The following is a 270,321-nucleotide window of genomic DNA, read 5'->3' as shown; positions in this document are numbered from 1 at the left end:
CAAACAGAATCCAACAGCACATTAAAAGGATCATACACCATGATGAAGTGGGGATTATTCCAGGAATGCAAGGATTCTTCAATATACACAAATCAATCAACGTGATACACCATATTAACAAACTGAAGGAGAAAAACCATATGATCATCTCAATAGATGCAGAGAAAGCTTTTGACAAAATTCAACACCCATTTATGATCAAAGCCCTGCAGAAAGTAGGCATACAGGGAACTTTCCTCAACATAATAAAGGCCATATATGACAAACCCACAGCCAACATCGTCCTCAATGGTGAAAAACTAAAACCATTTCCACTAAGATCAGGAACAAAACAAGGTTGCCCACTCTCACCACTATTATTCAACATAGTTTTGGAAGTTTTAGCCACGGCAATCAGAGAAGAAAAAGAAATAAAAGGAATCCAAATCGGAAAAGAAGAAGTAAAGCTGTCACTGTTTGCAGATGACATGATACTATACATAGAGAATCCTAAAGATGCTACCAGAAAACTCCTAGAGCTAATCAATGAATTTGGTAAAGTAGCAGAATACAAAATTAATGCACAGAAATCTCTTGCATTCCTATACACTAATGATGAAAAATCTGAAAGTGAAGTTAAGAAAACACTCCCATTTACCATTGCAACAAAAAGAATAAAATATCTAGGAATAAACCTACCTAAGGAGACAAAAGACCTGTATGCAGAAAATTATAAGACACTGATGAAAGAAATTAAAGATGATACAAATAGATGGAGAGATATACCATGTTCTTGGATTGGAAGAATCAACATTGTGAAAATGACTATACTACCCAAAGCAATCTACAGATTCAATGCAATCCCTACCAAACTACCACTGGCATTTTTCACAGAACTAGAACAAAAAAATTCACAATTTGTATGGAAACACAAAAGACCCCTAATAGCCAAAGCAATCTTGAGAATGAAAAATGGAGCTGGAGGAATCAGACTCCCTGACTTCAGACTATACCACAAAGCTACAGTAATCAAGACAGTATGGTACTGGCACAAAAACAGAAACATAGATCAATGGAACAAGATAGAAAGCCCAGAGATAAACCCACACACATATGGTCACCTTATCTTTGATAAAGGAGGCAAGCATATACAGTGGAGAAAAGATAGCCTCTTCAATAAGTGGTGCTGGGAAAACTGGACAGCTACATGTAAAAGTATGAAATTAGAACACTCCCTAACACCATACACAAAAATAAACTCAAAATGGATTAAAGACCTAAATGTAAGGCCAGACACTATCAAACTCTTAGAGGAAAACATAGAAAGAACACTCTATGACATAAATCACAGCAAGATCCTTTTTGACCCACCTCCTACAGAAATGGAAATAAAAACAAAAATAAACAAATGGGACCTAATAAAACTTAAAAGCTTTTACACAGCAAAGGAAACCATAAACAAGACCAAAAGACAACCCTCAGAATGGGAGAAAATATTTGCAAATGAAGCAACAGACAAAGGATTAATCTCCAAGATTTACAAGGAGCTCATGCAGCTCAATAACAAAAAAACAAACAACCCAATCCAAAAATGGGTAGAAGATCCAAATAGACATTTCTCCAAAGAAGATATACAGATTGCCAACAGACACATGAAAGAATGCTCAACATCATTAATCATTAGAGAAATGCAAATCAAAACTACAATGAGATATCATCTCACACCGGTCAGAATGGCCATCATCAAAAAATCTAGAAACAATAAATGCTGGAGAGGGTGTGGAGAAAAGGGAACACTCTTGCACTGTTGGTGGGAATGTAAATTGATACAGCCACTATGGAGAACAGTATGGAGGTTCCTTAAAAAACTAAAAATAGAACTACCATACAACACAGCAATCCTACTACTGGGCATATACCCTGAGAAAACCATAATTCAAAAAGAGTCATGTACCAAAATGTTCATTGCAGCTCTGTTTACAATAGCCAGGACATGGAAGTAACCTAAGTGTCCATCACTGGATGAATGGATAAAGAAGATGTGGCACATATATACAATGGAATATTACTCAGCCATAAAAAGAAACGAAATGGAGTTATTTGTAGTGAGGTGGATGGAGTTAGAGTCTGTCATACAGAGTGAAGTAAGTCAGAAAGAGAAAAACAAATACAGTATGCTAAGACATATGTATGGAATCTAAGGGGAAAAAAAAGGTCATGAAGAACCTAGGGGCAAGACGGGAGTAAAGACACTAGAGAATGGACTTGAGGATATGGGGAGGGGGAAGGGTAAGATGTGACAAAGTGAGAGAGTGGCATGGACATATATACACTAACAAACGTAAAATAGATAGCTAGTGGGAAGCAACCGCATAGCACAGGGAGATCAGCTCTGTGCTTTGTGACCACCTAGAGGGGTGGGATAGGGAGGGTGGGAGGGAGGGAGATGCAAGAGGTAAGAGATATGGGAACATATGTATATGTGTAACTGATTCACTTTGTTATAAAGCAGAAACTAACAACAACAACAAAAAAAACCTCATGGTAATCGCAAACCAAAAATTGATAATAGATACACATACAAAAAAGAAAAAGGAATTCAAACACAACACTAAAGATAGTCATCAAATCACAAGAGTAGAGAACAAAAGAGGAAGGGAGGAAAAATGACTTACAAAAACAAATCCAAAACAATTAAGAAAATGGCAATAAGAATGTACATATCGGTAATTACCTTAAATATAAATGGATTAAATGCTCCAACCAAAAGACATAGACTGGCTGAATGGATACAAAAATAAGACCCGTATGTATGCTGTCTATAAGAGACCCACTTCAGACCTAGGGACACATACAGACTGAAAGTGAGGGGATGGGAAAAGGTATTCCATGCAAATGAAAATCAAAAGAAAGCTGGAGTAGCAATGCTCATATCAGACAAAATAGACTAAAATAAAGACTGTTACAAGAGACAAAGGACACTACATAAGGATCACGGCATCAATCCAAGAAGAAGATATAACAATTGTAAATATACAGGAGCACCCTATATAGGAGCACCTCAATATATAATGCAAATGCTAACAACCATAAAAGGAGAAGTCAATGGTAACACAGTAATAGTGGGGGACTTTAACACTCCACTTACATCACTGGACAGAACATCCAGACAGAAAATCAATAAGGAAACACAGGCCTTAAATGACACATTAGACCAGATGATCTTAATTGATATTTATAAAGCATTCCATCCAAAAACAGCAGAATACACATTCTTTTCAAGTGCACATGGAACACTCTCCAGGAGAGATCACATACTGGGCCATAATGCAAGCCACAGTAAGTTTAAGAAAACTGAAATCATATCAAGCATCTATTCCGACCACAATGCTATAAGATTAGAAATCAACTACAAGAAAAAAAAATGTAAAAAGCACAACCACGTGGAGGCTAAACAATATGCTACTAACTAACCAATGGGTCACTAAAGAAATCAAAGAGGAAATTTTAAAAATACCTATAGATAGGGCTTCCCTGGTGGCACAGTGGTTAAGAATCCATCTGCCAATGCAGGGGACATGGGTTCGAGCCCTGGTCTGGGAAGATCCCACATGCCATGGAGCAACAAAGCCCATGCGCCACAACTACTGAGCCTACGTTCTACAGCCCGTGAGCCACAACTACTGAGCCCACGTGCCATAAATACTGAAGCCCACGCACCTAGTGCCCGTGCTCCGCAACAAGAGAAGCCACCGCAATGAGAAGCCTGCGCACTGCAATGAAGAGTAGCCCCTGCTCGCTGCAACTAGAGAAAGCCGTGCACAGCAATGAAGAACCAAAGTGGCCAAAAATAAATAAATTAAATAAATAAATTTTTAAAAATACTTACAGACAAATGAAAATGAAAACAGGAAAATCCAAAACCTATGGGACACAGCAAAAGCAGTTCTAAGAGGGAAGTTTATAGCAATATAATCTTACCTCAGGAAATAAGAAAAATCACAAATAAACAACCTAATCTTACACCTAAAGCAACTAGAGAAAGAAAAACAAACAGAACCCAAAGTTAGTAGAAGGAAGGAAAACAAAGATCAGAGCAGAAATAAATGAAATAGAAACGAAGAAAACAATAGAAAACATCAATGAATCTAAAAGCTGGTTCTTTGAAAAGATAAGCAAAATTGATAATCCTTTAGTCAGACTCATCAAGAAAAAAGGGAGAGGGCTCAAATCAATAAAATTAGAAACGAAGAAGAAGTTACAACTGACACCAAGAAATACAAAGGATCATAAGAGACTACTACAAACAACTATATGCCAATAAAATGGATAACCTAGAGGAAGTGGACAAATTCTTAGAATGGTACAACCTCCCAAGAGTAAACCAGGAAGAAAAAGAAAATATGACCAGACCAATCACAAGTACTGAAATTGAAACTGTGATTAAAAAATTCCCAACAAACAAAAATCCAGGACCAAAAGGCTTCACAGGCAAATTCTTTCAAACATTTAGAGAAGAGTTAACACCCATCCTTCTTAAATTATTTCAAAAAATTGCAAAGGAAGAACACTCCCAAACTCATTCTATGAGGTTACCATCACACTGATACCAAAACCAGACAAAGATACCACATACACAAAAAAGAAAATTACAGGTCAATATCACTGATGAACATTAGACTCAAAAATCCTCAACAAAATACTAGCAATTGAATCCAACAATACATTAAAAGGATCATACACCACGATCAAGTGGGATTTATCCCAGCAATGCAAGGATTTTTCAATAGCCACAAGTCAATCAGTGTGATACACCACATTAACAAATTGAAGATTAAAAACCATATGATCATCTCAGAGATGCAGAAAAAGCTTCTGACAAAATTCAACACCCATTTATAATAAAAACTCTCCAGAAAGTTGGCATGGAGGGAACCTACCTCAACATAATAAAGGCCATATATGACAAACCCACAGCTAACATCATATTCAACAGTGAAAAACTGAAAGCATTTCCTCTAAGATCAGGAACAAGACAAGAATGTCCACTCTTGCCACTTTTATTCAACATAGTTTTGGAAGTCCTAGCCATGGCAATCAGAGAAGAAAAGAAATAAAAGGAATTCAAATTGGAAAAGAAGAAGTAAAACTGTCTTTGTTTGCAGATGACTTGACACTATACATAGAAAATCCTAAAGATGCTACCAGAAAACTACTAGAGCTCATCAATGAATTCAGTAAAGTTACAGGATACAAAATTAATACACAGAAATCTCTTGCATTTCTATACACTAACAAAGATCAGAAAGAGAAATTAAGAAAACAACCCCATTTACCATCGCATCAAAAAGAATAAAATACCTAGGAATAAACCTACCTAAGGAGGCAAAAGACTGTACTCCAAAATCTATAAGATGCTGATGAAAGAATTCAAAGATGACACAGATGGAAAGATATACCATGCTCTTGGACTGGAAGAATCAATATAGTCAAAATGACTATACTACCCAAGGCAATCTACAGATTCAAAGCAACCCCTATCAAATTACCAATGTCATTTTTCACAGAACTAGAACAAAAAATCTATTTTTGTATACCTTTTTCTAAAATTAATTTTTATTGGGGTATAGTTGCTTTACAATGTTGTGTTAGTTTCTACTGTACAGCAAAGTGAATCAGCTATTTGTATATATATATCCCCTCTTTTTTGGATTTCCTTCCCATTTAGGTCACTAATGGAGCACTGAGTTCCCTGAGCTATACAGTAGGTTCTCATTAGTTATCTACTTTACACATAGTATCAATAGTGTATATATGTCAATCCCCATCTCCCAATTTCTCCCACCCCCCTCTTTCCTCCCTTGGTGTCCATAGGTTTGTTCTCCATGTCTGTGTCTCTTTCTGCTTTGCAAATAAGATCTATACCTTAGATGATTTTTTAAGAACAAAAAATCTTAAAATATGTCTGAAAACACAAAAGACCCCAAATAGCCAAAGCAATCTTGAGAAAGAAAAACAGAGCTGGAGGAATCAGGCTCCCTGACTTCAGACTATATTATAAAGCTACAGTCATCAAAACAGTATGGTACTGGCACAAAGACTTATAGATTAATGGAACAGGTTAGAAAGCCCAGAAAAAACCTCATGCACCTATGGTTAATTAATCTACGACAAAGGAGACAAAAATATACAATGGGGAAAAGACAGTCTCTTCAATGAGTGATGCTGGGAAAACTCAACAGCCACATGTAAATAAAAGAATGAAATTAGAACATTCCCTAACACCACACACAAAAATAAACTCAAAATGGATTAAAGATCTAAATGTAAGACCGGATACTATAAAACTCTTAGAGGGAAACAAAGACAGAACACCCTTTGACATAAATCGCAGCAACATCTTTTTGAATACACCTCCTAGAGTAATGAAAATAAAAAATAAACAAATGGTACCTAATTAAACTTAAAAGTTTTTGCACACAAAGGAAATCATAAACAAAACTAAAAGACAACTCACAGAGCGGGAGAAAATATCTACAAACAATGCAACTGAATAGGGATTAATCTCCAAAATATACAAGCAGTTCATGCAGCTCAGTATCAAAAAACAAACAACCCAATCAAAAATTGGGCAGAAGATCTATATAGACATTTCTCCAAAGAAGACATCAGATGGCCAAAAAGCACATGAAAAGATGTTCAACATCACTAATTATGAGAGAAATGCAAATCAAATCTACAATGAGGTATCACCTCACATCAATCAGAATGGGCATCATCAAAAAGTCTACAAACAATAAATGCTAGAGAGGGTTTGGAGAAAAAGGAACCCTCCTACACTGTTGGTGGGAATGTAAATTGGTACAGCCACTATGGAGAACAATATGGAGGTTCCTTAAGAAACTAAAAATAGAGCTACCATATGATCCAGCAATCCCACTCTTGGGCATATTTCTGAAGAAAACCATAATTTGAAAAGATACATGCACCCCAATGTTCACAGCAGCTGTATTTACAATAGCCAAGACATGGAAGTAACCTAAATGTCCACCAACAGATGAACAGATAAAGAAGATATGGCTCATATATACAATGGAATATTACTCAGCCATAAAAAGGAACAAAATTGGGTTGTTTGTAGAGAAGTGGATGAATCTAGAGACTGTCATACAAAGTGAAGTAAGTCAGAAAGAGAAAAACAAATATCATATATTAATGCATATATGTGGAACCTAGAAAAATAGTACAGATGAACCGGTTTGCAGGGCAGAAATTGAGACACAGATGTAGAGAACAAACATATGGATACCAAGTGGGGAAAGTGGCGGGGGGGTGGGTGGTGGTGTGATGAATTGGGAGATTGGGATTGACATATATACACTAATATGTATAAAGTGGATAACTAGTAAGAACCTGCTGTATAAAATATAAATAAAATAAAAAGAATAGATACATGTATTGATATAATTAAATCACTTTACTGAACACCTGAAACCAACACAACATTGTAAATCAACTGTACTCCAATATAAAATTCAAAAAAAAGTTTAATTAGGGGATATCTGCCCTTTTCTTTGAATTATTCAAAAATTAAAATAGACTGACGGATGGGTAAGAGATAGATGGCATGGATAGATTAGCAGTAAAACAAGAGTAAAATGTTAGTGGTAGAATCTAGGTAGTGGGTCTATGTGTTTTCATTGTAAAATCTTTTTGTTGTATGTTTGAAATTTTTTGAAATAAATTGTTGGAGGAAAAACTCAGTGAGGGCAAAGGTCCTCTATTACTAAAAAAGAAATTAAAAACGGATATTGGAGACATTTAACAGCATGCCTCAGTGGCTAATGTTTACTTGCTGACTGAGGTGGCCTATTCCCTTCCATCCCACCTTCCTTTAAGTTAAAGGAGTGACTCTCTAAGGATGAAGTTTAACTCCCATCCTTAGAGAGTCACTCCTTTAACTTAAATTTGACCCTTGTTGAAATTCAAATAGCTTGACTGTTCCTTTTTGCCTCCTTTGGCTTTGTTTACTGCATGCTCCCTACCCCTAAAGCTCAGTGTTATTCTGTTCTCTCCTAAGTGATGGAATTCATTCCATGACACTCATTACCAACATGCAATTGCCTCCCAAACCCAGCACTGACCTCTGTCTTAAAGCTCCATCCACACATAGGCAGCTGATTTACACCTAGGTGCTGCGATTATACTGCTGCCACCTCAAAGCAAGATTTTTCAAAACCAAAACTATCTTCCTTCCTAAGCCCATTTCACTTCCTGTCTGTATTTCTGTTATTAGCATTACCATTCTTCCCAGGACACAGACTTACCTCATCACTCATTCATTCATTTATTCAGCAAATAGTTTTTAAGGTTGACTTTGAAATGTTTTTGCTAGGTGTTGAACAAGACAGACATGATCACTGCTTTTATAAGGCTTGTAGTGTATTACCATCTAGTTAATTGTTTCTTCTCTCTTCTTCCCCTTTTTAATGAATAGATGAGTAATACTCATTTTATCTTGATGACTTCTAGGCTGACTCCCTTCCCCCAGCATCACCCTAAACTGTGCCAGGGTTCCAGAGGGCTTAGGCAGTGCAAAGGCCATAGAGGGAGGGGAGGACACCATCAATTAATTGTCACCCAAGTGACCACTGGAACTGCATGCATCACTCCTATTTGCCAGGCCCCTTCAGACCCAGTGGCTTGATGCTTCCCTGCCCTGCTTAGGGCACTCACTTCTTTTCTTTTTATTATTTTATTTTTTTTAAAACATCTTTATTGGAGTATAATTGCTTTACAATGGTATGTTAGTTTCTGCTTTATAACAAATTGAATCAGTTATACATATACATATGTCCCCATATCTCTTCCCTCTTGCGTCTCCCTCCCTCCCACCCTCCCTATACACTCAATTCTTTTCTGAGGCAGCCTCTGTTCCCAGTTGATACATCCCAGTTTACTTGGGCCAGTTCTGGTTTATGCTTATTGCCCCAATGTCATTATCAATAGTGCCCCCTTCACTGTCAAATGTCCTAATTGGATCAATAAACTAGAAGAGGGTGGTTACTCTCTCCTAACAGACACAGCAATTTCTAATCTGAGCACTTACTACTTCTTAGCACAAGCCAGCAGAACCATTCTGTTTCCAGAATCTCTTTCTAATCCGAGGGGTTAGGAAGTAAGACTCCTCCTCTGCTTCTAAGGATGACTGTCTGTTCTAGGGCATTTCCTTTTTCTAAGAGTCTGGACTTTTTGACATAAAAGCCAAAACGAGCTGCAGCCTCCTCCTAGTTCCCCCATTAGGCCACATGCCCTGCCTTGGAATGGGGGGAGGGGGCGGGGGCGGGGGGAAGAACATAGAGAAAGGGGAAAAAACCTGACTTATGATCTCAAAATATTATCCAAGAGTTAGAACCCAGTTTTTTGTATATGTGCTTTATCTCCTTTAATGACTAAAAGTTCTTTGGGGACAAAGATCTGTCATTTCTTTCCTTACCAGTATCCCCTCCTCCCCCTTTCCCATATAGTAATCAAGGCCTTGTAAGTTTCTGAAGTTACAACAAAAAATAAAGAATTTTTACAGTGAAGACACATATGCTCCCTACCTGGATTCTCCTACTAACATTTTACTATTCTTGTTTTATCACTAATCTACCCATTCCATCTCTCCATCTACCTATCTTTCAGGGTAGGCTCATTAAATGCTCGCTGAAGATTAAATGCTATTAACTATTTGCACCTTAGTATGAATGAGTTGCAGTTCTGTTTCCAAGTACAGATCTAGACAGCGGGGAAGAAAGCAGTTAGGTACGGAAGAGATTAGAAAGATCTAGCGGGGAAATGCAGACGACTCAGGGGGGCAAAAACAAACTCCACTCGGTTCTCACTTGTCCAGCTGAATGTGGCCTCACCTCTTCGTTTCACCCAGAATATCATTCTGCACAAAGATACTAGAACTTAGTTTTCCCGTTTTTATTCACCCGCTGCCTCTCTGCACCATAAGCCACCTGCTCCAGAATTCAGGCAGGCAGGCAACTGGCCCAGCTCCCGCTAAACTGCGAATCCAAAACATGAAGGAGACGTTTAGGGTGCCCTACTCTCAACTGCCTGAAGAGCAGAAATGTGAAAATAAAAGCAAAGATCCTTCATCCTAAGAAAAACTCTCCTGGGTCCTGAATCAAACGCCCCCCAATCTCTGAGGGGTCGACTCTCCCCGGTAAATCAATCCCTCATTTCAAAGTACCTCATTTCAAAATATTTCTCATCTATTTACAGCACTATGACTTAAAGCATAGGTTTTGTAGCCAGACAGCCTATATTCAAACCCAGATTCACTATGTGACCTTGTGCAAGCTACTCCATTACCCGATGCCTTAGTTTGATTATTTGTAAAATGGGGTCAATACCTCATACGATTATGCTGAGGATCAGACGACTTCATATATATAAAGTATATATACACACACTTTACATATATATCATACATACGTACATTATATATCTCATAGGCACTTAGTCAATGAACGCTCTCATTCTATTAATATTTCCCAGCAGTTATTCTAGGTGGGAGAGATAGAGCAGTGAGCAAAACAGACACAGTTGGCCCCTGCCCTCCTCCAGGTGCTTACAGCCTTCCAAAACCATCATCATCATCATTAAATAAATAATTGTAGCAACACTGACTTAAACTCCTCTGCGCTCTGACTGCCCTCTGTAAATAGGTCTAGAACGTCTACATTAGCACCCAGCACTCCTGGTGCGATTCTCTTCCCACAGCCCATCTCGTCCCAGGCCCGCGGGCCCCTGGGCACCGAGACCCCGCGTTCCCTACCTTTGCGTCCCCGCCCCTAGAGCAGTGCCAGCACTGGGCCGCCCGCAGGCCCTCGGGACTGCCCCCCCGTGACCGCAGGAGGGACGCTGGGGCGGCGGCACTGACACGGGAAGGAGGCGCCCCCCCCCTCCCCTCCGCAGGCTTCAGTCTCCCGGTGGCGTCCCCCCCACCGTCAGTAGCCAATCGTCCGCTCCCGCCCTGACCCCTTCCCCTCTCCCCTCGGCCTGCTCTCAGGCATCCGAAAGATGAAAAGCCGCTAATCAAGGTCTCCAGCCTCGTTTTCCTCTTTAACTTGCCCGCATTTCCTCCCGGCGGCTGTGGTCAGGGTCGCCAGCGCCGTCTCCGTCTAACCCCCTCTGTGACTCCCCCAGCCACGCTGGGCACCTCCCCCCGGGCGTGGGCATTATCTCAAAGGGGAAACAGCCGTGGTTAATCACGTTTGATTTTAACAAGGAAAGTCTGCTGTGCGGCTCTCCTTGAAGGAGGAGAGCAGAGGGAGGAAACAGCGCGCCGGCGTGAGAGGGCGCTGGGCGCGGGGAGGATGCAGCCTGGGTGGGGTTAAGGGCGGAAGCAGCTGCGACTTTCTGCGTCTGCGCCGCCTCCGCACCGAACCCACAGACTCCGCTGGCAGCTCCGGAGAAAGCTGTGAAAACTGGCAAAAAAAAAAAAAAAAAATCTTCCTGGAGACCAAGGGTGCCCCTACGATGTAGACTCTGTCATCTTCCCCTTGGCTTCTTAGTGGGGCGACCACATCAGGCGGAGAATTTTTACCCTCCATTTCATCAAGGATGATCCTGTAGGCAGGAAAGATTACTCTCTGCTTGTGTGCGTTTGCTAACAGTGCACTCAAGTCTTCTCAGAGGGTGAAAGAGGCCTCGGTTACTTCAGTTGAACATCTTTTTGAAATGAAAACATGCCAGAACAGTTACAAAAATTTTAATTGTGGTGTATTTGAAAGATCCTTTAATAAATCGATGCTCTTGCATGCACTAATATAATGACCGTATGTGTAAGCTCATCTGGAGATAATGCCAAAAGGCCATATGTGAGGCCCTTGATGACCACGAGGCCAGAAGCAAGTGGTCCTTCTCCTTGCCCACCCTGAGATGGGCTCCGTGCCTGCAAGTGCCCAGGAATGGGAGAGGAAGTAGCCTGCGGGGGTTAGGGTGGGGGGGTGCAAATTAAACCTGTGCCAGAGGTAGTCAGGGCTAAAGAAATTCTCCTTGAAACCAGGTTCATATTGGGACCCAGTCTGAATACTTCACCTTCTTCATGCCTCATCACCCATGTGTAAGCTGAAAAATGTTGAAAGAAGCTATAAAGAGAACAGAGATAAAAATAGAGTTCTAAGGAAGAAAGACGCCCGCCCGTGGGCGTGGAAAGCAGGAATGCATTACAACATGCCCCCTAAAGAGGTTTCCTTCCTGCCTCTCTCTCTCCCTCCCTTCCTTCCCTCCTTCCTGAGCTGGAATCAAAATGCTTTAACAGGCAGTCAGTCGGCAAAGAACATAATTCCTCCCAAACAAGTAGTTTAGTTTTTCATGTTTGGTATTTATTAAAATCTTGGAATGCCATGCCTCGTCCACATATCCATGTGGCTTCTCTTAATGCATAAACATAAAAAAGGATGCAGCTTGTTGTATATACTTGTTAGCCTGCAAATCCTAGCATTCTGTTTTCTCCCTATATTGGGGGGATGGGGGGAAACCCCCAAGAACATATGTTCATTCACTACCAAGAGCCCTGCCCAGTTTATAATCAAGCAAATTAATTAGGTGCAAGTCAAAAATAGTTTTGAAATATTAAGAATTAAATGTGACACTTTATGTTTAGATTTCCGAGAAATGCATTTCTGATTTGCCACTGCTCCTGTTCTCCCCACTTGCTACTGGAAAAGAAAGGAAAATAAAACAAAAAAGGCATTCTCTTTCTTTTAGTCTATCCTCCCGCCCTCCCCTGCACACCCTCCACTATGAATCACGTGCAGAGGAAACCATCACGGTTGCGTGTTGTTTGGCTCTCTAACCTTCAGCTGTGAGAACTGCTTCTCGGGCGACACAGTTGCCCGTTATTTAACCTACCTGGATGGATGAGCTCATTAGCGAGCCGCCCCAGGGACCTTCTCTATTGGCGGGTCTCCCAGACGCTCGTTCTTTTTCTCCGCCCAACAGCCTTCACTGCCGAGGTCAATAGGCCTTCCCTGTCTGGTGGAGCGAGCCCTCCCATTGTACATCCCCCTTCCTGGAGGAGAACCTAGAAAGGGCGGTGGGAGCAGTATTCCAAGTATCCAGCTGACCTTGCACTTTTCACAAAGGCCAGCCTATCTCCAGGACACCACCAACTCACCAGAGCCTTCCCCCGTTCCTAGGGAGGGAGGGTCAACCTACCAGCAATTCTTACAGCTCGCTTTGCCAAGGGGCTGCTTCCTCTCGCGGCTCAGCGCACCTACCAGGAAACACTGAATTCCTCTCCTTGTTCCCCTGACCGTGAAGCTGGGCAGCGCTCGAAGGGATCTGAGACGGCTCTGTTCAGAGCTGCTTGCCGGGGTTGAAGGGCGGAGGGGGAGACGGAAGCCTCAGGGCGTTCCTTTTTTCCTAAGACAAGGGAATTCAGGCTCTCCCTCAGCATCCGTCTAGGGCAGGCGTCCTGGGATTTGCTTTTAAGTTAAAAAAGAATTCCGTAAGACCGTGGCTTTTTCGTGCCCTGGTTTCTCCTTTCTAAGAAAGGCAAAAACATTTGGATTAAAGAAAAATCCAGATTTCCTGTCGTGCACCCGGAGACCATGGTACGCCTCCTCTTCCTCACAAGTCTGGTCTTAGAATGTCCACCCCATCTCTCTCCTCTTATGTTTTCCTTGCTGTCTCTCCAACCAAATGTCTTGTGCCTCCTTACTCAATGGTTTCTTGGTCTTTTTTCCTTTTTTGCCACTCTTGGACCCAGTTCTAACTTTGGCACTAGTTCCATCAGCTTCAGACAGGAGCCACTTGTGAAGGAAACCTGGGGCAGCACTAAAGAGAGCAACGTTTTCTGGATCCTTCTAACCACCAAAGTCTTGCAGAGGTCAAGAGCATCCCAGGCCTCTTCCTTTTGTTGAGGCTCCCAGAATTTTTTTTTAAAATTTGATAAATGCCAATAAAGCCACAGATTGTAGAATATTTTAAATGTTTACATTAAACAAATGAATCCTTAACACACTCACAAAACAATATAATTGGACAATTTTCAAAAGACATCATCTGGAATCTAAACATAAGACTCATTGTGAATTTGTCAAAACCCAGTCAAAACCTTTGATATTCATTTCCCTTCAGAGAAACTTCGAACCCAATTATCATCGCTCTTCTTATCTAGCTTTCAACCAGCCACTAACGATATTGAGCAGAAAAGCAAAGAGTGTTTGATTCCCCCAGCTGTCAGCCCAGCCCCCAGGCCAGGGCAGCCTGAGACCCCCCTCTTGACTCCTCCCCAACAGATGCTTAGAGTGGTAAACTGTTGATTCCTGAGTTTAGGTGTTCACCACTGATGACTAGATGATAGCTGTTAATGTCATTCTTTTCAAACCATGGCTGGTTTTGCAATATCACACACAAGGGTATTTTTAAATTAACCTAATTGCTTTTAGCTCTCTCTTTTTGAATTAATAGAAGTGTTTTAGAATAGGCATCATCTGAAAGAACAGCAGAATGTTGATAATTGTTGGAGCTGGGTGATAGGTAATCAGTGTGCTGGTCTCTAGTTTTGTGTATATTTCAATTTTCTATAATTAAAATTAAAAAAAGTAAATATTCTTGAATCTATATTTACTCTAAATACTAGCATTTAGAATAAATTATTCTGAATTTCCCTTTATAAGTTGAGAAAACAACTTTTTACCCCATCCTATTTCCTGTGTTTTTTTAAGTGTCTTTGTGGCTGTATGTTTTTTTGTGTTTTTTTTTGTTTGTTTCTTTTAGTATAATCTGAGATATAAGACCTAGTGTCTTACTAAGGTATGATTTTTACATTAGAACCATTATTGTTTTAAAGCATTTGACTTTACTGAAAAACATTTATTAAGACTTACTAAGGTACAAACTTTTGGTTATAAAATAAAAAAGTTACGGGATGCAATGTACAGGATGGTGACTATAGTCAATAATACCGTATTGCATATTTGAAAGTTGCTAACAGAGTATATCTTAAAAGTACTTATCACAAGAAAAAAAGTTTTTTTTTGTAACTGTGTGGAGAAGATGTTAACTAGACTTATTGTGGTGATCTTTTCACAATGAATACAAATATCAAATCATTATGTTGTACACCTGAACCTAATGTGTTATATATCAATTATATCTAAAAGAAAAAATAAAAACTTATTAAATGCCCCACTGAGGTCACAGCAAGTGAGACGTGAGAAAAGTGATAATAATAAAGATGTGAGAAAAAGAAATTAACAGACTTATTGATAAGTGTGGTGTAGAGCTAACTGTGAAATACCAAGAAAAGCTCAGAAGAAGCACCATCCATTTGGTGGAAGAGACAATGGGAAAAGTTTCTCAGAGAAGCTGCCTTTTAAACTGAGCCTCAAAGGATAAAAGGAATTTCAGCAGACTGCATAAGTGGGAAGAAATGCAAGTGAAGTTATTCCAAGAAGGAATTGTGTAAGTGCAGGTGCCAAGGGTGAGAAACCAGCATATTGAACTATGTTGAGTACTTCTGTGTGTATCTGCAGTGTGTGCATCCATGCGCGGGCACTAGGGGGCAGTGGAGAGGACCAAGCCAAGATGAAAATAGGAAGGCAAAGGCCAAATTATGAAGAACCTATTAAACCATGCAAACAAGTTCAAGCTTTAAAAGCTTTTGCATAGCAAAGGAAACCATAAACAAAATGAAAAGACAACCTGTGGAATGGGAGAAAATATTTGCAAATGATACCACCAAAAAGGGATTAAGTTCCAAAATATACCAACAGCTCACACAGCTCAATATCAAAAAAACAAACAACCCAATCAAAACTTGGGCAGAAGATCTGAATAGCCATTTCTCCAAAGAAGACATACAGATGGCCAACAGGCACATGTAAAGATGCTAAACATCACTAATTATTAGAGAAACGCAAATCAAAACTACTATGAGGTATCACCTGATACCAGTCAGAATGGCCACCATCAAAAAGTCTACAAACAATAAATGCTAGAGAGGGTGTGGAGAAAAAGGAACCCTCCTACACTGTTGGTTAGAATGTAAATTGGTACAGCCACTATGGAGAACAGTATGGAGTTTCCTTAAGAAACTAAAAATAGAGCTACCATATGATCCAGCAATCCCACTGCTGGACATATATCCAGAGAAAACCATAATTCGAAAAGACACATGCACCCCAGTGTTCATAGCAGCACTATTTACAATAGCCAAGACATGGAAGCAACCTAAATGTCCATCAACAGATGAATGGATAAAGAAGATGTGGTACATATATACAATGGAATGTTACTCAGCCATAAAAAAGAATGAAATAATGCCATTTGCAGCAACATGGATGAACCTAGAGATTATCATACTAGGTGAAGTAAGTCAGACAGAGAAAGACAAATATCATGTGATATTGCTTATATGTGGAATCCAAAAAAATGGTACAAATGAACTTATTTACAAAACAGAAATAGACTCACAGACATAGAAAACAAACTTATGGTTACTAAAGGGGAAAGGGGGGAGGGATAAATTAGGAGTTTGGGATTAACATATACACACTACTATATATAAAATAGATAACCAACAAGCACCTCCTGTATAGCACAAGGAACTATACTCAATATCTTGTAATAACCTATAATGGAAAAGAATCTAAAAAAGAATATTATATATGTATATATACATATATATGTTTAACTGAATCACTTTGCTGTACACCTGAAACTAACACAGCATTGTAAATCAACTATCTCTCAATAAAATTTTTTTATTAAATTTTTTTATTAAAAAAAAGTTCAAGCTTTAGTAAGTCTGGCATGGGGCCCAGGACTCTGCATTTTAACAAGTACCTTAGATGATTTTGATGAAGGTGGTCCAGAGAGCTTACTGTGAGAAAAACTATTCAGAGGATGCCCAACATGTACTTTGGAGGCAAATAGAACTGAGTTCCAGTTTTACTTTGTCATGTACTAGCTGTGTGATTTGTGGCAGGTTACATAATATGTCTAAATCTTCTCACCTATAAAATGGGACTAATAAAGATGCTTGTTTCCTGAAGTTATTATGAGTATTAAATGAGATACTTAGCACAGTGCCTGGAACATTAGAAGGGCTCAAAATATGTTAGCTGCTATTGTTATTTTGCTTAACAAGTTAACTCTGGCAGCTCTGTGGTAGGCAAATGGAATTTGGAGAAAGTGACAGAAGACATGTATTCATAAAATGTCAGGCATGGTATTAGGTTTGAAGCACCAAAGACACATAAAGCTTGACCCTAACCCTCACACACAATCAAAGTGGGCTAATAAGACTTATTAGGGCCATTAGGTATGGTTGTGCAGGTTGTGCACTGCACCATGATGCCACATCTAAAAGGGTACCATTCACATTTTAGACATCACAAATTTGCACATTTACTACAATAATTGTTTTAAGCAGATGACAGTCAAGTGTCTTGTTCTAATAAAATGAGTATACTATAACAATTTTCCAACAGATGGAAATAAAATGTCTTGAGGAAGGGAATGGTAGATTGTTATATTAATGGCTCCAATGAATCGTGTTTCCTGGTATCCACACTCTTGTGTAGTTCTCTGCCATATTGACTCTGAACTTGGCTTTAGCCACTGGGACATCAGCAAATGTGACATGAGTAGAGCTTGCAGAACTCCCAATTATCAGAGCCAGTATCTCTGATTTTCTAGGACTTTCCCTCACCATCAAAATATGGCTGCTGCTGATCCAAAACAGCTATAGGCATCACATCTTCATTCAAAGCAGGAAAGAGAGGTGTAGGCAATGGCAACTAGAGCTTCACTTATTAGAAAAGCAAAAAAGCTTTCCAGCAATATTTGAGCAGACTTTCATTTATATCTCATTGACCAGATCACATGGCCATCCTTAGCTGCAAGGGAGTCTGGAGAGTTGAATACTCAGCTTTTCCAGGCTCTGTAGTAAAATATGGCAAGCAAATAAGAGTCTGGGAAAGGTTGTTGGGTTGGCTAAACAGCAACGTCTGCTGTAGAACTTTTAATCATGGATCTCACATGCAGCCATTCTCCCATTAATACCACAAAGGCATGCAACATGGAGATGGTAAGACACTAACCAATTTCCAAGTATACATGAAAACTTTTTAAGGTGGGAAGGTTGGTTATTCATCTTTGAGCCAGGCTCAATTCATTTCTATTGAACCTTCATAATAGTGCCTCTACAAAGAGATCAGAAAGCTTCTTGTAAATCAAAGGTACCTGCTGTTAGCAAAATAAAAAGCCTGAGTTATGCATCACCAATCCTAAGCCAGGGACTGTAAAAATGTATGGACTGAGACTCATTAGTAAGAATTTTATTTTATATCATAATCTAGAATACATGTACCCACATACATATTTCATAAAACAATACCTATCCTTACTATATGGTATATTTTCTATTATATTTAATATATCAAATACATTTTCTACTATATTTAAATTTTTTTAAGTTGGTTATGACCCACTGAATTAATTTCGCCACCCACTAATAGGTCATAACCTGTAGTTTGAAAAGTACTCTCATAAGCAGAGGCCAGGAACAACATTTTTCTAGGCAAAGGGAATAGCAGATGCAAAGGCCCTGAATTTGGAGTTCTCAGAACCTAAGAAGACCAGGAGGGTTGGAGCCTGTTGGGTGGGAAATGAAGTGGGAAAGTTCAGCAGAGACCTATCATGAAGTCTACAGGCCACAGCAGGAAGTTTGGGATTTACTTTTATTCTAATGGAAGCTCCCAGTGGCTTTAAGCAGGGAAATGACATGATATAATCTGCTTTCTAAAATAGTTTCTCCTGACCTCATGCACAGACCAAGGATGATTCCAGACTGACCTAATTTTCTCTAAATTTAAACAAGCCTGGAAGGACTTTAAGATCCTCCACAGAGGATTCTCTCACTCACCGCGCATTCATTCCATCAAACTCATTTCCTGGTTCCTTCCCTTGCGTATGGGCTCCTACCCTCTGCTGGGCTCCTCTGGAGACCAGAGTCTTGCAGAAATACTGCAGTTTTAGAATTCTCCCTCCATCAAGATGAGTACCTTTATTGTCCTCCCATCACTAAAGATCCATAAATTTGCCGGCCACACTGCCCTGCTGACTGGAGTCCTGCACACCCAGAGATTTTTTTTATTTGCTGATTTGCAACGTTGACACGTGGAAGGACATCTCTTTGTTTTGGCAGGGGGCTCCTTGCAGCTTGGAAGCACGTCTCCTCTACGAGTGGGGGTCTCCACGTCTGCCGGGACATCTGCAGCGTCTTCTGTTGGGAGATGCCACCAGGGGGCTAAGTCCTGGTGTCACACAGACCGCGGAGGAAGCTGGCGGGGTAGGGGGCTGCATAACAGCAGACGAGCAGATTTCCCAGGGCCTGGGCCTCCTTCTTGGCCAGTCCCCAGGAGATGAGTTCCAGCTGCTTTTCTTTTCTTAATCTTCCTCCTCTCCCCATCCCCCTTTCCAGCTGGGCCCCCAAACCCTCCCTCCTCTGGCCAATCCCCAAGCCATACAAGATTTTGGGTGGAAAGCATGACTGCCAAAAGGGAGGAGTCCAGAGACTGGGCAGCTGAAAGGCAGAGGGGGATCCTCTCCTCTTCTGGAGACCTGTTCCACGGCTCTAGCGTCTCCTGTCTGGGTAAAGACCATGAGGTGCAGCAAACACAGCAAATGTGTTTTCCTTCGGCCAGGTAACCCCCTCACGTCCCTCTGGCCCTGAGCCTGTGGAGAACATCCCAACCAGATTTCTTTTATTTACCTGTAGTTTCCAAAATAGGCATTTTCAAGGCCTGGAAGTAAAGATATTTTAGGAAAGAGATAGAGGCAGGCAGAGGAGGAAGAAGGAAAGAAGAGGTTGCTTTGAAAAGAGAGACCTAAGTGAGTCAGTAAATTGTAATGGTTAAGGGCAGAGGTCCAGAGTCACATCAAACCTGGTTTACAAGCCTGTCTTTGCCACGTGTTCACCGTGTGAAATAGGGTTGGCTATTTGCACCTTGCTGAGCCTCTGTTTCCTTACCTGTGAAATGGACATATTTATACCTGCTTTCAAGACTGAGAAGTAAATGGGGATTCTTAATGCAATTATTATCTACCCTGGTAGGAATTTGATAAATGGTAACTTTATTATAGTTAATATTATTCACGTAAAAAGAGCATTGGAAAAGGAGCTGCCAGGTACTTTTGATGGAAAGAAAACCAGGAGAGCAGCTGCTGAGGAGTTTCAGAAACATGAGCTGTAAGTTTAATATTGTGTATATTTTTAAATCAGATTTGGTAGCTTCCCACAGACTCTGTATCTCTTATCAGTCATGATCTTTACAAGTGCTGTGATGTATGAAAGATGAGTAGATATATTTATCCCCATTTCACAGATGAAGAAATTGAGGCCCAGGAGGTGATGATACGATAATGAACATAAAAGTACCTGGTATATTGCAACATAGTACACAACAAGATTATTTCTTGTTTTTTGTTGTCACACAAACTGACAAGCAGTGGGACAGTGTCCAAAACCCAAATGTCCTAAGTCTGTCTTCAGTGTTCTCCTCACTGGGTCTCGAAAGAGGAAGGAAAACTAGGCTTACATGAGAAGAGAAACTGTCCCAAGTTTAGGCAGATGGAGGAAGGCCTCAGGTATGAGCTTGATGATTTATGGGGTTGTATCTTCAAGCCTCCGAGGGCTGAGAGAAAGCAGGGCCAGGCAGGAAAGGCCAAGGCCAATCAGTGTTCCCAGAAGTAATGTCTGAAGTTTGCAGCCATAGTGATAATAGATGTAAAATGGGAGGTAAACATAATCTAAAAACAAAGCATATTAAATAGAAATATCTCCCCAGTGAAAATCCTTTTGAAGGCAAGTCAAGCTTAGAAACAAAGAAACCAATCCCAATGACATAAAATTAGGGGGTTGCATTTTATAATACCGAAAAACTAAAGGGTCTTATTCTTTCCTTTCAAGCCCTGGAAATCATGGCTTGGATTTCAACCAGGAAGACCACAGAACTGGTTCTGGATCCCAATCAGTGATTTCACTAATGAGAACCAAGAGAAGCAAACTGAGTGTGGGTTACTTGCTGAAAATAAACATAAATCAGAAATCAGACTTGCACTGGCAGATGCCAAACTTATTATACAAGATGCACATCTGGTCCTGTATTCTCTTTGGAAGGTTTCTGAACACTACTTTTTTTCTTTACATATTTTTTCATCTCAATTTGCTCTCCTAATGGATCCTTCTGAGTCTTCTTTGTATGAAATTAAAACTGATATTTCCTTTAGGGTAACTGGCTACCTGGATATCTTGCAAGCCCCTTAAACTCAGGATGTCCAAAAATAGGAAATAGACATCATTATTTCCCCCAACAAACACGTTCGTCCCCCTGTATTCCACCTCTTGGGAGCAGCGCTCCCATTCACCCTGTCACTCAAACCAGAAACCTGGGTGCCCTCCTTGAGTGCCCTTTCTCCTCATGCTGTTCTCCCTATCCGCCACTAAGCTCTCTCAGACTTCCTCAGATCTCTACACTTCCCTCCATCTCTTCTCACCCACATCTGATACAGGCGCCCATCTTCACTTATGTGGATTGTTAAGTGACAGCCATAAAGGCTTCAAGCCTCAGCCACCAGGCCCTGGACTCCCTGCGGTTCGCCCCCGTCCAGACCTCAGCAACCTGCACAGCAGTTGCAGGGTCCCTACAGCACAGAGCTGCAAGCAGCTACTCTACCAGGCTGCTCCCAGCCCCTCTAACGGTCCCCGCAGGCCAGCGCTGAGGGCCGAGAGAAAGGAATGCTTCCAGACCAGCCAAGGAAAAGGAGCTGAGGAGACAGACAAAGGTATCGGTGACCCGACAGATGAGCAGACAGTTGCTCAGGTCATGTGCCGCTACTCTGTGGCCTCTAAGCAATTACAGCCATTTTTTAAGTGTACAGTTCAGTGACCTTAATACATTCATATACCTGTGCCACCATCACCACCATCCATCTCCAGAACTTTTCGATCTTCCCAAATTGAACCTACATGCCTGTGAAATACTAGCTCCCCATTCTCCCTTCCCCCAGCCCCTAGCAACCACCATTGCATTCTGTCTCTATGACTCTGACTACTCTATGTACCTCATATGACTGGAATCATATAGTATTTATCCTCTTCTTTTTGGCTTATTTCACTAAGAATAATGCCTTCAAGATTCATCCATGTTGTAGCATGTGTCAATATCAGAATTTCGTCCCTTTTTAAGGTTGCATAGTATTTCATTGTATGTATATACCACATTTTGTTTATCCACTCATCCATCAATGGACACTTGGGTTGTTTACACACTTTGGCTATTGTGAATAATGCTGCTATGAACATGTGCTAATATCTGTTCAAGTCTGTGCTTTCAAGTCTTTTGGGTATATACTCAGAAGTCCAATTGCTGAATCATATGGTTTAATTGTCTTTTAATTTCTTACCTCCTCCAAAAGACTAAACTCTTAAGAGACAAAGACTGATTCTTGACACAAATATTTGTTGAATAACTGATCATTAACCCAAGTAAAAAGGATTTTGTAAGAGACTGAAAGTTATGAAGATAAAGGATGGAAAGGGCAGGAGGGGTTTGGGGCCTTCCAAAGGTTCAGATCCTGGTGAAATTTACAAATCTTTGATCAAGATCTTAAACAGATGACAGGATGGGTGGGAGGCTCCCAGGGAGGCCTTATCACTCATGGCTAAGCTCACAGGCTTTGGAGCCAGACCACCGGTCCCTTACTCTGCCACCCAGGGGGAGAAAAGAGCATAAAGTCAATTTCCAAAAGTGCTTCTTGGCCTTGTGTATCTTTCATCATCTTCTTTTAGACATAGGTTAGTAGCCAAAGGACTAACAACTTTATTAGTCTGTCTACTTAGCAGAAAAAGAAAACATTGTTTCGCAGGTGCCTATTAGGAAAGAAGCCAACTCTATAAACCCAATCATTGTAGCTCTGCTGATTGAACAGTGATATAAATGAAATATTATTCCTAAAACTGAAAAAATGTTAATAAATGAGTACCACCCTTTTAGCTCTCATCGATACCTGATTTTCCCCTTGGAAAATAAATGTAATTTTTTTGAGGAGACTATTGTGATAGCCCACCCTGTAACCACTTGTTTGTTAATGTATTCGTTATTCATTCAAAATATAGTAATTCATTCTTTCATTCAACAACTCTTGTTAGTATTTCAAAGTAAAATTTAAAAAAAGAAACAAACAAAAAACACATATAACTCCTTTGGCCATCATGCTAGACACTTGAGAAATAAAAAAGCAGAAACCTCAGCCCCTGACAGTCCAGAGAAAGGTTTGTCAAGAAGAGAAAAATAATACACAGGAAGGAACCAGAGCTTATGGTCCAGACAGGGCTGAGACTTTCCTGCTAAGAGCTGTTCAAATACAGGGCAGAGTTTACATATGTAAATGTGAAGGCTCCATTAAAATAAACTAAGTAGCGGGCTTCCCTGGTGGCGCAGTGGTTAAGAATCTGCCTGCCAATGCAGGGGACATGGGTTCGAGCCCTGGTCCGGGAAGATCCCACATGCCACGGAGCAACTAAGCCTGTACGCCACAACTACTGAGCCTGCGCGTCTGGAGCCTGTGCTCCGCAACAAGAGAGGCCACGATAGTGAGAGGCCCGTGCACTGCGATGAAGAGTAGCCCCCACTCACTGCAACTAAAGAAAGCCCACACACAGCAACGAGGACCCAACGCAGCCAAAAATAAATAAATAAAATAAATTTATAAAAAAAAATAAATAAAAAAATAAAATAAACTAAACTAAGTAGCTGCCCACAGGTAGAAAAAAAGGAGGGGCAGTGGGCTAGGCTAGAGGAACAGGCCTCCTCAAACTCACCTCCAAACTCACCTCCTGTCTCCCCCCCTGGAAGCCTGCTCCTACCTCCTTCACCCAGACAGTAAGCCACTTAGTATTTTGATTATAAAGCATAAAGTTAGGTGTACAGGGGGAGGGTTGATTAAATAACTTCTAAAATCCCCAAAGGTTTAATGATCTAAAATTCACAAGAGGGAATTCCCTGGTGGTCCAGTGGTTAAGACTCTGCACGTTCACTGCCAGAGCCCGGTTCAATCCCTGGTCAGGGAACTAAGATCCCACAAGCCATGAGGCATGGCCAAAAAAAAAAAAAAAAATTCACAAGAATAACTATCATTTATTTGAGCACTTACTAATATGCCAGATATGTTACACTCATTGTCTCACTTGATTCTTACAACAACTGTAAGAGAGACATACGTTTTTTTACGTCTATTGTACAGATGAAGAAATGCAGCCATGGAGAGTTCAATATCATGGCCAGGTTCACAGAGAAGTGGCAGAACCCAGGACTGTCAGACTGTAAAGCCCATCTTCTAAATGCTTAAGAGTTAAGTACAGATGCCACTCTCTAAATAACTTCTTCCACTGTCTCATAGCATCGGTAGCCCCTAAACCACACTTATCTATCCTCCCTGTTGTACATTTACATAAATGTCTTTCCAAAATATGAGTTCCTTGAGAGAGGGAACATGTAGTGACCATCGTTGTAACACTCTCTGCTCAGAACACAGGACCTGGCACACAGTAGGTGCTTCAATGTTTAGTTAATTAATGATATCAGTCACCAGAAACTTAACAACCATAAGCACACTGCATACTCACCAAGTGTGCATGAAGATTTTGCACCTTTCTTCTGCTCTGCGTGTTATTATTGGAGACTATGTCTCTGAATATAACATTAGTTATTTTTTCATATTTACTGAGCACTTCCTTTAAAAAAAAAAATTTACTTATCTATGGCTGCACCAGGTCTTAGTTGTGGCACAGGGGATCTTCATTGCAGCATGCAGGCTCTAGTTCCCCAACCAGAGATTGAACCCAGGCCCCCTGCACTGGGAGTGTGGAGTCTTACCCACTGGACCACCAGGGAAGTCTGTACTGCGCACTTCCTGAAAGCCAAATGCTGTGCTAGCTCCTTTAAGGGATACAAAGATAATTAAGACATAGCTGCTATCCTCCTGAAGCCTACAGTTTATGAGTCAAGATAGACACATAAACAAGTGAGTTGGCTGCAAAGCAGATTGTGACAGGCAGTAAGGCAGAGACATAAATGTAACATTGAATTTGATGCCCTTGATTGGAAGATGCATCCTTATTTTAGGTATTACTAAGAGAGAAAAGCTGCTGATAATTAACCCACACACAACAGAGATTTGAAGATGCATCCTTATTTCAGAGATGTTAAAATGTTTTAAAAATGTGTCTCTTGAATGAAGTACTGCTGATACAAGTAATAATGTGGATGAACCTTGAAAACACTATTCTAATTAAAAGAAGCCAGTCACAAAAGATCACATACAGTATGTTTCCATTTATATGAAATGTCCTGAATAGGCAACTCTATAGAGACAGAAAGTAGATTAGTGGTTGATTAGGGCTGGAGAAGATTTGGGAAGGGGGTAGGGGTGTGGATTGGTGAGTGATAGCTACAGAGTATGGAATGGGGGGATGGAAATATTCTAGAATTGATTGTGAGGATGGTCACCCAATTCTGTGACTATGCTCAAAGCCATTGAATTGTATACTTTAAATGGATGCATGTATGGTGTGTGAATTATATCTCAATATAGCTACAGCTCAAAATAGCACAATGGGAGGGCAGTGGCTGGCGGGGAGAGATTAAGTCAGATGGGAAGGGATTGAGGGAAGCTTTTAGGCATGGGCATTGACGCTTAGAATATAGGTAGGAATCGTGTCATACAGAAATAGAAAATGGAGTCAGGGAAGCTGATCCAGGCAGAGGTAACAGCTTAAGCAAAGTCCAGGAAGCCAGGGTACTGGATAAAGCGCAAGTATTAGCTGAAGGAAAGGAGCCGTGGGTGGAGGAAAGGCTCTCAGGCAGACTGGCCCCTCCTGGGGGAAGGCATCGAATGTTGGGCTACAGACTGTGGTTTTTTTTTGTTTTTTTTTTAACATCTTTATTGGAGTATAATTGCTTTACAATGGTATGTTAGTTTCTGCTTTATAACAAAGTGAATCAGTTATACATATACATATGTTCCCATATCTCTTCCCCCTTGCATCTCCCTCTCTCCCACCCTCCGGTTTTTTTTCAACTTGTGAAAAGGAGCCTTGAAATTTTCCCCAAGTGCCAACCTTTAAAATTTTGGCAACCCCATACTCAAAGAGAACGTACTTGGGCTTTTCTTCTAGCCACAGGGCACGGTCACTGACCTGACAGGCAGTAAAATCCCCTTTGGAATTTGGAGTCAGATGACACAAAGGTCAGAAAGGCAAAGAGCATTGCCACTGGAAGAGCGGAACTTAAACAGATGCTGGGAAGAACCGGGGTTTGTGGCAGGGAGCCATGAAATTCCAAAGGTCACTTCAGCAGAGCCAGGAAGCTGAAAGCAAGAAGTTATCAGTGTGCTAGGACTCACACGGGAAGAATTAGAATCGGACTCCTCTTCCAAAGAGAGTGAAAACTGAGAACAAAATGAAATGGGGGGGAGGAAGTCTGCAGAGTTAGGGGAAAGAAAACAACTGGCATCTCAGGCTGAGGAGAGCCAGCGAATTGAAGCAGGAGCTCCTGGGCCCAAATACTGTTGTCTGGGAGCCGAAGCCTGAATTTGCCTGCTCTGAGCTAAGTGACAAGAGCCTGGGGTCACGGAGGACACCAGGGTACAGAGGAGGCACAGATCAGGGATTGAAAGGCCCCCTCGCTGGGCGATTCCCCTGAGCCCTGCAGGCAGGAAGCAGTCCTGGGTGCCCCCTTACTGCCCCTGTTCCTGGGAAGGGGATTCCAGGCAGCTCTCCTAACTCAGTCCAGCTCCAAAGAGGGAGGTAAAGGAGTGTGGAGAGGAGTGTGGAGAGGTGGGAGGACTGCAGAAGGCAGAGCAGCTGGGAACCCAGGTAGGGGAGCACCGTACTAATAAACAGAGAAGAAAATCGCGAGGCCCACCTGGGTCTGTCTGCCCTTTGGCTCATCTCTTCTGTTTCCAGGAGAGCTTGTGTAAGTTTTAAGGGAGTCAATTACTCAATTTAAATAATATAAACAGCACAGTCCACTTTTTTTTTTTTTTTTTTTTTTGGCCACGCCGAGCAGCTTGCAGGACCTTTATTCCCCGACCAGGTGTCCAGCCCGGCCCCGTCAGTGAAAGCACCGAATTCCAACCACTGGACCACCAGGGAATTCCCCACAGTCCACTCTTATTCTTCCCCCAAATGCTGACACAGTTCCCAAGATGGACACAGGAGCAGGAACTCAGAAAAGCTGCTATGGAGGGCCACAAGCATGCCCAGGCCTACTTCCTCAGAGGAAACAGCCTTTGATTTAGAATGATTGTGCCCAGGCTACTCAGGCAGGCAAAAAATGTTAGCTCTTGGCAATGTGTGCTAAATGGAAGTGTTTATTTACCTGGAGTGTAAACCCGCCCACTACTACAAAGGGTTGGAGGCCCCGGAACTGCAATTTGTGCCTGTCAGTACTCCTGCCCTCAGAGATTAACTGCTGACAGACGTCATGCAGTCTGGGTCTTTCCAAACAAAATCTGAAACCTTCTCTTCTTGGTCTATACCCATGTCCCCAGAAACAGCGGTCACAGGAAGAAACTCTTGGCCAATTCTGTAGATCTGATAAGGCTCTGGCTTTCTTCCTTAAGGTCAAGAGAGGTCTGTACCCTGTCCCCTTTCTGGATCTAGCTCAGCCCTGCTCTTCAGCCCAGAGGTTGTGACACCTGAGCTCTGGTTCCAGTCAAAGCCACAAAGGTAGGGCAGGGCAGGGCAGAGGAATTCTCGTCTGGATGGGCTATGGGTTTTAAAGTGTAACTGGAAGTGGGTATTCCTGTCAAAATGGTAAGTACAGCTGAATGTGGGCTTGGAGGAGGTCCTGAAACCCACTTGGGCTCAGCCCCAGGCAAAAAGCATAAGGATCTACTCCCTCAGAGACTCCGATTCTGTGAGGTCTGGGATCAGTGCAGAAATCGGCAACTTGAAAAAGCATCCTGGACCACACTTCCAGAAACATTGAAACAGAAGCTATGGGACACCTTCACAACTCCTGAAACTCACCCACCTGCAGAGGGCATTTCTCCTGATGGGCTGCCCACACCTACCAGGTACACACTGTTCAACCTGACAGAGCACAGACCTTTCCTACACAATCTGGAGCAATTCTGGTAGACCCCAAAACAGGGACCCTTTCTCTTCTCCCCAATCGCAGCGTGTTTGCTTGTGCAGTTCCCTCCCCCTGCAGCATCAGCCCCTCTATCAAAACCCTACCTTTACTCAGGGTTCAAGTGCCACCTCTTCCAAGAAGCCTTCCTTTATCTTGTCAAACCACAGTAATTCCTCTTTCCTCTAAATGTACACAGTTCCCATTCTCCTTCTGATACCTTGTTTGTTGGCTCATCTTGGTCATTTGTGCACATACCTATTCTCCCTGTTAGGCTGAGTTCCTGGGTATTAGGCAGAGGCTATACATTATACCATCGATACTACCTGTTTTCTTGGACATACATGGCACAAAGGAAAGTAATCCCCTCGAACTTGGAGATAAGAGAAATCAGGTTGCCTCTTCAGTGGATATCTGTTGGTTTTGCCTTCCTGGAACTCATCCACCTCCTTCTGGTAACAGTATTCGTCATTTTACATTCACTCCCAATCCGTGCAGAAACCAGATCTCAGGAGCAGTCGTGTCACCAAGGTCTAGACAATCCATTTAGTCTATCTCCAGATACCATGATTGGTTCAGTGATGGGCACATAACCCAAGCTAGGCCAATGAGATTTAACTGTAGGGGTTTTTATTGATCTACTGAGAAAAAGAGAAGCTCTTTTTCAACCGAACGTAAAAGTCTGAGGATGGGGACTTCCCTGGTGGTCCAGTAGTTAAGACTCCACACTCCCAATGCAGGGGAGGGAACTAGATCCCTGGTCAGGGAACTAGATCCCGCATGCCTCAAACTAAGAGCCCGCGTGCCGCAAGTAAAGATCCCGCACGCAGCAACGAAGATCCCGCACGAGTGCCGCAACTAAGACCTGGTGCAGCCAAAGAAATAAATAAATATTTTTTAAAAACCAGAAACGGGGAGGATGTGTGCCTGCGGTTGCTAGGGACCACTACCTGGCAAGAGCCTCCTTGAAGGTGAAACCAACACGGAGTAGAGTAGAGCAAATGGACTGGGTTGATGACATCGTTTGAACGCTTGGATCCAGAAGTGCCAGAAACTTTGAAATTACATAAACAAACAAATTCTGAATTGGGTTTTCCATTCCTTATAATTAAAAGAACACAGCCTAATGCACCATTTGAAATTTCAATCAGTATAAGCCACACACTCCAGGTGAATGTGATTAGACATCTTCCTGTCGAAAGATGGTGGAAGAATTTGACTCTAGTCCCAACTTCAACGAAGGAAACGTGCATATTTCTACCGAGTTGAGACTAGAGTGTCATGGTGATTTAGTAAGAGGTAGAAACATAATGAGTTATAGAGTGGCCTGAACTGTACCCTGTCGTGTGAACAGAAGCAAGGCAGCAGCCTGGAGCACGGGGTCCAGAAGTCAGAAATCCGCATTGCCCATCTAAGCTCAGATAAGGAGAAAACGTGCCCTGGCTTACAGACTCAAGTGCTTCTGGCAGACCTATACCTGTTGTGGATGAGCCAACCACAGCCTCTAGTTCAAATTTCAATATTCAGCAAACAACTTTGTGATGATAACTTCCCCTTGAAACAGTGCCCAGGGAGAAAATATGTTTATCCCATCAATACCAAAGCTGCACATGGTTTGAGATCTCACTGTAAACAAATACACTGACTTTCTGGTTTCATACCCCAGGCTCCCTAAGCTTGGTTAATTTGAGCTTTCCTCTTGTGCTGTGAGGACAAAAATTTCTGGCCCAGGAAACTGTTGGTCAGATCTCAGATAATGTTGAGTTCATCCTGTGAGTTCTCTTTGTACACAGGTTCTAGCGCCTGCAATTTATTTTAAAACATATGAGCATTTACAACGTGATATTACATGTGTGTTTCTTAGGTTAAGCCAAAACCCTGGGACTAATCAAGAAAGCACAGTGAAGCAGAAGGCAGCTAGCATTTCATCAGAAAGTGTCATGTTCTAGAGCCAGTCTCTGCATTATCACACCTCAACCAACAACCGATAGGTTTCCAATAAGTATACTTAATGTCAGAGGTGGGTTTTTATTGGGAAGGTAGTGACATTTTCATGCATATGACTGATGTTAGAAATGGGCCTTCAGTTGTGAAATTAAAGGAATTCAAGGTAGGTAGAGTGGTTAGAAAATACTGTAAAGGTAATCCCTATCCTTACACAAACAAGGTGTAAAAATCTGGTGAGGCCTGAGCCCAAATCTTTAGTGATAGTGCCTGAGGCTTGCCAGCTAACCAGTTCCATGACAAGCCATTGATTTATAAGAATTTCTGATTGTCTGATGCCCACTAGAAGCCATAGAAGCCTTCCTGGAACAAACCTTTCTTGTGGAGCTGGTGGAAGCACCTCAAAGGGCTGAGATCTCAGACTTAAGCTCCCAGAACAGTTGTATGAACTATGTTGTGCCTGCTGACTAGTAAATATTTATCTAATAATGTCTGTATATGTGGCAGGACTTGGTCTGAAACTTGCTTTCATTATAATCTGCTAGTGAAGTATGGGGAAATAGCCAATTTTTACCTTCCTTAAAACTTCTTTGGGTGCTACCATTCTCTACCAACAAGAACCTAAAAGTTTTCTTGACCTAAGTGTCTCATTTCAGATCTCACTACCAAGCTAAAATATCCACTCCGCACCATGATGACAATACCCGAGTCCTTTCACATTGCAAGTTAATGGCTGGTACATAGAAAGGCCCTTAGCAAAAACTGACTAATACATTTGATGAGTAAATAAATGAATAGATGATGTAAGTGAATGAATGGATGGAATTGGAAAGCAGTACAATGATCATTGCAGGTTCTGAGGCCCTACTGTCCAACTTCCTTTGTAAAACTTTCCCCTCCTAATTGGCTTCCCACCATTATAAACTAATGAATATTACCCTTTGGGTTAGATCATCTTAAATCTCCTAGGATATAAATTCTTTGAAGGCAGAAATTATGTATTTTTATATTCTGTAAAAAATCCAATGTGCCATTTTTATATTCTATTATAGAATATTTCTGAATATTTCTGTAATGTTATGTACAGTTATCCCTTGATATCCATGGAGAATTGGTTCCAGAACCCCGCCTCGGATCCAAATCTACAGATGCTTAAGTCTCCTATATAAAATAGTGTAGTATTTGCATATAGCACACATCCTCTATACTTTCAATCATCCCTAGATTACTTGTAATACCTAATACAATGTAAATGCTATGTAAATAGTTCTAAATACAATGTAAATATTATGTAAATAGTTGCCAACTCATGTAAATTTAAGTTTGCTTTTTGGAACTTTCTGGAATTTTTCTTCTAGTATTTTTGATCTGCCATGAGTTTCGCAGAGGGCTGACTCTATCAAAGAATATTTCTATAGTATTCTATAAAACCCAATGTGCCAAACAGGATGTGTTTCATGAGGATTAACTGCTGATGATGTAAACCTAATAATGATAATAATAAAACTAGCTAATAATATTAAGCATCTACTCAACGCCAGGCTATCCAAGTGCTTTGTAAGTGCTAGGTCAATGTTTCACACAATATCCCCATAAAAGTGGCATTATTATTTCCATTTGACCATTGAAAATTCCAAGAAGTTATATTACTTGCCCAAGGTCACATGGCTCGTACATTCCAGGGCCTGTGTAACCACAAGCCTGTGCCCTGGTCATTATGATTATGGAATCTCTGGCTATGGGATGGTCACCAGAACAGCTGGTCCAGACTCTAGATCAACTGCCGTACTCTGTCTTAAGGAGTTACTCAGTCCCTGCCCCAATTCTCTGAGGATTTAAAGTTCCTGCCTATTCCTCTCCCTTCCTTAGAGAGTTCAGATTTCTCATGAAGAGCAGCATTCATAGATTCTACCAGGACTCCTGTCTGCGTGATCTTTAAGTGTTGACAATTTTGGGATCCCTCAGGACCCCAAGGTTCAAAGAGAAGGTCTGTTGTCCTCTCGTAAAAGAGCCAGCCTTACCTCAAAGACTAATGGCTTTTTTTTTTTTTCTCCTGGATTGCTGGGAACTGGTTTGGAGAGCAAACAATGCCATGCTTTCTGAAGAGCGTTCCATAGGAAACAGATGTTCAAATTCAGCTTGGGTTCGTGTTCTTTTGTGGTGGATAATTTCTTGGCTCACCTCTCTGCCTGAGGCACTGCTACCCAGCTGATGGTTGGTGGGGACTGAGTCCCCACAAAGCAAAGGAGGACAACAGCCTTCTGAGCAGGGCGTGTGAGGAAACCACCTCTGGCTTCCCCAGGCAGCGGGCAGAGGTCCTCGGGAGAAGCCGGCCTCGACCATCGGGGTGCCATTGGCTGCCAGGCGTGCTGGTGGAGAGCCCCGAGCCTCGCACCAGGACTTTCAGCAGCAGGCTGGCAGGCCCACTGCACAGCCGTGACCTGAGACTGTGCGCAACCCGGCTCAGACTCTGGGGCCTCTAGGAGGAAGGAAATTGGATGGGCAAGACACTCCCAGTGTTTCAGAACTGGGATGAGAAGCTCTCTTCCTAATTGATTGGAAACTGTAGAAGATAAGCTGCATTTCCTCCCATCTGCCAGCTGACCCAGGAAGCCCTCCTGTTTCCAGCAGCCACTTTTAGCTGCACTTTGACTGACGAACACACATCTCTCTCCCAACTTACCACGAGGTCAACCTTTTTAACTCTCGTTCAGAATTATGTGGAGAAGGGAATAATGTCAGGGGCTGGGAGGGTCATGGCAAAGGGGACTATGTTTCATCAGGGTTTGTTTCTTTGCTTTTTTTTCTTTTTTGAAGTTGATTGATTTCCTACGTTGCATTTAAACAAACTGCCAATAGACTTTTGAACTCCATATATGAACTTTCTAGCTATATCCATTAACTGTCCATCTTATTGAACAAAAAAAACCTTTGGCACTACCCTCAAATCTCCAACTCTCATTTGAACTATCAGAACCAATTATAAGTCTCAATCCAGAAAAATCCTTTAAGACTTAAGAAATGATCAAAGCTTAACACTTATATAGTGCTAGGCACAGAAATTTACAAAATAACTCATTTAATCTTTACAAAAACCCTATTGTCCTGATTTTACAGAAGAAACAGAGGCACAGAGAAGTTAAGGGATTTGCCCAAATTCACACAGCTGATAAGTGAAAGAGCGGAGTTTCAAACCCTAGCAGCCAGGCTGCAGAATCCAGGCTCTAAAATATCAATACTATACTCCATTTCTTGTTATGCTTCAGTTATTTGTGTTTTAAAGAATTTCTCAGTTTTGTCTAAGTTGTCAAATGTGTTGGCATAAATGCTCTAAGTTTGAAGTGATATCCCCTCTTTCATTTCTAATACTGGTCACTTGTGTTCTCTCCTCAGTCCAGCTAGAGGTTTATCAACTGTATTGATCCTTCAAATAAACCAGCATTTGTCTGGGCCTTCCCTGGGGGTGCAGTGGTTAAGAATCCACCTGCCAATGCAGGGGACACAGGTTCAAGCCCTGGTTCAGGAAGATCCCACATACTGCGGAACAACTAAGCCCGTGCGCCACAACTACTGAGCCCGCACTCCACAACTACTGAAGCCCGTGCGCCTAGAGCCCGTGCTCTGCAGCAAGAGAAGCCACCACAATGAGAAGCCCATGCACCGCAACAAAGAGTAGCCCCCGCTCGCTGCAACTAGAGGAAACCCATGCACAGCAACAAAGACCCAACACAGCCAAAAAAAAAAAAAAACAAAACAGCATTTGTTTTACTTGATTTTTCTATTTTTGCCCAATTTTTGTGTCATTGATTTCTGCTCTTTATTATTTCCTACCTTCTACTTAACTTTGAGTTTAATTTAATCTTCTTTTTTATCTTAAGTGGAATTCTTAGATGTTGATTTTAGAATTTTTCTTTGTGTCTAATAATATCAGCATTATAAATTTCCCTCTAAGCACTGCTTTAACTGAATCCCACAAATTCTAATATTTTGTACTTTCATAATCATTCAACTAGAGAGATTTCCTAACTTCTCTTATAATTTCTTCTTTGTCCCATGGGTTGCTTAGCAATGTCTTCTTTAATTTCCAAATATTTGGAGATTTTACAGATATACTTCTCTCATTTATCATCAAAAAACATACTCATTTTTAACTTATTGAGACATTTTACAACCTAGCATATGGTTTCTCGGTGAATATTCTATGTGTACTTAAAAAGAATATGTATTCTGCCACTGTTGGGTATAGTGTTTCATCTATGCCAATTAGGTCATGTTGATAGTGTTTTCAAGTCTATATCATTACCCATTGTTTATCTACTTATTTTATCAATTATTGAGAGAGGAGTATTAAAATCTCTAACTATAATTGTGTTTGTCTATTTCTCGTTTTAATCCTGTCAGTTTTTACTTCATATATTTTGAAGCTCTTGTTACTAAGTGCATAAACATTTAGGACTGTTATGGCTTCATAATGAAGTCGCCTTTTATAATTATGAAATGTCCCTCTGTCTTTGATAATGGTCCTTGTCCTGAAGTTCAAATATAACCTTAATATAGCCTTATTTTGATTAATATTTGCATGGTATATTTTATTTCATTCTTTTATTTTTAAACTTCGTCCTTATATTTAGAGTGTATTTCTTTTAGACAGCCTATATGAATCTTGTCCTCTTCCAGTATAACAATGTCTGCTTTTAGTTGATGTGTTTAGTTCATTTATATTTAATGCAGTTGTTGATATTGTTGGATTATTTACATCAACCATCTTGCTATTTGTTTCCAATTAATCCCATCTCTTCTTTGTTCATTTTTTTCAAGTTTCCTGCCTTCTTTTAAATTGAGTATTTTTAGCATGTCATTTAATCTTCTCTTTTAGTTTATACTCACTTCTTTAATAATGATTGCTATAGGGTTTACAGTATGCATCTTTACCTTATCACAGTTTACCTTCAAATAAAATTGTACTGCTGCATAAAGTTAGACCTTATAACAGTCTCCTTCCATTCCCCCTTCTCTTGTTAAAACTTTTACTTGTATATGTTATTGATCCCAAATATATTGATATTACTTTTGTTTTAAATACTCAATTATTTTTGAAAAAAATTTTACTGAAAAAATTTTACCCGCATATTTACGATTTTCAATGATCTTTATTCCTTTGTGTAGAGCTGGTATTTTTTCCTCATAAACTAAAGAAATTCCTTTTCTATTTCCTGTAGTGTAGGCAATAATTACTTTCTAATAATTAGCTGTTGTTTATTTTAATCATTAGATCAAAATCATTAAATTTAATCATTAAATTAAAATCATTAATTTAATTTAATGATTAAATTATTCAATCATTAAATTAAAATCATTATTTTAATCATATTATAATGCAAGCAAGAATTATTTTCTAGTAATTAGCCTTTATTTGTCTAAAAAACCTTTGTTTCATCTGCATTTTAAAAGGTTATGTTTATTGCATATTAGAGTTCTAAGATAATATATTCTTTCTTTCTATGCTCCTCTGTGTCTTCTAGCTTAACATTATTTCTGATGTGAAATCAGTGGAAAATCTTATCTTTGTTCCCCTGAATGTAATGTGACTTTCTTTCTCTGGCTGTTTTAACACATGCACTTTATCACTGGTTTTCAGAAAATTGATTAAAATAAATCTTGATTTGGTTCTTTGTATTTATCCCGTTTGGGGTTTGCTAAGCTTATTGCATCTCTTGGTAAATATATATTTTTAAAATCAAATCTGGAATTTCAGCCATTATTTCTTCAAATATCTCTTCCACACTCAATTTACATGTGTTAGATTGCTTGATATTTACCCACAGGCCACTGGGGCTCTATGTATGTATGTATGTATTTTCTCTCTCTTTTTCTTTCCGAGCTTCAGTTTGAACTTTTTTTTTTTTTTTTGGCTATATCTTCAACTCCTTTTTTTTCTTCTGTTGTGTGCAACCATCTGCTAAGCCCATCCAGTGAATTATGCATTTCTGATTTTTAGGTCTAGAAGTTACATTTGGTTCTTTCATTATAATTTTCCACATTTCTCATTGTGTTCATTGAGTTTTTCTTTAAATCCTTAAGCATATTTACAATAGCTCTCTCAAAGTCCTTGTCTGCTAATTTCATCATTTCTGTCATTTATGTATCTGTTTCTACTGACTTTTTTTTCCTGGCTAAGGATCATATTTTCATGTTTTCCCACATGCCTGGTAATCTTTTTACCAGAGTCTGGACATTGTGAGTGTCATGTTGCTGAGTGTCTGGATTTTTGTTGTTTTCCCTTGAAAGGTGCTGGCTGAGCTTTTTTCTTGTAAGCAGTTAATTTAGTTGGGGATCAGCTTGGTCTTTTTGAAGTTTATTTTCAAGCTTTTCTTGGGAGGGTCTAAAGTATCCTTTATTTTAGAACTACTTTAGCCTTACTCCTAAGGTGTGGCATTTCTGGAGCCTACTGAATTCTGGCTAATTGGAAATAGAATGTCTCTCAAACCTCTGCAAGCTCTAGTTATTGTTCAGTTTGCAAGCTTGGTAGATTTTCTTTCTCTGGTAATAGTTCTATGTGCCCAGCTTATGGAGTCTCACCTTACACATATACAGCCTAATATTTGGCCAAAGACTTAAGGGGATCCTATGAACACTTATACAGCCCTTTTTCTGTAAACCTTCTTTTGGTTTGGGAACTTGCCCCACAAATTCCAGTTGCCTCAACTGCCACAAACTCTGATCTGTATCTGTCTCCTCATTTCAGTGAGGCTGCCATGTTCTGCTTGCAACTTCTCTCCCTACTATAGAAAGACTGGGAAATTAGAGGGCTCACCAAATTTGTTTTCTTTCTCTCAGGAATCAAAGTTCTGTGTACCTGTTGTTCAAAGTCTGAAGATGGTTGTTTTATATATTTTGTCCAGTTTTCTAGTTACATATTTATTGCAGGGAAACTAACCAACTACCAGTTATGCTATTGTGACCACAGCAGAAGTCAAACTTAGGTTTTATGAAAATAACATTTACTGAAGCTCACTCTCCATTAGATATCATGTGAGAATCTTTATCTGCACTGTTTTATTTAATCTTCACGTAAACCCCATAAAGTAGGTAAATTTTTTTCTTATTACAGACATAAAACTGAGGCTTAGGAAGGCAAAGAAACTTGCCCCAGGTCATGTAGCCAGTAAGTTACAAACCAGTACTAAGACCTGCCGGGCTCTCTGCCCTTCTTTTAAAAGTCTCTCCTCCCTTTTAACATTGAATTATTACTTTTGCCAATTATAAAAGTATTACAGGCTTATTAAATGGATGTTTGAAAATATAAAGAAATATAAAAGGAAAAATCTACAGTTTCTATATTTGCACCATCCAGTGACAGCCACCGTTAACATTACATAAATATTTTTTCAATATATAAAATGAACAGAAAGGTTAGTTTTTTTTTTTACAAAACTAGAATCCTATGGAATCCTACCATACATCAATACATACATCCTACCATACATCAATACATACATCCTACCATACATCAATAAATTGCCTTTTCCATTTAATAATACCTTATAAGCATTTTCCATTAGATGTAAACATTCTTTGAGAACAAGAGTTTTTAGTTTCTATTATCACAAATTTCAATCGTAATCCAAGGTATAGAGAATACCATAATTAACCCTCATGTGCATATAACTCTCACTTAACTGTAAAATTATTAACATTTTTCAATCTTTGAATATAATTTTTAATGGCTCATATTCTAACACACAGATGTAGCATTGTTAATTTAACCAATTCTGTTGTTGAACATTTGTGTTGTTTCTCATTATTGTAAATAACACTGCAAAGATCTTTCTGAATAAGCCTTTGTGCAAATATAAGATTACATCCTCAGGATAAATTCCTGAAAATAAAATTATTTGATTAAAGACGATGAACATTTCAAGGCTTTTGAAACATGTTCCCAAAATACATACTAGAAAGTTTGTATTAATTTACCTTACTCCTTCCCAATAACAGTTTCTGAGTGCTATTTCACCACATTCTCAAATAACTAAATATTAATCTTTAAACATGTATTTGCCTGTTGGACAGGTTGATTGACATGCTGTTATCTCTCTCTACAATCACCAATCCCCATCCTTCAAATTAGCTACAGAGAGACTGCCTCTCATATCAGTCAGAATTTACTCGGAGCAAAACATCAAAATAAGACTAGAGAACAAACACCATTGTTTGTTCCACATATTTTTCCTATCAAAAAATACACCCTGCCTGGGACTTCCCTGGTGGCGCACTGGTTAAGAATCCGCCTGCCAATGCGGGGGACACGGGTTCGAGCCCTGGTCTGGGAAGATCCCACATGCCGCGGAGCAACTAAGCCCGTGCACCACAACTACTGAGCCAGCGCTCTAGAGCCCGCGAGCCACAACTACTGAGCCCGTGTGCCACAACTACTGAAGCCTGTGCGCCCTAGAGCCCGTGCTCCACAACAAGAGAAGCCACTGCAATGAGAAGCCCACGCACTGCAACGAAGAGTAGCCCCCGCTCCCCGCAACTAGAGAAAGACCGCGCGCAGCAACAAAGACCCAACACAGCCAAAAATAAATAAATAAATAAATTTATTAAAAAACAAAACTACAAAAAAAAAACACCCTGTCTTTGCGCCGCCATGAGTCCTCGGAGGAGGCCAGTCGGCCGCAGCCGTGGCGCCCAGCCGGAACGGTATGATCCTGAAGCCCCACTCCCACAAGGACTGGCAGGGGCGCGTGGCCACGTGGTTCAACCAGCCTGTCCGCAGACGCAAGGGCCGGCAGGTCAAGGCACGCCTCATCACCCCGCGCCCCGCGTCTGGCCTCCTCCAGCCGGTGGTGAGATGCCCCACGGTCAGGTACCACACCAAGGTGGGCGCCAGCAGGGGCTTCAGCCTGCAGGAGCTGAGGGTGGCTGGCATCCACAAGAAGGTGGCCCGTACCATTGGGATCTCAGTGGACCCGAGGCGGCGGAACAACGGCACGGAGTCCCTGCCGGCCAACGTGCAGCGGCGCAAGGAGTACCGCTCCGAGCTCACCCTCTTCCCCAGGAAGCCCTCGGCCCCCAAGAAGGGAGACAGCACTGCTGAAGAGCTCAAACTGGCCACCCAGCTGATGGGACCAGTCATGCCCATACGAAACGTCTACAAGGAGGAGAAAGCCAGAGTCATCACAGAGGAGCAAAAGAACTTCAAGGTGGTCGCCAGTCTCCACATGGCCTGCGCCATCGCCTGGCTCTTTGGCATCCCGGCAAAAAGGGCCAAGGAAGCTGCAGAACAGGATGTTGAAAAGAAAAAATAAAGTGCTGTTGGCAAATTGTGATTTACAAAACAAAAAACAGGCCTTTCCTGGTGGCGCAGTGGTTACGAATCCGCCTGCCAACGCAGGGGACACGGGTTCGAGCCCTGGTCCAGGAAGATCCCACATGCCGTGGAGCAACTAAGCCCGTGCGCCACAACTACTGAGCCTGCGCTCTAGAGCCCGCAAGCCACAACTACTGAGCCCGCGTGCCACAACTACTGAAGCCCGCGCACCCTAGAGCCCGTGCTCCACAATAAGAGAAGCCACCGCAATGAGAAGCCTGCACACTGCAACAAAGAGTAGCCCCCGCTCACCGCAACTAGAGAAAGCCCGCGCGCAGCAATGAAGACCCAACACAGCCAAAAATAAAATAAAATAAAAAATAAAATAAAATAAAATAAATTTAAACAAAAAAACAAAAAACACCCTACTTATCCCATATATGTTGTCCTGGCGCCTAACATTTGTACCCACTTAGAAAGGCAGGAATTCCGTATTTTGGCAGCAATGGAGGACAGATGATGGTCCTGGCAAAGGTGGCACCAGCCACCTGTCTGGGACTAGACCAAAGCTAACACTGGCTAACACTGTGCCCAGACGTGCATGTGCCTTCCTGTTCTCTCCGCTTGCACCCAGACTTACAAATCAAATCTCCAGAAGTTGGCTCCAACACAGTTTACAAACATGTTTCAATGGGCAGAGAGAGGTTCAGGACAAAAGGATGGCTTATGTGAGAGAACCATTCTGTGAGAACTGAGATCCCCTCAAATCACTTCCCCCCCTCCTCTCTGGCCTTGGCACTCAAGCAGAAGATCTGAAAAGACGCCAGGATAGTCCCAGCATTGGAAACTGGCTCTGGACAATAAAGGGACAGGAAAAGCTACAGAAACTAGTCTAAAATATGCAGCTAGGGCATGTGAATTTCAATACATAAACTTACATTCTCATTAGAGAGTAAGCTTCATAAGGACTGAATTTTGTCTTTTTGGTTCAGAGATTTATCCCAAAGGTAAGGAATAATGCCTGACACATTGTAGGCACTCAATAAATATTTGTTGAGTGGATTCATTAAATGTGGATTCATTAAATGGAAAGAAAGAATTGGGAAAACCATATTCAACAGTTATGTATTAAACACTATATATTGAGACAGGAAGGGGGCAGGGCACATTTAAAAGAATGACAGAGCCATTGAGGACACAACATAAACTGGTTAGAAACAACCAGTCCAAGATGGTGGACAAGTCAACTTCCATTAGACCTTGAGCCCCTTTTATGCACATTGTAATACATCAGCATGCTAAATGACACACCCACAGGCGCCATGACAGTTCTGAGGCTGACCATAAAAAGCCAAAAAGTGGGAAGTGACCCAATTCCTGGAAATCTCCGCCCCTTCTCTGAAATAGTTGGAATAATCTTCCCACTCATTAGCCTATGAAATTACCCAGCCCATAAAAACTAATCACCCATATCTCAGGGCCACTCTCACTTTCTGAGATGGCCCATACTCTATGGAGTGGTAGCTCCTTGAATAAATCTGCTTTCACTCTACTTCGGCTCGCTCTTGAATTCCTTCGTGTATGAAGCCAAGAGCCCTCACCTGGCAGCCATCGCAGGGACTCGCCTGAGACCTGGGACGTGACCATCCTCTCGCGCCCCACTCTTCCTGCACCAATATCACTGAGTTAGGAGCTAAGCAGAAACTCAAGGAAGGATTAAAACAGAAACCTTCCTTCTGAAGAAGCTGATATACACAAAATAAAAAGCTGAACCCTCAGGAATGGCACAGACAGCAAGTATTCTTGGAGTTCAGAGGAGGGAGAAATACTTCTTTCTTAAATGATGGGGGAAGGCCATAGAAAGGAGGTCAATTTGGGGCCAGGTCTTGAAGGATGGTATATTAGTTTCCTAGAGCTGCTGTAACAAATTACCACAAACTGGGAGACTTGGAACAACAGAAAATTTATTTCTCTCACAGTTCTGGACTCCAGAACTCTGAAAGAGAGTCCTTCCTTGTCCCTTCCTGGTGCTGGGGGCTCCTTGGCTGTGGCAGCTAACTTCAATCTCTGCCTCTGTCTTTCCATGGCCTTCTCCCCTATGTTACTCTGTGTCTTTTTCTGTCTTTTGTAAGGACACTCTCATTGGATTTAGGGCCCACCCTAATCCAGTATGATCTCATTTCAAGCCTTATCTTAATTACATCTGCGAAGACCCCATTTCCAAATAAGGTCACATCCCGAGGTTCCATAACCTGAATTTTTGAGTGACACTATTCAACCCACTACAAATGAGTAGAATAATAGTCATGACAGGGACTTCCCTGGCAGTCGAATAGTTAAGATTCTGCACTTCCAGTGCAGGAGGCATGGGTTTGATCCCTGGTCGGGGAACTAAGATCCCACAAGCTGCATGGCATGGCCAGAAAAAAAAAAAAAAAAAAAAAATAGTAATGACAGAAACCCTCCTCCCAAACTCAGAGGGTGTTTGAGACCAGGTTTCCCCAAAACCAATAGGCAGCCAAAGCCGCAAAATTTTCCAAAGCCCGGCTAGAGAGCAACCCTAATGAATACACAGGAAAATAGAAAACTTCAAATTGTAGGGTTCCCAATAGACATGTAATCTTCTGAACTGAATTTCCAAAAACTTAAAACAATTTAAAATGCACATGTAATGCATAAAATTGTAATTGAGCAGGACCCCATGGGGCCTTCCCAGAACAGACTCTCCTGCCCCCCACGTCCTCCGCCTGCCTCTTGTCTGTAGAAAAACTGTAGCCTCCTAGGCCTTCCCTGAGTTCCAAAGAGTAAATTTAATCAGAGTGAGAAAATGCAGAAAGAATGAAAAACAGTCAAGCAAGACAAAATAATAATAGTTTAGCCATTAAACAAAGTCAAGGACCTTTAGTTCCTCTTCAAGGGCTATAGATAATCTTCTGAGCCATGTCCTTTCAGCTGTTTTGCAGATACTAAAACCCCCGCCAGGTGGAAGAAATTAACTGTATGCCGCCCACAAGCCTGTAGACCCCAGACTGGTTGGAACCAGAAGGTTGATGATGTTGCCTCCCGATGACGTCACCACCAACCAATCAAAAGAATATCCACGAGCTGATCACACACCTCACAACCCCCCTCCCTCACCTTGTCTTTAAAAACCTTTCCCTGGGGCTTCCCTGGTGGCGCAGTGGTTGAAAGTCTGCCTGCCAATGCAGGGGACACGGGTTCGAGCCCTGGTCTAGGAAGATCCCACATGCCGCGGAGCAACTAGGCTCGTGAGCCACAATTACTGAGCCTGCGCGTCTGGAGCCTGTGCTCTGCAACAAGAGAGGCCGCGATAATGAGAGGCCCGTGCACCGCGATGAAGAGTGGCCCCCGCTTGCCACAACTAGAGAAAGCCCTCGCACAGAAACGAAGACCCAACACAGCCAAAAATAAATAAATAAACCCAAAGTTAAAAAAAAAAAAAAAAAAAACACTTATAAAAAAAAAAAAAACCTTTCCCTGAAAGCGTTGGGGAGTGCCAGTCTTTTAAGCATTAGCTGCCCTGGACTCCTTGCTTGATGCCCTGCAATAAACACTTCACTTTCCTTCATCACAACCGGTGTCTTGGCTTTACTGCATGCAGGCAAGCGGACCCAAGTTTGGTTCGGTAACAAAATGAGAAATTTTGCTTCGAAATTATACATGAGCTTGAAATGAGCTACTTACTATTTAGAAAGATCAAACAATTAAAAGCATGAAGTCTGGGTTAGATTCCTGATTTCTCAACTTACTTGCCCTGCAATTTGAGGCCTGTTACTGCCCTTCTCCAGGTCTCGTTTTCCTCATCAGTAAATTAAGGATAATAATATTACCTGTCTTCTGGGGTTGTGCAAAAAAAACCCTCAGTTTTCCTCTTGTGTTTCTCCTTTAGTCTCACACTACTGCCACACTCAGAACACTTCTGATACCAGAGGTGTGTGGGTTTTTTCCCACACCAACTAATTCTCTGTGACACCAGCTGTGTGTCTTACAATTTAACTCAGTTCTGATACTGTCTGCCTGGAGAGAGCATCAAATCCCACAGGTCAAGGGCTCAGTCCTACAAGACTGTTCCCACTCCACTTCAGAGGCCAATCACAAGTTCAGGTTTTCACCTGTGCTTCTGACTGATGCGCTATACACGACCCTTTCCTTCCTCAGAATCAATTAATTTGCTACAGCAGCTCAGAGAACTCAGGAAAATAGTTCACTTACTGTTTACCAGTATATTATAAAAAGATATGATAAAGGATACAGATGAACACTCAGATGGAAGAGATGCACAGGGCAAGCTATGTGGCTTCCATGCCCTCTCCGGGTGTGCCCTTCCCCCAGCACCATCATGTGTTCACCAACCCGGAAACTCTCAGAACCCCGTCCTTTGGGGATTTTTATGGCGGCTTCATCACGTAGGCATGATTGATCATCAGCCCATTTCCAGCCCCTCTTCCCTCTCTGGAGAATGGAGGGTAGGGCTGAAAATTCCAAGCTTCTAATCATGGTTTGATCTTGCTGGTGACCAGCCCCCATGCAGGAGCCCACCCAGAGTCACCTCACTAAAACAAAAGACACAGCTATCACCCAGGAAATTCCAAGGGATTTAGGAACCGGGGTTAAAGACCATATGTTAGAACGGAAGATACTCCTAGTGCTCTTATCACGTAGGAGATGTCAATGGCTTTAGGAGCTCTGTGCCAGGAACCACGGACAGAGACCAGTATATATATTTTCTAACATCTCACAGGTCAGAATAAAGATGAAAAGAGATAATGCATGTAGAGTGCCTTGCCTAGGACCTGGTATGTGGAAACTGCTCAATAAATGTCAACTCATTGTCTTAAGATGCTGTTAACAGTGGAGAATGAATTTGATGAGGGGATGGAGAGAGTTATGAAGCTAAAGCCTAAGAGGATGTTATAAGACCCAAGCAAGAGATTGTTTACATTTTTAAAAATTAATTAATTTATCTATTTTATTTTTGGCTCCGTTGGGTCTTCGTTGCTGCGCGTGGACTTTCTCTAGTTCTGGCGAGCAGGGGCTACTCTTCGTTGAGGCACACGGTCTTCTCATTGCAGTGGCTTCTCTTGTTGCAGAGCACGGGCTCTAGGCGCGCAGGCTCAGTCGTTGTGGCTCGCGGGCTCTAGAACGCAGGCTCAGTAGTTGTGCACGGACTTAGTTGCTCTGTGGCACAACTAAGGGATCTTCCTGGACCAGGGCTCGAAACCGTGTCCCCCGCATTGGCAGGCAGATTCTTAACCACTGTGCCACCAGGGAAGTCCCAAGATTGTTTACATTTAAGAAGAAAAAATAATGTATGTTTTCCAAGGCCTGGCCTATATTCCTACTAACTGCAATAGCGAGAGTGGCAGTTTTCAGAATGTATAATAGTTTGGGGACATCTGGGAATCCCCTAAACTTTTTGAGGGAGTCATTGAAGCCTTCTTCACTCTCGTTCCCTCATGAGGGTGCTATGGCATTTCCTAGAGGCTTCCTGACATGTGATGTCACACCTGACAGAAGCAGATATGAGCATCCAACTGTCTATCTTTTTTTTTTTTGGCCTCGCCGAGCAGCTTGTGGGAACTTAGTTCCCAGACCAGGGACCAAACCCGGGCCCCCGGCAGTGGAAGCGCGGAGTCCTAACCACTGGAACACCAGGGAATTCCCCCAGCTGTCTTTTATTAAGCCAGACTAATGATACTTGCAAAAAATGTAAAACAATGGCACTTCTATCGCTGAATTTTTTGGAAAAATGTTTGTCAACATATACATTTATTATTGTTATTTTAAAGTGAATAAAGAAATTAAAACGTTAAAGATTTCTGCTTTAAATCCAGGCACAGTAAATTTCAGTAGATATAATCCAGATAAACAAAAGCTCTTGAATTCTCAATAATTTTTTAATAGTGCAAAGAGTCCTAAAACCAAAAAGTTGGAGAACCTGTGGTCTAGAGGAGCACATGATATGCCGCAGGGCCAAGTAGTTTGGCATCATACCAGGTAATCACTGGATAGAAGTGGGCTCTACATTTACTTTCAGAGATTATTATATCATTGGCACAACTTTTAGGAGTTTTATGGGGAAAGCAATATGGAATCCAAGTTTCCATAATATATCCATTTCATTTGCTTCTGAGCAATTGTTCCGATTAGGGCAGAGCTCCATTCGTTGCAAAAATCAGCGATCCACTCAGGACAAATGGGAACACGAAGTTCACCGCTGAAAACTCAGACTGTGACATCTATTTGTGCTCTCAGTTTCCAGCTTAAACTCCCCTTATTTCACATCCTTTCTTACTTCATTCATCTTGGAATTGCCAATTTTATTTGCAATAAATTGAAAACTACTCAAGCCTTTACTCAGAAGTTAGATCACACCTTTGCTTTTTGTTGTCCTTGTTATGTTTCCAGAACTCCTGACATTTCTTTCCATGATATAAAGGGTCATATTTTATACCATGTGACCCCATCCTAACTGGCCACAGCAGACTGAACTGGAATTGGATACTTAATCCAGAAATAGCCAGTTGTGGCTTATCTATGATGTGTGTTCTCTGCTAGTCTGGCTTCCCTGTCCTATTTTTTTTTAAATCATCTAGAAGCATGCTCAGACTTCTCTGATTAAAAAACAAAACAAAACAAAACAAAAAAACACAAGGAGCTGGTTAAAAAGACAGATTCTCAGGCCTTTGCCTTGGAGATTCTGATTCAGGAGTTTGGATGGGGGCCCGTGAATGAATTTGTTTAACAAGGTTCCACGTGTGTCTTATCAGGGCAGTTTGCAGAACAAGTGCCTGTTTTATAAAGGCATTGGGAAGTCCCAGGGATTTTCAATCTTCAGTGACCATACCAGCTACTTGGATCCACCGCAGAGATGCTGACTAAGTAGATCTGTCCTGGGGCCCAGGAATGAGCATTTTACTCCCTCACATGTCTGATGTGAACACTCAACTCTGAGAATGGCCAAGAGTGAGATCATTTCATCAGATTATTTTGCTTCTGCAATTCCCTACCATGAAAGAATGAAATTTTTTTTTTTGAATGAAAGGTAAATAATGGAGTGAGGACAATTTTGGAACAGACTGCCCTATCCCTGCTACAGGGGAAGGTTGAGCAGGGTGAAGGGTCCGGGGGAATTTAAGTACAGTTCTGGGATGTTTAGGGCCTGAGCCTGGGGTAGGGGTGAGGCAGGAGGGGCACAGAGAATCTCCATTCCTTCCCTCCTTCATGGCAGCTGCTCCATCCAAACTCTACCAAACACCAGCACCGACCCTGACACTGAACATGTGCCTGACAATTAGAACTGGTTGGAACAGTCACGCGACATTGTAAATGCCTTTGTAAACTGCAACACAGACTGTCTTGGTGAAGATAACGAATTACACCCTGAAGCTTCCCATCCCTGGAATCTCATTAGTAGCAGCACGAAGGCCACCCAGCCAGAAATCAGGATACCAGTTCTCAGAGAAGTACTTATCTTTACCATCAGACAATCACATTCACTTATTTTCTGAGAAGGTCCAATTACACTTTGCTTGTTCTCCTTCCTGGAAAGAACCTAATCACTCGCACCAGCTTGATTTGGTGCCATAGGCATTTGTTTCTCCTACTGGAAAAGTATTCTCTGGTCACCTCTCAGGATTCACAATGAATCTCTACCTCTTGGTTTCTCTCGGTCCCAGTCACTTCCTCTTGGATGTGGACCCAGAGGCTCCACGAGACAAGCTTTGTTTTTCTCGGTAGCAATCTATCCCCATCTATCAAACTGTATATTGGCCTATTTATTTTGTTTTCTTCCTTCCTCCACACGAATGTAGGTTCCATATGAGGGCATAGTTTTGGTCTGTTTTGTTCTCTGGGCCTAAAACAGTGCCTGGTTCTTAGTAGACCTTTAGTAAGTATTTGTTGAAGGGATAAATAAACGGGTTTGGGGCTTTCCTGGTGGCGCAGTGGTTAAGAATCTGCCTGCCAATGCAGGGGACACGGGTTCGAGCCCTGGTCGGGGAAGATCCCACATGCCGCGGAGAAACGAAGCCCGTGCGCCACAACTACTGAGCCCGCGTGCCACAACTACTGAGCCGCTGTGCCACAACTACTGAAGCCCACGCTCCTAGAGCCCGTGCTCCCCAACAAGAGAAGCCACCGCAATGAGAAGCCCGTGCAGCGCAGCGAAGAGTAGCCCCCGCTCGCCTCAACTAGAGAAAGCCCGCACGCAGCGACGAACACCCAACGCAGCCAAAAATAAATTAATTAATTAATTAATTAAAAAAATAAAAAATAAAAAAAAATAAACGGGTTTTATTTCTGTCCAGATGGGGGAAGGGAAGGTAGAATGGCTGAAGCTTTGCTGAGCCAAAAAGAAAAGAGAGAGTGGTGGGTTCTAGGGTCCAGGGTTAGACAAGGAATATTATTTAAGGAAATGATATCCCATGGCAAAGACACAATCAGAACTGAATTTAATGTAGAGGAGCTTCAGGGCCCTCATCCTGGGCAAACACAAAGCACTAAGACCAAAGGGGCCACTGGACAGGATCTCAGGATGGGATCACGGAGCCCAGAGATTGGACGTAATGTCAGCAGGTGAGCAGAGGGAAAGGATGAGGCAAGTGCATCAGCAGGGTTACACCTGAACCAAATTCTGCTTCCTACTGGTTTCCCCTTGTAAGAGTAGGGCTTTAAAAACGGATTTTTGTGGGGTTTTTTAAAATAAATTTATTTATTTTATTTTATTTATTTTTGGTTGCATTGGGTCTTCGTTGCTGCGTATGGGCTTTCTCTAGTTGCGGTGAGCGGGAGCTACTCTTCATAGCGGTGCGTGGGCTTCTTATTGCGGTGGCTTCTCTTGTGGCGGAGCACGGGCTCTAGGTACACGAGCTTCAGTAGTTGTGGCACGTGGGCTCAGTAGTTGTGGCGCACGGGCTTAGTTGCTCCACGGCATGTGGGATCTTCCCGGACCAGGACACGAACCTGTGTCCCCTGCATTGGCAGGAGGATTCTTAACCACTGTACCACCAGGGAAGCCCTGATTTTTGTTTTTGTTTTTAATTTACATTGAGAAGTAGCAATTTATTACTGGTGTTAGATAAATTAGCACAGAAACTTCTAAGTGATAGGGAAATACAAGAAAGGGTAAAAACTGGTAACAGCATACCATGTTTCCCCTGATTATTGTACCATAAACCCTGACAAATTCATAACTATTGTGAGACCTAGTTTGAATCTCAGAGAATTTTTTTAGATATGTTTCACTTTTAATTTTGAAACAATTCCAGATTTACAGAAAAGTTGCCAAAAAAAGAAAAGAATTTCTGTATATCAGATTCCCCAAATGTTAACATTTACCATGTTTACTTTACCATTCTCTCCCTCTGTATACTTTTTCCTTAACCATTTGCGAGTGAGCTGTAGATATTATGTCCCTTTGTCTCTAAAGAGTTCTCTGTGTACTTCCTAAAAACAAGGACATTTTCTGACATAACCACAGTACAATGATCAAAATCAAGAAATTAACCTTGATTCACTACTATATTCTAATCTATGGACCGTATTCAGAAGTTGCCAATTGGCCCACTAACGTCCTTTACAGCAAGCATCTTACAGGAATGGGCGTGCACTACAACCCCCTCAGAACAAACACCAGGGAAATCCAGAAAGATGGGCTGTCAGTGAGTTCTCCTCCCTCACCAGGAGATATGGGTGGTGAATTTCTGTGGCCGCCAAAGGCAATCTTACTGCGACCAAACAAGAAATGCAAGGGCATCCCAGGGGTCCATCCTGAACAGGTTTGGACTGTTGGCCTCATGCCAGTAACTCTACCTCAAGACCTCTTGCTGGGTCAGAAACATAAACCCCTGTGCGTTTAAGCCACAGTAAACCCAGTCAAGATTTTTGTTATTTATGGCCAAATCATTCCTAACTGACCTAATCCTCTAAAAGTGGAAATACCAGATTTTTACACCTATGCATGCACACACACACACACACAAACACACGTTCAAACTGCCCTCAAAAAAATGTAACGAGGGATTCCCTGGTGGCGCAGTGGTTGGGAATCTGCCTGCCAATGCAGGGGACACGGGTTTGAGCCCTGGTCTGGGAAGACCCCACATGCCGCGGAGCAACTAGGCCCGTGAGCCACAACTACTGAGCCTGCATGTCTGGAGTCTGTGCTCTGCAACAAGAGAGGCCGCGATAGTGAGAGGCCCGCGCACCGCGATGAAGAGTGGCCCCCGCTTGCCACAACTGGAGAAAGCCCTCGCACAGAAACGAAGACCCAACACAGCCAAAAATAAATAAATAAATAAATAAATTTAAAATGTCCCCATTCCTCTACCTTTATTTAAAAAAAAAAAAATTTAACGAATGAACTATGTAATATATGAGTGCACCTGTTTCCCCTCAGCATATCTAATATATTTTATCACTTCAATTTACTTGGGTGACTTTAATAGGCATAACACCTTTCTTTTTTTTTTAATAAATTAATTTTATTTATTTACTTTTGGCTGTGTTGGGTCTTCGTTGCGGCACACAGGCTTTTCATTGCAGTGGCTTCTCTTGTTGCGGAGCACGGGCTCTAGGCGTGTGGGCTTCAGTAGTTGTGGCATGAGGGCTCAGTAGTTGTGGCTCGCGGGCTCTAGAGTGTAGGCTCAGAAGTTGTGGCGCACGGGCTTAGTTTCTCCGTGGCATGTGGGATCTTCCTGGACCAGGGCTCGAACCTGTGTCCCCTGCATTGGCAGGCAGACTCCCAGCCACTGCGCCACCAGAGAAGTCCCAACATCTTTCTTTAACAACAAATCTCACAGGATCACAGAATTTTAGTTAGAAGAAACCTGATTATCTCATCTAAACTCCTTCACAGTATGCACAATTTTGAGAAATGTGTTTATACGTAAGAGAAGTAGTCACAAAAGGGGAAGGGGTGATGTAACAGCAGGGAGCAGAAGCAGGTCAACCCAGGGAAAGGGACTTCAACTATGTCGAATGGAAAAGTCAGCCTTTATTCCTGAATGTGTTCATTAAACATTTTCCTACAATATTCTTTCTAGTCAGAATCAGTTAACTCTCCTTTGTACAGATAATACAATAGTAACTTTAAAGACATTTACATTGATAAAATTTTACTATGTCATTATAACAATATAGTGTGGTGGGGAGAAGCAAATTCTTTGATATCGGCCTCAACCAATTTTATTGCATGTTCTGCTACTTGCTAAGGGTGTAACTTTAGGCAAATGATTTGTCCTTTCTTTGCCTTAGTCTCTTCATCTATAAGATGGGAATGGTATAAGAGCTATTGCCTCTTAACGTTATTGTGAGAATCAAATGAATTAATATGTGTAAATACTTAGAACATATTAGCTATTATTATTATTACAGTGTGGCATGCTAAGCCATATGCACTGCTTATGTCATAGAAATGAACATGGATCATTAAATTATACTGACATTTATTGGCCTTGGAGTGTCCACTGCAAGAGTTAATGAACTTTGGGCTCTGTCTTGCACTGGGTCTGACTAGGCCCCAGCCTCCATGCCTTTGCATTGTTGGGAGGAGACTAGACCTCAGATCTTTGTACTTTGGGAACCTTTGAACCTGAAACTGCAACAAAGGGAGGGCAGTTTATTTGGGGAGGTTTTACTCATGTTGCCAGGGAAAGTGATTGTTTTTCCAACCTTCTATCCCACCCGGCCCAGAGTCACTACTGTTCAGTAGACTTTTAAAGACACCAGTGGATACCCTCAGAAGCATCTAAAACACTTAAACCAGGGCCTGAGACTTTCTGTGCTGCCCCTCTTGTAATCTACACAGATTCTTCCTCTAGGATTTGTGAAATGTTGCAGCTCTATATTAATAAGTGAAATGTCTGTACCTATATCCACACCTTGAAAGGAAAGGGCCTGTGATCCAAGCATCAGTGCCCAGCTGAGGTGGTCATACTGGAAGCCAACAGAAATGCATTCTCAGTTATTCAAGGGCCCAGAAAATCTACCACCTTTATACCATTTCTGTAAAAACTACTCCAAGGCACACTCAGCAAACTGAGGAATAAAGTAAACTTAATAACGAAAAAATTGTGGCATAAAAAGTGCTAGTGATGAACATTGAGACCAGTGAATTAAGGCCAAACAAGTGTCATACTAGGTCAAAAGGTAACTGTGCACTAATTATCTGGGCTATTTGTGCAATGATTCACATTTTATGGGTTGAAAGGAAGAAAGTAATAGTGATCCTTGGCAACTTAGCTTAGCAGCTATAGAATTCTGGGAAAATTTCCTAGTCCACTTTGGAAATTTCATCTGCAATCGACAATACACTAATTAATCAGGAATTTTAAGAAGCCAAATAAGTTCCTTACTGACATTTACTAAGCTGGAACTAATAGTGCATCAATTCTAAATAAAATGTTACTTTTATTTTATAGCTTTGGGTCAGATTATCCACCTTTCCCCTCTGTCTCTAAAAATAATACATATGATGGAGAATAAGTTATACCAAAAGAACTTTGTGATTTCCACTCCCTAACCTTTGGGGAGACCAAATGACATAATGGAACTAGCAAGTCCGTCAAGCCAGGGAATCAGTACTGAGTCTACAAATTATTAGCTGTGTAACCTTAGACAAATCACTTTACTGCTCTTTGCTTCAAAAATTCTTGATTTATTCCTCATTCTACTGCAAAGTGAGACAAAGGAGCTTTCCCAACTCCCTATAGCCTGGACTCTAGGGTGAGAGAGACAATTCTCAATAATCAATACTGGGACTTCCCTGGTGGTCCAGTGGTTAAGACTCCGCGTTCCAGTGCAAGGGGCATGGGTTTGATCCCTGGTTGGGGAACAAAGATCCCACATGCCACACGGTGTGGCAAAAAAAAAATAAAATAAAAATAAATAAATAAATAAAATATTTATATTAAAAAATCAATACTATCTAAAGTGATAAATTGTTTGAACAATCAAAAATAATGAGATGGATTCTCACACCAGGAAAGGTTAAAGAACTAGGATTGACATGAGATAGAATGTAGAGAACTTAAATCCTCCCTAACAATGGGCACAGCAATTACACTCGTGTGTGTGTGTGTGTGTGTGTAATTTGATCTTTACAATTTTCTGGGGAATTATTATCTTCTTTCTCCAAATGGAGAAATGGAGGTTCAGAGAAATTAAGTGATTTGCTCAAAAATAAACAGCAAGGGCTTCCCCTGTGGCACAGTGGTTAAGAATCCGCCTGCCAATGCAGGGGACACGGGTTCGAGCCCTGGCCCGGGAAGATCCCACATGCCGTGGAACAACTAAGCCCGTGCGCCACAACTACTGAAGCCCACGCACCTAGAGCCCATGCTCTGCCACAAGAGAAGCCACCGCAATGAGAAGCCCGCTCACCGCAAAGAAGAGCAGCCCCCACTCGCCACAACTAGAGAAAGCCCGCGTGCAGCAACGAAAACCCAATGCAGCCAAAAATAAATTAATAAAATGAATAAATTTATAAAAAAAAAAAAAAAAAAAAAAAAATAAACAGCAAGATAGAAGTGGCGAGGCAGTGACAACAGTGGGAACGGTGGAGTAAGGACCTCTGAAAAGCTGCTTTCCGGGCAAAGAACATGAACACTGGCAAAAATTGTCAAGATAACTTTTACAACTCTGGAAATTAACCAAAGGGGAGCGTTTATTTATAAAAAATGGCGGAATCTCAGTAAGCACAGCGAGCTTTGTGGCATTTTCACTCGCCCCATTCCTACGCCTTCTCCCCAGCTCCACAACAGCCTTGAAAACGAACGGCACCGCATTCACAGTGAAAACCAGCAGCCTAGCAGCCACTGGACGGGGAAGAAAGGGGTTGGAACTCCCCAGAACACCATGCTCAGAGAATTGTCATTATTTGACATGTCAGGCAGTTCCCTGGAAAACTCTGCTCTAAGGCCTTGTCTTTACTTGACTGGACTCAGAACAGCTTTTTCCACAGGAACATTTGTCAGAAACAATCAATAGCAGTTGTTTAATATCACAACTGGCTGAGGCAGTGATAACAATTGAGACAAACAAGAAACTGACCAAAAAATTTAGAAGGAAAAACTGGGGAATAAGATATTCATAGGAGGCTTTGAAAAGGTCCGACATATTTCTAGAAATCTAGAAGGATGCAAATGGTAAGGCCGGGCGCGTGTTCCAGGTAAGATCTAAATAAATTGAGAGACATCTTGTGTTCATGGATTGGAAATTTTAATATTGTTAAGATGGCAATACTCTTCAAATTGATCAATAGATTCAATGCAATCCTATCAAAATCCCATGTGCTTTTTTCGCAGAAATTGACCAGTTGATCCTAAAATCCATATGGAAATTTGAGGGACCCAGAATAGCCAAAACACTCTTTTTTTAAAATTTTTTAAAATTTATTTTATTTATTTTTGGCTGTGTTGGGTCTTCATTGTTGTGCACGGGCTTTCTCTAGTTGCAGAGAGCCGGGGCTACTCTTCATTGCAGTGTGCAGGCTTCTCATTGCGGTGGCTTCTCTTGTTGTGGAGCATGGGCTCCAGGTGCATGGGCTTCAGTAGTTGTGGCTCGTGGGCTCTAGAGTGCAGGCTCAGTAGCTGTGGGGCGTGGGCTTAGCTGCTCCATGGCATGTGGGATCTTCCCGGACCAGGGCTTGAACCCGTGTCTCCTGCATTGGCAGGCGGATTCTTAACCACTGCGCCACCAGGGAAGCTCGCTAAAACATTCTGCAAAAAGAAGAGCAAAGTTGGAATCACATTTCCTAATTTCAAAAGTTACTACAAAGCTACAGTAATCCACTTAGCAAGGTATTAGCATAAAGATAGATATATAGATCAATGGAACTGAATTGAGAGTCCAGAAATCAATTATTACACTTATGGTCAGTTGATTTCTACAAGGGTGCCAAGACAATTCAATGGGGAAAAGAATAGTCTTTTTAACAAATGGTACTGGGACAACTGAATATTTGTGTGCAAAAGAATGAAGTTGGAACCCTACCTATATTAGTCAGGGTTCTCCAGAGAGGAAGAATCAATAGGATATACAAAGACATATAGAAAGAGATTCGTTATGAAGGATTGGCTCACATGATTATGGAGGCCAAGCTGGAGGCCCAGGGAAGCCAGTGGTGTAGTTCTAGTCCAAATCTAAAGGCCTGAGAATGAGGGAAGCTAATAGTGTAAGAATCCAAAGGTCTGAGTACTGCGGGGGCTGATAGTATAAGTCCAGTCTGACTCCAAAGGCCCAAGAACTAGAAGTGCCAGTGTCCAGGGGAGTGAAAAGATGGATGTCCCAGATTGAACAGAAGAGCAAATTTGCCCTTCCTCTGCCTCTTTGTTCTATTCAGGGCCTCAACGGATTGAATGATGCTCACCTGATTTGGTGAGGGTAATCTTCTTTACTCAGTCTATGATTCAAATGCTAATCTCTTCTGGATACCCCCTCATGGACACACCCAAATATAAGGTTTTATCAGCTATCTAGGCATCCCTTAGCACGGTCAAGGTCAAGTTGACACATAAAATTAACCATCACATCATATGTAAAAATTAACTCAAAATCAATCAAAGGCCTAAATGTAAGATCTAAACTGTAAAACTCTTAGAAGAAAACATAGGAGTAAACCTTCATGAGCAATGGTTTCTTTTCTTTTTTTTCTGTCCGTGCCACACAGCTTGCGGGATCTTAGTTCCCTGACCAGGGATCGAACTTGGGCCCCCAACAGTGGAAGCTCAGAGTCCTAACCACTTGACCGCCAGGGAGTTCCCTGTAATGGTTTCTTAAATACAACACCAAAAGCATAGCAACCAAAGAAAAAATAAATTGCACTTCATCAAAATTTAAAACTTTTTTGCTTCAAATGATATTATCAAGAAAGTGGGGCTTCCCTGGTGGCGCAGTGGTTAAGAATCTGCCTGCCAATGCAGGGGACACAGGTTCGAGCCCTGGTCCAGGAAGATCCCACATGCCGCGGAGCAACTAAGCCCCTGCGCCACAAATACTGAGCCTGTGCTCTAGAGCCCACGAGCCACAACTACTGAAGCCTGCGTGCCTAGAGCCCATGCTCCGCAACAAGAGAAGCCACCGCAATGAGAAGCCTGCACACCGCAACAGAGAGTAGCCCCCGCTCACTGCAGTTAGAGAAAGCCCGCGCGCAGCAACAAAGACCCAATGCAGCCAAAAATAAATAAATAAAATAAAATAAATAAATAAATTTAAAAAAAAAAGAAGAAAGTGAAAGACAAACCACAGAATGGGAGAAAATATTTGGAAATTATATATCTGATAAGAGACTACTACTTAGAATATATAAAGTACTTACACAACACAATAATTAAAAAGAAACCCAATAATCCAATTTTAAAATGGACAAAGTATTTGAACAGATATTTTTCAAAGAATATATACATATGGCCAGTAAGTACATGAAAAGATGCTCAATATCATTAATCATTAGGGAAATGCAAATTAAAACCACAACGAGATACCACTTCATACCCACTAAGGAAAGCTGTAATCAAAAAGATAGACAATAACAAGTACTGGCAAGGAAGGATGTGGAGAAATTGAAATCCATCATACACTGCTGGTAGGAATATAAAATGGTTCAGTCACTTTGAAAAACAGTTTGGAGTTCCTAAAAATGTTAAACATAGAGTTACCGTATAACTTAGCTGTTCCACTCATACGTATACTCAAGAGAACTGAAAACATACATTCAAACAAAAACTTCATAGAAGCATTATTCAAATAGCTAAAAGTGGAAACAGTCCAAATGCCCATCAACTGATGAATGGTTAAACAAAAGTGGTATATCCATACAATGGAATATTATTCAGTCATAAAAAGGAATGAAGTACTGGTACATGCTATAGCATGGATGAATCTTGAAACATTATGCTAAGTGAAAGAATCCAGACACAGAAAGCTGCATATAATCACATATGATTTCATTTATGTGAAGTGTTCAGAATAGGAAAATCAAATCTATAGAAACTGAAAGTAGATTAGTGACTGCTTTGAGTTAGTGGGATGTTGGGGTGAAATGAGAGTTGACTGCTAATGGATACAGGGATTCTTTGGGGAATGATGAAAGTGTTCTGAAATTAGAGAGTGGTGATGGTTACACTACTCTGTGAATATTTAAAAACCTCTGAACTGTACACTTTAAAAGGATGAATTGTATGATATGTGAATTACATCTCAATACATTTTTTAAAAATTAAAACAATAAAAGAGATGCAGCCAAGAAGCAGGTATTCTAATTGTAAGATTTGAGGCTCTCCACTGCACTACCAAATGAAATGCATTAGCCATCACAAACTACTGTTTAATGAAGACACACAAAAGAAAGGGGATTGCTCTTTTTCCTGGATGATGGGCGTGAGTAGTCTTATGTGGTCCTCTTATATTCTCATTGCCCCACTGGGACCCACACATGGGAAGCTCTTAAGAAATACCTGTTAATTGTATAAATGAACTAGGTGTTTCATTCTGTAAGAGAAAAATCTTGTTGGCAAGATACGTTTAACAAACTCTTTTCTGGTAATTGTCATCCCTTCCTGTCTCGGAATGCTTAGGTAAAAATGAGAAGAGCACCAAGGAATCAGAATATTCTGGCAGTTCTTATAGGGGAAAGAAATCGGATTGGAAATTTTCCCATGTATGTGGCTTATCTGGTTTATTCTAAACTAATCTCTGAGAAAAGTTCTTCCCTTACTTCCAGGCATGACGTATTGACTGATTTTATAGAGTTTCAGAAGAGAAACTCAACCTAAGCTATGTTTGTATGAGGAGCTACCAATTATTAAAATACGCTTGTTTCTTTTTTAATGTTAATTTGGGGCAAATAATACATATGTCAAATATACCATATCTGTTTACATGAAACTCCTAACAAAAAATAAAAATAAGGAAAACAATAACTAATGGTCAAAGTTTATTTCATATTTAAGGAATTAATGGAAATTCTATGATTCTTTGCATTCTGTTTGAATAATAGGGGTTTCTTAGCTTGTTTATTATTTCGAGTGTCAATTTATAAAAATATTAAATTCAATGTATGTCTTCTATGTTCAAAGCACTGTGCTAAATATGGTAAGATATATATAAACATGATAAGGGCATGGTAGACACTGGCATCAAGGACATTATAGTCTCCTTGGTAAGGTTTTTCTTGATCATCCCATTGAAAAATTTAAACCTCCATACTACCCTGATCCTCTCTACTCTCGTCCATACCTTTTTTTTCCCCCTTAGAAAAATCTAAAATACTAAGTATTTTACCTGTCTTTTTTGTTTATTGCCTTTTTCCCCCAAACAGAATATAAGTTTCATGATGACAGGCATTTTTGTGTGTTTTGTTCATCACTGCATCTCCAATGTCTAGAATGGAGATATTAATGTGTAGAATGGATATATATATTTAATTAGAGGTGCACAAATAAACATCTAATTGGAAAACTGACAAGAGTAAGCTAGATAGTTCAGCCATGGCTAGTGCATGGAGAGATTTCTTGAAAATCAGAAGATGGGTTAATTTTGGGTGTCGGTGATGTTGGACAAGGCATTTTTCTTCACCTATAAAGTGAAGGAATTGAATTATCAGGAAACTCAAATTTTCTCATCTTACAAATCACCAGCCACTCCACTAAAGAATCTGAGCTCCTGTATGACAGAAACAAAAGTCCATTATTTTCCAAAAACAACATTACGTGTGTGTCTGCATTCTGTTATATTTTTCAGGTATGACAAGGTTTAAGAACATAAAAATTATAATACCATAAAGAGGAATAAATTTTGTGGCTAGGATTTATAGTGTAATAACTAATAATAATAATGCTATAAAGAATTAAAATTATAGCAATGCGGTTGAGAATATTTTATTGAGTGCCAAGTGTAAAATGCACTAGTGATAAATTAAAAATTGCAGTAATGGTATTAGCAGGAGAGACATCATGTATATCTCCTGAAAATTACTGATATATTCTTATAATTTACTGTAAAATATTTCATACTGCAGTTATGTAAGGTGTTACCATCGGAGGAGACTGTGTGGGTCTCAAGTGAACCTTTCATGCAGGGAGTGGTTGAAGCACCTAAAGAAACCAGAGAACTGGGAACCTCATTGAGCTTAATGGTGTTTATTGAGGATTTACTATGTACCAGGCATTTTCTAAGGACTTTGTGTTAATTCATTTGATCTTTAAAAAAAAAAAAAGCCCATCTTAAAAATGAGAAAACCGAGAAGCTGAAGGTTGTCCAAACCAGGACAGGAACCCAGGCAGCCTAGCTCATTGCCATGAGCCTAAGTACTTCATGATCTCACTCTTTCATTACACAGTTTTTTGTTTTTTTTGTTTTTTTGGCTGCACCAAGAGGCTTGGGGGATCTTAGTTCCCCCACCAGGGATTGAACCCAAGCCCCAGCAGTGAAAGCGTCGAGTTCTAACCACTGGACCACCAGAGAAATCCCATATATTCTGCTTTCTAATGGATTTTTCTTTTGGAAAACATGCAGCAGAATTTGGTCTGAGACTTACTATTATAACGATTTATATATCACGACTGAGTTGGGTGGATGGGTAGGTAACTTGCTCTCCCACTTTAAACTCCTTGAGCAATTATTGCTGTCTTTCAAAAAGAAGCTAAGTGTTATGCATGACCAAGTTACCTCAGGTCAGTTTGCAATAGTCCTGAACTGATTGACAACTCGTCGGTGAAAAACCTCTTTGTTCCCTTCCTTTGTAACCAGAAGATACCAGGAAACACATCATCAGGTCAGGTCATTGTCCGACTAAATCTCCTCCAATGGCATCTTTTTGCCCCTAGCATAAAGCCCAACTCCCTAATACAGTTTTTACGGCCCTTCAAAATCTGGCCCAGTTACCTTTTCGGCTCATGGCTGACCACTTCCCATTCATTCTCTGTTTCAGGCTTTCCTGTAATTCAGTTTCTTTCAGTTTCTCAAAAGTGCTGAACTCTTGTTCCAGGATTTTTTTTTTTTTAATTAAAAAAAGTGAGGTAAAATTTACGTAACACAAAATTCACCATTTTAATCATTTTAAAGTCTATAATTTATGATGTCATGCAACCATCACCACTCTCTAACATTGAAAGAAACCTCATACTCATTAGCAGACACTCAGAATTCTTCCCTACCCCCAGCCCCCAACCACCACTAATCTACACTCTCGCTATGGATTTACCTGTTTTAGACATTTCATATAAATGAAATCATACAACATGTGGTCTTTTGTGCCTGGATTCTTTCACTTAGCATAATGTTTTCAACATTCATCCATGTTGTAACATGAGACAGTACTTGATTTCTTTTTAAGGCTGAATAACATTCCATTGTATGGAGAGACCACATTTTATTTATTTATTTGTCTGTTTGTTTATTTAGGCTGCATTGGGTCTTCACTGCTTCGCGCAGGCTTTCTCTAGTTGCAGAGAGCGGGGGCTAATCTTCGTTGCGGTGCACTGGCTTCTCACTGCGGTGGCCTCTTTTGGTTGTGGAGCACGGGCTCTAGGCACACGGTCTTCAGTAGTTGCAGCACACGTGCTCAATAATCACGGCACATGGGCTCTAGAGCACAGGCTCAGTAGTTGTGGTGCACAGGCTTAGTTGCTCCACAGCGTGTGGGATCTTCCCGGACCAGGGCTCGAACCTGTGTCTCCTGCATTGGCAGGCGGATTCTTAACGACTGTGCCACCAGGGAAGCCCCAAATGGATAGACCACATTTTGTTTATCCATTCATCAGCTGGTGGACATTTGGGTTATTTCCATTTCTTTGGCTATTATGAATAATGCTGCTATGAATATTTGTGTACAAGTTTTTGTGTGAACATATATTTTCAATTCTTTGGGGTATATACCTAGGAATGAATTGCTAAGTCATATGGTAAATCCATATTTAACTTTCAAAAAACTGCTCAACTATTTTCTTTCCAGGATGTTTTCATTGGCCCCTGGGATAATGTAAAGGTGCCAGGCCTTAGCATTCATCCTTTCAGGTCCCAGCTTAGACATTACTTTTCCAAGAAGCCTTCCCTGACTGCTTAAGTTGAAATTAGATATCCCTAAATCTGAGGTAAAGAATACTACCCAACACTCACCATATTATCTTGTACTTGTTTCTTTCTCTCTTCACCAGCACACTCCTAGTCTGTGAATTCTAGGGGTGTTAAGAGGGAATATGTGTATCTTACTCTCTTGCACAGTGCCTGCCATCAGGGAGGCATGCAATAAGAAGCCATTCGATTGAATAATCACAGCATTTATTCTATTCAAAGCAGCAAAAGGCTCTGTTGCATGATTCTTCCACTAACAAGTCTACATAAACTGATTCATGGAGTTGTCACTGAAGGATGCTAATTAGTGAATTGTTTATACACATGTATACACATGTACACATATGTATATATACATATAACACTAAAATTCATGACTATTTTAGTGATTGATTCTTTAAGTGTTTAAGAGTAAAGTTTAGGGGACTTCCCTGGTGGCGCAGTGCTTAAGAATCTGCCTGCCAATGCAGGGGACACAGGTTCAAGCCCTGTTCCAGGAAGATCCCACATGCCGCAGAGCAACTAAGCCTGCGAGCCACAACTATTGAGCCCACATGCTGCAACTACTGAAGTCCGTGCGCCTAGAGCTCGTGCTCTGCAACAAGAGAAGCCACCGCAGTGAGAAGCCCGAGCATCACAATGAAGAGTAGCCCCTGCTCGCCGCAACTAGAGAAAGCCCGCACACAGCAACAAACACCCAACGCAGCCAAAAATAAATAAATTTAAAAAAAAAAAGGAATAAAGTTTAGGGACCACCTATTATGCCCAGATTGAAATTGCATTAATCTGTACAAATGTTTCAAAAAACAACTGCCACTTTTTGACCAAGTAATTCCACTTCTGAAAATCCTAAGGAAATAATTCTAAATGCAGAAAATGTTTTATGTATAAAGGTTTGCCTGAAAAATTATTTATAAATAATTAAAGATTGGAAACAAGCTCCCTCAAGAGGTAATGTAGGAGTGGCTGCATAAATTCTACAGATATTTAAAAGAATGTTCAAGAAGAATCTAGAATAATGTGGTAGAAATTGTAATATACTGTAACTGCAACTATTTAAGGAGGGGGAAAAAAATCCCAAACCTATGACAGGAAATATATCAAAATGCTAACACTGGCATGGTTTGTGCTGTGGGACAATATATGGTTTTTCTCTTCTATTTTATTTTCTAAATTTTAAATGTGATTTTACTGCCATAATAATTTTTTAAGTACAATAAACATTGAAGCAAATAACATGAAAAAAAAGAAAAAAGCCCATATCACTAGAAGTGATGTCTCTGATGAAGATTTTGTTTAGGACGTTCACTTTGAGAGTACAGGGACAGACATTCATAATGCTTTATGAGATGCTGTAGGGCAACTGGCCATTCAGAAGGGTGAGATGGGGGTCACGTTCTTCTCCCCATTTGTCTCCTAGGTCACCCACAGGGCCAGTGAGGGCAGGGTGTGATCTCTATCTCCATCCTCAGCAGGAGGCTTAGGTCTGGCAAAGAGCCAGGCAAGACATGAAGGCTCAAAAGAGCACCTATTTAGCCCAAATCAACTGAGAAAATTAACTCTAAGGCTCACAGAGATATTGGTACTCTTATTTATAGTTCTCCACATTTCTAATTATTACACAATGCCTGAGGAATGTAGAGCAAAGATCATCCTCAAACTTCAGTGAGCATAATAATCACCAGAGCCTCTGGATTAAGAGAGATTCCCCAGTCCTGGCCCAAAAGATTCACATTCACTAAATCTGGGATGGAATTCAGGCATCCATCATTTTTATCTAACAAGCAAAGTAACGATGCAGATGAGCCATTTCTCACGACATGTGAGAAAACATGCTTTCCATCATCTTCCAAGGTCTTGACCTATTTCTAATTCAGAGGTGGCCAGTTGTAACAAGCTCTGCTATGAAAGATGAATTCTGCAAAATTCACCAAACTACAGTACAGCTGACTCCAGTGACCCCAAATTGGAAGTTTTCCAGAGCATTTCACCTTAGTTTGCTTGCTCTTAGGGAAAAATAGAAAAATAGAGAAACTGCCTATGCTTTAAATTCAAACAAATGTCTTGTGTCTTGTCACCTTGGGACAATAATACAATAGGTGAGCAGTCACTTTTATCGTTTCTAAACTGGCTCCCTTGATAGGTTTGACATAAAAAACACGCTAAAGAACTACTTTAAGCTTCCTTTCCTAATTCTGAGAAACTTTGCTATTCAGTCACTGTTTGGACTTAGACTTTGGATAAACAATGATAACATCTCATCCGCACTTCAATGTAATTTTATCGTCTTAAAACTTGGAGAGCGCAATGAGAATCTGGCTGTCTGGCAGGGATTCCTCTCTCCCAGAGATGCCCTAGAGGCGAGAAAGTGGGACATCCAAATACTCCGTGTGATCCCAGTTCCAGCCCTTGCCAAGTACATGTCCAACTGCTTGGAGTCTGTGATGAAAGGAAAAGGAAATCTATGCTGGAAGCTTTCACCTAATTCTAAAGGGAATTTCATTGCATTTGTAGACAGCCTGGAGTTCTACTCCTCCAGCAGACGCGTAATTAAGGCGCAATGATTGGCCAAGAGTCAAAGCCACAAAGTAGAGCCTGTAAGGAAAAAAAAAAAATTGCTTCAAGAAACCTGTTAACTGCTCTTCGCTGCTCTTGTTGATACTTTCTTTTAAAACCGTGGGCTAAGGTATTGGTCCCTGCGTGCAGGTCCACCTCTTCCCAGCCCCAGAAGGCACCTCTAAGAAGTTGGTGGATACGGAGGAGACGGTGGGCAACAGACTATAGGGAATGTGGGGTCCTTCAAAAACCGATACCAGAGGAGACAGAGGCTCAAGATACCTTTTTAAAGCCCAAACGGCTTCTAGGATATACCTGTTGGATGGCACTTGCACCTTTATTTACTTGGCCGGGAAACAGCCAGCCTCTGGCTATCCTTGGTCAGCCCTGTCCTCTTCCCGGATGTCGAGAGCCCGGATTCTGCCTAGTAACAGGCCATTTGAGATTCCCATTGGCGGGAACGAACCTTATTTAATAACAATGATAACATCCCCTTCTTATAGTACATTGCAAGATTATTGGTGGGCATTTAGGGTAGATGTGGTTCAAAAAAGAGATAAGCAGTTATATATTTTTTAAATTTCGGGTTTGAAATCAAACTTAGAGAAAAGTTGCAAGAACTGTACAAAACTATTTACCCTTTACTCCTATTCCATGTTGATGTTTTACCATCTTTGCTCTGTACTCCCCTATCTTTTTTTTTTTTTAATTAATAAGCTTTTTAAGAACAGCTTTAGATTTAGAGAAAAGTTCAGCAGATAGCACATAGGTTAAAATACCAGCCTCCCCCCTACAGTTTTCCCTATTAGTAAGATCTTACATAGGTATAGTACCTTTATTACAATTAATGAACCAACATTGATTCATTATTATCTGAAGTCTATAGTTTAGATTTCCTTAGTTTTTACCTTCTTGTTCAGATTTCCTTAGTTTTTCCCTTCTTGTTCAGATTTCCTTAGTTTTTACCTTCTTGTTCATGTCACTTTAATTTGACTCAATCCCTCTGAAGCACAGCTGGTAAATGTAAATATAAGCTATTATACTGCACCTGGGAAAATAGCCAAGAAATATTATTTCGCAATTATTTTTAAAAAGATATTCGGTAGTATCTGTTATAGTGAGAAATCACCCACATGTGAAAGAGTAGAGAAATGGCTTAGCAAAATGGCTTAGCAAACTATTATATATTAACATAGTGATATACTTTCTGGCTATTAAAAGTGTAAACTAGGAAAATTGTTTTAATATGTGGAGCATGCTATTAATGAAAATAGTGGAAGGTAAAATAAAATATGCATGGCTGGTTAGCACTAGTCAGCCCCAAGTTAAAAGGAACCGATGGGACTAGAAATGATTAAAACTTATTACTCCCTAGGTTATATCTTTTGTAAGTATGTTTGAAGTGGTTTTAAAAAATTATTATTAAAAAATAAAACTAGCAGCAATTTTCATATTCAGGAAGTACTTTAAGTAAAAGATTTATATGATCAGAAAAAAAAATCTTTTGGATTCCTATATTCCCTTCTCCATTCTTATGTTGAATGATAAAGTCATTCTAAGATGTTCTCCCTAGCGATCAAAAAAATAAAGAAAGAAAAGAATCGGACCAGTGATACTGACAGATCTAGCCCATTTTAAGTTGTAATCAAGCTTAACTGTTCTTCAATCATATCTGGCCCACACTTGTCTCATGTCTCCACTACCCCACAAGCAAACAGAACAGCCACAGGTGTGAGATGGGCGGTCACAGCTGGGAGTTCCCATGAGCAGGCAACCAGTTTCCTGGAGGAGGGACCTCCTGCCTGAAAAGTCATGCACTCAGAACACTGGGCAAAAAAAAAAAACAGATTAAAAACAAAAGAAAATCATTGCTTCAAGTCAAATGAGGACAAAGAATGATTTTTTAAATAATTTAAAACAATACTTTTAGGATCTAGCCCTGTATGGAAAAGGAAGTGACATTGAAGCAACGCCTGGTCTGCAAATGAATTCTGAACTGCCCCATTTTCAGCCATCTGAAGACCTAAACTTTTATTTTATCTTGAACTCAATAAATAATACCCAATTCAAATGGAAAAATAACAATATATTAAGCAATAAAATAGGTTGGAAATTGCTATGCACAGTATGGTTTCTTTTTTCTTATAAATTCTGGAAGGATACACACCAAAGTATTATCAGTGATTACTCTAAGGTAGTGAAATTAGGGAAGATTTTGTTTTCTTGTTCTCTTTTCTTTATCTGTGTTATCTAATTTTTTTTTACAATAAACATGTATCACTTGTATAATTTTAAAATTCTTTAAGATATGAAATAGATGTAAAATTTATAAAACCCAATCTTTCATCAACTGACTTTAGTTCTGTGTATCTAAATGCAAAGATAGTTGATATTTACAATAATAATCACAAAGCATTAATGATCTTAGACGGTTTTTTTAAACCATAAATTACTTTGTGTTTAGTTTTAGTGCTGAGTGTATTTAATTGTAGTTCAGTTTTCTTAAACTATTTATCATGTGAAGTATATGTGAGAAATTCTTATGAACTAGAATAACTTATTATTCAGAGCAATCCATTTCCCAAACCTACCAGATAATGGAAGTATTTATTGTGGTACCTTCCCACATCACAAAATACTGCTTAACTTCTATATAAACCTCCTTTTTTTTTTTAGGAACACCAAACAGTTTGTTACTTCAAATCCAGTTTTCATCATAAGCCAATATCTGGATGCTGTAGCTTTAAATTTATAAAGGACAAGAATTTCTTTCTTTTCTCAACTTAGAGAAAGTAAATAAAGACATAAGGAATTTTGAACCTGAGGAAATACCTCCAAAATGGAATTTGAGTCCGACGCTTAACACAATAAAGAGAAAACATTAACTCTGGTAGAACAAGAGCAGTCCTGTGCCCACAATCCAGGTGACACTTGCCCACCTGTTCCGTCACTCTGCTTTTCCAGGTGGTCTTGAAGAAGCTTTTAGCAGGGAAACACCTGGATCCAAGAGATCACAGAACGTGTAAGGTGACACACATATAAGGGACATAGAGTTATGGTCAGGTGGCACCTAAGACAACTTCTGCCTGCAGATGTGTGTCTGTGTTTAGAGAATTAATCCTTTTCTCAAAGAGTCACAGGCTGCTCTCAGGATGAGGAGTTTTCGCGGTCACTCGGTCTGCTGCCTCATGCGGATGTCTTCCTTTATAAGAACCTGGGGACTTCCCTGGTGGTCCAGTGGGTAAGACTCCATGCTCCCAATGCAGGGGGCCCAGGTTCGATCCCTGGTCGGGGAACTAGATCCCGCATGCATGCTGCAACTAAAAAAAGATCCCACATGCTGCAACTAAAGATCCCGCCTGCCTCAACTAAGACCCGGCGGAGCCAAAAATAAAGAGATAGATAGATAAATAAATAAATAAAATATTTTTAAAAAAACCTTTAAAAAAGCATCTGGGAGACATCTTAAATAAATACAATAAATCTTGTGGTGTAAGAATGTAAAGCCAATTCAGTTCCCCATTATCCATGGTTGAACATACATGGTGGAGGGGGTGTTTTGGAGGGACATAGAATATCAACATTGGTCACTGAAAATTTCAAACAATTTAAAAATCCTAACAAGCAGCAGGTAGTCTTGAGTTTCAACCCCTCTGTCAGTACCTGACTGAAAGCTGCAGTTGACCGAGAACAAAGATCAGAAGAGAAAATGAGTGTGAAAGATCATCCACATTGGATACTCTGCTCCTGAAAGAGAGGTGTATACCCCATATGTGAAAAGTGGTTCTAGGATTCAGTTTTCCCAAGATTTCATGATGGTATCAGAAACTTGCCCAAGAAACCAGGGCAATATTTTGTGATCTCTCTGCAGTCATAGAAAGATAGCTCCACAGGTAGGCTTAGTATACGTTATTATGAAATGTTACTTAGTTTATATGCCCCATAAGAATAGCTCTTGTGAGAAGATTTGGCCTCAGGATAAAGCAAAACCAGCCTTCTGTTCTTTTTTTCCCCATTTCTGCTACCCATTAGGACTACTGTGCATTTTAGTACCTTTCATCCTGAAGACCTGAGGCCAACTTGATGCTATTGGTATGTCTTTTTCCCTCTTCCCCTTTGCTTTCCTCACAAAATTCAAGGCTCACAGAGATTTCCTACCTGGCATATAACCAGTTAGGGTTAAACTAGGTGGAAAACTAATACTCAGTCAACATCCAAACCCCCAAGGGCATGTCTATTCCAATGCAGGTGATATAGTCCAGCCCCTTCCAGAAAGAAAAATCAATGGGACTCTCCTTGGACCATCAGTTTAGGCAAAGCTACTGTCATCAGCTGAATAAATTTTCATTTTGCTTACTTTCTTAAAGTTTATTTTAATTAGAAACTCTAAATACTCTGATCTAAACACCCTTATGTGACTTGGTAATCCTCTTTCCTCAAACCACTAAGGAAATGGGACTATTTCTAGCCCAGTGGTTCCCTGCCTTTGCCCTACTGTGGCCGGCCAAGGCTCGTAGGCAGTGAGACCCAGTGTGGGATTGTGGCAGTTGCTTGGTTCACTACAGTTGTCCCTGAAGCACTTCCCTAACTGAAAACAAATGATAGGACTTCACGACACAGCTAATTGTATTTGAGGCTATAAATATAATAGCAAAATCTTCAAGTTCTATAAGAGTAACAATTACGGTTTCAGAAAGAGTGATGGCACAGAAATACCTGTTAATAGCTGCTAGACTTGGGAGTATTCACTCTTCTCAAAAATAGAAATGGAACACATGGAAAATTTAGATCCTCTAAAAACAGAGTCCCGTCTTTGACCCCAACAGGCAAGTTGACAAATATCTTTCTCCTTATTTGTCATCATTTTCTTGCTTAATTGAGGCACAATTTGCATACAGTGATGCCTTTTTAAAAAACACAAGTCCTAAAAGTAGAAAAGAGGAGTCAGACTTGGGAACTAGGAATCAAGAAATACTATACCAAAGAGGAAGAATATTTCAATATGTCAGTAATTTTTAATCCAACTCAGTGAGACTTCATCTTGACAAAGTTAGTGGAATTTTGGTTAAAGTTTACTGCATGGTTGAATTTAGTTTATTTCAAATTTCCTGAGTGATGGTAGCTTTACATACACACACACACTCAACTCTCCATAAGCCTCATCCCTTCAGAGCTCTGCCTGGATTTCAATTCCAGGCTAAACCAGAGCTGCTGATTTGACTGATGTTAGTTTACATGACTTCAATTAAACCTAATTCTGTTTAATGACATACTATAATAGCTCATGATTGTTACACACAGATAGTTGAATTGTCTTTTTCATTTGAAATGAGAAACACAAGCATCTTTTTATATAGAAGCATAATGAAAAATGTTTGACTCTATTGGCAAATCTCATTCTTGTAGCACTGTTTTAATCAACCAGAGAATTTCTTTGTCTTCAGCATAGATTGAAATTTAAAGTGAACTGTATATTTTGAATGGTGTTTAAAATAATAATAGCTAACATTTATTGAGGATTTACTATGTACCAGGCATTTAAAAATTTTTTAATTTATTTTTTATACAGCAGGTTCTTATTACTTATCTATTTTATACATATTAGTGTATTTATGTCAACCTCAATCTCCCAGTTCATCCCACCACCCCCACCCCCAGCCCCGCTTCCCCGCTTGGTGTCCATACGTTTGTTCTCTGCATCCGTGTCTCAATTTCTGCCCTGCAAACTGGTTCATCTGTATCATTTTTCTAGGTTCCACATATATGCGTTAATATACGATATTTGTTTTTCTCTTTCTGACTTACTTCATTCTGTATGACAGTCTCCAGGTCCATCCACGTCTCTACAAATGACCCAATTTTGTTCCTTTTTATGGCTGAGTAATACTCCATTGTATATATGTACCACATCTTCTTTATCCATTCGTCTGTGGATGGACACTTAGGTTGCTTCCATGACCAGGCTATTGTAAATAGTGCTGCAGTGAACATTGTGCATGTGTTTTTTTGAATTATGGTTTTCTCTGGGTATACGCCCAGTAGTGGGATTGCTGGGCCATGTTGTACCAGGCATTTTCTAAGGACTTTGTGTTAATTCATTTGGTCTTAAAAAAAAAAAAAAAAAAAAAAACCATCTTAAAAGTGAGAAAACCAAGAAGCTGACGGTTGTCCAAACAAGGACAGGAACCCAGGCAGCCTAGCTCATTGCCACGAGCCTAAGTACTACATGATCCTACCCTTTCATTATACATTCCCCCAACCACTGACCCCCCCATCCCCCGAGAAAGGGATTGAACCCCGGCCCTCGGCAGTGAAAGCGTGGAGTCCTAACCATTGGACCGCCAGGGAATTCCCTCAATTACACATTTTTAATCATTTGATGTCAGCAAACACAAGCACATATACTAACACTGCTGTGCTAAACAGCCTGTACAGGGGTTGAATTTATACTCTTAGATCAGTGCCACCTTGAACGTAGACCGTCATCACAGTAGTGAAGTGGTCTAATCACTGAACCGGAGCATTAGAGATGAGAGGAAATGGAGAGATCTTTTCGGATCTCACCTAATTTCTTCTGATTTTTATCAACTAAGTAAGCTCCTCCAACTAAAATTTTCTTTCCTCATTTTTAGACATCCAAACTTATTCACCTTATCTAGCTAATTGAGTCAATATTCCTATTTCCAATATGAAAGCAAGACACTACAATAATTTACCTGATCTCTGCTTCTAGTTTGTCTCCCTTACTATAGCAAGAAGAATCTTTAATTCACCCCAGTCTATACAGGTCTACATTAAACTGTCAAGGGCTCCCCATTGCCTGGGTCAGTAGTTCTCAAATATGTACAGGAACTTATTATGGTGATGGCTGCACAACTCTGTGAATACACTCAAAACCACTGACCTGTATACTTTAAATAGGTGAATTGTATGGTTTGTGAACTATATCTCAAAGTTGTCACTTTAAAGAATTTATTGAGGAACTCAAAGCACCTGGAAGTCATGGCACGCTATGTGTAAAATCCTAAAATGTTGAACTAAAAGCAGTTTTACTAGCAGAAAATAACAGTATGGTAGATATTATATATAATTATAAGATTAAAATTCACTACTTTACAACTATGTCTACAAAAAAGCAAGTGGTTGAGCTAAGGTTATCACCAGTTTCTAATGTTTGCCTCTAATATTAAATTGCCATTTGTTCAATTGCCTACCACTGTTTGCCAGCAAAGCAGCATTAACATAAAGACAAGGAAAATTTGAAAGGGAAACTTTAAAATTGAGTACATCCTATACAATACTTTATTTATTTGTCTTCAAATTAAGACTTCAGGAAAGCTTCCATATTTGGAATTACACTAAGGTTTTCTGGAGGAGATTTGACAATCCCTGGCTTCCTAGAAAATGCTTATTTTTCTTGACGTATCATAAAAGATCCTTTTTTCAACCTGACCTTAAATTCCCTTTCCATCCTCACCTCGTTCCACAGCGCCTTAGGCTGCCACACAGCAGAAGCCACCTGTCTCCCACAGCCATAAGGGCCTAAGTATCCCCCAAACACACCCTGCAGCTTTGCCCTCACAGAGGCTTTGACATCTGAGCTGTCCTTTGAAACATGAAAGTTCTCCAGGAAAAGAGCAAAAGGGATTCTAAGCTGAAAGAATTCAGCACCAGGACAGAAACTGAGAGGGTAAGGGCATTCACACCCCGATGGGTCTGGCCTCAGTGGGGGGGGAGGTTTGTGGCTGGCAGGAGGCTGGGAATGGCAGTCCTCCTGGTCTGTGCTTTATGACACGAGCAAAAGGGTGACTCTATCAGGTCTGTGCTGTACTCTGCTCTAAACACCCTCTTCTGCCCCACCCCCTCCCCAAATACATGTTGACCACGTAAGAAGGTTGACCAGAGCCATAGGTACGTTATGGGGACAAAGGACAGACGGACCTGACGGATCCTCATAAGAATGAACGTGGAACCCAGGAATGTGTCCTAACCATTGAACTATCACCCAGTGTTGTGCTATGAAATCACACACTGAAGCCAAAGGCAAGAATGTGGTAGAACCAACAAAGCTGGTTTCTGTGGAAAGCCAAGATCATTCACCTAAAGATGCCTGGCCTCCCAGTAGCCCACCCTGATTTTCTTAGCCCAAAGGACTCTCTCCTCTGAAATCCTCTGGAGCACTTCATTTTGTACTTACGACACTCTGAAAAAAATTTTTTTTCTTGTATTGCAGTTGTTTTGTCCTCATTCCTGGTACCACCTTTTTTTTCCTTTGCCTCATTTTAAAAGCTTATACCTAATACAATGCAGCTTTAAAAGACATCTTGGGAGTAAGGTATGGTATAAATCAGTCAACAACAAGTCTTGTTAGATTTTAAGTTCAAGAGGTGAGAAGTCATGTCCCATTCACCTTTATCAATCCCACAGCACTAAGGAAAACATAGTTGTTGAATAAATTGACATTGTGATAACAATATGGTAAAGTAAAAACATTCTTTGGCTTTTAAAAGAAGTTGACATTTTTTATTTTTTTCCCTCCTGGGAGATCACCGCCTGTACTAGAGTATTCACATAAATGTTTATCTTTTATGTTTAAAAATTTCATCTCTCCTAACCATACACCTGCTGTCTGTGCTTGTAGCTTTTTTTTCTTGATGTGATTTGCCAGTTTCATCCCTTGTATACGTCTTTTTGGAGAAAAGCAACCCTTAGATTTATTTATTCTGCCTATTTTTTTGTTCGTTTTCTGATAGAACAGATATATTTATTTCAGCAAAATTATAAAGTAAAACTACAAAGAAACAAAATATTTGACACTCACTGAGTCACAGTTTTGTAAGGCAGAAAGTTAACAATAATCAGCATAAGTACAATAAATTATAAAGATCTATTGATATTTTAATGGGGGAAAATAGCCAGAAGAAACACAAAAATTCTTTAAAATACATCATTGCCACAGCACATGAGAACATTTCCATAAAAAATTAACTATTTCCTCTTAGACACTTCATCTTTCAGCCCTCTTTGAATTTACATTCTGAAATCTTGATTTTCTACTGCAGTTTATAAACTAGCCATTCTCTCATTCCATGGACCCACAAAGATCAGTCCCATCACAAGCAAATAAAAGGACCACTTCCTGTTAGAGATATAGCACTTCAAGGCTAATATTTAATCTTAATTGGCAAAATGTTTAGTGCAAATAAAATTATATTTAGCAGCTTAGAAAATTCCTGGTGGGGAGGCATTCACCTCATAACCCTTACTGCATCCCCAGAACAAAATCATTTCTCACTTTTCATGAGTATGAACACTGGCCATTCAAACCTACTGAAAACTACTGATGCTAATTCTGCTGTTTGTTACACAGGGAGCTTCCATAAAAGATGGTTTCAGTCACTATGCAAATGAGCCATACAGTTTTTACATTTGGAAAGTTCCCCTCAGGTTGATGTTCTTTTAAAAAAGCAGGGTCTGAATGTCAGTCACAACTGGATTTAACCAACTGCTTCTCTGAAACGAGGCATTAATCATTTCTTGCGCTGGCCACCAAAGGTTGCATTCAAAGGAAGACCTGAGGATGGGGCAGAGGAATCTCTTAGAGCAACTTCTACTCTCCAGTAATAATTTTACTGCACAGATTTGAAAGCCAAAAAAAAAAAAAAAAAGGGAAAGAAGAGGAGCCATCTGATTTCAAACCTGGTGTTTTCCACTCTCAGCCAAGATTTGTTCTCCAAATGAATGGAAGCCAGAGAGCTCCTAGCCAGAGAGAGGATTTTGTTTGAGCTTCATCAATTCCTTGAATTGCCTCTCTTCTTGTTAGACATCTGTTTCCTCTCTAGCCAAGGCCTGGGGTAGCTGCTTGGGAGAATAGTGTGGCCTGCTGTGCCCGGATCTGTGATGGCAAGGGAAGGAGAAGTACAGCCGGGTTTTAAGCACCTGACTCTGCTCCTTGTCTACGTTCACTGGCCCAAGGACTTGAGCCGTCAGAAAGCTTGGACGACCTCTGAGGTCCACGATGTGCTGACGCAGAATCCAGGGAGGTAAACACTAGGTAGGCCATCTCACTTGGCCTCTCGACCAACTCCTCAGCAATTTTTCCATTCCCCCTGGATTCTCTCACTGAATAGCTCAACGATGGGGCTGTGGAGGCCATGTTGGAAAGAGGGGCTCCCCTCAGTCACTATACTCTTCTCTTTCCCTTAGACTGGGGAATTTCTCATACTGGTTGGCTGACCTCCATTTGCTGTGCTGACTTTTGAGCAGTGCAGCAAAGGAAGTCTTTCGAGTGACACTTCTAGATATTTCCCGGCTCTTGGCCTTCCTGGTGGGGGAAGAGCTTCGAACCAAGGGATAGGTGGAAAAAATGGGCTTGCCCCGTGGGGCTTCCAGTAGCTGCCATATTTCCCCAGAGGTATTACTGGTCAGATACTGCCAAGGCTTCTTCCCACTGCTGTCCCGGACGTTCACACGAGACGCCAACCTTTGCACTAGCAATTTGATGATCCCCTGGTGGCCATGAATGGCTGCAAGGTGCAGCGGGGTATACCCACAACTGGACTTCACATTTATATCGAGAGCAATCCCTGCTTTCTGTGCGCCTGAGACCAAGTCCTGAAGGGCCCTGAGGTCACCGTGTTTGGCTATCCAGTGCAAGGCAGTGTACCCAGTCAAAAAGTCTTTGTGCAAAGCCAGCTGGGGGTCCTCCCAGAACAAAGTCAACACCTGAATCCAAGAGCCACTGGCAAGCTTCACAATCCATTCATGCTCCCTGGCATCAAGAGGGACCAGGGATGACTTGTGCTCAGAAGGTCTGGTGGGGATCAAGGCTGCAGGCCTCTCCCCTCCAGGGGCCCATGAGCTGTGTGGATGACCACACTCAACAACAGTAGCCTTAAGGTCTGCAGGTTTTGGTGTCAAAGCGGCATCCACCCTTGGGCTGGACATTGCTCCCACCTTCGAGGGTCTCCTGGACCGGGGAGGGCGCCGGCTCCTTTTCAACAAATCCCCCTCAAGGCACTCCTCATCAGAGGAGGACAATTGGGCTCTCTCTGCCCTAGAGCTCCTCCTTAGGGATCTCCTTAATTTGGGGACAGGCCAGGGCAAAGGCTGAGGGTGGCCTGCAAGGCCACCAGCTCCTATTGGGACGGGCTGAGAAGGGTGACCATCCTCTCTGTTCCTGAGGCCCTGAGAAGGGGCCCCAGCTGGATTCCTGAGCCTTCTCCCATCTGGGGCTCCCGGGGCAAGGTGCAGCCCTTCTTCAGAACCCCCAGGGGACTCTTTGGGTCCACTGCTGCTCTCCTCACTGCCGTGGCTCTCCTGGTCCACAAAGTCCTCCAGATCTTGTAGGGACAGCTGACAACGAATGCTACGAAAGACGGCCAGTGGAGACTTCCCGGGCCAGGATTCCGAAACAGCGGGAAAGAGAGAATGAGGGGGAGGAGGGAGGTCCGGAGGTGCTGGCTTAGATTCCGGGACCCAGAAGCCCGGCTCCGAGGGTAGCTGGGGGAAATTGTCTGGCAGTATCGACCAGGCTCGGATGGGACCCTGGTCTCGGGCCTTGGGTATCTGGGGGTGTCTGGCCACCCACTCTCGAGTGCGCTGCTGCTGCTGCTTCAGGGTCGAATAATGCAGGGAGCTCGGGGTCACCAGCTCGGGCGGCTCTCCGGGGGGAGTGGGGCAGGACTGGAGAGCAGGCGGGGAAGCCCCGCTCCCAGCAGCCTCGACGGTTGTCGGAGGAGAGCGGGGTGCCGCGGACACCGGCGGGGGCTCCACGGGCGCATCTTCCCGCTGCGGCCTGGGAGCCCCGCGGTCGTCCTGGGCAGGCGGGGCCGGCGCCGGCTTCTCCCAGGCGCTGGCGGTGGCGGTGGGGGGGTCGGGGAGTGAGCCGAGCAGCGGCTCGCCCGGGAGTCCCCCCAGGCCGTTCTGGAGGCATTCCCAGCAGCGGCGGCCCTGCGTCTCGGCCGCCGCGCACCTAGCTCCGTCCTGGGCGGCCGCGGGCACCGGCGCCCTGTGGCCGGAGCTGCCCCTCCGCCGGCCGCCTCTCCGGGCCGCCTCCCGGGCCCCGCTGGCGAGGAGTCCATCGCAACCTGCCTCGGCGGCCGGGTCTGCGGCACCTGCTGGCTCCTCCTCTAGCTCCTTCTCGCGCCGCCGCCGCCGGGGTTGCTGCGGCGGCGGCGGCGGCTCCCCACTGCGCGCGAGGAGCGGGAAGCTGGGCGCAGCTCCCCCTGCAGGGGCGGCGGCCGCGGGCGGGTCGCTGGGTCGCTGCAGCCCCTCCTCCCCCAAAAGGTCCCTGTACCTTCTTTTGAGCACCACGTACTTGGTGCCGTCGGGGTCCTGGCGCACTGCGGCCACCGAGTTGACGAAGCCCTTGAAAAGCTCGCGGCGGCGCTGGTGCTGGCTGGGGGGCGTATCGGGGTCTCGGAGGAAGCTCTTGAAGTGGCTCAGCAAGGCGGCGTTGGTCACTCGGCCCCCGGCCTGACACAGAAAGTCCAGTAGTGCCTCCTGGCTCAACTCTCGGGCCATCGCTGCCCCGTCGTCCCCTGGCCCCGAGGTGTCTGCGTCTCGCCCTCCCTGCGCTCTCCCCCGCCAACAGAAACCCTGGCCTGGCGTCTGTCACCTGCGCCCGGGGCGGCGCCACCCGCCTCCATCAGCCGCGGCCTGCTTGCAGCCCCTGAACGTGCCAAGAGGGCCGCGGGTCCCCCGGGGACAGGCCCCGGGGCTGAGCCCCCGCGCGCAGCCCAGGGTGGGAGAGGGCGGCTCCCAGGCCGCCCCTGCGCGATGCGCGCCTCGCGCAGCGAGTGCCCGCTGCGAAAGTTCCCGGGATAGGTCGGAGTCGGTTTCACCTGCGCCCTGGCGACGCCTCCTCCCCGGCTCTGGGGGAAGGGCACGGCCCGCCTCCTCCTGTCCCTCCACCCTCTGAGGTCTCCCCCACCCCTGCCACCCATCCCAGATGAGTCAGGCTGGTCCGAGCCCGGAAGAGCGCCGTAGGTGAGATCGCCAGCTAGCCGGAGCCGGCAACGTACAGCCTGGCAGGTCGCGCAGCCGCTCCCGGGCCGGGGAATGGAAGGCAGGTAGGCGACCCGATGCTCCTTTGGGTTTCGGCCACGTAGGAAACGAAAACAATAGACCTGTTCTTGCCCTCTCCTTTCGCTTCGTTAGTCACAGCTGAAGCCGCTGGGTGGGGAAGAAGGTGCAAATTAACCAGCATCTTGCTGTCTCTCCAAAACATACCTTTATTAACGATGTAGGCTATTAATTTCAGATACCCTGAGGCAGTATCGAGGTCGGGGAAAACTCATTTTTCATCCAAAACAAGTCTATCTTGATCTGGTGATACTGCCGGGGCGGCTCCTCCGGACCCTGGCGCCTACGGGTCCAAATACACCGAAATCTGTACCGAAAAGAGAAATCACTCTGAAGATTACAGGTTGGTTACAGGAAAAAGGAAGGCCTTTTTCCTTCCTGACAGTCTCACATTAAGGTGCCGGAAAAATCTAATTTGATGTTGAATTCCCTAGTAACTGAGATGTACAGGAATTAACGTCTCGACAGTTAAGGTATTTGGTGCCTTTGTTTTTATTTAGTCCACAATTTATGAACAGAAGAGATTTGTAGTCTCTTTTGTGTTAGCTTAAGTGGTGAAGTCTTTCCCTCCGAATGTGAGGTTTCCTCTACACCTTCAGAATGTTAAGCATTACAGGCTCCTTGATTTGACCCTGCTGCTCCCAACACTGGAATGTCTACTTGACTCTAATTCTCCCCTGCGGGGCCGTGAACTTCCTAATTCCACGTCCATTTGTAGACTAGAGCTTGAAAAACTCTAGTTTCAAAACATTGGCCTCTTCAAGACAGTAGAATCACAGCACGTTTCCTAACAGCTGCTTTCCCCCTACATTTCACTTGTCCACATGTTGATCCTGCCCTTTCTGTAATAATCCTTCTGGTCTTATCCTGTTTCTTTATCAGTCCTAGTTACATGCCAAAAATACTTTCCTTGTTTTATCTACTTACCTATCTGACTCCACGACCTCTCCCATTCTTTTCTTTAGCTGTCTTCTTATTTCTTTCCATTGTGACTGGTTGTTTATCCTCAGCCCCAACTGTGACAGCAAATATGCTTATTTTTTGGAATGCTCTGTTGGCTATATTTCCTATTTTCTCCTGCCCTGTCAATGCCAGTCTTCCTTCCTGTACTCCCCTCATCTTTCCACTCTTTCTTCTTTTGCTCTACTATTTCTAATTGTTTCATGTGTCCTTGTTCTTTTTGCTAAGGGAGGGTACTGAAAGTATGTTGGCCGCACAATTGTCAACATGTGTTAGCATGGGCCAATTTTACTGATGCCGCATACCCACATTAACTGAGCTTTGTTTTAAGTCTCCAACATACCCTGGTACTTTTCCATGAATGAATTGCAATCCTTGGCTTTAAATTATTTAGGTCAGAAAGAAGAACTGGGAAACATTGTTTTCTATTTTCAGCATTTTCTTGAATCCAAACCCAATACTGGGTTAAGAGGGGGTAAATGTTTTCCACTGAGGTCTCTACCTTAACGTCAAGCCTTTAGAATAGTTATTAAAATAAAGGTTTTGTGTTAAACTTTAGCTTCCTTTTGTGTGTGTCTGTGTGGTTTTTTTTTTTTCTTGATAGAGGCTTGATAGAACTTGCCAGGTGTGTCCACAACTGCGGCAGGAGGGAGTCCAAACAGAAAACTCAGGGGGGCACTGAAGAGTGGCAAGTGGAAAGAATCCCCCTTTGGTACTTTCCAAAACTCTGGTTACAAAATAGGGGACTTGTGGCAAGAGGGGGTGATGACATAGAGGTTTGAACTTGAAGCACTTAGGACTAGAAAGAAAGGAAGGGGCCATCAAAGTCATGGTTGTTGAAATCAGATTATCTTTAGTTGAGGGTGGAATTAGCAGGTCTGGAGGAGTAGAAAACGGGGAAAGGGAAGAAAAAAAAAAACCATTGCTTTAGCTTTCTGGATGCCCAGGTGGTTTGGTGTCCAGATCTTCTCTCTTCCTTTTTCTCTCTCTTGTCTCAGGTTAAGGTGATAGTCAATTAGAATGCTCTTCACCTTATCTCAGGGAACATTTTTATGCTTCCCTCATGTATAGTTCCTCATCTTCAGAAATATTTATGGGGCACCTATGTTGCCCTGACATTGCTGGAACACATGCTTGAGAGCTCACTATTTACTGGGAGCAACAAACAAGAGAAATGGCTTAAACTTGTGCGTTAAGTGCATCAGATGCTGGAAAAATTGAGAGGCAGCACATAAAGGCAGAGCCTAGACTCAGTTTGGGGGATTGGGACAATTTTCCAATAAGAGGCAACTTGGAGTAGAGGATGTGAGGAAGAGGCAGAGGAAACATTGGTACAAAAGCACCAAGATCTGGCTCAGCAGAGTCTATCTGGGGAACTAACTGCAAACAGATCTACCTGGCTTTAAGGAAGAGGATGTGTGAGGATGTGCTGGAAACAAGACTTGCAAAAGTAGGAGGGAGTCAGAAGATGAAGGACCTGGGGAGTGGAGGTGGGGTGGGGAGAGGAGTCTTTGAAGAATTTTTGGGAGGGTAGTGACCCGACTAGATTTGTACTTTAGAAAGATTATCCTGGAGGTAGTTGCTGGTTTGGAATCATGACCCAGATTAACAAGTAAAAATAGCACTTTGCAGAGCAATAATGAATTTAACCAAATCTAAGGCACCATTGACTGTATGATACAGTTTGATTTCAGAGATGTTAAAATATGTGTGTGTGTCGGGGGAAGTGCTTCTTAAAGTAGAAGAAATACAGCATGTTTAATAAAATTATATTTTTAGAAAGAAAAGTGTACTGGGAATAAGATTTGAGGATTGGATCGGGGTAACTAACTTTTTCTTTACAGCCTTATGAACTATTGGCTATTTTACAACGAGAGTATATTCCTTTTTAGTTTGAAAAAGACACTAAAGGAAAAAAAGCCATAAATGAATAACAATGACAAAGGGAAAAAAAGCAATATCAGATCTTTAGACTGGAGGAGGGAGATGGAGGCCAGCAGGAAGAACAATCTGGAAATTACTGAGATGATCCAGAAAAGGGAGCCAAATGTCTAAGTTCAGCAGTGTCAGAGAAAGAGAGATGAATGGATTGATTGGAGAGATAGGGGGCCAAGTCAATAGGATTTGGAGCCAGAGGAGTCTGGAGGTGAGGAGTAAGCTGGCTTCTCTCATGCATCTGGCCTGAGTCTCTGGATGGACGGTTGTAACCATATACACGAATAGTAAATGTAGACCAAAAAGTCAGTTTTGGAAATGGGAAAGATGATCAATTCAGTTTGGGACATATTAAGTTGAGGTGCCTACAGGCCATAAAAACAGAAATGTCTAGGAGGCAGTTGGCCATATAGGTTGGAGGCTCCAAGAGTGTATGACTTTAGTATACATAAACAGTCATCTAAGCCACAGGTGATGACAAAATTGCTCAGAAAGAGATATGCCAGCGGTGGGAAAGGAGCAGGGTGCAGGGTGAATCCACATTTACCAAGGACAAAGAGGAAAATAAACCTGTTAGGAGACTTAGAAGGAACAGCTAGAGGGGGAAGAGGAACACCACTGAGCGTGGTATCACGGAAGCACAGATGCAGAGGGGTGAACAGCTTTCTAGAGTTGATGCCAAGTTAGATAAGAAGTGAAATGTGACCGTAGCCTGTTAGGTCGCTGGGGCCAGGTCTGGAGCAGTTTCAGAAGAGTGGTGGGGACAGACATCAGGTTACAGAGGGGTGCAGAGTGAGTAGGGTAAGAAAGACTTGACCATGAAAGGAAGGAGAAAGAGAATTCTAGATATGGAGAATATCAGATCATGTAACCTAAGATTTGTTTTTGGTAGTTGTTAGAAGAGATATGATCATGTCTATGTGCTGAGGGAAAAAAGCCAAGAGAGGATAAGTTGAAAGACCTAGAGGAGAGGGTAAATAATTGATGAAACAGGGCATGGGGGTGGGGCTGGAGTCCAGAGTCCAGGTGGAGAGATTACCTGGGACAGGACAGAGAGAGACACTTTTCCCATTGAGAACAGAAAGAAGAAAAATGGCTATTGCATTAATTAGGGGGCTAAGAGATCAGGAGAAAAGATTTGAAGAAGTCTTGGTGGGGCTGAAAAGTAGGTACAAAGGCAGTAAGTGTATATAGAGCTTGAAGTTTAGGTTACTGTAAGCAGGGCATCAAATATTCTTAGGTCTTGGGGCTTAAGGTTTCCAAAGTGGGATCACTTGGAGGTGATGACGAGATTCAGAGTGTGACCATATGTAGTGGAAGTGAGAGGCACTGGAGGAGATAACATCACGGAACTGTGAGACAGGGTGTTGAATGAGTCATGCAGGTTACTGAAGTCATCTAGGATGGAGAGGATAACCATGAATCATGTACATCAGTCTTTAGTACCGTGGTATGAGTAACACAAATGGCATTTTGCCAGGAGCAGTCGCTCTGCTAACAGTATAGTATTGTGACTGATGCATGTGTGTCACGTTCTAGATTACTCTCCTTTATTTGATCCTCAAAACAAGTATGGGAACTGTGTAGGACAGAGGTCATCGTCTTGCAGGAAGTAGCTCTCCTTGCTATCAATATGTATGTATGTTTTGTAGGATGTATTCTGATGTGCTTATTCTTTGCCTTCAGTCCAAACCTCTACTGTGGATGTAGAATGGAATCTCCACCCAAGAAGGTGCAGCTGTTCAATGTCAACCCTCCAGGTAGGTGGACAGATCCCCAGGTGAAGCTAGAGCTAAGATGTACCACAGAAAGGCAGGAGAGAAAACTAGGGTGCTGGCCCACTCTCTCTCTCCCCCTTTCTTTCCTCTCCTATTCCCCCTCCTCCTCCTTCTCTGTCTCTCTCAGGTTTGGATTTCCACAAGTCTGGGTACTCCCGAGGGTGCTCTGAAGTAGCAAGGGGAAAGCATTTTTATGCTGGGCTACAAGCTGAGGTTGAGGGTGCTAAGTTACAAGCCAGATAATCGAATGATATGGGGCTCTCTGCATTTATTTCCCTTCTCCTATCCTGAGCCTTTAATCATTTATTTATTCATCAATATTTATTGAGGGCCTACCATGTATTCGCTTTTCTGGGGCTGGAACACAATGGTAAAGCAAACAGACAACATCTCTTTTAGGAAACTTATACTCCAGTAGGGAAAAGAGACAATAAACATAAAAATAAACAAGAAAGTATCACCAGATAAGTGATGAGATACAAAAGCCAACTGATATGATACTGACTGGAGAGCTACTCTGGCCAGGATGGACAGGGAAGTTCTCTCTTAGAAGATACCGATCAACAGGGACCTCAGTGATAAGGAGGAGACAAGCCATGTGAAGGTGGAAGAGAGGGGAGCAGGGTGGGAAAGCATTCCAGACAGAGGGAATAGCGAACGTTTGTCAGAAATGAGTGTGATATTATAGAAAGCTAGTGAAATGCCACAAATTCCATATAAATTAGCATAATATGTTTATAAATTAATTGCCTAATAAACTTTTATGACAACTTCACCTATATTGTTTAGTGCACACTCTTTGACCATCTCATCAAAATTTTCACTCTCCTCTTTAGAGAGAATAAAAAGATAATTTATTTTCTTCTCGTAACATATGGTTGAAATTTACTCTTTAATATTGATAGTTTGGAGCTTAAAGCATTTTACTTCACACACGAATATGCTGGTTGTTTGTAGAACTGCTATAGATTTGTGCCATACAAACACAAGAATTGTGATACATTTATTTCCCAAAATTCTTTTTTTACATTTATTTCATTGAAGCATAGTTGATTTACAATGTTGTGTTAATTTCTACCATACAGCCAAGTGATTCAGTTATACATACATATATATGTATTTATATTCTTCTTCATATTTTTTTCCATTGTGGTTTATCACAGGATATTGAATATAGTTCCCTGTGCTACACAGCAGGACCTTGTTGTTTATCCATTTTATATATAACAGTTTGCATCTGCTAATCCCAAACTCCCAATCCATCCTTCCCCCACCCCCCTACCCCTTGGCAACCACAAGTCTGTTCTCTATGTCTTATTCCACAAAATTCTTATCAGAAAAGGAAAAAAATATGTGTCTATAATTGTTCATGCTTTATTATCAAGTATATTCCTAACAAGGAAAGAAACTCTTGTTGTTGTTGTTTTTTTTAATTGGGGGAAGTTGCCCAAGCCTGCAATATTTTCTCCAGCTTTATTGAGGTATAATTGACAAATAAAAATTATATATATTTTAAAAAGAAAATGAGGGACTTCCCTGGTGGTCCAGTGGCTAAGACTCTGCGCTCCCAGTGCAGGGGGCCTGGGTTCGATCCCTGGTCAGGGTACTAGATCCCACATGCAGCAACTAAGAGTTCGCATGCTGCAACTAAGACCCGATGCAGCCAAATAAATAAATTAATATAATTTTTTTAAAGTTTGAAAAAAAAAAGAAAATGAAAATAAAATAAAATAAATGAGTATGGTGTATTTGAGGAACAGAAAGAAAACCACGGGCGAAGCTGGAGCACAGGGAAGGACGAAAGTGTGGAGTGAGAAGAAGTCCAAACAGTGAGCAGGGTCTCGGTCCTGCAAGGCCTAATGGGGTTTGGGTTTTCATCTAAGCGTGATGGGAAGCTATTGGAGGTTTATAATCAAGAGAGTTGCATGTGATTTATGTATAACAGAACATCTGGCTGCTGTGTTGAGGGTAGATTATAGGGGATGCCAAAGTAGAAACAGAAAATCCAGTCAGAGATGACTGCAGAGGGCAAGGCAAGAGATGGTGGTAGCTTGGAATAGCAAGGTATTGGGTGTAGAGTATTGAGATTCGGAAAATATTCTAGAGATAGAAACTGGAGAATGTGCTAGTGGGTTGAATATAAATTTACCAATATTGGGGGCAGGAAGATGAGCGTTCCCTTTTGGAAAGTTTAAGTTTGGGATGAACATTAGCCATCTAAGTAATGATCTAGAATAGGCAATTGCTCAGGAGTGAGGTCAGAGCTGGAGATATAAATCTGAGAGTCTTGGGCATTGAGATGGTATTTGAAAGTTATGGGATTAGATGAATTTATCTAGGGAGGGAACCTAGAAAGAGAAGAAAAGACATCCATAATCAGCCTCAGCATTCGGGGTCTAATCTTTAGTAGTATCTTGCTTAAATATTATGACCTGTCTCAGTCATACTATGGCAATGAGAGAAACTATAAAATCCTGTTTTGTTCCCCTAAGGCCAGTCTGCTGCTTGTGGCTGTAATAGACGTTAGTGTGAGACACCCAGCGAGTAAGGTTAATTCCAGGGTCTGGAGTAAGGTCCACTGACCCCTCCCCGAATGGAAAAGTCTCCTTCCATTGCCAACTTTACAAGATTTAAAAGTTTAAAGTTTGTTAAAGGAGTCAGCAGATTTTCCATGTATACCCCAATTTTACGTATAGGAAAACCAAGTTTCAGAGCTTAGTGTCTTGTGGAACTGGTGCTCAAATCAAGCTGACCTCAAATTTTGCACCAGAGTCATAATCTTTCCTCGACTCTCTGTAGTATTTGACCCAGTTGACCATTTTCTCCCTTTGAAATCTCTGTCTTGGCTTCTATGACCATTGCTCTTTTCTGGTTCTTCTCTTACCTCCCTGATCCAACTCTGACTCTCCCTTGCTAACTCTTCTTTCCATGTTCTCTACTCGTTCTCTGGGTTCTACCTGAGTGATGTTGTCTATTTTTCCAGATTCAATCACCAACTGTATTCTTAGGATTCCCAAGTCTATCTGTGATGCTCACCTAGAAAAAGCGCAGACTTTCAAGCAGTTACTCTAGTCTTGACTCTGCCTGAAACTCTCTCTTTAAACTGGCCAATATACAAACTCTCTGGGTCTCAGTTTCTTCATGTGTACAGTGAAGGAATTAGATCAGATGCTTCTGAAGTTGCTTCCAGTACTCACATTCTGATTCCAGACTTGATGTCCCTTCTCATGATCTCTATAGTAATAATGACATTGATTGCATGCTCTGCGCCAGACACGGAACCAAGTACTTCACACATATTAATATATTTAATTCTCTGAACAAATTCCTATGCGGTAGGAGCTATTAGTATCCTTATTTTATAGTGGAGGACATCAAGATCCAAATAATGTGATTTCCTACTATATTGTAACCCATAAGTGGCAGAGCCAGGATTCAAACTCCGACAGTTTGAGTTTTGAGTCAGCATTGTTTAACCCCTGCTCTCTTCCTGCTTCTCCCTTCGAGGACCCTGATCCCTGCTCTGCTTTCTCCCCTTAGCCTCACATCACTTCTGCCTCCTGGGGACCCTTACTCCTTCTGTTACCCCTCCCCCGTGTATCTTCATCCTCTTCCTCTCTTCATTCTCAAGGGCTGCTTTCCGTCCTAAAACAAAACAAAACCAAAAAACGAGCACTTTTCTCTGGACCGCCCTCGTTCAGTCATTGCCTTAGCTCACCCTCAGCATTCCTGCATGTGTCACCTCCTCGCAGAGGCCTTTCCTGACCGTGTGGATCAATCAGCTTCCACTGCCAGGCACCTCCAGGCACTTCTATTTGGGGAAAGTTAAGTTTGAGATGCCCATTAGGTATTTAAGTAGAGATGGCAAGTGGACAATTGGATATACAATTCTGGTGCTCTACTTTCACAGCACCTAACACTCCACTATTAAAAATAAATTTTCTATTTGTTCATTTTTATGTGGTCCCCTCAACAAGAACACAGGTTCCGTGAGAGCTAGGCCTGTGTCCTCTTCACCACTAGCAAAGAACTAGCTGTGGAGAAGACTCAGAATAACAAGGTGTATTCGTTTCCGGGGGCTGCTGTAACGCATTATCACAAACTGGGAGGTGGCGGTGGAAGCAGTAATATAACAGAGATTTATTCTCTCGCAGTTCATGGGGCGAGACATTGGAAACCAAGGTGCTGGCAGGCCAGACTCCCTCTGGAGACTCTAGGAGAGAATCCTTCTTTCCCTCTTCCAGCCCCTGGTAACCGTCTGCATTCCTTAACTTCCTTGGCTTATGTCCACATCACTCCCATCTCTGGCTCCATCTTCACATGGCCTTCTCCTCTTCTGTGTGCTTCTCCTCTTCTGTCTCTTACAAGGACATTCGTCATGGGATTTAGGGCCCACTCAGATGATCCAGGATGATCTGATCATAAGAACCTTAATTTAATTACATTTGCAGATCTTTACCTTTTTACAAATAAAGTAACATTCGCAGGTTCCAGAGACTTGGACATGGACGTATATTTTGGGTGGCCACTATTCATCTCACTATACAAGGGAATAGGAGGAAGTTCAGGAATGTCTCCCCAGCCCCACCCCTTCTCCGTTTATGCTGGCTAACTTAAATGCTCTTCAAGATTCAACTCAGTGGTCGCCCAGTCAAGGGAGACACACCCCCAGTCCCAGTACATGCCTCTCCTATAATAATAATAGCTAGTGCATATTCAGCACTGTTTTAAGGGCTTTATGTGTATGAACGCACTTAATGCCTGCTACAACCCTATGAGATCGTCCCCATTACTATCCTGATTTTATCAAAAGCTAATGGTCTGTTTTGTTGTCTCTCTTCCGCAGTAGACCTCCCCCCAGGACAACAGCCAAGACTTATTATCTCTCTGTCCCCAACATAGACCGTGGCATTTCCAGGCTCTATGTGAAGGCTGGTGGGTTGAATAAATGACTGAGCAAGAGATAGGCTTGTACTAGACTGGGCAGGGTTTTGAATATCAGATTAAGATATTTGGATTTGGGGACTTCCCTGGTGGTCCAGTGGTTAGGACTTGGCACTTTCACTGCTGTGGCCTGGGTTCAATCCCTGGTCGGGGAACTAAGATCCCACAAGCTGCACGGCACAGCCAAAAAAAAAAAAAAAAAAAAAGACACTTGGATTTTATCTTTTAGATCATAGGTGGCCAACAGTTTTAAAGGTGAGTAGTGATAGGATGGACCCATCTTTCAAATATATACTCACCTTGGGAGAAACGTCATCAAATATTGTTTTAATTATCACCTCCAAATACATCGCTTCCCCTCCACCCCCTGGGCCTTCCTCCTGAGCTCTAGTCTCACATTGCAAACTAGACAACTTGAATTAATCCCACTTTCCTCACCCCCACTGCCAATTAGTCATCAAGTGCTGTCAACTCCATCTCATGAAGTTTATCTCATACCCATTCACCTGGTCTCTGCCATAGTTCAGGCTCTTGCATCTTTCTTTTTTTTTCAATAACTAAAAATTTTTTTTAAATTTATTTTTAGCTACGTTGGGTCTTTGTTGCTGCTTTGTCTAGTTGTGGCGAGCAGGACCTACTGTTTGCTGTGGTGCGCGGGCTTCTCATCGCGCTGGCTTCTCTTGTTGCGGAGCATGGGCTCTAAGCGCGTGGGCTTCAGTAGTTGTGGCACGCGGGCTCAGTAGTTGTGGCTCACGGGCTCTAGAGTGCAGACTCAGTAGTTGTGGCGCACGGGCTTAGTTGCTCCGCGGTGTGTGGGATCTTTCCGGACAAGGGATGGAACCCGTGTCCCCTGTATTGGCAGGTGGATTTTTTTTTTTAATAAATTTATTTATTTATTTATTTATTTATTTATTTATTCTTTGGCTGCATTGGGCCCGCGTCGCTGGGCGCAGGCTCCCTCCAGCTGCAGGCAGATTCTTAACCACTGCGCCACGAGGGAAGTCCAAGGCTCTTGCATCTTTCACCTGGACTGTTGCACTAGCCCCCTGACCAGTCTCCTCACCTCTAGTTTCCCCTCTCCAAGTCCAGTCCATCCTCCACTCTGCTGCTCATTTTATAAGCCTAAAAACCAGATCTGATCATTCACTTTCTTGTTAAAACAATAAACAAACAAAGCTCCAAAACAACTCTGCAATGGTTCTTCATTGCATACAAGATCAAGATCTTCGAGATCTACCTACAAAGATCTACTTTTCTTCCTTATTCATTCACTTAACACATGTGTATTACACACTGTAACACGTGTATTCATTCACTTAACACATGTGTATTACACACTGTAACACATGTGCCTACTATGTGTCTGGTAGTGTGCTCATTGCATTCATATACTAGTGAGGGAGGTGCCCTACACATATACAGATGGACATAGCTGTTCTTACTTGGGCGACTCATGTCACAGGCAGTGAGGGAAATACCCTAAGGAAGATTCTACAACTAGAAGAGGTCTATAGTGGCATCCTTGCTGTTTGCTTTCAGGATATATTGTAACTTTTTTGCTATTTGTATGCCTGTTGAGTGGATTTACAGATTATATTTATCAGTATCTAGTTTCAAATTAATCTTAACCAAGAAGGAAAGTAATTTTAAATAATTCTCACAAGGAAGCTAGGAACTAAAGATAATACTAAACTTTAAGCCAAGGAAATAATACCATAAGCCCAAGGGACTGGGGCTACACCTAATATGAGCCTTCAGCAACATTAGACTTAAAACAATAACTATCTAGGGACTTCCCTGGTGGCGCAGTGGTTAAGAATCCACCTGCCAATGCAGGGGACACGGGTTTGAGCCCTGGTCCGGGAAGATCCCACATGCCGCGGAGCAACTAAGCCTGTGTGCCTCAACTACCGAGCCTGTGCTCTGCAGCCCTAGGGCCACAGTTACTGAGCCCGCGCTGCAGCCGCTGAAGCCCGTGGGCCTAGAGCCCGTGCTCCGCAACAAAGAGAAGCCACCGCAATGAGAAGCCCGCGCCCTGCAACGAAGAGTAGCCCTTGCTCGCCACAATTAGAGAAAGCCCGCGCGCAGCGATGAAGACCCAAGGCAACCAAAAATAAAATATACATAAATAAATTTATAAAAAATAAATAAAGTCATTATATTAAAAAAAAAAAGAGAAGTGTATTCCTTCCCACATAACCATGGGCCGCCTAGAGTGTGTATGACAGTCTCTGATCATCCTGTTCCTCCCATCTTGTTCCACCGTTTCTTAAAATGGGATTTCCATTCCATAGTCTGGATGGCTGTTCCAGCGCCAGCCATCACATCTGCATCCCAGCTAGCAGGAAGGGAGAATGGCAAAGAGAGGGCATAACCCCTCTCTCTAAGGACACTTCTCAGATGTCACACACATCACTTCCACTTCCATCCCATTGACTAGAACTTGGTCACCTGGCCTAATCTAGTTACAAAGGCAGGCTGAAATAAAATCTTTATTTTGAGTAGGCATGTTCCCAACTAAAAAAAGGAAGAGTTTATTATTACAGAACTGAGTTTGTCAACTGGAACATGATTGGCCTTTGGGCAGGACAAATCTTTATTGAATGAGACTGTTTTGCACATTTCAGGATATTTACACCTCCAGGCCCCAGATGCCACCTAAATGCCAGAGGCACCCTCCCAGTCATTGTATCAACCCAATACTCCTACACAGTTACAATTACCCTTGGGGGTAGCAGTATTCTTACATCTTAGGCTTCTGTGGCAGGCGTTTTTTCTGCCCAGTATAGCAGTGTATCCTTTTCCAGGGAAACACTCCTTCCCATAGCCATGTGTTGGATAACCATCTTTTTATATGACCCTTTTTCTTACAACAGAGGTGAGAAAACAGGTCAGCATCTGACCCAGGCCAGGTCAAATAACATCCTTTCCCAGGTTTTAAAAAATTGGACCAAAGGTAAGACTTTTAATTTCTTTGTGGGTGGAGGGAAATACAAGATCTAGTGCTCTTCATACACTACTGATGGGAATGTAAAAGCTGCTGCTTTGGAAAACAGTCTGGTAACTCTTCAAAGGGTTGAATATAGAGATACCATATATGACACAGCAACTCTGCTCCTGGGTACATATCCAAGAGAAATGAAAACATATTTCACATAAAAGCTTGTGTGCGAATGTTCATAGCAGCATTATTCACAATAGCCAAAAAGTGGAAACAGACCATGTCCATCAACTGATGAATGGATAAACAAAATGTGGTATATCTATACAATGGAATATTATTTGGCAATTAAAAGGAATGGATTACTGATACATGCTACAACATGGATGAAACTTGAGAATATTGTGCTAGGTGAAAGAAGCCAATCACAAATAACCATGTATTGTATGATTCCATTTATATGTTATGTGCAGTGTGGGCAAATCCATAGAGGCAGAAAGTAGATTACTGGTGGCTTGTGGGAGGGGAGAATGGGGAGTGACTGCTAATGGTATGGGGAGATTGAGTCCAATCATGACCAGTGATTTAATCAATCGGGCCTATATAATGAAACATTGATAGAAACTCTAAGGAGGTTCAGAGGGTTTCCTGATTGGTAAGTATATCAATGTACCAGGAGGCTGGCACAAGCTCCCAGGCCTCCCCCATTGCAGACTTTGCCTTATGTATCTCTTCCATTTGGCTGTATCCTTTATAATAAAACAGTAATTCTAAGTACAGTGCTTTCCTGAGTTCTGTGAGTCATTCTATCGAATTATCAAACCTGCCGAGGGGTCATAGAAACCCTCAATTAGTAGTCAAGCTGGTCCATCAGAAGTACAGATGGCCCCCTGAATTTGTAGCTGGTGTCTGAAGTGGGGGCAGTCTTTTGGGACTGAGCCCTTAATCTGTGGGCTCTGCATAGTGTCAGATTTGAAAGGAATTGTTGGACACTCATTTGGTGTTGAAGATTTGCTGGAGAGCTCTGGGGAAGGTAGCATTTGCTAAGTGGGCCATTATCTAAGAAGTCTGAGAACACTACAGAACAGTACTTCGTACAAAATCTTGAATACAGATAGAAAGTAGCAACTGTGCTACTTTGAGGCACTTCTTAAAGTGAGAGATAAAGGTATTGACATTTTTAGAGTTGAATTGTACTTTACAATACAAATGTTTACTAAGGGTACTTTTCAAAAGACACTTTCTCTTCTTATCAACCTTTTCAAAGATAATGAAGCCTGTCTACCCAAAATTACTTAGGGATAGGTCTGTCTGAAAGTGAAAGGATGAAATTGGAGGTTCTCTTTTAGCCATATGATTATATATATTTCCATCAGGGAAAAAATCTCCCTGGATCTTGAAACAAACCAGCTGCTGCTATCCAAATATGTATGAATGCAACACATTATATTTCTTTAAATAAGTATTTTTATTACACTGATTCTTTTGGAAAGGTTGATTATTTCCATACTTGCTCTGCACTTTCCTCTCCTCTTCGGTCTCCTTCTTTTGTTCCCTCTTCCCCCAGATGGGAAGAAGGACATTCTTGGAAATTCACATATACAAAGGCAGAAATACTCAAGATTATACAGGGACAAGAAAAAGTCCACTATGAAAAAAATTACATCACTCCAATAAGTTGGGAATAAAGGATGTTACATCCTACTCTTTGTGGCAATGAGTAGGGGAAAAGAAGGACAAAACTTCAAAGCAATTCATGTGGCATAATATAAACTAAATATTTATAAAATGAATATAAATAACATGAGGATTTTTTTAAACAACTGCAAAAATAATAAAGAAAATAACTAGTCTGTGTGTGGACATAGGGTCTTCCTTGTGAAGACTCATATCATTATCAGATGTGTGACTTTGATCATACTAAATCAGAAGCCCTGCATGTGGCATTAATTTGCAAGTTAAAAATTTTTTTTTTTTTAAAGGATTTTCTTTTATTTATTTATTTATTTATTTGTTTATTATTTTTGTCTGTATTGGGTCTTCGGTTCGTGCGAGGGCTTTCTCCAGTTGCGGCAAGCGGGGGCCACTCTTCATCGCGGTGCGGGGTCCGCTCTTCATCGCGGTGCGCGGGCCTTTCTCTATCGCGGCCCCTCCCGTTGCGGGGCACAGGCTCCAGACGCGCAGGCTCAGCAATTGTGGCTCACGGGCCCAGTTGCTCCGTGGCATGTGGGATCTTCCCAGACCAGGGCTCGAACCCGTGTCCCCTGCATTAGCAGGCAGATTCTCAACCACTGCGCCACCAGGGAAGCCCCTGCAAGTTAAAATTTTGATAAAAGATTTGTTTTCCCCTAGACACAAGCAATGTGTCTAATTTTAGTGTAATTTTAAATGAGAATATTTACTGTGCTTCCTTGAATTAGTTCATCAAATCATGATAAAAATGGTATAATGACTTTTTTTTCTCATTTTAAATGATTGTCATTACAGTCTTATGATGGGTCTTTATAGATTGCCTTTTGCACTAGAGAAAACATCTTATATTACTTTCCCCATATTTTAAAACTACAGGAGTCCCTGTTCATAGCACCTGAGGAAATGGTGAACGTGAGAAGAATTATGCGGGCGATTTTTAGTTTGCTAAATGAATAACACTTTAGTTCATCCAAAGTGGCTCCTAGAGACTAAAACAAGTAGTTCATTTATTTTTAGCTGCTGATTTAATTTCAGTTATGACACTTTTATTTAGGAGATGACTTCCTAGGAGAAAGTATTAGGCAGCAAGAAGAGAAATAATCAAATATGGAACAATCTTTAAGATTCCATTAGACAGAGGGCTCATGATACTACTTAGAAGAAATGAGGCCATTCTGTAATTTTACCTTTAAAATGTATATTAGATTTGTAATAAAAATAAATATGTATCTTTTAATTTTATTAATGAGTTAAATATATTTACAAAGCGGGCCGTGCACTGTAGTGGAAGGAGCAGTGTATGGCAGTCTGCAGTGCTGGTCCTACTCTGAAACCATCCAGCTCTATGATCTCAGACTTATAAGTTAATATAGCCTTCCTGACTCCTGATTCCTCATCCTGGGGAACCGACTCAACAATGTATAATATACTTCCTAGCTCCAAATTTCTGTGATTAATTCCAGAATCATTAGGGTGTGCGTACAACATTAACATGTTTTAGGAAGAGTAAAGAACACGGGATTATAGTCACACTAAATGGATCCCCAGTTCTGCCACTCACTTGCAATGTAACTTTGGGCAAGTAACCTTTCTGAATCCCAGTTTATTCGACTTTAAAACCAGGTTAGTAATACTACAGCAGACACTGGCGATGCCATGCCCCAGAGCCCCTCAGCCCAGGGCAGCTGCAGGGGCAGCGCCCAGCCTGGTCAGCTGCCCACCTCTGCCTACTTCCAGCTCCTTCCCTGCCCCTGTGCTTCCTCTGGTGCACAGGGACTTGCACAGCCCGGAAGCACCAGGGATTTAATGTCCCCAAATGCAACCCTCCACCAGTGAGAGACAGTCTTCCTGGCTCGCAGTGGAAGAACTCCGAGGCACATTAACACAGCTCTTCAGTGGGTCCCCAGCTGGGTCAAGTCCCCATTCCCCACAGTGGTAACCAGCTCATTGACAAACCCCGTATTGGTTTTTCTCTCCTGCCTGTCTTGTTTTCTCCACTATCTCCTTTGTGCTTCCTGGGATCACCTCCCAAATAATCTACTTGCACACAATTTCTTATCTCAGGTTTTGCTTTTGGTAAATCCCACTTCGCAATTGCTGTGCCAGTTAATTGAGAGCATGTGGAAAGCAACGACGAGATCCAATCGTTAGGCCCAAACAAATAGTAATGATTATTATTATTATTATTATTATTATTTTAAGGGCAGAAGGCTCAGGTGCACCCCTGCCCCTGGCTCTTTTTTTTTTTAAAATATTTTATTTATTTATTTATTTATTTATGGCTGTGTTGGGTCTTCGTTTCTGTGCGAGGGCTTTCTCCAGTTGCGGCAAGTGAGGGCCACTCTTCATCGCGGTGCGTGGGCCTCTCACTATCGCGGCCTCTCTTGTCGCGGAGCACAGGCTCCAGACCTGCAGGCTCAGCAGCTGTGGCGCACGGGCCCAGTCGCTCCGCGGCACGTGGGATCCTCCCAGACCAGGGCTCGAACCCGTGTCCCCTGCATTGGCAGGCAGACTCTCAACCACTGCGCCACCAGGGAAGCCCAGTAATGATTATTATATCTAACAATTGAGACAGAATTTCATGGTTCTAGGAAAGGTTTAGATTGTGTTTCTATAGTTAAGTGATGATGACAGCCTGCTAAAGTATATTTACATAATTTTATGAGGAATCTAAAATGCACAGAAAATTTTGTAAGCGGGAAAAATTTAGATATGATTAAAAATTGGATATAGGGGCTTCCCTGGTGGCACAGTGGTTGAGAATCTACCTGCCAATGCAGGGGACACGGGTTCGAGCCCTGGTCTGGGAAGATCCCACATGCCGCGGAGCAACTAGGCCCGTGAGCCACAACTACTGAGCCTGCGCGTCTGGAGTCTGTGCTCCGCAACAAGAGAGGCCGCGATAGTGAGAGGCCAGCGCACCGCGATGAAGAGTGGCCCCCGCTCGCCGCAACTAGAGAAAGCCCTCGCACAGAAACGAAGACCCAACACAGTCAAAAATAAATAAATAAATAAATAAATAAATAAATAAATAAATAAATAAATAGAATAAAATAAGGTACTGCTACTTAAAAAAAAATGGGTATAGAAAATATTTGCTAAGGATTTTTTGCTTTTTCTCTTCCATTTTTCATTTCTCCTTTTCATCGTTTCTATACTGAAGTCATATTCCTACTTCTATATGAAATGGCATAAATTGAGCACTACTACCTTGAAGAAATAAGTAGAAGAGTATTAACAATATAGGAAATAGCTGGTACATAAATATAAATCTTTTGAGGGTGGTGGAGGGATGGACTGGAAATCTGGAATTAGCAGTTGCAAACTATTATACATAGAATGGATAAACAACAAGGTCCTACTGTAGAGCACAGGGAACTGTATTCAATATCCTGTGATAACCCATGATGGAAAAGAATATGAAAAAAATATATATATATAACTGGATCACTTTGCTGTACATCAGAAACTTAACACAACTTTGTAAATTAATAAAATAAATTAAATATATATATAAATATTTTGACTACTATTCAATGATTCCACAAGTGTTTAATCATGAAAAAGTCATTTATTTGACTTTATCTCACATTATAATTCTACAGAAGAATGCCAGATACTTTGTATTTCCTTCATGCCAGGATTGAATCCTTTAATCACTTCTTAGTCTATGTCTTTCCTAGGCAAGTGTATTTAACACCTATGCGTGGTTTCCTGTTAATGTCTCTGTTCAATTTAAAATGCATTCTTGGCTTGTAAGAAATTCCATGGATAAGCACACAGCTTATGTGGAAGTTCTAAAAAATGATAAAATGGAGTAGAATGAATCTTGTAGCAAGCAGCTGTAGGTATGTCAATACTACCAATTCTTAGTTGCACAGGCTAGCTGAAAAGACCTCTCTAGGACTTCTGTATCTACCTGCACAGGCTTGAACCCTCTGGGCTCGCTCCAAGACCAAAAAGGCTTCCCTTGGGCAGTGTCGGGTACATGTGAAGGGAATATTTTTTCTTTTATGTTTTAAAAGTTATTTTTATTGAGATATAATTGATGTAAGTTTAAGGTGTACAATGTGTTGGTTTGATACATGTATATATTGCAGTGTGATTACCATGATAGCGTTAGCTGGCACCTCTATCACATTACATAATTATCAGTTCTTTTTTGTGGTGGGAATGTTTAAGGTCTAGTCTCTTAGCAACTTTGACATTTTTTTAATGCCTTTTTTTTTTTTTTTTTGGCCGTGATGCGTGGCATGTGGGATCTTAGTTCCCCCACCAGGAATTGAACTCATGCCCCCTGCAGTGGAAGCGCAAAGTCTTAACCACTGGACCACCAGGGAAGTCCCGCAACTTTGATTTTTATAATACAGTATTGTTGTCTGCAATCACTATGCTGTGCATTAGATCTCCAGGACTTATTTATCTACTGGTTGCAATTTTGTACCCTTAAACGTCTCCTCAATTCCCTCACACCCAGTCCCTGGTAACTACCATTCTACTTTCTGTTTTTATAACTTCAGTTTATTTTTGGTTCTACATATAAATGATATCCTATAGTATTTGTCTTTTTCTGTCTGACTTATCTTACTTAGCATAGTGCCATTAAGGTCCATCCATGTTGTTGCAAATGGCAAGATTTCCTTCTTTCTCATCGCTGCGTAATATTCCATTCATCCATTGATGGACACAAGTTGTTTCCATACCTTGCCTACTGTGAATAGTGCTGCAATAAACATGGGAGTGCATATACCTCTTTGATATCCTGTTTTCATTTCCTTTGGACATTTACCCAGGAGTGGAATTGCTGGATCATATGGCAGTTCTATTTTTAAGTAATTATTTTTTTTTATGAATGTATGGTGACTTGGGGTCCCCAATATATTGTGGGAATATAAATTTGTTGGTTCTTTCTGAAAAATAACTATGTATCAAGAGTTTAAAAATATTCACCCTTATAGATTCAGTAATTTTGCTTTCAGGAACATTTCTTAAGGAAATAATAGAAATTTAGACACAGGTATGCAAAGATGTTTATTGTGCTTTGTATAATAGCAGGAAGAATGAAAGGAACAGAGGGAAGAAGGAAGAAAATAAAGAAAGGAGGTAAGGAGGAAGGAAAGAGAGAAAAGAGAGAGAGAAAAAAAATGAAAACAACATAATATTCAATAACCAGGGAGTATTAAATAAATTTTAAATAAATTAAATAAAGCACATAAATTTTGATGTGCTCCTATGATGGACTCTTTTGCAGCCAGAAAGAGAATTGTATTTATCTATAATAAGGGTTGATATCTTTTACACATAAAAGTTAGAAAAAATGTTAAACTAGCTCAAGAAAAAAAGTTAAACACTCCTTATGGAAATAATAGGAAAATGATATAAGTAGGAAATTTATAAAGAAAGAAAAAAATGGATAGTAAAAATATTTTAAAAATTCAATCACTAATTGTGATATAAATTTAAATTAAAAAAACAATAAGTTATTCTTTACTATAAAAATGGCAAAGATTTTTTTTTTAGACATCTTTATTGGAGTATAATTGCTTTACATTGTTGTGTTAGTTTCTGCTGCATAACAAAGTGAATCAGGGACTTTCCTGGTGGCGCAGTGGTTAAGAATCCGCCTGCCAATGCAGGGGGACACGGGTTTGAGCCCTGATCTGGGAAGATCCCACATGCCGCAGAGCAACTAAGCCCGTGCGCCACAACTACTGAGCCTGAGCTCTAGAGCCCGCAAGCCACAACTACTGAGCCTGAGCTCTAGAGCCCATGAGCCACAACTACTGAGCCCACGCACCTAGAGCCTGTGCTCTGCAACAACAGAAGCCACCACAATAAGAAGCTCACGCATCGCAATGAAGAGTAGCCCCCGCTCACCGCAACTAGAGAAAGGCCACACGCAGCAACGAAAACCCAACGCAGCCAAAAATAAATAAGGCAAAGATTTTATTTATTTATTTCTTATTGAAGTATAGCTGATTTACAATGTTATGTTAATTTCTGGTATACAGCAAAGTGATTCAGTTATACATATATATTCTTTTAAATATTTTTTTCCATTATGGTTTATTACGGGATATTGAATATAGTTCCCTGTGCTATAACATAGGACCTGTCATCTCTGCCCGAAGGGGTACAACTCTGATGCTCCAGAACTTCCCACTGTGTTGGCTGAGGCTTCTTTGGGTCTATATTATGGTTCAGATTCCCCCTGTGCCCAATCTGGCTTCATCCCATTTCTTTCTACATCTCTAATAAACGTCTTGCACCCCAAACTCCACTTTAGAATTTGCTGGAAGGTCACTGTCTACCCATCATGGGCCTCCTCTCTTAACAGAAGAATTTTGCTTAGTATTAAGGATCATTTCCCTCTGAGCCTTACCTGGACCCCCAACTTATGCTTAAACATTGAAACATATTTACTTAATGCCTTGTCTGTTATCATTTGAAGAAGTCTACAGACATGAACTTATATCCTTCTTTCATATACGTATTTGAATACAAAGAGCATCCTGATATACCCACTGTTGCCTTTGCCTGTCCAGCTGCCTTTACCCCTTCTTTTGGAAAGAGTATTTACATTTTTTCTTTTGGGGACTAAATATGTCTGTGCCTTGTGATTTTGATGGGATCCATCAAAGTGCAGGTGTACACATGCACACTCACTGGCCAAGGTGTGGGCACGCAATATAAGCCAGGCCAGTCAGATTATTACCTTGGGCATCTGAGTTTCAGGCAGAGTGACAGAACGTTGGGAAATGAAGCTGAGTCCTGCCATTAGTAATGCCTGAAGGGATGGTTCCTCCCTCTGTGAGGCCTGAGAGTTCACTCCTGGGTGAGCTACCCAGACGCTTGTAACAAATGTCTGTCTTAATAACTTCAGCCAGGGTCTATCTTTGTTGCTTGAACCAAAACCAAAACAATAACAACAACAACAATGAGAACAAAAAGACCCCAATGGATATATTTCTACTTTATAATCTTTACACATAGCAATCCATACAAGTAAAGAATATTTCTACAACACTCCTGAAATGTAGAGCACTGGGGGCAGTTAGAGAGAGGTGGCAATAAATGAGGGGTATTCTCAAGTCCCTACAATATCCATCAATCCCACTTCCTGGAATGTATTCTAAGGAAATAACTAAATGAGTAGTGAAAGATATATGTGCTAGGCTGTTGACCACAGACTTATTTTAAAAAATGAAATATAGAAATAATCTAGATATCAATGGGTACTTGTGGTCATTAAAAATGTAATGAAGGCTTATATGCATTATATGGAAAGATGTTTTGATATACTTTTAAGGGAACAAGATGACTATAAAACAAAATACCCCTTTTGTTTTTACAAATATATATTTATCTATATATGTAAATATGGGTAGAAAAAAATCTAGAAGTGAATATACGGAAATATTGACAATTGCTATCTGAATGGTAGGATTATGAGTCAGCCTTGTTTTTATATTTTTCAGAAATTTCCAAATTTTTTGCAGAGGTCATAGTACATCTATAATCAGAAATAATCAATGGACTATTAAAAAGCAATGTTCTTGAATCTTCAACAATGTAAAAATGTTAAGTAGAAAACAAAGGATAAAATACTATTTTTGGCATTGCCTTAATTATATTAAAATATTCACTGTTTTAGAAGAAAATACATAGCATATTAATGTGCTTTTCTCTGAGAGGTTAGATTATTAACGATTCTTATAAATAAATAAATAGATTGTGTATATACACACACATATGTAATTTATCTAAATAAAAATTAAAAGTAAAAAATGTTTTTAATTCAAACACAAATATAAACTTTGTCATCACATAGGACCAGAGGAAGAGTTGATTACACATTTAAATTCAGTCCCTTTCTGGTTAGTTTGTTTCATCTGACTGGGAAGGCTGATGATATGAAGGGTCAGAGGGACTTCCCTTGTGGCGCAGTGGTTAAGAATCTGCCTGCCAGTGCAGGGGACACGGGTTCAAGCCCTGGTCCGGGAGGATTCCCATATGCTGCGGAGCAACTAAGTCCGTGAACCACAACTACTGAAGCCTGCGTGCCTAGAGCCCATGCTCCGCAACAAGAGAAGCCACCGCAATGAGAAGCCCGCGCACCACAACGAAGAGTGGCCCCTGCTTGCAGCAACTAGAGAAAGCCCGCACGCAGCAACGAAGACCCAATGCAGCCAAAAATAAATAAGTTTATTAAAAAAAGAAGGATCAGAGAGGGAAAGAGAGAGGTGATCCGACTCAGCTTTGGATTAACCCTAAAACGAATTGATGGACTTGGCCTCTTTTTTCTCCCCAGTCCTCTCTGGGAGGATGAATTTGATTCGTGTCCAATCACTCTTCCAGCTCCCTTAATAATAATAATAATTATTATTAATATAATTTGCTACTGAAACTAGAATATCAATTGGGCATGCCCAGTAGCCATGTCAAAACTTTTCAATAAGGGTGTTAGCCCTTCCATTTTTTTTTTTTTTTTTTAAAGTATTTGTTAATTTATTTATTTATGGCTGTGTTGGGTCCTCGTTTCTATGCGAGGGCTTTCTCCAGTTGCGGCAAGCGGGGGCCACTCTTCATCGCGGTGCGCGGGCCTCTCACTATCGTGGCCTCTCTTGTTGTGGAGCACAGGCTCCAGACGCGCAGGCTCAGTAATTGTGGCTCACGGGCTTAGTTGCTCGGCATGTGGGATCTTCCCAGACCAGGGCTCGAACCCGTGTCCCCTGCATTGGCAGGGCAGATTCTCAACCACTGCGCCACCAGGGAAGCCCCGCCCTTCCATTTTTTTAAAGTTGCTTTATTAGATACATATGTAAGTAACTATTCACTAAATGTCTCTCCTATGTATAGACTTATACGAAAAATGAAAAATTACCCAAATTAATAATTTAACAGTGACAAAACAATTCAAAGTCTTTCCAGGATAGTATGTCACCATGTCAGAGGCAGGATGACATAGTAGCTACATGTGGTAGCCACCAAGATAGTCCCTAGTGATTCTTGCCTCTTGGCAACCCCTGTGTAGTCACCTCCTATATTGAACAGAGATAATTTGATAGCCAATGGGATGTTGCAGAGATGATACAGTGTGATTTTCCTAACACTAGGTCATAAAAGGCCTTGTGGCTTCCACCTTGCTCTTTTCTCTATTGTGGATCACTTACTTGGGGAAAGTCAGCTGCCATGTTATAAGGACATTCAATCAGCCCTATGGTGAAAACTACATGGGGAAGAACTGCATCGTTTCACCAACAACCAGTGCCAATTTGCCAGGTATCTGAGTGAGCCGCCTTGGGAGCAGACCTTTCAGTCCTTGCCAAGGCTCCAGATGACTGCGGCCCCAACCAACATCATGACTGTAATGTCATAAGAGACTCTGAGGCAGAACCACCCAGATAGGCTGCTTCTGACTTCCTGACCCATACAGACTGTGAGATAATCACTGTTTATTGTTTTAAGTCACTACATTTGGGGTAATTTTTTATGCAACAATAGCTAACCAATACTCTATGTCATGATATATTAGCATCTTTTTGTTTTCTTTACCTTCTGCTTCACCATCAGACAATTGAGAGGACAGGGTCTGGGGACCAGCATCTTTGGAAAGGAAGAGGGATGCTGAGGGCTAGAGACACGGGTACCAATTTGTACCTCACGGGGAATAGGGCACTCCTGCTGGGAAGATTTGGTTTTCTCTGTAAGTAGAAAGCAGGGAATATCTGCTAGAGGGAATGACAGGCACTAGAAAATACAAAAAAAAAAAAACAAAAAAAAAACAGGGGTAGACAGCATGAATGTGTATTGATCTGATCTATGGGACTCTGTTCTTTGTCCATCAATTCTCTGTGATCTAGAGGTAGAAATGATGAAAATAGCCAGCAATTGGGTAAAGCCTAAGGGAAATTTCATTAATGGCCAGGATATTCAGGGCACTGGCAGGGGAGACTAATGCGCCTAGTAGTAATGTGTATAATTTCTTCTACGTGAACACTGTGTTTAGTGATTCATACTGTAAAATTGCCAATATTTGACCATTTCGGCCTGCAAAAATTTCAATTTCATATAGTTCAACCTATATTAACTCTGTAAAGGGTAAATCCATATCTCCCTTGTAGAGGAGTTGGGATAGTTGACCTCATTGAAAGGAAAGAAGCAAATCTCTTTTAAAATCCCTTAAGATTAAAGGGGACTTGTCTCGAATACTCTCTATTTCTCAATGCCTGGAACACAGTAAACTCTTAAAATCTTTTAAAATAGATGTACATGCACATGATTTAAAAAGGAAAAGATAGAAAGTATATAGGGCTTCCCTGGTGGCGCAGTGGTTGAGAATCTGCCTGCTAATGCAGGGGACACGGGTTCAAGCCCTGGTCTGGGAAGATCCCACATGCCACGGAGCAGCTGGGCCCGTGAGCCACAATTGCTGAGCCTGCGCGTCTGGAGCCTGTGCCCCGCAACGGGAGGGGCCGCGATGGAGAAAGGCCCGCGCACCGCGATGAAGAGCGGTCCCCGCACCGCGATGAAGAGTGGCCCCCGCTTGCCGCAACTGGAGAAAGCCCTCGCACGAACCGAAGACCCAATACAGACAAAAATAAATAAATTAATTAATTAAAAAGAAAATCCTTAAAAAAAAAAAAAAACTTAAAAAAAAAAAAAAAGTATATAAAAGGAAAAAAGTCTCCATCTGCATTAATTGTTTCCAGCTGCAAGTAGCAGAAACCTGACACTAGACTAAAACTGGTTTAAATAATAGGGAAATGTATTAGCTCACTTATCAAAGAAATGTGAGATAGGGTTCAAGAATTAGTTGATTCAGTAGTTTAACACAGCATCATCAAGGACCAGATTTTTCCTGTCTTTCTACTCTGCTCTCTAATGCATGGGCTTCAGCTTAAGGCTGATTTCTTCCATAGTTGTAAAATGGAAACAGTTGGGCTTCACGCTCCCTTGTTTGTGTCCAAGAGAGAGAAAAGCTGACCTCTTGTGAATTTCTCCTAAGAGTGAGAAAGCATAATCCCAGAAGCTTCCAGCAAACCTCTCCTCTCATTTCACCAGATAGAATTGGCTCACATATAACAGGTCACTGTCAAGAGAATGGAACCATATTTCTATCAATCAGAGACATCCCTGGAGAAAAAGTCAGTTTTCCAAATGCATTTGGGTAAAATGGATATGGTTGAGGCACCCACAATGTTTATTACCTTGGCCTACACCTTCCCCATAAATCTTTTCACAGGGGCAAACACTATTAGCAGTTTCCTGTGCATCCTTCTGAAGACATTCTATGCATGTTCACTAAGAAGCCTTTCTTTCTCTGTGCTCTTTTTACAGAAATGATAGCATAGTATACACAGTCTTATACTTTGCTTTTTTCCATAATACATGACTGGTAAACATTTAATTAACAAATGGTAAGAACAAATATTTTGTAAGTCAGATGGTTTTAATCCTAATTATGCACTTTGCTTATTTGCCTTTTGCACTCCGCTAGCATTAAAGTCTCTCTCTCTTTTTTTTTTAAGCCTAACCATCAATTTCAGTTAGGCTGAGGGGGAAATAGGGAGGGGTTTTGTCTGGATTCTGGCTAGAGCATTAAACAGGATCAGGAGATCTTGGGTGTCAGTAAGACAGTGGCAGCAGGAAGGAAGAGAATTGCAAGGGTCAGGTGAAATACAAAACAACAACAATAGCGAAGGTATGTTGAGTGCATACACAGGAGATGTTCCAGGTTGTGATAAACATATACTCAGTAAGAACTGAGTTAGGTATGCCTGATCAGCTATCTCTTCACATCTGAAGATTCTCCTTCAAATGCTAAATGGAGGTGATTCTCTTAGACTTGGTAAGTAAAATTCCAAAGAGCTGCATGAAGAAAGATGTGAGTGCTAAGGAGGGGATGGTGTGTAACCAAGCTGGGTTTGAATCCTGGCTCTGCCACTTACTAGTGTCACAATGAGAACTGGACATTGGACAATTTTCTTAATGTCTCTCTGCTTCACTATCTTCATCGGTAAAATAGGGTGATATCAGAGGGCTGTTGCGATGATTAAATGAAACATGCATGCAAAATACCTTGCATGATGCCTGACAGAATAGGCATTCAATAAATCTAAACAGAAGTTGGATGGTATGTAATGACTTCTAGAGAAAGACCTACTCTTACAGTGTTTGATGTAACAACAGCTACATTGGTACAGTAATTTTAAAAATAAATTTTATTGATGTATAATTTTATTGATGTCTAATGATGATAGACAATAATACATACCCATTTTAAGTATAGAGATCAATGAGCTGTGACAAATTAATTCACCCATATAATCATCACTACAATCATGATACGGAACATTTTCACCACTCCAAAAATTCCTCTTGTGCCCTTTCAAGTTAGTCCTCCCTACCTGCGACCCCAGGCCACCACTATTTTGCTTTCTGTAAGTACATTCTGTGTTTTTAGCATTTCATATAAATGGAATCATATTGTATACACTTTTTTGTGTCTGGCTTGTTTTACTCAGCATAATGCTTTTGAGACCTATCCACATTTTGCATGTATCTGTAGATTATTTTATTGTTGAATAGTATCCAATTATACAGATATTCCAAAATTTATTTACCAATTAACCTGTTGAGAGACTCTTGGATTGTTTCCATTTTTTGGCTATTATGAATAAAGCTGCTATGAATATCCTTTTTGTGGATACAAGTTCTTATCTCTCTTGTGTAAATACCTCTGAATGGACTTATTGAATTATATGGTTTATTATTTAATGTTTAACTTTATAATGCCAAGCCGTTGCCCAAAGTGGTTGTATATCTTATATTCTCAATGACGATGCATCAGAGTTTCAGTTACTCCACATCCTCCCTAACAAGTGGTATTGCCAATTTTTCTAACTTTCATCATTTTAGTAGGTGGTATATAATTGTGGTTTAGTTTGCATTTCCCTGAAGACTAGTGATGTTGAATATCATTTCATGTGCATTTGCCCAAACATATCTTCTTTTATGATGTTATGTGGCTGAACCACACTGACTCCATTTTGTCATCTCATCTTAGGACCACAGTCCTACCCCCTCCCCTCTCCGGATGACTGAACTTTAGCACACTCACAAGGAATGCCCCCAAGCCAGATAAATTCCCTATTGACTTTTGTCTTTGCCTTCATCTGACATGAAAACTGGAAGAATGCCTTTTGCTGATGCAGATGGTTAATGGTCACGAGACACCCCCAGGGTCAGGAAAAAACTCCAGTTCCTGTCCATGTGGACATGCACCTCTCTAATGGTCAGATTCTGTTTTTAGCTTTGGCCATTTAAATTCCCCTGTACCTCTTTTAGTGGTGTGAAGTGCAGCTGCAAATGCCTCTGGACCTATTATCCACCCGAGCCTGCCTGTATGTAAGTTACCCACAATAAACTTCATAACTGTACTTTATGGAGTTTCTTACTTCGTTTTTCAGTCTCAAAGTTCCTTCTCAGTTTGGAGAATATTATTCAATATCTCTGCTTCCTAACAGATGCATGTGTTCACACATTTTGCCCATTAAAAAAAATTTTTTTTTGCCAGTGTTGCAGAATTTTCCCAGTCTGTGGCTTGCTGTTTCATTTTCTTAACATGTCTTTTAAGGAGCAAAAGTTTGAGTTTTTTTTTTTTTTTTTTTTTTTAATTTTTATTTATTATTTATTTATTATGTTTATTTTTGGCTGTGTTGGGTCTTCGTTTTTGTGTGAGGGCTTTCTCCAGTTGCGGCGAGTGGGGGCCACTCTTCATCGCGGTGCGCGGGCCTGTCACTATCGCGGCCTCTCTTGTTGCGGAGCAGAGGCTCCAGACGCTCAGGCTCAGTAGTTGTGGCTCACGGGCCCAGTTGCTCCGCGGCATGTGGGATCTTCCCAGACCAGGGCTCGAACCCGTGTCCCCTGCATTGGCAGGCAGACTCTCAACCACTGCGCCACCAGGGAAGCCCAAAAGTTTGAGTTTTTTTGATGTCCAGTCAGGTAGTGCTTTCTGTGTCCCGTGTAAGAAATCATTGCCTAACTCAAAGTCATTAAGATTTTTCCTATTTTTTTTCTAGAAGTGTCACTGTTTTAGTGTTTACATATAGACTGATCCATTTGGATTCAGTCTTTGTGTATAAGTGAAATAAGCGTTGAGGTTCTTTTTTTCTATATAGATATCCAATGGTTCCGGTATGATTTATTGAAAAGGCTATCCTTTCACACAAAACTACCCTGGCACCTTTGTCAAAAATCAGTTGACCATACAGGTATGGGCTCTCTATACTCTTTCAAAGGACTATATGACTGTACTTTGGCCAATTCAACAATGTGTCAATTGTTATAGTTTTTCAGAAAGTCTTGAAATCAGGTAGTTTAAGTTCTCCAACTTTGCTCTTCTTTTTCAAAACTGTTTTAGCTATCCTAAAACAGTTTCTGCATAAATGTTAGAATTAGGTTGTGCATTGCTATTTTAAAAAAACTCCGTGGGATTTCAATTGGGATTACACTGTATCTATAGATTGATTCAGGGAGAATTATTGTATATTTTAAAAATATTGAGCCTTATAATCCATGAACATGGTATATCTCTCCATTTAGGTTTCTTTTCTTTCAGCAGTGTTTTGTAGTTTTTACAGTACAGATTTTGGACATATTTTGATAAATATATCTCTATTTTATGTTTTTGATAGCATTGTAATTTTATATTTATTTATTTCAGTATCATAATGACCATATCTATGAGGTAAATATGAGCTTCATTTTATAAGAAAATGGGACTCAAAGAGATCAGAAGACTGGCTCAATATCATATGATTGGCTAATCTTGCTTCTGGAAATGTATCTTACAGATATGATTTCACGTGTTCAAAATGACAAGCACAAAGTTATTACTGCAGCATTGTTTGTAATGGCAAAAGATTAGCAACAATCCTGAATTTACCAATGCGACTGTTAAATAGATAACAATACATCATTAAAAAATACTAGGCAGGGACTTCCCTGGTGGCACAGTGGTTAAGAATCCGCCTGCCAATGCAGGGGACACAGGTTCGAGCCCTGGTCCAGGAAGATCCCACATGCCGTGGAGCAACTAAGCCCATGTGCCACAACTACTGAGCCTGCGCTTTAGAGCCCACGAGCCATGACTACTGAGCCCACGTGCCACAACTACTGAAGCCTGCGTGCCTAGCACCCGTGCTCCACAACAAGAGAAGCCATCACAATGAGAAGCCCACACACCACAACAAAGAAGAGCCCCTGCTCGCCACAACTAGAGAACGTCCGTGCGCAGCAACAAAGACCCAATGCAGCCAAAAATAAAAATAAATAAATTTATATTAAAAAATGCTAGGCAGTAGTATAAAAGAATGAGGAAGATAACTATACACTTATATAAAAGGATGTGCAAAATACATTGTTAAATAAGACAAGGTGTAGAATGATATACATAGTATGTTTTTCCTTTATGCATTGATAAAAAATGGAGTAGGGTAGAAAATAAGAACATATATATATATATTTGCTTGAAGTTGCTTAAGGAAACTCTGGAAAGATACACAAGATACTAATAAAGTATTTACTTCTTGAGGAGGGGTGGGGACTTTACAGATCGTGAAGAAGGTGGGAGACATTCTATACTCATTCATTCTGTAATACTTCATTATTTTTTTAAATTTTTTATCCATGTAAATATATTACCTCTGAGATTGCTGATTTTCCCCCAGTATCCACCTCTCATTCTTTCCTTTTATAAATAGGATCCTCCTCCCAAGTTTTAGTAGGGCATATTGGCACTATATAAGAGATGACAAATTCTAGCTAACCCTGCAACTAAATATGTTCATGTGACTCTTTGCAGTGGACTGTAAGCAGATGTGACATGGCTATGCTCATGTCACTTTCTTAAAAGGAAATTTTCCTTCCACTTCCTCTTCTTCACCCTTCCCATGGGATAGACCATGGATATGGTGTTGGTGAACCAGCTTTGATCAGAGCAGATGAGATAACAATCAGAAGCTGATGCAGCAAGAAGATAGCAACAAGGAACATGGACTCTTGGATGACCTTAAGAAGCATAGCTAACAGGTCTCTCTGGACTGCTCACCACCTCCTGGACCATTTCATGAGCGAGAAATGAATACCTTTTTGGCCACTGAGTTTTGAGGTATCTCTATTACAGCAACTTAGCCTATACTCAAACTAATATATCAGTTTTGAAAGTTGCATAGCTTATGGTATTTGGAAGTGAAGGAACATGAATCCAATTGTCCTGACTTCCAAGCCCCTGGTTTTCACTGTGGATGAATAAGGATGCAGCTATGCAATGGCTGATTCTGGTATAACAGAATATAACAGAGTATAACAGTGTTATAACAATGTTATATACATTTTATAGCAGAGTATAATAATGAGGCATGGAACATAATCTGCCAAAATTTATCATACCTACCAACCAATTCCACTCTTGTTGATCCAGATGGGACTAAATGAAACAGACAGAAGAAACTTGAAACTTGAAACGTTGGGGAATAAATACCCAGACTCTTTGTGGTGTTGCTGTTGTTCCCCATTGCCTGAACTCAACTAACTGAATCTAAGGGAAAGAAAGCCCTTTAAGTTCAGGTTCTCCTGTGGGCAGGAACATGGATATCCTCCATCAGAACTCACGATTACTACCCTATTTTGCAGTAGGAAAAAATGAGACAAAGAAAGGCTAACGTGCTCCATGTCACAAAGCTGGTAAGTGATGATCTGGAGTCCAAGTGCCGTGTTCTCCCCACTCTACCAGCCGCCCTCTAAGGTTGCTACACAGTAGCAATGCCAAATTACCTATCCTTCCCATAGCATCATTACCTTTGAAACCACTGAATCTTTGCTCATTCTCTTCCCTTGTTTGGAATGTCTTCCTTGCTCTCGCCCCTCCTCCAACTCTTTGATGAAGCCTTCCCTGTTCTGACAGGCAGTGAATAGCTCCTTCTGTGCTTTGAAATCCCATAATTCATACATCTTTTCTAAGATTTGGCCTATTTATCAGAGTTGTTTAAACATCTGTCTCTCAGCAGACTGTGTCAGAGAGCCATCCTCAGTAAAAAATTTTTTTAGTTCCTAGCACAGTGCTGGGCAGAATTAAAAGGTAGTCTAATCTCTTAGCAATTCTATTAGGGAGGAGCTATTACTAAACAGGTTTTAAAGATGAGATAATTGAAGCACTGAAAGGTTAAGTAATTTGCCCAAGGTCATACAGCTGTGAAGTATCAATAGTAAAGCCAGGGGCTTCCATGGTGGCGCAGTGGTTGAGAATCTGCCTGCCAATGCAGGGGACACAGGTTCGAGCCCTGGTCTGGTAAGATCCCACATGCCGCGGAGCGACTAAGCCCTTGAGCCACAATTGCTGAGCCTGCGCGTCTGAAGCCTGTGCTCCGCAACAAGAGAGGCTGCGATAGTGAGAGGCCCGTGCACCACAATGAAGAGTGGCCCCCACTTGCCGCAACTGGAGAAAGCCCTCGCACAGAAATTAAGACCCAACACAGCCATAAATAAAAATAAAATAAAAAAAAATTAAAAAAAAAATAGTAAAGCCAGGATTTTGAATCTAGGTTGTCTGGTTGTAGAATGATACTTAACTTCAAAATGAGAACTGAAATTCTGAAATAGCCTTCCTTGGTTGAAAGGATTTAAATTGTATATTTATTAAATATATATATATATATATATATATATATATATATATGCCTACCTGCCAAAAAAAAAAAACAAGGAGGGGGGGAATTTAAGGCACTGTTCCTAGTCAGTGAAAAAAATCAGGCAGAAGCTGGGTAAACTGATGATTTCATCCTAAAAGGGTTTCCTCAAACAGATGAGATGTTGGAATAAGTGACTTGAAGCTTTTGTGATGAGCGTAAATAAAATAACCTACCAACAATGGTAGGGAGTTCACATTCTTAAAAACTAATCAGCTGTTTTCAACATAATCATTTGCAAACAATATAAGTAAATAAAATTAAAAGCAATGAATAAAATCCTGCAGTCTGGTCTGGTCAATGTAACATAAAATGGAGAGTTGGTTTGTAACTGCCCTTATCCGGTTGGCAGCCCGTGGAGCTGTCTTTTCATAGGGTTTACCTGAGACCTCTTGTCCATGGGCAGTGCCGCTGTGTAATCCTCTCTCTGGGAGAAGGAAAAAAATGTCCATATCCAGAGAGCTTCAGACCGAAGTATTTCTTTCCCCCTCCCTTTGCATAGCACGCACGCACCTGGTAATCGTAACTCAACGCTTAGAGTGCCTAATGCATGCTTGACGTAAAATGGTGGTCCTTGTCTTCAAAAGATTTGAAGTCTAGGGGTAGAAACTGGTCCAAACGGAAGAGGTTAGTGCTCTGAGGGTCTGGGCCACAGGCTGAAGAGCCCCCTCATCTTTCTTTCACTGTGCGTACTTTCATCATATTCTCATTCCTGGTGGTCCCACCAGGATGCTGCGGGTGTAATTCAGCTTGGGTGGCCCCTAGCCCCTGGACCGCTCCCGGGGCAACCCAGCGTTTCCCTCGCAGCAGCTGGATGCGCGCCCGGAGCCCACCCACCCTTAGCCAAAGGCGGCGCGGCGTGCGTTTGAATCCTGCAACCCATCGGGGTCAGAGACAGCAGGAGCGGCAGACGCAAGGCCTCGAGAAACCTGGGTACTTTAAGTCTCAGGTCAGGCTCTGAGGCGCCCCAGTCTAAAAAGGTGGTTTGTCTCTCACCTAATTCAATAGGCCAGGCTTTTCCCTAAGGGCGCAATCCCGTGGGCTGATGACAGCCCTTCATCGCCTCACCACACCTTCCCGGCGCTTGGATCCAGCTGGTTCCCGGCCCCCGACCGGGAGCTATCCTCAATCACCTTGTCGTCGTGGACCTCTCCTTCCTCGACCCTAAGAGAGGCCGCGGGAATCTACAGCACCTCCCGCACACCTCACCGCCTAGCTCTTGCCGGGGTGCCGCGCCACCCGGCCTGCACCAGGACCCTGCCATTCTGCGCTCCACCCAGACACGCAGCGACGCCCCCGACATCTGCGGGAAAAGTCCTTCCCCTCCGCGGAGCAGTTTCCCATTCCCACGCGCTCGGAGTCGCACAGACTGGCGCCGTCGCCGCGCCCCCCAGCCGCAGACCCGCGCGCCCGCCTCCGGGTCTTCCGGTCAGTCTCCAGCGATCAGAAAGAGTCGGCTGAGCTTTCACGTGTGCCCAGCTCTCGGGTTACAGCCGGGGGAGGCCTCGGCCCCCACGCTCTAGGGCAGTCAACAGCTGCTTTAATTCTCCGGCGGGGGCGTCCTTTTCCTTCTCTGCCGCAGGCTGAGGTTAGTCGTCCGCCGCAGCAATTTCTACCGCCTCTTCCTCTCCACTGTGGTCACCTACCCGGCCGCACGCTACAGTGACAACTTCCAGCTGCCTGCCTTTTAATCTCTCCCTTAGGAAGAGAAGAATTGTGGAGGGGAACTCCTCCCTCGCGGGGGTCGGCCCAGCCCCACCTCGGTCGCCCACCGCTCTCCCTAGTGGCCCGCTCCCCTTCCAAGCCGGTTCCTCCGGGCGGGGCGTGCTTGCCTGGGGCTAACTTTCCGCGAGATGCTGTCCCCGTGGACCTGTCTCGCCCGTGTCCGATCTCCCTCTCCGCAGCCGCTCCAGCTACCAGCTTGGCGAAGCGCGTGGCGGGACCCGGGGCTGGGACCTCCGCGCCCAGGCTTTTACTGGGACTCCAGCACTTGGTGGAACGGGGGTGGCGGCCGGCCCACAGGCTGGAGGCTTTCGGTGGCACGGGAGACGGTCATTTCGGGACCGCCCACTACATTCGGCGAGGGCGAGCTCTGCGGCCTGGGCCTGCCGACCAGGGCTGGAGGCCCGCCCGCCTACCATCTTCCCTCCCACCGCCTCAGCCCGGGCGCGCAGGCTCACACCCCTTCCTGGGGAAGCAAATGGTCCCTTCCAGGCGGGTGGCCATGTTGTTCTAATAAAGCGGGAGGGGCGGCGGCGTGGGGAAGGTGGGGGGAGCAGATGCCGCTGGTTGCGCGCGGGAGCCGGGCGCTAGCAGAGCGCAGCCGCAAGGGAGGCGCGGGGGAGGCGAGCCGGAGCCGGAGCCCAAGCAGCAGCTAGTGTTGGCGGAGGGCACCCGGGCGCAGCTGGAGCAGCAGCCGCGATGGCCGTGGCCGTGGGGAGACCATCTGTGAGTGCTGGGGCCTCGCTTCCCTCGGCCGCTTCTCCTCCAGCGCTGGGGGGGTTCCCGCTTGCGGGCGGGGGCCGGCGGGGAATACTGGGGGCCGGGAGCTGGGGGCTCGGGACGGCTGCGGCGGTAGCTGTGGGTGTGTGCATGAATTTGGGCGCGTGTCTGGGGCTGAGGGGAGGGCGAGGATCCCCGCGGCTCGGCTACTACGTGATGCAACAGTGTATCGCCTCGTCGCGCCCCGATTCCCGGGATGTGGGAGAAAAAGGACCCTCGCCTATTTTTTCTTTAAGAGGATCCTTTTGGCCACGGTGTTTCTCGGCTACCTCCTTCTCCCCGCGCACACCTTTCCCCTCGTGACAGTCGAGAAAGGCGCCGGGTGTGGTGGGGGGGGCGGTTTCCTCCCGGTTCCCCCGCGCAGAGGGGCGACCAGGGCGTGGGAATTGTTAACCCAAGCGTTGTGTCACGCGGTTGTAGAAGCGGGTCAAAAATAAAGGGGTGGGATTGCTGGGTCGTATGGTAGTTCTATTTTTAGTTTTTTAAGGAACCTCCATACTGTTCTCCATAGTGGCTGTATCAATTTACATTCTCACCAACAGTGCAAGAGGGTTCTCTTTTCTCCACTCCCTCTCCAGCATTTATTGTTTGTGGACTTTTTGATGCTGGCCATTCTGACCGGTGTGAGGTGATACCTCACTGTAGTTTTGATTTGCACTTCTCTAATGATAAGTGATGTTGAGCATCCTTTCATGTGTTAAAAAAAAATATAAAAGGGGTGGAATTTCCGTGGTGGCTTCCCCAGTGCACTGTGAGATCCCGGACACCCTCAGGCACCCACGCTGGTGACCGGGCCCTGCCCAGGATGTGGACAAAAGCCTTAGATACACAAAGTTTTCAAAGGGCCCCCTTGTCGGGGTGGGTGGAAGTCTTAAAATGCTCTGCGGTTGGAAGGCCGGGGGCGGCGGGCCGGGGAGGCGGGCGCGCGAGGAAGAAGAAGGGATGGCGGGTGCGTGGAGAATCGGGTGCCCCCGGGACGGGGCGAGGGAGACGGGGAGGGAGGGAGGGGGATGCTTAGTCCCCGAGTTTGCCGGCGGGTCAGGGGCCGCGCCTCCGGCGGTGCAAAGCTCATTCAGCGACTCTGGACCCGGCCCGAGGGCAGCCGGACTTAAAGGGTGCGGTTTCAGCCGGGGCTCTGCATCCCGGGTGAAAGGCGGAGGCAAGGGGCGGTGGCGGCCTTCCCTTTTTATTGAAAGGAGCAGAGCCGGTGGGGAAAGGCGGAGTCCTCTTTCTTTCTCTTTCCCCTTTTCTTTGTCGCTGTTCAAAGTCACTTTCGCCCCACGGGCTTTGTGGGCTCCTTGAGCGAGTTTCTTCCCGCTCTACCGCCTCCTTTTCTCTTCCTCTTCTTCCCCTTCCCACAACTGTGTAGCTGCAGGTGGTGGCTTGAGAGATCTTGCAGGTACAGACCAAAGTCTCGCGGAGATACTGGAAGCTCTGCAAGGCCAGAAATGCAAATTGCAAGACTGTGCTCTCAAACCCCCGGCCCTTCTCCCAACTCTTCCTCCAGATACAGTCGCTTTTTGCACCCCTCCCCCATAATTAGCGGAGTCCTTCAGCGTGCTCTAACCCGGTTTGGTGGTTCAGCTGCCGCGATGCTTTCAAAGACATTCTCCACCATCAGAAAATGCGCAGTGGTCATTTTGAAGTGCAACTGTGGGTCGTTTAGGTAGTTTAAACTCTAATATTTAATGACAAACACTTAAGAATTCAGGTCTCCTATTGATAATTAGTGGTGATAGATTGTTGTTACTGCGGGAATTTGCATAGTCTCTGGGCTGATCCCTTTATTTTTCTGGTGAGAATATTGAGATCCAGAGAGGTCAAGTTTATCTGGTTAAATTACCACTCCCACCCCCCTACCCCACCCCCCTTCCCCAACACACACACACACACACACACACACACACACACACACACACACATATTTACACAGCACAGATTCAGATAAATAATATCTGCTTTAGGTAATTGGACAGTGGCTAGATGCAAATGTTCTGTGTGTGTGTGTGGGCAGGGTGTCTTTCAGTAACACCTATTGCTGGTGCATTCTTGAGGCATGGGGGAGGTAGAAGAAATAATTTGCTGCACATTTTCTATAAATTAGTTCATATATGTCAGTTAAATAGGAACAGTATGTGGATTTAAGATTTAGTTGTGTGGCCACAGTCATGTCCAACACCAGGTCTGCCAACCAGATGTGAGCTTAATTCCACAGAATTCTTGTGTAAGACCTCTCTCATTCAAAAAATAGAGGTGATTTTACAAAGTGTGTGTGTACAGAGGAGTTAACTGCTTTCTCTGCACATTCCCTGTTGTCATTAGAATTAAGATTAAGTTACTTACAGTTTGGAAACAGAAGACTATTTTTTTTTTGGACCGAGTTGTGGTAGAGGTGATCAGGAGTTGACTACAAAGTTAAAAAGTCTTTTCATACCTTTTCCAAGGAATTGTTGAACTGTTTCACTCTGTTCATTCGGTTCCTGTTTTAAGTGTAGTGTTTGCAGTTAGGTCTTCAAAACAACCCCAGTGAATGCAGAAGATTCTCCAAACCCAGCCCCAAGGTCTCTACACAGAATCCTTCATGGTAGAATTCGCTGCCCATCCTTTTCCAGTATCTATTCTACGATTTGAACAAAAGAAAGGAAAGATGTGTTGATAGAAAAGAATCACTCCAAAGTTGATTGTGAATGGAGTTTCCCTAGTTACTCCTTTAGAATTAGATTTTTTTTTGTTTAGGAAAACGTGAACATATCTCCTTCTCCTACAGACTGCCTCTCTCATTCAGATTGAAGAAAAGTTCAACCAGAAAAACTTGCCCTCAACTTTAGACAGACATTCTTGAACTTGAACATCTGAGTGTGATACCTCAGGTACATATGACATTTTACTGGGCAAAAATCCTTATGTATCAAATGCAGTATTTTCTATCTTATGAAGTGGTTATCTTCAGTTATAACCATTTTAACTTCAAGGCTAAATTCAGACGTTTCTTAAGTGGATTTGTTGTTGGCTGGGAAACAGAAGCTTCAGTCTGGTGTGATACTGTTTATTTCCATTTTAATCTCGACCCCTAGCTTCTCCATTTTCCCGGGAGTGGTTTTTGGACTTGGCTCCCAGAAGCCCCTGAAGCACATCTGCTGTTTCCAGAGTGTGACTGATGATCAGCAAGAGCATTTCTCCCCTAGGGATGTGTGCACATTTCGGATGAGTTAGTATTTTGGCATCCAAGTCCCAGGGCCGCTATTATCTTTGTTTTAATCAGAGCATGGTAATTTACTCTACCTGGGAACAGGCTTTAAGTAGCTGATCCTCTCTTTTGAGGAGTGGTGTTCATCACGTTATAAGGTCTGGGGGTTTAAAGGGACTTTAGAGGTCATTTGGTTCAGCCTCCTCCCCAATGCAGAAAGAAATATTTTCTACATTATCCCTAACAGAAATGTTTAAGTCTTTCCAGCGGTGGAGATTCCCCTATGATATCGTTCAAGAAACAAGTTTAATTATTCTTTTACCCACTGCGCCAGAAGGAATGGAAATCCAAGTTCATTCATTAGCTTATTTAACACTATTAATCGAGCACCTCCTGTGTGCTAGGTACTGTTCTAGGTGCCAGGGATACAGTAGTGGACAACAGAGAAATTCCTTCTTACCTGGAGCTTTTATTTTCTGAGAGATTTAGTGTCCGTGTGTATTACAGAAACAAACTTCAATAGCGTATGCAAGCCATTTCGGGAGAAAGGAAATCATGTGCCTGTTGCTGAGTCAACAGCTATGATGCAGGTAAAGGATCTTACCTGTTCGAGGATCATTATAGGCAGTTCCTAGAGATATGGTCTGTCTTCAGCAGGAGGGTGGGGACGGACAACGAAACGTTATTTTCCCTTGTTGTGAAGTTGCCATTTCTGTGACTTGAGGATGTGACCCCTATGTGGAGGGCTGTGGCTTTTGGACCTGGAGGACGATTAAATCTTCTGAAAGCTGTAGATTATTTTTCCGGCTTCTAAAATATCTTCTTTAAAAATGACGTGTCTACATCACGATGAAAAACTGACCCAAGGAATTGATTAAAAGATGAAAACTACTCGTATCCCATCGTCCTGATGTAACAGTTCTTAGGTTATGCTTATCCACGTTTTGAGGTTTACAGCAAGCATGACCTATACCATATAAACCGCTACTAAGAAACCAAACTGTGTGCCTGGGAGTACTCCGTCTGACTACTTGGACATTCATATAATCGAGGAAACAGATGCTTAGTGCTTTCACAGGGGCCACGCTATGTCTGTGTCCAAACAAAGGGAATGAATGATTCGGGTGGCCTGCTTTGATTGATTACCAAGAGACCCAGTGTTGATGACCACTGATGATGCCACAGCTGATGATGATGTTCTGATTTAGGCTCCCTGCGGAGCAAGCTACAATCAGGGTTTTCTGTGCCTGTGTTTGTCTTTATAGGGCCTTAAACTTGGTTGGGGGGGAGGGGAGGGTCTGCTCTTGCATTTTATCATTCATTGGGAACTGTCTTTCATAGCCTTAGCTAAACTGTCTCAACTGGGGTCAGCCAAGCTGAACGATCATTGAAACAAAGACCCAGTAGATCTAAAGCTTCAATCCCTTTTCCCAAAGAGAACTACTTTACAATATAATGGATACCCCCTTTGTTTTGTTTTTTTTAGTTAGTTTGTTTTAATCCAGATTGACAGAAAACCCCCTTTCAACTAAACAATACCTCTCCTATCCACTCAGGCCTTCTGGCAGCCCATCAATGCGGCTGCTGTTGAACATAGAAACAAGACTTGGGCTAAGGTGAAACAGACAGATTTCTAAAAAGAATGCTGGTGATCTAAAAATGCAGTATGCATTGTCTCACGCCTGGCCTGAGGTAGAAATCAGGAGTCTGTTGCCTGATGTGACCAGAGCCAAGGCATTAGAAACACCTTTTCAGGATCCGTGCCCAGTGAGAGTGAGCGCATCGCTCAAGTCAAAGGATGCAGGAAGTTGAGTTGTGTGGATGCGTTCAGTCCACCTGTTGAACTAGGACCGTGTGGGATGGAGTGTGATCTGTTGACTCAGGGGCCAGGCTGGGGTGGAGAGGTAGGAATGGCTTCATGCTCCAAAAGAACATCTTTGGTGTCCAACAAGGGGGAGCTTGGTTCCTGCTTTTTTTTTTTTTTTTAATTTTTAAAATTGTTGTGAAAATATACCTAACATAAAATGTGTCTGTTTGTTTTTTTTTCACACACACACACTGTATTTTATTTTTACAAGAGATAAACTGACACCAAGCATTGTAAATGGATGACCCCAATAAAAGCAACGATTGCAATTACCAAACACGAAACACACTAATACTATGTCATAATATTGACATTCAGTCCAGTAATCCTCCACTGTAACAGATCCTTTACTTTGCAGTGAAAATTGATTTGTATATTTTTTGCCTCTGAGTCCTTGTGGGAATTGTGTCTGTTTTTGATAATTAAGTAACATTCCTTTGGGAAGAATTTATGATTTTCTTACTTTCTAATTCTTTTTTCTTGTAGAAGTAGAATTACAATAATATAGATAGGTTAGAAATGGAAAAACAAAACAACTCTCAACACCCTAATGCATCAGTAGTCATTCTTGGCTTCCTAATCCATCTGCTTTATCAGATACATCTTGTGCACTTTCTTTGTGTAGGTGCTGAGGTTATGACTTAAGTCCTTGAGATGCCGTCCCCGATGCTCATCAAATTTCTCTGAAGGATGAGCAAGCACTAGGTCTCAGCAAGGAAAGTGAGGTGGGGTGGTGGCTAGGGAAAAGTGTTCCCAGCCAAGGGAACAGCATGTGCAAAGCTCTGAGGTGAGGCAGAGCCTCTTAAGGGAATCCAGTGTAGCAGGGACATCAGCATTCAGGATGGGGTAGAGGGGATGGACGTGAGGCTGAGAAGGTGGTGGGAAGAGACCACATCACTTTTGCAGTGCATTCTTCAAGACATGGGTACTTACTACATAGCTCTTCAAATATTTTATACGCTATCCACCCGACCCACAACATAGGATATCCCAGATTCTTAGACTTGGTTGATGGAAGACACTGAAAATCTTCAGAGCACTAATTCTTCAGGTTTCAGGGGAGGCTCGGGGAGTTGATTTCTTTCATGGCCGAATCAAGCCCTTAAAGAACAGAGGAAGTAAAGACTGAGGAAGGGCCCAGAGAGGAGTGACAACATCACCAGGCCTTCCTCTGCCTAGTTTTCTGTATTGAGCTCTTCCTCAAGATGTAGAACTTAAGTCTTACTTCCTTACACACCAAAGCAATCGAGTCCTGAAGGGTGAGGCTGGGGTAGAATGCTAGGACTCCTCCCACCTTGGACTGCAAGTGCCAGTCGGTGTTGTCGATAAAGAAAACTAAAAACCCACTGGATCCTATGAAAACAGGAGGAGAGTCTTTTAAAAGCCGGGGTTCTGTTAAGACTTAATCCTTTTTCATTCATCTCCCTTTGTGTACCGTTTTCATGCCAATATAAACTTCATGAATCTCATTAAGGGTGCCCATTAAATTTACTCAGACCTGCTGTTGGAAGGAAAAGGCTTGACTCACAGCTTCTTTGTGAGGTATAGGAAACCTGTGCAGCATCTTGATTTTTAAGTTTTTTCTATTTAAGTTACTGTCAGGACAATTATCTCTCTTTATCCTCCCAAAATTTCTGAGAAGTAATACAGGCGAGAAAACTGAGGCACAAAGGAGTTGTCACTTATCTAATCTGGTACAGCCAATTAGTGGGAGAGCTTGGCTTTGGAACCAGCGGTTCTTAGACCAATGTGCATACAGACCTACCATTTGTATTGGTCAGTTAGACTAAATTATGTTGAGGTAACAAATTGGTTCCAGGATCTGGTGGCTTACACAGCAAAGGTTTATTTCTCACACAGGGTCCTTGTCTGTTCCATCCTCTGAGATCCGCTCCATGCTGAATTGACCCTAGGACCCAGGCTGAGGGAACGTTCTGTCCTCTCTCTGGACATTGCCAATCTGGTGGCAGAGGAAGAAGAGGCATGCTGAACCCTGAACTGACTTTTCAAGCTCTTGGGTGGGTCACTTCCACATGAACATCATTGACCAAAATAAATGGTTACCCCTAAATTCAACGGGATGGAGATGGGTAATCCTGCAGAGAATGGCTCTGCCAGTCACTTGGCCAAGCTGGATGGGATGGGGAAGTGAACCCTCCCCTGGGGAGAGCCAGTGATTGTGTTGAATAGTAAGGGTTCACCATAGCTTCCTAGTCAGGGCATCTGCTAGAGAGCCAAGGGTCTTTTTTTTTTCAATTTTTATTTATTTATTTATTTTTGGCTGTGTTGGGTCTTCGTTTCTGTGCGAGGACTTTCTCTAGTAGCGGCGAGCGGAGGCCACTCTTCATCGCGGTGCGCGGGCCTCTCACGGTCGCGGCCTCTCTTGTTGCGGAGCACAGGCTCCAGACGCGCAGGCTCAGTAAGTGTGGCTCATGGGCCCAGCTGGTCCGCGGCATGTGGGATCCTCCCAGACCAGGGCTCGAACCCGTGTCCCCTGCATTGGCAGGCAGATTCTCAACCACTGCGCCACCAGGGAAGCCCCCAAGGGTCTTTATTATTTTGTAAAATTGTCTCCCTGTCTGTAATGATTTTTCTCAGTCTATTTGTCCTACTCTGATTCTAGCTGGACATGGTAGGATGACGAGAGAGGGAGAAAGAGTGTCTGTGTGTGTTTAAGCAGCCAGAATGAACTGAAGGCAGACTATGATTATTCCTATTCTTTCACAATGAGCTTCCAATAGCACCGTCACCAAATAAGGGATGAGTGGTGACCTTCTCAGAGACCTTCTGTGCTAGTCTCTGGTGGCCCCAACTCTGGGACTGTACTCTCTGGGAAATGGTTTTGAGGCTATTAGGGCTTCCAACTGCTTGATAGAATTATTTCCCTTAGGATGCTTCCAAATCAGTCTTTTCCCAGCCCTGTCTGTTCCTAAATGCAGATGCATCTATGACACCCTTCTTTTCTGTGCTTTGTTTTCTCTCTGCTGAGAGGTACTAGTACAGTCATCCCTCAGTATCTGCAGGGACTGGTTCCAGGATCTCCGCGGATACCAATATCTGCAGATGCTCAAGTCCCTTATATAAAATGGCCTAGTATTGTTGGCCCTCCATATCTGAATTCAGCCAACTGCTGATGCGGTCTCTGCAGATAGCGATAGAGGACTATATGTAGCGTTTTGGTTGAGAATGTGGGCTCTAGAGCCAGACTGCTGGCCTCCTAGTGTATCACCTCTGCCATTTGACCACCTTTTTGACCTTAGACAAGTTACTCACCTTGTGTACCTCACATTCCTCATCTGTAAAACAATTACAGTACCTTCTTCAAAGGTTTACAGGATTAAATGTTATTACACCAGGTGCTTACAATGATGCATGAAACATTCGTCCTCAGTAAAAGGCAAACGAATTCTGAAATAATAACTGCTTTATACCTAAGGCTGGGCTCAAAGCAGAACTGCCACCCCCCACCCTCCCCCCCAACTCTACCCAGTAGGAGGCAAGCATTTGCCCCTTCCCTTGCTCACACACCTGAAATGTGCACTCTTCCCTTTTTCTTGTCAGGGCACACTTTTGGGGCACAGATCCAACATACCCGCTCCTTGAAGCCTCCATTCACCAACCCAGGTTTTGGTGACTTTTCTGTCTTTGAATTCCAGCAGCATTAATGCCTACCACACTTATGGGCCACCTACATAGTGTTCTGGTGCACCTCCTGCCCCAAGTTACTTTTTTTAAATAAAGAGGAATGATCAAACCTAGTTGTGAATGTTTAAAAAAGCCTTGACCACATTCATGCACTCTTAGCCCTAACTGACAGGCTTAAGGGAGGGGCTGGCGCTGTGCACAGACCCCACAGCCCAAGAGACGTTTGACCGAAGGAGTGGAAACTGGTCCTTGGATCCGCGTGTACCGGCTCCCCTCCTCTCAGTCCACCCTTTTATTCCAGCTGTGCTGTGCTAACCTCTGGCAGGTGTAGACCTCATCTCTACAGCTTTCTGCCCCAGGCTTCTCGGCTGTAGTGTTCTGCTTCGCTGTTCTGACCTATGTACATATCGGATGTCCAAGGGAGTTACCATTACATGGCTCACCTCTGACTGCTGGGGGATAGAAGCTGGTGGATAAATACTTCTCTCTTTTGTCACTAAGTTGGACAATTCTGAGGCACAGTCAGAGGGTCCACACGGGCCCCAGCCCTCAGGGGTGATTGGTCCATCCTTTAGGATAGCTTTCCTCTTTCGCTGTTAAACTTTTCCCAGTCCCCACTCCTGTTCCTCTGGATCACTTTCACGTTAGCTGCATGCATGCAAACCCTTGTCTCAGGCCCCTGCATTTTGGGGAAACCCACGTGAAAACACCTTGTTTCCTGGTTTGGGGCTCTTCTTTTGCCTTATGCAGATGAGGGAGACTGCATGTTGCTTTTGTAACATACCAGATTACTCTGGACATCAAAAAAATAGGTTCAGAACAAACTGATCTTTTATCAGGTTTTTACTATTTACTGGAGGACAGACTTCAAGCTGCTGTAAAAACTAGACTCAGAGGGATTTCCCTGGTGGCGCAGTGGTTAAGAATCCGCCTGCTAATGCAGGGGACACGTGTATAAGGTCTAGCTCCTGCTCTCAAGAAGTCTGCAGTTCAGTTGAGGAAAAAGTCTGAGACTCAGGTAATGCTCAACTTCCATGATTTTGGGGGGGTGGGTAGCAGCGTCTTGTCAGGCTCTTCTAACTACTATTTAGCCCTCCCTTTTCCCTTTGATAGTAAATGTCAGGAACTCGGTTCCGAATTCAGAAAAGTAGGGCCCGTTTTATTTCCCTTCTCTTCTCATTTTGTAATGTAATTTGAGGAGTGCTAGAAAGATAACCTCAACTTTATTTCCTTCTAGGCTACCATTAGAAATTTATTCTTTTGGTTTAAGGTAAGGAGAAAAAAGGCACAACAAAGGGAATTGACAAATTATCAGAGTCTGGAGGGGATGTTTTCAAAATTTCTGCCAGATTAGTTTGTATGCCCCGTTCTCTCTTCAAAACATAGTGACTGCCACGGCATGCCAAATGCTTTGGCTAGTAGACTAGTACTCTATTCTAGGGCACGTGGGCATTTCTGTACCTACCATGCCTACTGGATCGGTAAGCCAGTACCCATGCTTACTGGGTCAATTGTTTGTTTCCAAACCCGCTTATGCCAGTTATAGTAATCATCATATGTGCATAATTTAATATGATGTAAATCTATGAAATATAAGTGCAAAAATAGAAAGATTTAGTAAAGGTGAGAGTTTTGCTAAAGTAAAACTGCTGTGAATTTAATATGGTTAAGTTGGAGAAAAAAGTTGTAAGAATCTAAAGGAGTCTGAATTCAGATTACATTGAAAATGTTTCAAAATTCTGACTCCACTTGAGAAACAAACTGGAAATCATAGATGATGCTTATGGGTTTGTGCCAGAAAGACACCTCTAAATGGAATTTCTCTAACTCATTATGATGAAAAAAACCCTTGGCCTTTTGTCAAAAAAATTGGTGAATGAATGTATGTTTATATGTTTTAAGGTAAAATAAAATGTTTAGGCTATAACGATTGTTTTTAAAATCCTAGTCTTTAAATGATTTTTAAGATAAATTATCCAATCCTGCTCCTAATAGCTTTGGATAAAGGGACTAGTACATAACCACCATTCCTCCCAACTTCCCCATTCCCATATTCTAACACGTATGGTAGATGGGGAAAAAAGTTGAGAATTACTGGGTTTTCCTGGGTTAGATGCGAATGTTTCTGGAAGAGTTAACTCACTTGACATGATTTACCTTCTTTTACACCTGATGTAAATGGTTATCAATGTTGGTTTTTTGTTTTTGTTTTTTAAATCTGATTTGAAAGAGGTGAAAGGACATTAGAAAATTTACCTGTTCCATCAGTTTCTTTTAGGTTAGTCCAGAATAAAGGGAAATACGATTTGGGGAGCAAAATAATCTCAGTTTGGAAAGGTGAGGTTATTTTAATGATCATTTAATTTTCTCTTTGAGATACATGAGCACATGAGAGATATGGGTTACTCAAAGATGTACTCTGTCTGGGAAGAAGAAATTACTTCATTAGATGCAGATGAAAGCTTGGACCATAGTCTTAGTAGTCAGTCTGGAATTTTGCATTCATTCCTTCCAACCATCCTTGGATAATCTTCCATCAGCAATTTGATTTAATTTTTAATCCCAACCATGAGAAAACTGTGTTAAAAAAGAACAAGTAGAAAGTTGTTTTTCTATTCCAAAGTAAAGGTAGTGGGAGGAGAAACTTAACAAATTGGAAGCTGAAATGTGTGATTTCTCCATTTCTCAAACTAAAACTGGAACCATTTTTCAGGGTTTTTTTGGTCTTTAAATACACATTTGAAATGTTGTTGCTAATTTGCACATTGGGTTTGCCACTAAACTTATTGCACACATAGCAGTCGTGTCCTAATTGAAGTTGTGCAATTCCACACATTTTTCCTGTGATAAGACTTAAGTGGGTAAAAGTTGATTTTTTTTTATAATAATTACTTTTTAAGTCCTTTATCTTTTTTTTTTTAAATTTATTTATTTATTTTTGGCTGTGTTGGGTCTTCGTTTCTGTGCAAGGGCTTTCTCTAGTTGTGGCAAGCGGGGCCAATCTTCATCGCGGTGCGCGGGCCTCTCACTATCGCGGCCTCTCCTGTTGCGGAGCACAGGCTCCAGACGCGCAGGCTCAGTAGTTGTGGCTCACGGGCCCAGTTGCTCCGCGGCATGTGGGATCCTCCCAGACCAGGGCTCGAACCCGTGTCCCCTGCATTAGCAGGCAGATTCTCAACCACTGCGCCACCAGGGAAGCCCCAAAAGTTGATTTTTGAAATAACGTTGTAAGGAAGTTTGATTAGATATTATTCTTTTATATATATATATATATATATATAGATTTTATTTATTTATTTTTGTCTGTGTTGGGTCTTCGCTGCTGCGCACGGGCTTTCCCTAGTTGCAGTGAGCAGGGGTTACTCTTCGTTGTGGTACGAGGACTTCTCATTGCAGTGGCTTCTCTTGCAGAGCACGGGCTCTAGGCGCGCAGGCTTCAGTAGTTGTGGCACCTGGGCTTCAGTAGCTGTGGCTCGTGGGCTCTAGAGCACAGGCTTCAGTAGTTGTGGCTGGCGGGCTCTAGAGTGCAGGCTCAGTAGTTGCGGCGCACAGGCTTAGTTGCTATGCGGCATGTGGGATCTTCCCGGACCAGGGCTTGAACCCATGTCCTCTGCATTGGCAGGCGGATTCTTAACCACTGCGCCACCAGGGAAGCCCCGATTAGATATTATTCTTGACCCAAGACCATCAGCCCCTATTTGATGGATCAGGACTCATACTTGATGATCTTAAGGCCAAGTCTTCTGACTGTTGGTTATACCTCTTCTTACCAAATGGAGATAACACCCAAGGCTGCAAAACAGTGCTGTCAGGTAGAACTTTCTGTGACGATGGAAATGTTCTACCACTACATTGATCAGTATGGTAGCCGCTAGCCGTATGTAGCCGTTGAAAACTTGAAATGTGGCTGGTGCAACCGTAGAATTAAATTTTTTATCTTTAATTAATTTGCATTTAAGTTTAAATAGCTGCATGTGGCTAGTGGCTATCATACTGAATAGTGGAGCTTTAGGAGTGTAGTCTAGAGGTATTTACAATCTGATATCTTTCTCATTTTTTAGAAAATTTTTTTATTGAGAAAAATATCAAACATACACAGAGTAGGGATGGAGATGTTCATTATAACATTCTCTCATCACCCAGGCCAATCTTATGTCATCTGTTTTCCCTTTTCTCTAACCTCTTCTCTTCCCTACCCGTCAACCCCCCAAATTATTTTGAAGTAAATTCCAGGACAGTCTGATCTCATTTTGTTTTAAAAGCTAAGATGGTGATCTGGGGGAAGGAGAGGAATGGTATTAGAGAGAGGTACTCGGGGATCTTCAAATGTATTGGTGATTAAAAAAAAAAAAGACTTAAGTATAGAGATGGGAAAAGTTATGGTTTGACAAAGGTAGGTAATGAGTATACAGATGTGCTATGTTTTGTTTGCTTGAAATATTTCATCACCATCATCATCATAAGAAGCCAAGCTTGAGCCCAGAGATGGAACAGTCACTGTACCAGGCCTCACTTACCTGTGCTTATAGTGAACTTTGAGTTCATGGATAATTTAAACATTCAAACATTATTCATATGCGATATTTATCATCGAGCTTAATTGAATGCCAACAGTGCTATAGAGTCATAGGATCTGTAAAAAGGTGGAAAGCAAGCTGAAGATCTTTCTCTTCAGTGCAGTCTTCTCCCAACACTTGGTTTCAGAGAGTGGTAGCTTGATTGGAGCTCACGTTGAGTCCAGAGCTTTCTGTCACACCACACTTGCCAGATCGACTGATTTGCTGAATTGAAGCTTGCAGCGCTAAGTCACTCCTACCTACTTTTTAAAATGGCAGATTCCTTTTTTAAAATTAGTTAATTAATTAATTTTTGGCTGCGTTGGGTCTTCATTGCTGTGCGCGGGCTTCAGTAGTTGTGGCTCACGGGCTCTAGAGTGCAGGCTCAGTAATTGTGGTAGTTGTGGCGCATGGGGTTAGTTGCTCTGCAGCATGTGGGATCTTCCTGGACCAGGGCTCGAACCCATGTCCCCTGCATTAGCAGGCGGATTCTTAACCACTGTGCAACCAGGGAAGTCCTAACAATGGCAGATTCTTATGATCTCTTTTAGAGCAGATACATTATTTCTAAGTCTACTTGCAGTTTTGCAGGTACTCTTGTTGGAGGGAAATGTTTTTTGTAATTAACAGTATAAAGAAGTCATTTATGAAATTTTATATTTGGGGCTGAGAATTGATGTCTGTTACTGGTGGAGAGTATTATAGGAAATGCCTGTTTGTTTTTTACATTTCTGTTTATAAAAGAAACCCTTGTAGCAAGCACATTTTGGTCATGTGGACACATTGAAGGAAATAGTGCTTGCATCAATGATATTTAAAAGTGCAGTTTTCCTCTACTACGTAAAACAAGAATGGTTGCTGTGCTTTTGTAGTTCAATTTAGAGGCTAATAATGATTTTCTTCCCTTATGATAGTGTGCAGAATATGTATATTCTAAATTTGGAACGCTATACTTAGGATCTCAGGATTTAAGGGGAATGAATTTGTGATGGTAAAGGATCTTGTATCATCAGAAATGCTCCCAGACCTTGGCTCAGCTGTCCTATTGATGGAGAAAGATAATATGCTTTAGAAGAAGAGCTATTAAAATTTTTAGCAACATTCTGAACAACTGCAAGCCTATGGTTGCAACAGGATGCTGTTCCTTTTCCAGGGTCAAGTCTCTAAAAGCCTGCCCTTTGTGTTCCCTTGGTCTTTTGTTAACTACATTCCTGGGAGGGAGGGAAGAGCTTTGTCTAATCTCATCATCTACATTGCAGTTTGTTTTTATCCCATGGTTTGTGGAGATAGTGAATAGTTGGTTAACACCCTACCTATAAATGTTACCAGGAGTCAAGATTTACGCCATTTTTACAAATAATACTCCCGTGAAATGAGCCTTCTTATCTCCACTTGACAAGAGATAGTTGAATCCATGGTAGGGCAAGAAGATTTAGGGAAATGTTTTGTCAAGTCAGTTGCTCTGTCCTTTTCATGCAGGATAGAGACAAGAAACTAGTAAGGCTTTAAAAATGACTGTGACCTGATTAGGAGACGATAGCAACTATTTTCAGTAAAGAGGGCGCAAGATTAGTGTGAGTAGCAGGTTTTTTTCTTTTTTAATGTATTAAGTTTATAGATTTTGAAAAGCTTTTATATTAGATGAAATTTAAATCTAGCAATAACACATCTTGAAAAAGAAAATAAATTCATATAATCTAGCTCTCAATTAAGCATTCTTACACTTAATTACTTTTAGAAAAATGTTAAACTTGATGTAACCATAACACTAGTAAGAAATAGAAGTTTACCATATGTGTTCTCTTTAAAATAGTTAATGAGCCATGGTTTACTAGCAATCTAGCGATCTTTGATAGGCCTCAGTTTGGTTCTGGAGTGAATTATTTATGGCATGGTAAGATAGTAAGGGAGAGAAATATGTCAGACTGTCTTTGACCAGGGTGAGCTTCATTATTTGGCTCGTTTATTTGAGGAGAAAAAAGTACCAAAAGGGACAACTCTCAGATTCTTCTAGTTAAACTGCTATAAACGGGCAAGCACGTGCCACCTCTTGATTCTGGCTGTTGAAATAAGGGTGTTAGTGGTGTCATAGTTTTTCAAGAGAAGACGGACATTTAGAGTTTGAGGTGAAATTTCCCCGTCTGAAAATGTTGGCAACGAAATCAAATATTTTAAAAATACTGTGTGGGCCACATACACACATGCTCATGGGCTGAGTCTGCCAGTATGCAGTCTGATATCCCCTGGAAATGATTCATTTATTTTTCTTGTATTTGAATAAAGAACTCATTAAAGTTTTTAAATTTTATTTTGTTTTGGTATGCCTTTTAGAATGCTTTAACATTTGAGCAATTACAGCGCTTTGTGTGGAAACTACGCTGGTTTTTTAAAACAGAAGCAATGCCTTGAACTCCGGTAAAACTTGTAAGTTGTTTCCTTCACAGGATATCTCCAAACAGGTTTGATCACATTGGGAGAAATGGAACCGGAGTTGTGTGGCGTGACTAGGACCCATAGCAGAGAGAGCGGGAGGGATTCATGAGTGTGTGGTATCCAATGTAAATATCCCTCTGCAAAAACATGTGCTATATATAGTGAATGGGGTTGGGTTTTTTTTTTTTTTCTTCCTTTTTGGTTGAGGTCCAATGACAGTTAATGGCTGTTTCTTACAGGCTGTGAAATTATTTATGAGTTTGGCAGTAGGATGATGTAAAATGCAAGTGGATATAGGTAGAATAAGGGCTGTTACCAAATTCCAGTAAACTGTGAGTGCTGGAGCTGGGAGGGAATTTAGAGGTCATCTCATCAGGGCCTGCCTTTGAGACGGGGACCTGAGGCCTGAGTTCAGCTGAGACTGAAATTCCCCATTCACCCTTCCCTGCCCGGCGGGAACCCAGCCTTCTCCCTTCTTTTCCTCTCCCTGCCTGTAGGAAAATGTATCTTCCAGGAACTATTTGTGACAATTAGAGAGTCTTGGAAGACAAACAAACAAACAAACAAAAGCAGATGTTTGGTGAACAGAACATTTAGAAAACAACTTTCTAGGAGGTTGTCTTTCCGATTGTTAGAACGTTTTTATTGGTAAAGTTTCTGTGGTTGTTTTTTGTGGGTCTTGATACCCTTCTTTCCAAAAGTCTACTCTTCCATAATGGGTATAAGAAGCAAAAAACCAGTTAGATCATCGACAGAAAAATGTGGCAATTAATTACCTTTAATTCTGCAGAATTTCCTAGTGGTGGGTTCAACCACATGAACTAGTTGATTTCAGCTGTTTCTGAACTACGGAAATGCTAGTTTCACATGGTTCAAGATAGTAGCTTGAGCAAAAGGGTAATAAGTACAGTTGACCCTTGAACAACAGAGGTTTGAACTGCACGGGTCCACTTAGAAGTGGATATTTTTCAATAGCAAATACTACAGTACTACATCTGTGGTTGGTTGAATCCAAGGATGCAGAGGAACCACTGGCATGCAGGGCTGACTACACATTATACGAGGATTAACCCCTGTGTTGTTCAAGGGTCAGCTGTACTGGGGTATCTTCCTAGTCCTCTAAAAACATCCTTAGCGTTTTACACGGTCACTGACCACTCAGCCCTTCTCAGTTTATCCTGCTCAAACACTGTTCTGCTGGGGTACTTTTACTAAGAAATGTAGAATTGAAAGCTCCATGTGCACACGTGGAACAGTCTTCCTTCCACGTGTTACCTTTGGCTTGAAAAGCCTCCCTTGCCTTGAAGAAAAGACTACCCAGCTAAAGTCAGATGCTGGATTTGTTTTTAGTTATTCAGGCCAACAGAAGCCAGTTGGAATGGAAGTCTTGGTCAACAGCAAGATAGTTTTTTTTTTTTTTTTTAATTTATTTATTTTTTGAATTTATTTTTGGCTGCATTGGGTCTTCATTGCTGCGCACGGGCTTTCTCTACTTGCAGCGAGTGGGGGCTACTCTTCGTTGCGGTGGCTTCTCTTATTGTGGAGCATGGGCTCTAGGCACGCGGGCTTCAGTAGTTGTGGCTCGTGGGCTCCAGAGCGCAGGCTCAGTAGTTGTGGCGAATGGGCTTAGTTGTTCCGTGGCATGTGGGATCTTTCCAGACCAGGGCTCGAACCCGTGTCCCCTGCATTGGCAGGCGGATTCTTAACCACTACGCCACCAGGGAAGCCCCCAGCAAGATAGTTTGATATGCAGTTATATTAATGTTACAACTTGTATTGAGGATCTGAGACTTTTGGAAACATTGCCCTGTTATTGTAATTGAATCCTAATTCTGATTTGGCAGTGGTAGTGGTGGTGGGGGGGCTGTGGTGAGTGGGCCCACAGAAAGCAATGTTGTAAACTTTAGACCTTTTCTTCCGCTAGTTTCCTAAATCGAATCCACTGAGTATTGGCTTTGTCAATCTGACTTTTGTTAAACAAGTGGCATTTTAGCATTTTGTAGATTCGGAAAATAAGTATAAAATAAGAGACATTTAAGCTTAACTCTGAAAATTTTATTTGAGAGATGTTGTGATCTCAATAATATTTCAGACCTCTGACCAAATAGAGGTCTGAAAATCTTTTGACTTTAGGCATCTTAAGAAATTAAAAAAAAAAGAAATCCACCCAAGATCCTATCAATAGGAGAAAGCCAAACTCTACCAACTTCATGGTTCATAAAGATCAGAGTGCACCGCAACTGAATAAATACAACGGAAGAGCCACCACAAAGAGCAACTTGGAAATGGGATTTTTCTGTCCTCCTTTGAACCAAAGGGTTAGTTAGAGATTCACTTCTGACATTTCAGCCCTTTTTGACTGTTGGTTTAAAGTCCGTGCTTTACTCCAGTTCTTAAAGCATTTCATAATACTTGTATATGAGCTGTAGAACTAAGGGACCCTTTTATTGGTATAAAACGTTTTCCAAAGGAAAAAGGTACTGGAGAGGCTGCATCTCTTAAATTATTTCTGCAAAGCTGCCCTCCCATACTCTGTTCTCTTTGGGATGCAGGCTCGCCTCCCCAGGGTGGCATGCTCTTCATGACTGGATGCCTTTCCTCCCATAATCCCTATGAAACTATTGCTGGGTCCTGAGCACATCTCCATGCAAACTCAGTCTTCGCACATCACAGAAATGCCCTTCTCCTGGCTTCTTCCGCCCTCTACACCTACTCATCCTGCGAGACTCGCCAGGCCTTTTAGCTTTCCTCTCGCCCAGGCAGAGTTGGGAGGACTTGTTTTCTGAAGTCCCATTTATCTTGGGCTCCTGTAATAAGCAGATATTTTGTTGTACCATAATGGTTTTCATGCCTCATTCATTTTTGTATCTTAAATACAGTATAGAATAGTGCCTGGCCCAAAGGAGTTCCTCAGTAAACGCTTCAAAAATAAGTCAGCAGTAACAGGTTTCTGCCTAATGTAGAAGGACTTAATCAGTAAAAATTACCGTGGCAGAACATCCTAGAAGGAGGTTACGGAACAAAGAATTTAACAATCTGCTCAATTTTCCCCAGGAATTCTCCGTTATCTTTATTTAATGGCTGAGCACCTGACAGTAGGGAGCTGTGGAGGGCTGAGAAGTGAACACAAATGCAGCGGGCTGAAGGTTTTAATTTTCACTTCACCTGTTTCTTGTCTCAGCTCAATTTTTCTCAGCCCTGGGTTGCTCAGGCTGTACCAGTTGGAGTTGACAGAGCATGATATAATTTACTCCCGCCCATCAGAAAATACTGCAGAGTGACTGGGTGAGGCCACCTCAGTAAATGGTACAGGTGGTTCTCTTTGATGCTGTACTCAGGGCCCTTCCCCTGGGCGTATTTTTCCTAATTATTGAAATTGTATGAATAGCAATGATCCCTGAAGCTCTTCTGTGTGGAAGTTGGTGGGCTGCTTTCAGTATTTCCACTTTCATTACTTACTATCTTCCAGAGAGCTGCCAGGTGAAAGTTCTAGAAATAATAGCATGTGAAGTGGTTATTCATAGTTGTCTTTGTCCTGTGGAAGTGAGGCTACAGAATTCATCAGGACAGTAAATATTTACACTTTTTAAAGTTTATATATGAAATCTATATGTGTTTCTTAAATAAACCTCCTTAAATGGCTAGCAGAATTGACAATGAATAGATAGGGAAAAACATTTTAAATCTTGTTTACTGTGGAATTGCTTAAAGTGGGCAAGAGTATACCAGATGCTTCCTATTGTCTCTGTGGAAAAACTGTCACAAACCTATGATATAGACATCTGTACTTTTCAGTGAAAGGAAAAGAGACTTAGAAGTCACCTGCCCCAAAGTCATTCAGCTCAAAGGTGGCAGAGCTGGAATTTTTATTCCCGACTGACTTGCAGCCAATGCTTGTGACACTCTTCCATGCTGCTTTATTTTTTTGTATTAATTAGAGAGGTTTTTTTCCAAGCCTATCATTTAAGATACTGATATTTAAATATTAAATTAAAAATGGCACCGCCAACTTCATGCAGACCTGCCTCAAATGTATGTTGCTGAAAGGTAACACTAATTACTTTAAAATTTTAAATCATTTTATGTGTTGTTCTGGAACAGAATATTGCAGTGTATGTTTCAGCTAAATAGTTCAGTTATGATTTTTGAATGTTGGCTCGGTGCAGCACAACACCTATGAATGTGCCAAGACTTTTATGAGCTTTTTAGAAGGGGTAGTATTTGCTTGGAAAAAAGCAAACCATCTGAAAATGGATAGAACTTCGGGGTTATTCAGCGGTAACACTGCTCATCTTAGAAGAAGATCAGAATGAGCCAGTGAGGGTCTGGGTGTGAAATGCCAGGTGGTTGTCACAGTGCCTCTTTTCTGTCCAGCTTCACACAGTGTGTAAAAAAAATAGGCCTTTTAAAATATGGGGACATGGGACTTCCCTGGTGGTGCAGTGGTTAAGAATCCACCTGCCAATTCAGGGGACACAGGTTCGATCCCTGGTCCGGGAAGATCCCACGTGCTGTGGAGCAACTAAGCCTGTGTGCCACAACTACTGAGCCCACGTGCCACAACTACTGAAGGCCATGCACCTAGAGCCCGTGCTCCTCAACAAGAGAAGCCACTGCAATGAGAAGCCCGTGCGCCGCAACAAAGAGTAGCCCCCGCTCACCACAACTAGAGAAAGCCCACGTGCAGCAATGAAGACCGAACGCAGCCAAAAATAAATACATAAAATAAAAAATAAATAAATAAATAAAATAAAATAAAATATGGGGACATAAATTACTTTTCTTAAGTGATTCTTAAGTAAAGATGGCCAATGGCTCCTCAAGATACAACCACCTCTAGGTGGTTATGATATTCAACTACCGTGATTGTAGTGAGGTTGGACATCTTTTCATGTGGCTATTGACCATTTGTTTTATTTCGCTGTTAATGACTTATTCACCTCCTTGCCTTTCCGCTCCTCTACCCCCAAGTTGGGCTGTTTCTCTGTCCTGTTGACATTCGTCCTTTTTTTTTTTTTTTTATAAATTTATTTTATTTATTTCGTTTTGGCTGCATTGGGTCTTCTTTTCTGCACGTGGGCTTTCTGTAGTTTTGGTGAGCGGGGGCTACTCTTCATTATGGTGCGTGGGCTTCTCCTTGCAGTGGCTTCTCTTGTTGCAGAGCACGGGCTCTAGGCGCACGGGCTCAGTAGTTGTGGCACGCAGGCTCAGTAGTTGTGGCTCGTGGGCTCTAGAGCTCAAGCTCAGTAGTTGTGGCACACGGGCTTAGTTGCTCCGTGGCATGTGGGATCTTCCTGGACCAGGGCTCGAACCCGTGTCCCCTGCATTGGCAGGCGGATTCTTTTTGTGTTTTTGGCAGGCGGATTCTTAACCACTGTGCCACCAGGGAAGCCCGACATTCGTCCTTTTTTTATGTGCAAATAATTTTCTCTCAGTCTGCCATGTTTCTTTACTTTTGTTTTTGGTGTCTTGTTATATAGAAGCTTTAACTGCATCATCTTCTTTTTGGTTTGTATTTTGGTGTCTTGTTCTGGAAATCAAGCTTCCTTTGCCCTGAAATTCATTTAATTATGTTTAACAACTGTTTTGTCTTTTGCTCAGTAATTTACAGAAGACAAGAATGTAGCAGCTGTTAAGAAACAGAGTCCATTCATCCAGTGGGAGATGTCCTGAACTAATAAATTAGAAACAACTCAAAGAGGAGACAGAAAGGGAAGAGCTTGGAACCCAAGATATGAAAAGGAGCTCAAGGATCCAGCCCCTTTAGAGGGGCACAGGCATTTAATGCTCTGTGATTTGAAGAAACTTTTAGGAGATAATTAACACCTAACTTGTAATTAGCAGTTGAGTACACGCTGAGCTAGATGGAGGACAAGCAAGGGAGGCCTTGAGTTAGTGATTGGGTCTTTGAGTTAGAAATGTGTTGTTTGGGGGGAGAGATCCCATTTTAACATTCCTTTCAACTGGGTTATTTCCAGGTTTATAGATCAAAGTATTTTATCGGTAATAATGAGTAATAATACTGAACACTCACTACACAGCAGGCAGTGTGTCTAAGCACTTTATGTGCATCATCTCATTTGGTCGATAAACTTATGAGCAGGTGTTATTATTATGCCATTTTCCGAATGAGAAAACAGGCTCAAGAAGGTTAAATAACTTGCCCAAAGTCACATAGCTGGTAAGTAAATGGTACCAGGACTTGAATTCAATTTTTTTCTGACCTCAGGGCCATCCAAATGTGATTGTTAACACATGTAAAAAAGTATTTGTGGAGATTCTGAATGATGAGTCCTTGAAGTCAATGACAGTGGCTGTTCTGCTTTAAAATCAGGCTCTATCAGGCATCTGCTGGCAGGGCCTGACTTAGTTGCTCTCAGTGGAAGTCAGAAGTCTCTGAAGAACTTTACCACTGGAAACCCGTAAAAAAAAAATCAAAGCCGCTTCACTTCTGGGGGCCCTGCTTTTCTCTGCAGCCTTTGCTGTTTTCTGCCAAATTAATGAGTGGGTCAAAGCAAGCCCTGGCTTTGCTCTCCAGCAACCTTTTACTAAGTCAGGTCACGGGTAAACCTACATGTTGCTGTGGTGCGAGGGGACTGGATAGAGCTTGCCTGTGTGTGTACATGACACACACATGTGAGGGGAGGCTCAGAGCTTGGCCGTCTCCTCCCCAGGGCTCCTCGTCAACAGTTCCACTCCCCAGCTCAGCACGTATTTCATCAGGCTGTCCCAAACATAACCTTCTACTTCAGTGAAAATGTGACACGTATCAAGCAAACGGGACAGAGACTAAAATCCCTTTATACGGAACGAATGCTGATGTGAATCGCTGATATAATTCCATAGTGATAAAGCAGGTTAAAAATCCAGGTTTTGTTACTTACTTCCTCTGAGACCTTGGCCATGTTTCTTTTTTTTTTTTTTTAATTTTACTTATTTATTTATGGCTGTGTTGGGTCTTCGTTTCTGTGCGAGGGCTCTCTCTAGTTGTGGCAAGTGGGGGCCACTCTTCATCGCGGTGCGCGGGCCTCTCATTATCGCGGCCTCTCTTGTTGCGGAGCACAGGCTCCAGACGTGCAGGCTCAGCAATTGTGGCTCACGGGCCCATTTGCTCCGCGGCATGTGGGATCCTCCCACACCAGGGCTCGAACCCGTGTCCCCTGCATTGGCAGGCAGACTCTCAACCACTGCGCCACCAGGGAAGCCCCATTGGCCACGTTTCTTTGTTATCTCCATGACTTAATTTCCACCTCTGTAAAATGAGGATGATAATATGTGTCTTACAGGGTTGTGAGGATGTAAACGTTAATGCACGTAAAGCACTTAGAATAGTGCCTGGGGGATAAATGGTACCCTATGAATGTTAGCTATTTTATAGATTTAAAGCAATAAGCCACTATTTCCAGAGTGGTGCTCCTGGTACTATTTCAGGGCAGTTCATGGACATCTTATATTCTTATCTCTGACAGTTTGGCGCACTGATATCACACTTACCTCTCCCTGTAGATGAAGGCATTTCTGTGGTCTCTAGAAAAGTAGAAAAGTTTATTTGAGCCCCAGGAATACTGCTGCTGGCTTTGGGTCATCCTTTCTCACCATGGCCATGTTCCTTTGATCACGCAGATGTCGTCCCCCATTTAAGCCTAAAGAATGGGTTCTCTGCCTTCTAGAATTGGCATGTGTTCATGAGTTATTACCCTAGCAGCTGAAATCAAGATGAAAACATCCTAACTGTCCTTGTGGTCTCTCCCTACCTCCTCTTCCCGTTGCCCTCTTCCTTGTTGAAGTTGCCCCGTAGCTATGGTCCTTGTGGACTGTTTACAGCTCAGTGGCCCGTGTCGAGCCCTGACACTCCTCCAAGCCCTGGACTAGATACTGTGGAGGCACACTGAACACCACTGCAGGTTTCTGTGGCTTGGATTTTCAGAGAGCGTTCAAGCAGGAACGACTTTTAAAGAAATCATCTCATCCAGCTCTTTCATTTTACAGAGAAGGGGGCCGAGACCCAGGAGAGTCAGTGACCTGCTTAAGGCCCACAGACTCAGAACTGGAGCCAGATCCTCTGACTTTTGCTCATACTACCAACCCAAGGACAGTTGAACGGAGGCGTTCCTGATAGGTAGTTAGTAGGCAAATTCTTTGGTGGTTTCCCATTGCCTAGCGGAGAAAACCCCAAATCCCTTTCCAGTTACTGATCTCATGTTTGGGACCCTGGTCACTGACTATGGTGAAAAAAATCTTAATGGTTTTGGAGCTACACATGGAATGAATCAAGTTTAACTTGGGCCCTCAATGCAGTTGGGTATTTATGGTGAGTAACCCTTCGTTAAAAAAAAAAAAAAATGTGATTCCTTATAAAAGGCTTACAGAACGCAACTCGGGTTACTGTTGGTGGTGCTTGTGTGTGCATCTCCAGCCTGTGGACTAGAAAATAACTAATGCCTTAGCGACAACACAGGACACCATTTGAAAGCTCTCTACCATCCCAAAGTGCTTACTGTGGCAGTGTCAGTTTGGGACATTTTTTTTTATTATTAGTTGCATACTTTATGCCAAAACAAAGTACTCCCTGTAGCCATACCTGTGGGGTTTTGTTGCAACGTCGATCCACTTCTATTATTATTTTTTTCTGTTTTAAAAATATTTACTTATTAATTCATTTTACATAACAATAATCGTATTACCTGTTAACATTAATAACAGTTTTATGAAATGTAAATTTTTCAAGTCATTCAACGAGTGAGATGAGATACAGTTGTTTTACGTTTTTGTGATTCTTTTTTTAAAAAATTATTTATTTATTTATGGCTGTGTTGGGTCTTCGTTTCTGTGCGAGGGCTTTCTCTAGTTGCGGCAAGCGGGGGCTACTCTTCATCGCTCTGCGCAGGCCTCTCACTATTGCGGCCTCTCTTGTTGCGGAGCACAGGCTCCAGACGCGCAGGCTCAGTAGTTGTGGCTCACGGGCCCAGTTGCTCCACGGCATGTGGGATCTTCCCAGACCAGGGCTCGAACCCGTGTCCCCTGCATTAGCAGGCAGATTCTCAACCACTGCGCCACCAGGGAAGCCCTTTGTGATTCTTTTTAATGTCCGACTTAATAGAAGACAGCTGGTCTTCAGGTCTGCTTTTCATTTACTCTGATGCAATGTATTGTTTTGGTCGAAGTGCATGAAGAAGTCCCAGCCTCACAGATAATGTGGTTGGAAAAGAAGGAACTTGTACACCCCTAAAAGTTTCCTGGAAAGGCCTCAGGGAACCCCTGACCACACTTTGAGAACTACTTTACTTTAGAGTAACTCTCTCAGATCTGTATCCTCATTCATTCCCCTCTAGGGAGGAACATTGCATTTCCTGATAGATGACATGGATGGAGAAGGGAGCGGGCAATGCTATCACTGTGAAGTTAGGACTCTTAGTGACTGTGTGCTGATAGTGGTGTATAAGATAGAGCTATGGTAAAAAACAAAACAATAAGAAAATGACTCAGTGCCAATTCAGGATAGTGTTTGCACCCAGTGGTGGGCAGGAGGGAAAGGGTTGCCATCACATGTGGGGAACTCTGGGGCTTCAAAGCTTTTGGTAGTGTTCTGTCTCTTGGGCTGGGTGTTGGATATATGGGCGTGTGTTCTATTCTCTTTGCGTGATAAGGATATGTTATAGACACTCATATATTTAAAGAGAGCTCTGGTTTCTAGCACTTGGGGGAAACAATGAATCTGTTTTTTCCCTCATTCAGTTTCTTCTGCTTTTTTGGCTTGGAGTTCTTGAATCTTTCCAGTCTAAAAAACACCTGTTTGGATACATGAGTTATGACTGTATCCATCACAGTTATTTTTCACTTCAGGTACTTGTGTTCACATTAGATCTAAAGCTTATGATTCCGTCATTGTTGTAAGAATAAAGAAAATCAGAGACTCTCAAGCTCAAATATAGGGCTAGAGTCGTGAGAGCTCTTGGTGTGGGAATGGTCTGGTGACAGTGGCCCCCCCTCTGCTCTGAGCCTTCTGTGTCACATTGATCTTGGCCCACAAGGGCTGACTGGTTGTTCTGCTTTCTGCTAGATAATAGGCTGGCTTTGTGGTCTTAAAAGCTAAAGTTGTGCTTCTTGGACAGGCTAACGTACTGTTTGACTTGCACTTGGATCCATTCCTCTGTCTGTTTTGTCTTCCCCTTTGGCTTCATATTTTATACTTGTTTTGATGACTGATTACTTCTAGTTGGAATTTATTTGAAGCCTGATATCCACTCTAATGTAGGCACTGGCATCCTTTCTTTTCTTACCCCGTGGTCAGCGATAGAAGCCTGTGATTGAAGAACTAGAGAGTGTTCATGCACCCTTCCTCAACAACCCCTGTCCCCTCATCTGTGTTACAGAAGATGAAACTGAAGCCCAGAGAAATGGTAGTTGCTATCATTTAAAGCAGCCCCTAGCTGGCATATGGTTGCAAGCCCTGGAGGATTTTTAGCTGTGGCATGTAATGGCTAAAGTAGCTTTGTTTGCATGTGTGCTTACTTACTTTAAGGTAGGCAAGTCCAGCTTCAGGTTATAATGTGGAATGAGGTGGAGGGAAGAGTATAGTATTCTAAAGAAAGCATATTTGGTGGGAGAGAAATTTAGACAATAGGACAAAGCTCAAGAGGAAGCAACCACCAATTTTTATTGGAGAGGGAGAAAATGGTATTAAATAATATGTGACTTTAAATTTATTAAAGTTTGATTTTAGAATGCTTTGCCATTTGTTGCACTTGACGAAATATTATTTCCTAAATAGATGACATCTGAATATGGTTTCCGTGGGTCTGAGTAAGCTATTAGTAATTACCTCATGGATTGTTGTTTTTTTTTTTTTTTTTTTTTTAATGAGGATCTTGAATCAGATGCGTATGTTTGATTGATTGATTGATTGATTGATTTTGGCTGTGTTGGGTCTTCGTTTCTGTGCGAGGGCTTTCTCCAGTTGTGGCAAGCGGGGGCCACTCTTCATCGCGATGCGCGGGCCTCTCTCGTTGCGGAGCACAGGCTCCAGACGCGCAGGCTCAGCAGTTGTGGCTCACGGGCCCAGCCGCTCTGCGGCATGTGGGATCTTCCCAGGCCAGGGCTCGAACCCGTGTCCCCTGCATTAGCAGGCAGATTCTCAACCACTGCGCCACCAGGGAAGCCCTCATGGATTGTTAAGAAATCAAAAATTAGGTATTTTGTGTTGATGCCACAGTGGCTAGTGGCTTGAACATGTGTTCCAAATTGTGAGCTGCAGACAAGTGCATGTAAAGGAATGTGGGTGCAATTAAAATGCCTTCAGAATGGAAGTCTAAGTAAATATTAAGTGAAACAACGTAAGTGAAATTGCCAACTAATGTCTAGCTCAGAGTAGGCTTTAGAGTCATGAATGTTAGTTTCCCTGAGGGTAATAATATCACTAGTTTTAAAAGTTTTATTTTTTAATATAAGCTAAGAAGAAATGGATAGTGGTGTTCCATCAATAAATCAGGAGATAATCATTCTCTCTTTCATCTAATGTTTTTTTAAATTAATTTTATTTTTATTTATTTTTGGCTGCATTGGGTCCTTGTTGCTGTGCGTGGGCTTCCTCTAGGTGCGGTGATCTGGGGCTACTCTTCACTGCGGTGCGCGGGCTTCTCATTGCAGTGGCTTCTCTTGTTGCGGAGCACGGGCTCTAGGCGTGCGGGCTTCAGTAGTTGTGGTGTGTGGGCTCAGTAGTTGTGGCGCACAGGTCCAGTTGCTCTGCGGCATGAGGGATCTTCCCGGACCAGGGGTAGAGCCCATGGCCCCTGCATTGGCAGGCGGATTCTTAACCACTGCACCACCAGGGAAGCCCTCTCTTTCATCTAATCTTAAATACCTGGGTGATGAGCCTTCCCTTCTAGACAGGATGAGGGAATGAATCTGGAGACATCCTCTCATCCCAAAAGGTGCATCTCTTTTTAGGATAATTAAGTTGATGTCTTGCCAGTTCCTTGCACGTGGGAATAGGGGTACAGAAAATATTTGTTCTTCTCTATCCCCTACTCCTAAAAGTTTTTTAGAGTCCAACCATATGTGTGTGTGTTCCTCAGTGCTCTCTGACAAGCTAAGGAGGAAGTGATAGGAATTTCCGACATGTTAGCCATGTGGTTTTAATCAGTCAGGACTGCATCCTGTCTTTCTTCTCTATCTCCAGTGCATTTTCTTTGCATCTTCTCTGTGAGCTTTAGTTGATTTTTCTCTACAACTGGTTTTTATAGCATTTTTCATATCTTCTTAGAGAAAACTAAGAAGGGAGCCTTGATAATCTTTGCTTTTTGGATGAGTGAGAGAGTGACTACTGTAGGCTGCTCAACTTTAACCTATAATCTTTCAGTTAGACCTGTTCCTTCTGTGTGAGAGATACAGGAATCCACTCCAGCAGCTGGTGGTGGAAAGGCATCTCTTCTCAGATCCTTCCTCCTCTTCCTTCCTTAGTCTCCCCTTTACTTTCTTTGTGCGCTCCACCAGGTGGCTTAAGGCACGTATGTCGTGGTAGAGCTGCCTCTCCTACTCTTACTGACCTTAGGAGATGGTAGTGTAGTGTGCTGGTGTGAGGCTCTGGATGTCCCCTGATGGCCAGCACACACACAGCATTCTGTGGTTTAGAAAAGGTTGACCAGAAGTAGCTTTTCTAGGCTCTTAGGCCTTACTAATTCAGTGGCACGGGTTTGGAAGCAGCCTGCCTGGCTTTGAACCACCACTTACTTGCTGCATGACCCTGAGCAGCTCAGTCTCTGAGCTTCAGTTGCCTCAACTATAAAATGGGAATCATATCAGAGGCGATGGTGAGAGATAAGTGAAATCAATGTGAAGTACCCAGGATGGTGCCTGGTGCTCGTGCGCACGTGCGCTCGCGCACACACACGTTTCCTGAGACCAAGTCCCTACAGTGTTTGACTTCTAACTATGCACAATGAATTGCCACTAAGTGCTGGGAAGGGACCATACTGATGCGTGTGGCTGGAGTGTTAATGTCTAACTTCTCCAGTTTCCAAGGGCATCTTCACCCTTACTTCCTCCATCACACATACCCTGGGGGTTTTAGCCCATAAGGAATGCTTCTTCCAGCATGGCAGTTGTTTTGGTTGGGGAGGGCAGGGGAAGACTGTTAACTCTGTGAGAACTGATTCCCTGCATTTGTTCATCCTAAACATAACAGATCAGGCTACGTGTGACATTGTGATAAGTGAGGTTCAAAGTAAGATGCGTAAGATGGGGTTCCTGTCCTCAGGAAATTTCCATTCTTCTGGGGGCCTAACCAGTGGAAAACTAAGTATACTGCTAGGTACAGGACGTGCTGAGTGGCCCCAATACAGTGAATGTTTGTAAAAGAGAGAGCAGTGGTGTCTAATTCAAGGAACCAGGGGAGGCTTAATGAAGAAGGTGACATTTTGCCTGGGGTTTTAAGGATGAGTAGGATTTGACAGGTGGAATTGAGGAGAAAGCATTCTCTGTGCACAGGTGGTGTGCTCTGAAAAGAGCCAGATGTCCAGCTTCAAGTCCAGGTGGTGGTGGACTTGGAATCTGGCACAATTGGTTTGAATGCTGCCTCTGCCATTCATTTGAGCTTTGGTTTCCTCATCTATAAAATGGAACCAAAAATATCTACTTCACAGAGATATGAGGATTAAATGGGAAGATGTTTTTTTTTTAATTTATTTATTATTATTATTTTTTATATTTATTTTTGGCTGTGTTGGGTCTTTGTTGCTGCGCGGGGGCTTTCTCTAGTTGTGGTGAGTGGGGGCGACTCTTCATTGTGGTGCGCGGGCTTCTCATTGCGGTGGCTTCTCTTGTTGCGGAGCATGGGCTCTAGGCATGCGGGCTTCAGTAGTTGTGGCGTACAGGCTCAGTAGTTGTGGCTCGCGGGCTCCAGAGCACAGGCTCAGTAGTTTGGCACACAGGCTTAGTTGCTCTGCGGCATGTGGGATCTTCCCGGACCAGGGCTCGAACCCGTGTATCCTGCATTGGCAAGCGGATTCTTAACCACTGCACCACCAGGGAAGTCCTAAATGGGAAGATGTTTTAAAGGTCCAGGTATGGTGTGTGGCACAAAAGTGCCCAGTAAACTATTATTTATGTGATGGTTGTAGTGGTAGGAGGGTAGTATCGAAAAGCTTGAAGGGTAGAGCAAGTATGGCGACCTTGGAGTATCTTGTTTATTTTTGCTAAACTCTACTTAGTATTGTGGTCTTTACATAAATGTTCAGTGGTTGCTTTTTGGTTGATTGATCAAGGGAAATGTTAGATCCCCTCTTTTTAGTTCTCTGACTAAAAAAGTGGTAGAGCCTGTTCCCTCTTTTCCCTACTATGAATATTTTAACCTTCACTATTCAGGTATTCCAGGCAACTTTGAATTGATATTTGTAAAAGATATCAATCTACTTTTCCATCTTGAACCCAGAATACGAGGTGAAATAGAAGGTACATTTCTTAGTGCTCTAGTCTCCCTGAGGACTGAACTTTCACTCATTCCACTGTCCAGATAGAACTGGTTTTACAGTGGTTATTCCTTGAGTATTTGGGCACGCTAGCAGCCAGATGACTTGTGGCTGTCACACTGTCTTCCGAATTATTAATATCTGGGCTAAAGAGTAGGAAATTGGACTGAGGAGGAATCCGGGGGGAGAGCTGCCAGGCCTTATTTCCTTACATTGGTGGTCGCAGCTGCCACATTGCGCGAAACCCACTCCTGGTAATAACCAACCTAAGTATGTACAGTTGGTGCAATTGTGGCCAAAGGGGTTTAACTCTGTGTAGCCATGATTACAGTAAGATATATGGTCTGACCCTCTCTATGCAGGAGGGATTTGAGGCTTGGATCTTTCTCAAATCCAAATGGCCAAAGTTGCTTTTCTTGTTTTTGCCAGTGTAATTATCACTTATCATCCCTGCCTGCCTTTCATTTTCACTACATGAATATAATTATTCTATTCATAATTATTCTAATGAACCATTAAGGCTTTGGAAGAGGTTAATGGTGGCAGCTTGGATCAGTGACTAAGACTTTTGCTAATTCTGTTCTTTCTTTCACCCTGGGTCTCATTTAACTTTCTTAGTTTCTCCTTCCTACAGAATGTATGAATTATAGCGAGGATCTCTTGCCAAGCTATAATCTTTCAAGTTTCGATTTCAGCTTAATGCTTTCCTGTAATCATGCTATCAAAGACTGTCAGAAACATATTCTTATTCACATATCCCACAACTCTTAATCTATTAATCTAGGAGCATAGAGCTGGGACTGGACCCCATCTCAGTGAGAAGTCTGGGCTGCCAACCCAACTCCTTTGTGCTTTGTGGGAACAAGATGCATGAAAGTGTAACCTCTGCTGTTGCATATATTCTGTCATCTAGTTTTGAAAGCTGATGGGATTTTGTAACAGATTGTTGTATGTAGTAGAGGTTTCCCAGTATCCGACTTGGGTCCTACTTGATTGTTTAGAAATAACATGATGATAATGATAATGAAAATGCCTCTTTAAGAGGCAGTAGAGGGGGCGGAGGGGACTGTGGGAACATTCTTCTGTGACAGCATGTGAGAAGATTTGTTTTGCATTGGCTGATCAAGACAAGAAAGCCAGCATCTAAAATCATCCAACAACAGGAAACTTTTGAGAGTAGAGGAAAATTGTAACATAGCCTCTTGGGTCTGCTTTCCTAAGTACAGCAGTATGTGTGAGAAAACCCCTACACCAACTTTTTCTTAGAGCTAAGATGGACACACTTCTATGATGTGCTACTAGAAGGCAGAAAGTTGTCTGTTCTGCTGGAGTATTTATATTTTTAGGGGTTAACTGGCTCCATTTTTTGAGAAAGACAGTAGGAAGAAATAAGAAAGCTTTAGTTTGATTAGAATGGCAGAAATTGTAGCCATAATTAATGGAGTCAAACTATTAGGTTTTCTGCAAGATATGTTTTTTGTTTTTTTGTTTTTTTATGTGCTCTGAAGGACGTTTGCATCGAATAGCTTACCATTTGGATGGTTGCCCAGGCTGGTAATCTAGGTTAAAACATTGGCTAGAGGGCAGTTCTATACCCAAGATCCCTTGGGCTGCTGCTCTGGTGGGAAGATCTGTTCCTAATTGCACTGGGTGGTAGGAAACAGAAAAATCTTTCATGATGTGTCCGCCCAGTGATTGTTCCTTGACTTCCTCCCTCCCTCAACACTGGGACACCCAGTGACAGATCCTGGGTATGTGTTTAGTTATGTGTTGCTTATATGTGTCTTTGTAATGCTTCACTTTAAGGGATATTTCCAGTAAACTGAAATGTGAACCAGTTTTATTTAAAGTCTTATATCCTCTACGCTGAATTATTCTTTGGTTTTTACAGTTCATTGATTTCCGTGCCCTTTTGGACCTCTTTCCTTTCCTGTTGCCTCCCCTAACAGACTCTACTTCTTTCTCTCCTCCCATCTCCATTCCTTCTCTGTAGCTATCCCAATTGATTTCCCCTTATCATGAGCTAGCTGAGGTCTGACCCCCTCAGAGAGAGTCTTAGTTTTTTGCCATGGTCCATGTTGCTCTCCATTGTCTCACACTGATAAACTTTGTACTATATTTCATCATCAAACAGTTTGCAGTCATCTTCTGTTTTGTCTCAATGACTTTTCTCCCTAATAATGCTTAAGTTCCTTAAAAAGCTTCTGCGTCTCCTAGAATTCTTACGTAGCAGCCACCTGAATGTTTGCAAGGTTTACTTTCATTGTTGGAAGACTTCCTCCAAAGGCAAAGTGACACTCCAGCTAGTTTGTCGTCAGCCGCCTTATCACTTTTGGTTAAGAGAGGGTAGAAATGCCTTGGTAACCTGATAGAGATCTAGTTTACTATGGTTTACTCATTTCTGTCTCCCCCCTCCCCTCCCCCGCCCCCAGAGACTTCGTTGTGTTTTGTTTTTAGTTTGGGGAACTCTAATATTCATTATTTTATTCTATCCTAAAGTTACCTGGGAGAGCATAGGAATAATTGTAATGCACATGTGGTTGGCAGAATCCTAAGGTGGCCCCATGATCCCAGCCTCTTGTGTGCATGCCCCGTACAACCCTCAGAACTTGTGAGTATGACGGGTTAGTTACCCCCTTTGATTAGGTTATGTTATAGCACAGTTTCCTCTATGATACGAAGATTATCCCGGGGAGATCAGATCCAATCCGTCCCTCAAAAGGGACTGGACTCTTTCTTTTTTTTTTTTTTTTTTTAAAGATTTATTGATTTATTGATTGATTGCTGTGTTGGGTCTTCGTTTCTGAGCGAGGGCTTTCTCTAGTTGCGGCAAGCGGGGGCCACTCTTCATCGCAGTGCGCGGGCCTCTCACTATCGCGGCCTCTCTTGTTGCGGAGCACAGGCTCCAGACGCACAGGCTCAGTAGTTGTGGCTCACGGGCCTAGTTGCTCCGCGGCATGTGGGATCTTCCCGGACCGGGGCTCGAACCCGTGTCCCCTGCATTAGCAGGCAGATTCTCAACCACTGCGCCACCAGGGAAGCCCGGGACTGGACTCTCTCTAAAGAAGGTGATTTGAAATATGAGAGGGACAGAAGGGATTTTCTGTTGCTGCCTTTGGAGATAGGTGGCCATATGGCTAGTAACTGTGGGTGACGTTTTGGAGCTGAGCACAGCCTCCGGCTGACAGTCAGCAAGGAGAGGCGGCTCTCACTCCTACAGCTGCAAGGAATGAATTCTGCCGACCTGGATGAGACTGGAAGTGGAATTTCCTCCAGAGCTTCTCAGCCTGGCCAGTGCCTTGATTTCAGTGATACCGTGGGCAGAGAACCCAGCCATGCCATACCCAGAGTTCTGAGTTACAGAACCGAGAGCTGATGAATAGGTGTTTCCAGCCACCAAGTTTTTTGGTAATTTGTTGCCTGGCAATAAGAAACTAAGACATACCCCACGTGTATGCAGACAACCTCTGTTTCATCCTGATCGCTTTTCATCCAGGGCTGAGGTTAAGATGCAGTACTATTTTATTTTCGGAAGGCTTGAGAATTTTGGCCAGGATTGTTTAGTAATATTTGCAGAGTGATATCAAATGGTAATTTGTATGTTTATTTCCTAAGAACGTATTTACCATGTCTTTGGTCATTGTTGCTATAGTCCCTCAATTGTCAGGTGCTAGAAATGAATTCCTGCACTCAAAGATGTTCTAAATCAGCCGGGCTGAGCAACTGAAGATGCTTTGGGAGGAGAAATCCCTGGTGCTTTTGTTTATGACTGCCACAGAGCTGGTTTGGATTTCTTTCCTCTTTCTCAGAGACTGCCATTATGTGGTCATTACAGTAACTGAAAGCCCCTTCCATTTTCAGAAAGGGACAGAAATAAATAATATCTTTCAAAAAGGAAGTGGCTAATTTATATCCGGTGATAGAAATGGTGGCAAAAGGAAGGAAGTGTCCCATCCATATTTCACTTTTTGCTGATGAATGCTTTCAGTGAATAGAGGTACATGAACTGAGACACAATATTTCTCAGATAGGAAGCACTGAGGAATTGATGTGTGAATATGAGGAGGAGAACCGTACATAAAAAGTTGAGGGCTTCCCTGGTGGCGCAGCGGTTGAGAATCCGCCTGCCAATGCAGGGGACACGGGTTCGAGCCCTGGTCTGGGAGGATCCCACATGCCGCAGAGCGACTGGGCCCTTGAGCCACAACTACTGAGCCTGCGCGTCTGGAGCCCGTGCTCCGCAACAAGAGAGGCCGCGATAGTGAGAGGCCCGCACACCGCGATGAAGAGTGGCCCCCGCTTGCCGCAACTAGAGAAAGCCCTCGCACAGAAACGAAGACCCAACACAGCCATAAATAAATAAATAAATAAATAAATAAATAAATAAATAAATAATTTAAAAAAAACTTAGCTTTAAAAAAAAAAGTTGAGAACAAAGCTTCCAACTGATATGGGCCCCTTAATTATCTTTGACCTCCTATTCACCACTGTTTTGAGAAAGCTTGTCGGAACGATCTGCTGCACTGTAAAGGCAGGACAGAAGGCAAGAAAAGGAGACACACAGCTGTGAGGGCTTGGGTGGTCTTCTCCCCTGCAAGGTAGGTGATATGTTGGAGATGGCATTGGGTTATTTGGGGTCCCACTGGAAAGCTGAGGGTTTCGAAATGATGAGTGACTCTCCTCCGTGGTTTTTTCATTAGCTTTCCTTGGTGTTTGCTGAGTGAAGGGCTTCTCTCTGTCTTGGTGATGTTGAGTGGTGTGAGAGAACAGCTGTAGCATGTGTTTCTAATCGGAATGTGCCTTTCTAAATACTTCTTGCCTATCTGTCAATCCCCCTCCCCCTCCCACCCGTCTTCCTCTGAGCCAGAATTTGTGAGAGTCCCTGGAATGCACATGTGGGCCTTGTTATTCCCAAACGTGAGACTTTCTGTTGATCAGCACTTTGTAACATTAGGCCCTCACAGGCGTGAGTCACTTTGACTCCACTAGAAAGACCGATCTTTGGAAATGTAAGAAAATGTCTTTTGCTGTTGTTGTTATTAATTCTTGGCATCCAGTTAGATTTAGCCTTTGAGAATTTACATGGACTTCTGGCAAAAAGCATTCTGTCTGTAAGAAAAAAAAGTGCTGCCACTTTTTACAATTTTAGGATTGTCACACTTGGTAGTTATTGGCTGCAAGACTATTTTACTAATAAGCCAATACCTCCCCCATCCTGGCTATCCTTCCCCCACCTCCCCAGGATCCAGGGCTGTGGGCAGCAGCTGGGATTTTGTTCACTTCAGATACCCGATTCTGAGGACTGTTTTTAAACAGTGTATTTCCTAATTGTGAGAGATCGGATATCTAACTGGACAAAGGTGAGACTCTAATCCCAGACAAAGCAGCAAGATCTTGGAGGAAGTGTGGGCAGTGACTGCTTTCTGTGAGGGGAGGCTGTAGAGGAGACAGAAAGGAGCAGAAGCAGGGCTGTGTCCTCAGGCCTTTGGTGTCAGGCTTCACTCAGCAACAGTGTGAATTTTCACCTTCCAGCTGGCCCAGGCGTAATGGAGGGCGGGGTGGACCAGGCGCCAGGGCGCTGGGTGCTGCAGCTCTGTCTCTCCACGTGTCCCTGCGCCTGGGGAGGACCCATCAGCCGCTGGACCTGTCTCCTTATCCGAGAAAGATGAGGTTGGAAGATAACGATTTCTGTGAAACCTCACACTGGATACACATCTGGGTGAGGTGTAATAGGGGTGGTGTTAGGAAAAGAGGGACATTCAAGTCGTGGATTTCCAGGCTCGGAAATAGAAATCAGCTGGTAGACTGGATGCACTTTTGTCAGTTAAGAGCGCTGGGTGGGCAGATTTCAGCCAAAAAAGGGATGATGGGTGGTTATTAACATCTGGGCACAGAGGAGAAAAATCTAAGCTGAGACTGACAGGCTTCAGGAAACCTTCACCGTCTAATTCGGAGGGTAGCGGAGCGTTTAAGATGATTAACCAGTGGACTTTTTTCTTCTGCAAGAGGGCGGAGGCCTATAAATTTATGCATGTTTTTAGCAATATGCATACGAATTGATGTTATTCTAGAGGCCACTAATACCTTGAAGTAGATATTGTTGCCATTTGACATAAGAAAATCGGAGGAAGGACAGGTTTGAATGGAGAATGGGGGATAGGGTGTGTTCTATTGGAGATGTTGGCTTAGGGGTGCCTGGACCATGGATGCCCAGGCACCCCTAAGCCTGGAGGCGGGCAGCTGGTTATAACCAGGGAGTTGTTAGCTTGGGGTTGTCATGGGCAGGGATGGGGTCATCCAAGCAAAAATGTGTCAAAAGAGCTGAGGAGAGAGAATTATGTTAATTCTTGCAACAGCTTGGTGAGCTAGTTTATTTTAAAGTTGACAAGACTGATACAGCCACTATGCAGAACAGTATGGAGGTTCCTTAAAAAACTAAAAATAGAGCCACCATATGATTCTGCAGTCCCACTGCTGGGCATATGTCTGGAGAAAACCATAATTCGAAAAGATACATGCACCCCAATGGTCATTGCAGCACCGTTTACAATAGCCAAAACATGGAAGCAACCTAAATGTCCATCAACAGAGGAATGGATAAAGAAGATGTGGTATATATATACAATGGAATGTTACTCAGCCATAAAAAAAGAACAAAATAATGCCATTTGCAGCAACATGGATGGACCTAGAGATTATCATACTAAGTGAAGTAAGCCAGACAGAGAAAGACAAATATCATATCATATTGCTTATATGTAGAATCTAAAACAAAAACCAAACCAAGCCAAAAAAAAAAAAGATACGAATAAACTTATTTACAAAATAGAAATAGACCCACAGACGGAGAAAACAAATTTATGGCTACCAAAGGGGAAAGGGTGGGGTGGAGGGACAAATTAGGAGTTTGGGATTAACATGTACACACTACTATATATAAAGTAGATAGATAACCAACAAGGACCTACTGTATAGCACAGGGAACTGTACTCAATATTTTATAATCTATAAGGGCAAAGAATCCGAAAAAGAATATATATACATATATATAATTGAATCACTGTGCAGTACACCTGAAACTAACACAACATTGTAAATCAACTACAATTCAAAACAAAAAGTTGACAAAACTGAGGCTGAGAAGTTAAATGAGTTACCCCAGGTCATACAGCTAAACAATGGCAGAGTTGCCCCAAGTCTCCTGACTTCACGCGTCAAGTACCTTCTACTGTACTATTCTGCTTTTTTGCCTACTCTCATCGGTTTCTGTGTAACTTCGTTCTGTTATTAGAAAAGAAATAAGTACACATATTTTATCTTACCACCCACCTATTAGCTGCAGTAAAATTGCAGGCTTAGCTACTTTGAAAAGATTTTTATTATTTATTATTGTTATTCACATTTCCTGATTTTTATTTATTTATTTATTTAAATTCAAGTTGAGACTGTCCTTTAATATAAAGTCACGAGTAAATTTCCTGTGGTCCTGACAAAACTTTTAAATTTTTTTTGGAGTATAGTTGCTTTACAATGTTGTGTTAGTTTCTGCTGTACAACGAAGTGAATCAGCTACATGAATCAGGATATATACATATATTCCCCCCTCCCTTGGACCTCTCTCCCACCCCACTCCCCCAATCCCACCCATCTAGGTCATCACAGAGCACCGAGCTGAGCTCCCTTTGCTACAACTTTTAACAAGAAAAAATGTTGAAGTTTTGGTTTTCTTAGATTACATTGTCCGCGGGTAGCATGAAAGAATTCACCCTAACATATCAGCACGACTTATCTTAACCGTTTCTGCGTCTTTTTATATTACGCAGATAACTGGCACCCCTTTCCCTCACTGTACAAGATCTAAATACGACCCATTTCCTGATTTTTAAAATCTCATTTTCTATTATAAAAGTGTGAGTTTTTTTTTTTGGTAATTAATTCAAATATTACAGAAACATAACAGTTAGAAAGTAAAATTTCTCTATAATCCTACCATCCCCAAAGAAAACCCCTACACCATATTATTCTTGCAAGGATCTAGAAAAGCAAAATCTGTCCCTCTGCTGGGAGTCTTTTGGAGAAAGTTGCTTAGAGATGGCACTTAATATTGGAGCAGTTACTTAATATTAATCAAGGTCTTTCCTGGTTATTTGGTGGTGGTTCGAGAGTGACTCCTGGGTTTGATAGTCAGAGCTGACATTCCTGGCTCTGTGACTTGGGGACTGGCCCCTGGGTGCCTTTTTTTTCACAGTCCCAGCTTCCAGCTGGGCTGCACTCAAGTTCTTTCCTCATATGGTTTTCCTCCTAAGAGTTCTCTCTTCTTCCTGGCTCTTACTATTCTGCTGCTTGTGTGAGACAATTTCCTTGGGGGCTTTCTTGGCTCTGACCTTGGGATTTCATGGTATAGATGACAAGCAGAGTAGCAAATGTTGTCCAAGTCATTCTTAAAGAACTCAGTCCTCATTGGTAGTGAGATGCTTCAGATGTTTTATATTATGGAAGTGGTCCTAGCAATGCTTAGCCTTGAAAACATCCCAGTGCAGGCTTCGTAGTTGTGGTTTGGGTTGATACTTTGCATACCAGTGTTTTCCTTTTTGCTTGAGAACTAAGGGCGGGTCCCATCTTCCCACCAACTTTTCTTTCTTTAAAAGAGAATATGAAACCAGTTGAATACTCTCTAGAATGTATTTAGATAAGTGTACATATTTACAAAAATGAACAATCGGGCACTTGGGAAGAGCTTACTTCTTGGACAGTTTGTGAGGCCAGGATTTCTCCAAATACTGAGAAGTGGCTGGTGCTCAATCAGTGATTTTGTGTGAGGAAAAGCATGTTCTTCTCTTTGCCTGTCTCCAGCTGGCTGGCATCTGTACTACTGAAACAGAGCCTCAAAAAAAAGACTCTGTCTAAGATGATGAAGGGATATGTGCCGCTCCTCTTCTCTAAGTGTACATCACCTTTATGGGAAAAGACAGAGAGTAAAGGGAGTATGCCCCATGGTTCCATCTCAGCTCTATTTTAAATTGGACATTCATTTTCTTAGGACTTGAGTCTTAATTACTTCTACCTCCTCCCATCAGGCAATGCTGGTCAAAAAGCCTCTTTGTTTTCATCTGAATACATAAAACTTGCACATCAATTGTACATAGGAGCTGTCTACTAAATTAATATCAAACAATGCTGCAGACTAATACATGTTTTTATATCCTATAAGCTGGTGGATCTACTGCAAGAATGACTAGTTAATCACATGAGTTACAAGGTTGCATCGAATTCTGTACTTCGGATAGCTTGTGATTATACGTTTGGATTGTTTGATTAACATCTGTCTGTCCCACTAGACTATGTGTTCCATGAGTTAGCAATGCTTTGCTTTCTCACCATCACGTCCTTAGCATTTATCACAGTATCTGGCATGTGTTGGTGTTCAATAAATATTTGTTGAATGAATGAAGGCATGAAAAATTTGCTTTTCTTCTTGAAGAGATGATTAACTTAAATAGAAGAATTTTCTACATTTTGTTTTGAGGCTATAAATCCACTTTTCAAAAAATTTCTTGAAGACTGCAGATATAGCTGCAGAAAAAGATAGTTTTTAAGCAGGACAGTTGTAGGGAGTGGGTACGTAACTTTTGTTTTAAAACTAAGTCATATTATTATAGTTAAGCAAGCAAAAATGAAAAGTTCACGTGGAAGACACGGAGGTACACACAGATTTCTATTATGTTTGGAGTTAACCAGGGTAACTGACAGGAACTCTCTTTCAAGGGTCATGTAAAAACTGAGCCATCTTGGATCTGGCAATAGAAAATATACTGCCAAGAAGTTTTTGCCCTGTGTTGGCTTTCCTCAAGCAAAAATGACAGATTTAGATTTATGCATCTCTGATTTCCAAATGCAAGAAATCTTAGAATTAGCATTAGAACCAAAGACTTTGCTTAGAGGTCATTTGGTTAAATCTCATTTTACAGATGAGGAAACATAAGCCCGGAGATTAAGTGACTTGGATCAATGTAATTCATTCTCCATAAAATGAGGCTTTGAGAAGAGTGTAATTTCCAGCTCTGTAATACATAAAAGAAGTTACCTGTTAAATTAAAAAAATAATAATTTAAATTTTAAAGAGGCAGAATCTTTCTAAACTTAAATTGTAATGTCTGTCTTTAAAGGTAAAAAAATGAAATCTAATTGTTTTCAGCATAGGTGAAAACAGATATCACCTTGGTAACATGCTCTCCAGCTCCCGCTGACTGATAAGAGTCAGCAGCTGTAGACTACCTACTAACCGCATCTACTGAAGCCTTCAGTTTTAAAAGGAAAGAACTGGGTTATCACTTTGAGTATGGTGAATAGAATCCATCTGTGCACAGCCCGTTTGTTAATTTCAGGAGGCTCTGGGCTGGACTAAAATAGAAGGGAGAGTGAAGATGAGGAATCCTTAATGGTTTCCAGCCGTGGAGGATGTGGAGGCCTGCAAACCGGAATGGAATTCTGTGGCTTTCCCCTCAGCCTTGCAAATGAGCTTCCTATTTAGGGTGGATTTTCTTTTTTTTTAAATTAATTTATTTATGGCTGCGTTGGGTCTTCGTTGCTGCGCGCGGGCTTTCTCTAGTTGCGGCGAGCAGGGGATACTCTTCGTTGGGGTACGCGGGCTTCTCATTGTGGTGGCTTCTCTTGTTGCGGAGCATGGGCTCTAGGCACACGGGCTTCAGTAGTTGTGGCACGCGGGCTTAGTTGTTCCGCGGCATGTGGGATCTTCCCGGACCAGGGCTCGAACCCGTGTCCCCTGCATTGGCAGGAGGATTCTTAACCACTGCGCCACCAGGGAAGCTCCAAGCGTGGATTTTCTTCACACTGGAGTCCCCATTCTCTCTTCCATGTTCTTTTTTTCCTCTTTGTTCCTCCGTGAGTGATTCTTCCTGCCTGGTTAGTCTGCGGGCTTTGCCCATCCGCAGTTTCTCCCCGGGCTCCCAGCAGCAATAGAAGGGCTCCTCATTTTAAAATGACAGCTGTCTCTTCCTCCCACCTAATTTAGGGAAAGGAAACCCAGGTTTCCTGAGGACCTATTAAATGCTGGCCCTCCCATACGTACCATTTCCTTAGTTCCTCCCAGCCACCCTGCCAAGTCCTCCATTTTTACTGATGGAGGACAAATAGTAGGGATTCAAACCCATGGCTGTCTGACTCCAAGCCTTTTTCCATCCTACTTGTGGTTAAGCAAGATTTGGAATTGTGGAACATATTTTAAAGCAGCACTCAGAATGTAGGTGTTGGCACACATTCTTATATAATTTGTTTTATAATTATTTCCATAATGAAGTCAGCTAGACAGCTTCTGAAAAACTTGTCGATTATAATCTTCAAAGTACACATTCATCATAAAGTGACCCTTTGTGTATAGATAACATTTATCTGGAAGGCTTCTGCAAGCTGGACTTCTTTTCCCTGGTAGATTCGGAGAGCTCCAGCCTTCTTGAAAGATGCCCCCCTGACTTTCCCTAGCCAAAAGCTACCTGTTTCCCCTTTGTCATCCCACAGTGAAAGTGATGGTATTTATCACTTTTATCCTTAATAGTATTACATTTACTCGTGTCCTGTCTCTACTGCTACATTGTAAACCTCTGAAGGGCAGGAAGAGTGTTTATCAGTGAATAACAAAAATAACGTATTTTTGCTCCCTTAGCATTTTGAGCAGTGAGGTTTCTTTTGAATGAACAAATAAATAATTGTGTTCATGTCAAGATGATCTGGAAAGAGAAAAACGAGACTGTCAAGTTAGAGACTGGTTATTTTATTTTATACTATAGAATTTAGTCATTGCCCATTTCAAGATGGAGTGGGCCTAGAAATCATCCAAGTACAACCCCTCCCTAGATAGATTAGCAAATGGAGGACTAAATCAATTAAGGTCTTATAGTTACTTACTTGGAGGCTCCAAGGTGGCACTTGCATCTCAAAAAGGGTCCAAACTAAACCTTTTATTATTGGCTTCATGTGCATAGATGCAAAAATCAAAGTCTCAGCGTTGCCAGGACCAGTGAAAATATACTTAGAGCTACTTGGCCAATTTTAATTCTCAACTTCCACCTCTTATGGTTGCCAAACAATTATGATTTTAGAGAACATTTTTTTCTTTCTAGTTTAATATATTGGATTTCAGTAGCAGCGACAATTACTGTATTGTCTTGGGCTACCTAGGAACTTAGATCATCATGTGGTAACAGTGACTAAGTGTGAGGACTCTGGCACCTGACCTCCTGGGTCCACATTTCAGCTTCTCACCTTATTGGCTGTGTGACCTTGGGCAAGTTACTAAACTTCTGGGCCTCTGTTTTCTCATCTGTCAGTTGAGGTTAGGTAACAATAGTAACTACCTCATAGAATTGTTAAGATAAACTAATTCATTCATGTTTAGGGCTTTTCTGGAACCTTGGTCCATAAATGTTAGTTAGCTGTTATGATGATGATGGTGGAATGCCAAATAGCTCGAGCTACTTTTATCCAATTATTATTTTCCTTTTATTGGTAGGGGGAATGTTTACTGAAATTCTCCCTAAGATTTCATAGTAAAGACAAGCCTGGAGGTAAAACTTCTGTGGGATCTGGAAGGTTTGGATATGTAAACACTGGCTGTTAAGGTCCTTCCAGATAGAGGAAATAGTATGAGTAAAGTCTGATGACGAGAACCCTGGGGTTTCCTCCCAGGAACTGTAAGTAATTCCATTTAACTGCAGTGGAAGCTGCCCCCTGGGAGGACTGGGAATAGAGATTTGAGTGTAGCCCATGGAGGCTCCTGAGATGGCAGGCCAAGTTTGGATTGAGGGCCTTTGAGTACCAGGATCCCTTTGGCAGCAAGGTAGAGCGAGGGAAGCTTAGAGGGAGTGGCAAGGGATCGAGGCAAGGTGACTGTTGGAAGGCTGTTGAATTAGTATGAATAAAGAGGAGGAGGATGTGACATTGACAACACTTTGGAATTGATGCAGGCAGGTGGGTTTCAGGTACAGATAAATGCCATTAACGGAAACAGGGAACCCTGGAGTAGGGGTGGGTTTGCAATAGAAGAAGATGATTTCAAGTTTCGTGAAGAACAATTTGAGGGACAGAAAGGACAACCCGGGAGAACTGCCCCTTTGGTAGAAATTCAGAACTGGAATGCAGACAGAGTTGAGTACTTAGAGAGAAAATTCTGAGAGTCGTTGCTAGGTGTGTGATAGCGGTAAAGACGTGAGACTATCTGAGATTCCCTGAGATCACGCCTGTAGACTCAAGAGCCCCGCACACGTTCTTCGGGTAGAGACATCTAAGGCATGAAGCCATAACCGTGGCGCTATGAAGTGCTGGGGTGTAGGAGTTCATTTTAGCTGCTGTGTGTGAGATAGAGCTCCCCTCACACATCCTGCAGTGCTTTCAGTTTTAAGCCTGTTCATGAACCAAGGGAGGAACTTCCTATTTCCCCTTTCCCCATCACTCACCAATGGGCAATAGCCCAGTAAAGGATTCCTTTACTGCTGGGCAGAGAAATAGGCTCAGATTATGGAATTTTTAAATGGCATTATAAAATTGATATATTTTATATGACAAAGAAGAGAGAGACTCTGAAGACATAAATTTAAATTAAAAAAAAAATTTCAAGACCAAACTGTTTTATAACCCTTCATTTTGTATGTGGTTTTCAGCGGGTATAAAAATACTCAGTGGGTATGTGGGTGGTTTCTCATGTTTTGGAAATGGTGAGAATATGAGATGCTCAGCATTGGGTTCTGGGATGAGAGCTATAATTACCAACTCTGATTCTTTCCCAGGATTGGCTCCTGGGTGGATATCTGAACCTAAAAACCCAACAACAGTCCAGAATCCAGAGCAATAAACCACTCTTCCCCGCCCCCCCCCCCCCGGAAATTAAAAGAATTATTGTGGCAAAGAGGAGAGGGAGGGCAGGACGATGCTTCTAACTTGCCTCGTCCCCTTTCGTGCTGCTCGCTGACTGTTCAAGGCCGTGGTGCATCAGGAAAGAGGCTGGTGTGATGGCTTCTCCTCGCTGGCTACACAGCAGCCCCTGTGCAGCCGTGATGGAAAGAGTTCTAAATATAACCCAGACTACTTTCAAATCTTCCTCCCCTAGTCTTGGCAGATGTGGTAAACGCCCTAAAAATACCTGCTGTCTGAACCTTTGAGGTCTTTGGAGAGGAAGGGGCAGGTGGTAGCCCTGGGGTGCTGTCAGGAGGCCTTGCCAAGCTACCAGGGCTGTTCCCCAAGCTGTTTGGTTCACTGTTGGCCAGACCCTCCTGCTCAAGGATAAGAGCCCCACTCTTGAGTCTCATAGTCACTGCTGGCAGGTTTCAAGGAGACTATTCATAGACTAGACATCTGTTCTCTGTCTCGTTGACCTCAAACCTGCAGCTGCCACCGTGGTGTTCAGGCAGTGTCGTGGTTTCCAGTCTTGTTTCACAGAATCAGAATTGTAGAGCTAGCGAGGCCCTCAGATATTATATTGTTCATAAAGCATTCCATTAAAATCACAACGTTTATGGAGTTACATTTCCCTGCCTCTATAGTGTCTGTAGGGATTCGGAAATGGAGTCTCAGTCTTTGATTATTAAAAGACCTCACTCTCATTGTGTAACACACATAGGAGGATAACGAAAACCAGTCATTTTAAAAATAGTGACCAGATGATCCTGTGCAAGGCTTTTTCTTCTTTATTAAAAAATGGACATTTGAGGCTCATTTTCTCACCCAAAATTCAGTATCTCGAGTATAAAGCTCATTGGTAACATAGCCAGACACCAGGAGTCTCATTTTCAGGAAGGCTTTCAAGATCTAGTTTCTGGAATCCCATACCATAACTGTGGTGTTTAATTGAAAGACCATAGCTGACCTCTGTTTTCCTGGGAAAGAAGGGTTTCACAGATGATCTCCAGTACCCACGGAATGCATTCAAAATTGTGGAGGCAGTCAGCACCATCTAATGAAACAGCATAAATCATCCAGCTTTTAAATGTATGTTAACTACCTTAGTCCCAGTCTTCTTCAGGAGACTCTTGAGAAGGTGCGGGGAGTGCAGAACCTATGCTAGGAGCTGTGTGAGGGAGAGCAAAGTAGCCCCAAGAAGCCCGTCCAGATGATGGAGGAGAAGGAAACAAGTCCTGTGCCACACCATTTTCAATATGTTCATCATGGTAGTTACAGAATTTCCATAATTGTAACGGCTATGCATCCTCCGCTGTGAGCTTCTCAGAGCTCCTTCCTGTATCTGGAAGAGTGTCTTTTATTTTTTGCCTCTGGGCTGAAAGTAAATTGAAGGGTTTTCTTGAGTGCTTGAAGCTGTCAAAATGGTTGAATTTTTTAATGTCACTTAATGCATGTCTGAATCAGCCACCGCTAGAAGCTTATTTCCCCTGGACCAGTGCACCTGTAACCAGACCTGAGCTGCCTGGGAGGGAGATTGGTGTACTTAGGGACTCAGTGTGATTTTGTGGAAAGAGCGTGGCTCTGGAGTTGGTAGCTTCAGTTGTGTAGAAGCCAGGGACGGGGTGGGCACAGAGGGGTCGCCTTTTTCCATGCATGTCAAGAAGAGAGGATGGGAGAGGGAGGGGTACCCAGGTGGCACTGTCATGGGTTATCAAATGTTTCCCTTCTGAAATTCCAGAATGAAGAGCTTCGAAACTTGTCTCTTTCTGGCCATGTTGGATTTGACAGTCTCCCCGACCAGCTGGTCAACAAGTCGACTTCTCAAGGATTCTGTTTCAACATCCTGTGTGTTGGTAAGTGACTCATCCCTTGCCGCTGAGGAAGGAATCTGACTCTTAGGTGTTGGCAGGTGACTGTCAGAGGGGCACGTTTCAGGAAATACGTTTCAGGAAATAAGGGGAATGATATTTTTTACTCTTTCATTATCAGTAAAGCAGGGCAATAATACCCACTCATGTATGTCACACAAAGATCGAGACTTGTATTTAGGTAGGTTGCTTTGTAGGCTTTGCGATGTTACTCAAAATGTTATTTTTATTTGTGTCACATTGTCAAGCAGTGATCAGTTTAATATTGCTATTGAACCACTTATTTAAATTTTTTGTGGGGGGAGGGACTTAGACCCTAGCTAGACTATAGGAAGTTGAAAGAAGGACCTGAGATGCACATACATAGGAAGATCATTCAAAAGCATTTTAAGAATTTGTTTCCAGGGTCTTTGACTATGGTGCAATAGTAATCTCCACTGAAGTCTTTTTAAAGATATGCTGTCTACAGTAGGTAAAATCTGAAACTACTTTAACCACTTTGATAAACTTAGAATATTTAAAATTTTTGCTTTTAGAGCAAAAGACAATTTAAAATTCTATTTTATATTTGACATACATTTTCTGCCTGAATTAATAAATTAACCTTTTGTCCTTAAATTGGAATCTGAAATTGACCTCAGTTTATTCCTGGTAGATAAATGGAAAAGGCCAAAGAGATACAACTTACATATTTGAATCCTCAGGATGTGTTATTCATATCCTTTAGATGTTATGCATTGACCTAGGCCTCTGGCCTTGGTATTTTTCTTCTTCTTTAGCCATATCTTTCTTAAACTAAGACAAGGAAGGTAGGAAAGCAGGTGGAGAAAAAGAGGAACATAGAAATAGAAATCTCCTGTTGGTTTGAAGCAGACATGTCCCTGGAACAGATGACGGCCTTTCCTTCACCCTCCCTGTCACTCTTGATGAAGGACCAGGCTAAACGGCAGTGAAGTGGCTCGGGCTGCATTGTTTTGTTGCCATTGTCCTCTGGGCACAGACTTCAAGACAAATTAAAAGGAATTCTGTATGTAGCCGATATGTGGTCTCTGTGTAGCCTCCCCCGACGTTTGGCAGAATGTCCTGACTTCTCTTGTCTAAGTAAAATGAAGTGACTTTAGGAAAGAAAGATGTGCATTCCATGTAAGTTAGTTGTTGGGGGGATTGCCAGGTATTTTCCTTTCTGAAAATTCTTCGAGAGGAGCATATTGAACGTGGCCCCTGCATTGGGCATTCGCTAGTAGAAAGCCGCCACTGACTTGCACACCAGATGGCTTGCTGTCTGGCATTATGTCTCAAGTACTGGGGAGAGAATGACTGGAGAGAAACATGACCAGAGCCGCCAGCTCTCCTGCTTTCCCCTTTTCCCCACTTGAAGCCGATTAAAATTCAGCAGGGGACCCCCTGGAATGGCAGCTCTCAGAGTGGCATAAATGAGTCGTCTTTTCTCTTCTGCTAAATGCTCATTGCAGAGCAGGACAATTCTTCATTAGCATAGCAATTTGTTGGCAATTTGTTGATTTTCTATTGAAAAGTGTGCTAAATTGTAGGCCAGTTACTATTCTGGCTTCTCTTCTCCGTCTCCCCCAGCCCTGTCTTCAAAATCAGTTTCAAGAATCTATGTGAGAGCTATGGCCCAGCCCTTGCAAGTAGGATAAAGCCTTCCAGTGGGACTGGGCTGGAAGGACCTGGTTTGACCGGGTGTGTGGTGTGCAAGGGGGAGTGTTGGCTCGTTGGCTGGCCCTTGTGTTACTAGCACAATCATGGTGCTAGTTGGAATTCCCCACAAGCCACTTCCATGCTGTGCTGTTGGATTTGTAAAGCAGCTGCTATTCTGACTCTCCTGGGTGGTTGATAATCCCTATGATTCTTAGGTTTTTATTCTTGTTCCATTCTTAACCATGTTGAAAATTAGTTTTTCAAGTTATTTAAAATAATGCATGTTTATGTTAAAAAATTATAAAATGTCCCCCCTTCTCTCCTACCCTCATTTCCATTCCACAGAGAAAACACTGTGGAATCCTAGGAACTTTCTCAACTTTTCTGTACTTGGAAATTATTTTCGGAGGCTGAAAACAACATCAGTTATCTCACGGTTTTGTAGGAGTCCCACGTGTGTCTCACCAGGCTAAAATCAAGGCATCCGCAAGGCTATGCTCCTTTCTGGAACCTCAAGGGGAGAAGACATTTCCTTGCCTTTTCCGTCTGCTGGAGGCTGCCCACATTCCTTGACTCTTGGACCCTTTCCTCCATTTTCAAAGCCAGCAATGTTGCATCTCTCTCTGACTGTTCTTGGGTTAGGAAATTTTCCACAGAGAATTGCAGAAATCTAGTTGAAACTCAGTTAAGGCTCTTCCTCAACCCCCAAACACACTAAAAAGGTAATAGATTGAATGGTGTAATTAAGAACAGCTGGCTCTAGGGATGCAGAGTTTGCAGGGCTCCGTTTCTGGTTTTCGAGCCTGCTTGCTGCTGCTTGGCTTCATGGTCGGGCTTCTTCTTCAAGGAGGTGGTACAGCCTCCAGCAGTGTTGCCAGCTGAGCAACCCCAGAGGAGAGAGAGGCCATTACTGACAAGGCCTCCTCAACAGTCACAGGATCTCTGATCATCCAGGCTGGGGTCATCTGCCTGCCCAGGGTGATATGGGGCTCATCCACCCCGAAACATACAAGGGTCCCGTAGGAGAGAAGACCTGGGCAGAAAGGAGAAAGGGCATGGGAGAGACACACACTGGACAGATATAAACAGGTCTCTCATGACTACATAAGTACTTTTTTGTTTTGGTGTAACATAAGTGAGATCATGCCTTTCTATTCTTTTGCATTGTCTCTTTTCACTCCACAGTAAGTCCTGCCTATCCTTCCACGCCCGTATATCTAGCAGGTTCTTTTCCATAGCACTTTGGAGCTCTTCCGTTGGAGCCAACATTAGCCCTTTGGGAGATAGGGGTGTCAGCATTAAGGTAAACGTACATATCCTCAGAGGGTAGGACACATCAGATCCCTTCACAAATAATTTACAGCAAAATATCTGTATAAGGAAACAACTTTCCCTGTCAATTAATGCTCTATTTTTTTTTTAAATTTTATTTATTTATTTATTTATGGCTATGTTGGGTCTTCGTTTCTGTGCGAGGGCTTTCTCCAGTTGCGGCAAGCAGGGGCCACTCTTCATCGCGGTGCGCGGGCCTCTCACTATCGCGGCCTCTCTTGTTGCGGAGCACAGGCCCCAGATGCGCAGGCTCAGTAATTGTGGCTCACGGGCCTAGTTGCTCCACGGCATGTGGGATCTTCCCAGACCAGGGCTCGAACCTGTGTCCCCTGCATTGACAGGCAGATTCTCAACCACTGCGGCACCAGGGAAGCCCCTCTATCTATTTTTAAAGTAAGAGTCTATGAAAAGCATTCTAGTTGATCAAAATATTTTGACAGCCACTTAGAGGAGTTGGTGTCGTATTTAACTTGAGTATCCATGGTCCTTTCTTTTCTCCTTGTCATCCTACTGTGCACTTCTGTTTTTTATGTGCATGCATGGTGTTTATAGCATCATTATTTCCATGTGAAAAGTGTGGAAGGGAATTGAGGATTTCTTTTAAAAAGAGTTATGATCCCAGTAAGGAAGCTGATGATGTTTTTCTAAAAGGTCTTAGAATTGTAATTTTGTTTTGTGGCAAGAGCCTACAGGTTGCAAACAGAGAGGAAACAAACCGGGACAGAAATGAACCCTGGCGTGCACCTAGTTTAGTTTTAGAGGCACTGAATTAAATGGTTTTAGAACCAATCTCTTGAGTCCTGGATAGAAATGTAATAAAGAGCGGGAGAGTAGTGTTCACTTAACTGGGAAGAGAATTCTTGATGCTAAATCGGGTACCAGACACCCAAGAGTTCATAGTTCCCCTACTCTCCATCTTGCCTACAACACAGCAGTTCACCCCCAAAACTGCACTTTGTTTTAAATAAAGCCTTTCTTTCTTACCCACGCTGTATTTCTCCAAAGAATCTAAATTAGCGTTCGGCCTTTCTTCACAATTTTAAATTTATACATCTTTGTCATTCACTTTCCAAAATGACACCAGCTCTGTGAGAAACTCCAACATTGATCCAGCTGTATGTTGGTTCTTTGTGAACCTACACAGATGGATAAAATACTGTGACATCCCTGCTTTTGAAGAGGAACCAGTTCAATAGCAGGGTTAAAGTAAATTAATAACATATTTTGAAAATAGAATTAAAAAAAATAATTCCACTGTATTGTTTTGAGGGGAAGGCAGAAGGGGAAAAGAAAACAGACAAGTTTAAGATCATTTTAGCCAAGGCTATAGTGTCAGCATAAGCTGTAGAATTTTACAATCAGATCTTAAACATTTTTATCCCATCTTGCTTTTCCAGGAAAGGCTCTGAAGTGGTTTACAGGGTGAAATGAATGAGTTAATGAATAAAGATAAAATTAACCACAGAAAATAAAGTGAAGCCAAGGTTAGAGTCAGAACTAACAGCCATCAGACCTGCCAATAGCAGTTGATTCTCTCAGGAACGCATGTACCTCTCCGCCAGTGGTCAGAGCATGGAGGGACCCATTCATTCAACAGATATTTGTTAAAAACATATTATGTGCCAAACACAAGTTAAAAGTTTAATGATGACAGACTTACAATAGCTATAAAGTAAAAACAAAATAGTTGCTCCAGATGAAACACAGTTCACCGGGAAAAAAATCTCTCCCATGGATTTTCAGAAAAGACATACGGTGGCCGTCCCTCCATTTAAGCCTGGGTTCCTGAGTGTCCCCCACTCAGTGCCACTGAGCCAGGCAACGCCGAGGGTCACGTGCTGGTCTTCCAAGGGGACTTGAAAGACCAGCATGCTTTGGCTAATACCACCAGCTAATACCGCGGCTGGTGGTATTAGCTAAAGCATGTTCCATCAAAGGCAATTCTATGAGGAGTTAAAACAACACAGCATAGCTCTCTGATTATCTGGCTTCATCCAAGAATAAAATCCAGACTATTTAGAGGAGGCAGACAGACCTGCATGCACAGCTATTTGAATAATTATGATAATAATGATCCAAGTAGCCAGTCTTGGCAGTCAGAGTAAAAATGCTGAATCATAGATCAACTATTTGCTCAGTTTACAATTAATTACCTTCTAATTCATAATACATTCCTCTGTGTGTTTTTTTTGTTTTTGTTTTGTTTTTTTTTCTTTTTTAATAACGTCCAGCTTAGAGCTTGCGGTTTCAGTAAGCCTGAGAACAGAATGGAAGGGGCAAGCCTGCTTTCCACTGTGCGATGGGTGTAACGCTCACCAGCGCTGGCAGGAGCTGGAGAAACAGAAGCCCCAGATAGCGCTTCAAGAGTAAATCTCTAATTATTCTAACGACTGTTCAGGCAGATGAATTTATAACAGAATAAGCAACAAACTCTGACAAAATCTACCAAAGTGGCAAATCTCAATATAAATGATCACCATGATCATTTTTCTTTTCAGTTAACTGAAAAGAAATGCCTGAAACTGAATGCCTGCTCTGTGCCAGGGATTCTGAAATGTTTCAGACTTGCTGCCAGTCATTAATTGTCTCAAAATATTGTAGTTGTTGGGTTTAAATTGGAACCTATGCCAGGTAGGCTTTTGGTTACTCAATTCAAAGGAAGCCTTTGTGCTGTTGTGTGTCCTCAAAAATATAGAAAATGCCCTCTTTTCTGAGGCTAGAGATTGACCTCAACAACAAACGCATTGAAAAGCTCTCCTAGTTCTAGAATTCCTTTTATTCCAAAAGCTGTCATTTCTTAGTGAACTGCTTGTGGTGAATTGCGCTGCTGCTAGAGTAGCTGTGTCTAATTAGGGCTCTTAAAAGCACAGAGCATAGGAATGGAAAGCAAAGCACTCTGAAATTTAGAGGAACAGTGGTTGTTCCAAGCCCTTGATTAACCCTGTGCTGTAAGTAGGCCCGGGAATGCTAATTGTTCGTAATTTCCACCTCAGTGCAAATAATAATTAAAATTACCTTGCCTTTAAAAACAAAACAAAACATGGTGTTCTTGATTCACATATGCTTAACTAATTCTCAACTTAGTAAAATGTGATGGTAATTTCAGTCCTGTCCAGGTAACCTAGAATCCTTGCCATGTAAATTGAAGTCTTTATTGCTGTTTTTAGGGAGAGAGATGAAAGTTAAGTGGGTCACTTTCCACTGATAGAACCTTTACCTTATAGGGGAAATTTTATAAGATAGTTCTGCTGTTGTGCCTTTGTCCCTGTTCTGAAAATAGGTAAATTCTGAAAAGAAATTTGCTCTATTGAGAAAGATACTCAAGTAGGTACTTAAAATGACCGAAGTACATTCAGTGTAGGATTGCCTTCCAGATTCTATGTGCCTTACAAGTGAGAACCCCGTTTTGTTTCTGTATCCATTACTTAGTAACTTTGTTTTGCTCAAAGGTATTTTGTTAAGTCACTGATCGTGGATATGAGCTTGTTGAGCATTAGGAAACAGAGACTACTTTAGATTACTTTTATTGATGGGTCTTTTTTTTGTAAGAGTATGAAGGAAAGTAAGGAAGACTGGAGACAGTCTCAAGTGCTACACAGCTAGACTTCATGGAGATCTGGAATGACATTCAGGATATTACAGAAGTTCAAGAAGTGTCAGTTGCTGTTTTTCTTCACCATTTTATCCCCAGCACCTATGCTTGTCACATAGTAAATACTCAAGTATTATTAATGAATAGATTTCAGGTACTAGTGTCTACCGTATCTATCTGCTCTCTTTCTCCTATATGCCCAGCTAACGGTCTGTCAGCAACATGTCTTCTATTTATTGACAGCCTTTGCTGCCTCATGGCATCTGAGTTTTCGCTTCTCTCAGCATATCTTTTCTTTTTCATGCCATCGTGCTGTGTGCAGGTTCAAACTCCCAAAGAGAGAAGTTTGATTGGATAGATCACTGTCTAGCATGGAGCATTCTCACAGCACTGGCGCCCATGGGTGCCTTGGGACAGGGGGCTAGCCCTGGGCCAGTTATCTGTGGTCATTAGCAAGGTCCATGTTATAAACTATGCTCTTGCTTGTGAGAGGAATGTGGTTATGGCAGACATTTAAAATATCATTCCCATAATAGTAAATCAGAGTCTGGCTGGTATTCAGTCATGTTCCAGGTCAGATTCTAAGCTGTGGGAGAAATCAGGCCAGTTCGTTGCTGTATTCCCAGAACTTGGTACTAAACTGGAAAAGATACTGGCTGAAAGAAGACTGATGAAGGAGGAAATTCTTTGATCTTAGATGTATCGGGTCCAATGGGTAAAGCTAAAGAGTTAGGCAAATGTACTTGAACAACCTTTTTTTTTTTAAAATTTATTTTATTTATTTATTTATGGCTGTGTTGGGTGTTCGTTTCTGTGCGAGGGCTTTCTCTAGTTACGGCGAGTGGGGGCCACTCTTCATCGCGGTGCGCGGGCCTCTCACTATCGTGGCCTCTCTTTGTTGCGGAGCACAGGCTCCAGACGCGCAGGCTCAGTAACTGTGGCTCACGGGCCTAGTTGCTCCGTGGCATGTGGGATCTTCCCAGACCAGGGGTCGAACCCGTATCCCCTGCATTGGCAGGCAGATTCTCAACCACTGCGCCACCAGGGAAGCCCCTACTTGAACAACTTTTATCCTACAAGTGAATCATGGTAGTCAGTGGCAAACCACATAGGGCTTCTAATTAGAGAAAGCTCAATTACAGAAAGATTCCATTCTACTTCATGTTTGTACTGTGTTGGAAAGCAATGAGTAATACAGAACTTCTAATTAGTAAAGGTATTTTGTCATTACAGTGGGAAAGTTGCCCTAAGGCTATAAATCTCAGAGCTCTTTTCTCCCCCATGGAATTGTCACCATCCTAAAAGTCATTATGGCAATTTTTCAGAAGAGAGGTACTGTTCCTAGGACCATCATGGGATTGGGATTTGTTGAAAGGGCTGCAGTATATTGGTATGTTTAAATTGAGCTGAAAATCTAATTGGGAAATTTTCCAGATTCTTTTTTTTTAAAGGCATTCCTATGGATAATGTTTCTCGATTTCTACCATCACACACTCAACCACCACCCCTGACAAGGGTGGGTTCTTTCTCATTGCCAACTATTTTTGACTCAAGAATTAGTATAGAGAGAGAAAATCTTTCTTGGTCTTATTTTGAAGATCAAGCTAAAGTTCTCCATGGCTCCACATTTGGGTCTTACCATTTGATTGGTGTAGTGGTGCTAGGTACCTGCCACTCTCCTTTGCATATGTTAGGGGCTCAGTAAGACTTACTGACTTGAATTATCAATGTGAATTAATAAGGCCATTGTTGCAGGTTATTTAACATCATTCAGTTTCATTGTCACAAACATCCGCTTGAAACTGGGAAATCTAACAAATGCTTGCCATCTGCTGAATAGGGAAATAAAAATGGAGATAATGGAGGATTCTCACAGATTCATAACCATACCTAAAAAAAATTAGGCAGTCAGTTTTCTCTGTAACAGTGAAGTCAGGGTGCTGTGTTGGTTGAGTGTAGGTGTTAGAACCACACAAACTTGGGTTAGAAGCCTGGCTCTGCCACTTAACAGTGTGACTTTAGACAAGTTACTTAGACCCTATCTAAGCCTTCATGCCCCATCTGTACAAGGGAGGAAAGAGCAGTACTTATTCCATGGGGGTTAGTACTAGGGTTTAAATGAGATAGTGCATTGGAAGCCCTTACCACAGGGCCTGGTACAAGGTAAACACTCAGCAACTGTAGCTGGGTTTGTTATGATTGCTGTTATTTGTCAAGAGTGTTATTTTGAAAAAAGTAATTCTTTTCCACAACAGTAGATGGTATGGTATCAAGTAACTCAATACAAATGAATCAGTCTTTTGAATTTTCTTCGTAACAGAAACTCAGCAATATAGAATTTTTTTTAAAGCAATATAGTGTTACATGCCAACATTTAGGGAAGGAGGAGCTACGGTTTATGTCTTTGAAATGACCACAAACTGACCACAGGCAAGCTTGTAGGTTCTGATCCTCTATGCAGAGGTAAAGAAAAGCATCTTGATCTGTAAGTTCAAGATCTTTTCTATTGAACGGTTTTGGAAATTCATTAAGGCGTTTCTCGGGAAGTATTCCCATAGATCACACATGGAAAGAACTATCTTTTTGTGGTGGGATTTTTGGTGATACTGACTTTTCAAAAAATTTTACTATCATGATGATGAAAAACTCCTGATGATGTGAACTGGTGCCTCAGAGGCATTGACACGTTCTTTGATTTCTCCCTTGTGGTCATGCAGGCGAGACGGGCATTGGCAAATCCACGTTAATGGACACTTTATTCAACACCAAATTTGAAAGTGACCCAGCTACTCACAATGAACCAGGTGTCCGGTTAAAAGCCAGAAGTTATGAGCTTCAGGAAAGCAATGTACGGCTGAAGTTAACCATCGTTGACACTGTGGGATTTGGAGACCAGATAAATAAGGATGACAGGTACATCTTGGGATTTTGTGGGGATGTAAATGAGTGAGAAGGTAACAGGATCCATCCCGGGTAAATGCAAAGACTAAATGTTCGCTAGTTATGGGGCTTGGTCTCCTATCACCTAAAAGATAAGACATTCTTGTCCTCTGAGAAATTTTCTTAGAATGTTCTTGAGGTCAGAATCAGCTAGTGTAATTGATTCCAGCTAGGGTAAGGAGAAAAGGGATCTGTTAGAAGGCATAAGCTACCTTACGGCATTTTTCCAGGAGAGTCATGGAACCAGTCTTGGGTGCTTTCCCACCTGGAAAAGCAGTCTAGAGAAACACGTACAGTGAGTGGAACCCCTGCCACAAACTACCTTATATAGTTTGGTACCTGTGACACTGGGGAGAGGTCTCTAGAACCTCCACCCAGTCTGTCTCAGAGAGCCAAATGCCTTCACCATCGCTTGCAAGAAGAACCCCTTTCCCTGTGTGGGCTTCTGCCTCGTGTGGCTCTCTTCCTGCTTCCAGGTCTTGTATGGCTGCATCCACTTGGAAGAAAGTAGACCAGATCCAGAACACTAGCCGCAAGAGTCTGGGAAGTGCGGTTTCTGGTTTTTGTTGTTGTTGCAGTTTTAACTCTGCACAAAAAAAAAGGCAGGGGGGAGGGGCATTAAAAAGTACAAGGAGTTTGGAATGAGCATCTGCCACGCTCTCCTAGTCTCTGAGGCAGATTGGGATATTTGACTGAATCCCCAAATTCCTACAGATCTGAATGAAAACTTGGAGTCAACGTGATTTTCCCAAGAAGCTGGAGCCCAGGATTTAGTAGACCCGGGTTGTGATCTGGATTCTGCCGCTGAGCAGCTATGGGACCTTGGCAATTTATCTCACTCTAAGGGAATGACGCTGGGTACTCTCAGGTCTCTTCCAGTGGGATCTGCATATAGTCTCTTCTTAGGTGGGGTCTAAAGAAGGGCACTGGGAAAGGCTAAGCCTGGAGGAGGGGTGTGGTAATAATAGGGGGTATCCTGTATTTTGATGGCTTTGGCAACAGTGGTATCAGCTCCTAAAACCCCAAAGTGAAGAAAGCATGTTTGTGAAAGATCAGTTGGAAGAATCGTCGTTGATTTCCAGCCAGCGCAGGATCTTAATGTTGATGCTAGAGCTGTGGCATGAGCACTGTGTGTCCTTTGTGCATTGTGTCTGGGTCTTCCTGTAGGCTGCTCACAGTTGGGTGGCCCGCTGGGTGCAGAATGGCCACATTGAGTCTGAATATTGAGTGTGGCTTCAGTGGAGCCTAGTGAGGAAATCAGATCGCTCTCTATCCAGCAAGGGTTTGTTAAGCTAATTTGATAATATATATAACAAACTTCTTTGTCAGTGTAGAAGAAGGACATGTTTAAGCTGCGTAAGAAATAAAATGTCTTTTCAGAATTTTGGTCCTGTAGTTTGTATGTAGACAGAAGCTGTTAGCTATGTCGGTCTCCTGTATTCATTCACTAAAACTGGTTTACATAAACTTGATGATCTAGTTATAAAATAATATAGTGAGGTTTTACTTTTTTTTTTTTCTTTGAGGTGAAGCAAACAGTCATTTTATTGACTCAAGTTCTTTCATTTACATCTTATCTCAGGCTATTTGCTTTAGAAGTTTAGCACCCATCAGTTAGTAGAGAAGGCTGTCCGCATCCAGAGGTTTTACTTTTATAAAACACACATAGTCATTTTATAAAGCCAAGCAAGTTTGCTCTTTTCTCTGAGTTGCTGTGTGCCCTTATTTGAGGGAAGCTGTTAAGCCTTAAACCTTCTTGGTGTTAATCTCAAGATCACCCATCCTATCTACTAATCTTGACTTTAAATGCCTTATGATTGTTTTATTTTACTTTTTTTTAACTTTTATTTATTTTTTTTAAATTTTTATTTTGTATTTTTAAATTTATTTTTGGCTGCGTTGGGTCTTTGTTGCTGCACGTGGGCTTTTCTCTAGTTGCGGCGAGCGGGGGCTACTCTTCGTTGCGGTGTGTGGGCTTCTCATCGCGCTGGCTTCTCTTGTTGCGGAGCATGGGCTCTAGGTGCGCAGGCTTCAGTAGTTGTGGCATATGGGCTCAGTAGTTGTGGCTCATGAGCTCTAGAGCGCACGCTCAGTAGTTGTGGTGCACGGGCTTAGTTGCTCCACGGCATATGGGATCTTCCCGGACCAGGGCTCGAACTCATGTCCCCTGTATTGGCAGGCGGATTCTTTTTTTTTCTTTAACATCTTTATTGGAGTATAATTGCTTTACAGTGGTGTGTTAGTTTCTGCTGTATAACAAAGTGAATCAGCTATACATATACATATATCCCCATATCTCCTCCCTCTTGTATCTCCCTCCCACCCTCCCTATCCCACCCCTCTAGGTGGTCACAGAGCACTGAGCTGATCTCCCTGTGCTATGTGGCTGCTTCCCACTAGCTATCTATCTTACATTTGGTAGTGTATATATATCCATGCCACTCTCTCACCTCATCCCAGCTTACCCTTCCCCCTCCCCATGTCCTCAAGTCCATTCTCTACATCTGCCTCTTTATTCCTGTCCTGCCCCTAGGTTCTTCAGAACCATTTTTTTTTAGATTCCATATATATGTGTTAGCATACTGTATTTGTTTTTCTCTTTCTGACGTACTTCACTCTGTATGACAGACTCTAGTCCATCCACCTCACTACAAATAACTCAGTTTCGTTTGTTTTTATGGCTGAGTAATATTCTGTTGTATATCTGTGGCCAGCAGATTCTTAACCACTGTGCCACCAGGGAAGTCCATTATGATTGTTTTAAATACTTAAGTTCATTCTCAAAAAACGTTTGAGAAAGTTAAAATTAAACTGTCCCAGGCCCAAAGATAATTCCAGAAGGAGGCTTCCAGAGACATTTTTGTGCAGTGACAGCTTAATGGGAATAAGACACCAAATCATTAAGTTACATTATGTTTGCTTAGGGCTCAGAAACTTCATTAGTACCAGGTTTTTTTGTTTGTTTGTTTGCTTCATTTTCCTCAAAACTGTGTATGTTATGTGTGTGTGTTTTGTAAAGAGGAATTTGAACCATTTTATCTAGGGCTATGTATTGTCTAGATATATTTAACTATCTGTGATAGAAATATGAGCACATAGTAACAGCAGAGAAATATTTAACTCGTGCTCTAGCTGAGCACGGAGCTCTATTTTATGTATAGGGCAATTTAAATGCTCTTCAGTAAGCATTGGCCTGTAATACAGGAGCAGTTGTTAGACAGAGTAAGAAAGATTTCATTTTGCATCTGTCAAAATGGACTATCTGTACATTGTGTTGGAGTGGGGGAAAGCTAAGCACAGCTGAGCAGTTGCTCTTGATTTATGACCTCAATGCCAGGGAATGATGGAGAGGTTCTTGCCTGAAGGCCGTCTGTAATGCCCGCTGAAACAGATGAAGAGAAAACCCTGACGACAGGCAGAAGTGCACGCTGGTCCTCGTGTGGTCACGGAGCCCCCGTCCGAGCAAGGCGGGTCTCCATCTCTGACCTGCGCAGGTCTCTCCCTGGGGTTGGGGACTGCCATGCTTGTGCGCTCCCTGATGGGAAGACGTCAGCTGTGCCTTTTCAGGATGTATTCCTGCGGGAATGAGGACCGTCTTCCTGCATTTTGCCGCTAAGTTTCCATGAGCTGCTCCAGCTCAGAGTCATCTCGCCTCAGCACTGCCGCTGCATTTTTACTTCGCCCCTGAATGGGGACTTTCCCTCAGTCGGGTGGGTTCTCACTCGCCGGCCCTGAACAGCAGGTGGCCAGTGCAACGCTGAGGCACACATTTGCAGCTGGAGGCCTCTTTAAGAAATTATCTGACTCATTTGGGTCAAATAATAGTTTCCAAGGAGACTTAGAAGAGAGGAAGTGTGATATTAACCTAACCTACATACCAAGTATTTGTTTTTCTTCTGAAATTTCTTGACAGCTGTTGCATAACCTCTTTTAAGTGGCATTTAGAACTCTGTGCCCCAGAATGATTGTTGACACTGTTGACTATAAACCCAAATGTCTGTCGTTAAAAAAAAAATAGTCATTTGGATAGGGTCTGCTTCCATCAAAAAATTGGAAGTGGGATATGCATTTTTGTATCGATATGTAAACATATGGAAGGGGACGTGCTGTTTCTCTAAACCCATGATTATTTTTACTACTTTGAGGATTAGGCAAGCTTTTCTGCCATCCATGCAAGACTTCAAGAATGTCCCAGTTTGTTTATGTAGGCTTCGGACATGTCAGCATTCCTGCATCATTATCTGCCTGGGACCAGGCTAGCTAGAAGGAGGCAGGAAGAGAGATCTGGTAAGATTTCCTGTTTTGTTTAATAGCACGGTTAACTCTTCGTGGTCTAAGGGCCTCCTTGTTTTGCTGTCTGTACTCTTCAGTAAAGAAGGAAAAAGGCCTGGAGAAGAAGGGAAACCAAATTTTGCTGTAGTGCTGGAAATAAAAGAATTTGTTGGCCTCACATTTGGGAGGTGGGAGATAGAATGTCAATGGCATATTACAAACTATAATGATAATCAGTCCTAAAAAAGCATAGATAATTGAAATCCACTGAGAGAATCCTCAAACTCACCAAATCTTTATCAGAGTTATAAAATGGTAATGGAATGGACTGTTCGGTCTTCAAATTCTGCCTTAATTACACTTTCTGGTAGATGTAGTTGAAGGATAAGGAAAATTAACTTTGGCTAATAGATAGCAAGATGGTAGGTATCTGGTCACATATGAAATGGAGAGTCAGTCCCCGAACAATGGCATTGGCTGTTTTGCAGGTGGGTAGCTTGGGTGGATAGAAAACACTGCATAAAATATTTTTTCCCCATCAGTTTTAGGGTCAACCTCTGTCAATTTTTTGTGTTTTTTAATGGCTGGAGATTTATGGGGGGGAAAAAAAAGTGGTAGATAAAAAGGAATATCCCATGCCTTAAAAAGAAATTATGTGAAAATGTAAAGACTTGATTTGATCTGCCCTATCCCCCCTCCTTCCCCCACCCTGCCCTTTCCTCTGCTTGATATGGCTACAATCCACAGAAGTTTGAATTGGCAGAACAGAATATAAATAGGTATCCTTGCTATAAGAATGGAAACTAGCAAAAGGCAAAATAGGGATGAAGTTTCCTTATCTTTATGACTTTGAGTGTAGATAACATATGGACAGGAGTAGGAGAGAGGGCAGAGAGTTTGTCCAAAGGATGTGAAGGGGAGTACAAAGCCACTAGGCTGACTCATTATGCATCAGGAAGAAACTGTTTCATCAACATAATTAAATCTCGAACACAAGGCATAGTGATATGGTAAATTGTTCTCCTGAAATACATTTATTTGTTTATAATGATATAGAGGGTAAAATGGATGGGATTTTGTGCTTGGTTGTGTGTAGGAGGTAGGAGAGGAGGTCTCTGGGTTGAACCCCGGGGTTCTGACACGGCCAGTGGTCTGGATGTGGGCGCAATTTGCTGACCTGAGGAATACGGGGGAGTGTGGGTTTGGGGACAAGATGAAGAGTTTGATTTTGGACATATTTTGAAGAGCAAGTGGAAATATCTGGTAAGCAGTTGGATGGATTGGTCTCAAACTTGGGTGAAAGATCTGGTTAAGTGAAACACAAGAGTAAATGTGATTTTCCAAGGAAACCACATACAGGGAGAAGAGGGAGATTGAAAAGATTGGCCCAAACTCCTTAACAGGGGACGGCAGAAGGAAGCCCGAGGTATAGAGGAGAACAAAAGATGTCCTTGGATATACCAAATCCAGGGCAGAAAGCATGCCTCACTGGAAAAGGAGAGGTTCTATGCCTCCCATAATCTTGGAGGATCAGAATCAAAACCAAACGCAAACTGTTGGTGGGAATGTAAATTGATACAGCCACTATGGAGAACAGTATGGAGGTTCCTTAAAAAACTAAAAATAGAACTACCATATGACCCAACAATCCGACTAGTGGGCATATACCCTGAGAAAACCATAAGTCAGAAAGTCACATACCACAATGTTCATTGCAGCACTATTTACAATAGCCAGGACATGGAAGCAACCTAAGTGTCCATTGACAGATGAATGCATAAAGAAGATGTGGCACATATATACAATGAAATATTACTCAGCCATAAAAAGAAACAAAATTGAGTTGTTTGTAGTGAGGTGGATGGACCTAGAGTCTGTCATACAGAGGGAAGTACGTCAGAAAGAGAAAAACAAATACCATATGCTAGCACATATATATGGAATCTAAAAAAAAAACGTTCTGAAGAACCTAGGGGCAGGACAGGAATAATGACTCAGACATAGAGAATGGACTTGAGGACACAGGGAGGGGGAAGGGTAAGCTGGGATGAAGTGAGAGAGTGGCATGGACATATATACACTACCAAACGTAAAATAGATAGCTAGTGGGAAGCAGCCGCATAGCACAGGGAGATCAGCTCAGTGCTTTGCGACCACCTAGAGGGGTGGGATAGGGAGGGTGGGAGGGAGACGCAAAAGGGAGGAGATATGGGGATATATGTATACATATAGCTGATTCACTTTGTTATAAAGCAGAAACTAACACACCATTGTAAAGCAATTATACTCCAATAAAGATGTTAAAAAAAAAAACAAATGCAGAAAGGAAATGAATAGAAAGAAGCAGCATACTGGGGCCACTCTTGTGGGGAGGTGCTAAGAAGCTGCAAATCAGGAACTGGGGAGGCAGGAAGGAGCACCTGCTGTGAGCTGCTTTCCTCTCCTTGGGGCTAAGAGGGTGTAGGGGGACCTTGATTCCCCCAGTCACATGCCTCGGTGTCAGGAGACCGAAAGATCAGGCCCTGGACTGACAGGGCATGGGTGGGCCTCACTGGAATGGCCTGGTCCACTGCCCTGCAGGGCATGAGTCAGTAGCAGAACAGTTACCATGGAAAGCGGGTCAGTGTAAAGTTCCTTTTTTTTTTTTTCCCTGTCTTTTTGAGAAGTCAGGCTTGCTTTTCTCTTATTTGTTGTTTATTATATTACTATGAAATAGTTATATCTCACAGTTTTATGGGCTAATTCTTTTTTTTTTTAATTAATTATTTATTTATTTATTTTTGGCTGTGCTGGGTCTTCGTTTCTGTTTGAGGGCTTTCTCCAGTTGCGGCAAGCGGGGGCCACTCCTCACTGCGGTGCGCGGGCCTCTCACTATCGTGGCCTCTCTTGTTGCGGAGCACAGGCTCCAGACGCGCAGGCTCAGTATATGGGCTAATTCTTTACATATATTAGCTCACTTAATTTGTCACATTAGCTGTCTGATATAGGTAATATCTTTGTCCTTGATATTACCTGTGAGGAAATTGAAACACAGAGAGGTTTAGTAACTTGCCCAAAGCCACACAGCTAGTAAATTATGGATTTGGAGTTTGGTCGTAGGTGGTCTGGCTTGAGTCCATGCTTTTAACCCCCATTTTATGTAACTATCCTATCATAATAATGGCTATTGCTATTGTTATATAATTCCTGCCTATATTTTAAAATTGGAAAATGGAGGAGAATCTTATTACTTGCTCATCCTTTCTATTGGAATTCATTGGGATTTCTACTATCATGTTTAGAATTTTATTTAGGCACATTCTACTTTTTCTTTAAACCTCTAGAGATTTTGTCTGCTCAGATTGAAGCAATGGATTATGATAAATCACCAAGGGAAAATATAAGAAAACGTTTTTCTGTTTTCAGTGTTGGTCATACATTTTTGTTTGTTTGTTTTATTTTGTTTTGTTTGTTTTTTCTTTTAGGGCATCTGCTGTCATCTTCATTATAAAAGATTTATAGTTCCCTTTCAGGGATTTCAGTTTAATTTATGGATCCGAGAGTTGACTGTTGACAGGTTTTTATTTTTCTTAATGCCTAAACCATTCCTCAGCAAGGTAGTGAGTTTGGGGAAGAATTAACCCATTTTATTCCTAATCAGCCCATGTCATTGCTGCTGACCCTTACTTCTGAGCAGTCCCCTCGGAGACCTGGAAGAGTTCATGGCGTTTCCACAGTGACCTAATGTACTGTTGAATCTCTGGAGAACATATGGTTTATTGAATATGTCTCCCCAATATGCTATTAGTGATTGTGTTTTTGGTCAGTTAATAGAGTCATGTGTAATTATTCAAACTAGATTTGAATTATGGTTTGGTGAGAAGAGAGGGTTACAAAGTTTACCTTCAAATCATAAAATTTGAGAGTTGGGAAGAATCTTGATCATAACAGGCCAGGCAGTTCAGTTTATAGGTGAGGTTATGGCATGCGCAGGGCTTTATGAGAGTACGGAGAAGCCCTCGTCCCCGGGGGCTGGGGGCACAGGAGCAGGGAGGGGCCGCCAGCATCCTGAAACTGCAGAGCAGTTTCATCTTGTGCACCGATGCCTATCAGCTGGGAGAGACTGTCAGAATCACTTTATTGGGACAGATTTTGAGGCTCAGTTTTGGCCCAGCAGGAAAGAATGCCACAGTCTCTTAGCAATACCTTCATGGGTGCCATGGGGGAGGTGACAGCGTGTCTCACATATTTCCAGTTGCCGTTTTAAAGGCTGAATGTTAGCCAGGGGAGTAATAGGAAGAAGACCATTCCAGGTTGAGGTGTGGGGGGATGGGACGGCTAGCATGAGCAAAGGCACAGAGGCAGGCGAGAGCTTGACACGTGGGACAGAAAGGGTGAGCCCGGGAGGGGGTGTTGGAGAGAGGGCCTGGGGTGATGTTCAGGGGCCAGATGGCTAAAGGCCTGGGCTGCCAAGGTAAGGAACGTGGGCCTTAGCTCTTAGGGAAGAAGGAACCACTGAAGACTTTCCTGGAGGATTGTACAAAGAGGTTTGAGACTGGCAACATGCTGATTTGAAAATGTGTTTTAAAAAACCTTCTTCTAAAAAAAATAAAAAATAAAAAATAAAAAAAAATAAAAATAAAAATAAAAAATAAAAAACCTTCTTCTGCATCCTAGCTATAAGCCGATCGTGGAGTATATCGATGCCCAGTTTGAGGCCTACTTGCAAGAGGAATTGAAGATCAAACGTTCTCTCTTCAACTACCACGACACCAGGATCCACGCATGCCTCTACTTCATTGCCCCCACTGGACATTCGCTGAAGTCCCTGGACCTGGTCACCATGAAGAAGCTGGACAGTAAGGTACTCACTGCTGCCCTGGGTACTGTCCACTCTCCTGTAAGGTCTCCATTATCCGGGGGCCCCAATTTACCTCTGCTTTCAGTGTAATTTGGTGTTTTGTTTTCAAGACTATGTTTTAGAGCAGTTTTAGGTTCACAGCAAAATTAGAAGGAAGGTGCAGAGATTTTCCACATACTCGCTGCCCCATGACATGCATAGCCCCACTCCCACCCCATTGCCAACATTCCCATCAGATGGTGCATTTGTTACAACTGGAGAACCTACAGTGACACATCACTGTCACCCCAAGTCCATAGTTTACATGAGGGTGCACTCTTGGTGTTGTACATTCTGTGGGCTTAGACACATTTATAATGACATGTATTCATCACTGGAGTATCATACAGAGTAATTTCACTGCCCTAAAAGGCTTCTGTGCTCCACCTGTTTATCCCTCCCTACTTCCTAACCCTGTATTTGTTTTTTCTGGTTGACGGAACCATAAGGTTTTGAAAAAAATGGTTCAAAACCTCTCTGGATATTAGGACAAAACAAAACAAACAAAACCATGTAGCTTATTACAAAGTATTTTTAGTTCTTAAATTAGCACTAGTGTATGCTCTGTTGAGGGTTGGGGAATTATACAGTGGAAACACCTGAAGGGTCGTAGGAAGGGTTAAATTTAGGGAGATTGAACTATAATATCATGCTTTGTTTATTTTCTTAAAAACTTTCTTTAAATCTCTCTTTGAAAGGTTTTTACAGGCTTGGCTTTAATTTGAAGTTTAACATGCCAAAAAAAAAGTTGTTTTTTTTTTTAATCTATGTGATAAGGATGGTCCAACTTCTTAGATTTTAAAACTGAGCTGCACCATGTGTTCAAAAGAAGTAGAGTCTCAGATCAAGTCTGACCCCTAATCTTTGCACATTTATAACCTTTCTCCTTCACAACATTTGGAGGAAGGGACTGATGAGTTTGACAACATTTGATGATCTACTTTATGATTAATTTGATTTTCCATTTTGAAATAAATGGAAGACAATACATTCTGAAATAAAGAAGCAGCAAGTGGCAACAAGGACACCCACAAAATTAAGCTATAGTATTTCCTCTTAGATTCTAACCTCCTTTTGAGTTCAATACAAAGTCTTACCTTTAGAGGGCTTTGTTGGGTGTTATTTTCTGTCCAAACGACACTGTTTAAAAGATGCTTTTGCTCCGGAGGGACATAATAGTGAGAGAATGCTGAGAAGATCAGCCTGTCCCCAAGGCCTCTGCCTGTACCAGCCCACCAAGGGCCTGCGGGCCCAGGCACCCGGGGCCCCCAGCCTGCGAAGACGCACTGCTTTACAGAAACATATTCTACCAGCCAGAAAGGAGTCCTGCAGCTAGAGCACTCTTGGGAGAATAAATGGAAACCCTTCCTCATCTCATTTGATTCAGCTTCAGTGGACCATCGATGGTGGCTCACTGGGCCAGGGAGGTCTGCTTCCTGTGCTGTCGGGTCCTTGAGAGCAGGGCTGGGAAGCAGACAGAGGGAGGTGGCTTCCTCACTGAGGCTGAGCTTGTAGACCACGGCAGGGTGATATCCAACAACAGGATTATGCTTCAATTTAAAAAGGGAAAGAAGATAAGGCAAAACAAACAGCTAATCAAAACAAAACAAAACAATCACTACAAAGCTGGTTAAACTGCTTTCAAAGAACTATTATTATTGTAGAGCTGGAGTGCTAGGGAGTATCTGAAAACGGTATTGTCAGAGGTTTGTTGATACAAAGTAAAGTGAAGAGTTAAGGCAAACATATGACAATTTCAGACAAGATTTCCAAGCACCTGCCACTGAGGAAGAAGAGATTTTAAATCTAAATTTGCTTGGTTCTTTTATCTACTCTAATCAAATTGGCCAAGAAAATATGAACCTCTGCCATTTTGTCCATGTTGATATTAACCCAATACTAAGTGTGCACAGAAGTTAGCCAATATAAAACATAGGGAGGGGTTTGTTCCCCACGTCCTGATCCAGGCATCCTCCCACCCTCAGTGATGTCTGTCTCACGGAGGCAACTTGCTGCAGGAAGCCCATCCACGATAAGGTTAGGATTGGGTTGAGGAATAGGGAAGAACAGATTTTTCCATCAACGGGTCATCTCACTCTGGTTTATCAGGGATTTTTGATTTGGCTCTTGGGATAAAAGGAGAAGCAAAGGAATGCAAATGTGACCCAGAACCCCCCCCCCCCGCCCCCCACTAGAGACTCCCTCTTCTCTGGCTGGGACTGACCGCTTTCTCACCAAACCTGTTCCCTTTTCACCTGAGCTGGGTGAAGAGCATGGTCCCCGGTATCAGATGTCAGTAGCAACTTGTTGAAACCTCTGTACCAATCAGGGAGTGGAAGAAAGTTAGTTGTAAAAAATCAATTTTAAAGAATGTGTCCTGTGGACAGTGCTGGGGTAAGCAGAGTGTCCCACCTTGGGCTTTGGGGCTTGCGCTTGAGGGTCCTTGGCCCTCATTCTGGGCTTTCTGCCATTGTTGTCAAACTTCAGAGTTCTCACCTGGTCTTTGTATCTGACGCTCTGAAAGTGAGCCTTGTCTTTGGCACTAGGTCTCATTCTGGCACAAAGAAGTAATGTGATAGAAGCTGATTTTCAAGGGAATTAGTTGGTGTGATTTTGAAAAATTTAAAAGTAGGTGAAATCAATTTTGTTTTGGTTAATACTTAGGTTCTCTGCTTCCAGCAGTTCTCAAGTCATCAGAAGAAAGAAAGGATGCTATCCTGCATAGAGCTGAATATTCCACTGTTCTAACTAATGAAAATCTTGGTATTAGACTGTTAGAAACATGCAAAAATCAAACTCCTAAAGTAGCTGGGAGGAGTCAAAAAGGAGTGGTTACTCAAAGAATAGGCTTCTTTGTTACCGCTCTTTGTCATAGAGTAACACTTCCTTTTACACCGTAAAGAAGAATGAGGTGGCATAGAAGAGGAAATTACGAGGATGCTTTCTTTCAGTGCCAGATGGGAGCGAGTAAAAATGTTCAGAGATGGAACTAAAAGATTATTCCATATCTTCTTAATTTTGCATCTAGGTAAAAAGTCCAATTTTTAATATCATCTCTATTTCTAAGTGAAGTTTTACAATTTCTGCTTCTTTGTTTTCTATATTTTATTCATTTGTCTATTTTTCTTACGTTGGAGTTGTATAAAAATGGATGTGTTTGGTTTATAGGTGAACATCATTCCAATAATTGCAAAAGCTGACACCATTGCCAAGAACGAATTGCACAAATTCAAGAGTAAGATCATGAGTGAACTAGTCAGCAATGGAGTCCAGATATATCAGTTCCCCACAGACGAAGAAACGGTGGCAGAAATTAATGCAACGATGAGTGTAAGTCCTCAAGTAAGAAAGGACCAACCATTGATTTTCCTGAAAACTTTTCTTAGTAGCGGCATTGTGCAGTGGCTAGAACATTGGACTAGCATCTAACGTACTCAGTGGGGTCCAGCTCTGCCACTGTTTCAAGTCACTTAATCACCTTACTCCTCAGTTTGTCCATCTGTCAAACGGGAGAGTTAGACAAGATCTCAAATCTCCTTCCTGCTCTAACAGTTATGATTTCCACAGCAAATCTTGTGGGAAGGGAATGCCAGCCCAGCACCATTTCACACAAAGCTGCTTAGAGGAACTAGCTCTCCGCTTGCTTCTGCCAGTGTCGGCAGAAATATGTCCACCTGCCTCTCTTTTGCTTCTGTGATTGGTTCCTGCCTTTTTCTCCTTTCTGCATTCCCCGCCCTTTCCTGAATCATGAGGTAAACTGGCAGTGGAGGGTACAATTTCCACATCACAGAGAGGAATGGTCAGGAGATAAATGAAAGCTTCAGCAATCTAAGTGTGCCTGTGATAAAATCTCTCCTGATGACACTCCGTCCTGCTAGTCGATACCCAAGTCTTTCCCACTGCTCCCATGTGTCTCATAGCCGTGGCTCACCTCTGTGTCACGTAACTGTACCCATCTTTCTTCAGTTGGGAATGCACGACTTCTGTAGAAGAAGCAGCATTCTTCACACATAGTTGATGCCCACTGAGGGTTTTTGGAATTCTTAAAACTGCAGGTTAGCTTCAATGGAATGTAATTAGAAGCTGTTAAATAGCTTGGCCTTCCCTGAATACGTGCTCAAAATTGATTCAGAAGTGTGCTGGTGGCAGTGGAAGTCAGTCTAGATTTTTTAATTTGTGGTCTGTTGAGGTATGTTCTACTTTCCTCAGATCTGATCATGACAAGTGTCTAATCAAGTCATTATTAAAGGCACTAAAGGCGCTCTTTTAATTAACAGCTTTATTGAGATATAATTGATATGCTGTACGGCACCCAGTTAAAGTATACAATTCAATGGTTTTTAGTGTATTCACAGAATTGTGCAACCATTGCCGCAATCAATTTTAGAACATTTTCATCACCCCAGAAAGAAACCATATACCTTTTAGATGTCAGCCCTCTAACCATCCCAGACATTGGCAACCACTAATCTACCTCCTTTTCTCTGTAGGTTTGCCTATTCTGGACATTTTATATAAAGAAAGTCATACTGAAGCTTATCTAGAGAATTAAATGACTTGGTCAAAGCCTTCCGGTTAAGAGCAGCCCTGGGATTTTGGCCCAGCCCACCTGGCCCCAGTCTCGTTGCTGTTTGCCATTGTAATTAGGAGACCAGACTAATTCCACAAAACTGCTTCTTCCTTCTTCCATTCAGCCTATGGACTTTTCTAGATTTGGCTGTTATCATTTAAGAGGGGAACTTTTCCCATAAGTCACTCCCAACGTGACTAGGACTTTGGAAGGGAATGTAACTTGCCCCTTCTCTGGGAAATCGCTGAATCTAAAATTTTAGGGGGCGTCCCTGGTAGCCCAGTGGTTGAGAATCCACCTGCCAATGCAGGGGACACGGGTTCGAGCCCTGGTCCGGGAAGATCCCACATGCCGTGGAGCAACTAGGCCGCTGTACCACAACTGCTGAGCCTGCGCTCTAGAGCCCGCGTGCCGTGACTACTGAGCCCGTGTGCCACAACTACTGAAGCCCACACGCCTAGAGCCCATGCTCTGCAATAAGAGAAGCTACTGCAACGAGCAGCCCACACACTGCAACAAAAAGTAGCCCGTGCTCACTGCAACTGTAGAAAGCCCGTGCACAGCAACAAAGGCCCAAAGCAGCCAAAAATAAATTAAAAAAAAAAAAAGAATTAAAAAAATAAAATAAATAAAACTTAGGGATCTCATTAATGCAGAGATAGACCAGCTCCGCTCTGCCCTAGTCTGGTCACGCTGAGTCATGTGACCACCTCTGGCTGTCGTGCTCCTGTGTCCAGGATAGTAAAGGGTCTGGAATCCTTGGAAGGAACTGGAGAGCAGATTCTTCCTATGAAATGGCCATGAGGGCGTGCGAAAGGAAGGTAATCATAGGGGAGAGCGACTATAGACTTACTCAAAAGGCAGAACCAAAACCAGAGGGCAAAAGAGCAGTGTGGGCTTCGGGCCCAGTGAAGTGCACGTTTGTTTAACTCTTGGGCTTTGGGCCCAGTGAACTCTTGGTGCTTCCATCACAAGTAGTTGGTGGACAACAGATTCTGTTTCAGCTCACTCAGAAGAGATACCATGGAGGGAATTCCTACACAGACTCCACCCCTAAAATTCTCTGGTTCTGGGTACTGAGAACTTGGTGATAATAGTAGCGCCTGACATTTTGACATTTATGGAGCACTTATTACTCTGCATCGGGCACTGCTCCAGGCTCCACATTTAATGTTCACAACAGTCCCATGGGAGGAGCTAGTATTATTCCTACCTACCACGTGAGGAAACGGCAGCCCAGCACCTAAGAGTGCATAGCTGTCTGTAGTGGAGCAGGACTTGAACCCAGGTGGCTCGGCTCCAGGTGACCTCTCGCCCTTTATCCTAACGGCCGCCCAATCGGAGGAGCGTACTTGGTTATAGCATCATTAAAAGCTCAGGCTGGGACGGCACGTGTTTATTCCGCTGTAGGACTGCAATTTGGGGTCAGTGGGATTCAGGAAGTAACATGAATGAATACCATCCAATTTTTCTCTGTATATCCCTTCCTGTCCTTTTAAATAATTTTGCATGGCCATGAAACTAAATTTGTGTTAAGTTTCTTGGAAAGAAAATACCCAGGAATCTTTGCTCTGTTTCTCTCTTTATCAGATTCACGGAACTGATATTCCCAAATTCATTTTGTTCTTTATCAAGGGATTTTCTTATAGGGTCTTCCTTGCAGGCAGTTCCTGGTGATGAAATCCCATAGGATATGTGGAAAGCAGATCTCATTGGCGGTTGCTTTCGTCACTCAGGTTGTCGCATCAGAATGTGGGCTGGAAGGGTCCTGTTAGCCCTCAGCCCCAGGGAACCACATTTCAGTTCCAGATGCTGACAAAGAGAACGTGCTTTCTTTCCTTCCTACAGAGTGTGAGCTGAACTAGAAAATATAAATATCTGGAGCACCAGACCAAACACCAGTTGGGCGGCCTGGGCTGAGCATTTTGCCAAGCTCTGGGAGAGGATTTGGCTTTAAAACACTCTTGTCTGTCTCAGTGTGTCTGTAGTGGAAGAGCACTGGGTCAGGGAGCCCTAAATAATAATTCTCAGAGCAGCCATTTCAGATGTTATTCTTACGTGCTAAGAGGAGAAAGATAGAATTACTGTTTTCTCCCCGGATTGTAGCCGTAGTTACCAAATAAACCAACGTGGCACAGCCAGTTGTCTTGAATAGTATCTCTGCTCAAGGTAAGTCGGGGTGCAAGGCTTGAGCCAATAATTTGAGCTAAAGTATATTTGATTTGAATTTTGTGCAATGATCAACTGTCTAAAGCAATGCTGTTCAGTAGAAATATAGTATGAGCCACACAAATAATTTAAATTTTCCAGTAGCCACATTTTTAAAAAGTAAAAAGAAACATAAAATTAATTTTAAGAACTTATTTAACCCAGTATATCAAAAATATCATTTCAACATGTAACCAATATAAAAATTACTAGTGAGATGTTTCCATAGCAGGGCTTTGAAGTCCTCTGTGTGTGTGTGTGTGTGTGTGTATTCTTTTTTGTCACACCACGTGACTTGTGGGATCTTAGTTCCCTAACCAGGGATTTAATCCAGTTGCTGGCAGTGAAAGTGTCGAGTTCTAACCACTGGACTGCCAGGGAATTCCCCCAACGTATAGTTTATAATTACATACATCCCAACTTGGACGCATACCTAACTTACTGCTAACATATTTAAAAGTTTTTCAATATGAAGTAAGTACCAAAAAGATAATTTTCCTTCATGTTTGCATTTACATTAACAAAACTTGTTCTTCTTGTGTTTTTTTTTTTAAGAAGATCTGAGTTTGAAGCAAAGTGAAATGCAGTCCTACCAAAACAATAAAGTGATAATTAATGGAAAAATATTTCACACTGCTTCCCTTTAAATGTAAATGAATTAAAAGTAAATAAAATTAAAATTTTCTTCATTTTATGAGCCTCATTTCAGGTGCTCAGTAACCACATAGACCAGGGGCTACTCTCAGGCAGTGGACATCCCACGCTTACCATATAATCGCAAAGACTCCTAGTTTCCCCCTGAGTCCAGCTCATGGCAGATACTTGGTATCTGGTTGTAGAGGGGGTCGCATACACGAAGCCCAACCCCACTGCACTGTTGAGCCCCTCGCTCTTCTGCCCTCCCTCGCCCTTTTCTCTTGCCCCGAGCAGAGGCCTGCGGGAGGAGGGCGTGTGGAAGCGGAGGAGAGCGTGTCTTTGCAGCACGGGGAGGGTAACCTCTCTCTGTCCTTGTGTTGCTGGCAGGTCCACCTCCCTTTCGCAGTGGTCGGCAGCACCGAAGAGGTGAAGATCGGCAACAAGATGGCAAAGGCCAGGCAGTACCCCTGGGGTGTGGTGCAGGGTACGTGCACATCGCGGGGAAGGGGTTCCTCACGTGTCACCCCCAGGGTGGCCGTCCCCGCTGGGTTTGGGCAGGTCCTTGACGTGGGCAGGTGGAAGGGGGCTGCAGGGTTTTACACCTGGCAGTCGTGGAGGCCAGAAAGAAGCAGGGAGGCTGGGAAGCAATGGAGAGAAGTGGCTGCAGAGCCCTAGTGCCGATGAGGCAGCCCCCCAAGAATGCTGGGTTGTGTGGGGAATTTCGTATAAATTCCTGCTGGAAGAGAGAGCTTCCCTGGGAGTTTAAATGAGTTCTTCATCAGCAAAGAATAAGAAAGCTGCAAAAAGCTTCTTGCGAACAAGAGGATACTTGTTTCTCCATTGTCTCTGGAAAAATTGTCTTCTTGTTTTTTTTTTTTTTGGAAATTGTCTTCTCAGTAACTATCTGAGAACAAGTAACCTATAATTGTTGTGGGACATGACTACAATCTCTAACCTGAAGACATTTCCTGTCACTTTGATGGGCAAGGTCTCGGATTCTATTACCAACCCTTGTGTGTCGTGAAGGAGGATGTCCAATGCTATGGATTAAGTAGGGTGGCTGCAGAAAGTTCCTTCATTGGCTTACGATATATCAGTCCTCCGTTTCCTTTGTTCTGAGTAAAGGCAATAAATCTGTGAGACGTGAGAAAGCACAGTACCTTTGAGATACGTAGGAAAATTATGGTTTTTATCAATCTTCCCAAATTCTCTACAAGAGAAAAACTTGCTTCATAGTGTTGTTGATAAAATTAAAGGAGATGATACATAAAAACTGCCTTGTACAGGTCCCGACAGCATGGAGGGGTAGAAATCGGCCTGGCTTTGGAGCCAGAGGTGACGGGGTCTGAATATAGACTCTGCTGCCTCTGTCTGGGAGGCCAGTCTGCTCATCAAAGCCATGCTCTGCCTCTGGGAATCCTGCTACCGAGAGTCAAGACAGTATCGGCAGAGCTCCTCCCACGGTGCCCTGCCCTCATCATCAGCAATCATGGCCCCTGCTGTCAGAAATCCTGTCCTTGTAGGGGTGTAAGGAGGATCCAGTGAAGGATCTCCGGGTGACCTTGAGACCTCAGGGCCAACGGTGACCACGTCTTGGAAAGATCACTTCAGGTTTGAGTGACACCGCCGCTGAGAGCCCTCCCTGCTGTCTTCCCCGTCTCCTGCAGTTGAGAATGAAAACCACTGTGATTTCGTGAAGCTTCGGGAGATGCTGATCCGTGTGAACATGGAAGACTTGCGAGAGCAGACTCACACCCGCCATTATGAGCTGTATCGGCGCTGTAAGCTCGAAGAGATGGGCTTCAAGGACACCGACCCTGACAGCAAGCCCTTCAGGTATGTGGGCACCTGGCAGTCAGGACCCCCAGGCAGCGGTGTGAGCGGCGTGCTGGTGCATCCCGGAGATGCTTGTGGGATCGAGAGGTGGGTGGTGGAGGGACCTGGCGGGGGCAGATGAATAGCGCGGGTCGCCAGGCATTGCGGTAACCGCTTTATTTGTATCATCTAGAGCACCTGACGTAGCTGCTGTCATTATTGCATCCTCATTTTACAGAGGAGGAGACGAAGGCACTGCAAGTGTAAACAGCCTGCCCAAGTAGGAAGTGACAGGTGTGAGTTTTGAACCTCTGTTCTTAACTGTTACACTCACAGAGGCACAGAACCTGGTCCAGGCATTTACAAAGGTGCGGAGGCTCACTACAGTTTGTCCCGTTCGTTTTTGCCAAATAGGTTTCACTTGCCAAGTCTCCTACTTTGTGATGTGCTCTTACTAGGTTCCAGTGAACCAGTACAATTCTAACAACACGAATGAGTAGTAAAGGAAATAACTTACAGAACATTTGCTGTGTATTTTCCCACACCGCTGATGGATGGAGAGGAAGAGGCAAAACGTGAAGGGGAGAATATCGCAGTTAATGTAGAATTAGTGGCCCCGCAAAGGCCAGGCCCTATTAGAGCCCAGTCGGGGGGAAGGGTCGCCGGGGCCACTCTAGGCTTGGTGAACGGTCAGAGGAAGGTTTGCCGCCACCTGGTACAGGAGAGGATTGCTCTGTGCATACTGAACCCATGCAGTTTCTTCACGGGGATCTGAGTTGAGGTGATGTGAAGTGTGTCTGTGCTTGGCGCCTGTGCTGATCGGGGGCCGCGGTTCCTTGGAGAAGACTGTTTTCCGCCTCTCTTGTGGCTGGCCTCGACTCCCACTCAAATGTCTAGGAGCTGGCTGGCCGCGGTGCCTCAGGCAGCCTGTGTGCAGTGCCAGTGGACTCCCTCCGCTGGATCTGAGCTGCCATTGCGGTGGCAGGGAGGTTATTTTCTTGGAATCTCTTTAGTTTGGTGAAGTCTGGACTGGTCTCCCAGTACAGTGCTCCTGTGGAATGTATTTGGTGAGAACAAATGGAGACCCCAGACAGAGGGCTTCTAACCAAAAAGTTAGCTTCTAGCTAAGTCTGCATCATTTAGTCCTGCTCTAGGGGCTTGTAAAATTGGCCCTCTTCATTCACATGAAATGTGCTTTCTGAGGCAGGGTAGAGGATGCCCTTTTGTGTACACAAGTGTAGGGGATTGAACCTTGAAATGCATTGACCAAAAAATAGCCCCTACACAATCAAGCCTACTCTCTGGTTATTAAGCCTGAGGAAAATGGTTTTTGTGTGGCAGAGACTATCTTTATTTTTTCATAGAGGTTTTTTTTTTTTTTTCACCCATGCATAGAGATGAAACAAAAGGGACCACAGTAAAAATGGAACCCGTGTGCCCTCCGCCCTCATTCAAACCCAGGCGGCGTTGAAGGGTGAAGGGGCAGCAGTGTGGGTTCAAGTCTTGACCCTGCTACTACCCAGCTCCTTAACCCGTCGGGGCCTCAGGTTCTTCATCTGTAAAACGAGGAACTGGGCTAGATCGGGGGCAGTCAGATCTAGTAGGAGGGCTTTTTCCAGAATGTGCCACAGAGGAAGTGCTCTGGCTCTGTGGACCATGTGGTCTCTGTCCCAGTTTTTCAGCTCCACCCTTGTAGTGTGAAAGCAGCCAGAGACCCTAACGTAAAAGAACAGGAGTGGCTGTGTTCCAATAAAAACGTATTTACAAAAACAGGCAGGGCCAGATTTTGCCCTCGGGCTGCAATTTGCCAGCCCCTGGACTAGATCATCTCTTGGAGCCCTGAGCTGCCTGCAGAAGTTGGAATGCATGTGACTGTTTCTTAAGTCTGTTAGAGGTAATTTACCTCCCCAAATGTTAAGAACCATTCAGCACAGCTGTGTTTTGTTCAGCTCTGGAATTTTGGAGTCTGTGATGCAGGCCCCTTCACTAACCTTCCACCATCTCGACCAACTGGGGCTGCTTGGGTTCCCAGGAACCAGGGCTGGTGAGGATTTCCTGCTGCTGCCTCTGTCTCTGCGTTTGAGTTATAGTTTCTCCTGCCAGGCCAGGGTAGCTGCCCGCCAGGAGGAGGGTTGCTGGGTGGGTCCAGCAGGTTCTGCAAGGCCTGGCAGAACTGGATCCAGCTCACTGCTCTGGCCTCCCCGTCCCCACGGGCTTCAGGACCCGTGGTAGATGTCTCTGAGGCCTAACTTGTAGAGAACGTGCTTTATTCACGCGTATCCCCCTCCCCATTTGGTTCCTTTTCTACTGGCCTGAGGGTTCCTTTTTGAGGATGGAAAGGAGGGAAATATATTTTATATAAAATATATTTTGTATATGTAAATATTTTATATATAAATATATTATATATATATATGTATATATATAAAACCAAGGCCTTTACTCTTTTCCCTGTATAAGAAAATAAGAAACAGAAAAGTAGACCTTCTAAAAATAAACACCTTCTATCATCTCAGTTCCTGGGAACCCTGGAAGTAGTTTCTCCTCTTAGAAACCCACTCACTCAACCTCCGGTGGCCCTCTTGGTGCAGGCAGGATCATTTGGAACATAAAAGTTGGCTTTGAATCACATGTCTTGGCAGATAGCAAGGTGAAATAAACTTGGTTTTCCTCTCCTTGGAAACCACTGCTTTACAAAGGGCCCAGCCTCTCCCTTGGAGGAGTTTCCAGCCTCCCCAGCACTTCCTGCGAGCCTGACACTGAGGGTGCAGGAGGGGACCTGCTTGAATGATGACACAGTTAAGGAAAAGCAAAAGCCACAGTTAATTTAAGGGATTTCCCAGAATTACACCTTCAAAGTCATCACGCCTGGATGCTCACAGAAGACTTTCTTTTCCATGTGAATTTAGGGTGAGCTTGGAGGAATATCAGTGAAGGACTCAAGGCTTTTATGTTCTCAAAGTAGAGGATCCCTTCACGGGTGTACAGTGAAGTCCGTCCTCCCCTCTGGGCACCCTGTGTCCACCACTTGCCCTCTGGGTGCCACTTGTGTTTATACCATGTGTTTATAAAGCAGAGAGTGGCCTCTAAAGCCGAGGCCCGTAAGTGGGAGCTCCCCTGAATATATGACACCGTGTGAAACCAAACCAGAAGCTGGGCGAGCACAGGAACAGGCCGCATTTAAGCCTTGGGAGTACGTCCTGGGCACAAAAGCTGAATCTGTCCCCGGTGCTTTCCTTCAACCTGCCTGCGTTCAGAGTTGTGTCTCTCTTGTCTTGCGGTAGAACCTTTCTCTCTGTCACTACACGTGTATATGTCCAGGCGTCAACCTGCTTTTTCTTGTGCGCATCTTTCCCACCTGCTGCCCTGCAGCCTCAGAGCTCATGCCTCACCCCAGCCAGAGCACCCATGCCTTCCCTGGACCCAGGTCCCCCAGACCCTGGCCCCTTTCTGGCTGGCACTGGGGGAAGATGGGGGCGGGGACGTCACACAGGAGCGGGGATGGGTCTTGTCCCTGCTGCTTGTCTCCTGAGATGCCACCGCCCTCTTCCTAACACTCCATCCTCACCTCAAAACACCACCTTCTCCTTGACGCTACCTGTCAGGTCACAAAAAGTGCTCCTTTACTGCCCCTGTCTCAAGAAATCACAGAGTTTTCAGGCCCATGAGACCATTCATTTTTAGGAGCATGGAGACCTCACTTCTCCCACCTGAGCTAGGTGGCCCGGCTGAAAATCCTGGCTCTGTCACTTCTTCACTGTGTGACCTGCACAGGTTACTAAGCCCCTCTGTGTCTGAGTTTCTCCATGTGTAAAATGGGAGGTGATAATAATAGCTACCTCACTGCGTTGTTGTAAGGATAATACACTCGCGTGTGTAAGTTCCTCCGTAAACCCCGGCGGCGTGCGGCGCTCTGGCCTGCCCCCCGCTGGGCGGTCCAGGAGCCGTAACAGGGAGAGAACGGTGCTACGTGAATTACGGGAGTGCAGGATGAACTGGAGTGCCAGTGCCCGTTCTCCCTTCCCTTGACCTCCATGAGCAAAGCCTGCCTCTCCCAAAAGATGTTAAAAGAAAATGAGAAGATAAAAGCCTCAGTTTCAAACCAGCCCAAACCCTCGTGAAAAAATTGTTCACTTCTCACTTGGAAAAGGGTGTTAATCACTACAATTAAAAATTAAGTTGGAAGAGCTAGAAATTGCAAACGGTATCATCACTTTAGGTATCTGAGAGGATACTATAGATCCAGTTCCTTCTGGACTGGTTTTCACTGGCTGGAAGCATAGGGGAGGGTCTCTGGTGTCTCTCATTCACATGTGGATTTCCACAGGTGCCCAGGGAGTAGGATCTGTGACTGCATTGCTAAGAAACCTACTGCAGGTGACTCCTTGGAGTGGGGGGTTTATGATTTCTTTCTCATACGTTGCTTATGATTTCCAGTGTCAGAGTTGCAAAGCTGGTTCCTGTCCCCGGATGCAGCCATCTAATAAGCAGCATGTGTTGAGGCCATCTGGCTGGTGGCAATATCGCTCCTTATCCTTTCTCTAGAACATGCGCTTTCCAGCTTTGGGCTGCAACCTTCACTATCCAATGTGTTCTACATCGTGATCCAGTATACACATATCATGAAGTGATACCTGCTCTTAGAGTTTGCACTGCATTCTGGTTTCTTCTATCCTGTTCTCTAAACTTTTTAACATACTGGTTAAAACCCTTGATTGGGTCATGACCCATAGTTTGAAAATGGATCTCCAGAAACTGGAGCCTAAGCTAGGTTGTGGTTGGGACTGGATCAGGTCGAGTCATGCTGCGAGGTCTCAGAATTCCAGTAGCATTACCCAAAGGACCTTCTCTCTGTGGGTCACTTAACAAAAGTTTCCACAATTAAACAAATTAGGCTCTAAGTGAATCGACTTAAACAGGTTTTGTTTTTTTTTTTTAATTGAAGGACTTTTCAGAGCACTTAAGACAAGCAGTGGTTGGCAGACTAGTTACATCAAGTCACCTGGAAGCATTTTAAAAATACAGATTTACTTTTGCCTTCTCCTGACATCCTGAGTCAGCATCTCCAAGTGTGGCGTTAGGAAACTGTGCTCAGAAAAGTCCAGTAAAACATGCCCGGGCGACCCTGACGTGCTGCAGGGCTTGGGAGTCACCGTGTTCTGCGGCTGTCCTAAAGGGAGGTCACACATTGCATTTTCCTTTTGTTCTTTTGACTTGGGAACCCCACTTTTGAAGATTTCTTGAAACTAGCGATCTCTGGAACACACTTTGGGTCATGTTTCTTGGTAGTGTTTCTATACTGGGTGTTCCATTGCTTGTTAAGAAAGAAGAGGAAGATGGATTCATTATCTTAAAATCAACAAAAACTGGGTTCCCCCCAAATTTCATAGCAGGGACAAGTCATCCTCTGCCTTTGGCCATTCTGACACAAATGATAGTGATAAAGAGTTTATTAGAAGCTAACAAGCAAAATCAAACTCATGAATTATTTTATAGTTTCGTTATCCATGCATTTCTCTATCTCTGTGGCTATATAGCTTAAAGTTCAAGTCCAAATATTGCTATTAATATTAGCCAACACTAATGTCGGCCAAACTTGCTTTTGTCTCCTAAGATAATGTGAAAGCCAAATATACCTCCAGAAACTCCCAACTCGTGATTGTCCATTACCCAGGCAGTGTTGACACTCTTGAGGGCAGGAGAACTGATTGTTCAGCAACCAATAAGAGCATTGATTATAGACGTATAAACAATCCTAATTAGTGCATTTTGTAAGTATGTTGCTCTTTATAAACGTATACCCACATGCACACGCCCCTCCACCACCTGAATGTTCTTTTTCTCCTTCTACATGGACAAGTGTGAATGCTGGGGTGGCTCTGCATGGAGTCTGGGGTCATCCACAGGTGCTTTTCATTTTGGAATCAGCACTTTGGGTGCATTTGGTCCCTGGGTAAAAGTGGATAATCCTGCTGCAGACTTGTGTAACTGTCACAACCCTTGTTCTAGGGAAACTGCAAGGGAGAGATAGAGATAGCAATTACCGGCAAATGTATCTCTGTTTTTATGAGTGTGGGTGTGGGTGTCTGTTTTTTTCCTAAGTTGTGTTACCAAAGGTGATTTTTTTGTAAATGTATCTGTTCTGACTTGGAGGTAAAACTGAGTGATGGCCTTTGCTTTAAAATATTGGGCCCCAAGTTCTGTAGACAGTCAGGGGGAGGATAAGTTTTAAAATAAAAATCAAACTCCTCCCTGCTCTATTTACAATTGGTAATACCACTTGAAGAGCAGCAATTTTCTGTAATATCTTTAGATACACTATTGTCTCTTTAGATGGTTCACTGAGTCTGTTTTCTAAATTGGGGGCTGGAGGAAGATGAGTGAGGGGGTAACACTTATTAAGCACCGATGTTATCTCAAATGCTTTACTCACTCTGCCCACATTTACCTCCCGAAATCATGGGCCCCGGAAGGCATTGTATTCAGAGAACATTGAGGCTGAGAGGCCGTGCCCTTCCCAAGATCATTCAGTAAATTGCTGTGAACCCCAAACCAACCCTGGTGGATCTGTCTGGCTCCAGTGCCGCTGCCTTTCTCTCCCTACACCCCCTCCATCTTCTAGAATTCTAAATCACGTCTTCAGTATCTACGTGGTACTGAACTGGGAGATACTGGCCAGCCCAGGCTTCCCCTGTGTGAATGTATGTAGCATACAGCTTGTAAATTCATACAGTAGGAGACATCCCATTAGTGCTACACTGTACTTATTGCCTCATCTCTGGTTCCTGACGTGCTTGTCTTTCTGATCGCCACATAACTAAAAAGAAGATGGTGTCATTTTGTGTGTCCTTGAACCTGGTGAGTTGGCAGCCTTATTTATTTTGAGGAAGTGACTGGGTAGGAACTGTCTGGACTGAAATTTCTTATCATGCAACTTCATGACACTGTCCTTGGTTTGTGGCTTTTGAATAGTCTTCAGGAGACATACGAAGCAAAAAGGAATGAATTTCTGGGAGAACTTCAGAAGAAAGAAGAAGAAATGAGACAGATGTTTGTCATGAGAGTGAAGGAGAAAGAAGCTGAACTTAAAGAGGCAGAGAAGGAGGTAAGCCATCTGTCCTTGCGTCCAGGGGAGACACAGACGAGACAGGCCTTCATGCTGCTCTAAGCACTTGCTACATATATTCTATCACACGAGGGGCCTACTAACCTGGTACGAAGAGTAGGGTAGCCAGTCTTATCCCCATTTCACAGATGGTAACACTGAGTGTCGTAAAGCTTAAGTTATTTATGCAGTCACATACCTAGTTAGTAGCAAAGCCAAGACTAAAGCTAGAACTTAGGTTTCCAGACCTGATCCCACATTCCTTGTAACTCCATATTTCATCAATTTACAAGTGATGAAACGTAAGATTTGCAATTCTGGGACCATTATTGTCTCAGTCTACCAGTCAACTCAGTGAGCTCAACAGTGGAGGGCCCTTCGCCCCTGTCTGATGGGGGACGGGCTCTGTCCGCCGTGTCTGTGCTCTGGCTTCCCTCTGGGACGCACACCCCTGGCTCCAATGTCCCGCTGACTCTAGTTCCCCACGCCCAGCCCAGGGTAGCTGCATCCTAGAGGTTCCCATGGACTCCTTTTTTATTTCTAAAGAAGTGTTTATTGATTATTTGAGTTTTATTTTGAGAAGTTTCTTGAAACACAAAGTATGGTTTTTGGTGTATCACTTTTGATATGGAACAAAGTTGTTTCTAATAATTAAGCACACAGACACACAAATTATCACTTTAAAATATTTTAAGCACACAAAATCTGCCTAAAACTGCACAGATGAATGTATATTTCATTATAATGCACCCATTATTTAAATTAAACCAAGAACTTAATTTAGTTGCCATTAGATTAATGAAGTGTGGAAACTTTTAAGGTCACTTGATTAAATGCATCCTTTTTACTTATATTTGTTTCTTATATGTAATACCCTAAATACACGGCTAAACGTGTGCATAGAATATTATAAAATGAAATAACAATGAATATTTTCAGATGTACAGATTATTTCACATTATAATGAGTAATAATTTGATCTCATTTTAAGTAATATTTTCATTATAGTAAGTTACAGTTTTAGCAGAGTTCAGAATTAAAAAGTCAATTCTCTTCAGATTTTAAAATGACCCAATTAATTCTTTAGCTGATATAGCTCAATGAATATTACTCATTTTACCCTGTTAAAAGATAAACTGAGGGACTTCCCTGGCGGTCCAGTGGTTAAGAATCCGCGCTTCCACTGCAGGGGGCATGGGTTCGATCCCTGATCATGGAACTAAGATCCCACATGCTGTGCAGCGTGGCCAAAAATTAAAAAAAAAAAAAAAAGATAAACTGAGGCACATTAAAATTTTTAAGAGTTTATCTGAGCAAACATCAATTGGAATCAGGCCCCATGGATTTCTGCTGTAACAGTCACCCCAACGAGAGAGAGCAAGAAATAGGTTTGCCTTTGATGCTAGATAATAAGAAACTTAGAGGTTATTTAAATAGGTAAGAACTCACCCTAGTTTTGCTGCAGAGAAAGGAAAGTTGAGCCTTATTTGCTGTTGGCTTTAAGTATCAAGTTGAATGCTAGGTAAAAATTCTAGAATTATCTAAATAGTAAGGATTTCCCCCTCCCTCCCAGTTTTTTTTTAAATGTAAATTTATTTATTTATTTATTTATTTATGTCTGGGTTGGGTCTTTGTTGCTGCGCGCGGGCTTTCTCTAGTTGCGGCGAGCGGGGGCTACTCTTCGTTGCAGTGCACAGGCTTCTCATTGCGTTGGCTTCTCTTGTTGCAGAGCACGGGCTCTAGAGTGCAGGCTCAGTAATTGTGGTGCACGGGCTTAGTTCCTCCGCCGCATGTGGGATCTTCCCGGACCAGGGCTCGAACCTGTGTCCCCTGCATTGGCAGGCGGATTCTTTTTTTTTTTTTTTTAAAGATGACAGGTTTTTGTTTTTTTTTTTTTACCTTTGGGTTTATTTATTTATTTATTTATTTATGGCTGTGTTGGGTCTTTGTTTCTGTGCGAGGGCTTTCTCTAGTTGTGGCAAGTGAGGGCCACTCTTCATTGCGGTGCGCGGACCTCTCACTATCGCGGCCTCTCTTGTTGCGGAGCACAGGCTCCAGACGCGCAGGCTCAGTAGTTGTGGCTCACGGGCCTAGTTGCTCCGCGGCATGTGGGATCTTCCCAGACCAGGGCTCGAACCCGTGTCCCCTGCATTGGCAGGCAGATTCTCAACCACTGCGCCACCAGGGAAGCCCGGCAGGCGGATTCTTAACCACTGTGCCACCAGGGAAGCCCCCTTCCATTTTTTGTTTCTGCATTGTGATAATTTTCTAAATTCAGTTTGTCAAGGGCCAGAAATTTCTCCGCATACTCTTCTTATTTGAATAGTATGGATACATATATCTGTAGTCACTGTGTAAGTCTCTAAGTAAATATAGATTATACTTTTCAAAAAAGGACCAGAAGTAAAGAACTTTTCTTACCACTAGGGTGAGTTTCTTATTAGGACCATGGATAATTTTTATTTTCTTCTTTATGCTTTTTACAATGAACACGTATTTTATTATCAGAAAAAGTGCACAGAGATTCCCCTTAGTGCTAAGCGATCCAAGTTTCAACAGTGTGTAGGGCCCCAAGGGATGCTTTTCACCACCTCGGCCTGGCTCAGCCCCAGACGGTACCTCACTCGTGTAACTAAAGCACGGGCAGCGGCACACGTACGTTCTGCTTCTGAACAGATCCAGGTAGCCTTACGCCAGTAAGCATCCCATTCCCTCCACCAAGCTTGTCTTCCTCCTCTTCTCTCCAGCTCCACGAGAAGTTCGACCTCCTAAAGCGGACACACCAAGAAGAGAAGAAGAAAGTGGAAGACAAGAAGAAGGAACTGGAGGAGGAGGTGAACAATTTCCAGAAGAAGAAGGCGGCAGCTCAGTTGCTACAGTCCCAGGCCCAGCAGTCTGGGGCCCAGCAAACCAAGAAAGACAAGGATAAGAAAAAGTAAGCGGGTGTCACCCCCATGCAGCGGGGCCCTCTAACAATTTATTCCTCTTGCATGTCTCTACTTTTCCCATTTACAGACTGGAAACTGGTCTATTACCAGAAAGATAAAAGCAAGAATTTTCTCTACAGTGCAGGGGAGACGACAAAGGTTTTTAAAGTATTTCTAAAGGGTACACAGACACTAAGTTATAAAACTTGACCACACGATCCAGCCATCAGGACTGGAGTAACCTGTCGTCTCCAGTAGCATCTTCTGCAGCAACACTAGGACTCTTGAGAAGACAGTGCATTTCTCTTCACTACTCTCTGGAGACAATCCTCACGGCTCTTGATAAAGAGCATCCTAAAACTATGATTGTTAGAATTATTTTTCTATTCTCTGTTGTAAGGCTTAAGAAGCCAGTCATTGAAAGTCTTGTTCTCAAAAATGAAAGATTTGGAAGAACTACTAGTGGCCACTAGTTTTCCCTCTAAATTCCACAAGATGATGAATCGTTTTATTGTGAAAATGGGATCAAAATGCCCGTTAAGACACCTCCACCAATTCTCAAGACACACCTGTACCCGCACAAAATTTTTTTTAAATATGGCCTTGATTTAAGGTGCCAAAGGGTCAGATCCTGCTTTTGAGTTGTCACTTCCTATGATACTCCAATAGCAGTGGCCTGAATCCAGTAGGAGATTTGGGCCTTCCTTGAAATTCTGCTGTGATTTGAAGCTTTACAGCAAATCACCTGAAAGACTAGGGGGTGGCACTTTATGACAATTACTATTGGTTTGACAGTAAGCACAGTGGTCAACAAGATGCCTTTGAAGAAAACCTTAGTGGTAGCTGGGTGGTGAGCCCATGGATGCCACCCTGCTTTGTCTGTTTAAGGTGTGGTCCTCTGAGGGTGTGTTTCAGGATTCTTGCTCTTCATCCTTAGATGCTAAGGTTCTAGGGCAAAGGCTGACAACTAAGTAAACAATAAAAATGTTGGTACTGGAGTAGGCAAAGAATTACATTCTTAGACATATATGGCAGACAGGATTGAGCCTGCACAGTAATCGAGTCCTATCCCGGGGGAGTGAGCTCGACAGTGGTGTTCACTTAATCTGAGTGAACGTGCAGACTTGTCCCCGAGGAATCTTGTTACGTTTCCTGTGGCAGAAACCAAAATGCACAGAGAAAGTTTGAAACTCTACTTTGCAGACCTTGACTTTCCAAGCTCTGAGCCAGCAGGAAATGTATGAAGAGAGCAGGGGAGCAAGCAGATTTTCTAAGCAATAGAAAGTAGTTGGTGTAGGTGAGCTGTGATTTGAATGGGGTTGGTACAGACCCACGTGGTCAAAGGACTCCAGGGGCCGAAAATTTAGTTATGCTGGATTAATTCTGAGAGTAACAACTGCCTAGATTATGATCCAGTTCAAGAAAGCACTTTGTAAGCTACACATGTTTGGAGAGCATCGGTCACTAATGGTGACGTTCCCCATGCAGATTCAGAGATGAGTGACTCTTCCAGGGAAGACAAAACGAAAGCCATTTGGCATCATTCCCTTGTTGATCCAAACTAACCCAGGATAAAAAAAAATAGGTGGGGTGTGTGTGTGTGTGTGTGTGTGTGTGTGTGTGTGTGTGTGTGTGTGTGTGTGTACACATCTATAGGCATGAATGAAAACAGGAAAAAGCTGCTGACTCACGGTTTAGGAAACCCAAAGTCGAGTTTTTCTTACCCTGAAGCACTAAAGTGCGTAAAGGTCCATGTTTTAGAACTTAAGATGTTTATAGAAGACCAGCAATGTTCCAAGGATATTTCACGTGTACTGGATGTGCCTTTAAGCAATAAAAATTCCGAGAACTGACCAGTCTTGTGCCTCCATTTTAAAAAGTATCTAATCGCAGACTTCTCCGTGCAAGGAGGTTTTTCTTGTCCTGTAGAACGTTTTAGGTTATTTTCTTCCCAGCCTTGGGCCTTAGCAGTGTATAATGCTTTTCAAGTTTATGTGAAGTGTGTGCGAATTCTATTTTAGCCTTATTTATACATTCTCATTTATTATTAATGGAATTAGACTTAATTTGGTGAGCAATGGTCACCAGATTTTGTGCCTGACAAGGGCGCGTACTTTTCGGTAACTTCTAGGTTCTTAAGCTCTTCCACACTTTCCCATTTGAACAGTGAAAGCAGTTGCCAGTTGGAGGCCTGAAGGGTCAAAGTTAAAAAAAAAAAAAAAAAAAAAAAAAATCACTTCCCTTGCTGCCAGTGGAGAGTTTTGGTGAGAGAGGACCACAGACAGACAGTAATCAGGGTAACCAGAACAGTACTTGGAAAATAAATGGGAGGCTCTTTCCTCCTCGTGTAGCTGGAGGAGAGACTGGAGTCACCACGCTTGCCGCTTAGGAGCTGCTCCAGGGGGAGAATTTTAAAAGAGATGCGTATTTATTCACCTGCCACGCTTCCACCTTAGAGCTTCACTTCGTTTTTCTAATAGTTTTAAATTCCGTTTTTTCTATTCTAATGACACGCTCCCTCTTTAACGTAGGTAAGGCTTTGTACTTCTCCTTGACCTGTTAGTGGCATGAGAGCATGTAACATTTCCTAAGATTACAGACAAGGTAGAACTAACCCTGGCACTGCCATTAGCTGGACCCCCGCCTCCTGACATCTCTGGCCACCAAGTCACTTTCCTTGTTTGCGGCTACACCTCAGTGGTGGGGGTGCCCGAGGGTAAGTTGTTCAGTAGTTGTTCAGTGTTCATCTTTTCTGAAAACTTTGCACAGTTGCCAGCCAGCAGTTTGCTAGTTAAGATGCATCCATTCCAAAAAGAAAGTTTTAAAAATCTATCATTTTAAAACTGTACCTGGCATCTGATAACTATAGTTTACACAATCATCCACTCATCTTTTCTTTTTTAAAAGAATATTTTGATTCTTCCTAAGGAATGAAGCTGCGTGTTTTGGACTTGCCTCAAATTAGACATGTAAATCTTGGACTTGGCATTGCTTTGTACCTAGGAGGGGGAAGGCTCTGGGCATTGCTTTAGCTGTAACCATATGATTGTCCTTTTTTTTTTCCCTCCCAAGTAGATTAATAGCATGTCCTCCATCCACTATATTCCAATCCCCAAGTTACTTGTTGAAAGACATTTATTGTATATTCAGTACCGATGTGATGCCCAAATCTAATAGAGAATGGTTTTGTGTTATTTGAGAAGAAAGTCAAACAGCAAATCCTTTCACTAGAACATGTAGTGGTTTCAAGAAGTCACTCATGAATTCTGAATTACCTGCAAATGGAAACTAACCACGTGTTCTTTAATTCAATATTAAAATTTTGCTTTTGCTTGTCATGTAGAATAGCTTACTCAAATTTTTGGTTTTAATTTCTGTCAATTCCATAATCATTGCATGAGCATTCACCATCACCGAATGCTGGTGCTGGCGCTCCTAATTTTCCTTCTTTTAATTTATTATTATTTCTAACTTTTTTGTTTTGTTTTTTAACTTGCAGTGCAAGCTTCACATAAAGCCTGGCAAGCCAAGGATGGTCCGCATTCACCTGCTTTTGCAGTAATATTGTATCTCTGCCATCTGTGTCCTTTTATTTTGTTTTATTTTTATTTTTTTCCCTTTCCCAGACACCAGATAACTATTAACTCATTTTGCTGAATGTTGTTCGGTGGTGGAAAATGATAGAACAAGGGGATAACAGCAAAAGCTATGTGCAGCCGGACTTTGTTTCTGGAAAGCAAATGATTTGCCTTTTATGCCTGTTCAGAGTGGCAGCAGGAAGCATGCCTGTTCTGTTACTTTTATGTTGCTTTGGACCAAGGGAAGGAGGCTAAATTGCTACATGTACGTCTGACAGGAAAACTTTTCACCGCCTCAGCAGCTGACTATAAACCTGAATAGCCATGACCACTTGCTCTTCTTGATTATTCGTCTCCATGACGCGAAAGGCCCTGAACTCCCTCTGTCTCTTCTCCACACCTGCCCCGAACCAAGGTAGCTTTGTATGTAGGCAGAACGGTGGGTAAGCTTTACCTGACTTTTACCCTTGCGTGGATTTTTTTTTATTACTATAATAACATTATTTGGCCTGGGTTGTGGGTCTGTTCAGACTGACTGTCTCCTCTTATGGCTTTAAAAATGTGTCTGAACCCCTGTGTCTCAAATCCTGGCCAAGTGGGGTTGTAATAAGAAAATGATGAGTCTTTTCCCTTGTGTCAGGGCAACCTTGGCGCCCTCACAGATAGCCCTCTCCAAGGCTGGATCAGACAACCTCGTTTAGCAGAAGGATCTTTTACTAAGGATGATGGGCTTTCCACAACCTGCTTACTACTTACAAGATCCAGTCTTTTCATAAACACACCTAAGTCTGCTCTCAGTAGGCTGAGAGAGGAGGGCCTAATGACTGATTCCAGGATATCGAGTGCTTCTAATAACAGTTTTCAATAATTATGAGGAGAAATTTTCCAGAAATATTTAAAATAGAAAATCTGTTATAAACTGTATCATCTGCAGCACAAGTTTGAGGGGGCCTTGTCAACTTAAGGTAGAAATGGGAAGGAACATAATATAAACCCACAAGTCAAGAAAGCAGAAATTCAGCTTCACATCCAGTTTCCTTGCATAGTCTCTTTTTGATATTTGCAGTAAAGGCATGAAGGAATAGAACGGCTGGTCTTTCAAATCCAGTTGTCTTGAAGGAATTTCCTCACCTTTTCCTTCACCAAGACTAGCTCTACCTGCTCTTTGCGTTTAAGGCCCAGTGCCCCATCAACAAGGGTTAGGACTTAACCATATGGCAGGACATAGACTACATGCCAAATTTGTATGGAAAAGGGCATATCTAATCTCTTTTCTGTACTTTTCTTTTTTGAGGCTTATCCTTTCATTTCCTTGATTTTTTTCCCCCTCTAATAACAAGATACTCGCAGCTTTCTAACTCCGTAGTCTCCTGTTTCTTACTTGAAAGAATAACATTTCTCATGAACCTGATACTTCACCTCTGCATTTTCCTTTTGGCCTTCACTAAGTCTTACATTAATCAAATAGGATAGAATACACACACACTTACACACACTTTTTTTTTTTTTAATTAATAAGTCTCTAGTTGATTCCAATGAAGACTTTTTTCCCTTCTTTTTATCCTCAACCACACTATTATGGGACAGAAGGAATGGTCGTCCATGAACTGATTTAGGCGTAATTAGGCAAAGTAAGAAATCAGTTTCATGGAAGCCGAAACTAAGCTGGGATAGAAACTTCAAACCAGAAGCAGCAATAGTGGTATAAAGACAGGCTCAGGAGCTACTGGACCAATGTTTTTGTTTTTGCTTTTTTAATGATTCTAGTCTGAAGCTGGCTATTAGGCGGCATGCTGATTCTAACCATGGGCTGAGTTTGCTCAGATGCTGTGCACCAGACAGAAGCTTGAATACTTTTGTTGTATGCTTGTTCCGGCCATTGCTTGTGTGAGCATTTTCGTGCCTTGTAACAGGAAATACACTTCTAAATTGTAAAAATGCATCACTTTAAAATTTTCATTTTACATGCATCACTAAAGCCTTTTTAAAGTGAGCCTAGCCACGAAAGGCATCCAGCTGACTTTTTGATTCCAAGATTGTTGTTTGATTGGATTGATTTTTTTTTTCCCATTAAATTTTTCACAGAAAAATAAATCATATGGAGAGTCAGGGAATAAAAAGTCAAAGAAAACATATAAAAGCTTTTTTAAAAAATGCATTGCTTCTGAACTTTTTTCTGCCCCTGCTCCCTGGCCCTATTTGGTTTGTTATTGCTGCCCTCTCTTCTTTCTGTATCTGTGCCTTTTTTCACAGTAGTCCTTGGCTCTGCACGGAATAAATGATACCCTCAAATCTAATTGGATGTGCTTTCGCCTTTGCATGTAAGTACGGCAGTAAGAAACCTTTGAGACCTTTTTGACTTTTTAAAATTAGGGAAACAAATGGGATAGGTGGATTTTTTTTTTTCCCTGGAGGGGGGGTAGGGAGGTATTGGTTTGAGTATCCTTTGTTTTTTTAAAAAACACACAAAAACCCTAAATATATTTAAAATGGCTCACATTTATATCTTTTTCCCAAGAAACACAGAGATTTGACTTTTCCTTAATATCAGTGTGCAAGTCAGAAATTACTAACCCCAGCCTGTGTTCTACACAGCATTGTGGGTTCATTGGATATTACAGAGGGTCCTTGGTTTTTTTTTTTTTTTTTGGTTTTTAGTGTTTCATTTTTTTTCTAGGTTTTTTGGTTTGGTGTTTTTTGTTTTTTGTTTTTTGACTGCACCACGCGGCTTGTGGGCTATTAGTTCCCTAACCAGGGATTGAACCCGTGCCCTCGGCAGTGAGAGCGCGAAGTCCTAACCACTGGATTGCCGGGGAATTCCCAGAGGGTCCTTGGTTCTGACTGTGTAAGTGAAGTTAGAATGAGAAACTACTACCTTCCACTAGAGAAAAAGCAAGAGGAACATTTTTTTTTTTTTTATGCTAGGCTCCCTTTATGATCGCTTAATTTTTGGTGATCTTGGTTTAATGGTCTTTCCCTTGTGCTAACTACTGGCAGGGAATCACCTTTTTTTTTTTTTTTTTTGGCCAGCTCTTGCTGGCCTCTCCCCACATCTTTTGTTCAACCATAATGACCATCTTTTTGCTTCTTCTGGACTTTAGATACCCATAACAGTTGTAAGTGCGGTAGGATGTGATGGAAAAGCACTTAGGAGAATTTACTGGCAGTTTAGAGACTATGTTTTCCCAACTTAGGCTCTTTATTAATTGGTCAAGGTTTTGTCCAGAAAGGGCACCTCAACCAGAGGAACATTTAACAAAATGCTGGGCACAGGTTACTCACCTTCCTTCTCTGCTTTGTGATCTCACCAGCAATAACACTTCACATCTTGTGCACCTCAAAGACTCGGTTTCCTCACTTTCTTGACACATCCATAAGTGTTTCATATACAAACTGTTGAATCGGATCTTTCAGCTGTTACCAACCCATGTCATACTGTCTCTGTGTGGTCCTACCAAAACTGTCCATTCAGATCCCTTTGCTTTCCCATTTGCAAGTGTCTGAAGTTGTCAAGTCTCAGCTTCCAGAAGTCTCGGTTCCATTGACAGGATACATATGTGATGACTCTTTAGGGGAAATGATGACGAACAAAGTCTAGATTATATGTAGGTATGAAGGGAATTTTTAAAATAAGTTGAAGATTAAGCTGTGAACAGCATTAGAACTTTGTCTATTTCTTAATTTTAAAATATGCTGATATGCCTTAAACTGTAGTTGTAGATCATTGTCATTTTGCTGTTTGAAAATAACCAATGTGTTTTTAAAACTGTTGTGTAATCTACTTTCAGTGTTAATGCAGAATTGTCATATATGTAAACTGCATGTTAGACACTTGTCTTTTTTAAAAAACTAAAATAATTGTATTGATGTGAAGCATATCATTTTTTCAAGTATGAAAGTAATCACTTAGCAAACTTGCTTGGTAATTTGGTGTCTGTTAAGGTAGGAGAGTGGCGGACAGGTAATCTATGCATATATCACTAGTGCCAAGACATAAAGTGGGGGAAAATATATTTTTACCCAAACATTGTGTGCCCTTTTGTGAGTTCTTTTTAGTCACTGTTTGATATGCAAATGTACACATGCTTATAATGTTGGATAAAAGAAGTGTAGGGATGAAAGAGTCTCGTGTTTTCCTACCTTGTCTGGACTTCAAATGCTACCATCTGGGCAGCACCAGCTCCTCCAAGATGCTTGCCACGTGATGTCCTGTACGTCATATTACTGTCTCTGCCACCCTTTCTCCCCGACTCCCGTCCCCTTCCACCCTGACTAGCGCCCCACCGCCCCAGCCGAGGCGTCACCCCCCAGCTGGGCTTGAGGAAGTCATCCCTTTACTGACACACTGCTGTTCTTTCACAGTTTGTTGTAGAGAAGCTCCGTGTGTTTTTTTTTTTTAAGCCTTTTAAGAATCAAATTTGAATCTGAACCTTTCTTTTTTCTCTTCTGTAGCTTCTTCTTTATGTAACCATCCTGTTGACAAGCCCTACTCTCTCCTAATGGACATAGAGCATTAGAAGAGCAGGAGCTGTCTGTTCACACGTGTTGGGGAAGAGTTACCTCATTTCCACCATCGCCTCCTATTCTTTTAAAGTCTGGGTCAAATATTGCACTGCTGTTTGTATTTGTCAATGTCTGTTTACAAACCACTGCCCATAGTGGTTACTTAAGTGACTTATCACCACCAAAAACAGTAATACCTAATACTACTACTTAAAAGGAAATTGAGTGAAACAGAGAACTTGGGCCCAAACCCAAGGTAGCCCTGTGTTGGGATCCTCTTGCTTAGCTGTCATGTTCTTGAAGCTGCTGACCCAAGAACTCACAGGCTGAAGACAGCATGGACCCTAATCTGAGAGCCCACAGACTTGATCTCTTGTTAACAGCAGACCTCTGTCCCGTGAGTGACATTCTGAACGGCCCTATCAGGACCCTCAACCGTCAATCAGGTCATAAGATCGGGGCAACAATTTTCCTTCCTTTTGTTAGCTTTATGGGTTGTTTTGAAGTTTGGGATTTTTTTTCTAAACATTTGATATTGCATGAACAAAGATGGCTGCATTTTTTTAATTTGGAGTGTTCTATTGATACAATGTTTTTATTTTTCAGCTGACCGTCTGCCTCTTGAGAGAGAGAAGTGGGCATCCTTCCTTTAAATTCAGGAACCATTGTTGTTTTATTTGACTCTTTTTCTGTTACCTGCACCCCTTATTTAAGTTTTTGGGGTTTGGGATTCTGTTTTGGAAAAAAAAATTTTTTTCCTACTTAGCCAGTTCTGTTTTATGTATTGGTTATTCAAACTTAGTTTTGGTATCAAAATTATGCCAATTTTAAGCTCAAGGGGAAATTTAAATGAAGTTTAAGTCACAGAATTCTGTTTAAGATGCTCTCCTCATCTCAGATACAACAACAACAACAAAATCCCTGTGCTGTCACTGGGATTTTGACCTACAAGTCTTAATCATGTTTAAAATGTGCCAGTGTTAGGTAGATGACTTTTCTGCCTCTAGGACTCAATTTATATTTAAAGGTACCTTAAAATAACCTTCTGGCCCATCCCTGCCTTTTTATTTATTGCGAAGCTCTTCTTTACCTTGTGTCCAGAGTTTTTGTGTCCTGGACCATGGAAACAAACCCCCGACAAGTACATATCCTGTCCCAGACAACAACAACATTAACTTAACGTTGGTTCTGATCAGGTGGCTTACTCCACTGTGTCTGAAAAAAAAAAAAAAATCTGCTGGAAATCACTTTAAATACACCCACATGCAAACACACACACTTCTGCCAGTTGAGTCTGTGAGTTCTAATGCTGACTCGTTTGTGACAGGCTATTTTATTAGCAGCCACCTCTTAGGTGCAGTTTTTGTAGTCAAGGTACAATTTTCTAATTCATTTCTATTTTAAGGCATGAACACGCATTTTAAGTTACCTTTTCATTTCACTACTTGTCAATAGTCTGCTTATTTCCATCATTTTTTAGCCCCATAGTAGGTGGATATTGGTGGCGTGAATTGCATTTGGTAAAGATCTTAGGAGTGTTCCCTTGTATTTAAGAATGGTAACATATGCTTCTGTTGAAAGGTGAAATGATGAAGCAACAGTCCCTGCTTCTTGAATCATTTGATTCTTGGGAAGAGGTTATTTAGACCAATTGGAGGAGCTTGCTGGCAAGGGGCCTTCTTTACTTAGAAAGACACTATTATTAAATGCAATAAAATCAGGTTCATCTGAGCCATTAAATGATTAAAATATAAGAGTCAAGAGCCATCCCCTCCATACTACAGTGTAATCTGTAAGGATAGAAATCTGCTAATGATGTGACCGCTGGTTTGGGGGTAGATGGTGGGTATCAACTCCTTAACTGATGCTACAGCATGACATACTGTCAGTTTTGTAAGTTAAACACAAACGTCCTATTGTGTGAAACCACTGTGATTACTAAGTACAACAATTGGATTTATTTTTTAACTCCTTTTAATATTTTAATATCAACTTTACCCTATCACTCATATTTTAAAAGTAAATTCTGCATCAGATTGTAAAGACATTTTTTGGGCAATATTTAAAAAGCAAATTAGGCAGTATTTTTTTGTTTAAGTAGAGAAATGTGTAATCTATTTCTGCTATTCCCCTTTTAGTCTTCAGGCTGGAGGAAGTGTAATGGTAATCATCTTAATGGGAGGGGCGAGGGAACTGGCTATTACATGCAGGTTGGCCTCTGTTCAGTTATCTAGGGAAAGTGGATAACAGACACCTATCCTCCATTGATTTGGCATTTTACTTAAGGTGGTTCCTTTTCTCAAGTGTTGATAAAACTGGTAGGTTCTCAGGTTCTCTTGGCTGACCAACTAAGAGATACGAATGATAAAAACTACTCGCTTCTGCTTTGATGTCACTTCATCCCTCACCCACTGAGGGACTAGAAAAGAATAAGCTGCACAGAATTTATTGCACTAACAGTGTAGGTAAGGGGTTTGTTGTTCTTTGACTTTTTCTTTGAAAATCTGATAATTTCTCAGTGATCTAAAAGTCATTAAACTAACTTGTATCCATAAAAAAAAAAAAAAAAACAAAAAAAACTACTCGCTTATCCCAAGCTAGATTGTTGAAAAGCAGGGAGAACTGAGCCATCTGAACCTATTTCTATTGGTGATAGGCTTTTTATTTTTCATACAGTCTTTAAAAAAAAAAACAAACCTTACTTGACTTCAGATACAGACTCGGCCTTATTGCTGAAAAGTGTAGTCTAGATGGTCTACTTGAGATAGGCACAGCACATGTATAAAGGAGAGACCTGATCTGAATTAGTATGTGCTGAGCTGGGTCAGATAAAATTAGGTCATCTTCCCAATAGGCTTGACCATACTTTTCCCCATCAACTGTACCTAAACGTCCTTCTTAGTTATTTCGGTTATTTTTCTGCCTATCATTGTCCCAGCTTATGGTTAAAAGTTCTGGACATCTGAAAAACTAAGTACATAATTTTCACTGTATTTAAAAGACATTTCTATGCAAAACCTTTTGCTTTGCAGATGACTGTCATCTTTCCACCCTGGAGACTGACAGTGTTGGCAATGTGGCTCATTTTGAAGATCCTTGTACTTGAATCCTTAAGACCATGGTATTTAGTCCTTGAGACTGATACCATCTGGCTTTCAGATCAGTCTCTAGCAAACAACTGGCACCCTCAGGGCTGGTGTAGAGGTTGAATGTGTTAATCTAAAAAGGCTAATTGCGAGCCTCGGTATCTGCTCACCTCGCTTTCCAACCTTCCTATTCTGACAGGTAGCTGTTTACAAATGAGATCTTTTGGTTGTTAGTGGAACATCATGGGAGGTACAGATGAAGACTTCACATCTGCCTCAAATCAGTTATTTGCATGCTGTGAGTTGAATGGCATTTCAGTCCATTATGGAAACTTCCTTTCAAAATCATGGCACCTAGATCTGAGGAGGCAGAGGCTATGATTACAAGGTTGGTCCCTGTCAAAAAAAAAAAAACTTGTGTATGGGGGGGAGGGTGCAGAGTAACATTCCACGAAGAACTCTGCTTAACCATGCCTTCTCTGCACAGTGCGTTGAGAATGCTGAAGAGTTGCAGTTCTAGCTCTCCTTGCCCTTTATTTATATCCATCCATCTTTCCCACCCCCACCCCAAATACTTTTATTCTATATGCTGCACCAGGCCTACATTAGGTACTGTGGATGTACCCACGCACTATGAATTGCATGTCTCTCTGCATACCTCAAACACGGCAAATTCTGGGGGTGAACAGAAAAGGTAAGCCCTTTCTATGCTAAATTGTGAGAGAGAGTATTCTGAAAAGCAAAACCCACCCACACCCCCAATTGCTTTTCAGTGGTTTCTTTCTTAAGGTTGCCCTTCTTTCTGGAGTGTCCTCTTGCTAACAAAATAAGCTGCTTCTGAGAATGAGAAACCAGTTCAATGGGCCTATGCTTTTCTACACTGCCCTACTGTTGTGTAACACAGTAAGGTCAACAGTTTTGGCATCTGATCTGCTATGAAGGTTGTACTTCAAGAGTCAAGAGAAATGGAGAGGTTCAGCCTCCTGGAAACTTCAACACTAGAGTTTTGTGCTCTCTTCAGATTTCTCTATCTGATAAGACGTTCTTGGTTACCTCTCATGACACCTTTTCAATAATCAAGAGATGGCACAGGGAGAGTTATGTCTGTGTGCTACACATTGGTCTTACATCATACAAACCACTGCAGATGGTCCCTGACTTAAGATGGTTTGACTTACAATTTTTTGATTTTATGATGGTGTGAAAGTGATATACATTGAGTAGAAACCGTATTTCTGAATTTGGATCTTTTCCTGGGCTAGCAATATGCAGTTTGGATGCTCATTTTGCTGGGCAGTGGCAGCGAGCTGCAGCTCCCAGTCAGCCAATGCAATCACAAGGGTAAACAACTGATACACTTAGAACCATTGTTTTTCAATTCAGTATTCAATAAATTCCATAGAATATTCAATACTTTATTATAGAACAGACTTTGTGTTAAATGATTTTGCCCAACTGTAGGTTACTCTAAGTGTTCTGAGCACATTTGAGGTAGACTAGGCTAAGCTATGATGTTCAGTAGGTTAGATGCATTAAATGCATTTTCGACTTAAGGATATTTTCAACTTACGATGAGTTTATCGGGATGTAACCGCACTGTAAATAAAGGAAGGTCTGTAAACTCATCAGTATGGTGAGGGAAAGCTTTCATTTTAATTCCTTAATGCAAGCTGTGCTACAAAGCCTGTACTTCATCTTTTTTGTCCTAATGATTGGTCAAATCCAGCTCAAAATGAAAGCAGCAACCTTTTGGGAGTGGGCTATTTTCAAATATTCTCAATCGTATTTCGAAGTTATCTTGCAGGACCAAAATATGAACAAGTATTAGGATTTTTAATTTGTAAAACTTTTTTTTTTTTTTGGTACGAGACATACTTAGCCACCATCTGTCCCAAACCACGGCAGATATTGCTAATTTCCCTCAGTCCCACATGCACAGGCCTCCTATGGCTTAAGTGATGTGAACTTGTAACTGCAAATGATGCTGATGCATTGCTTAGCAACAAGTGAGTGCTCAACTGCTCATTCCCACACAGTAAGCCCAGTTTCTCCCTGAAACTTAAAAAGATGTTCTATTTTTCTAAAAGCACCATCTAGTGGCCAAAGCTCAAAACATTATAAATGAGCATAGGAGACATTCTCCTGTTAACACAGTTTAAAGACTAGTTTCAACAATTTTGGAGGCTTCAGAAATAACAATTACGTGTTAGACAAAACATCGTATCTCAAAGCTTTATCCTTTATATTTGATAAGTCAGAAATTGAACCCTGTTAAAAATTCTTGGCTATGTGGACAATTCTCTAATCTTCAACCTGCTATGTCCCAGGATGGTTGTGAGGACATCTGGCACAGTATCTTCCCTTTCCAGTTGAAAATGTACAAACTACCTTAAGGATGAAGATAACAAGGCTCCCCATTATGCTTGCTGAGCATCAGTGGCTTTAATCACATTGTGCTGTTTTGGGCGGTAATGCTCAAGGACAACTTACTTTCTTGTTTCAGGAACTCCAAAGGAGTGAATTAGAAATCCTGAAAATCCAGGTATGTAAAGAGAATAGAGAGGACATAAATACGTGTTGGTTCTAACAACATAGGAGAAAAGAAATAATACTTCTTCGGGGGCAGACGCCAATGTCTTAACTCCCTCAATAGCAGGAATGTATGCTCAGATTCTCATCAGCGTGGCCAAGTGAGGAGCTATGCTATAGCTTCTTTCAGAGCCAAAGGCATGGCGTCAGGAACATTTCCGACAAATCAGTTGTATCAGTCTTTTTAACTGGCATTTGAGAGCACTCTCCTTTCCCAGCCCACCCCTCCACACTAATGTAAGACATCATCTGCAGAAAATTCAGTTCTCCACAGATAACCAACTTCAACCCTGAAAGACAAGTAATTATTCGGCTACTCCTAGTAAGAGCTTCAAGAGCTAGAGCATGCACTTTCACTTCTGTTGAATGGAGGATTAGAGAATAACTGATTTCTCCCATCATGTTTATTCCCTTGCCTTTGCAGAGCCTTTGTGGAATAACAGGTTTTCTCACCACCAGGAGGCACCAGGCAATTGTGATCCACAAAGCTCAAGTTTCCAAATCTTGGAAGAGAGTAATTGTGCTGTGATGCCAAGATTTAAGACAGGTATCTTGGGACAGGCTAATGAGAATAGTTTCCGGTAAAACAGGATCTAATTTAACAGTAGGAACATTCTTAATGAAAAGTTCCACACTGTTCAAGAATGTTTTGCTTTTTTCTGTCTCAGTCCGTGAGTTCAGGCCCCAGAGAGCCGAAGTTCTCCAAGAGCTCATGGTCGCTCAGGTCTCTGGGACAGTGGCAGGGAGGTGTAACTGAAAGGGTGCTCAGGAGGGGCTGGTCTCCAAAGTACTATCATTTAACTGATCTATGGGTTAAATAAGCTTTGAGGCATGAGACCTAGCAGCAGCCCAACCATTCCAATTCAGTTTCCCATGAAAACAATACTTTTTTCCAAACTGATTTACCATCAGTTTTTGATTAGAAAGCCTCAAGATCAAGAAATTAAAATATTATTTCTAACTTCTGTACAATCTGTAGCAACTGGACCACAAATGAAATATTCTGATTCTAGACTCAACTTTATCCCTAGCTTTCTACGTAACAAAAATGTTCCTCATTTGTTAAGTGGAAGTGGGCAGGGGGTTAAGTAGCATTTATTTTAATGATGAAAATTTGTAGTTGTGGACTTCCTGGAGCTCCCACAATTCAGGAGAATTAAGAAACAGAACCAGATGAAGATTAGGATAAGTGGGATTTTTTTATGTGTATCTGCAAAGCCAGCCTCATGCTGTCTTCACCCCCAAAATAGTTCATTCTTCTATATTCCTTCTCACTCCCTGTACTTCCTTACATGTAAGTTTCCCCCTTGACTGGACTATAGCGGGTAGCCAACCCTACCATAAAAGAAAGAATTTAAATGTTGACCGGAGAATACTCTGGCTCTGCTAAACCAGAACAAAATCAGTGGCTTAAAAATGACAGGTTGAAAAAAAAAAAAAAAAAATGACAGGTTGTCTAGATACGGGTCTGTGTCTGCCCTCACGGTTCCTTAAGCTAAGAATTTACTGTTTGGAAGGTCACAGTCCACCATGTCAAAACCTAAACTCAGTCACGTTTAAATCCCCCCTTTCTTCATGTTTTATTTTCTGCAAGCATATTAGGATTTTTATCATCTTCCGTAGTTGAAATAGCAGTGCCTAACTAATCAAGAACTTGCACTTCTTCACAAGCAGGAAAAAAAGAGATAAAAAGGTTAAGGACAACTTTTATTGCTACCAGAGGCTTTTATCATCAGTACATGGTTCTGACTGCAGTACCTTCTTCAGGCTGCACAGGGAGCTCAGGACCCAGAAGTCATGAAGAGAAATACAGGTAGGCTGGGGAGGCAAGGGGATTAACTTTTATCAAGAAAATCCTAATAGCTTAACATAAAACTAGGGTACTGAATTCAGTTATTACATGTTACAGACCCAAATCATAGAGCTGCCCCAACATCTAGACAGTCTCTCCTACTGATTATAAACGAGTGAACTGAACAGTTTTTTTAAAATCTAATTTTAGTTGTTACATGTTTCTTTGGTGAGCACCTGGATATATTAACTTTATCACAAATTCTATTTTACAAATGTCAAAAATGCTTCCAACAAATCTTAAGAGTGTCCTAATCACATGCCACTTTTAAGCTTCAATTTAAGATAAAAATGAAAATATTAATTTTGTTTCCAAACTCTAGAAATTGAAAGGAGACAAACAAAAATCAACATGGTAATGGGAGTTCTTTTTCTGTTACCAACTCTGATTCATAGGCAATTCTGAAGTACCTTTTTCAGATTAAGTTGAATTTGAATTATTGATTAAACATGGCTGTCACTGAAATAATTTGTTCACTAAATTGCTAAAAATAAATTTTCAGGGTTTCCTCATCAGTGGAAGTCAGGCTATAGATCAACATGCATAAAATTCATTTAGTATTCAAAGAAGCAGCAAGCAAAAGCAAGAGGAAAATTAAATCAGGATTCTGGGACAAGGTTTGCTAGCTACGAATTTTGGAACTTTAAAAAAAAAACACTGAACGTGAATTTCTGACACAGGGTAATTAATCTACATTACATTTTAGCAGAGAAAAGGGTGGAAATGACAAACACTACAAAGAAATTTTTTACTTAAAAATTTTTTGATCTTGAATTTTACACTGTTTTTGGTCTTTAAGTGCTTAAATAATGTTGAATTATAATTAGCCATACAAGTCAACAGGGTTTTTTTTCTGGCTTATTTCGAATCAGCCTGATAAGGTATATACCTTTATACAGCCTATCCTGTTTTCCATGTTCCCATTCCCACAGTAGTCTACCTTAGTTTGCACTTGAAGGTAACACCTGGAGCTACATGACAGAAACAGGCTGCAAAGGTGGACAAGGGGAAGTATGTCCCTCTTGCCTTGATAAATCAGTGCCACACACAGAACCCACATTTTCTGAAGCATTATCTTCATTATAGAGCCGTTTGATCCCATCATAGAAGTCGTCCACTTCCATTTCCTCTACTTTGCGTTTAGCAGAGGTATGCTTGCACCCATTGGCAGCTGGGAGATGATGGCAGAAGGCTGCTGTACCTCTGACTGGCACTTCTGGTTTGCTGTTGTCCTTGGAGAAATCTGGGCCTGGGGCAGAGGAGGGTTGTACTCTGAACACTCCTTGGTCACAGGTCACCAGGGTGTGCTTGAGGGGACGGTAGACATAAACGGGATTTAGAGGCAGGGAAGACTGCAGAGTAGAAAGGTGGCGTGCCACAAGCTCCCGGCAGTGGATCAGCGGGGAGCTCTCCATCTGCGCCGGGGGAAAGAAAACACAAAGTTGATCATTAACATAGGCTGCTCTGTCTGTCACCTTTGCTGGCCACTTTTTCTCCCCGTGCCCTCTGCCCCCCAAGATTTCTCTCCCCACATCTTTTACCTCAAACTCATCTACTCCTCCAGCCTATCATTTTTAGAAATTGTGTCCAAATCTGCATTTGTATTATAAACTTCTTTGGAACTTGAATTCTTTATTTGCACTTGTATGCTGTACATCTTCATGAAAGCTGAAATTACTCTCTTTTGTTCACTGCTATATATTCCAACATATGCTTTTGTTCAGGCTATCTCCCCTGTCTAGAAGGCCTTTTACCCTACCCTCTTTGCCTCTTCCAACCTCCTTAGTGAAGACCAAGGTACAGATAAACATAAAATCCATTAAGCATTTAAAGAAGCAGACAGAGGCAAGAAAAAATTTAAATAAGGGATGGGGAAAGGCTGGCTAAGAATTTTGAACAACTTAAGTATTTTGTTTTTAAAACAGTAAATGGGAACCTTTGACAAGTTATATTTTTGTAGAAAACAGCAGAATTGACAACAATAAGAAAAAACGTTCTTGCTAGTGTTTTTAATTTGGGAGTTTCACTAATTCCTTCTTATCCTTCAGGATAATTCAGGTATCAGTCCTTTCTGAAGCCACCCTTGACTCCCCTTAACCCCCCAACAAACCCAAATTTCAGGGTCATCTGTTTTTGTATCAACCTGTCATCATACTTACCACACTGTATTAGAATAATCTATTTAACCATTTATGCTTTTCTACTATAGACTACAAGATCCCAAGAGGTAGGCACTGTATCATGTTCATTTTTATTCCCTAAGTTTCTAGCACCAATGACTGTACCTGGAAGGCCTTCAAAATCTTACTTGTGATAGAGTCTAATTAGTTGCTCTTTGCCTTACTTTCCCTGCAATTATAGCTCTAGTCAGAATTCCTCTAGCAACATATATTTCTCCCTATTCAAATTTCTTTAGCGGCACCCCAAGTGCCTGCCGGAAATAATCTAACCTCTTTAGCTTGGTATTAAGAAGGCTCTCCACAATCTGACCCACCCCTCTTTTCCAGCCTTATTTCCTCCTACCATATCCCAATTTGTGCTCTACATTCCTGCCAAATAGGCCTGCTCTCTACTCTGCACAAATCTTGCCCTTTCTTACTTTATACCCTTGCTCATCCTGTTTCTATATGTTGAAACTGTATTACGTATTCCTTCCAGGTCTGGCTAACTGATGCCACCTCCAGGAAGCCTATCTTGACTATTTAACTATCGGGGATCACTATAATCAATTCTTATTCATACCTATAAAACCTGTAGCACACAGCATGACTTTGCAATACCACAGAGAAAATAAAGGAAAATAACATGCTCTGCAAGAACATATTTGGTGACAAAATTATTTTTATCTCTAAATATACTCATTAGTTGTTACCCAGGAAAGGATCAGTGGAAAGGAAGATGAAAGGCTGGTGTTAGTCACCACGTAGTACAAAAGTAAAAATGTCTTAAGTTGTCAGAAACTATACCCGAAAATGACCATTTTTAATATCTACTATTTTGTTCACTAATCTTTTTCCCCTAGTTTGAAAGGCACTAGATAACACCCTAACAGGTAAGATATTATTAACTAGTATTAGAATTTCTTTTCCTCTCTTAAAAGAAAAGAATTATACAGTAACTTTCAAGCTTACAACTGTAGGCTAGAGCTTATCATGTCCCAGGGATGTGGAACAAGCTAAGCCATGCTAAAAACAATGGAACAAAGCACACAGGATAGGGATGGGGCTTCAAAGTTCTTTAAGGCAACTGGTACTCTAGGCCAGGTACCATGCTTCTTCAGAAAGCCTACAAAAGAGAGGTAACAGAAAAAAAGACAGGAATTGGGAAGTGAAAAGAAGGCTACAGGGTAAAAATTATTATAAGTACCTAGGTTTAATGAACTGTTCTTTAACAAACGAATGACACTTAATGGCCTAGAAAAGTAAAAATATCACAAATATTCTAATGCCTTGGTCACTGGGCATAGTATCACAGAAGAATCCTGAAAAAAAGACATGTATTTCAAGTAAAAGGAAGACTACTTATGTCACTATAAACTTCCTCTGTGAAAACAGTAAGTAAATAGGGAGTTCTATTTATAGGTGAGGACTGGCAGAAAATGGGGCTAGAAAGACAATGAAGATTATGCAAACCAATACCATCTAATGAACTCTACTTCCACCCAAGTTAAGTCCTTTGTCTAAAATAATGCATCAAAATAAATTTCTTCTAATCTACTACAACCTAAATTGTTCTAAGAAAAAAAATAATATGGCCCTCATTGAGATACAGTGGAGGAAACAAAATAAGCACATATACTGGAGTTACTGCAACTTTAGACACAAGTCCTCTAATGAAATTGTTATAAAAAGATTTAAAATGAACTTGTTCTGATTGCAGAGTGTCAAGAGAACATTTAACTATCTCCCCCAATTCAAATATGGTAACCATTTTAAAGCATCCCCTGCAACAACAAACAGAACTATAATATAGCTCACCAAGGAGGTAGGGTAAATAGCATTGAAAGTTTACAGAGGGGACATCCCAATAGGTTACTGATGGGAAGAGGGGATCAGAACAGCATGATGTAATTGGTTCAGATGGACCCATAAGGTTCAATGGACAGCATAAAGCACTGAAAATACCATGCAGTGCAGTAAGCAGTCTGACTTTAAGCACCTTTAAGAAGAACTAGAAGACCCTGGTGGGGAAGGTCTGCTTCCTTAACTCCATACTCTAATTTTAAACTACACCACAGCAGAAACATCTACTTTGACTAGTGCCTGACTAGGGACTAGGAAGACCACCACACTAATCTGGGTAGATTTAACATCCTGAGTTCATCAAGGTGGACCACATCAGTCAGAAAGAGGAGAACATGAGTATAGCCACAGAAGCAGAGCAATGAGAGAAGGGGTAAGAGGAAAGAGAGGCTTAGCTATCCCAGAATGATGATCAACAACAGGTAGCAAAAGAGATAAGAGGGGTGGTGATGGGGGCGGTGGAGTGGGGAGTGAGGGGACTAGGAGGGACAAGAGGAAGCTGGCCTTTCAAACCAGGGAACACTCACTGTACTTTGTCTAAAGTCCAGAGGGAACATAGGCAGGGTTGGTGATAGTGGGCCCCCTCACAGCATGAGATGTCTATGATGGACCATTAAGCAGTCCTCTCAAACCAGGACCCTGGGAAACATGTCAGAAGTAATTCCAGCATGATCTTACCATCTGATGCAAGAACTTCCTAAACTAGAACCAGAAATCCAGGAGAAACATCTGATATTACTATGGCCTTGTCATGGGTCTAATTACAAAGATACTAGACTTGGTGTTCCTACATGAACACAGGTGAACTTAGCAAAGACAACTGAGTCTTAAAGAATAAGGAGCCACTCAGATTTGGGCCACGAGGGTTTCAGAGAATTGCTAAAACCAAGTCTCAAAATCTCTGAAGTTCTGTGATCTTACTTGTTTTAAACTGTCTTCCTCATTATAACTTGACTACTACATGAAGCAGAGACTTTTTAGAATCACTGTATCCCCAATGCCTTGATCATAGATTTCTCAATAAATGTCTGTGGACTATAACTATATACATATACAAGAGAAAGGAACAGTGGTTTTCAAACTATGTCCAAATAGCTTATGAAAGGGAAGAGGCCATGTTGAATAGGACTGCATCTGATAGGCCTGTGCCCCAAACACACATTGCAAAGTAATACTTTACTACTTAGGATTTTGGGATTGTGTGTGTACAAGATTTTGTTGGGGGTGAGGGAAGGGTTCCAGTTCTAAAGGAAACTCTTAAAACCACTGGACTAGAATCTTCAAGGTTTCTGTGGTATGGAAAAAGCACTGGGGTTTTTTTTTTAGTTTTCTTTGCTACTAAGTTCTGTGTGTCTCTGAGAAAGTCCCAAGTTCCCTGGGCTGCAGCTATAAAATAAAGGAGTTGAATGATATGATTTCTAAGACGGTTCCTTCAAATTCCAAGCTTATAATAATAATACTTGGGGAAAACAGTTTCAGTGAACACTTTCTTCTAGCACCAGAAGACTTAATAAAAGAGAATAAGCAGATTCTCTAGTGTTCTTCAGTAGAGAACAAGCCCTCAAAGCTACAGAATATACATGCTATTTACATTCTTACTATTTATGCTTCGAAGCCTGTCCTTTCTCTGTGACAGTAACTCTTCATATAGCACATTTTCTCTGTACTAGATTGGAAATAGGCACAGAGACCAAGTCATGGAGGCATTTAGAAATATGTCCTTTGTTCCAATAAAAAGATGAAAAATGTAGGAGGTAGGAGGTTCTCTTAATGTCCCTTCCCCTCCTTCCGCAGTCTAATGTAAAAGATTAATACTCAGCTTCATTTTCCAACACTCTAGGTAGGCAAAGTAAATGTTCTGTGCTACACTATTCACTTATGTGGTAGTTTATGTTAGTTTCTAAAAATTCTCACTAAATAGTAACTATCTCCTTGGGTTTATTTTCATTATAGCATTTATTTCAATGCAAAGAAGCACTTCTCAATTATTTTAATCTAACACATGCAATTAAAAGAACGTAAAGGAGAAATAGCCTTTGTTACACTAACATCATGTTTCCCAGGGATACAGGACAAGCTGAGCCATGCTAAGAACAGTGGAACAAGACACATACAAGAGGAACGGAGCTCTAGTTGATATATTGCTCTGATCATCATCATCATTCTTTTTATGAAAAGACTCTCAGCCCTTCTCTGCTCACAAACTAGGGCATGATATTCTCAGCTGAGAGGTTGCACTGAAGTATACCTTACATGTCTGGGTCTGCTAACTTTTATATCTCATACCTATAAAATCGTCAATTATAACTATCTCACCAAACACCAAATTCAAGTATTCTCTCTTTTCTTTTATAGAATTATAAGTTTTATTAGCTCAATAACTGCAGCTCTTTGCTATAGTTCTTTTTATATTACAAAATGTTTTTAAGCTCAGAATTTAACAGACTCTGCTCTAAATAACATTCAATGAAACAAATCAGAATAACTACTGCCAAATGAGAATAAATAGGGACATATATATTTAAAGGGAAAGTAGGTTCATAAGTCTTTTATGGACTCAGTTGGCCGAGGAGTATGGTTTGCAGCAGATCTAAACTTGTAGGTTCTATTTGGTGACATGAATAGAAGCAATAAGGCTTCTCCCCAAGTTGCTGCTAACACACAGCACCATTACTAATTTTTCATTTGAATGAGAATTTTCTCCCCTAAACTTTTACTTTTTATATAGACGGTTGATAAAAATTTAACTGACCGCTAACATTTTATATCAATTTGAAGATACAAGTTATTAACCAATCTTAAGCAAGAGTGAGAACTACCAGGACTTCAGAAAGTCCTGGAACTTCAGGAATATAGTTTCTATTTGCCAAATACTTCCCTCTCTAGCCAACAATAAATTATCTGCTTGTCTAAAAAAGTAACTTCTTGCAATTTATGTTTTTGACTTTTATAAAATGAGTAAGTCAGAAGTACTATAATGAAACCTACAAATATAGCTAGGAACGTTCTTCATACAAAACTAATCGAGAATATATTATCAAGAATCTTACTAACTTTTAAAGTAATCTAAAAGGGATGAAAAGAATCAAGAAAATACTATCTAAGCTTTAAAAGAGGAAAAAAAGACATCTAACACATAAATTTAAAGTGTGTAAAACTATACTCTTCTCTACTCTTAAAAATGAGTTTCCATTACAAGATTAAAATGTCTCTTAGTTTTATAACTATCTGCTAACCCTATGTATCCCAATAGGAGAAAAAATTTAAAATGAACACTATTTAATTAGACTGACACCTACCTGTGCTTTCTGAAGCAGTTCAATTGTAAGAGGAAGCCAATCAGGAATGAGTTTCTCCATTTCCAAACTAACCATGGCCAGGGCAAGCATGGATCCTTTGAATTGCAGAAGTTGGCTGCAGGCCATACAGTGAAGTAATTGCTTGGTAAGGACTGCCAAATGTTGAGATGGGCTCAGTTTGGGCAAACTAAAAAGTAACTGAGGCCTAGTTGACACTGCAATGGCATGGAACTAAAAAAAATAAAAAAATCACAAGAACATCATTCTAGTTTTACTCAAATGTCTAGATAAGCTATATACAGAAACTGATGTAACCTCAGGTATTACTCAATTTCTAAGTTTGCAATTTTAGCTTCAATGATTTGACATATACCCCAATTTCTCATTTTTCCTTGGCTAATTGCAATAATTTTCCTTTTCCTAAAAATCAGAACAACAACAAAAATGAGTGGGCAATCTACTTTTCAAGTTACTGAAATAGGACTACACATTCAAATAAGAAACTAAAAGATTTCAGGTATATTTACAATGTGAAGAAAATCCAATGGTGTGGCTGTGTGAAGATCCCAATTCAACTTATCCAGAATAATTCTCTCCATCCTCAGAATTTCAGACGAAGAACATCCACAGAAACTATCTCTTGCCAACACCTTCAGTACTGGTATTCTCTATCCAAAGCAAAGGGGGATGGGGCAGGAGGACAGGACAGGAAAAAAATAAACTCATTTTTCAGTTTTTGTTTTGGTAAACCGAAAACAATAAAAGGATAATTTCAAAAATGAGACATGACTAATCTTTAAAGGAAAATATTTACCTCGTCTTCCTCAACAGTCTTGGCAGCTAGGAAAAAGCAGCTGATTGCAATACAACTCAGGTATTTTGGGTGGGCCTAAAATGGGGAAGAGAGAAAAAGCAACTTCAGTGATTCTTCAAAAAGTTAAAAGAGTTAAAAGTATGCACACAATTCTATGGAATTCAATTAATCTGATTCCTACCCATTGCTTTCTAAGATCAGAGCTAACTTTTAACTTCATAACCTCAGCCTTATTATACTCTATGGAAATACTAAGACCATTCCATTGTTGGAAGTTCAACCAATGCTAGTTAGCCAAAGTTAACTTCTATCCAGCAGAGATGAGCTTGATTTTAGAAGACATTTATTTATTTAATAACATTCCCCAAATTAAAAATATATTTGTGTATTTTTTAAGCTAGTTTTACTCTCTTTGCCTGTTATATCAGTTAGATTAACATACTAGGTGTTAGGGGAATTAAAGAGAAAGAAGGGAAAATAAAATGAAGGCTATTAATATATTTCACATGCTTTTAAAAATTATGGGATGCTAGCAGATGAAATTTTCTAATTAAATGTTCACCCAAAAAATTATATATTCAAGATCCATGATAAGAATGAAAGGCTCCTAAATATATACAGAACCAATTAGTGGGGAAAAAACCATTCTTGGGTTTGATACCCATAGGAGGGCTTGAATTTGCCTATTTTCCTTATCTATAATAAGTAGGCACACTTTCTACGTCATTGGTAGAATAAGGGTTTGCCAACCCAGCATCAGAATCCAATTTTAAATAATCAGGACAGGGATTTCCCTGGCGGTCCAATGGTTAGGATTTGGTGCTTTCACTGTCATGGCCTGGGTTCAGTCCCTGGTCAGGGTACTAAGATCCCGCAGCCACTCGGTGCAGCCAAATAAATAATCATGATAATTTAGTCCAATTATATTGAATGACACAGAGATAAGTTATATAACCTAAAGAAAACCTGTTTCAACATTTATTTTATACCTAAATATTACATTCCCTTGAAGCCTTGGGGAAGGCTTCTGATGACCAGAGTATGGCCTTGATTAATTATTTAATAAACATGCCAACCAATGACCATTGTGCCTCAGTATAAGTGGCAGACTGTCTAGGAATCTTCCAATTCTCTGCCCGTATGAGAAATAAAAGCTAGTTCAATACTATCAATGTTTTAAAATAATCATTAATATTAATCAGAATATTACTGTTTAGAAAGCACTGCCATAAATATATCTTCTTTTACAGATGAGAAAACAGTCTCAGAGGTTAATGGACACCACACAAGAGATCTAGAAAGTGAAGTCAGATCTTGTTGCTAAGACAGTTTTCCAGGTTCCCTTATTTCTCCATGTACACAACATATCAAAACCATATCCCTGAGGTAATCAGAGTTCATTACAAAGAAAAGAGCCCAACAGTTAACAACTTTGGGTAGGAAATGCAACCCCCAAATCAAGGGCACCAATAATAAATTTAGTACTGAGAAGAATCCCAACAGCAAATATATGGGTGTGTGTTTTTTAAACAAACAGTAGTTCTCAATCCTGGATGTATACCAGAATCATCTATGTAGTTTGTTTTTGTTTATTTAAATACAGATGTCCAGATCTCACCTACTAGAGATTCAGATTCAGTATGTCTGGGATAGGGCTCGAGGTCTATTATTTTTAAAGAATTTCATAGTACCTTCTTCTGCACAGCTGGGATTGAGGTTCCATTCACTGTTGCAGCCCTTTAATGGTCTGCTTTAAGCACCTTTAAACTACGAATACATTTTAGATGAATTGTTTCAATATAGATTAACCATATCTAAGTATCTGATGCTAGTAGCATGATAGGACCCATTAAATAAGCAATATGAAAGAAATGATATTTTACTTGGCAAAATTCTCTAATTGTTCCAGAAACTTCCCCTAAATCTGTTTAAAATGTTTAATAATAAGGCCAGTAAAAATCTTCTCTATGATAGAAGCTACAACAAGTCCATTAAAATTTTTGAGGAATATACAACCCAAGAAACGACATTAACCTCAAACGCATCTTTCTCTGTGAAAGGGAGATTAGCTATAGTAGGGGACTAGGGAGAACGGAGGGGGACTTGATGCTGAGATAAATGTAGGCATCTCAGATAACCCAGACTTCAGGCAATTAGTATCATAATTTAAGTTTCTTTACTCTCAAAAGTAGAAGTTTGAAACACAGAAAGGTAACTTGAGTGGCCATCCAAATTCTTCCACTCCTTAATTCTTTGGCTTCTATTTTTTTATACCTAATAACAAAGAATATGGTACCCTCAGCACTGAACACATCATTCCTGCAGCTACATATTCCTAGGCATACAAATAACAACTGAATTGCTTTTCATGCCTTGCTATTGAATAAATGCTGACTTTCTGCTTTAAATCTGTTGTGGGCCTACTATGACTGATTTCACATAATATAACCAACAATATATTAGAGCAATAGGGACAACATAAAACTTACCTGTAATGCTGCCATTTAACAAAAATACAACGAAGTTATTTTATGACAGTTCAGTTCATCTTGTTATACTCCTCTAGAAAGTATTTATATATTGTTCAGAAAACTACACAAAAGGGATTCAATAAATAAGTAGTGACAGAGAAAAATATGCAATAGGCTTATACTTTTCTAGTCTGATTCACTGTTCACAACTAGTACTCAATGTGTTTAAAAATGACTGAACATTTTGCTAATGCTATATGGTTTGTATTAAAATCAAGAGATCAAAACTTTCATAGGTTAAGTATAAGTTACGAATACTTGTAGCCAAAAGAAAACTACAGAATATAGTTAGAAACATTTCCGAAAACTTAAAGCAATAGCAGAAGACATCGTGTCTTCTTATAAGTATATATATAATCTTTAGGAAGGTTTTCCACTCCTTCCCACTTTGCAGAATGTTTTACTAATAGTCCCTGGTGTAGCATATGAACCCTCAAAAAAGAAGTTGTATGTAAGTGTATTCTAAAATATTTACCTTTACAGTAGCTAAGAACCTGTCCAAAAGACTGCTAGCCAGAGCAAATGTTTCTGGGTAAAGGTTGAATTGGTACTTGAGTTTGGCCAGCCACTGAATCACTTCATCTCTCTGGGATGGAGAAACATTCTATAAGGGAACAATTAAAAAATAAAAATAAAGAGAACAAGTAAAGTTTCAAGTTATCATCAAGCGTATGTTTGTAATTCTTATTTATAAAAGGTTAACAAATGCTATAGAATCTGTGTTTATACGTTAAAAAATGTTTTTAAGTTTATTCAAAATCTATCAAACTTGAGATAAATGAAGATAAGACCTTATGTACTAGTTATAGCATTTAATATCAATATCCAATATTCTCTTATTTATTAAATAAAATTTTCATAATGTCATCTCACTATATATCTATACTTTAATTAAATTGAGGTTTTAAAGTTTAGGTAACACTAATATCAACTGATAGTAATTTTGGAAGTAAGTTTTCTTAATTCTTGAGAATAAGAAAATATACTGAATTTCTTTCTAAGGCAGCAAATAGCCATTAAACTATCTTAGGAAACACAAACGGTCTATGATAACAGAATGACAGTCCATTAAAAACAAAACTAAAGTCAAGAGGAATAAATGAAAAATATCAGGAATAAGAGACAAATTACACATTTAAAGATGATGGAAGAATATTGAAGGGGAAATTAACCTGAACCAACCTATCATTACAGAGATCACTACACAAACACTAAACATTATTGGCGTTTTAATCTTCCAACATATTATTTTTAACTGCTGGATATAGGCTTAATTTTTAAAAGGTACACACTTTAAAGCAGTATTTAACGATTTACTCTTCAGTTTTGTAAGCACCATAAAAAAACAAAACAAACCTAGTAATACTTAATCTACTACTAATAAATAAAACAGATCTATGTAAGTACTACTTCTGCCAGGTAAACACAACAAAGTACAGAAATAACTCTGTGATTAGTGGAAAAGACTATTTTCAATAAGTGAGAGTTCCAGACAAGTAAAGGTTTAATCTAAGCACTGCAGGATTTATCATCATAACCATTTTGGATAGAAATCTCTTTAAAAATAACTATAATACTTATCTCATTCCTCAGAAAGTACACAGACCACAGCTTAAACCTTTTTCCTGATCATTCAGGGTCAACTTTATGAAATTAATTCCTATATCACAGAAAGATGCCTCAAGAGCTACTAAAGCATGAAGGGCTGTACATCTTGACAATATATCTCCTCAAACAGGTATTTCAGTTGGAATTTCTTCGCTCCTTCCTCTTGGCTTTCTTTAGTTTTGTAAGGAATAAGCGCCTTGATGATCATTATAATCTCTACTATTGCACTGGCTAGTTTCTCTTATTTTATTCCAACTCCTCATTCTGTCAGTTTTCAGCTTTGACACAACAAAATAAAGTGTTTCTGTGTTGGCCAAACCAACTAATCACACACATAATTTTTATATTTAGCTCTAAACTCAGTTATAACTGGTATTTTAGAAGGTTAACTGCCATACATTCACCCTCTGGTCAATTCCTTTTTGTCAAATAAAGATTGACTCTAGAATACTGCACAGAAATACTGAGAAGAAAATGAGATAAAGATGGTTTACAACCTCTTATATTTACATCTCACCACCAAGCTGGTGTTAAGACTATGAACAATAATCTGAAAACATCTGACAATCAAGACATTTAACTGAGTTCATATTAATGAACATTAAGTGTTGATCATATGATAGGACACGGGAATACAATGAAGAATGAACTCTGGGACTTCCCTGGTGGCACGGTGGTTAAGAATCTGCCTGCCAATGCTGGGGACATGGGTTTGATCCCTGGTCCAGGAAGATCCCACATGCCGCAGAGCAACTAAGCCTGTGCGCCACAACTACTGAGCCTGTGCTCTAGAGCCTGCCTGCCGCGACTACTGAGCAGGTGTGCTACAACTACTGAAGCCTGCGTGCGTAGAGCCCATGTTCCGCAATAAGAGAAGCCACCGCAATAAGAAGCCCACGCACCACAACTAAAGAAAGCCCGTGCACAGCAACGAAGACCCAATGCAGCCAAGGCGGAAAAAAAAAAAGAATGAACTCCCTCTTTAAGCTTTAAAATTTAAAGTCTCACAGTGAGGCAAACAATCAGAAAATGTCAATAAAATATGGTAAGCATTAGAATAGAGGCATGCACAGGGTGCTATCGGACCACAGTGGAAGGGCACCTGGCCCAGTGTGGGAGTAGAGTAAAAGGCTCTTGAAGGAGACAGTAACTGACTTGTATCTTAAGAGTGAGGGGATGGGGGCGATCATATGCGAGGCAAGGAAAAGAACCAAGTATTTTAAACCTGTGAACTTTACTCTGAAGGATAGGACCAACGTCAACCTGGAGGCAATAACCTATTGTTAAGCTCCTCAGATTTGCAAATAAAAATCAAGATGGATGGAAAAGACTGCTAGAAACAGATACTCTGACAACTAGTGAAACGAGTGATACAATTCAATGAATCAAAAAGAAACAATAAGGTAGTTCATGGGACTGAAGTTGTGGGCTTGACAGGTTTGGGGTATATAGAGTAGCAGGGAACTGTATGTCCTGCAGAGACTATTATCCAACTTGACAGATGAAACTGGAGTTACCCTATTAAAGCCAGGAGTTGGATTCTCACTCTCACAAAAGGAGTCTGAAAAAGGCAGCAAAATACTATCTGGATTCTATGGCTTCTCCAGAGCTGGGAGGAAGCAGACACAGCCCTACAGCTAGTCCCTGGGTCAGACAGCTCTTAGCATGGTCATTGGTTTTACAATATTCCATTTTCCACAGAGCCTTGAGGTGCTACTTTAAGAGCTGGACTAGGGGCCCCTAAGGGTCCCTGGAAACCAAGTGAAGCAATCACAAAACTATTAGATGGAGAGAGTTATGTATTCAAGAGAAATTAAATTTCTACCAAGGTGAGCTTTTATCTAAAAATGCCAAAAAAAAAAAAAAAGTAATGTTAAGTAAGCCATCCGAACAATTCAATTACAAGGAAATAAATTCATACAAGGAAAGGCAGATGGTTATACAATCTGATGAAACTGGGGATGCTTTTAGGGAGGTGAAAGAACAATGATCTAGAGTAGCAATGAGGAACAAAAACACCATTAATTCTACCTTCAGGTCAGAGATATAGGAGAAAAAAAAAAAACCCTAAATAACAGATTATATTATGTAATGTGACTATCTGGTGTTTGACATTAAACAAATAACACAAACATATAACTGTAAGCAGTCCCACAGAAGATGGGTATAATGTTCTGTAAGTATGGGTGTAACACAAGGGAACACAGTTAAATAGAGATTTCCATACCATATTTATAACTAAATGATATAACTTATGTAAAACACAGAATGCAAAAGGCACTTAAATATTAGTTTTGTCCTTTCCCTTCTCTAAAAATACCTGGTACTCTGTGATGCCAGAAAAAACAAATTTACAAAATATTACATATAAATAATTCTCTTAAACCAGTTATAATGCAATGTTATGAAAGAGATCATGACAATCTTTGGACTTTAACTTATATTAAAAATTTGAGAATAGAGCCAAGAAAGCATTGTTGCACGGCTAGTATTATCAACACTAGCCAAAACTAACAATAACCAAAAAAACCCCACAGAAGATAATGGTTTGAGAAGACTCACTCTTAAGTGAAGTGATACTGATGCTAAGATAACTTTTTCAAATCAATTCAAACCTGTACTGAACAGTAATATTATCAGAATAGCTTTAAACAATTAAGTTCTGTGCATAAGTAATCCCATCAGGGAGGGAGGGAGGGAGGAAGGAAGGAGGTCTGCCTACCCCAGATAGTATTTCCTGATCAAGGGATGTTTTCTCTTATACGGATTTCTCAAATAGGGTTAAGAGAGTTCAGTAAATTGGTTGAACAACTAATCCCACAGAGAATTTACAATGGTTTGATTCAACCTGGTAAAACACAGGGCTTTATACTCCACATGCTGCTATTCTGATCATTAAAACACAAATCCTCCCCAGCTTTAAACTCTAAAAGGTTCACCATTACCTAAAAGATTAAGTATAACCCCCCAGGCATGGCATACAAATCCCTCTTTGACCTACCTCTCCAGCCTCACTCACCTTTCATCACTTTCTGCCTTAAAATTCATAACAGCAGTACTTGTATTTATGTTCTTCCTTGTTCCTGTAATGCTACTTACATCACTGCTCCTTTGCTCATACTGCCCCCTCTGGTTGGAACACACTCCCTCTCTTTTCCCTGCCTTATTATTTATCCTTTAAGAGATATTTCAATGGTCAGTCCCCACCAGATACTTTTCCCGATAACTCAAGTCAGACTAAGTACCTTCCTGTGCTCCCACAGCATCTCTTGTCACAACTATTAAGTTCAACACTTTTTAAAAAATTACCTTACTGCTTTTGCCTATGACTGAGTAGGTAGCAGCAAACCTACACTCTAGCTGAGAACTAGAAAAGCTATTAACAACAGCAACAGAAAGGCATCAGAACTGCTAGGACAACCGGGCCTTGAGGAGCCAAGATTCTGGAGAGGAGGTAACAATAAGAGATGAGTCACCACTCTGCATAGCTTCCCCTTTCAGGCATCTGCCCATCCTGTGCGTATGGCAAGAGGTGTAAAGTACGAGCAAAGAACCAACAGAGCTTTTGGGAGTCTTACAAGGCAAGAGACAAAATTTGGAGACTTGAGGAGCCAAGAACCTAGTGGGAAGAGGGAGGATCAGAGATCTGAATGTGACACTCAGCTGACTTTCCTCTTAATTCATTTTCTGAATGAAATTCTGAAGTTGGGAAGGACAAGGATCTCAGAGGCTAAGCAGAAAGCCATTGAAAAGCAAGAATGAGTTCAGGAGGAGTTTAGCACCCTTCAGGAATAAGGGGCACTAGTAAACACTCCAAACTCTCAGCTGGAATCCTTGGCTACACTCTAGGAGTTGGGGGCAACCAGAGGTGATGAAGCCATACCCAACAGCAACCCAGCCTCCAACCAGCACAGTCCCTCAGTGGATTAAAGTGATTAACCTCCTCTTCAGTTTGCCCACCAGAGGGAAGACTGAACCATCCTGCAGAAAGATAGCATCTAGAGCCTCTACAATTTTTCATAATGTTCAGCAACCAATCAAAAATAACCAGGCATGACAAGACAAAGAACTAAGTGATCAAAAACCAAGAGGAAAAAAAGGGGCAACAAAAAGATCTCAGTCTTTGAGTTACCAGAAAAGGACTTAATATACAAGTAAATAGAGGATGGAAGACAGATGACAATTTTCAGGAGAGAAATGAAATCTATAAAAAAATCCAAAAGGGAAATTCTAGAAATGAAAAATATAACAACTCAAACTAAGAACCCAATACAGGACCTAACAACAAGCTAGGCAAGGGTGGACAGCTATGCTTTGAGGAAAATTTATAGCTCTAAATGAATATATTAAAAAAGAAGAAAACTGGAAAACCAATTATTTAAGCATCTATCTCAAGATAAAGAACAGCAAATTATATAAAGAAAGTAGACAGAAATAATGAAAAAAAGAGCAAAACTAAAAAAAAAAAAAAAAGACATGTCATAATAGGGAAAATCAACAGAACACTGACAGACCTCTAGAAAGGGTGAGTAAGAAAGAAAAAGCACAAATCAACTAAGAAATGAAAAAGGGAACATCACTATGGACCCTTTAGATGGTAAAAAGAGGATATGAGTAACTTTACACAAATAATTTGAAAATTTAGATGAAATGAATAAATTCCTCGAAAAACACAACTCACCAAAACTGAGATAAGATTTAAATGAAGACCTGATTAGCCTCATATTTACCAAAGAAATGGGACTGATTATTAAATACTTTCCCACAAATAAATCTGTAGGCCCCAGTGGCTCTGCAGCAAAACCTTCCAACATTTAAGAAATAATATTAATCTAAACAAACTGAGAACACTGAAAAAAAAAAAAAAAAGCAGGAACACTTCCCAACTCATTTTACAAAGCCAGCATAACTTTACCATGAAAACTTGACAAAGGCATTACAAACCAATCTGACCCATGACCACAGATGCAAAACGCCTAACCAAAATATTAACAAAATCCAATGATGTATAAAAATTCAACACCTATTCATGAAAAAAATCTCTTAGCAAACTAAGGCAGAGAAAGGAATTTCTTAATCTAATAAAGATTAAGAAATATATAACAAATATTATAGTTAATGGTGAAATACTGAAAACTTTCTCCTCAAATTCAGACTTCAGCAGTGTTCTGGAAACCCTAGCTAATTCTGTAAAACAAGAAATACAGAAAGTATAAGGACTGGAAAGAACTAAATAAAACCATGATTATTCACATTTGACATGACTGAGTATAATACACAGAAAATCTTAAAGACTCGGCAAACTATTAGTAAGTTAATTTAGTATGGTCTATATAAAAATCTATTTTATTTCTATATACCAGCATATAGAAGCAAGCATGTAAAAAAAACTAAAACTTTAAAATACCATTTGTAATAGCCTCAACAAGAATCAAATACCCAGGAATAAACCTAAATCACCAAACGTTAAAAGAAACTGAAGACCATCTTTAAAGAAAAATGGAGAAATACTCTATGTCCATGAAATAGAAGACTCATATTATAAACATGTTAATTCTTCCCCAAATCAATCTACAGACCAAAACCCCACAATTTCTTTTTATTTTTCAAAAATTGACAACTATATATAAAAATACATATGGAAGAACAAAGGGCTTAAAATAGACAAGACAATCTTAAAAAAAAGAACAAAGTTTATGCCACCAAAGGCTTATTATAATGCTACAATAACTGAGGCAGTGTGGTATTAAACAGAGGCAAACAGACCAATGATGAAAAAAGGGGCAAGAAACTAACCCACAAATGTATCTACTCATATACAGCAGTCACTTGATTAAAAACAAAAGCATATATCACCGGGGGACTTCCCTGGTGGTTCAGTGGCTAAGACTCCACGCTCCCAATGCAGGGGGCCCGGGTTCGACCCCTGGTCAGGGAACTAGATTCCCCATGCCGCAACTAAAGATCCCACATGCCGCAACTAAAAGATCCCACGTGCCACAACAAGGATCCCGTAAGCGACAACGAATATCCCACGTGCCGCAACTAAGACCTGACACAGCCAAATAAATAAAGAAAAAAAAAGTACATTGCAGGGCAGTGGCGAAAAATGTCTTTCTAATAAATGATACTGGTTTTCCATATGGAGAAAAATTATTCTTGACTCCTCTTACTTCACACATACCAAAAAGGAAAAACAAAACCCTATCTTCATTACCTTGGATCAGGCAAACTTTTTTTTTAGTATCTTTATTGGAGTATAATTGCTTTACAATGTTGTGTTAATTTATTTTGTACAACAAAGTGAATCAGCTATATGTAGACATATATCCCCATATCTCCTCCTTCTTGAGCCTCCCTCCTACCCTCCTTATCCCACCCCTCTAGGTCATCACAAAGCATCGAGCTGATCTCCCTGTGCTATGCAGCAGCTTCCCACTAGCTATCTATTTTACATTTGGTAGTGCATATAGTCATGCTACTCTCTCATTTCGTCCCAGCTTCCCCTTCCCCCTGTGGTCCTCAAGTCCATTCTCTAAGTCTGCATCTTTATTCCTGCCCTGCCACTAGGTTCATCAGTACCGCTTTTTTAGATTCCATATATGTACGTTAGCATACGGTATTTGTTTTTCTCTTTCTGACTTACTTTACTCTGTATGACAGACTCTAGGTCCATCTACCTCATTACAAATAACTCAATTTCATTCCTTTTTATGGCTGAGGGATATTCCACTTTATATATGTGCCACATCTTTATCCATTCATCTGTCGATGGACATGTAGGTTGCTTCCATGTCCTGGCTATTGTAAATAGTGCTGCTATGAACACTGTGATACATGTATCTTTTTGAATTATGGTTTTCTCCAGGTATATGCCCAGTAGTGGGATTGCTGGGTCATACAGTAATTCTATTTTTAGTTTTTTAAGGAAGCTCCACACTGTTCTCCACAGTGGCTGTATCAACTTACATTCCCACCAACAGTGCAGGAGTGTTCCCTTTTCTCCACACCCTCTCCAGCATTTATTGTTTGTAGATTTCTTGTTGATGGCCATTCTTACCGGTGTGAGGTGATACCTCATTGTGGTTTTGATTTGCATTTCTCTAATGATTAGTGATGTTGAGCATCTTTTCATGTGTTTGTTGGCAATCTGTATGTCTACTTTGGAGAAATGTCTATTTAGGTCTTCTGCCCATTTTTGGATTCAGTTGTTTGTTTTTTTGATATTGAGCTGCATGAGCTGCTTATATATTTTGGAGATAATCCTTTGTCAGTTAGGCAAACATTTCTTTAAAAGGACTAAGCAAAAAAATTTTTTTGATAATTTGGTCATTAAAAATTAAGAACTTCTATTCATCAAAAGTCAACACAAATAGAGCTGAAGATATGTGTAATACACAGAGCCTGCAAAAGAACTCTTAACAATTTAAAAAGGAAGTCAATGGAACACAGGTGAAAGATTTGAACAGACATTTAACCAAGAAAGGATATCTAATGGCCAAATAAGCACATGAAAAGCTGCTGAATTTCATTAGTTATCAAGGAAATGCAAATTAAAACCCAATGTGATACTATAACGCTCACCACGATAACTAAAATGAAAAAGACAGACAATACCAAGGGTTGACAAAGATGCAGAGCAACTTGGGACTTTCATACTCTGCTATAAGGGGTAAAAAAAAAAATGTGGTGTAAAAGTGGAATAACAACTTTGGTAAGTATCACAATTGGTGGTATCTGCTAAACCTGAGTATACACATATTCTAGGTTCTAGCAATTCTACCCCTAGGAATATACTCAACAGTAATGTACACGTATGTTCAACAAAAGACAAGCACAAAAAAAGACTCTAATGACCATCAACAGCAGAATGGATAAATGAATTCATATGACGGAATACTACATGGAAATGAGAATTAAATTAACTATGGCTACATGAAGTACCATGGATGCATCTTACACCAAAGAAAATGATGAGCAAAGGAGGCCAGTACACACTTTATGATTACATATATAAATATAATTCAAAACAAGGAAAAACTAATCTGTGATATTAGGATAATGGTTTCTTTGTGGGGAGGGGATAGATGGTAGTTAATTATAAGAAGACACAAGGAGGTGCTAGTAATGTGGTGGTTACACAGTGTTATTTTGTGAAAATTTATAGTTGTACACTTATGATCCGTATACATATACTTTAAGAAACTGTTTACTTAAGGAAAAGAAACAAAACCTATGGGCAAAATAGATTTATTTGTTTACCAAGTCTACAGATGGTACAAAAAGGACAAAGTCAATACATTACATAACAATCATAATTTTAAAGCCAGAAAAATGGGCCAGCATCAACAATTTGAAACTCAGAATAAATATGAAACAGTGCACCTAAGTTAAAAATTTTAAAAGTACACCTAGGATAAGGGAAACTCTGCTTAAAAGTAGAGAAACAAAAACAACAAGGTTTTAAAAACAAGTTCAGTATAAGCCAACAACATGACACTGCTGCCAAAGCATAAAAATTTTTTTTAATTTAGGGCTATATTAATGAAATTATCAAGCCAAGATAAAGTGAGGTAATAGTTTCACTTTATTGCTCATTAATGACAACTCAAATGTCACAATTTAAGAAACACAGTAAATTAAAGAGTATACGTAGAGAAAGAAAAACTGAGAGTCACAATCTTGTCAAATGAAAAATGGTTAAAGAACAAAGGATATTCAACCAGGAGAAGAGATGACTGCGAGCTTAACACCTGACTGTAAGTAGATAAAGGGCTATCATTTAAAACATAAAATGAATTTTTTCTGTACTGCTCCAGCGGAGAGAACTAGAATCAGTAAGTAGCCACTAGAAATAAGCAGTTTTCAGGTTCAATTCAGGAAAAACTTTCCAATAATTGATAGAGCTTTTCTATGGTGGAATGGACAAAGTATGCAAAGTAGAGGATCACTTATCTGAGATGTCAGAACTTTTTTTTTTATTTTGTGGTTAGACTAAATCAGTGTTTCCCAAACCTAACGCATATCAATAAAACTATGAAGTTTTTTTAAAATACAAATTCCATAGTTGTCACCACAAGCAACGTAGGTCTGGGAGGGGCCTGGAATATGTAAGAAGCCTCCTGGGTGATTCTCATACACCTAGTAGCCCAGTGGTTCAAGATCCTGTATTTGAAAACCACATAATTAGATGGCCTTTAAGGTTCCTTCTCAAAATTCTAATGGAAATCATCTTTATATAAACAGCTTGAGGCAAGGTTTGCCTTTGTATATCAAAAGCACTCTGTACATCAAAATAAATTGAGAATATCTGAAAATACATGTCACTTTAACCAGTCTTTAATTTTTTTCCCCCAAATTTGTAACAAAATTGCTGTGTACTTGAAAATACTATTATTATATAAAAGAACTCCTCTAACCTGGATGAATTATAAAGAAATGATAATCAACGTTCATTTAACAAGTGTTTACTGTGAGCCTATTATATGCCAATAAACAAAAATGACAACTCTACCTCAATGGAACTCGGTCAAATCATCAGGGAATTAAAATATTGTGTGCTATCATACAGGAAGTATAGAGTGCTGGGGGAGCACATAGAAGGGGAGTGATAGGTGTATAATATTCTTGCATGACCACTCTGTCCTAAACTGCAAGATAGGATAATGTAAATGACAAGAAAACTGTGAGAGGATGACCCTGAAGTAGAGTTTAGGTGAAGGAAGGGGTAGGAATAAGAAAACTAGAGGGAAAAAAGCTTAAAAATATTTTATTTTTCTGTTTTAACCAGCAACCCCCCCCCCAAAAAAAGAAAAGTGGGAAAAGATACATGTATGGTTTAGGCGCTAAACTTTAGAGACAAGATTGTTTCTCTTATGCAAGGAGGAGTCAAGAAGGAGAGAAAACATGGTTAGAAGCAATATTGGAAAGGGAAGTAGAAAAGCCAGTCCCTGAGAGTCACAGAAGAAAAAAGAATTAGAACTAGAATAGAGAAGTGTCCCTGGGGTTATTCTGTCAAGTGGCTCAAGCCCCTATAGCTCTTTACTCCCATCTCTATCTTATCTCCTATACCCACCAGACCAAGCCCACACACATTTTACAAGAATTAAGTATGGCTTCCGCCTGACATTACTAAAGGCAAAACCTTAAATAGATCCCTCTTATAAGTTCTGATAGTGTTCTGTTCTCTGGTCTAACATCTTAGTAATATTTGTTAAAATGCCTATAATAATAGGCCAGATTAAGCGATAATATAGCAATATACTATAATCTTGGTAGAATATCACCTTCGAAGACCATGTTATAAAAGTATATCATTGTTGGCTGCATGCTGACTCAAGGAGATAGTAGGAGAAAAATGAAAGAAATGGTTCTAAAAGCAGCTGTAATAAAGCTTTGAGGCTTACTAGAATGTCAGAACGTAAGAGCAGGAATTTGTTTTTCTCACTGTTGTATCCCCAGTGCTAGGATAGTGTTCAGAATATGGCAGATACTTAATAAACATTTACTGAATGATTGAATCCCCAGTAATCTAAAAATCACACAAGCATACAAAAATAAAAAATGAAAAACAAAGTATAATGGGAAGAGAACTGCCTCAGGTTCAAAATTATAACTCTACTACTTACTAGTTGAAGTCTTGAACAAATTGGGACTACTGCCTTTTTCAAAGGATTAAATGATATTAAATGTGATAGCACATGCAAATGCTCCTAGTATAAAAGGCATTCATTCAAGCTAACTAATCTTCAGTTCACTAAATGACAATTAGATAACAGTAAATGGAAAACATGTATTTCTTTAGCTTGTGGGAAAGAAGATAAAAGTAGGTTCGAATTAGAAAAAGCATTCAGATATCAATAACCTATGAGCAAAGATTAACCTAAACCAACACAGGAGGAGCTTAGATACTGTCATTTGCCTACACATACCAAAAATTTCTCGGCCACTACTTTTTATCCCAAACACAATGCTAGGTACTAGGGATAAAAAGATGTGTAAGACATGTTACACAGTAAACTTTTGGAATAGACAAATTTCATAGTTATTTGGAAAAAACAACTCTATATGAAATTTCTAAAAGGCATACAGCCAAGAGTAATTGAGAGGCCAGCTGCTGATTATCTCCCTAGAAGCTTTGAACATTGACCTTACATTAGTAGTTTAAGTGAATTCCTTATAAATATTCATGAAAGAGAAAGTTGTTGATCACTAAACACAAGGATTTGACTGTGTTCAGCCTCTGCGGCAAACTATACATCTAGAAATAAAGAAGGCTTATTATTTTAAGTATTGTACTACAAGAAAAGAGAAGGGACATACCTAGCTTCCTAAAGGTGTAACTCAGATAAAACAAAACAAACAAAACCAGTTCATTTTTGTTTTGTTTCAGAATGAAACAAGGAGATGTTTCTCAAATAAATAGAGCATATCTTTAATGGTACATATTTCTCCAATACAGTGTCAAGGTGCAATTACATATGATAGTAGTACACTTAGTTCTAATAAAAGTCACCTGTCTAGAGTAAAAAGAGAAATCATTACCTGATTTGTAGGCATTTTCAGCACATTCACTCTCCACATCTGGGCTTCCCTGGAGATTGCCTTTTCCAGCAGGAAAGACAATCTCTGGTTTTCCAAAGGCGCTGGAAACTTCATGATATCCTTTGGATCTGCCTGCCACCCAGCTTGATGTAGCTACCTATAAAATCAAATATAAAACAATGCTCTATATTTAATTATATACATAGTAACTGTAGCATTATATAAATATGTTGGTACTTATTAAGCAATTCATAAAACAAAATAAAAATGTTATGAGGCAATATAGGATTTTACAGCTCTTTAAGATATCATATATTAAAATGTTACCATAATCATCAGTTATCTAAAACATTCTCACTTTAAATCTGAAATTCAGTTGTAAAGAGAATAAAAACATGACCATATAATTGACAGAACCTTAGGACTTTGATCAAAACATATTATCACTGTGTCAAAAAATTTTAAGTCACAGGCTTTTTAGACTAGGAATTCTTAGAAGTAGTTGTCCCAAATATTTCTCTTAAAAATCTACACAGATAAGGGCTAAACCCTCTTTTCATTAAAAAAAAAGTTACATCAATTACATTAAATCCCACCCATTTCTACTGAATCAGTATGAGACTATCCCCCCCTTTAAGTATGAAACCATCTTGAATTGTGCTCCCACTACAGTGTCCACTAGCTACACATGTAGCCATTAAAATTAGAATTGAATAAAATTAAAATATAATTCCTCAGTCACACCAGCCCCACTTCAAGTGCTCAGCTGTCACATGTGGCCAGTGGATACTGCACTGGACAGTGCAGGAAAGAAACATTTTTATCAATGCAGTAAGTTCTACTGGACGATGCTGATCTAGAAAGCTCAACAGTAGAGTAACTGGCACTCTAAAATGAGCAGCAAGTCTAAAGAGCAACACAGTACAAGGCATCTCAGAGTCCGAGAGACGTTTCTATGTTTCTTAAAAAAAAGGGAAACTATAGAGGTTTGACTGTGTATGGAAAATTGGATTGAGAAGCTGCTGAAGAATGTGAAAAGACAACTAGATTGATGAAAGCTAAACAACTGAAAAGGTTATTAAATTCAGAAAAAAAGATTATGCAAGAAAATAAACATAATAATATACCACAATATTTACATAGCAATAATAATGAAAATACTGAATAGAAATTTCAACACAAACGCTGTAATAAAACTACACTGGTAGGATGAGGGGTGTTGGGAGAAGGTAGAATGAGAGCCTCATCTTTATATTTCAGAGGAAAACCATAAATAATATCTAAAACTTAAATATCAAAAAAACAGCAATAGGTAAGTTACTTGAAAATGTGATCTTAAATAACAAGAGAAATAGGTAAGAGCTGAGAGTGATTAACCTCTGGGGAATGAGAAAAGGGTGGAGAAGCCAAGCAGCAGGGGAATGTGGTTTTTCATTATAGACCTCATATAACTATTCCCTTTTTTCAACTCCGGACCTGTATTACATATATGCTTCAAATTCCAGGCATTCTTTTCAAAAAAATTCAATGTCTAGAATTAACATATGAAAAGTTCCTAATTTTTGATAAAAATTTAAAATTTGAAAAAACAAAAAATACAAACCTAATCTTCAATTTCCATGTTCCCTCTGCCCCAACTTCAGCTACTATCCTCTTTCCTATTTATCACCCCACACACTTCACTTACTATTCAACCTATTGCAAACTACCTCTGGTTAACTGGATTGTAATTTTTTTTCTTTTTGCTTCTTTAAACTCTTGGGTTTTTGCAATTTTTCTATATCAAGCATGAAGTGCTTTTCATACGAAGTAGAAAAAAGTTAAATAACTTAGAAAGTGGAAAATAATAACTATCCTGAAAGGTCCAACTCAAAGGTAATTTCTTCCAAGAACTATCTCCCCTAATAAATTATAAATTCCCTTGCAGTCATATCTACGAATATCATGTTTTTATTACTCACAGTGCCCATCGCACAGTATCCTGATGAAACAGAGACACAACCAAAGGCTCATTTCAACCCTCGGGGCCAAAACCAAAAAACCATAACCAAAACAAACAAACCCAAGTCCAATCTCTTTCACAGGTGAATTCTTCAAATGTTTAAAGGATGCTATCATGCTCACCAGTTCATCCACTGCATTGCTGAAAAACCATTCAAGAGTTTCTCACATGACATGATTTTTGCTCTTCTAAATTAGCACCAGTTTAATTATTAATGCAGTTTAAGATCATTAGCTGTTTCTTTAGAGGCTACACCACATTATCAATTCAGATAAAATTAATGCTCAACGAAAACTCTTAAGACTTTCTAAGGTAACTCCTAGGTGAACTTCCCCTCCACCTGACCCACCTCACTTTGTATGGGTTTTTGGTACCTTTGGGGGGGGGGGAGGGGCGTTACATCCTTGTTCAGGACCTTAAATGCATTTTTTCCTTAAAAAAAAGTCATCTTGTTAAATTCTATCTACTGTTACATTCTGCTTAGATGTTCTGAGATTCCAATTTTGTTGCATTGGTACTTTTCTCAAATTCTCCACAATTAGATAAACAAAGTCACTACAACTTCATCGAATGCAAACATAAATATCAACCTCACAAATAGTATAAACTAGATGTTCACCTGTCTGGACGTATTTAGAAGAAACACCTATATTGGATGGAGACTGAACTTCATAGGTTCTAAGAACTTCTTCTAAACCTAATTTTGGTCTGTAATTGATTAACTCCTGTCAAAACTTATTTATTTCATTCCTTTAGCTACTCTCAACAGGGTGGCTCACCAGGACCTGCCAGCCTTCTCAGCATACCCCAATGGGTGGCTGCCCCTAGTAATTACTCTTCCTTTACAATGATTCCTTTGAAGATTACTTTTAGGGTAGGATGGGTGGGGGACCTGAGAGAAACATATAGGATAGAGTCATGTAAAGAAGTATAAGATCAGGTTCAAGGGATTCTTGTTCCTCAATCTTCTATAATTAAGGCCCTTAATAAGACTTTCAAATATTTAGATGATAGAACAACTTTTTTAAAACAAAGGAATCTGGGTCAAAGAAGAAATCATAAGGGAAATTAGAAAATACTTTGAGATGAATAAAAAAATCAAATGTACTAAAACTTACAGGAAACAATGAAATATTTGTAAATGCCTATATTAAAAAAGATCTCATATGTATAACTGAATCACTTTGCTATACACCTGAAACACAATATTGTAAATCAACTGTAATTCAATAAACAAGAAAAAAAAAAGATCACAAGTCAACACTCTAACCTTCCACTTTAAGACACTGGAAGAAACAGACCAAACTATACCTAAAGCAAGCCAGAAGAAAGAAAATAATAAATATCATAGTGAAAATTAAGGAAGTAGAGAACAGAAAAATAGAGAAAAATCAATGAAACCAAAAAAGTTGGTTCTTTGAAAAGATCAACAAAATTGGCAAACCATTAGCTACACTGACCAAGGAAAAACAGAGATCAAGTACTAAAATCAGGAGTAAAGAAGGGACATTACTACCTATGTTACAGAAATAAAAAGGATCATAAAGAAATTTTTATTAACGATTGTATGCAAATAAATTGGACAACTTAGATGAAAAAGACAAACATTTAGAAACAAACTATCAAAACTGACAACAGAAAAAGCTAAATAGTCATATACCAAGTACTAAAGAGACTGAATTAGTAAAGAAACTAGTGTCAAAGAAAAGCCCATGCCCCAGTGGCTTCGCTGGTGAATTTTACCAAACATCTACAGAAAAATTAATACAAACTCTTCACAAACTCTTCCAAAAACTAGAGGAGGAGGCCTTCTCATTTTATGAAGCCAGTTATTATCCTGCTACCAAAACCAAAGACAACAGCACAAAAACTACAGACCAGTATCTCTTAAATACAGATGCAAAATTCCTCAACAAAATACTAGCAATCTGTATCTGAAAACATAAAAAAGGGACTATACACCATAACCAAGTGGGATTTAGCCCAGGAACACAAAGTTGGTTTAACATTCAGAAATCAATGTAACACACTGTATCAACAGAAGAAAAGAAAGCAATCATTCTTTGCTCACAATAGGGAAATGTAACAAAGGAAAAAAAAAAAGTTCAAATTTCCTTAAACTTTAAAAAATGGGGTATAAATAATACAAGTGAGAAACAAAAAGGATGGAGGACACCTGTGGGGATGTTCCAGATTTTCCAAGCTACAGAAAAATAAAAGTGCAATACATTACCCTAGACTGGATCCTGTACTGCAGAGAAAAATGCTATAAAGGTCATTTTGGGGTCAACTGACATAATGAGAATTTGGACAGATTTGACAAAAGTAAATTATCAATTTAAAATTTACTAAAGTTGGTAACCTTACTGTGACTCTGTAAAAGAATATCCCTATTTTCAGGAAATACACACTGAAAAATTTAGGTGTAAAGGGCCATAATGAATGCTGTAGAGAGAGGGGGTGTAAGATGAGAGGGAAGACACGATAAAACAAATGAAGTAAAAGGCTGAAAATAAGTGAATACAGGTAGTTTCTTTTTGAAATTATTTACAAGTTAACAACACAGAAAAAGCAAAACAAAAACAGAAACCATAATTTATGAGAAAATGTTCTACATTCCTTTTTTAAAATATATGATACAGTGGAGAAAGCGCTGGCTTGAATTCTACTTCTTTTACTAACAATCCACAAGCCTGCTTTCTAATGTTTTAAAAACAGATTATTTGAGATAGCCTCAACCACCAGAGGGCAGACAACAGAAGCAAGAAAAACTACAATCCTGCAGCCTGTGGACCAAAAACCACAGTTACAGAAAGACAGAGAAGATGAAAAGGCAGAGGGCTATGTACCAGATGAAGGAACAAGAAAAAACCCCAGAAAAACAACTAAATGAAGTGGAGATAGGCAACCTTCCAGAAAAAGAATTCAGAATAATGATAGTGAAGATGATCCAGGACCTCGGAATAAGAATGGAGGCAAAGATTGAGAAGATGCAAGAAATGATTAACAAAGACCTAGAAGAATTAAAGAACAAACAAACAGAGATGACCAATACAATAACTGAAATGAAAACTACACTAGAAGGAATCAATAGCAGAATAACTGAGGCAGAAGAACGGATAAGTGACCTGGAAGACAGAATGGTGGAATTCACTGCTGCGGAACAGACTAAAGAAAAAAGAATAAAAAGAAATGAAGACAGCCTAAGAGACCTCTGGGACAACATTAAACGCAACAACATTCGCATTATAGGGGTCCCAGAAGGAGAAGAGAGAGAGATAGGACCAGAGAAAATATTTGAAGAGATTATAATCGAAAACTTCCCTAACATGGGAAAGGAAATAGCCACCCAAGTCCAGGAAGCGCAGAGAGTCCCATACAGAATAAACCCAAGGAGAAACACGCCGAGACACATAGTAATCAAAGTGGCAAAAATTAAAGACAAAGAAAAATTATTGAAAGCAGCAAGGGAAAAACGACAAATAACATACAAGGGAACCCCCATAAGGTTAACAGCTGATTTCTCAGCAGAAACTCTGCAAGCCAGAAGGGAGTGGCATGAAATACTTAAAGTGATGAAAGGGAAGAACCTACAACCAAGATTACTCTACCCAGCAAGGATCTCATTTAGATTTGATGGAGAAATCAAAAGCTTTACAGACAAGCAAAAGCTAAGAGAATTCAGCACCACCAAACCAGCTCTACAACAAATGCTAAAGGAACTTCTCTAAGTGGGAAACACAAGAGAAGAAAAGGACCTACAAAAACAAACCCAAAACAATTAAGAAAATGGTCATAGGAACATACATATCGATAATTACCTTAAACGTGAATGGATTAAATGCCCCAACCAAAAGACATAGACTGGCTGAATGGATACAAAAACAAGACCCATATATATGCTGTCTACAAGAGACCCACTTCAGACCTAGGGACACATACAGACTGAAAGTGAGGGGATGGAAAAAGATATTCCATGCAAATGGAAATCAAAAGAAAGCTGGAGTAGCTATACTCATATCAGATAAAATAGACTTTAAAATAAAGAATATTACAAGAGACAAGGAAGGACACTACATAATGATCCAGGGATCAATCCAAGAAGAAGATATAACAATTATAAATATATATGCACCCAACATAGGAGCACCTCAATACATAAGGCAACTGCTAACAGCTCTAAAAGAGGAAATCGACAGTAACACAATAATAGTGGGGGACTTTAACACCTCACTTACACCAATGGACAGATCATCCAAAATGAAAATAAATAAGGAAACAGAAGCTTTAAATGACACCATAGACCAGATAGATTTAATTGATATATATAGGACATTCCATCCAAAAACGGCAGATTACACGTTCTTCTCAAGTGCACACGGAACATTCTCCAGGATAGATCACATCTTGGGTCACAAATCAAGCCTCAGTAAATTTAAGAAAATTGAAATCATATCAAGCATCTTTTCTGACCACAACGCTATGAGATTAGAAATGAATTACAGGGAAAAAAACGTAAAAAAGTCAAACACATGGAGGCTAAACAATACGTTACTAAATAACCAAGAGATCACTGAAGAAATCAAACAGGAAATAAAAAAATACCTAGAGACAAATGACAATGAAAACACGACGACCCAAAACCTATGGGATGCAGCAAAAGCGGTTCTAAGAGGGAAGTTTATAGCTATACAAGCCTACCTAAAGAAACAAGAAAAATCTCAAGTAAACAATCTAACTTTACACCTAAAGAAACTAGAGAAAGAAGAACAAACAAAACCCAAAGTTAGCAGAAGGAAAGAAATCATAAAGATCAGAGCAGAAATAAATGAAATAGAAACAAAGAAAACAATAGCAAAGATCAATAAAACTAAAAGTTGGTTCTTTGAGAAGATAAACAAAATTGATAAGCCATTAGCCAGACTCATCAAGAAAAAGAGGGAGAGGACTCAAATCAATAAAATCAGAAATGAAAAAGGAGAAGTTACAACAGACACCGCAGAAATACAAAACATCCTAAGAGACTACTACAAGCAACTTTATGCCAATAAAATGGACAACCTGGAAGAAATGGACAAATTCTTAGAAAGGTATAACCTTCCAAGACTGAACCAGGAAGAAACAGAAAATATCAACAGACCAATCACAAGTAATGAAATTGAAACTGTGATTAAAAATCTTCCAACAAACAAAAGTCCAGGACCAGATGGCTTCACAGGTGAATTCTATCAAACATTTAGAGAAGAGCTAACACCCATCCTTCTCAAACTCTTCCAAAAAATTGCAGAGGAAGGAACTCACCCAAACTCATTCTATGAGGCCACCATCACCCTGATACCAAAACCAGACAAAGACACTACAAAAAAAGAAAATTACAGACCAATATCACTGATGAATATAGATGCAAAAATCCTCAACAAAATACTAGCAAACAGAATCCAACAACACATTAAAAGGATCATACACCACGATCAAGTGGGATTTATCCCAGCAATGCAAGGATTCTTCAATATACGCAAATCAATCAATGTGATACACCATATTAACAAATTGAAGAATAAAAACCATATGATCATCTCAATAGATGCAGAAAAAGCTTTTGACAAAATTCAACACCCATTTATGATAAAAACTCTCCAGAAAGTGGGCATAGAGGGAACATACCTCAACATAATAAAGGCCATATATGACAAACCCACAGCAAACATCATTCTCAATGGTGAAAAACTGAAAGCATTTCCTCTAAGATCAGGAACGAGACAAGGATGTCCACTCTCACCACTATTATTCAACATAGTTCTGGAAGTCCTAGCCACGGCAATCAGAGAAGAAAAAGAAATAAAAGGAATACAAATTGGAAAAGAAGAAGTAAAACTGTCACTGTTTGCGGATGACATGATACTATACATAGAGAATCCTAAAACTGCCACCAGAAAACTGCTAGAGCTAATTAATGAATATGGTAAAGTTGCAGGTTACAAAATTAATGCACAGAAATCTCTTGCATTCCTATACACTAATGATGAAAAATCTGAAAGAGAAATTATGGAAACACTCCCATTTACCATTGCAACAAAAAGAATAAAATACCTAGGAATAAACCTACCTAGGGAGACAAAAGACCTGTATGCAGAAAACTATAAGACACTGATGAAAGAAATTAAAGATGATACCAACAGATGGAGAGATATACCATGTTCTTGGATTGGAAGAATCAACATTGTGAAAATGAGTATACTACCCAAAGCAATCTACAGATTCAATGCAATCCCTATCAAATTACCAAGGGCATTTTTTACGGAGCTAGAACAAATCATCTTAAAATTTGTATGGAGACACAAAAGACCCCGAATAGCCAAAGCAGTCTTGAGGCAAAAAAATGGAGCTGGAGGAATCAGACTCCCTGACTTCAGACTATACTACAAAGCTACAGTAATCAAGACAATATGGTACTGGCACAAAAACAGAAACATAGATCAATGGAACAAGATAGAAAGCCCAGAGATTAACCCACGCACCTATGGTCAACTAATCTATGACAAAGGAGGCAAAGATATACAATGGAGAAAAGACAGTCTCTTCAATAAGTGGTGCTGGGAAAACTGGACAGCCACATGTAAAAGAATGAAATTAGAATACTCCCTAACACCATACACAAAAATAAACTCAAAATGGATTAGAGACCTAAATATAAGACTGGACACTATAAAACTCTTAGAGGAAAACATAGGAAGAACACTCTTTGACATAAATCACAGCAAGATCTTTTTCGATCCACCTCCTAGAGTAATGGAAATAAAAACAAAAATAAACAAGTGGGACCTAATGAAACTTCAAAGCTTTTGCACAGCAAAGGAAACCATAAACAAGACGAAAAGACAACCCTCAGAATGGGAGAAAATATTTGCAAATGAATCAACGGACAAAGGATTAATCTCCAAAATATATAAACAGCTCATTCAGCTCAATATCAAAGAAACAAACACCCCAATCCAAAAATGGGCAGAAGACCTAAATAGACATTTCTCCAAAGAAGACATACAGACGGCCACGAAGCACATGAAAAGATGCTCAACATCACTAATTATTAGAGAAATGCAAATCAAAACTACAATGAGGTATCACCTCACTCCTGTTAGAATGGGCATCATCAGAAAATCTACAAACAACAAATGCTGGAGAGGGTGTGGAGAAAAGGGAACCCTCTTGCACTGTTGGTGGGAATGTAAATTGATACAGCCACTATGGAGAACAATATGGAGGTTCCTTAAAAAACTAAAAATAGAATTACCATATGACCCAGCAATCCCACTACTGGGCATATACCCAGAGAAAACCGTAATTCAAAAAGACACGTGCACCCGAATGTTCACTGCAGCACTATTTACAATAGCCAGGTCATGGAAGCAACCTAAATGCCCATCAACAGACGAATGGATAAAGAAGTTGTGGTACATATATACGATGGAATATTATTCAGCCATAAAAAGGAACGAAATTGAGTCATTTGTTGAGAAGTGGATGGATCTAGAGACTGTCATACAGAGTGAAGTAAGTCAGAAAGAGAAAAACAAATATCGTATGTTAATGCATGTATGTGGAACGTAGAAAAATGGTACAGATGAGCCAGTTTGCAGGGCAGAAGTTGAGACACAGATGTAGAGAATGGACATATGGACACCAAGGGGGGAAAACTGCGATGAGGTGGGGATGGTGATGTGCTGAATTGGGCGATTGGGATTGACATGTATACACGGATGTGTATAAAACTGATGCCTAATAAGAACCTGCAGTATAAAAAAACAAACAAAACAACTAATACTAAACTTTCATTGGGTTATTTGTATGGAAATATGTTAATATAAATGTTTCAGACATTACATGAAATTTCTAAAAATCTTATATTTGTATTTGTATGGAAATATGTATGGAAATATGTTAATATAAATGTTTCAGACAGTACATGAAATTTCTAAAAATCTTATATTTGTATTTGTATGGAAATATGTATGGAAATATGTTAATATAAATGTTTCAGACATTACATGAAATTTCTAAAAATCTTATATTTGTATTTGTATGGAAATATGTATGGAAATATGTTAATATAAATGTTTCAGACATTACATGAAATTTCTAAAAATCTTATATTTGTATTTGTATGGAAATATGTATGGAAATATGTTAATATAAATGTTTCAGACATTACAGGAAACGTCTAAAAATCTTATATGTTCTGGTATAATGTTATAAGTAATAATCCTAGTTATTACTTTAAAATGTATATCTCAGAAATAACTAATTTTCTTGTCAACTGCATTATTATGAACTTTCATCAAATCTTTAACCATGGTCATTTTTAAGTCTTTTGTCATTTACAGACAGTTCTGGGTGTACTCTGATGATTTTGCAAATATGTTCCTATAAAAGAGTTTCATCTTCAAGAAATTCATGGAAAAGACTCTGACAAGTACAGGTTTCTGGTAACTGACTGTACTGCTGAACTGAATGAATAAGCATTTTCAGAACTCTAATGAAAAACTGATGAACTCATAAAAGTGCTAACAAAAGATCAAGATGAAAAAAAAGAAATTAATTACATGGGACTGAGTGAACTGATGAGGATGAGTATAATTTTTGTGACTTTCTGTCTGAATAAAAAAAAAAAAAAAAATCCCACAAGGACTCAGAGGAAAAGAATATACAAATCAATTTTCACTGCAAAGTAAAGGAGCTGTTACAGTGGAGGATTACTGGACTGAATGTCAATGTTATGACATAGTATAAGTGTGTTTCATGTTTGGTAATTGCAATCATTGTTGCTTTTGTTGTGGTCATCCATGTACAATGCTTGGTGTCAGTCTATCTATCTCTTGTAAAAATAAAATACAGTGTGTGTGTGTGGAAAAAAAAAAAAAAAAACAAAAAAACAAAATTGCCCCCAACGACTTCTGAGAGTTCTCCAGTCACGTGTCCCACATCTGCTCAGGAGCCCACCCTTAAAAAAAAAAAAAAAAAAAACAGATTATTTGAGCTAGATGAAAAATGAATCCTGCTAAAGAAAAAAACACAAACACTAAAAATATAACTTTACTGTTTTAAATAACAGAACTTTATAGTTTTATGTTGTTATTTTATGCCCACTAATGGTCACATTCAGAATTCTGAATGCTCAGGTAGAAAAGTCTCTAGGAACTAAAAAACAAAAAGACTGTATTTTGGTTGGCATATTCCATAAACTTTGACCTTGAGCGTTTCACATTTCTCCTCCCATTCTTTCAATTGCTGCTTCTGCTTCTTCCTCTATGTTTATCAAATACCTTAATGTCTGAGTGAATAGTTTATAAAACACTTAATTGTACAGCATTAACTATGTTACAAATCAGCATACAGGGCCTCTTGCTCTTCTGAGGAAAAGTGCTGCACAGTGCTGGGTATACAACAGAAACAACTTCATTAACATGGAATTATTGTATTTATTATGTTCAAAACACCAACTCCATTAATAATTTTGTACTGGTGCTGACTTCCAGATCTTAGTTCCTCTTATAAAAAGAGGGATTTATTAATGTGACCATACAAAAACCTCATGTTCTATTATTATCTCCTTGACTTTACGCCCTTAACCTAATAATGAACTACAGGTACTTATAATTCCAAAACACCCTGCTTTATCCCAATCTCCATCACTCTCCACATCCTGTTCTTTCAACTTGAAATGTCCTCTAGCTTGCACTCTCCTTCCTACAGAGTTGTCATTTCCATCATATGTACTTGAACATAATTCTACTTTTGCATTTAATTGCTCCGTGAGAGCTGTCTATTTGTAGGCTGGTCTCTCCTACTAACCATGAGTTCCTTGATGGCAAACACTCTCCAGAGTTTAGCACTGTGCCAAATAAATAATAATAAGAGCTTACACTTGTTAAGTGCTTAACAACTAAAAACAATGAGTGCTTACTACTTGGCCAGGTATTGTTCAAAGTACTATGCCATATTAACTCCTCGAACACAAAGGAGGGTATAATTATTAAGTCTGTATTATTATTAAACCCCCTTCAAAGATGAAGAAACATGGACAGAAAAATGAGTACTTTCCATTTTTAAAGTAGTATACAATCAGAATAAAACATGTACACACACTTTAAGCTTCCAATCTTGACCAAGAAACATTTTAGAGTTCCATTCTAAACTACTGACACTAGGATGTCACATTGCCACGTAAACTCACTCATCTCAGTTTAACTGCAAACCATCCCGGTGCACCTTCCCGACACACGCTGATTCTACTAGCCTGCTCTTCATTAGTATTGAGAAACTTCTTCTAGTCCAGAAGCTTAGAATCTCTGATGCATCTGGTCCCAGACTAGCAAATGTTGAATCCTGTCCCTTCTTCCTTAATCTATTTGTCCGTTCCCTTCTATTTCCTCTGCCACAAATGACCTGGAAAAGCCAGAAGCAGATAACGCTACTTTAATCTGTTCCGGGACCGAGACGGTATAGCACAGCCTGCCTGGGCTGGAATTCTGGCCACCGGGTTCCAGCTGTCCTCTAGTGGGAAAATTAATCTTATGCAGCCTCAGTTTCACTCACCCGTAAAATGCTCCTGAACTACCTGCCCCGTGAAGATTCAATAAGTTGCAAGCCACTTATAACGATGCCTCTCCGATAATAAGCCTCAACAAGTGTTATTATTAACATCCTAAAGCCACACTGCTGCTGCTCAAACGTTGAGTGTCTCCCACTGACAGAATAAAAGCTAAATACTTTAGCCTAACATTCAACGATCTCCAGTCTGATTCCATCCTGCCTCCGGAGCGATACCTTCCACTATTTTGCCGTCTAATTCTCAACTCCTAACAAAACGATCTGCAGTGGAACCTCTAGCTCGGCAGAGGGGGTTCTGCCCTCTTTTCAAATTTCCGGTATTATCTGCCCTACAGGGTGCAATTCAAAGCTCACCTCCTCTCCAGATTCCCCCGACTCACCCCAACCCCGGGAAACGTGCCCCTCCCCCGAGCTCCCGCAGCGGCTCACCCCATTCATCCGTCCTCCTCCCCCACCCCCGCCCGCTCTGCAATGTGAATGATGTTCCCGCGGGTCCCGCGGAGGCGTCGAGGTCTAGGGGCGGGGGTGTGTCCCCTTCTTTGTGTACCGCACAGGCTCGCGGACCCTAGAACGCGCATTAGGAAGCAGCTTGCTGTTGCTACAAGAAAGTTAGTCGCCGACGGGAAAACTGGCCCGAAAGGGAACCCAGCGGAGCCGTTTCCAAACTGGGCAGGTGCCTGAGTTGCAGGCGCGAGGAGACAAGAGGGGCGTCCGGGAGGTTTCCCGGAGGGGGCGGCGGGGGCGGGGCTCAGCCGAGGGGCGCGCGCCGGCGGCGCGGGGCTGCAGGGGGCTCGCGCGCGGGTCGCGGGGACGCGTGGAGCCCCTCCCCCCGTCCCCGCCCGCTCACCTTCTCCTCCTCTTCCTCCTCCTCCTCCTCCTGCCCGGCAGAGCTGTAGGCCTCACAGTGGTGACGAGGGGTCATCCGGGGGCCCGTTACCACCTCATTTTCCTCAGCGCGCGGCGACGGGGCGCGCGGGACGAGGACGGGGCCGACTGAGGAGGGAGAAGAGGGGGAACCGGGCCGGAGGGCGCGGGCGCTCGAGCGGGACGCACGGCTGCGGCCTGTGGGTCGGTCAGCGAATTAGTTCCATGACGCCCCCGGACCTGAGGCCGCTGCCGGTCCCGCTCCTCCAACCGCAGCCGCTTGTGCCCGGGTGGGGAGGGGGTTCCCGCTCGCCATAGGGCGGCGGGGGCCGGGGAGAGGCGGGGGGTGAGACCGGCTCTGCCCCTGCCCGGGGGAAGCGCCTCCGAGGGGAAATGGTGAAAGGGGGGGAAAGGGGGAAAAGGAAAAAAAAAGGAAGGGGAAAGGGGGGGAAAAAAATAAGAAAAAACGAGACAGAGGCGCTGCCGCGTCCGCTCGCGGGGAAGGCTGGGGAGGGAGGGGAAGGGAGAAAGAAGTGCCGGCTTCGTCGGCTCCGCCCTCGCGGACCGATTCCTAGACTCGCTCACTCCTTGTAAACAACACTGAACTGGCCTCTGGACCCTCTCCCGTTTTCCTCTCCGCCGCGTTCTCCGTCCAGCGAACGTACAGAGAAGTCCGGCAAAAAGCTGGGCTGTTGGAAACGGGCTGGGAAAGTCTCTGGCATTGGGGTGGGAGGAGGGCTAAGAGAAGCTAAATGTGCGTGGACTCGTTTTCCTTGGAGGAGCGGAAGGGTTCCTCTTCGACTGCACGGTGACGTAAGCGCCTTCTGAGCTCGCTGGAAGAGGCGTGCGGTGGCCGGAGAGTGCGCTGCGCATGCGGCCCAGGGAAGAAAGAAGCAGCTGAGCGCTTAGCTTGGGGGTGGGGTCTTATAGGGATGCTCCTCTGGCCGAACAGAGCGCTACGTGGTTTTATCCAGCTTGTCTTTGTCTCTGGGGCTTGTAAAAGGATTTGTTGGAAAGGGCCGCGATCTGTTGCGTAAAGATCTTGCGTTCTTTGTTGACCTCCCAAAAAGTTCTGTGTTCTCTTCTTACCATTGACGTGTAAATAGAATTGCGGATTTTTTCGCTGCCACGTCGTGGGTGGAGGGAGATTCTAAAGCGCATTATAAATCGGGAAATTGCAGGGAGCATAGTCTCAAGCACCTTCTAAAACAGTAAATTATATTGCTGGCAGCAGGGAATCTGCTTTGTAATGCGCCAAGGGAATTCTATCCACTTAACCAACACATCTGGGTATTTCCGAGTAGGTTTTATTACCAGGTCTTTAACGACTGAGTGGTGACATATAAATGTGTTTTGTTTGGGGTTCCTTTACGGACCTATGGTAAACTTTGCTCATCTTTTAATCGTTTTAGTTATAAAAAGAAGAGTAGAATTACAAAAAGTTTTGAAAGAGAAGAAAACCCTCAAACTCAACCATTTACAGAAGTAGTTGATTTGTGTTTCCATTTGTATTTTATATGCCTATTTTAAGTCACTTAAATTTGTTTTAAGCTTATTCAGAGAGCCGGGGCTAATTAACTCTAGTAAGCTGGAATTAACCAAGACAAATAGCTTCTACCTTCATGGAGTTCACAATCCAAACACTGAGCTAATTATCACTATCTAAAATCACCCAGTACGTTGATTTGCTTACTTGTACATTGTATTCTCTCCTTAGAATATAAGGTCTAGGATGGCAGGGATCTTGCATGTTTTATTTCACCCTGTATTCCTGCATGTAAGAGGCTCTCAATATTTTATTACTGACTGAATAAACAATTACCAGTATCAAAAGTATTAAGATGGAAAATTGCTGGCTGCTATGGAAACACTTAATCCTAGCCTAGTCAGGGATATCAGAGGAGGTTTTTGTGAGGAAGAGACATTTAAGGTGAGACTTGAAACCACTTGGACATAGAATTGGGGAAAGAGTGTTACAGGCAGAGGAAACAACAAGTGCAAAGACTCTGGAGCTGAGACATTCTAAAAATCTCGGAAAGGTAGTGTGGCTGGTCCTCAGAGAACTGAAGCCTGGGGCAGGGGTAGGTCCCCATGACAGAACCGGAAGGGAAGCCCAGGAAGGATTTTAAGTGGAGCGTATTTTGCTTTTTTCACCTCACGTAGTCTTTCTTACGTGGCCTTTATTGCTACATGGTCTTCCTTCTGTAATACATCGGCAACATTTTTTTGCACAATACCATTCACTGCAGGACCATGAAATTGCTTCTGATTTTCACTACTTTAAGAATAATACCAATTCCATTCCTAGATATGTAGTCAAGAGAAATGTAAACCTGTCCACACAGAGACTTGTACATGACTGTTCATAACAGCATTATTCATAATGACCAAAAAGGTGAAACAACACGAGTGTAAGTCAAATGTGGTATATCTATAATATGGAATGTTATTTGGCCATAATAAGGAGGTATGAAATATGGTGTAACATGAATGACCCATGAAAACAATGTGCAGTCCTTTGTGGCTGGCTTCTTTCACTTAGCATAATGATTCCATTTGTATGAAATGTCCAGAATAGGCAAATCTATCGATAGAAAGTAGATTAGTGGTTGCTTGAGACTGAGGATGGAGATGGGATTGGGGAATGATAGGTAAAAGTTTTGGTGTTCCTTTTTGATGAAACTATTTTACAATTGATTGTGGTGATGGTTGCAAACTAAATATACTAAAAACTATTGAATGGTACACATTAAATAGGTGAATTGTCTGAGAGGTCAGTACAGCTGTTACCAAAAAAAAGGGAGAAGGGGAAAAAACCAAAAAGAATACAATTAACATCTTCATGTGTAACCTTTTCTGGGTTATTCCTGGGTCCAACGGTATTTACACTTTTACGGCTTTTGATGAATACCCATTTGCCAAATTGCTTGGCAGAAGAGTTGAATCAATTAAAATGTAACCTGAGTATTTAAGAGTTCTCACTTCATTATATACTTACTCTTTTTGAAACTTAGTTTTAATAAAACTGTTTTACTGCCTGTGAGATTGCCAGTGACAATTTAATCTAGAATACTGTAAATATAATTACAAGTAATTAATTGGTGGGTAAGGAACTTGTTCCAGTTGTCCTAACAAAATATATGGACATTCTTTTTCTTTACTATTCATTCAAAGACCTTACTTTTAATCAACATCTCTTTTTTGTTAAAAACTGTAGTAGTTTTTTTAAAAATTAAGTGTAGTTGTAACAAATGGAAAGACTTTGAAATTCCCTGAGAAAATAAATAAGGCATATAAAGAAAACAGTAAAATCCTTGTATTGGTAAGGAATTCATATTTTTTCATTTAAAAAATATTTTTTAGGAATATTTTGTCAAAAATAGTAAAAATTTTACTAAAATTTTAAAAATTAATTAACATTTAATAATAATATTTATTATTTAATTAATATTAATAATATCTATTATTTAATTAATATTAATAACAATATTTAATTAATAAAATAGTAATTAATTATTTACTAATAAAATAATATTTAATTAATAAAACTACCACATTTCTATGTGGTATTTGAGAATAATAATAACTAAAATATATTGATTACTCACTGTGTACCAGGCATTGCACCAAGCACTTCTATTGCATTCTCTTCTGTTTATTCCTGCAGCACTCCTCTACTGTAGGTATTTTTGTTATCCGCATTTTTCAGAAGATAAAGAGGTAAAGTAAAAATAAACAACAACAAAAAGAGGTAAAGTAAATCCTCAAGACTGGTCACACAGCTTGGAGAGGCAGAGCCAGGATTCAAACCCAGTTTGTCTCACCCCAGAGCCTGATGTGCTTTTAGTCACTACCCTTTACTGCCTCACCCTGTGGGTATTACTGGCTTGCATGGAAGTCGTCGAACAAAAATACTCACCCTATGGTTATTTTTGGCTTGCCTTTAATCTTAGAACAAATATTCAAAAAAAAGTTTTTAGTGACTAGTTCATATTTGTGTTACTAGAGAGTTGATTTTTGCATGAAAACAGGTTATTAAAATTTTCTTACACTTGTTTTATTTCATGACTAGAATATTGAATCTTGAAATATAACATGTCCTGCTTCAAACGCAGACTAAGGAGGAAGCTGAGAAACTGTGCTCTCAGAATAAAAGCTCTGTTCTGAAATGCAATATAATGTAAAGTGAGACCCCTCCAGGAGTCTAGGACAACTGAAGGGAATCAAGTTGATGAACAAAGTGGTTTGCTATCTGCCGTCTTTTGAGAAAAGTAATTAGGTGCTTCCCTGGTGGCGCAGTGGTTGAGAATCTGCCTGCCAATGCAGGGGAGACGGGTTCGAGCCCTGGTCTGGAAAGATCCCACATGCCGCGGAGCAACTGGGCCCGTGAGCCACAACTACTGAGCCTGCGCGTCTGGAGCCTGTGCTCCGCAACAAGAGAGGCCGCGATAGTGAGAGGCCCGCGCACGGCGAATAACAGCGGCCCCCGCTTGCCGCAACTAGAGAATGCCCTCGCACAGAGACGAAGACCCAACACAGCCAAAAATAAATAAATAAAATAAATTGAAAAGAAAAGTAATTAGAAATGGACTGCTTACCTTTTTAGTATAGAAGATAAGGTTATATTTAATCTCTAATGACAAAAATTTCTAGTCTCCTTTGTCTTAAATGAAATTTTAGGGTAATGTTCCCAGCAATCTATGAAGGTACTATCTTGTAGGAGAAATACTAAGGCCTACAGGAACAAAGGAAGTGATTCATTGTCATTATAATCACTTACCTTTAGCATTTATGTACACTTAAGGATCCTTTTTACAGCTCCCAAAATACTTGTTTTCTTTAATCTCTACAGAGACAGAAAGTGAGAGGAGTAAACCTGTCAAATAGACATTAAGAGGAGTCCACATTCACCAAATAATATAAAGACCACCTACTTACCATTTTTTTGTTGAAGTGTAGTTGATTTACAATGTTGGGTTAGTTTCAGGTGCACAGCAAAATGATTCCGTTATATGTAGATATATATTCTTTTTCAGATTCTTTTCCATTATATGTTATTACAAGATACTGAATATAGTTCCCTGTGCTATACAGAAGGTCCTTGTTTATTTTATACCTCCTACTTCCTATTAAGTGGGGAGAAGTGCTCAAAGAAAAGTCAAAAATTCTAAAATAGGAAGCCACAAGCTGCTTTCCAGATTTTGACCAACTCTGAATAGAAACTGGCTTTATGTTTCTCATATTTAGGTGCTTATTTTGAAAGACTTCACTGGGAGGGATCATTGGTTGCATGCCTTATTAAAAGGACCCCCGGGGCTTCCCTGGTGGCGCAGTGGTTGAGAATCTGCCTGCCAATTCAGAGGACACGGGTTCGAGCCCTGGTCTGGGAAGATCCCACATGCCGCGGAGCAACTAGGCTCGTGAGCCACAATTGCTGAGCCTGCGCGTCTGGAGCCTGTGCTCCGCAACGGGAGAGGCCACGATAGTGAGAGGCCCGCGCACCGCAATGAAGAGTGGCCCCCACTTGCCGCAACTAGAGAAAGCCCTCACACAGAAACAAAGACCCAACACAGCCATAAATAAATGAATAAATAAATGAATAAATAAATAAATAAATAAATAAAATTAAAAAAAAAAAAAAAAGGACCCCCGGAGTCAGATAGGGGCCACTATTTGAAATTTGTAAATCAAAAAGGAACATTCTTTCCTTGTTCTTGGGAGGAAAAATATATGATTAAAATAACACCATTTTACTCTCACAAACTGTTTTGAATGCTGAACTACCACATTTAGTAAATTTGGAAAAAAATACTTTTGTATATCTTACATAATCAAACTACCAATACATTATATTTCTTGTCGAGCATTATGTGTATGTGGGAGGTGTGGAGAGACAGGTAAACATCTTCCAAAGTGTATTTTTAGTCTCATCACAACAAATGTTTACTGTAATCTTTATTTCTTCTCACTGAAGGAAAAGAATTATGTTTGGGGGATCGATTTAAATTATCCACAATCAGGGTTGCCAAGACTTCTTTCTCACATACATAAGCTGCTTCTATTACCAGACAGTGATTTAGTAAATATTTGAGACCCATTTGAATACTGGGGTAGGCACCATACGAGATTCTAAGAGTCATTCTACGAGTGGTCCTGTTTGTAAGAAACTTCCATTCATTCATTTCTTAATTCAACATTTACTAGCTGTGTGACCATGAGCAAGTTAACCAGCTTGTCTATAACTTGACCTCAGTTTCATCAACTGTAAAACAGGGGATAATAATAGTATATCTCCAAGGTTTTTATGAGGACTAAATGGGATAATATTTACGAAAGGCTTGGACCAACGTGTGACGCATAGGGAACACTAATTGTTAGCTTAACTCTTGTAACCCTTTATGTGCCAGGCTTGACTTTAATCTTTTTTTTTTTTTCACTTAATACAGTTAAAAATGGCCCACCCTCTATCAGCTCCCAGCCTTGCACAAGGGAAGAAACAGAGAGGAGAAAGTCTCTGTGTTGGTCAGAAAAGGCTTTATAGACTTGAATGTGGCATTAATTATTTTCTGTTGAACAAATTACCGCAAAACTTAGCTGTGTAAAACAATAAGTATTTAGTATCTCACACGGTTTCTGAGGCTCAAGAACTGTGAGTACCTTAGCTGGGTGGTTGTAGTTCAGGATCTCTCATGAGGTTGCAATGAAGTTGTTGGCTAGAGCTGAAATCATGACGGGACTGGAGAATCTGCTTTCAAGTTCAGTCATGTGGCTGTAGGCAGGAGGCTTCAGTTCCTAGCCACTGGGTCTCTCCACAGGGCTGCTCATGACCAGGTGACTGGCTCCTCCATCACAAGTGATGAGAGAGAGAGGGAGAAGGAGACCAAGATGGAAGCTGCAGTCATTTTATAGCTTAATCTGTGACACGTTCTACTATCACTTCTGCTACATTCTATTTATTGAAGCAAGTCAATAAGTCCAACCTGTACTGAAAGGGAAGGGAATTAAACTTGAAGGGAACAGTATCAAAGAATTTGTGAACATATTTTTTATTTTTTTAATCTTTTTTTTTAAATTATTTTTATCTTTGGCTACGTTGGGTCTTCGTTGCGCATGAGCTTTCTCTAGTTGCAGAGAGCGGGGGCTACTCTTCGTTGCAGTGTGTGGGCTTCTCACTGCGGTGGCTTCTCTTGTTGTGGAGCACGGGCTCTAGGTGTGCTTCAGTAGTTGTGGCATGCGGGCTCAGTAGTTGTGGCTCACAGACTCTAGAGTGCAGGCTCAGTAGTTGTGGTGCATGGGCTTAGTTGCTCCGCAGCATGTGAGATCTTCCCGGACCAGGGCTCGAACCTGTGTCCCCTGCATTAGCAGACAGATTCTTAACCACTGAGCCACCAGGGAAGTCCCATGAACATATTTTTAAAACCACTGCAGGTGTGGAAGGAAAAGTAAGGTTTTGCTAGGTAGACAGGAACAAATTTATGACAGGCAAGGGAGCAGCAGAAGCAAAAGAATAGAGATACTAGATTACATGCCATGTAATCTGCATGGCTAGAGAATTGAGGGGGTTGTTTTATTCCTATTTTTAAAATGAGGAAACTGAGGCTTAGAGAGGTAACTTTCCCGATATATATTATACAGTTAGTAAATGGCAGAGCTGGGTCCTAAATCTATATAATTCTGATTATAGAATCCATGATCTTATTACTATCTGTACTGGGCAGGGTTCTCCAGAGAAACGGAACCAAGAGGATGCATCTATGTCTCCATCTCTACCTCTATATGGAGAAAGATGTTGAGAGAGAGAGATTTATTTTAAGAAATTGGCTCATGGTTGTAGAGGATTGGTAAGTCCAAAATCTGCAGAGGCTGTCATACTGCAACTTTATGGAAGGGTTGCAGTTCAAGTTCAAATGCAGTTTGCTGGCTGAATTCCTTCTTGCTCAGCCTTGGTTATGTTGAGACCTTCAGCTGGATGGATAAGGCCCGCCCATATTACAGAGGGTAATCTGCTTTATCCAAAGTCCACCAATTAAAATGTTAAATCTCATCTAAAAAACACAAAAATACCCTTCACAGAAACATCCAGGGCTTCCCTGGTGGCACAGTGGATAAGAATCTGCCTGCCAATGCAGGGGACACGGGTTCGAGCCCTGGTCCGGGAAGATCCCACATGCCGCGGAGCAACTAAGCCCGTGCGCCACAACTACTGAGCCTGCACTCTAGAGCCCGCGAGCCACAACTACTGAGCCCGCGTGACACAACTACTGAAGCCCACGTGCCTAGAGCCCCTGCTCTGCAACAAGAGAAGCCACCACAATGAGAAGCCCACGCACCACAACAAAGAGTAGCCCCCTCTCGCCACAACTAGAGAAAGCCCGCGCACAGCAACAAAGACCCAACGCAGCCAAAAATAAATAAATAATTAAAAAAAAAAAAAGAAAAAGAAACATCCAAAATAATTGTTGACCAGGTATCTGGGTACCATGGCTCAGCCAAGATGATACATGAAATTAACACATGAAATTATACTACCCTCTACAATAGTGACAACTTGGGGACCAGACTGCAAACAGCCCTGAATGTCATACTAAGCAGTTAGTTGGACTTATGAAAATTAACGAGTGGCTCTGTCTGAGAGACATGACCTTGAACAAGTGATATTGGATGGGGTGTTCCAATAGAATATTGTAATTCCTTTAGGAAATGTATCTTGGAGTATTTGTCTATCATGCTTGATCTTCAGTCCTGTTTTGACAAATGACAAATATGGTTTTTATTAACATTATATTTTTTCCTTTCAATATTTTCCTTTTCAGGCCATATATTTTTAGTAATTAGCCTTTCACATATTTTGAAATGATGACTTTCATTTCAAAAATATTTTTCTCTATTATTTATTCTCCCCTATTTGGAGCTTTTCTCTTAACTTTTTCATTCACTTTGATGCTTTATTTCAAGGTTTCCTTTTAGTCATGCCTCCTACGAGAATGAAATGTGAAATTAGGGAAGAAGACAAAAATATGGGTGCAAACTAAAGAACCCAGTTTGTACATCAGCTGGACTTGGTGATTCCAAAGGTATAAATACTGTTCAAGTATCATTTCTTTGCTGACTGTGAATAAGAAAAGCTGTTTCAAACTTGCTGCTGGAGCTATTTCTCTTTGCAACTAACATAGAGCAGGAAACTCTTAACTTTTTTTGTGGAGCCTCAGAATTTAAATTTGCACTGGTCCCAACCTGTTCTTTTGACCCACTCCAGTCTGGGTCCCCACTGAGGACATGACACAGATAAGGGGTGGGCTGGAGAGTGTTGTGAGGACACCTGAAAGTGATGTGGAGTATAAATCTATGGAAACACCCTACCAGGAGAGAACAGGGAGCAAAATCTAGAAAACCAGTAGAGCAAAAGGTACAACAAGTTGGAAAGGAAAGCAGAACTGGACTTTCAGAATAAATAGGGGTTGAGACCTGCTGGTAAAGCATAAAACAAGAGAGTTTGGGAGCTAAAGTTTGGGCTATGGATTTAGCCCATTTTCAGCTTTCCTTCTTAAGAACAGCATGATATAATTTGTGAACTTGAAAACATGGGGAGGGGTAGATAACACCACTAGATGGTTTGGTGAATTCTAGAAGATGAGCAGATTTTGTGTGAGTGAAGAAGACAACACCATTCAAAGGAGAAGCTAGTTTCCTAAAAAAGGAACATTTAATGCATCAGTGCTCTTCTGTGTTCCTTTCTCTCTCTCCCCTATCTCCTGTTGCTATACTGATCATTCTACAAGCTCAATCAAGTGTGATTTCCATCTTTAGTGCTATGAAAAAAAGGACTTCATTAATAGCATGAAAGAACAAATAAAGGTTTTACCAAAATCAGTTTCTTTTATTTTCTAACATATCAACACAAATATTATGTCAATGATATAGTGGAGGTTTTGATAGTTTATTTATCTTTCTATCTTTAATAAAATTATACCTAAACTATCTTGGGAAAATAGTTTTCTTATTTTACCTTGAAAGATTGCCAGTGGAGGTATACTTATAAATTCTCTAAGTAATCCATTCCAAAGGAAAAGTCTCCTTTTAATTGTGTTCCTTTACGTATTTCAGAAAGCTATTCTTAATATGTTGCTCATTTGAACTGTGTGATAGTGGAAACTAAGACCCAAAGATCTGACCATATGAAATACTCTTTGGATCAACCCAGCTAATTTTGACATAAATCTTAGAAAATGATCTGCTAATTTTGACTTAAATCGTATTTATACTTATAACCACTTGCATTTTAAAGTGAAAAAATACATACCCGAAATCCACTACTCTAAAGTATAAGATAATTTCCATTCCTGAATCCAAAATGTCTTCTGAATGCTTAAGGATAATGTTGGGTAAGGAGGAAAGATAATGCTGGAGAAATATGGTGAGAGAAATCAAACTTTATGCTGAAGAAACTGCAGTTTTCTATGGACCTTCCCTCCCTCCCACAATAACAGATCTCCTCCTTCAGACCTCTCAGAGAGGCCCACTGATCAGTTTTTACAGGTCCATTGAAACTTGGCCTCCTGACCACTATCAGGAATTTACAATCTACATATAAATAGGTAATGAATATTAAAAGATTAATTTGAATGCCAAGTCAGTTTTTTTTTCAACCAGAAAATTGTTGAATATAGAACAGACTTCCTTTGACAGCTACTCCTGCATACATTATAATATATGTACCATATTCCTTACTGTAGAAAGTTACAGTTAAGGTCATAGAAACTGAATCTTGTCCATATGAAAAAAACAAGGCTATCAATGTTACTAATAGTATTGCTTTTATATTTATACATATATCTTGTATGTATAAGTATCTTGCTCTTTGCCTTTGCCTTTAAAATATATTACTGCTTTAGTTTTTAAAACTGTTCAAAAGCCAAGGGGTTATTCACTAAGTTCTCATTCGTCACTAAATTCAAATTGAATTTATAAAATGATAGTGTCAGAGAGCGTATGTTGATTTTTATAAGTTTGATATACACTAAACAAAGGAAGCAAGACAAAATGCAATTTCCTATGCTAACAATGCCAGGATCCTTTATCATACTAAATACTAAAATTATCCCTAATGTTAGGAGTTAGATTAGAGTAAAAACCAACAATAGGAAAGGTTTTCAAAAGATTCTTTTGAGTAGAGGGCCTTTTTTGTATTGAGTCAACAATTTTACATTAAAAAGTTCAGTAAAAGACCAAAAACAAACAAAAAATTAAGTGAAGTGTGCTGTAATCAGTACATATCCCCAGCTTCCACAGCAGCTTGAAGGGGTAACCGAAGGGGTAAGTGTCATGACAATATTGCTGGCTCTGAGCTCCTCCTGTGTAATTGCAGGCACTCCAATTCTCCCAGCACTCCAAGTTCTTCTTTTCCCTTGGCAGGTCCTAGAAGAGTTAACTTGATCTCTTTGCCAGTCTTTAAAAGAATCCCATCTTTTTGTCTCTGCCTGGTTGCTTTGGCACAGCTGCCCTGCTGGCTCTTCAGGTGTCTACTGACTTTGGCATGACACATGGGGGTCACTGCCTCACAGTTTGTACTTAAAATCATCCCTTCCCAGTGGCTGATTGATGTTGGATTAGGTCCCTTGCGGTCAACATCTATGTTGTTATAGGTAAAGGGGGAGTGAAGTGAAGAAGGGGCCCTCTCTCTGCTGGTGCTACAGTCCTTTCAATGAATTTGTAAGTAGGGTGGTCTTGCTTTCTATTTTTATAGAGCTCACAATGTTGCATTTTATGTTGACACATTTCCTTATGGTTCTTAGTTCTTAGGCTCTCGTCAACTTCTGTGGATACTGAATCCGGTAATATTAAATGTGACATTGCTTCATTAACCCCTAAAATGTCTTGACACTTTAACTTGTAGCTATTCAGGTGAGTTCCCTACCCACTCTGGGTCACCCCAAAGAAATGAGGGGGCAGCCTCTGTCCCTCCTCTGCTCCCTTCCTGTGGAGACCACTCTTGAGTTCCAAAGTATTCTCTCTATCTGAAGGCCCGGTAGAACCTCTGGTGGCCCTACTTTCTAATGTACGTAAGTAAAAACAGCCCCCATGTTAAATGTAACTTTTACTTTTTAAGAGAAAAATTCACTTTCTGTCGACAAAGAAGTAGAAACATAAAATTCTATTTACAATAAACATAATTATTCATTCATAGACTTATTAATATAAATAGTACTATGACTTTTCATTTAATATTATGGTTAGTTAAGACAAAGATGAAGAAAAAGCATTGTATCTGAAGATTACATTTTTTTCACTTTCATAATTCTAATTGACTTTTTAATTTTAAAATTAAATTTGAAATCAGTCTTTATTATTCAATTTTCTAAGTTTTTCTTTTTCATATCAGAAACATTTTTGTATATAATTTTGTAAATACAACATATTTGAATTTAGTTAGATGGAACAACTCAGTTCCTTAGAGTTAACTGGGTTCTTATAAACTGTTATTTACTATCATTCCATAGCTTCTTTTGTCAAGCCTCTTTTCTAAATAAGACCCTCGGAGAAGCTCCTGGGAAGAATTATTTTCTGGGATGAAGTATCTTGGCCATAGCAACATCTTTCCAGGTTGTATTTGCTGGTAAGTCGATGAAATTATGTCTTTTCAGTAGAGTCTCTGTTTCTTCTTCCACGAGTAGGCATTTTAAAAAGTGAATTTTAAGTAACTTTCAAATTCTTTGAGACTCAGAGTGCAATCAATTCTCAAAGGCACATTTAAACACGACATGGTACATTGTATGGTACAGACCGATGCTGGCGTCAGTTGATTTTGCCAGCCACGGTTACTAGTAAAAGCTGGAGTTATGCGAGACTCTATCTGACTCAATAAACAAAGAGCCAAATGTTTACTGAGCATCAGCTGTCTACAAGGCCTCGGACTGAATTGAAATATCAAGCTGACCACAAAACCAGGAGAAAATATTACAGAAACGAGTATGCCTTTTGGGAAATATGCAGTAATGGTAATTTTATGGGAAAATTGGGAACAACTATACAAATATTTTGTGCAACAAAATTAGAAATTTCTGTATACGTCTAGAACGAAATCATCCAGGAAGTCATAGAGCTCTTAATTTGGAGGGCATTTTTGATCTGGTCCTACATTGGATTTGGTTTGTACTTACTATTCTTCAGGATTGGAGTAGACCAGATGAAAGGAAGCAAATGCCCCAAAACTCACAGGCTATTCTACCATTTTCCAGTGGTCTGGTGTGAAATTTTTCTGACATAAGTAAAACAAATACTTCCTATTGTATTCTAATAGCTAGAAACTTGGCCTTTAGGCTTTACTAGATTGCAGAGTTTTGGAGATTCCCAAATTATTTCTTCCCCTAGGGAAAAATCAAAACACTATCATCATCAGGAAACTCTGTCTCTTGTCAGCTATTTTGTGCTTTTATTCTCATTTCCTTATTCTCCTTATTTAGTCATATTGAACTTACAGTTGTATATCTCATCACACTTTTCATAAATATTCTTAGGAAATACTTAGAGTTCCCATTTTCCTAAGTATTCTTAAACACTCTTTTATTCTAAGATCCTGCTGAGAGCTTAGTGGATCTGTCTCACTGCCCAGACCTCTGTTTACTGCCCTTGTTTATTGCCCTGCACAGGTTCACTGTGCAGTGGGATGTCTATCACTTCTCTACAAATATGCTGTGCTCTTCTCCTAGATTTGTGTCAGGTTCCAATATATGTGGAGAGAATCACCTGAAAGGTCTGCATAATGATGGCCTTATTTAGGATACTGGCTAGGCTGTTGAAACAACAGACTCAAAAATACAGTCACCAAAGTGGTGGCCCTATAGTATAGAGCCTTGTCTATCTTGTTGCTTTCCCATCCGTAGGGAGTTGGCTTCATTTTTGTGTCTGAGAATAGCTAGCTCACCACCCCTCCTGATGCCAGCCCGTTTGGAGGGAAAGGAGGGAAGGAAGCACCTAACCCCGAAGCTGCATACAACACTTCTGCTTACATTCTATTTCCTATGCAGTCTTTAGCTATATTTGGATCCAGGTTAAAGTATTATTAGTAGTATGGGAGATAAAGGGTATTGAGAAGACAATTAGCAAACTCTGCCCCACACTCATATGCTCTAGATCTCTTAAAATATTGTTTTTAAAAAGCAACGGCTAGCATTTGGTGTTTTGGCTGATGCATAACTTCCATCTTAGTTCCCTTGATATTCTTACTAGTATTTGAAGCAGGGGCAGGGGGGCGGAGGTAGTAAGTAAAAAGTAAAGAAAAACTTTTTGATCTGATCTCAATCCACTGTGCCATGGTCATACCTATGCTGACTTCCCTGCAAAAAGTGTAACCTCTGTACTGCCACAAAGAGCCAGATTATCACTCTTTAGTCACCATACTTTGAATGTACATTAACTCTATAACATATTAAAGATATAACCAATGCAAGTAAGACTATGAAGCTGAATGTGCCCCTTTGCTAATGTAGCTAAAATCTCCATACATTTAAATGCCCTTCACTTTCCTTTTTGTAGGTATAGAGTCTTCCTGTTCGGGGTCCTCATCATCCTAGCTGCATGCCCTGTTGACCCTCAACCTTCTGCTTCTTTGATGCCCACCAGGCTGAGCTTCAACACTCTATTTGCATCCCACAGGAAGCCTGAAGTCTTTAGCGCGTTCCACAGGATGTGCACTTCCTTCCTTAACTACTCTAAAAACTGCGGCTGATGAGTACACCATGTCTCCATTAGGGATCTCTGCTGAAGGGAACAGAAATTCCCTCAACTCAGCATTATGAGTATAGGTGGAGAGGATATTTATTGGGAAGTAGAAAGTCACCCAACGGCTACTCTTCCTGGGATCAGATGATCTCTCATCTCTGCTTCTCTGCGTGTGTCTACTTGCTCCTCCTCCTCTATCCCATCCATTTCTGATGTCTCCAAAGCTTTTTGAGGTTCACTTCCCCACAGTTCTCACCTGAGGCTTTGATTTGTCACAGCCTCATGTCTGCACCGTTGTTCCCACTGCTGAGAACTCCTCTGCACAATACGAACAGCTTCAATCTCTATTTTGGTTCAACTTCTGAAATGAGAACATCTAACTGACTCAGCCTGAATCAGGTGTTTACTCCTGCTTTCCTGGTTGTGGCTAAGAAAGTGGAGTCACCTGAAACAATCGTGACCAAAGCAAAGAAGGCTGATTGTCTAAGAATGGATTGTGAGTGGAAAGATGACCAATATACCTAGAAAGACATAATCTTTTTTATATTTTTAACCCAAGTCCAGATTTGGGCTGAACAGAGTCATTCCTGCGATGATGTGAGAGTTAAACATCTGGTTAGTTGTGAAATATCATCTGACCAAATACTGTACCACAACTGGTACCAGGGGGTGATCCCTCAAAGGGTACTATAGGTCAGCTGCTCCCCTGACCAGATAACTTGCTGCCTGTTGCCTTCATGCACTCATGTTCAAGAATTGGCAGCTGTAGACTCTTCTAAATTGGTATCAACTTCTGGAAATGTGGAGCACTTAAATCCCTGGATTATTTCTTATTTTGGATATTGCTTCTTCATATCTCCTTTTGAAATCTTCCATGTTTTCCACCATGTTCCTTTAAATTATATATGGGTACCATTTAGAAACACAAAAGTATATATTACAGATTTATCTACAGCAGGAATAGATTGAGGTTTCTGTGGGGCTTGAAGTTTATACAGTTTTAGAGACTTTTTTTGAAGAAAAAATATAAAGTTATCAAGGCAAAATTAAGTATGAAATTGATCCTCTATTTCAAATGACAAAAAAAACCCCACAACAGGTATCTTTTAAATAAATGGTTCTTAAATTTCATTGGGCATAAAATATGGTAATTTTATTAAAATACAGATTTCTAGACAAAGATGCCCATTCTCACTATTTTTATTCAACATAGTACTGGAAATCCTAGACAGAGCAATTTGGTAAGCAAAATAAATAAAAGGCATCCAAATCAGAAAGGAAGAAGTAAGATGGTCTCTGTTTGCAGATGACATAATATTACATATAGAAAACCCTAAAGACTCCACCAAAAAACCCTGCTAGAACGGATAAATAAATTCAGTAAAGTTGCAAGATACAAAATCAATATACAAAAGTCAGTTGCATTTCTATATACTAAAAATGAACTCTTAGAAAGAGAAATTAACAATCCCATTTATGATAGCATCAAAAAGAACAAGATATTTAGGAATAAATTTAACCAAGGAGTGAAAGAGCTATACACTGTAAACTGTAAAACATTGATGAAAGAAAGTGAAGAAGACACAAAGAAATGGAAAGATATTTTGTGTTCATGGATTGAAATAATTAATATTGTTTAAATGTCCGTACTACTCAAAGTGATCTACAAATTCAATGCAATTCCTATCGAAATTCCAATGGCATTTTTCACAGAAATAGAATAAAGAGTACTAAAATTTGTATGGAACCACAAAAGACCCCAAATAGCCAAAGCAATTTTGAGAAAAAAGGACAAAGCTTGGAGGCCTCACCTGTTCTGATTTCAAACTACATTACAAAGCTATAGTAATTAAAACAGTATGGTATTGGCGTAAAGACAGACACGTAGATCAATGGAACAGAATGGAAAGCCCATAAATAAACCCATGCATATTTGGTTAATTAATTTTTTAAAAAATTTTATTTATTTTTGGCTGCATTGGGTTTTCATTGCTCTGTGTGGGCTTTCTCTAGTTGTGGCAAGCAGGGGCTGCTCTTCATTGTGGTGCATGGGCTTCTCATTGTGGTGGCTTCTCTTGTTGTGGAGCATGGGCCCTAGGCACGTGGGCTTCAGTAGTTGTGGCATGCAGGCTCAGTAGTTGTGGCTCACGGGCTTAGTTGCTCTGTGGCATGTGGGATCTTCCTGGACCAGGGCTCAAACCTGTGTCACCTGCACTGGCAGGTGGATTCCTAACCACTGCGCCAGCAAGGAAGTCCCTGGTTAATTAATTTTTGACAAAGGCACCAAGAATTTACAACGGGAAAAGAATATTTCTTTAATAAATGGTGTTGGGAAAACTGGATAGCCACATGCAAAAGAGTGAAACTGGACCCCTATCTTAAACCACACACAAAAACCAACTCAAGGGCTTCCCTGATGGTGCAGTGGTTGAGAATCTGTCTGCTAATGCAGGGGACGCGCATTCGAGCCCTGGTCAAGGAGGTTCCCACAGACCGTGGAGCAACTGGGCCCGTGAGCCACAACTACTGAGCCTGCGTATCTGGAGCCTGTGCTCCGCAACAAGAGAGGCCGCGATAGTGAAGAGGGTCGTGCACCGCGATGAGGAGTGGCCCCCGCTCGCCGCAACTAGAGAAAGCCCTCGCACAGAAACGAAGACCCAACACAGCCAAAAATAAATATATAAATAAATAAAAGATTACTATTAAAAACAACAACAACAACAACTCAAAATGGATTAAAAACTTGAATGTAAGACCTGAAACTGTAAAATTTTTAGAAGAAAACATAGGGGGAAAACTCCTTGACATTGGTCTTGGCAATGATTTTTTGAATTTGACACCAAAAGCAAAGGCAAAAAAAGCAAAAATTAACAAGTGGGACTACATCAAACTAAAAAGTTTCTGCACAGCAAAAGAAACCACCAGCAAGATGAAAAGGCAACCTACAGAATGGAAGAAAATATTTGCAAAACACATATCCATAAGGGATTAATATGCAAAATATACAAAGAACTCAACTCAATGGCATAAAACCCCCAAATAGCCCAATTAAAAAAAGGGCAAAGGACCCAAATAGACATTTTTCCAAAGAAGAGCTACAAATGACCCACAGGTGCATGAAAAGATGTTCAGCATCACTAATCATCTGGGAAATGCAAATCAAAACCACAATGAGATATCACCTCACACCTGTTAGGATATCTATTATCAAAAAGACGAGATAACAAATGCTGGTGAGGATGTGGAGAAAAGGGAACACTTGTACACTGTTGGTGGGAATGAAGATTGGTACAGCCACTATAGAAAGCAAAAATGGAGGTTCCTCAAGAAATTAAAAATAGAACTTCCATATCCAGCAATCCTACTTCTGGGTATATATGCAAAGGAAATATAATCGTTATCCTGAAGAGATATGTGTACTCCCATGTTCATTACAGCAATATTCACAATAGCCAAGGTATGGAAACAACCTAAGTGTCCATCAAGAGATGGTGGATAAGGAAAATGTGACACACACACACACACACACACACACACACACACACACGCAATGGAATACTATTCAGCCTTTAAAAAAGAAGGAAATCCTGCCTTTTGTGACAACATGGATTAACCTGGAGGAAATTATGCTAAGTGGTATAAATCAGATAAAGACAAATACTGCATAGTATCACTTATTTGTGGAATCTAAAACAAAATTCGAACCCATAGAAACAGAGAGTAGAATGGTGGTCGCCAGGGGCTGCAGTATGGGGGAATTGGGGAGAGTTTGGTAAAAGGGTACAAACTTTCAGTTATAAGATGAATAAGGCTTGAGGATCTAATGTATAACATGGTCACTATGGTTGATAATACTGTATTGTGTAATTAAAATTTGCCGAGATAGTAGAACTTAAATGTTTTCACCTCTCCTCCGCCGCCAGAAAAAAGGTAAATATGTGAGGTGATGGATGTGTTAATTAACTTGAGTGTAGGAATCTTTTCACAATGTACACATATATCAAATCAAGTTGCGCACTTTTAATATATTACAATTTTTTTTTAATTGATTGATTGATTGATTGATTGCTATGTTGGGTCTTCCGTTTCTGTGCTAGGGCTTTCCCTAGTTGCGGCAAGCGGGGTCTGCTCTTATTCGCCGTGCGCGGGCCTCTCACTATCGCGGCCTCTCTTGTTGCGGAGCACAGGCTCCAGACGCGCAGGCTCAGTGGTTGTGGCTCACGGGCCTAGTTGCTCCGCGGCATGTGGCATCCTCCCAGACCAGGGCTCGAACCCGTGTCCCCTGCGTTAGCAGGCAGATTCTCAACCACTGCGCCACCAGGGAAGCCCTATATTACAATTTTATTTGTCAGTTATACCTCAATTAAGCTAGAAAAAACTCCACACATGGTAAAAAAGATGGAGAGTGTGACTCACTTGCTACACTGAGAGACAAAAAACAGAAAACAGATTCCTGGGTCCACTCCTGACTTACTAAATCAGAATTTCTGAGGTGAGATCCTCAAAATTTCTGAGGTGAGGATGCATGTTAGCACCTGCATCCTCAGGTAGTCTGAAGACCATATTTTGAGATGAATGAAATGACTACGGTAGTGAATTAAATAAGATTTTAATGATATATTTTTGTGCGTGCGTTTACTAGGAATTTCAATTATTATTGCTGTATGAAAGAAAGAATACAAATTTTGTATACAAGGTTTAATGGGAATTCATCCTAAGCTTATATTTTTATTTAGCTGTTTTATAACCAGTAAGAATAAGCCAATGAAGAGAAGGAAAATCAAAAGCTGGAAAAGATAATAATGAATATCATAATATTTCATAGGATATTTGCATTATTTGGAGGAGAAAATGCCCCAAGGATGTCATTTTTCCATATCAGAATAAGAAGTAAACATATGAATACTAAATGTAACTTTTAAAAAATGAGACTAATTTAAAAAAATTACTCCAAATATTACTATGATGATTGTATTTTATGAAATAAGTGTTTCACAAAGTGGTTATGTACCTGTATAATGCATACACACACACAGAGCAATTTACTAATAGTGTAAATAAACTTTGGTTAATCTCATGAGTTAAGAACACTTTTGTGAGTGAATTAATGGTCTTATCACATTAACTGATTTTTAATATGCATAAAGTTCAAAACGTATATATCTGAAGAGATCACCTACATATTTATTATTATATTATAACTGATAGAAAAATATCAGTTAACGGAGTTTACTGAATTAAATTGCAGAACTAATTTGACCGCCTAAACTGTAGTACTCAAGCACAATCTCTGTAGAATTCGTATTTACAATTAAAACATTCTCGTGTTAAGGAAAAAAAAATAGCCTGACTTTATAGCTTCAGGGAGATACAATACTGTTAAGTAAATTTAGGGGACTTTCAGAGGTAGCAAAATGAGATGGGGAAAACTATAGAATTATCACACTTTTCTGATAATTAGAGCTCAAACTCTTGGGACATAGCTGCATAATTTCTACCCCAAAGACTGGTTCCTTCCTGGCCCTCGAAAATAAAGGGCAGAGCTATCAGTTGGGAATCAGAAAACAGATTCCAAGAGGGTGGTGGGGCATAGGTCAGCCAAGGATACAGAGTTCTCTAGAACGGAGCTTTCTTATTTATTTTAGACAGAAAACTTTCTACCTCCAGATGGAAAAAAAGAAAAAAAATCATTCTTACTTTATAAAAAATGTTTCTCTCTGCCAGAACATTAGGAGACAACTGAGCCACCCAAGCCCTGAGGCTCTGTGGGTCATTTGCAAAGTTCACCTTCTTAATCTGCTCTCCCTGCCTCCCTGGCCCTGGGCCAGACCCAGCTTCTCAGTCCTGCCTTTGTGCTAAGGACAAAAGCGAGTTCGGAACCTAGGCTGCTTTCTCCAGTGAAACTGTCTACCTACTCCAGGTAAGTCAGGGAGTCCCAGGAGAATCCTTGGAACACAAAAAGCATATTGTGCCTGATGAATGCAGCCCTGTTGCAGGCCTGCTTCAGAACCGGTCATTAGACAATACCATAGCTCTCAGCTGCCTGGAAAGGTTCCTGCATGAGTTTTAAAGCTGTAACGTGATTTACAACCTTATTAATTTCAGTTGCAAACTTGAGCACATACAGAGTGCTCTATTTAAACCATGAATAAGCCTGCGCTACACTGAGTAGGGTTGTCTCCGTTTGCACAGTTGCACTTTGCCATAGCGTTGTCAAGTTCCACTCTAGGCTTTCAAACAAAAATTTCCAAAGGTAGTGCCTCTGCTTGCAGAGCCTATTTAGACAGTACCCATATATTTGCCACTGTCGCTTTTAAAATTGGTTTCCAATAGAGTTTGAGGCCCTGGATCTAGAGTAATCTGATTTGTCTTCTAAGCCATAGAAACTGAAGCACGAGGCAGCCTTCATACAGAGAAGGGTTTCTCAGCTTCAGCACTATTGATGTTTTGGGCTGAGTAGTTCTTTGTGAAAGAGTTGTCTTGTGCATTGAAGGATGTTTAGCAGTCTCTGGTTTCCTCGAGGCCTCAAGCAAGCTAAACGTAGCCCAGGCAAGCAGTCAACAATAGTTTTATTTCCACCTTCAAGCAGTAAGAGCTGACCTCTGGCCCCTTCCCTTCAATGGAGGGCTTTGAGCCCATTTTCCCTTTAGGAGCTCTAACCAATCATTGCCAACTTCCATCCTGAGCTCTCAGCAGGCCAGGAACTTCAACTTGCTGCTTTACATTTCTGCCTTTTATTCCATTCTGTGAAGTACCCCATATCCTTCTAATGAATTCATTTTACACTATTGATTTTTTTCCCCAATTCAGTAAATAGCAGCCCTATTCTTCCAGTTGCTCAGACCAGAAACTTTGGAGTCATAGTTGACTCTTTTTTTTTTTTTTTTTTTTCCCACATCCTGTGTCACTCAGTGTCCCGGCAGGATACGGATAGCACACTAAAAGCGGTATCTGAGAAAAATTCAATGGATTATTTACAAATGTGTGGTCAGGTTAAGGGAAAGTAATAAGCAATGGTGACGCACCCAAGGGGGAGTCACAGTGGGAAGTCATTACTGCCCAAGGCTGGAAGGAGGCAGGGGTGAGAAGGGTTTTCCAGAACCAGCAAGAGCTGTGGTCATAGAAGATGGCTGCCAAACTGTAGCCTGGCAGGGCAGGCGCCAGGAGAATAAATATTTCTGTCTTGTTCTCCTCCTGCCCTCCAATTTCCTTTCAGTTCATCTCACTGTCTGAACCCAACCAAAGGAGGACAGGAGATTCCAGATGTGTGGTCTGCGGAGGTCAGATTTCCAGTCCCCGGGAAGGAGTAGAGGGTGGATCTGAAGGGGCAATCAGAATCCCTGTGTGCCCTCATCAGCGAATCTGTCAGCTCTGCCTTGAAATACATCCAGAAGCCAACTCTCACTCTCTACTTCCCTTATTACCTTCCTAGTCCAAGCGGCTGTTTCTCACCGGGACAACTGTATTAGCTTCTATCCCTTTACCAGCTTAATTTTTTTACAGCATTTATGACCCCCTAAAATATTATGCATGGTTTGTTTATTTGCTTATAGTCTGTCTCTCTCCACTAGAGTGTAAATTCCATGAAATCACAAACTTAATCTGTTTTGTTAACTGCTATGAAATTCCTTATACATTGTAGGCAGTCAATAAATATTTAATTAATTAATTAATACTTAAGTTGATCTGATTTGGTTTCTGTTGCTTATTATTTCCAAAGAACTTTAGATGATTTTAGGGTGTACACCCCTGAATGTAATGTAAAAACAAAATGTAATCTCATTTTGTTTTTAAAAAAAATTTTTTTTGTGTGCATATAAAAAAGAATGGGAGTATCTTCAAAAATTTTAGAAGTGATTACCATTAGAGAGTAGGATTTGGGGTAGTTTTCATTTTCTTTTTTGATTTTAACACTTCTGAAATTTTCTACAATGACTACATAAGATCCTTGTAATAAGATAAAAGTACCTTTATTTTATTTTAAAATTAAAAAAAATTATCTTTTTGAAATATAGTTGATTTACAATGTTTTTTAAATTTCTTCTGTAAGTACCTTTTTTTTAAAGTACTGACTAGCATCAACCAGATCTTCTAGAGAAGCTTGGCAGTTCTTTTTCATCCCTTGGCTCCCCGTCCCTGTTCCGACAGTGGCACTGCC

The 270,321-nt window shown here is 41.2% G+C and overlaps 4 protein-coding genes and 1 long non-coding RNA gene across 13 annotated transcripts; 3 read left to right on the top strand and 2 right to left on the bottom strand.

Annotated features, from left to right (window-relative positions):
• The first annotated feature begins 29,392 nt into the window (after positions 1–29,392).
• On the top strand, positions 29,393–39,442 carry LOC103003708 (60S ribosomal protein L13). Its single transcript, XM_007165570.2, has 3 exons — positions 29,393–29,489; positions 30,481–30,576; positions 38,787–39,442. Exons 1-3 carry the CDS (start codon positions 29,393–29,395, stop codon positions 39,440–39,442), a joined length of 849 nt encoding a protein of 282 aa, XP_007165632.2.
• A 32,177-nt stretch (positions 39,443–71,619) lies between these two features.
• Positions 71,620–75,947, bottom strand: SOWAHB (sosondowah ankyrin repeat domain family member B). Its single transcript, XM_007165629.2, has one exon. The coding sequence runs from the start codon at positions 75,616–75,618 to the stop codon at positions 73,270–73,272; it is 2,349 nt and encodes a 782-aa protein (XP_007165691.2). The 5' UTR covers positions 75,619–75,947; the 3' UTR covers positions 71,620–73,269.
• Positions 75,948–76,067: 120 nt separating this feature from the next.
• Positions 76,068–87,879, top strand: LOC130708248 (uncharacterized). 3 transcript variants are annotated; one of them, XR_009008384.1, is made up of 5 exons: positions 76,068–76,166; positions 76,358–76,522; positions 77,744–77,851; positions 80,761–80,834; positions 87,726–87,879. It is a non-coding gene; the product is annotated as an uncharacterized LOC130708248 (long non-coding RNA). The 3 variants fall into 3 exon arrangements; XR_009008383.1 differs by lacking the exon at positions 77,744–77,851; XR_009008385.1 differs by lacking the exons at positions 76,358–76,522; positions 77,744–77,851.
• A 22,549-nt stretch (positions 87,880–110,428) lies between these two features.
• On the top strand, positions 110,429–203,391 carry SEPTIN11 (septin 11). 5 transcript variants are annotated; one of them, XM_007165572.2, is made up of 11 exons: positions 110,429–110,627; positions 156,481–156,595; positions 165,911–166,106; positions 175,062–175,248; positions 178,453–178,614; positions 183,086–183,182; positions 184,366–184,534; positions 191,486–191,618; positions 194,366–194,553; positions 200,377–200,444; positions 202,576–203,226. In XM_007165572.2, exons 1-10 carry the CDS (start codon positions 110,601–110,603, stop codon positions 200,399–200,401), a joined length of 1,299 nt encoding a protein of 432 aa, XP_007165634.1. In that variant the 5' UTR covers positions 110,429–110,600; the 3' UTR covers positions 200,402–200,444; positions 202,576–203,226. The 5 variants fall into 5 exon arrangements, with proteins under 5 accessions (XP_007165634.1, XP_057403379.1, XP_007165639.1 ...); XM_057547396.1 differs by lacking the exon at positions 202,576–203,226 and having other exon boundaries at positions 200,377–202,255; XM_007165577.2 differs by lacking the exons at positions 200,377–200,444; positions 202,576–203,226 and adding an exon at positions 203,233–203,391 and having other exon boundaries at positions 110,430–110,627.
• Positions 203,392–209,995: 6,604 nt separating this feature from the next.
• CCNI (cyclin I) lies at positions 209,996–247,977 on the bottom strand. Of its 3 annotated transcripts, XM_057547399.1 has the most exons (8): positions 247,429–247,977; positions 247,011–247,146; positions 233,972–234,128; positions 221,295–221,423; positions 218,289–218,363; positions 218,002–218,142; positions 217,475–217,705; positions 209,996–211,568 (listed from the first exon to the last, which is right to left on the bottom strand). In XM_057547399.1, exons 3-8 carry the CDS (start codon positions 234,083–234,085, stop codon positions 211,125–211,127), a joined length of 1,134 nt encoding a protein of 377 aa, XP_057403382.1. In that variant the 5' UTR covers positions 234,086–234,128; positions 247,011–247,146; positions 247,429–247,977; the 3' UTR covers positions 209,996–211,124. The 3 variants fall into 3 exon arrangements, with proteins under 3 accessions (XP_057403382.1, XP_057403381.1, XP_057403383.1); XM_057547398.1 differs by lacking the exon at positions 247,011–247,146 and having other exon boundaries at positions 247,429–247,976; XM_057547400.1 differs by lacking the exons at positions 233,972–234,128; positions 247,011–247,146.
• Positions 247,978–270,321: the final 22,344 nt, after the last annotated feature.

The sequence above is a fragment of the Balaenoptera acutorostrata genome, chromosome 5 (genome assembly GCF_949987535.1).
Source record: "Balaenoptera acutorostrata chromosome 5, mBalAcu1.1, whole genome shotgun sequence".
Lineage (NCBI taxonomy): Eukaryota > Metazoa > Chordata > Mammalia > Artiodactyla > Balaenopteridae > Balaenoptera > Balaenoptera acutorostrata.
This window is presented reverse-complemented; position numbering and strand designations above follow the sequence as displayed.

Bases quoted from the DNA above. Each gene is read 5' to 3' on its own strand.
- LOC103003708 (XM_007165570.2), top strand. From the start codon at position 29,393: ATGGTGGAAGAATTTGACTCTAGTCCCAACTTCAACGAAGGAAACGTG. The intron at 29,490-30,480 runs GTAGAAACATAA...GATGCCCACTAG, and splicing joins TCATGGTGATTTAGTAAGAG to AAGCCATAGAAGCCTTCCTG. The intron at 30,577-38,786 runs GTATGAACTATG...CGCCGCCATGAG, and splicing joins CTTAAGCTCCCAGAACAGTT to TCCTCGGAGGAGGCCAGTCG.
- CCNI (XM_057547399.1), bottom strand. From the start codon at position 234,085: ATGAAGTTTCCAGCGCCTTTGGAAAACCAGAGATTGTCTTTCCTGCTG. The intron at 221,424-233,971 runs GTAATGATTTCT...GTTCCCTTATAG, and splicing joins TGAAAATGCCTACAAATCAG to AATGTTTCTCCATCCCAGAG. The intron at 218,143-218,288 runs GTAAATATTTTC...TGCTTTGGATAG, and splicing joins AGACTGTTGAGGAAGACGAG to AGAATACCAGTACTGAAGGT.
- SOWAHB (XM_007165629.2), bottom strand. From the start codon at position 75,618: ATGGCCCGAGAGTTGAGCCAGGAGGCACTACTGGACTTTCTGTGTCAG.
- SEPTIN11 (XM_007165572.2), top strand. From the start codon at position 110,601: ATGGCCGTGGCCGTGGGGAGACCATCT. The intron at 110,628-156,480 runs GTGAGTGCTGGG...CTGAAATTCCAG, and splicing joins TGGCCGTGGGGAGACCATCT to AATGAAGAGCTTCGAAACTT. The intron at 156,596-165,910 runs GTAAGTGACTCA...GTGGTCATGCAG, and splicing joins TTTCAACATCCTGTGTGTTG to GCGAGACGGGCATTGGCAAA.